General features: G+C 39.4%; 2 protein-coding genes across 2 annotated transcripts; one reads left to right on the forward strand and one right to left on the reverse strand.

Moving 5' to 3' along the window:
* The first annotated feature begins 42379 nt into the window (after positions 1–42379).
* Positions 42380–165680, forward strand: LOC136877578 (uncharacterized). Its single transcript, XM_067151733.2, has 7 exons — positions 42380–43021; positions 43224–43323; positions 92148–92707; positions 105214–105387; positions 152156–152495; positions 162548–163417; positions 163910–165680. The coding sequence occupies exons 1-7, from the start codon at positions 42476–42478 to the stop codon at positions 163969–163971; spliced, it is 2652 nt and encodes an 883-aa protein (XP_067007834.2). The 5' UTR covers positions 42380–42475; the 3' UTR covers positions 163972–165680.
* Positions 165681–199903: 34223 nt separating this feature from the next.
* On the reverse strand, positions 199904–261397 carry LOC136877819 (cuticle protein CP14.6). Its single transcript, XM_067152023.2, has 4 exons — positions 261318–261397; positions 258576–258603; positions 203936–204039; positions 199904–200145 (listed from the first exon to the last, which is right to left on the reverse strand). Exons 1-4 carry the CDS (start codon positions 261395–261397, stop codon positions 199953–199955), a joined length of 405 nt encoding a protein of 134 aa, XP_067008124.2. The 3' UTR covers positions 199904–199952.
* Positions 261398–288358: the final 26961 nt, after the last annotated feature.

A 288358-nucleotide genomic window follows, 5' to 3' on the forward strand; every position in this document is an offset into this window, starting at 1 on the left:
CTTGTATGTCAGTTAAACACCACTTGCTGACCCTCAGTTCATGTAAAACTGTACTATAATTTGAGTCACACAAACATATATACTGCTGTAATGAATGTTCCACCTAACAACGCAAGTGATCGTGTGACTTGCTGATGCACGAATGGTCCCGGGTTATTGGTGGGGGTAATGCATATGTCTTAGGCACAAATGGTAATACTAATGTAACAATAATATTATTTCTAAATTTGTCCTTACCTTTGATACATACAATATCAGAGTTGTCACACTGGCTATTTTATAATTAAATATTGTGGAAAACATAAGAATCAAGTAAGATTAAAGTCATTACTGAATTTTGGTAGGAATATATTAATTTGAGTTGGAAGAACTTGGTGATCACCCCCACTCCTACTCCCACCCCACCCCATTACCACCATTGGATTCAGTACTGTCTACAAATCTCCGCTGCAGCAGATGGGCACACTTTGTTAGAATGGGTTGAGGCTGAGGATGTGTTCCTAATTTATAATGCCAAAGAGAATGGCTCAATCAATCAATCAATCAATACTGATCTGCATGTAGGACTGTCGCCCAGGTGGCAGATACCCTATCTGTTGTTTTCCTAGCCTTTTCTTAAATGATTTCAATAACATTGCAGTACGTACCCATGGCCAGTAGGTAGTAATGTTCGGTCTTTGAATGTTAAAAGCTTAGCGTAAAATCATGAAAAATCGTATATATATTGAACTATGGCAATCCACATCACATATGAGTGTTAAGCTATTAGCCCCAGTTAAGAATTGCTGGTACATCTAATACACTGAACGTATGTTGAACATTAAAGCTTGAAATTTTCCTCACCAAACGAAAACGAAAAATAATTCATGCAGTAGAGGGTTAAGCATATACTACAAACTGCTAAAGAGGAGATCTACAACAGAATTTCAGTTACAGGCCTTGAACACATACCAAAAGAATGGACAGGATTTAATAATCAAAACTGCTGCCATCAAGTGATGGTACTAATCAGTTGTATCCAGAGGGGTTTTCTGGGTAAAAAGTCCATAGCTATGTTACTAGACCTAACATCAGCATATGACACAATTTAGCAACAGGAAATAATTCTGAAATTCCTCAAAATATTTCCTTGTATCCCAACAGAAGTATAAGCGAATGTTAGAGATTAAATAATGGTTTACCACAAGGTTCAGTTCTTACTCGACTTCTTTCTAACCTCCACACCCCAGACTTACCAGCTATGGTTTCTACGGTTCTGCAAGTTGTACTTGCGCCTTGCAGTACGTACCCATGGCCAGTAGGTAGTAATGTTCGGTCTTTGAATGTTAAAAGCTTAGCGTAAAATCATGAAAAATCGTATATATATTGAACTATGGCAATCCACATCACATATGAGTGTTAAGCTATTAGCCCCAGTTAAGAATTGCTGGTACATCTAATACACTGAACGTATGTTGAACATTAAAGCTTGAAATTTTCCTCACCAAACGAAAACGAAAAATAATTCATGCAGTAGAGGGTTAAGCATATACTACAAACTGCTAAAGAGGAGATCTACAACAGAATTTCAGTTACAGACCTTGAACACATACCAAAAGAATGGACAGGATTTAATAATCAAAACTGCTGCCATCAAGTGATGGTACTAATCAGTTGTATCCAGAGGGGTTTTCTGGGTAAAAAGTCCATAGCTATGTTACTAGACCTAACATCAGCATATGACACAATTTAGCAACAGGAAATAATTCTGAAATTCCTCAAAATATTTCCTTGTATCCCAACAGAAGTATAAGCGAATGTTAGAGATTAAATAATGGTTTACCACAAGGTTCAGTTCTTACTCGACTTCTTTCTAACCTCCACACCCCAGACTTACCAGCTATGGTTTCTACGGTTCTGCAAGTTGTACTTGCGCCTTGCAGTACGTACCCATGGCCAGTAGGTAGTAATGTTCGGTCTTTGAATGTTAAAAGCTTAGCGTAAAATCATGAAAAATCGTATATATATTGAACTATGGCAATCCACATCACATATGAGTGTTAAGCTATTAGCCCCAGTTAAGAATTGCTGGTACATCTAATACACTGAACGTATGTTGAACATTAAAGCTTGAAATTTTCCTCACCAAACGAAAACGAAAAATAATTCATGTAGTAGAGGGTTAAGCATATACTACAAACTGCTAAAGAGGAGATCTACAACAGAATTTCAGTTACAGGCCTTGAACACATACCAAAAGAATGGACAGGATTTAATAATCAAAACTGCTGCCATCAAGTGATGGTACTAATCAGTTGTATCCAGAGGGGTTTTCTGGGTAAAAAGTCCATAGCTATGTTACTAGACCTAACATCAGCATATGACACAATTTAGCAACAGGAAATAATTCTGAAATTCCTCAAAATATTTCCTTGTATCCCAACAGAAGTATAAGCGAATGTTAGAGATTAAATAATGGTTTACCACAAGGTTCAGTTCTTACTCGACTTCTTTCTAACCTCCACACCCCAGACTTACCAGCTATGGTTTCTAAATGATGACGACATTACAGATCAGTCTTGTGATTTCAAAACAGCTGAAAACATGGTGGTTCAAGATCTCCTTGAACTGATCAACTACTTCAACATCGGATATCTTAAATTTAATCTAATCCAAACAAAACTGTGATCAGTGGTTTTCACTTGGACCATAGGCAGGCCAAGTACATCTCCCAAGTAGAATTCAGAGGTCATCAAATGAAGTACAATACTTACCCTAAATATCTGGGCGTGGTAATAGACCGTTCTCTGCCATTCAAAGAACATCTGTGTAGAACAATAGCGAAGGTTAAAACAAGAAACAACATCCTGCACAAGCTTAGTGGTACATGCTGGGGAGCAAATGCAATGGCCCTGAGAACAAAAGTCCTTGCCTTAGTTTATCCTGTTGCAGAATACTTTAGTACTGTATGGTGCAATAGCACACACAAGAAAGGTTGACACCCAGTTGAACGATACAATGAGGACGGTATGTTGCGAAAATGTATGTCTCCTGATACACCAAGACTGTATACAACAATATCAACGGAGATTAAATCTAGAAATCACTTGTGGAAGCTAGGTGAGAGGCTGCTTGAATCTAGTTCAGCATGGATTATGCTGGACATGAAGAATGGGCTACACTGAACCCTGACCAACACAGAGTAATCTCTGACCCTTGTATAGGGCCCCTGGGTTTAAATTACCACAAAGAATTTGGACAATTTTAAACTGATTGTGAACAAATCACAGCAGATGCAGGTTCTGGCAACCCTTCCTGTGAATGCAATGCACACCTTGATTCATTCAACATTAGTCATGGTATGTCTGCTGAAGAGATTTGAAGAAAACATTCCATGACCTGCATGCTGCTACCGAAGAAGCCCCCAACTGGTTGATATCTGTTGACTTCCAGTTCTGACTGTTGCCACTCACCCCTGTGTAGTTACCAATGGAAGCATTAACAGTTCTTCTTCACATCTCAAAAATGTGCTTGTTTTGTACATTTAGTGTTTTTAACTATTATATTCAAGCGATTATTTGTTTGTATATTTAGTATTTTTAACTATGATATGTAAGTCATTATTTGTTTGTATATTAGACCAGGTAAACAAATAATAGGGAATCTGCTACTTGAATTAAAGCCAGGTACACATGGAATCGTGAATTTGGCAAAAGCACTATCCATTGGCCAGCCAGTCGTGATGACTACCTTGTGTGAACCATCGGTAGTGGGTGTGGGGGTCGTGCGCACCCTTGAAAAGATGGGTCGTGAGATCTCCGACTAGTTGGACTGAGTACGACCTCTTCTGTCATATTCCTGCCAAGAGGGGGACAACATGTTGGTGTATAAAATGAGTGGTGTACAGGTGATGAAGTTTGTCGAGTTGTATCGCAAAAAGGAATGTTTGTGGAAAATAAATTATGAAGCGTAAAAAAACCAAGATGCAAGGGACAAAGCATTATGCAGTGAAATGAACGTTAATGGTTTTGGGATTTGTGAAGTGGCACAAAAATTTTAAAAAAATATTAGATCTTCCTATTATCAGAGAATTAAAAATATTGCAAACTCAAATAAAATCTGGAACCTCTGCTGAAGATATTGAAATGGGAATGCCGTGCCGACATTCTCCGCCCAAAGTATTTCTGAGACAACGCAAGCTAACACCCGTCTAGGTGATTTGAAACTACCGCTGTATGCACAGGCAGCGGATGTGATGGCAAGTCATGCGGCTGCTCATTGCTCTGAGCTCGTTGAGGACAAATGACGTCACAATGGAACCTTCTGTATGTTCTATGTCTCTTGAATGAAACATGATATCAGATTTCTGGTTACACCATCATGTAGCCCAGTACTGAATATGATGATATACCAAGTTTCAAGAAGATCGGCAGCAAGATAGCCGAGTAATTAGAAGTTAGTTATATGAATTTTGAAGCCCGTAAAAACGTATAAAAGAGGGCCACAAGGTTGGTAGTAAGCCTCATCCCCAGCGTGGAACTCGCTGTCCCAGAAGAGGGCATCTACCATGACCTACTAGCAGCTGACATGCCAGCAGTTAATGCCTTCAATCTGTTGGATGGCCGCACTTCTACGCCAACGTTGCATGTCTCTGTACACCTTTCAGGGGACCAAGACCAGGGCCGCCTCTTCACCTCCGGAGCTACAATACATAACGAAACCTACGCAGTGGTGCCACCTCCGTCACCCGTCCTCGATCAGCTAGCTGCTGACCCCCTACATATTCCCATCCTCCATGAGCCTCCATCCCAGACAACATCAGCCATTACCATCCTTCCCAACAACTACCACCACTACAACCATCACAACGCCCGCTTGTACCCCTTCCCCAATTTTAGTCACCACTACCACAGCCTATCACCCGTCATGTCAGCATCCCTCCCAAATTTCACGCCCCACCCACTCCAGCAATCCCCCGCCACCACGTAGGAAGAGACCGTTGCTGCTCCGCCATCGCTGCCAGACAACACCGCCTCCCCACAACATCGATACAGCAGCCATCACCGCTTCCCCATGCCAGGTTCAGCTGTGTCCTATGGAGAATAGCACCTGACATCCCGGAAACAGACAATTTGCAGAAATTGCGAGCAGCTGGCATCCCCGTCCGACGAGCCATCTGGATATGCAGCAACGATGGTCCCACATACATGGTGCAACTACAACTACCTTCTGCTAACGACGTCAATCAGCTCCGGAGCTCAAGTTTATGGACATCACCACAGAGTGGAACTCTCCCATTCTCCACACCCACTTATCTGCCGTACCCCTGAAAATGCACACCGTCGCCCCCAGCCAGCCCCTCCACCCGCTCAGCCATATCCACAAGTCTGTCCTCCCCCTCCTGTCCCCTACCTATATATGATCTCATTTGACTTCTTATCATCTCCCTATACATCTTCACAGCCACTCTCCATCTCCTCACCTTTCATCTACACCCAGGAACTCCCTTCTGACCTACCTAGATCATCCTAACTACATATCTCCTTCTCAGCCTGTTAATACCCACCAACATGTATTGGAACTTATATTTGTGTATGTATACTCCTACTGTATTTGTAATTGTATCTATATATGTAACTGCCTATCACTTACAATACAGCACAGAACAAACTAGTCAAGAGGCCACATCTTCGCATCTCCTTTAATATATCCTCTTTTACCCATCTGCCTATGCAATCACTTCTTCACAACTCCGTCACCTCTCCTGGCCAGAGAGAGGGTGACACCTTCTAGGTGGCCCGCCCCTTCCCTTCGGGAAGGGAGATGAAAACATCGTCCTAGGTCGGTAGTAAATCAGTATTTTCGTGTCGTCCCAGGCGTCTCGTGCGCATGCCAGCTGTGGGACTTTGATTCTACATCGTTACTCTGCCCGGCGAAACGCCGATGTTCTACGCGTAAAGTACGAATACTCAGTAATTTTTTTGAAATCGAGGTTCTACGCATAAAGTACGAATACTTAGTGAATTTTCTAAGTCCGAGATGCGAACCTCGAACTCTAAATTTCAAGTGTGAGAAGAGGTGTTTAAAATATTACAAGTCATTTATAGTGATTGACTAACATTAACTGTGACACGAGTGTGATAGCATGTATCTCGTAAAAGTAACACTCATTCTACGAACAAATATTCGCGAAATGACTCATAAGAACTCAGTTCTTTTTCTGAAAGACTGTGCTTCGTAAGAAAACTGAGTTGTTCTCTTAAAGACTGTGCATTCAAATTATTTCTTTTGAATACCGGTAACACTCCGAATGTGCATTTACAAAACTGTGCTGTATTTTCTGAAAAACTGTGCCTTATCAATCATATACATGATCTTTTCTTTAGCTGGCTCCGCAGCACCACTCCCTCAGAGCAATATATCTCTTGGCAAATTAGTCACCTGGCTATCGCCTTCCGTGCGTGTTCCCTTGACACCCGGAGCAAGCCATAAAAAAGACCATGTATGAATTGATTGTGCTTCAATAGTGTAACTTCGCCTCTTGCGTTAGACTGTGCCTTAACTTATCTTCATGACTGTGCTCAGTGAAAGACTTTGTTTATTTCCGTAGGAACTGTGCTCTTTCAGACTGTGTTTCCCTACGGGAACTTAATTTCTTTTCGTACTTCTAAAGACTGTGCTAAATGAAAGGACTGTGTTAATTTCGAATGACTATTCTAAGTGAAAAACTGTGTTTATTTAGAATGACTCTTATAAATGAAGAACTGTGTTAATTTCTAGTGACTATCCTCAATGAGAGAACTGTGTTAATTTCATGAGAATGGTGCTTTGATAGACTGTGTGCTTTAGGAAACTCCGAAAGACGGTGTACCGGTACCGTATCGAGAAATGACTTTGCTTTCTTTCATTCGATTTGTATTAGCGATCGTTCCTGCTTTAAGAACAGTGCTGTAGTATGTTAATGGGACTGTACTTCATTACGACGCTTGCCATACTTTCAAGTGTTCTATAAGACTACCAGTGGCGGCTCGTGAAAAAGTCGTCCTACGTGCCACAATAAACGCTAAATACGCTGTTTTTCAATCTGCATATTGTCATGATGAACAACTCATAAGTTACTTCAAACTTGTTAATAATAATAATATAAATAATAATAATAATAATAATAATAATGATTATGATGATGATTTTAACAGCTTTTCTCTCAATTTATAATACAGAACAAATAAAAACATAACATTAATTTGGAAGCAGATGAATACTTCGACAATTGAGGCGTATAGTTTCAAACACGACCAAGTCCATCTTTTTCACGTTCTGATGTTTTGACTTCCATGGATTCCTCTTTACAAGATGAATACAACGGGAACGAAAGTGGGTTTCAAATCCGGCCAGATCACATTTAAAATTGCAGCAAGGAATGAGGTCCATATCAAAGTCAGCCAAGTCCCTGTTAACCCTCACGGGCCAATAATCCTGCGCTATCCAGTCACGTGTTTTTTTCCGGTAAAATGGCGGCCTGACGTTTGTTTGCGTGTATTTTAATAAATATTTTATAAATAATAAATATATACATAATTAATTGGTCATTTTTAATAGTATTCATATTTGCTGTGCAATAAAATGGAGGAATTTAATAAACGCCATACCAGAAAGCGGCAACGTGATCTTTCCATCTTGAAGCGCACGAGGGAAAGACAGCTGAGATGAGTATAATCAACAACGTGTTAGTGGTGATTCAATCAAGGCTCGGTGATGTGTTTCGAAGGCGCATGGTATTGAATAGGTATAATATGAAGAATATACATTGAAGTAGCTACATGAATCCATATATTTGCAAAATATGCACTATTTGAATGTTAATTAGCCTCTACAGTGTTGGGTAATTTTACACAAACAAAATATTAATCTTTAAAGATTTTTCACTAAATCTTATATCATTTTTAATCATATTTGTTCTAAATAAAGTCAAGATGAACACAGTTGGAAAATAAGCCTAATCTAGATTTCTTTTTTCTTTAGGTATTAGGCCAAATTTTCTAATCTAAGTTTCAAAGATGGCCAAGTCCTCTTACGTAAGTTTCAAAATCGGCCAAGTCCCACCGTTAGTTTCAAACATGGTCAAGTCCAAATTTTAAATACATTTTTCAATTCATGTAATATATTTAGACTGTAAAATTGTATGGTAATGAATCAGAAGCCTCTGCTAAGCAACATAAAGATTAAAGTGTCGGAATATATATGAATTAATACCCTAAACGAGTTTTTTGCTTCTCCTGAAAAGAAAAACAGCTCAAAGGCCTTGGCCATGTTTGAAACTATACGCCTTATTGTCTACGAGATAAATATTTCTTTCGAGAAAGATTGTTTTTACTCAACTAATGGCGAAATACGAAGTCCATGCGGCGATCTTTCTTGCTGCAAAACTTGTTGATCACCTTTTGGTTGATGTTCTTTATTTCCGAGATAATTTTGTTCTCGATTGATAGCATTTGCGCAAGTAACACTCATTCTACAAACAAATATTCGCGAAGTGACTCATGAGAACTCCGTTCTTTTTTAAAAAGACTGTGCTTTGTAAGAAAACTGAGTTGTTCTCTTAAAGACTGTGCATTCAAATTATTTCATTTGAATAACACCCCGAATGTGCATTTACAAAACTGTGCCTTATTTCCTGAAAAATTGTGTCTTTTCAATCATATATGAATTGATTGTGCCTCAATAGTGGGACTTCGCCTCTTGCGTTAGACTGTGCCTTAACTCATCTTCATGACTGTGCTTAGTGAAAGACTTTGTTTATTTCCATAGGAACTGTGCTCTTTCAGACTGTTTCCGTACCGGTACGGGAACGTAGTTTCTTTTCGTACTTCTAAAGACTGTGCTAAATGAAAAGACTGTGTTAATTTCGAATGACTATTCTAAATGAAAAACTGGGTTAATTTCGAATGACTCTTCTAAATGAAGGAACCGTGTTAATTTCAAGTGACTACTGTATTCTCAATGAAAGAATTGTGTTAGTTTTACGAGATTGTGTTTTGATAGACGGTATGCTTTAGGAAACTCCGAAAGACGGTGTATCGAGAAATAATTTTGCTTTCTTTCATTCAATCTTGTCTTAGCGATCGTTCTCATTTCACGAACAGTGCCGTAGAATGTTAATTTGATTTTCATTAGATTGTGCGTAGAAAAAAACAATGTTAAATTAATTGCATTAACTTTAGTGATGGAGAAGTTTATGAACAGTGTTTTTTCATATTTCTCCATTAATTTCTACTTTTCCGACGAATTAATCGTACAGTTATTATTTCAATTTTGAATTACCGTATGTTGATTTACCTTTCGTCGCAGATCGTAAAACTGATTTAATCTCTTCGATAAAAGCATCCCTTGAAAGTTATTTATGTGTGCTAAAGTTTACGAACAGTGGAACTTGTGACTCGTAGGAACATGTTACGTAATTATCTCCAGTGCAGTGCTGTAAGGAAGTGTCGTTCAGATATTATTGACATTCTGTTCAGTGTTAACGTTTCTTTACTCCCTTCATGGGACTTAAGTGGAATATAATCATTGTCTGTACATTCCACGCTGCACTTCACATGTCATCAGACTCTTTGGTTCGATCCTCTCTACCAGACATCCAGGGCCGTTGACCACCGAGGAATTGCGCGGTTCCATGGTGCAGAGAGAGTTGTTCAATGGTGGGGGGAAGGAGCTCGTCATCACGGAACATCCTCAACGCGGACGCCGTGGGGACGACATCCTCATTTTTCAACCTGGACTCTGCAAATTCAGCTGTTCACCTATGACAAGGCGATTTGATTTGCTCGTTTCTTTTGATTAACAAGTTCAAAACTATAAGAACTTATTGTACTACCCTCTCCCTGACGTTTCCTAAGCATGGACCGTACACGCCCTGGGATCAAACCCATGCTCTCTATTGAATAAAGTACGGGCGTCCTCGATAAGGTTACAATATATACAAACCTAGCGTCCCATGGCTTTTAATAGTGCATTCATTTTCCAAAAGAGCCCGGAAATGAATGAAACTGAATCACATCTGAATTCAGAAGTTCAAAGTGGCACAACATCAAAGCAGCTAAAAGAAATGAACATATGGATGACCCTCCAGCAGGAAGCTCATTGAACGAAGAAGGGACAAATGAAGCCTTTAAAGTTCGTTCTTCATGAAGTTTTGATTCTGCTAGAATATGTCTTCTCATATTGGTGTCTTTTTCCTGAGTCATTGCTTTCATTTTATTGAGAAAAAACAAAACAGATTTGGCTCCAGCCTAGAAAAGTTTCTGTAGCCATTTTCATTTTCCAAGGATCTCTCTCAGCAAATACTATTGGTGGCACTGTATAAATTCTGCTGCTTCACCCAGTCATTAACCCACACATGTCTTCATTTTTTGTTGTGTTTGTTTTTCAGATGATTTCTCAACTCATGAATTAATAGTTCACAAACAACATTTGCAGCTTCACATTCTACCATGATTGAATGAGTGAGAAACGTATGACCAGTAGTGGAACTTGTTTCACGTGAACTGGAGAAGGTCGTGAATCCCTGTGTTGAGTAAGCAAGTCGTAGCACATGTTTAAAGCAAGTAGTGCTCTTGCCCAATTCACAACTCGTTGTGAACCCGCCTTCAAGAAAGGATCAGTACGACGGTGCGCAAACACCTCATAAACCACAAAAATGCCAAATTGAGATTTTAATGCGAATATTTTCTGTCTTTGTTACCTCTTCCTCCTACAAAACCTTAGAAGCTGCTGAAGACTCTAAAGCATTAATTTTCTGGTATAAAGTAAGCCACATGCTAACTTCTATCTTAATGCGTGCAATGCAATTCCTCGTATTCCAATGACAAGTTGTAGTCAATCAAGATTTGCCGCCCTCAGGTTAGAGTATCTCAACAAAACCTCATAACCATTATTGTTGTGAATTGTGATTATCTGGTTTACTAAGTGGAGAGTTGACCATTCCCGCGGTGTAGTGGGCAGTGCAACCGCCTGTAACCTGGCGGTCACACGTTCGATTCTCGGCTGGGTCATGGGTTTTAATTGTAAATGAGTAATATCCCTTGCCTGAGGACTGGGTGTTTGTGTCGCCCTTAACGTTCCTGTCCTCACATTCAACACTTTACACTTCCGCCAATTACAAAATACACGCACGTTCCTCATATATGGTGCAAGTAGGGGCAAAAGATCTCTCTAGGTCGGGCCCCGAACAAATAGCTTTTTTAAAAAAAGAGTGGAGAGTTCATTTTTAATGTGTTCCTGTGCATTCTGTGTAATTGCTATTTAAACAGAGACGTGCAAGGGGCTTACGCTTAACAAGGTAAGGACGTACGTCATCTTAGTTTTACTAGCCGTTATCGAAACATTAGAGAAATTAATATCATCTCTCCTTCCATGTGCAGTGAGTTCGTTAAGTACCGGTATTGAAATAGAATTGCATGTTTAGAACTCTGTAAGATTATTCAAACTCACAATTATGATGACGGTCTGTTAGCTCTAATGCCACTGTATCAGAAGTTATTTCTTGCGCTTATTCAGTATGAGCTCAGTTTTTAATTCAGGCATATTTAATTTTCTACTTCTAGGTGCTGATTGATATTGTAATCCAAATATGGATTCAAAGGAATGGCCTAGTTATTGCACAGTTAGTGACAGAGAAATTGAACAGCTACATCAAAAGTTTTGGGAAACAAAATCTGTATTTTCAGAATAAATGCAGGAAATTAGGCAAGGTTCCACTCAATAAGTCACTAGACAATGGGAAGAAATATTAATCATAACTGCGCGTGGAAGAGAGAGAATTTAATGAAGCTATGGAATTATCTCCTGAACAGCTATCAAACACAGATGAAGAATTTACACTTCCTAAGAAGATCATTAACATTTCTTCAATGATCTGTTGAAACTTCAAATGGAAATGGGCTTCAAGGTGGTGATGATGATGATGATGAGAATAATGAAATTATTCAAAGGACTTTGGGTTAGAGGGCGAAGTATAAAAACTATGATGCAGCGTCAACCCTATGTTAGGGTTACTCACCCCCCGGGGATGTAAAAATGTTGTCAAAATGTTAACAGGCCTGAGACTAAAGACTAAAAGTTCTGATGAAATTAGAGAACATATTTTTCGTAAATTCTGGTTGGATATGACATGGAAACAGAGAAAAGTTTACATTTAGAGTAATGTGCAACGTATTGAACCAAAACGAGGATATACAGAGAACATCTCCAGAAGAAATAATACCCTTTTGTATCACCTAACTGTTGATAATGAGATTATTCCAGTGTGCAAAACAATGTTCCTTGCCACTCTTGGGCTGCGTGAATTTTCAGTCCTCGACTGGGTGAGAAAGAGTCTGCATGGTATGTGTGACTCAACAGAGACTCATAACCAGGCAAGGAAAAGTTGTTTGCCCAAGAGAGGAGATAGAAACCAGATATTACATACATACATACATACATACATACATACATACATACATACATACATACATACATACATACATACATACATACTTACTGTTCCCTATAATGACTTAGTCAGCGTCAAGCCAATGCTGAGATCGGACCAAGTGCATTATAGTGAACAATACATTCACCGAAAGTGAATCATTATGGCACATAGCTTACCTTGCATGACTATCCTCTTCATCAGCTCCGACGTAACAGCATTCTTCAGGGGTGTCGGGTAAGGAAAGGGTTACCGTAAGAAATAAAATAAATGAAGAGGAATAAAAAATGTGCAAGGTGTTAACTAACACTAGCTAAAATAAATAACGGTTGAGCTGCATTTCCGATTTTAACAAACTGGTATATCAACTTGTGAAAATTTAGATTTTATAATTCCACCTTTACAATACTGCAATTGTCTTTATTAAAAAGACTACATTATATTACACTCGTGAAACATGTTTCGTCCTCTTATAGGACATCTTCAGTCACACATACAAATACATAACATTAAAAATAAGGCGAGGACACATTAAAATAAGTAAATGTAAAGTCTTTGTTTCCTGTGATGCAGCGTGATAGCGTCTTGTCAATCTTCAATGTTAAAATAGTGCAGCGTGAACATGATATGAAGCATGAAGTCCAATTACCATCATATGTTAAAACTGTTGTTCAAAACAACGAATTGTCAATTATAAAACACCGTAAGTGGCTATGCGAATAAATTATGTGCATATTGTACATAAAACAGTGTTGTTATGATGCTACATTATAATAGTATTCTTGATTAGGAGGTTGAGTTATACTGATGCATGTTGAACCTGATTGTGTGTTGACAATAGTTGCCTAAAAACGAAAAAGAAAATATGAATGAAGTGTAGCATAAAATTCCGTTAAAATGTGAACTTAGTGCACATCCAGTCACTCACCTCCTTGCCCGTCCTTAATATGAAAGTTTCTTTTAAAACAACCAATAACAACGCTCATCTTTTCTTCAATCAGCACACTATCAATAACGGCAATAGCAAATTTCAGAAATCAGGTGTTTACAAATTAAAGTGCCAGCAGTGTCCCGCCAGTTATATTGGACAGACAGGCCGCAATTTTAACATAAGGTATAATGAACATGTTCATGCGTCAAAGTACGGCAGATTCTCAGCATTCGGTTCTCATATGGACGATACCAATCATACATTCACGGGCATACAACAAGACCTTCAAATTATCCATTTATGTAAGAAAGGTAATGTATTGAATATTTTAGAAAACATCTTTATAAATATTGATCAAAAATGTAACCCGATTTATAATCTTAATGAGATATCGGAGGATATCAATATACTTTTCGATTAGTTGATCAATAAATTCTTTTCACGAAGGCGCGTGAGTAATACGTTACCTCACGCCTCTCCCCTTACGTCAAACTCCTCTCAACCTCCCCTCACAGTCAGTCTTCAACGACCTTCGAGGACGTCACTCAGTTAGCCTTAGCACTTGAAGTGGAGTGGTCGACGTAGGACGGGCAAGGAGGTGAGTGACTGGATGGGCACTAAGTTCACATTTTAACGGAATTTTATTCTTCAGTTCATTCATATTTTCTTTTTCTTTTTAGGCCCCTATTGTCAACACACAATCAGGTTCAACATGCATCAGTATAACTCAACCTCCTAATCAAGAATGCTATTATAATGTGGCATCATCACAACACTGTTTTATGTACAATATGCACATAATTTTATTCGCATAGCCACTTACGGTGTTTTATAATTGACAATTCGTTGTTTTGAACAACAGTTTTAACATATGATTTTAATTGGACTTCGTGCTTCATATCATGTTCACGCTGCACTATTTTAACATTGAAGATTGACAAGACGCTATCACGCTGCGTCACAGGATACAAAGACTTTACATTTACTTATTTTAATGTGTCCTCGCCTTATTTTTAATGTTATGTATTTGTATGTGTGACTGAAGATGTCCTATAAGAGGACGAAACATGTTTCACGAATGTAATATAATTTAGTCTTTTTAATAAAGACAATTGCAGTATTGTAAAGGTGGAATTATAAAATCTAAATTCTCACAAGTTGATTCTTTGATAATACGGGCTCTAATATGAAATTTACAACGTGCAAAACTGGTTTATTACAATAATCTAAAAATTTTGATAATTAACAAATATCAAAGAAATGTATGGAACTTACATGATAGTCATAAACAAATTTAACTTGTTTCTTGACAAAAACGAGCATCTCGATTGCCATGTAAACAGCATGGAGGATATGTCTGGCATCACGTAAACGTCAAGCACGGCAACAACCACCATAACGGTTACGTCAAATAAAATGAATGGAAACATAAATCTGCTCGTAGGCAACTCATATCTACAAGAAGTTAATTTATTTCTGACGTGAATCTATGCCTCAGTGCTCCTAATTATACTACAAGTTCTAAACAAGCATCCAATATGCACTCAATTTTCTGGGAATCGATTGCGAGACTCTCCCAAGTACAACCACTATATGACAACACATAAATGAGAAAAACATATTTTCCTTCATGCAGATACATCTAACTAGTTATGTGCCTCTATGAATGACATCGACAATCGTGTATAAAATTTCGTCTTCCGGATCATAATATAAAAAGGTCACTACTCTCCTGCATTCTTGACAGACAAACACACAGTTCCTACTTTCAAACTTTCGTGTCCTGACGTCAGAAACCACCCATATTAGCCTCTCAACACCTCGGTTTTTTTGTACAAACTGAGCGGCCATTCCTTTCTGCCATAAATATCTCCCTCAGCTGACAGCACGTAAACAGGGACAAGGGGCGACTCTCCCTTCTACTCGGCCCATGAATCTGACGTAACTATTGCCCTCATTATTATTTTAATTACTACAGGCCATTTTATTCCTTATATTGCGAATTCAACACTTTATCGCAGATAAACTCAAATGCAACAGGCCAGTACATCATTTAGCATTGGTGTTCTCAACGGCACATTCCTATGCATATCCTGACCTACATATTAGCACTCACGTTCAAATATTGTTACTTAACTATTATTCTTATTTTCTTTAGGGCCTCATCTCAATACTCTGGGCACAATAGCATTATTCCTCAATTCTTATAGGCTTCTTACGATATGGCTTGCTCAGCTTGATATGCCAACCCGAGTGTATTTAAGAGATATAGAAGATCATAGGCTTTCTTCACACGACAACTAACATTACAGTCTACACTGCACATGCACTTTGTTAGTACCTAAAGTGCTTTCCTTGGTTACACTCATATAAGACCGTATAGATCCCGGTGAAATGAAATACACGAGTTCAATTTGCCTACCTTGAATATAATATCTGCAATAATGACACTAACGAAACATATACAACTAACACATGCAAATATTAACAATCTAACCAAGCTTGAGGCCTGGGCATAAATTCTATTTACACGGGCATTCATATGCTAACCTATTTACATATTGGCAGAAGGCCAAATCTATCTATAATTTACATAACCATTATCGTCTTGCTGCATGCTTAAACAATGGAATTATCTGACCTGTGTCTGATGATACAACTGAACAGTCCCCCTTGTGGACATCGCGAATTTACGCCATAATGTTGACATTAGAAGCTGGTGACAGCACTCGTGTTTCGATGACTGGTGACATCCTGGTCGGCTGTGATGTTCTCTGCCGCTCGTTCAGGTGACTTGATGATCGCCTCCTCGACGTCCTGATGATTGGACGTCGCCGATGGTCCTGGTTCGCACCTCGATGCCGTGAAGATTACTCGACAGCTTCGGTCCCAATTACCGCTTCACCATTATGGATGAGCAGTGTCCAGTCCACTCGTAATGTAAGAGAAACTGTTAGAAAAATCACATTACAATGTGTCCTCCGTTCGATGCCTATATTTCCCCTCTAACCTTTTCTATTAATCTCGTAATATCAGGTCACATTCTGAGCTTTATCCTAGTAATACAGTTACTCAGTTCTCAACTTCACTGCACTTTACTCTTGATTGCACTCTCTACTGACCGAATTACATTAATTTCAATCTTCTGAGCCTACACTATTATGTGTCATTCGTTCAGGACGGGATGAACCTCAGATTATGCGATGTGACTATGCACGAACAGCATTACTAGCAGCAGAATATTCTCATAGGAAAACAGGTCAACACTTGCTGTATAAAGTTCTGATCTCTATTATAAATGGCTGATACTTACACTTCCCAAGTATAAGGTGAACTCTGACTGCGTTGCTTGTAGATGAAGGTGGTCTTCTCTGCGCTGAGCAGCGCCGTGACAGACACCTACCTGACAGCGATACACACGGTGAAATGATTCTAGCGCGCTCGGCAGTCGTATATATTAGCAGTCTCGCATCCACGCTACCAAGTTCTGCGTGGGTGGGCGGGCTTCCAGCGCGCGCCCGCGGTGTGGAAAATTTCTCCCGCGATATGCATATTAAGTAGTCATACTTTCATGATGATTACAATAATAGCCATGCCGCATATCAAAATTTTCAGAAAAATATCCTGATTGCAGTTCTGGTGTCCAATCCTCTGTATTCATCTTGTAATCGAAGATATTAAATAAATTCCTTTCCCTCTAATGTAAAATTCCCGCGATATCTCTCGGAGCTGCGTGCGTCCCAAGCTACAAGTGAAGAGGTTCGCTGGGGTAATAAATTTTAATGAGCATCTAGAAACTTCAGCTTGCTTCTGACGCTACGTTCTCACGAAAAGCGTGCAATCTCATATACTCTTACACAACAAAACGCCACCCAAGGCGCTTTCTTTGTGGTCTCATATAATTCCCATAAGTATTATAAATTCAACATTCTTTGACCATGAACAGAATGGTTCAATACATACATGCATACATACACACACACATACATACATACATACATACATACATACATACATACATACATACATACATACATACTGCAACCATACCACCCATTCCACTGCCCCCAAAGAACCACATGACAGCATCATTGTCCCCATAATTTCGGGCTACCGCCATGTAACACCATACTCCAAGGCGTTCGATGGTATGGGACCCTTTTAGTCTAGAGTCAAATGCCACCTCATCTAGAAAAAAAGAAAAATATTCAAAGTGATGAGTGAGCAAAAGCTATTTCGACCGTGCAAGGATCAACTGCACTCCTCCCTTCCAACGAATCAAAGCAACGGCTCCCCAGGGCCATGGTGCGTTCGCGACAAAAGATCAGAATATAACACTAAACTAACTTAAAGGCATAAATGAACGGAGGGAAATTTAGGATGCAATGTTTTTCCGGCATAATAACAAGCAAAGAAAAGTTTAAAAACCTATTTATTATTCCTTTATAAAATCACGATTAATTGAAATTTACTCTGAATAATTATCCTATAATGAAAATAAAATATACAATGTCCGATGGACTAAATACAAATTTGGATATGACACTCCTGTCATTAAGAAATTATAATAATTCATATTTGTTAATATTTATCGATTAAATGTCGGAGTTGATTGTTCCATTCCCTTTTTGACATGACAATAAGTATTACATTAAATAATCTGTATAAAATCCTTTTTAAGAACAGAAATATCCTTGTAAATGCGACGGTTCTCATTACAAGCTTTCTTCACTATTAGAAGAAACAATTATCTATGCGAAAAATTGGAGACAACTTGGAGTGGTTGCCTAACTAATTAACTATACTACTAAATAAATAAACAAAAGAATAAGCAAACACTAGTGGATAAAATCATAATCATCAAATTAAAATTTGACTGATGTTGGGTCCAGAAATCTAACCCACATCGCAATGAATCCGATGACCAATAACGAGACAAAGCCCGTTTTGGAATCCAAACAAAAATATCAAACACAACTCAAGGAGCATATTACAATGTATGTACACATATTTTAAAACTATAAACAAATATTCGCATGCAACTGGCTGTATAACGTAAAATAAATATTGTGTGACAAAAGAAATCCATGGTCTGCCTTGGAGTTCGAACCGATGATCACCAAGATGCCATCGACAGACGGGTCTCTAAAAATTCCCTATCTCAATTATTCATAAGGTCAACAAATCAATAATAATACTGGCGTTCCAGTTATTTAATTTCTTTATAGAAATAAACATGAACGAGTTAAAAAGAATACTTTAAATGTAATCGGGTTTATGTGAAACTCCCAGCATTCAGTCTTAGTGGACAGGCTTGAATAATAATATTGGCAGTGACCCTACTCACATGGGAAGTGCTAACGCACCCTTTCTAAACTCATAAATCGTACGTCTAACCACACCTAATAATTGTCGGCCGCAGAATACTTCTTGTCAACAACTCAAGGTGAGATCAATCATCTCCCTGAAAATACATCATGGTAAATAATATAATTTCAACTGATATCCTCATATCATATTCCAAAGCTCCACTGGCTTATTAATTCTCTGCCCTGCTACAATTATTTAGTTCAATATCAAGCCACTATTCATCTTTTCAATTTCATATCCATGGACTTAGAATGTCCAGGTTCACTTCCATCCGACTACATAGAATATCTCAGCCTATGTTTTCTTACATTTTGAAATCAGACAAAAATCAAATATGGATTTAAACGTACCGTCAGCCGGGGTGACTACGGTCCCAGGGGTGACTATGGTCAAAATTGAGGAAAAATGTTATTGAGGCTTATTTATATATTATATATTTTTAAAATCTCAATTTTCAAATTTCCCTCCAATCTAGGCACATTTTTCTTTCCAGAAAGGGAAAGCTTGTGATTCTAACCTGAAATGCGTTTTTCTGACTATCATTTGTTTCAACACTTATTTTTTTGACAAAAACAACAGTTGGCTAAACTGTTCATTGTTGCTCTTAGGTCATCATTTCTAAATGTCATCTGGAGGTGTTGTTTACCTTTGTTTATTCATTGTGAGGGTATGTATGTAATTTTATCTTTATAAGAAATTGTTTTGTACCTTAAAAGTGCAAATTTATAAACAATAGTACAATTGTCTTGTTTTTTGGGGTTACTATGGTCATGAGTATCAACTCATTGCAATTGTCTTATGGGTTATATTACATTACTCTTGTTAAATATTGTATACAACTAATATAATTATATTTTATTATTCACTTGTTTGTTTCATACTTCATGTTTGTGTCCTTTTTATTTCAGTGTTAGTGGCAAAATGGTGACGTCTGTCCTAGAAACTGACAGTAATTCTTCATTTGTTAGTGATATTGCTGAGTCAGTTTTAAGTTTCTTGGAAGAAATGTGCTATTCAAAGTAAAGAAATGGCCCCACAAGAAAGAAGAGATGTTTTATTGAGCTAGGAAAAAGTGTCTCTTTGAAGGATATTGAACCTTGTACACCTCTTCAAGATCAGTTTCAAGCAGGAACATGTGGTGAAACATCAGTGCTACCAGTCTTCAGAAAGAAGCAGAAAAGGCATACAAGAGAAGATTCATCAGACTCTGAAAATGATGTTGAAATTCATTTAAATGGAAGTAATGAAGAAACTTGGGAAGAGATGAAAGTAGGCATGATGGCTGAAGAAGAAGATAATGATGAATGCTGTAGGAAACCAACAGCAGGATACTATGTTCTGGTTGAGTTTAGTACCAAAAAAACAAAACTGCCTGACATAGTAAAGTGATAGATGATGATGGTGCTTGTCAAGAAGATGAAGTGAAAGTTACATTTCTTAGAGGATGTCATAAATATTTTGTATGACCAAAGGAAGCATACATTTCTGTTATCAAAGTGAATGAAATTCTTAAAATACTACTGCCTCCAGTTGAGCAAAGGTGGGAGTAAGCTAAGCTTCTATATAAAATTTACTGGCTTCAGCTTGAAATGAGACAATTATAAATGAAAAGGACAAATGAAATACATTTTGAAAATTTTTCTTTAATGTTTGTCATAATTGTAATTTTTTAGCTTTAGACTATAGTTAAATATAAGATTTCTTACATTATAATGCTTGTAAAAACATGTTCTGTTTGACCATAGTCACCCCCTACTAATTCCTGCATATTTAGTAACAATTCTTGAGTGATTTTAATATATGACCATAGTGTCCCCACCCCGTGGGGTTACTATGGTCACTACATTTTCAGATGTGAGACAATTACCGGATGTTCGAAAAATTTATTTTAGTAAGGAGATGATACCCAACACTTTATACTAAATCATATTTCATTTTTACATGGATATCTCATAAAATATGCAAAATATTCACAAAAAACTGAAAAAGTGACCATAGTAACGCCAGTTGACGGTATCCATAATATTATTCTAATATTAGAGAAAAACAAATACTTGACATCAAAGGAAAACTTTTAGCTAAAATGGGAGGGCGTTTGTTCGTTGTCCAGGCTTGTCACAAGTTGCGCATATAATTAATACATCCATCTACGTATTCTTGTCATGCAAAATTACATTAAAACAAGAGTGCCTTCCTATCTTCATGATTATTATGCCGATAGCGGCATTTTGAAGACACTGTCACCATGCATTACCAAAATAGGCTTGAATATTCCATAAAATAAAATATATACATATCACGGTTTGAAATCATCAATAATACAAATCTATATTTTGCCCTCCTAATCTAAAACACTCTCAGACTTACTGATATTTTTCCATTACATCACGTACATGCATTACATTAAAATTATATTTTACAGGCCCGAGATTTTAGCCAAATAATAGAATTTCAGTCCCCATCTAGATGAATATATAAACAATATGAAGACCACTCACAAGTTCTCTCTCTCACTCTCTAATTCAAGAATACATGCAATTTACATTACTAACCTAATTTATGTGATCTACATATTACATAGCCGTGGATTTATTTAGATAAAAATTTATATTTTCTGTACTTATCATCATGTCGTGAAATCCATGGTTCGGGCCCAGGAAAAGGTCCGTATCGTCGCTTAGCCACTCATGGCGCTGACGTGGATCACAGGTTCGAATCCACTTCTATTCCTGCTGAGCGCGTTCATAATCCCAGGGTCCACTTCTTCACTGTAACAACTCTAATGACGTTGAAATAAGTTGCGTCACTCAAAACACAATTTTTCAAAACTGTAACACAGTTCTCGCGGTCACGTTATTTAAATACTTTCAATACTATCACTTGGACAAGGCTTCTCACACCGCGTATTTGCAAAATGTATATTATCACTCCCGAATATAGGTAAGGTCAGAACACCAGCGGACCGTGGGTCTGCCTTCAATCTTTTGCGTCAAGTGGATATTGTGTCATCATGGCCGCCCCTTTTATAACATTACCCCTACACACACAATAGTCGGCGGTCAGTCCCCACCACTTTTTTTATATTAGTGGTTCTATGTGTTGTATGACCAGTGGCGGCTGGTGGTATCTGAAGCTGGGTGTTGCACAAACATTTTCAGTACCACATTTTTATAGCTTACAGAAATAACGAGAAATGCTTATCGTTAAGTAATGTACTACATTCCTAATAAAACTGTAATATATCTGACAATTACAACCCAGGAAATAAGAGGCTTATTATACAATGTAACTATAGTTACTGGTAATAATAACGTATTGGCTTTACGTCCCACTAACGAGTTTTTACGGTTTTCGGAGATGCCGAGGTGCCGAAGTTCTTTTACATGCCAGTAAATCTACTGACACGAGGCTGATTTATTTGAGCACCTTCAAATACCTCCGGATTGAGCCAGGATCGAACCTGCCACGTAGGGGTCAGAAGGCCAGCGCCTCAACCGTCTGAGCCACTCAGCCTGGCACAGTTACTTTGGTCTCACTTGAATTGAAAATTTGCCGCCCTGTTTTTCATTGAAGCAAGATGTTGGTAATATTGTGGGTGGTCTGGTATAGCGTGGAAGATAAATTACCCAGCAAGTCGGCCGTGCGTTTAGGGTCGCGTAGTTGTAAGCTTGCATTCGAAGTATAGTGGGATCGAATACCACTGTCGGAAGCCTGAAGATGGTTTTCCGCGGTTTCCCATTTTAATACCAGGCAAATGCTGTAGCTGTGCCTTAATCAAATCCACGGTCGCTTCCCTCAAACTTCTATCCCATCGTTACCTTAAGACCTATCTGCGTCGGTGCAACGTAAATGAAATTTGTAAATTTAAAAAAATGGAAATTAATTACCTTTGCGAGAGGAGAGAAAGTAGGAATGAAGTAATCTCCGCAGAGTGGCGCAATCTAACGGGGACATTTGGAACTGCTTCTGGGTAGGGGACTTGCTAGTCTCGTGCAACTCCCTGAGACCGATACTGGCGAGCATGCTACCTGAAGCTGTGCGGGCTTAGGCTCGTCCCTGCTGAGGTGCATTGCGCCGCGCTGTCCGCTAGAGAGTTGCTGTTGGAAAGCAAACCCCCTGAGTTTGCTTCGAAGCCGGCAGGGTTTGTTGGTCCGTTACGAAGCATTAGTACAGCGAACGACTGAAGATGGTTGATTTTAACATGTTTTCGAATACATGTTAGGTTTATTAAACTAAAACATTAGAAGAAAAGACAACAAATGAAGTGCAAAATTACTGGGAGTTGTGCAACCCTGCAACAATACCACGCACAGCCCCTGTGTATGACATCGGTAATGCGTTCAAATGTGTGACTCAGACTCTTAAGTACTCTTGTTATGTGCGAAAACGCATCGATCGGCGGTTTATTTAAAATTTATTATCAAAATGATGCCTTTACGGGGATCCCCCGTGCGGAGTCTGCGTACTTAGTTGGCGTGGGTACGCTACTAGTGGTTATATAATCAAATGGTAGCGTATTTTTCCACATGTTAACATTTTATAAACAACTCATGAAAACATATGACATGCCGAGGTTTCCCTTACTAATTGTTATGCATATCTCGAAATCTTACCATACAAATCAAGCTTGCACTTTGGCATGGCTGTGTTTCGGCCATTTTTAGTGGGCGGAGTTATTAGTATTGATTTTCTTTCCTTGTCATTTTTCATAGCTCTCACTCTATCTGGGGATTCCTCCCGCTATGAATGACTCGTGTTTACCAAGTTGAAGGCGTTGTGCAAACAGATGCAACCTAATGCAACTTTCTGTAATATGTACAAGGGAGCTTAACAAAAGTTTTCACCACCTCAGATAATTATTAAAAACAAACACACACACACACATCGTTATAAACTGTCATGCACTTTCGGCATTTAGTCTGCAAGCCTCGATGAATTTTCTAATCATTGCCACAATCCTCTATTTGTAACTAGTTCTGTGGACTTGTTTAGTTCTATGCCTCATCTTTAAATCATTGGAAACTGAGTCTAAACTTCATTGTCTTGGTCTCCCTCTAACCCTCTTTCTCCATAACAGAGTCCATTATTTTCCTAGGTAACCTATCCTCCTCCATTCTCGTAACATGACCCCACCACAGAAGCTGGTTTATGCGTGCAGCTTCTCCATCATGTTCTTTCCTAACTTAGCCTTTATTTCCACATTCCGAGAACACTCCTGTCATTGTTCCTACCTGCTTACACCAGCAATCATTCTCGCTATTTTCATGACTGTTACTTCTAGCTTATGAATAAGATATCCCAAGTCCACCCAGCTTTCACTGCCATAAAGCAAGGTTGGTCTGAAAACAGACTGATGTAAAGATACTGTAAACTGGGGTGAATAGGGACAACTTTTTCAGTTTTTCCTATATATCTTAGCAACAAATAACTTAGTATTGAAAGTTATATTTTTATATTTCGTAATGTCCCGTAGATTGTTCATAACATAGGTATAACATAAATCTGCTTCTCCCTTCTCCTGAACGTACATATTTACATATATTCATGTCCCTATTCACCCTAAGGTCGGGGTGAAAAGGGACAGGTGTTTATTTTTATTGTAATCCCTATTCAGCCACACAAAGGGGTGAATAGGGACATCATTTACCTCTTTAAAATTAATTGTTAACATTTATTACAAAATTAAAAACACAAATATTAATTTTAAACCTTTTGCTATCATTTTAATGACACAAAAACACAAATTACAAATTCTAGAAGGATGGCTGACCTAAAATTTAAAAAAATGTTTTTCCAAACACAGCAGTCACTTTGAAAGTAGGTTTGGCTTCACGGTGTAATATTCTCTTTGCACGTTTGGTGGCTTTAAAAAAGCAAGTACATCAGCTTTTGAGAATTCGTATTCTTCACGCACATCAGGGAACACGAAGACATCTGGACATTTGGTTGAGTGGTGAAGAAAAGTTGCAATGCATTTGTCCTTTTCCTTTTCAAGTTCTTGTAGAAGCATTCCAATGAATATCTTCCCGTATCATAAGAAAATTGGACCTTGACCCAGTCTCCTTCCTTCAGATCGTTTATTCCTTCACTTGCCTTCTCACCTTCACTTGCTTTCTCCACTTCACCATCTTGTCCTTGTCCTTCTTCATCGAGTCTACTTCATTTTGAACAGATTCTTGTTGTTATGGATTATCTTCATTAGCTTCCTCAAAATCACCTAGAGTCACACTCAAATTTTCAGATAAACGTATTTATTTTGTACATTTTTCATCTTGTCCCTATTCACCCCAATTTAATGGAAAAAATATGCCTCCAACAAAAAAATAAACAGCTGATTTCAAAATAAAAGTACATTAACATCTATCATGAGATAATACTCACAAAATCGCACCCAGATGAGAATAGTATTGCAGTAACACATCAGTCTAGCCACAAGCTGATATCAGGCAACATTTTACACAGTATGGAAATTGTAAGGAAATTAACAACCCATTAGCAGGTCTGCCGACACAAGAAATGAAATATTATAATTTTGGCACCAAAATATATTGTAAACAACAGATTATCCATCTTAAGTGCACTGGTACCATCACCATAGACCAAAACACAAGTGAGCTACTTAATTCAATTTAATTTTCCCAGTTTTTTCCCTATTCACCCCGTGTCCCTATTCACCCCAGTTTACGGTAATTTAGTCCAGGAGCTGACTTCCTTCTTACAGAATACTGTTGATCGAAACTGCGAGCCCACTGCATTAGCTTTACTGCACCTTGTATCACAGTGATTTCCTTTTTAATTCTTTGCCCAAATTACCATCATATTTTGTCAGAAAAGAAAGCTCTACATTTTATTTGGAACACCTCACTTAGCCAGCTCTACAGTATGTACTGCATTAAATGTGGGATGTCTTGGGGAAAGCCTGTCAGCAGGAAGAAACTTGTAGCAATACTTAATGAAAAGAAACTCTCGCTTTACAAACTTAATTTATATAGTTATGAATTTCATTTTGTTCCGTATTGAAGTGGGATTACAGTAAATTAAAATCCTTTCAAGGTTCCCCTATTCAATACAATAACATTTTATTTTGATTCAATCACATGTCAAATGGTACTGGTTACAAACTTAACCCACATAAATATTAAAAGATGAATAGGAATACTTTATGGCATGAACTGATTGTTACCGACCCAAAGTTAAAATTATATATCAACATATCAGGAGTGCACTGACAGAAATAGCAAAACTGGAAATTTTTTTGCCTCCTATAAAATTGCATTTTTGGAGTCACGAGGTGTCGCATGTGCACCATTGAGTAGTATTTGTTTGAAGATTAACAAATCTTATGGGTTTGGATGAATTCAGTGTAGACATGATCGGAGCTCATGGAAAAACTGGAAAACTATAGTTGTATGGAGTTCTGAGTAAGAACTGGAAAGGATTAATCTGTGACTTGAAAAACCCAAGGACTTAAAGTAGGGAGTCATCATTCCATTTTTTAAGATAAGTGACTGCAAGAAGTGTAACAACTATAGAGGCATAATACTTCAAATCAAATCAAAATCTCTTTATTTGCAAATAAGGTGTCTACCTCGGTGGCAAATGGTAGGGGCCTACACTAATTAAAATACATTATTGTCAAGCACTAAATTTTAGATTAACAAGAGAAGGAAATTTTCCTAGAATACAATATTATACAATTTATGCTAACAATTTTGTCTATTAAACACACAGCTCATCCTTAATAAATTTATACTGTTTACAGAATTCTGCTTATAATATCTCCTGTACTTACAAATATAGTCAACTCATATAATGCACCCTGGTGGGGGTGTGATAAGCGTCATGCAATTGTAATTATGATGAATTATTGAGGAATATATATTTCATTTTCAGAATAAATAGTATCTTACTGTACATACAGTAAGAACAGGCCAGGCCGAGATGGCAGGTTTCACCATACCACAGACTGTTGTCTCCATTGGGATTAACAAACACAATGAGTGACAGAATTAGATTTCTCAGAATTTGTGACAACGAGGAAAGAGAGAGGATAACTTGTTGCCAAAGTTTTCATAGCCCCGGGCAGTCTTGGTAGTAGCAACAGCGCAGAGAGCCGAGTGCAAATTTCTGAGAAATGACGTAGGGGTATCTCCATGTAAGTAGCGGGAGTTGAACGCGGGGTTGGCACTGGAAGAAAAAAACATGAGCCTTCCCGGTCACGTGGTTAAGGTGGACCAATGGAAAAATTCACTTGACCAAAGCAAGGCGACAACTTCGTATTGTAAGAAGCACTAGCGAGGCTAACTCCGTGGATTAAACTGATAGAAAGAAGTGAAATATCGATTCAGAATAAAGTGGAATTTAGGAGCCTTACTATACCATAAAACTCATATAAAGTTAATAATTGCAGGAGATTGCATGGTGTAATTCTGAGAATTCATGGACGCTATTCGCTGATTGGCTGAAGTCAAAGGAAGCCACAAAAGAGCGCGAAACCCCGAGCCGGGATACGGCAGCTAAATTCGCGAATATATCCATTACCAGCGAACGATAATAGTTGAGAATTGGTATAGAGCATTTGAGAACATAATTACATCATTGGATCATATATTAAAGCCACGGGCCAAACCGCAAAGTGTCGTATGAAGATATCGGGACTGTGCGTCCCAAGATGAACTCCGTTGAACTCGGAAGAGAGGGGATACAAGTATAAATATGAGGTCGTAGACAAGGACTGGCAAGTACTTCTGACAAAGTGTTCGGGCGGTCACCACGTCAGTGGTGCGTAACTACTTTTGACAAAGCGTTCGAGCCGTGACTACGCCAGGGGTGCGAGTGGGTACTTACTCATGGAGTAGGGTTCGAAGTATTATATTGTTATATAGTACAGTGATTCATGACGTGATGTAGCTCATATTACAGTCTTGAGCAGTATACTAGTATGAAGTGTTTCAGATAGACAGAACTCAGTAAAGCATATCTTACGGAGTGTGAGATTCTACCAACAGATTAGGAAGTGCGTTACATGAGAACGGTCACGAGTGTTTATGTCACCTAGTAAACAGTCGATTCTAAACTGATACCTGGTCAGCTACACGAACGTGAAACGGGAAATTCAAGTGCGCGCACGGGCCGTTGTAAAGGGAATCCCGAGGTATCCCATGTTCCTAGTGTCCGGGAAAGGAATGAAGAATGTATATCTACATTAAGTGGGCTAGATACAAGGCCGAGAGTGTAAAATTTGTGAATAGAATTTAGGGTGGAAATTATTCCAAAGTGCAACAGTTAATTTATTTGTTTTTATTCAAAATGTGTAAAGTTGAAAAGGGTCAAGGATTAATTCTTCAAGCTGGCATGAATACCAGTGGAATGCATTGATAAAAACCGGAGGGGCTATGGCTTCTCGTCCGGTTTTAGCAGACTACAGTGGCAGAGTTGAGTAAACTTTTAACATATTTGTAGATTGCTATCGTTAGGGGGAGGAAATCATAATATTTTATCATGGTAACTTGACTGTGAAACGAGCCGTTTTCGGCTCGTATAAATTCAAAGATAGATAGACAAAGGGACAAATTAATATGTAGATTAGATCGAGCACTCATCATAATTTTGATTATTAAATAGAGTATAGTAGGGTTGAGTTGTTCATTCAAGTGCTTGAGTTGTTTGATATGATATGGAGCACGTTTCACGTAAAGATAATGGTAATATTCATTTAGAAGTGCTTCCAAAGTGTTTTTCCGTTATCGGAACTTTTATAGATATTAAGGCATGTTGTTAAGATAATCCAGAGGTAGGATTGCCAAGTGATTTAAATTGTTGTGGGACGGAATGAAGTCCATTGATTTGTTTGTAAATATCGCGAAGTTCGCCAGTGGACAAAATAATAATAATCTGTAGAAGTGTCGAAGTAGTACATTAAAATTTGGTAATGTGTAAAGGCGTGTTTAATAATAATCTTTGAGAATAAAGGCACGGGCCTAGTTGGATAGAATGATTGCAAATTAAAGTAATTTAAATGTGGAGATCACATGTGCCGTGAATAATTATAATTTGGGCATTGAATCCGGTTTTAACACTAATTGTTGATTTAACGTTTTTGGACTCCATAATAATCATAAATAATTTTGGTAGAAACGAGATAGGCACTTTTATAATATGGTCACGCTATGTTTGAGATCCAGAGGGATTTGAGCCAAAAGTTGAGATTTGGAGTTTTGTGGGACAGAAATCCGGCCCGAAATGAAAGTGAATTGTACTGATGTTGATGAAGAAATAGATGGATCTTAAGGCCCACATAGAGGTTAAATTTATATACCGGTGTATTGAGTGGCAGAATAGAGTCCACACACCGAGGGTTAATTTGTGAAAATGTTTTGAAGAGTTCCAATGGATAAATGGACTTCAAAATGGAAAAGGAAGGAATAATTTAACACTTGCAGAGATTGGAGGTATTTGCCCAACTGCGAGGTGTTATGGGATTTGAGAATTGTCTTAGGAGCATATGGTCTCCATGAATTGACGACAGTTCGAAAATAAGGTTGCGGGTTCGAACACTATTATGTCCCGACCGATGTGAATTCGGATCTTGGTGATTTCTGTTTGGGAGAGAACGTATGTGACTAAATTATAAAGATGGGGAATAAAAATAAAGATTCTCGAAAGAATAATAATAATAATAATAATAATAATATTCCAAGTAAATCATATCTGGATTGATTAGTCCCAAAATAAATCGGAATTGTAAAAGGGGTTATGCGTTAAACATATTAAGAGTGGACTACCATGTAACAGGCGAAATTAATTTTTTTTAAAAAATTAATAATAATAATAATAATAAATATAAAAAAACTACTTTTTTTGAAGAAGAATTTACTTTTTTTTATTTTGGACATAATAATGATGTTGGGAGTTGAAATGAAAAATTTGAGATTTTTAACTAATAATAATAATAATAATAATAATAATAATAATAATAATAATAATAATAATAATAATAATAATAATAATGAGAATATTTGAAGAAGGAGAAGAAGAATAATCAAAGAAGCTACTTTTATTTATTTCAGATGAAAATAAAAAAAATCGCGAAAAGTTGAAATATTATTCCGAGGATGATTACGGGTTACGATAATCATGATCTCCACAAATAATAATAATAATAATAATAATAATAATAATAATAATAATAATAATAATAATAATAATAATAATAATAATAATAATAATAATAATAATAATAATAAAATATTTTTTATTTTATTTATTTTTCTTATTATTTCAGATGATGACGATGGATGATACTAGGGAAGTCAGCTGGCGAATTAACGTAATAATGCCAATTGGTTGTAAATAATAAGTTAAGTTAATATGTGTAAATGAAGGCAAATCCCTCCATCTGGACAATTAGGTTAGAGTCCCTTTGTCGTATTCCTTCAACTAACGATTATCATATCTTGGTTAGGAACCCGGGGAGAGTTTGTAGTTTCCCGGGTTGGTCTCATCTCAATCAAAGTGGAGGCGATAACATGGTCCATGTGATCGCGCCTACTTAGCCAACAGGTAATTGGTCCATGATCAAATATGGTCATGGTGTTAACGAAGGTAAATCTGATACCTTCAGACATCAATGGTTCCACCACCCAAATGGAAGGGTGGTCAAAAGTGACAAATATTATGTAATCATTTTTCAGGAATAATTTGCCAAATTACCAGCAAATCAAGGGTCAACAGATTTTGATTGTGTGTAAAATTTCATTTGTTTACTTAAATAAAATGCTCCTTTAGCATTTGCAAGGAAACAGTTCCAGGTTCTTGTTCTTGTAGAATAGTAAACCCTTGGTGACCGTTTAAATATCCGTCCCCATCCCTAGGATGGAGACTTCATAATTTCCCTTTGATCTGAATGTATATAATTTGTGTGTTTTATGATGAGCCTTAAAGATAAAGATTAGAGTGTCCCATTCAACCCTGTAGTACTGATTGGATGGTGCCCTTACATTTAGTTTGAGATCTTATATCTCAAAATACTTTTTTTTAATGAGTATTAGTTGCGACGGATTCGGACCGTAACACTCCCTGAGATAAATGCTGGTTGGGACTCAGGCTTTGAGCGGGTACAATACAGTATGTGGAATTACTTCAAAAAATACTATACAACTGGTATAAGATTAAAATTTACATTGCATTTATTTACTTATTAATTTTTTTACCCATTTTGGAACCTAAGTAGCATAACGACCTGCTGCGTCTTAACCAGAGCTCCTTTTGCCACCACTTTTTAGAGTTCCTGAAGGGCCTTCTCAGCTACCGTAGCGGTCCCAGAGCCCTTGAAGTCCCCACTGTACTTCACCCCTACAGGCAGTCCCCTACTTTGGCTGTCCAAACTCCTTAGACCAGGGGATGGAATTTATTCACACACTTTTTTTATTTACAATAACCTGCACTGGTCGAATGCCCTCTAACGTTTCATTTATTTTCTCTGTTGCTGTTTATTCTCTTCTTGAATATCTGTACAGATTCTCTCTCATTGGTTAAAGATATGCAAATCCATCCTGGCAAACAAAATTAGGAAATTTGTTGAAACTAATTAGAGGAAGAGGAACATAGATTTAGACTGGGTAGGTCTACCATAGACCTCATTTTTTCAATGACGACACTCTTTGAAAAGCACTGGGCTGGAAATAGAACAGTTTTAGCCATATTTCTGGACATCAAAAAACATATTGCCATGTGCCATACAGGCATATATGGAATGTTTAAGACAGAAGGAAGTGCCAGAAGACCTTCATATCTCGAGCCCTATACTGTATATCTAGAAACCATGAACTGTGGTGAAAATTCAGAAAAAATGATCTGGTTGATTTGAAGAAACAAAAATGGAGTCTTAACAGGAAGTTGTCTGTCCTCACTTTGATTCAGTATTATAATGGATGAGGTAATTAAAGCACTTATAAGGAAGGCCCGAAAAACAAATGCCTTAGTGTTTGCCAGTGATGTAATGTTAAGTGGGAAATGAGATAGAAGTCAAACTAGATCTTTGGCAACAAAAATTGAAAAGAATAGAACTGGTCTTCAGAGCCTCTATGGGTCAGGTGGCAGCACTTCGGTCTCTCACTGCTGGGTTCCGTGGTCTAAATCTCAGTCACTCCATGTGAGATTTGTGCTGTACAAAGTGGAGGCAGGACAGGTTTTTCTCCAGGTACTCCAGTTTTCTCTGTCATCTTTCATTCCAGCAACACTCTCTAATACTGCATCATTTCCTCAGTCAGTCATTAATTTTTTCCCCAGAGGAGTACGACAGTCTTCGGCAACCAGCACAATTCTTATCCTCATGGCTAGATGGGGTCTTTATTCAATTAGTCAATAGCAACATAAGGCCTTCAGCTCAAAAAATGGAAAAACTTTTAACAAGTACTTCATATTGTGTGTTTAATGCTTTAGTTTACTATATATATTTTAATGAGGATGACCCTATGTCAGGTCAAAACATGTCTGTCTAAAATTTCATCTAGACCCTAGACCATGCTTCCCTGAAATGGGTTCGTCTAGGGAGCGGTGATAATGGTACAGGGATCTGGAGGTCAAGTAGGGATGACATAAAAATGTTAGTGTTGAGCTGTAGAAGTATTGTAAGGAGAGGAATAGAACTAAGTAATTTAATAGATGCATACTTACCAGATAGACTATTGTTATAGGAGTTGAATCATGGCTGAGAAATGATATAATGGATGCAGAAATTTTATCATGGAACTGGAGTGTTTATCGTAGAGATAGGATAGGAATGGTAGGAGGGAGAGTATTCATTCCCTTCCTAACCCAGTTGAATGATTGGAAACAGGCTGTGGATTTTCATTTCAGGACTGATCATCAGCAGAAACTCCACACTGAACTTCTTACAAATTGTACAAAATTGTGTTGATTATCCTCCCATCTGGTGAAAGAAGGATTTGTAAGCTAGGAAAAAGTTAAAGATGACAAACATGAAATTCTAGGTGTAAGGCTCATTTCTAAAGATAATAGGCAACTTGATGTCCTTGGAGTGTAAAGTTTTATGACTTAATTTAAAATTAGCATAACTTCCACCGCTTTGGAGAACTAATGACCATTAATTACAATATTATTATAAACTATTTTAAGAGTTAGTCTTATATATAACATTTGACTCAGGGCCCTGATCTAACTTAGAGTATTTAATTACTGAAGATGCTTTCCACGTCAAGCAAAACATGTCCCATATTAAAAAATTTGTAATAATTGTATCCGAATTAAATGGATTGTATTGTATTGAACAGGTGGATACTAATAAACTATTTGTAACTTTTTAATAAGTGGTATGCTTCGAGTTGTCAATGGAGAGATGGTGTGGAATGGCATTAATAGACGAATAAGTTTGAGTGGTGTCTTTAAAAGTAGGAAAGATCACAATATGAAGATAAAGTTGGAATTCAAGAGGACAAATTGGGACAAATATTCATTTATAGGAAGGGGAGTTAGGCATTGGAATAACTTATCAAGGGAGATGTTCAATAAATATCCAATTTCTTTGAAATCATAAGTTACTTATAACTAGAACTCAGATTTTTAGGCAAATGCTGGGGCTATACCTTAATTAAGGCCATGGCCTCTTCCTTCCTACTCCTAGGGTATCCTATTGTCACCATAAGACCTAAATGTGTCAGTGCAACATAAAGAAAATCCATTAAAATTTTTTAAACAATTTCTTGGCCCTTAGATAGGCACCCAAAATAGGCTCTAAATATTATCAAGCAGCTGCTAAGAATGCAGTTTTAAGCACCTAACATTTGTTCTAACCTATTTAGATTAAATAAGACTGAGCTCGATAGCTGCAGTCGCTTAAGTGCGGCCCGTATCCAGTATTCAGGAGACAGTGGGTTCGAACCCCACTGTCGACAGCCCTGAAGATGGTTTTCTGTGGTTTTCCATTTCCATGCCAGGCAAATGCTGGGGCTTTACCTTAATTAAGGCCAGGGCCGCTTCGTTCCCATTCCTAGACCTTTCCTGTCCCATCATCGCCATAAGACCTATCTGTATCAGTGCGACGTAAAGCAGAAAAAAACAAGATTACAATAATACATGGGCGCCCATATGACATTTTGTAGGGAGGGGCCCAGACCTGGGGTTACGTAGTATTTTTAATATTTTGGAAGATAAATGACGAATTGTATTCTGCGGTAGAATAACCCACGGTACCCCCTGCCTGTTGGTGGGGGACAGTACTACCACTTCTATGTAATACTTATTTTTTTAACCATTTTCTTGAAAGGAAAACACCTGACTACATTAGATTTTTGCCTTTCCCTGAGAGCTAGGGGGGGGGGGGGGCACGGCCCCACCCTGCCCCCCCCCCGGTATGGGCGCCCTTGCAATAATATTGTAACAATACAAAAAGAATACAATTAATTAGTATTAAGCATAGTGGGATGAAGTAGACAGTACAGCCAGTGACCCAACACTGTGTGGTAGGAATGGTAAATAACCTGACTCTCAAAAAAGGGGCTAATAGCTTCGAGTGCATTAGCTCCTTCTGTTGGGTCTGGTCACCCAGTGGAGGAACTGCCCCATAATCCAGCAGGCAGCGTCTGTTCTCCAAATTAATGGTATCAAATATGTGTTTTGGTGCGTAAGTCATCATAACTATTTTTTCCTCACATTTTCACAGTGCTACCATAGAATGGCCACATGTCGTGGAAAGAACGACACTCATAGTACGTGGACACAGTACGAGATGGTGGTGTACTGGACAGGTACCATGCAAAGGGCAATGGGACCACAGTAAATCACAGATAAGGCTATTTGCAGTTGATGTTATATTGTATAGGACTAGTAAATGAATTGCAGGATTGTGAGCGACTGCAAGAGAACTTAAACAGTGTGAGCTGGACAGCAGACAATGGTACAGATGTAAATGGAATGAAAAGTCTAGTTATATGTTTCATCAAGAGGAAAAGTCCTCTTAGTTTTAGTTATTGTGCTGATGGGGTGATAGTACCTAATGGGGAACACTGTAAGTACCTAGATGTTAAGCTTTCGTACACTATGTCAAGTGGGGCTTGACATTAAAATATTAGACTTCCACTTTGAACACTACAAATCAATTTAATTAAAGTTGAAATTCAAGTAATGGTTAACTATAATAATATGAACTGTGAAGATTTTTATAAATTTGAAAAAAAAACCTCTAAATATTACTAAGCGCCAGATCATCATCATCAAAGTACTTTAGTATACACTTAGTAATGAACCAAGTCATATATACAGAAATCTTCATCATCATCACTTTCATTTCCCCTTGTCCAGCTCCTGCCAGGTTGGGGTGTTGATGGCACTTTCCACCATTGCCTCTCCTTCCACCACTCCTCTTCAGTAATTGTATTCCAGTCCAGTCTTCTTTTTCTTATACTGTTCTTGACAGAGTCCATCCATCTTTCTTTGGGCCTCCCTCTTGTGCTCTTTCCTTCTATCGTAGCCTCCAACACTTGCTTTGATATCCTTTCTTCCTCCTTCCTCATAACATGTCCAAACCATCTCAATTTATTTTTCTCCATCCTATCACTCAGTTTTTCTACCCCTATCTCTTTTCTGATATCAGCATTTCTTACTCTATCTCACCTTGTCTTCCATACTCCTCAGGAACTTCATCTCAATGGCCTGAATTTTACTCTCATTTCTTGCTCATAAAGTTCAAGGCTCTGATGCATACGTTAATATAAGGGTATAGTACATCTTGTACATTTTATCTTTACGAATCATAGGAACATCTCTGTTCCACACCAGGTTCCATACATTCTGGTAGAACTTATTTCCTGCTTGTACCCTTCTGCTTATCTCCTTATCCAACCTTGCATCTTGCATTATTTCACTTCCCAAATGTCTGGCTCCATGGCTAAATGGTTAGCATGCTGGCCTTTGGTCACAGGGGTCCCGGGTTCAATTCCTGGCAAGGTCAGAAATTTTAACCATAATTGGTTCATTTCGCTGACACGGGGACTGGGTGTACGTGTTGTCTTCATCATAATTTCATCCTCATCACGACACGTAGGTCGCTTACTGGCGTCAAATCAAGAGACCTGCATCTAGTGAGCCAAACTTGTCCTCGGATACTTCCGGCACTAAAAGCCATATGCCATTTCATTTCATTTACTTCCCAAATATTTCAAGTATTCAACAACCTCAAGGTTTTGTCCTCTGATACTAACATTTACTTTTCCTTCTCTTTCTCCTCATGTTATTACCACTGTTTTGCTGTACTCCAACCATATCATATTTCTCTATATTGTCATTTAAATCCTCCAGTAGGATTTGCACATCTGTATTGTTGACTCCCCAGATCACTGTGTCATCCGCAAACAACAATATTTTCATATCCCCTCCATATCTTGACTTTGTTTCCTTTAGAATTTCATCCATAACCATTATAAACATAAGTGAAGACAATACACTTCCCTATCTTAGTCCAGTTTGGTTTCTGAACCAATCTGTTCACCCCACTGGAGTCTGAACACAACTGAAACAATTGTTGTACATTGCTTTCACTAGTTCCCTTGATTGCCTTCCACATCATTTTCTCTCCAGGGTTTCCCACACCTTTTCTCTATTAACACTTTCATATGCCTTTTCTAGATCAAGGAATACCATCACCAAATCTTTTCCATATTTCCACTGTTTCTCCATTGGTAATCTAATGATAAATATAGGGTCTATCATTGACCTGCCCTGTCCAAATCCATACTGCTCTTTTTCTAAATTTCTTTCCAGCCTTCCTCTCATTCTCCTTTATATTATTCTCTCCAATATTTTGGCTACTTGTGGCTCTTTGATAATTGTATCATACCTTCCTCTCACCTTTCCTAAATACTGGTATAATTACACCTTTAAACCAATCATCAGGTACTTGCTTTTTATTTTGTATACACCTTAGCAGCCTATATAACCAATGTAGACCAATAGGTCCTGCTGCTTTTATCATTTCCATATATATTTCATCCATGCATGCTGCTTTTCCTGTTTTCATTTGTTTAACAGCCATTTCTACCTTTGCCATTGCAATATCACTCTCCATTTCTGGATCAACCTTACTCTGTTCTGAATCATTTCTCGCATTCAGGAGTTTACTGAAATAGTCTTTCCATTCACACACATGCACAGAGAGCACAGCAATATTCACTTTGACTCGAGAAGGTTCATGAGATTCTCAAGATTACTAGCATAAAATATCCTATAACATGTACAAAAGAAGTAATCGAGAGTCAAAGGAAGGTGAGCTGACACTAGGCTATAATGAGAAATTTAAAGTCATATTATATGGTCAATGTAGTTAAAAGAAAATGAAAGTACCAAGCGAATTGGCCGTGCGGATTGGGTCGCATAGCTTGCATTCGAGATATTGGGTTTGAATCCCACCGTTGGCAGCCCTGAAGATGGTTTTCTTTGGTTTCCTATTTTCACACCAGGCAAATGCTGGGACTGTACCTTAATTTAAGCCACAGATGCTACCATCCCACTGCTATCACTTTCATATCCTTGTGTCACCAAAAACTTTCGATGTGTTAGTCCGAGGTTAAAAAGAAAATGAACTAGCTATAAAATGAAGATGAGAAAATATCTCTATTACATTTTTCGAGTGATATGATTTGAAGGCATGGCAGCTTATGTTTATGATGCAATGACTCATTGGCTCTGATCTATTCTTGGACTAAATGATACAATGTATTGATTGTTTTTGTCGTCATCGGTTTACAGTTCCACTTTTCCAGACACTGTTGATACATCTTCCATTCTCTTCTATTCATGTTCCTCTGGTTGGATTATCGATCTTGACCACATTATCCAGCTGATTTTGTGTCATCTAACTAGGCATTTTACTACTCATCATCATCATTTGCCTTTATCCAAATGTAGTCGGGTAGGGGCAAATATAGTTCCTCTGAACTTTCTTCGTTCTTTCCACCACTCCTCCAGCACAGTGTCCCAGTCCAGGTTTCTTTCTATAATACTGCTTTGGATTGTGTCCTTCCATCTGAATCATGGTTGTCCACGGCCTCTCCTTCCTTGCATTTGCATTTCCATCACCTTTTTTTGGCATTCTGGCATTCTTTCATCACTCATTCGCTTTATGTGCCCAAACCATCTTAGTCGGCTCTTCCCTATTCTATCATTCATTTTTTCCACTACTACTATATCTCCTTTAAAGTGCACTCAGCTGTTCTCATAGGTTTCATCCTTATCATGTGTCTGAATTACCGAGTCAGGATGTGCCAACTTCTAACAAAGGTTGGCCATCAACATAGTGATATTGAATTTGGATGCAGCAACGTAGAATGGGGAAATAATGCTCAACCCATAACAGTGTATGATATTTTTTAACCACATTCATTGTCTGCCAGGTCTCCTATGTTCTTCTATCCTTCCGTATATGACAAGCCTTGTAGAATGCCGCTGCAGATATCTATTTCTTCTGACAGGTTTTCCTCCATCTTGACTGCTGCTTTCTGTACAAATTGGCAATGATCCACATGTCTTGGGTGCCAAGTCCAATGTTCCATAGATTCTCCATCATCTTTCCATGCTGGACTTTGTCGAGTGCCTTTTCATAGTCTATAAAACATGCATTGTTCATTTCTAAGCAATGGTGGACAAGCACTTGCATGCAGAAAAGAACATCTCTAGTCCCAAGATCATTCCTGAGTCTGAATTGTGTTTCAGTTATCACTTCTTTGCACTTAGTGTGGATCCTGCCGTGAATAATCTTCAAGAATATCTTTAGGATATGGCTCATTAGATTGATGGCGGGCTTTTCACATCTTCTGGCATTTATCCGTTGGGAAGTGAGATAAACTTGTACCTGAGTCATCATCTGGGATTATTCAAGTAGATTTTGTTGAAAAGCTCCGTCAGAGTACTGTTTCCTGTATCGTCCAGGAGTTTGAGTTTGTAAATCGATGAACTATAAAAATTGTACATTTTATGTTGTAAAAATAAGGACATGATATTGTGACACTATAAAAACATAACACATAATTTTGCATTACGACATTGCTGGTTTTATTTCAGTTATTTTGGTAACACTGTTTTTGCACATGTACTTCATCAGCCCAGGAGCCTTGCCATTCTTCACTTGGCAGATGACATGGCACACCTCATCCTTCAAAATTGTGGGACCTGTGTTCAGTCACAATCCGGTGAGGTATTCCTTTACCTTTTATGCAGATGAAAAGTGTCATTCTTTTGCTGCTGGAGTTCTATTTCTTGACATCTTTCTGCCATTTACTGTTCTTTGGCAGCCAAAATCTTCCTCTTAATTTCTTTGTGCAGTTGGTTGTATTTATGCAGCTCGTTTTTTTTTTTTTTTACATCCACTGCTCATCCAGGGGCAGCTCTATCATAAGTGCTGAAGTGCTGCTGCACATTGCCTATTTGAAAAATAAATTACTTTAAAAATATTATCTACAATTAAATACAGTGCATTGAAAAAGACGTCAGCCAAAGAATAGGAAATTATTCTACTCGTCTCACACCAGGTAACTAATATAGTCGTGTGCTCCATGCCAGGTGGCTGTGCTGGACTGTGCAATCACAGCTCAGAGAGAATTGCCAGAAAGCAGGATCTCTGCCTTTTGCGCATGCGGGCCCAACTTTTCCGATAGGCTGTGGAAACAACAGCCAAGACCTGCAAGACATCACTTCACAGTGATTCCTTGTTCGACCGCAGAGAGGCAGCACTAGTCTCACTTGCATTACGACCGAAATGAGAACGTAGCAAGTGGCACCCTCTTGACTCAACGGTAGTATTTAAGAGGGGATCGCTCAAAGCAAACAGGAAAACAAAATAATGTAGAGCTGTTCTCGCAGCTCTTTTAATACCAAAGAGGATAGAATACTCCCAACTTGTCTATTCCATAGCCTCCTTTGTAAATCGATGAACTATAAAAATTGTACATTAAATGTTGTCAAAATAAGGACATGATATTGTGACACTATAAAAACATAACACGTAATTTTGCATTATGACGTTGCTAGTTTTATTTCATTGATTTTGGTCATCATCATCATCATCATTTCCCTTTATCCAGCTGTAGCCGGGTAGGGGCAAATATGGTTCCTCTCCACTTTCTTCGGTCTTTCCACCACTCCTCCTCCAACACTGTGTCCCAGTCCAGGTTTCTTTCTATAATGCTGCGTTGGATGGTATCCTTCCATCTCAATCTCCTTCCTTGGATTTGCATTTCCATCACCTTTTTTGGCCTTCTTTCGTTGCTCATTCACTTTATGTGCCCAAACCATCTTAGTCGGCTCTTCTCTATTCTATCATTCATGTTTTCCACTCCAATTTCTTCCCGGATTTTCTCATTCCTTATTTTGTCTCTTCTACTCTTCTGTATCATACTCCTCAAGAATTTCATTTCGGCTGCCTGTATTCGACTCTCATCCTTCTTTGTCATTGTCCAAGTTTCTGCTCCGTAAGTTGTTATGGGTACGTAATACATCTTGTACATAGTATCCTTTGCTTCCATTGGCACATCTTTGTCCCATAACATATTTCTTACACTATGATAGAAACAACTTCCAGCTTGAATCCTTTTACTAATCTCCATTAATTCACTCCCCAGGTATTTAAACGTTTCCACTACTTCCAAGGGCTTGTCTGCAAGTCTAATCTGACCTTGCCCTTCTTTCTCCCCTCTAGTCATAACAAGAGTTTTACTCTTTTCTACACTTATTTTCAATCCACATTCTTCAATCTTCCCATTCACCACATTCAACTGTTCTTGAACCTTCCTGTCGTCTTCTCCCCAAATCACAATATCATCTGCAAATAACATCATGTTCATTTCTCTTCCTCCATATGCTGCTTTTGCCGTTCTCATGATGTCATCCATTACTATTGTAAACAGGATTGGTGATAGAACATTTCCCTGTCTCAGCCCGCTAGTGATTTTGAACCAACTTGTCCTGCCAACTTGTGTTTGCACGCAACTACAACATTCCTTATACAATGCCATGATCATTTTTATTAATCCCTGTCCAATTCCTTTTTGCACCAGACTGTCCCAAACTTTCGTCCTAGGGACATTGTCATATGCCTTTTCAATATCAATGAATGTCATCACTATATCATTCCCGTACTCCCAATGCTTTTCCATTAGTTGTCTCATTAGTTGCCTTTGGGTGTGGTGAGCCCATCGTAATAATAGCCTATATGGACAAAGCAGATATGGTGCCTTGATTTTGGTAACATTCGGAAGTTCTGTTTTTGCGCGCTCACACCAAGTGTTTGAGTTTGTGAATATTTTGCCATTGCATTGTGTGTTTAATTATATAGTTTTATTGTGAGGAATGTGTATATGTGTTGGGAGTTGTTTGCATGTTTGTTCAGTGTAGAAAACTCAGTGGAGAGCCTCTTGAAAACTGCGTACCGGTAGGTATGTTTCTCAATATTTTTAATTTTTGGAGGGGGGATGGGTTACAGCACACAACTGATTTTCTGCACCAGCCGCCACTGTGCTCATCCATGAGTTCCAGTATTTCATCGGTCAACCAGGGCTGTTTCTTGATCTTTTTCTCAAGGATTTAGTGTTGTTTCCCTGCATTTCTTCAGAATCCGCTTCATTTCTGTCCACAAAACTTCTAGACTTCTACTGTATATCTGTATCTAAGTTCTTCATTTTTTGAAACCTTCAGACGGGTCATGCTGAATCCTCTTCTGAATTATTTCATTCCTTGATGCTGACCATTCAGCTAAGAAACGTAATTTTCAGTACACCTCTGGTTGGTGTCACTACGCCCGCTGGTGGCCATGATCGTTAAGGTGTCAAGTCTATAAATGGTCTGAAACCACGGTTAGCCGGTTCAAGTCCCGTTGGTCGAAAATAATTCACCATCAGAATGTTGGTTGGTAGGGTAGGAGGGGTGGTGGTATAGCCTACAATTCCTAATCACTAGATTGCATGCCAAAAGCCTCAATTTAATTCCAAACCTCTCTGCAGTGGTCATATGGAGTGAGGGCATATGACGCGGTTGATGCTGATTCGTCCGTCGGATGGATACAATAAGCCTTGAACAGACCCTTTGGTGCTATTCGACAGGAGGAGTCTGTGCGCCGGCACCGGGTTTCACCCTCTCCCTTTCTACTGTCATATGTCACGTCATATATGGCCATATGGCTGCAATAAAATTATTATATATCACGTCATTCATTTAATCTCATTATGTCCTCTGATGAGGTTGACGTCAGGAAGGGCATTCGGTCGTCAACATTCGCAACGACGATTTATTTCACTTCATACCCGACCTCGTAGAGAGCCGGTACAAGGGTTGGTCTTACATACATGAATGAATATATAGCCTACTCTGCTCGCAAAGAATTTTATAGCATTGCAGCAACTCTAGTAAAATGTCTCACAACTGCGAAGTTATCACAAGTCTTTCCGTTGAAAAAAAGGTGAAAGATTAGAACACTTTAGAACACCGATTTTTGTCATTCTGATAGTGTTCCATAGTGTTCCATACATTTGAATTTTGTTTCATCAATCGATTTAATAGCGACAGGAAGTCGATTTTTCGTGGTAGTCATATATCGATTCGAAGCGCGATGCTGCCTAAATGGGGATTTTAGGAGATTTTAGAGCATAGTGTCGTGTGCTTTTACTCCTCATATCCTTGTTTCTAAACAGAATTACGCTAAATAGTATCAATGGTTTCTGGAAATGGTGTGTAAAGAAGACGTTGTGACATGGTTTAAAGAATTAACTAGCCACAAACGGATTGATGTGATGTGTAGCTTGCTGAATATGTGCCTTCCATTCGAACTAAGGTTCCTTGGCACATGTCTTGAGGACCTCGGAAAACGCGATTTCCATGAATTAAGAGAAGCAGAAAATCGTGCGAATAATGCATCGGAGTTAGCCGATCTTCAGTGTATTAGTGATAAGCGAACTCAGAGAAAAATAGCTTTATATCTCGCTCTCCTACATTCATGTAATCATGCATGTTCTAATGGCCTTTACAAAATTTTAGCTAACTGTGATTTTGGTGAAATAAATACACTGACGAACAATTCCTCTGAAGAGAATCCTTTAGATGAACTTTTAGTATTGTATACACTGGCAATAAATCACCCTGCATTTTCATATGAACAAAAATTGGTGTTTGGTAATATATTAATGAAACTTCAAGAAGAAGAAAGTAGAGTATATGCTTCCAGACACCATCCAGTGGGCATGGGCCTTGTTTATGTCAAGCCCCCTTTACAGGTGCGACGTTCGAGAAACCTTAAATATTGTTTTAAAACGACTTGTGTATTGATTAACGTAAATTATTATGCTTGTATGTTTAGTAAGAAGTATTAGTTGCTTTAAATAAGTAGGTCATTTATTTTGAGGTTAGGTGTGAGAATTTTCCATGCTAAAGCATGATAATTTTTGTGCTCAAAAGAAATATTTCTGTTATTTGTAGTCCTGTGTTCCTTCTCCATCGTCTGAAGATCGAGGACCTCAAGATGCTGGAGTACTTGGGCATTGTACTGGCATGTCTATACCCCCTACTCATTCAGCAGGTGAGAATATATTTTCAAGTCCCACAATTTAGACCATCTATACTTCTTTACAATATGTATGTTAATTAAGATATTTTAGTAAATATGCCACTATTCTGAACCTGTTGGCAGATGGTATATTGGATTACAATCGGGTCATTTTAATATTTTCCCCAAATCTTAATGATGAATAGAAAGGCTTTTATTAGTTTGACAGCACTAATGTGTAAAGAATATAAGGCTAACTTGTAATGTATTTTTGATTGAAAAGACCTATATTAAGAATAGGTCCGTCAGCTGAGTGAATATGAAATGCATGTTATGCCCAAATTTTAACCTTAGTTTAATCTACTGGAAGAGTAATGTACGATACTTGAGTCGTATTTATTTGTAAATATTGAATTGGGGAATTATCTGAATGTTGAATATTTCTCTCCTTTTTTAAAATTAGAATCTGTTTTTATCTTTAAAAGATGTTCTCATGGGTGACAGGGGCTAGAGTATACTGTATGCTGTTAGAGGTAGTGTTTTCTGTTCATAGATTACTTTTCACCACTGGATTTATTGGATAATTGAAAACTGGAAATTATAGGAGGCACCCTGTTTTCTTTGAATGCTCTTGTCCTATGTATATTTGTAATAGGTCTACTGTAGATGTTTAACAGTATAGGCTGGAGCAATTTTATGCTAAGATTGGCCTGAATTGTTTCTTCAGAGCAAATTAGGAAAACATTTAGGTTCTAATCGAAAGAATTGATTGATGGTTTCAGCTTGAAGGGTGTAAATAGCTAGCTAGTCTGGTAGTAAATATTACTCACTGTTCAGTTCTGTCGTACCAAACAAGTGGCTTTGCAGTTGGGGTCATGTAGTTATCAGCTTGCATTGAGGAGATACTGGGTCCGAACCGCACTGTCAGCAGCATTGAATGTGGATTTCTTTGGTTTCCCATTCTCACACCTTAATTAAGGCCACGGTCGCTTCCTTTTCACCCCTAGCACTTTCCTATCCCATCATCGCCATAAGAACTATCAGTATCGGTGTGATGTAAAGCAGATTGTAAACAAAAAATTCTGTTGGTGTCTTTGAAATACAGTAACTATTAATGCTCTTATAAAAAATAAATTGTCAATTCAGTGTTCAGGAAAATCAAATAGCCTAAAGAGCTTTGATCAGAATTCCTTTAGCGGGCAATCTCTCTTTTAATCAACACCTGGGCCCTGACTTTGACAGTTCTTTTGTTTTATTTTTCTTTAGTGATTTGTGTGTTTCTCTGTTGACAAGTAGTTTGTTCCATTACTGGCAAAGACTTGTGACTTCGACACATTTCCATCTGTGAATGCAAAACTATTATGTTATGCTCATCTTGCATTATTTTTGAGAATGAAAACTGTGAAATTTTTATTTGCAGTCCACTTGTCTTATTGTTGGAAAACCTCCATGCATTTCCAACTAATACATAGGCAGCAGCTTATGCTCTGTCACCAAATTTTAGCCTATATGAATTTGGTGACTGATGAAAAGTAATTTTGTATTTGTATTATGGTTTTCAGTAGAAGCAAGCTATAATGAATCCTTAGGTGCTGACGAATCAGTAAAGTTTAGTACCTCATCCAAAACCAGGGTGCCAGGCATTTCACATAGAGAGAGTTCCTTATTTCTCCCATGTGATCCATAGTTAAAACTTTACTATTGTACGCGCACTTTTTAGTGATAGATTTTTGTCCCGGGTTGAGTAAGGAGGGAGCACTACCGGTTCCAGTAATACTGCCAACTGAATGGAAATGAAATATGAATTGAATCGATAACATACCGAGCTTGATAGCTGTAGTCGCTTAAGTGCGGCCAGTATCCAGTATTCGGGAGATAGTAGGTTCGAACCCCACTGTCGGCAGCCCTGAAAATGGTTTTCCGTGGTTTCCAATTTTCACACCAGGCAAATGCTGGGGCTGTACCTGCATTAAGGCCACGGCCGCTTCCTTCCCACTCCTAGCCCTTCCCTGTCCCATTGTCGCCATAAGACCTATCTGTGTTGGTGCGATGTAAAACAACTAGCAAAAAAAAAAAATCGATAATATGATCGATCAATATGAATTTTCTAAACCTTTATTATCTTACGCCAACAACTGTGTCACACACACAATGTATAATATTATATAACATTTTCCGATGCGAAACTTGTTCCTAGCATGAATTCTATAGTTTGGCTTTGCTATGTAAACAACAGTACGAGTACGTAAAGTATATGCCAGATGTCGCACAGCGATCATAAGCAATTCTTAGTTTGTGTTTCAAACGTTGTCGATACGAATCTTGAAGATAACCGAGGTCAACCGATTCAGCACTAGGGTGTCCATCTATCACTAAAAAGTGGGCGTACAATAACTATTTCACAAATGACAGGTTAATATTTCAACATGGTGCGAACACGGCGTCACAGTACGCTACAGAAGGCTGCCAACTTCGGGACTTGGGTCAGGCTAGTGACAAGAACATGATAGAATGAGATGTGTCTGGCTGTTGACAAAACCATTGAGTTGAGATCAAGCAAAGGGGGTCTGAGGGCATTATCTCCTGGTAAGAACCATGAAGCAGGCACAGGCTTTTAGTATTCCTTGTGACATTATTGGCTAGCGACCAGACCATTGGATACTTATATCGTAGATACTGCAACTGCATCCGGCAATACCATGACATCACTTTCAAATTCCGTGATTTCATTATTTTCATGGAATATGGTAGCATGGTGTGAACTGTATCAGAGGCAATAGGAACTCAGGAAATGGCTGCATTTTGGTGATTGACATAGTGTCTGTTTCAATTTTTTTCTACAAGTAAGAATATGTACTTCTAAGGATATGTTGGTGGGTCACTGGCAAGCATGAAGGAAGGATCTCTCCTCTCATTTACTCTAGGTATTGTTTTAAATCATTTTTGTATGATTTTTCACCTTCCTAAAAAAAAAAAAAAAAAAAAAGTGCAAACTAGCTAGTAAAATGTAACCGATCCATGTGACCATGCCACAGTGTAGACAGTTGCATATCCCAATAAAGTGTTACTTGCGCAACTTTTAGTGATACATGGGCTCCCTAGTGCTGAATCGGTAGACCTCAGTTATTTTCGAGATTCGTATTGGCAACATTTGAAACCCAAACTATGAATCGCTTATGCATTGCTGTGAGACATCTGGCGTACACTTTACATAGGCCTACTAGTACTGTTGTTGTTTACACAGCAAAGCCAAACTATAGAATTCATGCTATAGGTTATTCCATGTTAAGAAAATAGTATTGCTCTTATGACAACAGGGTTGCCATATCGAATGGCTCTGCTCAACCACATCACAGGAAAACTATGGCGTATATATTGGTGAAACTCGGCACTTAATTTCAAAATAAAGGAAGGAAGAAACTAAGTTGCAATTTAAAAAATCCAAAGTACATGAGTTGTAAACATGGGGGGGTGGGGGCTTATTCATGTTTTTATGGCAACATGAGTAAAGTAGTGCATGTACAAAACCTCAGTATTGAAGTTTAAGGCAAACTGGGAGAAAATAGACAACAGATCATTTTTATAGACTCGGGGTGGGGGATGCAGTTAATTGTATTTAATAAATTTGCCCAGGTATCGCCAGGTACTACTGTGCCGTTATATTGCCATACGAAAAGATGTTAACAGTTAAATGCGCTTGTGAAAAAGTGATTAAAATGTGGCAAAAAAAAAGTGCGCTTAAGAAACAAAAGCTAAATAACAAAGCCAAGCACAGATAAAAATTACAGCAAATTTCTGTATCGATACAAGCCATGCCGTGATGTATCGCTGGATTTCACCACAGCATCAAAATCTTCAGTAACAACTGCTGTACAGTACAAGAATATTAGAACGCACACATACATACTACTGCTGCCGTCGTCATCTTCTGTGGTGTCGTCTAGGCACTCTCTCCTGTATCCCGCTGGCGACTGCGGTCGAAACGTCTGGAAGGAATGAGAGGAATTGAGACCATGGCAGAAGAGGTCGGAAGATTCTTATTATATTGACACCGGCCGTGAAAGCTTTCATACTTTGATATGACTTCTCTTCAACATTGATAACCTGCCGGTGATTCACATTGTAATGAATTACACGTTGCATATACCAGAGCAATTCAGAAGGAAAATGGAGGAAGGCAACAAAGTGATGGCTGTTCTCGCCGTTGTGCTTCCTCCCTGCAAATGTATTTATAAAATAGAAAAGCTTCAGTAATTATTATAGTAACTCATGGGCAAAAAATTGCCCCATCCACTTTCTTTCATAACACAATGTAAAGTACGTTATAATATTCCTAAATCACGAGGAATTATGAGTGTTTAAGAGGGGGTGTCATCACTCCTTGTAGGTCCATAAGAGCAATACTGTTTCCTTAACAGGGAATGAGCTATAGGAACAAGATTCGAATCAAGAAATGTTATATTATGTGTGTGTGACACAGTTGTTGGCTTAAGATAATAAAGGTTTAGAGAATTCATATTATCGATTCAATTCAGATTTAATTTCCATTCAGTTGGCAGTATTACTGGAACCAGGAGAGCTCCCTCCTTACTCCTCACCCCCTGTAACACCAAATATATCACTAAAAGTTTTGCGAATAATAGAACCCCCACTGTCGGCAGCTCTGAAGGTGGTTTTCTGTGGTTTCCCATTTTCACATCAGGCAAGTGTTGACACGGTACCCTAATTATGGCCACGAGTGTTTCCTTCCCACTCCTAGCCCTTTCCTATCCCATCGTCGCCATAAGACCAATCTGTGTTGGTGTCGGTAAAGAAAAGTAAGCTGGGCTCTATAGGTGCAATCTTATCAGTTGGGCATTTGTTGAGAGGCCAGACTAACAGATGGTTAATTGAAAGGGAACAGTAGCGTTTCAGAAGATCCAAGGGTAGTAGTCTAGATGATTTGCTGAAATGACTTTGTAATATTAACCAACATGGCTTAGCTATGTGGATCCTGCTCGGATGGGGAAAGCAGCAGGAAACTACAAACATAAAATCCCAAGGACATGCAGCACACCCTGTACGATTTATGTTTTGATGATGGCTTCCTCCCAGGTAAAAGGTTCCAGAGGTAAAATGGCCGATATAAATTCTGTAATAGTTGCGAAGGTAAACTACACAATTTAAGAATTTGAATATTGTAAATTTTGCCTCAAAAATAAGTAACCGAGCAAGTTGGCCGTGGGGTTAGGGTTGCGCAGCTGTGAGCTTGCATTCGGGAGATACGGGGTTTGAACCCTATTGTCAGCAGCCCTGAAGATGGTTTTCCGTGGTTTCCCATTTTCACACCAATAAAATGTTGGGGCTGTACCCTAATTAAGGCCATGGCCACGCCCTTCTCACTCCTAGCCTTTCTTATCCCATCATTGCCATAAGACCTCTCTGTGTCGGTCTGACATAAAACAAAAATTGTAAAAAATCCTAGTAGCAGGGACAGAAGTGTTCAGTACCACTGCTGGGGACCCACCAATACACCGTAAATAGTATTTTTTATTTTGATAGTAAAACATCACAAAATAGAGGAAATTTTTCAAACTAGCCGGATGTAGGAACATTGCTATTGACTGAAATTATTCACTGTGGCATCACTCCGATAATTCAGTGCAGATACTTACCTAGACAGATGCCATTGCCAACTATGACACATTAAAAACTCCTAAATCAGTCGTGATAAATCAATATATTTACACACCTTTTCAAAGTCTAAACACCCTTGTACTTCAGTTCACTCAGGGTGTATGCTGAAAATAAACCAATAGTGGTAAATTAATACACATCCACGTGTGATGCAAATGAAATGATATGATTTCTTTCAACAGTTGGTAGCATGTTCTGTTCCACCTAAAAGAGAGTAAGATGTGGGGGGAAATTTGAGAGCATCATCCTCTGTTCCTGCCGTAGCATGCCCTCAGTGTGCTTGTACCAGACTGTTACTGAACTTCTACCAGATAATCCCCCATTTGGATCTTTAAGCTCAGGAAGATGAATCTCAATATTTTGAGAGTTGGAGCTTGGCATGTTAGAAATAGAAATCTTTGCAATACGTTAGATAATCTGAAAAGGGAAATGGGTAGACGTATTTGTAACTGGTGGATTGGAAGGTAGAGTAGGATTCCTAGTCAGATGAGTAAAATATTAACAAAATCAAGTAGGAGAAATGCAAGTGTTATGATAAAAACTAAGAGAAATAAGACAACTGGTAAGTTGTGACCAACATTAAGAATGTCAAGATAGACACCCATCAACAGTGTGTGCCTACCACTTCAGTAGATGAAGAAGAAAGCAAGAGACATCTGAATTAAGAAGGGCAAACTCAGGCATATGTCATTTGTGAATTTAGAAAAGGTGCTTGAAAACAATGATTTGTCCAGGCTTTGAGATTCTGTAGGGATTCCAATCAGATGCAAAGAAAGGAGGATTATCTATAGTCTGAACAAAAATCAAAAGTGCAGTGGTAAGAATTAAGTGATATAAAAGGGAAGGAGCTATCCAGAAAGCTGCGAGGCAGGGTTTTCACTTGTTAATAAGCAAAGTACCCATAATGTCATTATAGTACATTATGCATAAAGCCTATAATGGCAATAATTAAGACGCAAGTATGTTTATAAAACAAGCGAAGCAAGTTTTATAATTTCCATAAGAGTGTCTTAATTACCATTATAGGCGAGTTTCTTACAACTGTTTATGCTCGACGATAATTGTAACTCTATTTTTTAAATATTCATAAATTTCTGTCGAGATTTCGCTTGACAGTTGAGTTTACTGAACAGAGCGCATGCGCTGGGTTATTGATTTTTCCGTGGGTGTTTTCAAAGCTTTGATAGAAGGTTATCATAACCTAGGTTTATTTCAAATACAAATTGTTTATTGTACAGTTGGTGAAGTGAATTTGCGGGAATGTGCCGTGTGGTTGTGGAATATTGGAAGTAGACGGTGCATTGATGTTAATATGTGTGTCTGACATGTTTGATTTTGGAAACAAGTGCGAAGCTAGTGTGTTGAGCGCAGGTGCGATACTATCCTTACCTAATTGGTCAAACAGTTGTATCCTAATGAAAATGTGAACTCTGATTGGTGGAGAACCTGTATCATAATGAAACTTGAACTATAATGAACTTCATTAAGATTCAGTTTTCTGGCATATAATATTTATATTTTAGCATCGTCGAGCATAAAAGAAATTTATATGTTTTAAGTACATTTACATTTAACAGTAAAGAGTAACAAAATGCTATGGTAGCACTATTTGAGGGCATTACCTTTTATGGGTAATGGGACTGACAACAGAGTGCATTACTACATCAAGATAAAGTTCCTGGTGCGTAAAGAATAGAATAAACATTTGAAATCATTCAATATATTGGTTTAAATGTATAGTTACAGGCATACTGTATATCCTTACCTTGAATTAATGGGATGACGAGTATGCTGGTGAAATTTCTGTGATAATGGTCCAAAGACGATTTAAAGAACATTATTGATAGCCTAGATTAATGATTCTCAATAAAGAAGTCATACTTGCCAACTTTCCCGATTTAGGCGTGAGACTCCCGATTTTCGACAGTATTTCCCGCCTCCCGATTATTCTATTATTTCTCCCGATTTTTGCTTTTTTTTTTTTTTGAACTTCAAACATTTTTCCAAATCCTGCCATTTCAGCATTCGGAAGTCCTTCGCTCATTGCCGCTTTCAAATTAAATATGCACGTTTATTAAGACGAGAATGTGCGATGTTTATTCAAACCTGTAGATCACGACGCGTATTTCGATCGTCAATCTCTCGTTCTCGCGTGCTATGTTCGTGTTCGTTCACACCAGTCTAGTCAGTTGTAGAGACTCGTCGGTAGGTTTGGAGTTTTTTAATAAATTAGTGACAGAATTTCAAAGATAGCGACTAGTGACTTTCTAGAGATTTTAGGACCCATTCGGAGACAATTCTGGCGAACTTGAATTATCACTTGATAAAAATAGTACTGTGATTCGCATAATCGCGCGAGCGCGTGATGCACTTGCTAAGCAATGGCATCTACAGTAAATGCACACATGTGGAGCATGAATTCATACTATTTTCGGAAGACTTATCAGAGGCAGATCATCTCACTCGCATACTTCCTGTGAGGGACTAGAGATGTGTAACCTTGTATAGCAACAGTCATGTTTTCAGACAATAAGTATTATAATACAGCATAGTACACCTGTATTGCGCAAAATATGTAGAATAAGCGGTTTTCACCAATTGCATCTCCCGATTTTCATATCCAACTCTCCCGATTTTTGGTTTTGTAAAGTTGGCAGGTATGAGAAGTGATGAAAGCACAATAATAATGTTCATTGCACCCTCCACTTTTGATTATGCCTAGATTTTGACAGTTGACTGTATAGTTTGCGCATGCATTTTTAATGTGGTAATCGGTTTTTATTTCTGATCTCCCGCCCTTGCAGGATTCAAGTTTAGCTATTATCCAGTCGTGTGCATTCTTATGCCTAGATTTTGACAGTTGACTGTATAGTTCGCGCACGCATTTTTAATGTGGTAATCGGTTTTTATTTCTGATCTCCCGCCCTTGCAGGATTCAAGTTTAGCTATTATCCAGTCGTGTGCATTCTCAGATCTTTGTGACTGAAATTTTTTACGAATAAGTGAATGAAACTCTGGGGGCGTGATTAGCTCAGTGACTTAGCTGCTGGTTTCCCATCTGGAAGGCTGAGTTTTGAATCCCGGTCAGTCCTGGGTCAAGATTTTAATCTCAAGAATCACATGGCGTCAGAAAGGGCATCCAGTCTTGAAACTGGCTAAAACTAAAATGAGCCTGGGTGGTCCCAGCGATCCCAGAAATAACGGGGATAAGTTGAAGAAAGTTAAAGTGATTGAAACTTTATAATGTTACTCGTAGTCTGAAGGCTCTCATCGCCAGGGAATTCTGTGCAATGGGATATTAAATCTCGGGCCAGAAATATTCATTTCAGGTAAGGAAATCGGTACAGCCCTCAGAACCGCCCAGTACCAGTTTACACTCTTTCATTGGTCAGATCCATGCTGAAGCATAACACATGGACACACCTGAAGAGTGAGAGGAGATGGAGAGAGCGAATGACGGGAGATGTAACATGAACCAAACACTCACAGAGGGGAAGATACTTGTTTCCTTGCCTGCTTACACGCCCCCTCTGCCCCGGCTTGACCTTCAATATGTGGTAGACAGGGGAGTGAAGGGGAAACCACATGGTCTCATGTCAATTCATTGGGGCTCACATTCTCCTATTTCTTTGTAATTCTTTTGTATGAAGGCTGGCTGAAATGTTTACAGTATTGTCCATGACCTTATTGTCAAATGGCATCATGCCCGACCATTATAAGAAAGAATGACCCTTAATTTCATCAATATAGGACCTATTAAATTACTCTACTCTAATAACTTTGCCAGCACTGTCAAATAAAGAACGGATATATTTTGTAGTAAAATATGCACAGATATCAAATTTAGACACAAAAAATTAAGATGAAGGAAGGTAACCTTCATGAAGAACTTAGTAAGGCGATTTGTGTTTCATTTAAAGACACATTCTTTTACTTAAATATCATACCATGCTTTTTCGTAATATAATTATGGGAAATGGGAGAGACATGGGATAAAATTACATATAAAAATAAGACCGAGACAATTCTTTCATTTAAAAGACATGTAAATGAAGAATATTATTAAAAAAAAAAAAAAGAAAAGTCAGGTGAGTTGTAATAAATACAAATAAGATATTCTCATATCATCATAGTAAAATGTCTTAAAGAAACAAAGCAATGCATTTTGTTAGAAAAAGTAAATAAATAAAATGAACGATTCCTACACACAAAAATTGTTTATATGAAATGAAAAGATGAGTATAATCTTAAACAGTGCACTCGTTTTCCACAAAAATAATAATTTTATAGTTAAGAGTTATTTCCTGTGGCTCCTTCAGGAGCATAAGGTTTCGATGAATTTTCGCCAGCGAACTCTGCCGCGGGCCATCCGACGTAGTTCTCCCCAGGTCTTTCCTGCCTCACTTGCCTCCTCCAATACGGATCTCTTCCAGGTCTGCCGTGGTCGACTCTGCTTTCGTTGTCCCTGCGGATTCCAATCCCGGGCTTGCTTCTCAATGGCTCCATCCTGCTTTCTCAACGTGTGTCCTATCCACCTCCACTTCCGCTGTTTGATCTGATTTCCAATGGGTATTTCCCCAGTCACTTCCCATAGATCTTCATTACTACTCGTATCCGGCCAATGAATGTTTAGGATCCTGCGCAAACACCGGTTTATAAAGGTCTGCAGCATATTAGTAATTCCTGTAGTGACTTTCCAGGTCTCACATGCATAGAGGAGGATTGACTTGATGTTACTGTTGAAGATCCTCAATTTCGTTCGTTGAGATATGGCGCGGTTTTTTCACAGTGGATAGAGCTGCACAAGTGCACCATCAGTCTTCCTTATGCGTGACTTGCCTTGTTTGTCTACCATACTTCCCAGGTAGCAAAATTGGTCTACATTTTCAATTTCCTGTCCATCTAGACAAACATCGTTCTTGGGTATTTGAGAACAGTCTCATATCTTTGATCTTACTGGAATCAATCTTGAGTCAGCGTAAGAATGTTATAATGTAAATATTTTAAAACTTTATCTCAACTGTTCAGTTGAACAATGTAAATACTGTATAGTTACCAACCTTTGACATTAATTTTTGGTTACAAACATTGACGCCGAACACTACACCTTTTCTCCCTTAATTGTTATAATGTAAATATTTTTAAACTTTTTTTCCTATGATTGCGTCAACTGTTTCTCCAGAGCACCACTGCCGAACTGTACTATGTTAATTTTAGGCATTGATGCTGACGTTTCATCTATAAACCTATATGTTCAACCATCACTTTTGTACAACTATTTCCCATACTTAATTTTTGTAATTGTATTAATAATATGTATTAATTTGTACATGTCAACTACTAACCAGTTACCTGATTTTTTACCTTGAGGTGATATTTTGACTGATGATGCCCTCAATGAAGGGCGAAACATGTCTCAAGTGGAATCAATAATAAATTCCTAATTTATAAAATTTATATGTATTGAATAGGTGGAAAAAACAAACCTTTTAGCATCCTACATTCAGTATCTTCAATACGGATAACAATGATTTTTATCACTTGCAACATACCACTTAGTCGAGCAGCTCTTCTTCTTTCTCTCAAGTCTTCCCAACCCAGACTTTGCAACATTTTTGTAACGCTACTCTTCTGTCGGAAATCACCCAGAACAAATCGAGCTGCTTTTCTTTGGATTTTTTCCAGTTCTTGAATCAGGTAATCCTGGTGAGGGTCCCATACACTGGAACCATACTCTAGTTGGGGTCTTACCAGAGACTTATATGCCCTCTCCTTTACATCCTTACTACAACGCCTAAACATCCTCATAACCATGTGCAGAGATCTGTACTCTTTATTTACAATCCCATTTATGTGATTACCCCAATGAAGATCTTTCCTTATATTAACACCCAGATACCTACAATGATCCTCAAAAGGAACTTTCACCCCATCAACGCAGTAATTAAAACTGAGAGGACTTTTCCTATTTGTGAAACTCACAACCTGACTTTTAACCCCGTTTATCAACATACCATTGCCTGCTGTCCATCTCACAACATTTTCAAGGTCACATTGCAGTTGCTCACAATCTTGTAACTTATTTATCACTCTATAGAGAATAACACAATCCGCAAAAAGCCTTGCCTCCGATTCCACTCCTTTACATATATCATTTATATATATAAGAAAACATAAATGTCCGATAATACTGCCTTGCGGAAATCCCCTCTTAATTATTACATGGTCAGATAAGCTTCACCTACTCTAATTCTGAGATCTATTTTCTAGAAATATAGCAACCCATTCAGTCGCTCTTTTGTCTAGTCCATTTGCGCTCATTTTTGCTAGTAGTCCCCCATGATCCACCCTATCAAATGCTTTAGACAGGTCAGTCACGATACAGTCCATTTGACCTCCAGAATCCAAGATATCTGCTATATCTTGCTGGAATCCTACAAGTTGAGCTTCAGTGGAATAACCTTTCCTAAAACCGAACTGCCTTCTATCGAATCAGTTATTAATTTCACAAATATGTCTAATATAATCAGAAAGAATGCCTTCCCAAAGCTTACATACAATGCATGTCAAACTTACTGGCCTGTATTTTTCAGCTTTATGTCTATCACCCTTTCCTTAATACACAGGGGCTACAATAGCAACTTTCCATTCATCTGGTATAGCTCCTCCGACCAAACAATAATCAAATAAGTACTTCAGATATGGTACTATATCCCAACCCATTGTCTTTAGTATATCCCCAGAAATCTGATCAATTCCAGTCGCTTTTCTAGTTTTCAGCTTTTGTATCTTATTGTGAATGTCATTGTTATCATATGTAAATTTTATTACTTCTTTGGCCTTAGTCTCCTCCTCTATCTTGACATTATCCTTGTAACCAACAATCTTTACATACTGCTGACTGAATATTTCTGCCTTTTGAAGATCCTCACATACACACTCCCCCTGTTCATTAATTATTCCTGGAATGACCTTCTTGGAACCTGTTTCTGCCTTAAAATACCTATACGTACCCTTCCATTTTTCACTAAAATTTGTATGACTGCCAGTTATGCTTGTTATCTTGTTATCTTTAGCTGCCTTCTTTGCTAGATTCAATTTTCTAGTAAGTTCCTTCAATTTCTCCTTATTTCCACATCCATTTCTAACTCTATTTCTTTCCAGTCTGCACCTCCTTGGTCTCTTTATTTCTCTATTATAATAAGGTGGGTCTTTACCATTCCTTACTACCCTTAAAGGTACAAACCTGCTTTCGCATTCCTCAACAATTTCTTTAAACCCATCCCAGAGTCTGTTTACATTTTTATTTACCGTTTTCCACCGATCATAGTTACTTTTTAGAAACTGCCTCATGCCTGCTTTATCAGCCATATGGTACTGCCTAATAGTCCTACTTTTAAGACCTTCCTTTCTATCGCATTTATTTTTAACTACCACAAAAACAGCTTCATGATCACTAATACCATCTATTACTTCAGTTTCCCTATAGAGCTCATCTGGTTTTATCAGCACCACATCCAGTATATTTTTCCCTCAGGTTGGTTCCATCACTTTCTGAATGAGCTGTCCTTCCCATATTAACTTATTTGCCATTTGTTGGTAATGCTTCCTGTCGTTCGCATTTCTTTCCCAGTTGACATCTGGCAAATTCAGATCTCCCGCTACAATCACATTTCTTTCCATGTCGTTTACCACATAGCTGACTATCCTATCAAATAATTCCGAATCCGCGTCAGTGCTACCCTTTCCCGATCTGTACACTCCAAATATATCAAGTTGCCTATTATCTTTAGAAATGAGCCTTACACCTAGAATTTCATGTGTCTCAACTTTTTCGTAGCTTACAAATTCTTCTTTCACCAGAATGAACACTCCCCCTCCCACCCTTCCTATCCTATCTCTACGATACACCCTCCAGTTCCGTGAGAAAATTTCTGCATCCATTATATCATTTCTCAGCCATGATTCTACTCCTATCTATATATATAAAATAACTTGTCCTGACTGACTGACTGACTGACTGACTGATTCATCATCGCCGAGCCAAAACTACTGGACATAAAGAAATGAAATTTTGGGGATATATTCATATTAAGATGTAGGTGCTCGCTAAGAGAGGATTTTTTGATATTCCGTTGCTAAGGGGGTGAAAAGGGGGGTGAAATTTTAAAAAGAGTGTATCTATATCTCAAAACTTTAAAAGTTTACAGATGTAAAAATTGGTATTTAGAATCTTCTTTTAAAATAAGGATACACGTATTTTTTTGTTTTCTGAAAACCCCAATAGGAGGGGTGAAAAAGGGTGAAAATGGGGAAAAATGGGTTGAATGCCTTCAATCAGGATACCGGTACTTATATCTCAGAAACTGAAGATATTACAGACGTGAAAATTGGTACTTTTGATCTCTTTTAAAAATAAAGAAACACGTATTTTTTTGTTTTTGGAAAATCCAGTTAATGGGAGGGTGAAAAGGGGGTGAATTTTTAAAATGAGTGAATCTCTATCTGCAAACTTTTAAAGTTTGCAGATGTAAAAACTGGTATTTAGAATCTTCATTAAAAATAAAGGAGCACGTATTTTTTTGTTTTCGGAAAATCGCAATAGGAGGAATGAAAAGGGGTGGAAAAAGGGTTGAATGCCTTTAATGAGGCTACTTATATCTGAGAAACTGAAGATATTACAGACCTGAAAATCAGTGTTTGGGATCTCCTTTAAAAATAAAGAAACACGTATTTTTTTGTTTCTGGAAAATCCAATTAAGGGAGGGGGTGAAAGGGGGGTAATATTTTAAAATGAGTGTATCTATATCTCAAAACTTTTAAAGGTTATAGATGTGAAAATTGGTATTTAGAATCTCCTTTAAAAATAAAGAAACACGTATATTTTGTTTTCGGAAAATCCAATTAATGGCGGTTAAACAGGAGTGTCAAATTGGGGTGAATTTTTGAAAGACTATATCTACAGAATATCTTGGAAACGTAAAATGTTACAGACGTAAAAAGTGGGTGTTTGGAATCTCCTGTAAATGTAAAGAAACATAGGTGATTTGTTTTTGGAAACTCCACTTAAGGGGAACTCAAAAGGGGTGAAATTTTGAAATGAGAATTTTTACAGTATATCTAAAAAAACTTAACATGTTACAGAAGTGAAAAATGGTATTTTTTATCTCTATTAAACATAAAGAAACGTGTATTTTTAGTTTTCAGAAATATCACCTGGGTGGAGGAGGGGGGGTAAAAGTGACTGAAAATGGTGTTGAATTCTTTTAATTAGGCTACTGATATATCAAAAATGAAGATTTTACAGACGTGAAATTTGATATTTTCAATCTGCTTTAAAAGTAAAAATACACGTATTCTCTTAAAATCCAATGAAGCGGGGGGGGGGGGGGGGAGAATTGAAAAATTAATTGGCTTAATTGTATGAGAATACATACATCTAATAAAAACTAAAGTTATTACAGATGTGAACATTCGTATTTGGATCTCCTTTAAAAACAAAGAAAAACGCGTTTTGGGCGGGAAACCATCTTGGAGGGCGGGAGTGTAAAGGAGTTGAATTCCTTTCATGAGGACACATAAATCAAAAACTGAAGAAGGTAGAGTCGTGATAATTGGTATTTAGAAGATCCTTTACTATTAAAGAAACAAGTATTTTTTTCGGGAAAGTTCACTTAGGGGGGGGGGGGGAGTAGTGTGAAATGAAGTGAAAAAAGTTAATTACTTTTATGGGGATACTTATATCTCAAAACTGAAGGTAATAGACGTGAACATTGGTGTTTGGAATCTCCCTTAAACATAAAGAAACAAGCCTTCTTTTAATTTTTTGCGGGGGGGGGGGGGGGCGGGGTGGCGGTAAATAAACTTAACGGCGGTGGGGTGTAGAAGGAGGTGAGACCAATTGATTTTACTGTTATTAATGTACTTATAAGGATCCTCCGTTGCTCAGGCGGCACCGCGCCGGCCTCTCAAAGCTGGGTTCCGTGGTTCAAATCCCGGTCACTCCATGTGACATTCGTGCTGGACAAAACGGAGGCGGGACAGGTTTTTCTCCGGATACTCCGGTTTTCCCTGTCATCTGCCATTCCAGCAACACATAATAATAATAATAATAATAATAATAATAATAATAATAATAATGTTTAGGAGCGTCGTCAAATGTGCGGACCGCGCTGGCAACGGCTCCTGGACGGGTAATGACTAAGAATGCAGTCCGGCCGCGGGTTCATTGCCGCCAAATCACCCAATATGACACCACGCCGGATCTCCTGAAGGATTTTATCCATATTAAAAATGATTAAAGGAAAAGTTGGCAAAGATTTACGGACCCAGGAGGAATACCTGAGCCTAGCCCGGGAAGTACGAAATCGATTGCTGGAAAGGAATATTGAAAAATGGGAGGAAACGTGCTGTAAAATAATAGAAAACGAGTCAGATCGGGAATTTTGGAGGATTCTCGCAGAAAACGAGTCAGATCGCGAATTTCGGCGGATTATATATCTAAAACAATATGCATTCAATTATAAATTTCAGTATAACACCGTAGCGAAGCACGGGTATCTTGCTAGTTACAATATATGGTAAATATATATCTATTAAATTACTTAATTCTATTCCTTTCTTTACAACACTTCTACAGTTCAACACTAACAATTTTATGCCATCCCTTCTTGATTTCCAGTTCCCTGTTCCCTTATCACCGCTCCCTAGGCCATCCCGTTTCCCTGAATGTACCTCCCTATTACCCTTCCAAACAAATTTCCTAACTTATACGTACCACTGCGGTTTAAATGAAGGCCATCTGAGCGCAGATCCCTATCTCCTACCTACCCATTAGGATCTAGAAATTTCACTCCCAGTTTCCCACATACCCACTCCATAGTCTCATTTAAATCCCCAATCACCCTCCAGTCAGTATCCCTCCTACACAGTATTCCACTAATAACAATCTCCGCTTTCTTAAACTTCACCCGTGCTGCATTTACCATATTCCACACATCTCCAACAATGTTGGTACTTATATCAGCTTGCCTTACGTTGTTGGTACCAACGTGAATCACTACCACCTTCTCCTTCCCCTCCTCCCTCTCTTCTACTTTCCTCAACATCTGCCTCAACTTAATTCCTGGATAACATTCTACTCTGGTTCCCTTTCCTCCACACACTTTCCCCACGTGTCTTAACGATGGAATCCCCCATGACCAGAGCCTGGTTCCTCTTATGGGAAATACAAACTCAATCACATCAAACAAAGGGCTTCCTTGAATGTAAGATAGTAAGAATGCCAACATTGTCTTATTTTTATTTTGTCTGGCACATGCATCAGCAAATAATCACAAACACTCTGGGTTGAATTTTCTCTTCTAATAACTTCAAGAAGTTAGCCAAGCAAGATACGACTTCATGCGATCCCTTTGGGAGATGCTTTTCAGTCCATATGTAAAAATAAATGCTGTTCTTCTCGAGAGTCCCATCATGAATCATAATTGCCAGGTTATATAACCATATCTTGCGAGTATAGTACACCTCACCCATATTAAGTTTAGGTAAGGGTTTATTCTCCTGCATATCCAGAACAACTTTCAGAGTTGATGGGTCATCCATTTTCAGTATTTGGTAAAACTTCTTTGCACGCAAACTGTGTAGCCTATGTTCCGTTATGAGTTTCTGCTTCTCATTTTCGGCATTAGCTTTTCTAATTTCCATCTTCTTTACTACACAAAATGTACATACAACAAATTTGGGAGAACCAAATCCAATATTAAACTTACTCGCGAATATACGATATTTCTTGTATGAACACTGTAGTCCGTAGTCAGTTTCTTCTCTTTTCCACATACATTTTTCTCACATTCAAATTAGAAGGTAAATATGAACGTGGAGTTTTTCCTCTTGAATAATGTTACTCAGCAGTTTTACACTTTTGATGTGATATACAGTACAATGCTCCATGTGATAGCAGCATCTGTTTGTTTGATTCGTGAACCACCTCTCTTTTCTTGACGTAGGACAACTTGACCCATGTGCAGGAATTTCCTCAAACCAAGAGAATTGAATGTCAGATTGGTGATACAAAGCTGGAACAGGTAGATAATTTCAAGTACTTGGGATGTGTGTTCTCCCAGGATGGTAATATAGTGAGATTGAATCAAGGTGCAGTAAAGCTAATGCAGTGAGTTTGCACTTGCAATCTGTCGAATGTGATGCTTGTTACAGACAGAAAAGACTTAATACAGACAGGAATTTGCAATCCATTTCCTTTCTGAATACGACTCTCGATCTCTTGGATTCTGCACTTTCGGTTGTTGCTTTTTCTTCTTAAATCTGATGAACCGCAATAAAAAGTTGTCTTGATCAATCTTCGATTTATTACTGTATATTTCATTGAAAGAGTATTTAATGTCATCGGTAGTTAAACCATGATCACGATGGAAATTCAGTCTTGGAGGACGATGAACTTCTTTACTGTTCCTGCTTCTTCATACTTACCCAACCAGTTTATCACTTGTTCCTTTCCTTCCTTTTTGACATTTAGGCTGCAACACTATATCACCCATTTTACTCTACTGAGGTAGCAGTTCAACATAAGCACAAACAACACTCCTCTCTATCTCAATGTGTTTCACTGTTGAGATTTACAGTAACTGTTTGAACAGCTCTATCATCGTTAAATTAGCTTCTCCCTCCAAAACTCAAATTCAAATATAATTCCATATTGTGCAGGAATAAATATTAAACCATGAATGGAATTAAAGAACATTGATTTGACTTAAGTGAGTTTTGGAATTAATTGTTCTAATGACTTAAGTGGACTTTGGAGAAAATGCAATATCTCAAATCTTATTATAACTAGACTTAAATGAGTTTTGCATGTTACTGAAGTTCAGTAGGTGTATCTCATGCGATCAAGACCTTTCAGCACAAAAACAATAAAAACATTAAAAATGACTATGTGGAGTTTGCAAGAAAGCTCCTCAATTGATGGTAGAATGAGTTCTTGGTTCAGGGTACTTACAGGGGTTAGACAAGGCTGTAATCTTTCAGCTTTGTTGTTAGTAGTTTATATGGATCATCTGCTGAAAGGTATAAAGAGGCAGTGAGGGATTCAGTTAGGTGGAAATATAGTAATCAGTCTGCCCTATGCTGACCACTTGGTCTTAATGGCAGATTGTGCCAAAAGCCTGCAGTCTAATATCTTGGAACTTGAAAATAGGTGCAATGAGTATTGTATGAAAATTAGCCTTTCCTAAACTAAATTGATGTCAGTAGGTAAGAAATCCAAGAGAATTGAATGTTAGATTGGTGATACAAAGCTGGAACAGGTAGATAATTTCAAGTACTTAGGATGTGTGTTCTCCCAGGATGTTAATATAGTGAGATTGAATCAAGGTACAGTAAAGCTAATGCAGTGAGTTTGAACTTGCGATCAACAGTATTCTGTAAGAAGGAAGTCGACACCCTGACAAAACTATCTTTACTTCGGTCTGTTTTCAGATCAACTTTGCTTTACGGGAGCAAAAGCTGGGTGGACTCAGGATATCTTATTCATAAGTTAGAAGTAACAGTCATGAAAGTTGCAAGAATGATTGCTGGTACAAACAGGTGGGAACAATGGCCGGAAGGTACTCGGAATAACGAGATAAAGGCTAAGTTAGGAATTAACTCGATGGATGAAGCTGTACGCATAAACTGGCTTCGGTGGTGGGGTCATGTGAGGCGAATGGAGGAGGATAGGTTACCTGGGAGAATAATGGTCTCTGTTATGGAGGGTAGGGGAAGTAAAGGAAGATGAAGACGACGATGGTTAGACTCAGTTTCTAACGATTTAAAGATAAGAGGTATAGAACTAAATGAGGCCACAGCTCTAGATGTAGATAAAGGACTGTGGCGATGTTTAGTAAATTCACAGGGGCGTGCAGACTGAATAATAATGATGATGTATGTATGTCTGACATATGGGTAATTTTCTTGTAAGTTCTTACCTATCTTGATAATCCTTTCTTTCCCATCAGGACATATACAGAGAGACAGAAACAAGAGAAGGAATACATAATAGGATTAACATAATGGCAGATTGGTGTGGAAAGAGGACACGGGAACAAACGTGAAAATACAAAAGGACAAGGATAGTCTCTACATCTTCATACACTGCCTTCTTCAAATGGATAGTCTCTTTCTCATCAATCCCAGTTCTTCTACATCCATCTCTTCTCAGCTGTTGACAAGCTCATTTCTGCTCTTCAGGTTCAACAGGCAGGTGGGCATCAACACTCATTGCAGGGCCTGCTTGAGAAATGAGAGAAATAATTTGAGAAGGGATAGGATGATAGGGCACATCTTAAGACACCTCGGACGTGTTTATTTGGTTTTTGAGGGAAGTGGAGGTGGTACGAACGGTAGGGGTAGTAGACCAATGTATGAATAGGACAAGCAGATTAGAGCAGATGTAGGATGTATTAGTTACATAAAAATGAAAAGATTAGCACAGGATAGGGTTGTATGAAGAGTTTCATCAGACCAGTCTATGGAGTGATGACTCCACATTGGGACACATAAGCTCCCCTCCATGGCAAGGTCACATGTTTCATAGGGGGGACTGTATCATTAATGTATCAACTGCCGACAGGAATTGGAGAGTTTTATAGTGGCCCTTATTGACAACCTCTCTCTTTTTACAATTAATCATTCTCTATGCCCTGTGTATGAAAGAAGGGTTGAACTGTAAGTATGTATCTCGTGAATATAAAGCCAAAACAAATCTTCCTGTAATCCAAGCAGCAAAGCAGTCTCTTTTAGATCACCATTGAGTTGCAATTCAGTGTTGATCAGTGGTATCCAGTAATGTTAGCATTTTCATTTGTTTTCATGGCCATTATGATCTCTGGAAATGAAAGATTTTTGTGTTACTACATATATTACAATTTAGTTTTACTTGCTTAATGTACTTGTAGGTCTTCATTTTCATTTCATTATCGGTTTAATTCCCTAAACCATACAGTTATATAGATACAAGGAGAATCATCCATCACATAACCTGTTTTTGGGTACATTCTATTTGCTAAATAGAACAACCATTACCATGGAATTTTCGTTTAAAAGTTGTATAGTTTCAATTTGGAAGTTAATAGTTCTGCTTGTTGCTTGGATAGGCATAAATCTATGTTAAATTCTCAATTTTATGAGATGGTGTATTCAGTTATGTTTAATGATAAATGTAGGACTGGCAGATGTTGCAGAATTATCTGAGTTACTGGGTAACTCTAGTTCCTCTGGAATAATGAAATCTTCCCCATTGGATGGAGGTTTGGTTTTAGGAAGTTCAGACAAGTGTGGCAGTGTGACAGGTATTCAACTTTCTGTCATTTTGAAAACCTTGATATTATTGAAATGAGTCTGCCAACTGACTGGTAGATTACCAGATTCTCTATGAAACTCCCTTGTGCTCAGTTAACTTAACATAACCCATCATGCAACAATTACAAGAAGTTTTATTTTCGTCTTGATCCCCTTTTTTGGAACCCAGATAAAAAAATGATTTGCTTCCTTTTTCTTTCACTTGATTTATGCTGTGAGTGTTCAGAAATATAACAAAAAACTAACTTATAACATGCATATTAAAAAAATGTTCTCAACCTCATTTTGTCAACAATGTTTTCAATCTTGCTCTGTAACATTCCACTTGACTTTTATGATCAAGACTAAATATGAGTATTTCGCATTTGAAAGGGTCATACTGTTGCTACCTTGTCTTCATTTTCACAATAGAACAATAAACCACCTTGGACATGCATTTGTTTGGTTTTAAAATGTAAAATGTTGCTTTTGAAGAGCCTTAGAACTGTGTGTGTAAAAATTCAACCAAGAATTATGCCAAGTGTTGGATAGATACTAGACAAGAAATCACTTGACAGTAGCCTGTTTCTCTGATCATCTCAAAAACCTTGAAGTTGTGGGACAACGGTCAGAAGCAGGGGCATGATTATGTCTTTGTTAGACTTCTGCAACAGACCCGGAGTCAACAAAGACTTCATCTGCATGCATTTCATGTTAACGTTCTCATTGTGTTGCAAATTGCAAGTCTTACTCTTTTGTACAGATCTCTTCATATGGTTATGGGGGTATTTAGGAGTTATAGTAAGGATGTAAAGGAGAGGGCGTATAAGTCTTTCTCCTCAAACAAGCTTTAAAAAAACACCTCCTTTCTGCTTACCGAACAACAGAAAAGTCAACTTATAAGTATGAACCCGGGTCTTCCCACTGCCAGAACTCTCCCGAAGATACATAAGGCCGGTATTCTCATTCAACCAATCATTAATTATAGACAGAGTCCATTGTACAAAACATCGCAATTTATCCAAAGGTTCTTAAGGAATAACTACCAATTTATATCTAAGAAGTCCATTAAAAACACATATGAATTAATAGATAAACTAAGTTCAGCATGCAACCCGATTATTCACTCCACTCTTTTGATATTATAAACATGTACCCCAGCATCCAAATTTCCAAGTTAATTCCCATCATTGAAAATAACTTGAACAAAAATAGTAATTTGAATAAATTAGAGATTCAAGACTTTATTACGTTACTTAAATTGGTCATAAACAACAACTTTTTCACGTTCAGTGGCATCATCTACCAACAGAACGGTCCGGTCTGGCAATGGGTTCACCGGCCTCAGGTATTCTTGCGGAAAATGTACCACGATTTCCTTGAGAACATTAAAATTAACAACAAATTCGATAATATCCTCTTCTGGGCCAGGTATGTTGATGATGTTCTATTCTCCGGACCACCTTTTGAGCAGACTAAAGCGGATGTGACGTCATTGTCTCGTCACACTCGCCGTGGTTGCCAAACGAGCCGGCGCGCCATTCAAAGTTGTACTCCATCACTATAATACAGCACAGCTCATGGATTGAACCTCGAATGGATTTAAAATAATTAATACACTAACGTCTGCGTGTTAGAATCCCATACAGTTTTTTAACGGCTTACAGCTTTAAACAATTACTTTACTGAATTAAATTTTAAATGTGAAAACCTACAATCTGTTTTCCAGTCAATGACCGGGTCAGGGATGGAATAAATGAAGCCCCATCTTGCGGAGAGGATAGGAATTGAGCCGGCTGCCGAAGCCTGTCTCGCTCCTCTGGGGCAATGATTAATGACTGACAGATGAAATTAAATTATACTGGAGAGTGATGCTGGAATGAAAGATGACAGAGAAAACCGGAGTACCCGGAGAAAACTTGTCCCGCTTCCACTTTGTCCAGCACAAATCTCACATGGATTGACCGGGATTTGAACCGCGGAACCCAGCGTTGAGAGGCCGATGCTCTGCCACCTGAGCCACGGAGGCTTTCACAGTTTTAATGTACTAACTACAATTTCACGATTAAAGCATTGCGAACAAATTCTTTTGACATAAACAGTCAGCATTACATTCATTAAATTATTACTATTTTTATTTTATTATTTTATTTATTATTTATTACTCGCTATTATAATCTAAAAATGAAATGGCGTATGGCTTTTAGTGCCGGGAGTGTCCGAGGACATGTTCGGCTCTCCAGATGCAGGTCTTTTGATTTGACACCCGTAGGCGACCTGCGTGTCGTGATAAAGATGAAATGATGATGAAGACGACACATACGCCCAGCCCTTGTGCCAGCGAAATTAACCACTGATGGTTAAAATTCCTGACCCTACCGGGAATCGAACCCGGGACCCCTGTGGCCAAAGGGCAGCACGCTAACCATTTAGCCATGGAGCTGGACATTATCTAAATATATGGCCTGATTCCTCACGGGCGATTTTTGAATAAGCGAGAGAAGCGAGGATTGTGTACTCGTACTGGAATTAACTTGAAACTGACAGATGAAATTGGGGATCCAGGCGAAAACCTGTCCCACCTCCGCTTTGTCCAGCACAATTTCAATAAATTAATTATTACAAATATATTTTTATAAAAAATATTATTATATATTATTATTATTATCATCATCATGCAGGAGGTTTCAGCGTCAGCTTACCTTGTGCCGCAGTAATTAATATGTGTCACTATCGAGTGGCTGCACACCCAAGTCGGAATCTGAGCCGGGGTCAGCACACGAGGTAAACTAATCCCGCCGCCAATACTATTCCCTCGGAAATGCTTATAAACAGGCAGAATCATATTTCTCTCGCTGGACATAAAAATCTTGCGTTTCTTCTTCAACTTATAACAGGCTGGTGAATTTTTGTTCGGATCCATTGCACAATAATATCCAATAACGAGTAAGAAGAAACCTACAAACGTACAAGAGACTACAAGAATTATGAATTAGCACACAATACGCACATACACTGTTTTTGTAAAAGCGAAGCACACTGATAAAATTCTCTCACTGCTGTTTTAAACAGACTATGATTGGAACTGCACCCACGTGTTCAGGACATCCACTGAGTGTGTAAGTATGGCAGCTCCGCATTGACTGCACCATTGCCAAAACTCGCTCTGAGTTGCGCACCCCTCTTGCCCCCTCACCTACCGTGTGACAACACCGTAGGCGCTGCCCCTGTCGCCCGCGCCATCCCCTGGTCTATACACGCACTTCCGCTTTAGTCTGCTCAAAAGGTGGTCCGGAGATTAGTTATTATAAATGAAAAATCAACAGATGCTCCTACCACTCTTCAAGGGCTAAATAGCATCGACTCTCATAAAAAATTTACCCTGGAATCAGAAACAGATCAAAAGATCAACTTTCTAGATCTAACCATCATAAGACATCAAGATTCTTTAACCTATAAAATTTATAGGAAAACTACCCAGTCCGCAGTCACTATTCGTCAAGGTTCAACTCGCCCCCAGCCTCACACAACAGCAACATGTAATAGCCTAGTTCACCGAACATTCAACATACCCATGACCAAGAAAGATCTTTCCATTGAATTGAATACTATTCGCGGTATAACAAAATTCAACGGCTTCGGTAGCCACTTTATAGAAAGCATTATCAATAAACATAAATTTTGTCCCGAAACAACACTTAAGAAAGAGCTACCTAAATACGAATCCTTTTCCACTTTCACTTTTAATAACGAAATTCATAAGATCACAAATATTTTCAAGAGAAAAGGTGTAAAAATAGCATTCAAAACAATAACAACAGTACACACATCCTACATAACACGTCACACATCAACAAGGTCAACAGGCATGCAAAATCAGGTGTTTACAGGCTCAAATGTACTAATATTTCTTATGTAGGGCAAAAACTGGAAGAATCTTTAATATAAGATATTTGGAACACAACACAGTCAAATATAATAAATTTTCAGCCATCGGCCAACATATGGTCGATTTTAATCATAAATTCACGAACATTGAGCTAGACATGGACATTCTTAAAATAGCTAACAAGGGGCCTCTGCTTAATATAACTGCGAATTTTTATGTACATCTCGACCAGTACTTTAACGCTAACTATAATCTTAATGAAATTATGGAAAAGTATAATATTTTATTTGATTTATTCGTTACCTATTTCAGAAAAAACAAGTTAGATAAAAAATCTTTAAGTTAATAAAAGTTCCTCCGCCGATACAATCACCACCATTTTCCCACCCGCCGGCCCCGCCTTAAGCCACTTCCCATTTCCTCGCACCCTCCCTTCGCACGTCACCCGCTCCACTGGATTGCTCCTCCCTTCACCAACTTCTTCCCCTCCTATTCCATGCCATTCTCATTCCCTTAGTTGCACTCTACTGATCAGGTTGTTCACATTGCTCGCAAGGTGAGTACTCGTTGCTTTCTCTTTTTGTTTTTCGCCATTCCCTTCCTTCCATATCTCGCGTTAATTCTAACTTTTTCATCATCAGGCTCTATTAGTTCCAACTTGGATTGGGAATTTTCCTCACACTACAGCAAGAATCCATTATAAGAATGTCGCATGGTTATATCTACATTTAATTTCTGTATCAGAATTATTGGACTTCAAGCAAGACAGACACCCTCTGCGCCAATGTTCAACTATCAATTTTCTACCTGAAGATGCACTTGGAATTTTAGAACTCAATAGAAGCATCTGGACTTTGCATTCATCCGGCATATTACGTTTTTAAAGTGCAGTTTTAGAGTATTCACTAACAAGGGCATATTTTAATCATCATTGTAAAAGTTGTATGATAATTATTCTTGCAGTCTAATTGTAATTGACGTAAATCCTAAAAATTTTGTCACTCATCAGTATAACATTATTTTATCTATAACAGTTCATCAATCCACCATTTTATATGTACAGTACATTATCGCATCACATACACAGTTCATTCTTTTAAAATTTTATTTCCATAATGTAATTTTGACTTAGGACTTCGGCAAATCCATTAGTGTATCTTAGGCTAATGATGACCCATACAGGGTCAAAACTAGTCCCTTGATAATGTGTTGTAATTTATTTATATACATTGAAATTATTGTACAGTATTGAGTAGGTGGAATAAACTTTGTAAACTATATATATAAGTCTCTGGTAAGACCACAGTTGGCATATGGTTTCAGCATATGAGATCCTCATCAGGATTACTTCGATTCGAGAACTGAAAAAATCCAAAGAAAAGCAACTCAATTTGTTCTGGGTGATTTCCGACAGAAGAGTAGTGTTACCAAAACATTGCATAGTTTGGACTGGAAGGCTTGACTAAGCTGTGTGTTTTGAGCAGTCAGTGGAGAGATGGCGTGGAATGACATTAGTAGACAACTAAGTAAGAAAGATCACAGTGTGAAGATATAGTTGGAATTCAAGAGGACAAATTGGAGCAAATATTCATTTATAGGAAGAAGACTTAAGGATTGAAATAATTTACCAAGGGTGGTGTTCGATCAATTTCCAAATTCTCTGAAATTATTTAAGAAAAGACTAGGTAAACAACTGATTGACCGAGCTCGATAGCTGCAGTCGCTTAAGTGCGACCAGTATCCAGCATTCGGGAGATAGTAGGTTCGAACCCCACTGTCGGCAGCCCTGAAAATGGTTTTCCATGGTTTCCCATTTTCACACCAGGCAAATGCTGGGGCTGTACCTTACTTAAGGCCACGGCCGCTTCCTTCCCACTCCTAGCCCTTTCCTGTCCCATCGTCGCCATAAGACCTATCTGTGTCGGTGCGACGTAAAACAACTAGCAAAAAAAAAAACCAACTGATTGGGAAACTGCTGCCTTGGTGACCCCTAAATGAAGATCAGTGAATAAGTGATATATGTATTTCACTTCCTTAATTCATAACCCCTAGACTATTAATGTATAAACTTACTGTAGTTTTCTGAAGTCACCTGTAATTTCAGGCAGTTTAATAATATATAAAACTGAGCTAGTGGTTGTGTGGTTTGGGTCATGTAGCTGTCAGCTTGCATTTGGGATAATGGATTGGAATCCCACTATCGGCAGCACTGAAGATGGATTTCTGTGGGTTCCCTTTTTCACACTGGGTAGATGCTTGGACTGTACCTTCACTAAGGCCACGATCGCTTCCTTCCCACTCCTAGTCCTTTCCTTTGTGCGATGTGAACAAACTGTAATAAAAAATAAAAATGACAGGAAAAAATAAAAAATGCATACTATGTGTGATTTTGTTACACACTTTAATTCTGTCATAAAGAGAAAAAGAAATACTTGTGTACTGTTTGACTGTTATTACTTATAATTAGGGGTGATGTTTATTAGTATTTTCAAATCAGAAATATAGCATTTTGTAGTGTTTATGCATTTGTATTTTAGCATTTTATAGTGCTTTGAGGAAGGCATTGAATTTAAATCATTTCAGATAAATAAATGTCTTCTGTTAATATTAATGTGAAATTAAAATTACATCTGCATAGAGATAATAGTAAAATAAAAATGCATATAGTATAATAACAATGTAAATTTTTAAAATGATCATAACATAATAAAAAAATATTGATGCAAAATCAGAATAATCAGAATAATAACCTGTTATATTCTTGAATCAGTGGCACTTTTGAAGGAATTTTTTGGACAGACCTGAACATTTTGTTCCATCATTCATATTGTGTTCTGCACTATTAATTATATTTACTGAAATATCTTTAATCAGTTACACTGTTGGTAGGACCCCAAATACATTGCAGACTGGATATTTGAGCCTAGCAACCAACAGCATTTGCTGGCAATCTGCATTTTTAGTGTTCTGTTTATTAATTAATACAGCTTCCCCCATAAGGAGGCTGCCACGAGGACTAAGTACATTGACTACACAGTATTTTGTCTTCTAAGTTATTGAAGTTTGCTAGTGCGTCAGACAGAAATAACGATCACAGAACTCAGGAATAAATTTGGCATGTGGCGTGGTGTACAGCTCGTCAAATGTTATATAGATTGTGGAGTATGGTTATTGAATCTTGTATTGCTGCGATAGCGATGTCGTGAAGTCGTGTCCGGTTGAGACCGAGAGAATCCCATAGCTGTACAAGAAATTTAGGGGTTGTGCCTCGAGCTCCGATCATGAGTCCATGGACGGAAATATTGTCTAGGTGATATCTGTCTTTATGGTAGTTCATGGTTGGCTGGTAAATCGACTTGTTCTCGGCGTGCACCTCTTTGGCCTGGCCAATGTGCGACTTGAAGCGTTTTGTGAGATGTAAGATTAGTCCTTGCTTGCTACCTGGTTGAAAGGCTATCATGTCAATACACCTGTTACTCTCATTGGTGAAACCATGATCTCTCAGCGATTTTGCAATCGTGTGTCATATTGAATGATGGCAGGAATTTTTCAATACCTGCCCGTGAGGACAGGCGTCCAGGACATGGGCAAGAGTTTCATGCTCTCTGTGGCAATGCGACAGAGGATGTTGTCCTGGGACCTTCCCGGCACGGAGCGAATGGTGCACACATTTGCCGTCATCTTGATGGCCTCTCTCCATTCTGCACAGGATAAGCCTCGGTGATCTCTTATCCATTTGTCCCCTAGCATGCATTCCCGGAAGAACCCAGCGTCCTTTCCTTTGTGCGGCAGCTTTGTCCATGATTGAACTACTCTGTCTCATAATATCTGTCAGACCTTCCTTACATTGGGAAGATGGCTGCTTTTGGACATAACTTGATCATTTCTATGCCTAGATTTTGCAAACAAATTATGCATTAACACGTTGACTACCAGCTCCTCAGTGGGTGATTTAAACCTCCAGCCCAGCCTTTTTAATCCCCTCAACTCTATAGTGCACTATTTACATTAAATGGTACTGTACGAAGACTGGTTGCTGAGCATTTTGAGAATCGGCCTAATTTTGTATAGCCTATCATGATTCCAGTCATAATGACTGATGTTGTTAAAGTACAAGAATGACAATATGTTTTCGAACCGGGTTCGTGCCATGGTTTTCGAAAAAACAGTGAGCCAAAAAGTGTCCTCTTTCCAGTACATTTTCACATCTGGTTTTTTAATTATTCTGGTTACAAACATTAGTCCTATAAACATTTTCATCTCATTTATGTAAACCGGTTTCAACGTTTGAAAAACAGAATAGGCCTATTTAGTGAATGGACGCGGTACTGCACTAATAACTTGTCCCACGTAAAGGTTTGCCCAGAGTCTGGTATATGATCGTTGGAATTGCTTTCGCTGTCACTGAAATCAGGCATGAGTTCATCACCAGAATCATTGTTTAGTAGTAGGTCTTCAATTTCTTCACTTTGTATACTGTGTGTGTAACTCATCATGTTATCGTGACACAATAACTCTCTTCACTACACACCCTCACAAGAATACCATGACTGGCTTAGGCCCGTGTTTACTCAAAGAAAAAGAAAGCATTGGAATGTACTCTCTGTTCAAGTAGTCAGGGTGAGGGACTGTTCATTTATATGCCATGTATGGTTTTCAACACGAACTACGACTTCGTACGAATTTAGTGCTAAATTGGAAACATTTACATCGCGCGACCTTAAATGCCTTAACTCGGATACGGTCCCGCACACGGCTGCTCTTAAATGCCTTAAGGCATCTACAGTAGTGAATGTGTTGATGTAGCCATAGCATTAATTTATTATAGATGTTAATATGCTGCAGTTTGACCTCCCAAGTGGCGCGAAACAAACCGAGTCCTTCATACTTCCTTTTGGTGTACATCATGTGATCTGGAATGTCTGCTGGTATATGTCTTTTCACGAGAGTTTAATCCTGATGTAAACACGCCTCCGCCAAAGAAAGAGTTGTGATTCGCTGAGCGTGTACTAGCGACCTCCACCCCATCAGCGTCTCGTGTTCGGATGTACAGGGCTGCGCATCGCATACAATAACAGTGTGAAGATCTGAACTTCTGAATAAACAACTAAAGCTGGATTCTGTTCACTTAGTTTATTGAACACATTCACAATGCACTGCCTATAGTCAATTCTGAGCGGTTTTCCTCTTTTGTACTTCACTACACGTGATGGTCCTACTACCTCTTGCTCCATTTCACTCACTATGAATACTGACACTGACTGCTGCTGTACAGCTTGGGACGTTCCCTCACTACGAGAAGACTTCCTGTATTACACCACGTCTTGTGCCTTTATTTCTCGTTATTTAATCACTATTTTATATAAAAAACATATATATACATACACACACCGGTATATATGACAACCATTTGATTACGTACTCTTCCAAACTCACTAAACTTAATAAATTAAAATAAAATAAAATTAATGCCATGTACTACTTTCCTTCGAGCTCACATACAGTCGAGTGAGTGCGACGGTTGCTTCTCCAATCAACTATGTGTATGTCCACGTGCAAAGGCAACGTGCTCCGCCTATTTGTTTAGATCAGGATTAAACTCTTGTGAAAAATCATATAGTTGTAATATTTCTTTAGTTCCACTCTTTAATATTTTATATGTCTGTCCAAAACATTTTGAGGGATCTTGTTTGGGGAAATAACTTGAAGTGGGTAAATAAGAGTAGGTGATATTGAACTTTTTAAAATTGAAAATTTCTGGTCGAATTGCAGCAATGGTGAGCTAATAAGGGTGTCAGTCTTGTTTTGCATCTTATTAAGTACGGTTTGTGGACCCAGTTTAAGTTCATTGATGCCTAAGTAGTAAATCTCACTTCTATTGCCCTGTTATTTTATTTCACAGTCATTTATGGTGATATTCTCCTAGGTCAGCTGATCTTTCTTGATAGAAAGACTAGCTGATTTTGAAGCATTGATATCCAGGCAGAGTTCCTTAAATCTTTCTACGGCGATCCTGGCTAGTTTGATGGCAAATTTGTTTCCCCCCCCAAAAAAAATATTACTGTATCATCGGCGAAATACATTATAGTGAGGTTAGGTTGCTCGTTTGCAATCGCTAACCATAGTTCCCTGCTAAAGAATTTGTTCTTCCAGAATATGAGTGGTAGTGATGTTAAATAATGCCGATGTGCTTTTGAGCACACCACAATTAATTTTGATGGGTTTTGTTCCCTATTTTTGGGTTCATATTTGTGTTACACTTCCGCTTTGTAGAGCAGTTAGCAGCCTTGTCAGTTTTTCGGGCACTCCGACAGACTCCAATGTGCTCTGGAAGTGTGCATGTCTGACGTTATCAAAAGCTTTTCAAATGTCCAGAAATATAATGCATGCATCATCCTTTTCTTGCCTAGCATGCTGTAAAACGCCTTCCAAAATTGGGGTATTTATGTAATTACTCATGAACTAGAATTGTATGAGCTTTCTTGAAAGTCGATGTTGTTAACCCTGTTGTTAGCATTTTAGTGGCAATGATTGTGATCATCTCTGAAATCATGCTGTTTTTAATATCAGACGATTACGTGGTCAGGACCACTTGCAGCGTCTATCTTGATTTTCTGTGTTGCGTGAATGATGTTTTCTCTAGAGATGTCCGGATTGTATAAGTCACTAGTCTCCAGGAGTTCACTCTGAGTGCCCATTTGAGGGCACTCTGGTCTTTTGTGGTTGTTTGGCGTAGAAAATATGTCCAAAAAGTACACATGCAGTACTTCTTCTTCCAGCCTGCAAATTGATTTTTAGTTTGTAAACACGTTGCTTATGGCTTTTTGCTGCTAATTGTAGTAATAGAACTGAGTTAATTCATACTTGTACTTCCTTCTCTTCTCTCTGCCCCTTTTCGTTGATCTTTCAGGGTTTTAAAAGGTCCTATATGAACATTGGGCAGAGTTAAGATGGCCTTTTCTTCTTAGATCATAATATTTCTGAGTGGGGGATTTCGGCCCAGGAAGAATATGAGGCACTGAAGCTAAGAATTGGACAAAGTCATTAACAGCATTGTCAAAAGTAGTTGTCTGTTAGGTTTTCAGAAAACTTTGATTTCCATTTAATCAGCTTGCAGTTGCACTCATCCATATTTGGAGCTTGCGTAGTAGTGGTGTTGGTTGTGGTATCATTAGACTGACGATTTCTTGGGGAATTTCATAAAATACTGATTTTTACCTTGCTTCTTGACCAAGGTATCTCTGTGCACTGTAGGGTGAGCTCTGCTAATGTGTATGCTTACACCCCTATCGGATTGATAATATTTTCCACACCATGTGATGGTGGTTCGTTTATTAGCCATACTATGAACACATATTTTGTACAAGTTGTGAATGAAAGTTATTCATGTCCTTCAACAAATATATCTACTACATATTCACAACTGAAGGAATGGAATCTTCATTCAGTTCTTACTTATACCTCTGAAATCTTCTGATAATACCTGGCCAGCAGTGGCAGGACTAAAATGCTAGCCAACCTTCTGGAAGAAAAGTTGTTTGTCCTATTTTCTTCTATGTGACTGCTCGTCTTCTTGTTACACCTAATGGTATAATCAATTAACATGTTTAAATTTTTTTTTGTAAGAGTCTGAATTCCAACATATCTATGCATAACTATCCTTCAGCCCACTTCTGCAACAGTGCATAAGTTAACTACTCATCTCACAGCTTAGGTGTAAAAAGGGTAAGAAGAGTCCTCGTACAGGAAAATTAATTTGCTAATTATAGTGACCGGGACCTGGGTTTCACATTTTGAGTGAATTTCACATTTTATCTCATACATTCAAAACACATTAAAAAATGGCTTACAGTTCATGAAAAATGAAAGTACAAAAGACAAGTGTTTATAAACATTTTGCATAACACGTAATATCCCTATTGCAAAAAATCACTTATGCTCCATGTAGCAAGTTGTCTTGTCAGGTCAGAGTTGTCAGTACTACATGAACATATGTATGTTAAGTCCGTCAGCGATGCCGCTGGTGGGATCCTCAACAGCTCTGCCATCAGCTATCATAGATGGTCTAGGCATCACTGAAGAGGCGTACTAGGGAAATGAGGAGTGAGGTAGTTAACCATTGCTTTCATCACTGAGCCAGAGTTGCTATTACATATCAGTCTGCCAAGCCCACTGAAATGCATACACCAACCGACCCTATGAGCAACATTTTCACACCATTCATAGCAGGGACTGGCTGCATAAGGATTGGCATTACTAGCATTGCTTATACCTCAGTCACTTTCACATTTTCAAAGCCAAGGATAAGACGGAGACAAATCTATGAAAGTAACAAAATTGCTCTAGCCTATACCAAAAGACATAGTGCACTGTAAACACTAGGTCCCGCCAGCAAAGGCGGACTACATGAATGGCTGATACGAATGCACTTAATTTTTGAAGAACAACGTGGTCATCTACATGGTCTAAACAAGTATACAGGGGCTGCAGTTACATTGAGATACTCTCTGTAAAATTTTAAAAAATAATGTAAAGGTCTAAAATTACACAAAAGATGAGATGAAGCCCATAGTTAACAAAGGGAACATGATACTTTTCAGGAATCCTCTGTTGAGTTTTGTCACTGGCTCCCAAAGAAATCGTTATCTCTACAGTCCTCTATAACCCTGCCTTGCATATGATGTTCACAACTATTCTGCAGCCATCTCTACTAACATTACAGTTTTGGTCAGCAGTCTTTTTTATTCAGAAATAGTGAAATGAAACTAGTTGATGGCTCCATAGACTGGGCGATTGTATGAATGTAGTGCCTTCAGGTGTATGTTTTCAACGAGACATTTCAGATCCTTCAGTGATGACTTTGTTTCTTCAGTGCCTGCCATTCTCGTCTCTATGTTCCCTCCACTTTTCCAAGCATAATAGTTTTCTTGGTAGAGTCAGTCTTCCCCATTATGTACCCAAAGTAACTCAGTTTTAGCTTCACAATACAGGCCTCAATAGGTAGATTGGATCTGAGCTTCTGAATAATCCAGTTATTTTGTTTTCTTGGCAGTCAAACGGATACGTAAAACTCTCCCCCAACACTATAATGGCATGAATGTGCTTCGTACCGCTCTTCCGTGTGGTCCAACTTTCACAACCATATGTAGCTATGGGAAAGGCTAGAGCTTTAACCATTCAGATCTTAGTTTGCAGGGACACATCAGGGCATCTAAAGATCTTGGTCTTTTGAGTGCTACCTTTCCAAGAGTTACTCTGTGATGAATATCTGGAATGTGGTGGTGTTTTCTTTTTCTTTTTTTCTTTTCATTTTTACAAGTTGCTTTAGGTTGCACCGACACAGGTCTTACGGCGACGTTGGGCAGGAAAGGGCTAGGACTGGGAAAGAAGTGTTCGTGGCCTTAATTAAGGTACTGTGAAAGAGGGAAACAATGGAAAACCATTTTCAGGGCTACCGACAGTGGGGTTTGAACCTACTGTCTCCCAAATACTGGATACTGGCCACACTCAAGCGACTCCACCTGTCAAGCTTGGTAATTTCTGGAGTGTCAGAGCCGCTGACTATTGATGGTCGATCCCAGAAGGCAGAAACTATCCACTACTTTGATCTCATCATCATAGACAATTCTTAAGAATTGAAACCAATAGTTGCTGGGCTGAGTAGCTCAGACGGTAGAATCTGGCAGGTTTGATCCTTTCTCAGTCTGGTGCTTAGATACGTCAGCCTCGTGTCGGTAAATTTACTGGCACAAAAAAACTCCTGTGGAACAAAATTCCGGCACCTCTGTGTCTCCGAAGACTGAAAAAGTAGTTAGTGGGACATAAAAAACCATAACATTATTTATTTGTAGCCAAGAGTAATTTTTGACCTTCATGTTTGATGGTAATCCTGTTGTTAGTATCTTGGTCTTTCTAGTGTTGAGATGCAGTCCCATTCTTTCACTCTGCTCCTTAACTTTAAGTATTATATTTTCCAAATATATTTTCAGCTGGGCTGAGTGGCTAAGATGGTTGAGGTGCTGGCCTTCTGACCCCAACTTGGCAGATTCGACCCTTACTCAGTTTGGGGGTATTTGAAGGTGCTCAAATACATCAGCCTTGTGTGGATAGATTTACTGGGGGACAAAATCTTGGCATCTTCGAAATCCATCAAAGTAGTTAGCGGGACATAAAAAACAATAACATTATTTTTATTTTCAGCTGTCAGAGTGGTGTCTGCATATCTTAGGTTATTTATATTCAGACCACCAATCTTAAATCCATAGACGGACTTGCAAAATCCATTTTCTCTTGTGATGTTTTCAGCTTAATCTGATCATTCTTCTAAATGGAGTCTTGTACACTAATTTCCTAAATATTTCAACACCAAATATCACATTTTCCAATGCCAGCAGTCAGCTGCTTAGGATAGCCATGTACAAATCAGTTGCGCGCGCGCGCACACACACACACACACACACACACACACACACAAGGTAATTTATTTCTAGTTACAGAAGTAGTACCAGACCTATTAGAACTATTATTATATCTGTTTTTCAATGTCTATTTAATAATAAAAGTGTAAAATATTCTTTACTTTAGTGATTAAGTTATAAAAAAGTCACCTCTGTACAGGCCATGAAGGCCCTTGGAGGAGTGGAAGATAAAGGCTTCCACCATTGTTAACCGCGGCACGTGATGGGGTAGAGTAATTAGCTCTACACCCGACCGCCTTTGCCCCAGGAATTAACCTGGTACTTATTTTTGGTGTAGGCTGAGTGAACCTCAAGGCCATATGCACTTCCGGAATTGGAAATCTCGTTTCTTAAATTTTACGACTTCCTGTCGGGGATTCGAACCCACGTCCTTCCGGGTGAACCGAGCACGCCTTTACCGCCTTGGCCAGGCAGCCCCTATTAAGTTATAAAACGTACAAAGTTCCCTGGAAAAACATGGTTAAGAAAAAAAAATATTTCCCTCCAAATCAGTCAAATGTTTAGTTTGTCCATAACCTAATTACTAAGCACAGTACTTCTATGAGTTATATAATAATAATATAATAATTTAAGCAGACACAAAAATGTGCTTGACATGAGACACGGAATAATACACAAGTGATTTATGTGCATTTATAATCAGTTTTGAGTTACAGGTTCTTGGCAAAGTTTTAAGTGCTGTGACATGTGTACAGATGGTTTTGGACTGTTGCAACTGAAAGTTTTATAATGGTTGTTACAATCTGATCTTGAAGGTTTTTTTTCCTAATTTATACATTTCCCTCCACTTAACAAATCCTTTGGGAATCATTCCTCTGCCTCTAAAGTGATTCTGTTGATGTATGATCTTTGAAAGGAGGGAATTACTGTGTCATATGGTTTTCTTTTCTCTGTCGACCTCCTCTGGTTGCAAAATGGTCTTCAAATCGAATAGTGGGATCTATTGTTTAAGCAAAATTTGTTGCGATTAAAAGGCGTTGCTTGCTATCACCATCTGCTATGCAATGGACTTCTTCATAGATTTCAAGTTTCTTGGATCTCAGACTGTTGGGCTATCATGGCTCTGACAAAGCGGTGATATTTGATGTGTAGTAATTTCCGCTGAGGGCAATTCCTGAGCATGTGTGGGAGGGTTTCATACTACAGTGTGTGCAGTGGGGTATGCTTGTGGAATGGCCCAGGAGGGAGTGTACCAGAGTGACCACTGCCGTCATTTTTAACATGTTTCGCCATTCAGAGTTTGAGTCCATAACTAGGAGAGAGCCTAGCATGGCAATGTAGATTAATTAGTATTTATTTATTATTTATTTATTTATTTATTTATTTATTTATTTATTTATTTATTTATTTATTTATTTATTTATTTATTTATTTATTTCATCCTTAAAATATATATCAGAGTTTGGTTACTTGACAGTTTCATTGCAAGGATATATGTATGTGTGTGTGTGGGGGGGGGGGGTGATTTTACTCTGTATCATGTTATGTCTTCATTAAGTTTTTTTTTGTGGTGTTACTGTGTTTTTAAATTTGTTATCTTCTTGAAGGGGTAAAAGTAACTACTACTACCTCAATTAAAAATTTGAGAATTTTGGTTAGTCTGCACTTATCTTTCTTTTATTCTGTATTCATGTAAGTGTAGAAAACTCACATGGAGAAAACATTTGTAAATGAGTGGACTGTATTTCTGTTTCAACAACAATTACTGACAACAGTTGTCCTGACATGACAGCCGATGATATCCTGACGGATAGGTGGACTAAATAAACTTTAATATTTCTTTGACTTTATAGTACAATTCAATACAGACCAAAATATGATAATTATAACATGTAAATAGCTTCCCTCGAATAAACACAGATAATAAGAATCCTAACAGTTTGAATACTGTATGGAAATATTTTAACTGTGTAGGTTCTTCAGTCTGTCAGAACTAATTCAGGATAAAATAAATTTGGAAAATATCTGAAAAAGACTCCATTCATTAAAAATTGTTTTGTTCTTGAAAGAATAGCAGATTCTATCAAATCACACTTTATAATAATAATAATAATAATTACTGAGTGGGCCTGCTTGCGTTCCTCTGTTATAGGGACACTGTGTCTTCTTATCGGTTGTTCATCTCGGTTTAGCCCGTTTGTCACTCTCTTTTTTCAGAAAAGACCACTGTCAAAGTCATCTTCTGGTTTGATCTGTTTCTAAACCACATCGCGGTTTTAGGTTTTGAATCAAATAGGTAAATGATCTGTTTGGTCAACCTGTTTCCGTCCATTCGTTTGAGGTGACCGTAAAATTGTGCCCGTCTTTTGCGGATTGTGTCTGTAATTTTCTCCATTTTGTTTTAGACTTTCCTGTTGCATCTTTTTTTGGGGGATGCCATTCTTGTAGTTGGATCCCTTGGTCCCATAATTTTTCTGCCCTCCTTTTTCTTCAGTTCTTTGATGAGTCCTTTGTTGGCATTTAGGGATAGGATTTCAGCTCTATATATAACTACTGGCTTCAAAACTGTGAGTATCTCAGTATTTTGGGAAAAGCATTTTTTGTTGTAGATCGTGCATGACATTTGGTAGGCTCTTTGAAGTTTGTGTATTATTATTATTATTATTATTATTATTATTATTATTATTATTATTATTATTATTATGTTCCTTTTTGTTGGAGTTCTTCCAGATTTTTCTTGCTTCCTGCACATACTGACTGAATTCTATACATAAGAATTGGACAAAATAAGACCATATTAATCAAGTTCTGCATTCATCATTTCACACTTTATACATTATTAAATGCATAATTTGAACATGCCACAATTCTGCTTAACTGGCATTATCCAAATAGATTCACAATCGTACCAAAAAACAACTCTTTACTTATTCTCGCAAACGTAACATTAGTGATTTTCACAGCATGGCAGTGGCAGTATGTATAATCTCACAAGTCACGAAAAAAATATTACTACATAGTACCAACATGCGAGATCAACAGTAAGACGTTGAATCGGCAAGTAGGGTCTCTCTCAACTGTATGGTTAGTGATACTGAATCGAACTCAACATCATCACTATCTTCAATATTAATAGGGGAAAATGAGTAAGGTTATTTCCTTAGTGTACGTGCTTACATGGCAAGTAGTATAGCAAAGGTAATATGTAAGACAGATGGAGGAACCATGTGACCTTGCCACAGTGGGGAGGCTTGTGTCCCAGTGAAGCAGAGAGCTGAGCTGTAACTATATTGGATGGGTATCGGATGAGAGGCCAGACGTAACTAATTTCTCATTGAAAGTGGGGTAGCAGCCTTTCAGAAGATGCTAGGGCGGCAGTCTAGATGATTGACTGATATGGCCGTGTAATAATACATAACACGGCTTAGCTGTGTTTATACTGCCACATGGCTGAAGGCTACAGCTGTAACTAACTCCCGAGGACATGCAGCTCTCTCTGTATGAATGATGTACTGATGATGGCTTCCTCCCAGGTAAAATAGTCCTCCATTGGGATCTTCGGTTTGGGACTACATGAGAGGGGGCAATCATCAGGAAGATGGATACTGACATTCTGTGAGTTGGAGCGTGGAATCTTAGAATTTTGAATCATTCTGATAGGTTAGAGAATCTGAAAAAGGAAATGGATAGACTAAGTTAGACCTGGAAGGTACGAAATTGACTTCTTTATGATTAAGCAGAGATTCAGAAACCAGGTGTTGGATTGCAAGACTTGTCTGCACTCTGACCAGTCTTGCTGATCATGAAATGCCATCTGAAATTGAAGAAAAGAATGCAAGGAGATGGGATCTAGACAAGTTAAAAGAAAAAGTGTGAGAGATTGTTTCAAGGAGCATGTTGCACAAGAACTAAATGATAAGGCTGAAGGAAACACAATAGAGGAAGAATGGACAGTCATGAAGAATGAAGTCAGTAGGGCTGTTGAAGAAAGGTTAGGAAGAAAGGAATGATCGCCGGGCTGAGTGGCTGAGATGGTTAAGGCGCTGGCCGTCTGACCCCAACTTGGCAGGTACGATCCTGGCTCAGTCCGGTGGTATTTGAAGGTGCTCAGATACGTCAGCCTCGTGTCGGTAGATTTACTGGCACATAAAAGAACTCATGCGGGACTAAATTCTGGCACCTTGGCGTCTCCAAAAACCGTAAAAGAGTAGTTAGTGGGACGTAAAACAAATAATATTAAAATTATTATTACTAAGGAATGATCAACTAAGCATCAGTGGATAATTCAGGAGATACTAGACCTGATTGACAGACTATGAAAGTATAAGAATGCATAAAATGAGGAAGGCAGAAAAGAATACAGGTGATTAATGTATGAAATAGAAAGTGCAGGACATTTAAGGAGGAATGACTGAAAGAGAATTGCAAGGATGTTGAAGGTTGTATGATCATGGGAAAGGTAGATGCTGCATGTAGGAAAATCAAGGAAACCTCTGGAGAAAGGGAAACTAGGAGTGTGATTATTAAGAGCTCATATGGAAAACCACTTCTGGGGAAAGAAGACAGGGCAGAAAGATGGTGGGAACATACCCTACAGTTGTATCAAGGTAAAGTAGATAATATGGCTCTGGAACAAGAAGAGGCTGTTGATGCTGATGAAATGGGTGACCCAAATTTGAGGTCAGAATTGGATAGGGCTCTGAGAGACATAAATAGGAACAAGGCATTTGGAATTGATGACATACCCTCAGAGCTTAAGAGAAAGAGGTTATTCCATTTAGTGTGCAAGATGTATGATACAGGATAAGTCCCATCCGATTTTCAGCAGAATGTTGTTATACCTATTCTCAGGAAAGCTGGTGCTGAAAAGCGTGAAAACTACCGTACCATTAGTTTAGTATCTCATGCCTGCAAAATTTTAACTCTTATTATTTACAGAAGAATTGAAAGTCAGTTGAAACTGAGTTGGGAGAAGATCGGTTTGGCTTCAGAAGAAATGTAGGAACACAGTAAGCAATTCCGACTTTGTCTAATCTTACAAGACCGAGTTAAGAAGGTCAAGCCCACGTACATGGCGTTCGTAGATCTAGAAAGAGCAATTGATATTATTGATTGGACCAAACTATTTGAGATTCTGAAGATTATCGGGATCAGATACCGAGAAAGAATTATCTACCCTCTACAAAAATCGGTCTGTAGGGATAAGAATCGAGGGCTTTGAAAGAGGAGCAGCAATCCAGAAAGGAGTAAGGCAAGGCTGCAGTTTGTTCCGCTTCCATTTCACTGTTTGAATAGAACAGGTGGTAAAGGAAATCAAAGAGGAATTTGGGAAGATGATGATGATGATGATGATGATGGTGATGGTGATGCTTGTTGTTTAAAGGAGCCTAACATCTAAGGTCATCGGCCCTGAATTTGGGAGGGGAATCGCAATCCAAGGACATGAAATCAAATCCCTGAAATTTGCCGATATTATTTATCTCTGTCTGCAGTAGATCTGGAGACATTTTTGAATGGTATGGACAGAGTCTCTGGGAAGGAGTAACAGATGAAAATAAGTTCAAAACAAGAGTAATGGTGTGCAGTTGAATGAAGTCTAGTGACACAGGAAAGTAGATGAATACTGTTACTTGGATAGTCAAATAACTTAATAATAATTATTAAATTAATGTAATGATCCATCTTTTCAATACTATAATACGCAATATTTTGAATTACATTACTAAACTTGGGACTAGCTTTGTCCTTGGCTGGCCATCTTCAGCCTTAATGCAATACATCTAATAACTAAACAAATGTACAAACACACAATTGTCATAAAAACAAAAATGCAATTGACATTAAAGTCTGGGATGAACTATGTGTAAAATTTGAAAAATAAATAAATTAGGCTCTAAATTCTTAGCATCTAGAGTATGCTCATCATCCAGGCTTGCTTGCATTAATATTCATAGAATTGTTTGTTCCATCACTGCTAATCATTACAATTTTAATTGCAAAATGGGACCTGGTAAATGTTGATTCTGTAGTCAGATCATCAATCGCCAAATCTACTTGAGTGGTGTTGGCAGTAGGCAAGCCACTGGACGCCACTGTAAATGACCACTAGTTGACGCAGAACAGCTAGATGGTGTTTCATATCAACCAACGTAAATAAAATGAAATGTTCCTGTAGTGCTTGTTAAAATCATGCTGAAATGCTGTTGGACATTGTTAGGACAGCACATGAAGATATGGTTAAAACTGACAATTCTTAATTTGTGGCTGGTATAAATTCGCAATTCATTGCAGTGTCCATGAAGTTAACCTGAATAAGTGATGGATAAAATTAATGAAGGAGAGAGCGTGTTGGTCAAATGGCATAGGTTATATGAGACCTCTCTTTGCGGCATGTGGTGCGTGGCTTATTGTTGTGTGCCTTGTACTAACGGTTGTGAGATACAAAGGAAAAGGAAGGGGTGGGGCATTGAGAGAGAGGTGGGGCAAGGGGAGAGGTCGGGAAAAGGAGAGAGGTGGTGGAGGGGAAGGGGGAGAATTAAGGCGGGGCCGAAAGATGTGGGGGGGGGGGGGGGAATATGGCTGCTGAGGAAAGGTGCTGTGAATATTGTGAAAATCTGAATAATGACTTGTTGGTTTGATGTTTCTAAAAATGGGGAATTAAAAGGTCAAGTGGGATATTTGGCTTTTCTGAAATGTCATTAAGATTATGATTTGGGTTAAAATATTGATCTATATGTATGAAGTAGCTTTCGGTAATGTTAAGGAGGGGTCCTTTGTTGATGATTTTGAGAATTTCCATATCTTGTTTTATGTCTGTAAATTTGTGATTATAGTCATGCAAATGGAGTCCTACAGCTGAAAATTTATTGTACTTCAGGGCATTGATGTGTTCAGAGTACCTTATATTAAAATTCCTCCCGGTCTGTCCGATGTAAGAAGAATTACAACTGTTGCAAATAATCCTTTATACTCCTGATTTTGAAAGCTATTGAACTTGTTTATGGATGTGGCATTATGTAATACTTGTGCATTCCTATTGTCAGTTTTGAAAACTACTTTTAAATTGTGCTTTTTAAAGATGTTGGTGACTTAGTAAATTTGTTCGTTGAATGTAAAGATAGAAAGGGAGGAGTTGTTTTGTTTTTCTTTTCTCAGGGTGGTAGAGAGGTGATATTTACATTTATTGATTATTTTATCAATAAAGAAACTTGTATCCATTAGATTTAGCTATATTACGAATGGTGTTCAACTCATTTTCAAGGTCTCTTTTAGGCATTGGAACATTGAAAGCTCGGTACATCATGCTGTTATAGGCTGCTCGTTTGTGAATTTGGGGGTGTGAAGAATCTTGACGGATTGTAGCGATTGTTTGGGTGGGTTTTCTGAAACTCTTATATCTTAAGTAGCTTGGGTGTCTGGTAATAGTTAAGTCTAAAAAATTAATTTTCCGTTCAATTTTGGATTCAAGTGTGAATTTTATATGCGGGTCTATGTAATTTAGATTAATGAGGGTGGTAGCAGCGTCTGTGATGCTCTCATCCATAATTACTATGGTGTGATCTACATATCTTGCCCTGAAAAGGATGTTGTCAAAGTTGTTGTTGTTATTATTATTATTATTATTATTATTCATTAATTCAACTTCGCTAATCGGCCAACTAGGGACCACGATAAACCTCACTTTACATTCTGGCATTTGTTCATTTTTCGCTTGATCCATATTATCTTCATTAGCTCACTGTGTTTAGCACGATGTTCTTCTGTCCATTTAGCACCAGTTGCCTGTTTTTCGTCTTGGAAAGTCCCAAAAGTCTTGATGGCTGCTCTGAAAAGATTATTATTGTTATTATTAATAATAATAATAATAATTTTGGTGTGTTCCAAAAAGTCCAAATAAATCTCGGCTAAGATACCCGAGGCCGGCGATCCCATAGCCAATCCTTCTTGTTGATAAATAACATTACGGAAAGTGAAGTAATTGTTGCTTACAACTAATTTAAGCATAGAAATGAAATCCTGTATTTCTAATATACTTAGGCTGCTGTATTTGCTTAAATTGTTTTGAACAATGGGGTATATCTTGGAGATTTGTATACTAGGATACATGTTTACAATATCGAATGAGAGAATGATTGGATTGAATGTTAAACTTTTTAAATTTATCAGTCAATTCTTTAGTGTTTTTGACAGATTTTTTCGACAAAAAATGATAGTTCCTTCTTAAAAATCTTTGAGTGATTTGTGATGCTTTATATAACGGACTCGGTCTATAGTTAATGATCGGGCGAATGGGGATGGGGAGGGCTTTGGCGGCGAGTAAACCTGGGTTCCTATTAATTTAGTTTTTTCTTGATCTATCAATAGATATGAAGTATTCTTGAGGGTTTGCTTAGTTGATAATGGATTCTTGGGGGTACGATTCTTCCTTACTGTAGAAAATGAGTTATCTTTAAAAAATGGATTTATTTTGCTTACATATTCGTTTTTGTCCATTATGACGGTAGTATTACCTTTATCTGCGTTTGTAATTATAAGATTATTATCATTGATTTTCTTTTTTGAGAGCATGTATTTGCTTTTGTATGAGAATCAAATCCTTGTAGCTATTGTTGTCATGACTAGTAAGGGGTGAATTATGGGAGTTAATATTGTTTTTTGGGGTAAGAATGGAGTTTAATTCTTTTTTTACTTCAATTCTTACTTTGTCTTGTTTATCTGCTGTCAGTTTGCTAATTACTAATTCTGCTTCTATTGTTGTAGTGATGCCTGTGTTCAGAGTTTTAAAATTAGGCCAATTTTGTTTAGGGCCCTTGGCTAAAATGGAACTTTCGTCTTCATTCAATGGTACCTTGGACAAATTTATGATCGGAGGGTGAAATTGTTTGGGCATGTTAGGCCTAGTGTTTTTGTTGGTTTCTTTAGCATAGTCATTGTTGAGTTTAGAGTTCATTAATGTATGCAGCTTTTTCTCTAGGGTTTGTTGTTTCTTTGATAATACGATAAATAATCTATTGTCAACTTGGGCCTGAAATAGGTTCCAGTGATGATCCGAAAGTAAACGTGTAGTTTCGAGGTGAGTTTCATATAATCTATTATTAAAAAAGAAATTTTTCTTGTACAAAAATTTGATCTCCTCTCTCAGCCAAATTTCGTTTGTTCTAGTTTGGGTTTTAGTAATTTGAAGAGAAGAACGATGATTCTTAACCTTTTTCGGTGCAACGTCGAGGTGACCTTGTCAGCATGGTTTATTGTAACTGGAAACATCGAGGTCACCTCGAAATTGTTTCATTCTCTTTAAGAAGTTATTTATTGAAATTCTTTGACCTGAGGTCGATTGATATCCCTGATGTTTCTAGAGCAAATTTTTGTGCACAAAGGAAGCCGTTCTTTTATCTCCATGAAAATAATACGAGAGATATGTAGCCGTGTATCGTCATGGTTACCCGCGGCCTGTCAACTGTGTTTTGTTTTCATTGAGTAGTGTGCACACCTGTTGTACTAGCATGTTTATCTGTGAATGCGAATTGTCCCACTTGAATTTGCGATATAAAAGCGGCAAATATGAATGAAGGAGAAATACATATGCACGTTTATTTATACAGCAGTGACGGTGATAATTTATTTGAATTAGACGAAGAGTTTAGAGAACTATCAAGTGAAGATGAAGGTGTGTTGAACTCCAGAAACTTCAGCGACTGGACCTTTGCGTAAAAAAGCACGGAATGATCCCAGACCATCATGTGCTGTTTCTGAAGATTCAGAAGAGCCTGCTACAAAGGCAAGAAGATGCATGAAGGTAATGGGCCGGGGTGGAGGAGGGGATATGGCACACGGCAATGATGACTCTTTTCAGGTCAGTGTTGATCATTTGAGTAACAGTGATGCTGAAATTACTTTCACACATACAAATGGGAATACAAACGACAATAGTGTTTACCGGAATGTAACATTTCATGATAGTGAACCTCCTAGACTAAGTTATTTATCAGGTCAGGAAACTAGAGGACCGTAGGTTCCTCCTAGCTGCATCACTCCACTTCAGTTCTTTATGATATTTTTCACTCCTGCACTGATGACTTTTGTGTAAACCTGTAAGTAAATCACCAGACTCATGTTTATGTAATATAATAATCATAATAATATTATAATTATAGTTACTAATAAAAGTTCTGAGTTTAATCCAACTAGGTAAAAATGTGCAAAATTAATTTGGACCAGACTGTTGTAACATGTGACAGAAAATTGGACAGAAAAGCGTTAAACTTGCTTTTAAGAAGTTGAGTGTCAAATTGTGAGCGATACGCTGTTTGACTAATTCAGTGTCTTTGCTGAATTTGGCTATTTTGACTTTAATAAGACAAAAATATAAATAGGCTTTCTGTTTTGTCTGGTTAGCTACGTAATCATAGGATATAAACTTCATCATTTATTCAGGTTAACTTCCTGGACACTGCAATGAATTGAGAATTTATACCAGCCACAAAATAAGAATTGTCAGTTTTAACGGCCCCAGGGGCTCTGAACTTTGGAGCGTGGGTTGGCGACCACGGGGCCCTTAGCTGAGTCCTGGCATTGCTTCCACTTACTTGTGCCAGGCTCCTCACTTTCATCTATCCTATCCGACCTCTCTTGGTCAACTCTTGTTCTTTTCAGACCCCGAGGCTATTAGGTTTGCGAGGGCTAGGGAGTCTTTCATTTTCATGCCCTTCGTGGCCCTTGTCTTCCTTTGGCCGATATCTTCATTTTTCGAAGTGTCGGACCCCTTCCATATTTTCCCTCTGATTAGTGTTATATAGAGGATGGTTGCCTAGTTGTACTTCCTCTTAAAACAATAATCACCACCACCACCACCTGTCAGTTTTAACCCTATCTTCATGTGCCGTCCTGACAATGTCCAACAGCATTTCAGCATGATTTTAACAAGCACTACAGGAACATTTCAATTTATTTTGTTGGTTGATGTGAAACGCCATCTAGCAGTTCTGCGTCAGCTGGTGGTTATTTACAATGACGTCCAGTGGCTTGCATACTGCTACCACCACTCAATTAGATTTGGTGATTGATGATCTGACTACAGAATCAACATTTACCAGTTCCCATTTTGCAGTTTAAATTGTAATTATTAGCAGTGATGGAATTGACATTTCTATGAATATTAATGCAAGAAAGAGTCTGGATGATGAGCATACTCCAGATGCTAAGAATTTAGAGCCTAATTTATTTATTTTTCAAACTTTACACATATTTCATCGTAGATTTTAATGTCGGTTGTACTTTTGTAGCATTGAAAATCAGCAGACATATTACAGAATGCAACATAAGAATACAGTATCACCAAGTTGAAGTAGTACACCAATTCAGTTATTTAGGAAGCGTAATGGCTAGTAATAACAGAGCTGAGATAGAAATAACAAACAGAGTAACCAAAGGCTCTAACTTTTACAGTATCGTTAGACACCTACTATGGGATGAGAAGGTCCCACAAAGAACAAAAATGACCCTGTACACGTCATATTTCATTCCCATCCTTACATATTCTCTAGAAACCTCTGCACTAACATCAAAGGATTGTAGTAGGATTCAAGCCTGTGAAATAAAATTTCTTAGAACTGCCCTCCAAAAGACCGAACTTGACCATGTGAAAAATGATGAGATCCGATCTAACCTAGGTCTAAATGAATCTATGGAAGAAAGACTTAGGTCATCTAGACTTAGGCCTAAATGGTTTGGGCATGTTAAACGAACGAATAGCACAAGGTTACCATGTGCTTATTTGGAAAAGAGAATAATAGGTAGAAGACCAGCTGGAAGACCAAGAAGAAGATGGATGGACCAACTGAGGGAAGACTTGGAGAGAAGAGGATGGAATTGGAAATCTGTCTTGGACAACGAAATGTTTTTGAATAGGCAACTTTGGAAGACGCTCGTTTTCAAACACCCTACCCGGCTCGCTGGAAGGGCAAACCGATGATGATGTACTTTGTGTATATTTGTTTTTAAGTCAGTTGTGTGTTTGTACATTCGTTTAGTTATTAGATATATTACATTAAGGCTGAAGATGGCCTACCAAGGCCGAAACTAGTCCGTAGTTTTGTAATGTAATTCAAATCATTGCATATTACAGTATTGAAAAGATGGACCATTACGACATTAATTTAATAATTATTATTGTGATCACAATTCAATACAGATCAAAACCATGTTTATATCTTATGATAGTCAAATAACTAGAGGACATAAAATGCAGACTAGCACAAGCAAGGAAGGCCTTTCTTAAGAAAAGAAATTTGCTGTTTTCGAACATTGGTATAGGAATTAGAAGTTGTTTTTAAAGACTTTCGTCCGGAGCGTGTCGTATGGAAGTGAAACATGGACGATAAATAGCTCAGAGAGAAGGAGAATAGAAGCTTCTGAAATGTGGTGGTACAGAAGAAGGTGAAATGGGTAGATCAAATCACGAATAAAGAGAGAGTGAATTGAGTTGGTCAGAGATCGATTTTGTTAAATTTGATGAGAGGAAGAAAGAGAATGATAGGACACATATCATCTTAAGACATCCAGGATTCGTTCAGTTGATTTTTGAGGGAAGTGTAGGCAGTATGAATGGTAGGGGTAGATCGAGGTATGAGTACGTCAAGCGGATAAAAGCAGATGTAAGGTGTAGCAGTTATATATAAATGAAAAGGTTAGCACAGAATAGGGTAGCATGGAGAGTTGCATCAAACTGGTTCTATGGGCTGATAACTCAACATATGTTAGGTCTACTTGAGATAAACTCAGCTCTGAGGAGAAATTGAGGTAAGTGAAGACTTGAATGATAATTAGGCACTCCATTTATTCTTTTAAGGCAAAAGAGGTTCAGTTGCAATATGCCACACCATTAAGGGTTAATGTAAGATTCTTAAGGTACATAGTTCATTAACACATTGAACACTGTGCCCAAGAGATGCTTGGGCTCCCGTATTTCTGCTTTATATAGTGCCCAAGCAGTGCTTGGGCGTGGTTTTCTTAACTAATCATTGCATATTATAATATTGAAAAGATGGACCATTACGACATTAATTTAATAATTATTATTGAGATCACAATTCAATACAGAAATACATCTGTATCTCTTTTGGTAAACATGAATTGCAGCGTTATAATTACTTACACTGCTGCATGATTGGACCACTGAACCTTGCTAGATAAAGTACTCATGCTTGTTTTGAACAGTAGCAAGCACGTGTTCCGCACATTTTCTTTCTCTGCTCATTCCTACAGTGGTGTTAACTGTCCTGCTTCTCTGGGTGATAGCGTGATAGAAACCTTGATAAACTGGAATTCATGATCTGAATTGGATGATGAAGGATCTCAGATAAAGATAAGGATAGGATAGGTGTGCAAACTTTACAACCTTCCTTTTACTGTCCAGTGTGAATTTCTTACCTCTTATATGCTGCTCTTCCTGCCCTTCTTTTAATGTTTGAACCTTGTTAATTCTGTATTTCCCAATTATTTTAATGAGGCTTACATTGTATATCAAGTGTTATATTTTACAGGGACTGACTTGAAGGCTCGAACTTCTATTCCTCCTGGTCTCAGCTTACCTACTGGATTAAGCATACCACCAGATCAGCAATTAGGTCCAGCTACTGGATACGTTCAGGTAACATTTCCTGCTGGAGCTCCACAGCCTATACCAGGTGTACCATGGGCGAGCTCTGTAGGTCCGTTAATGATGACCAGTCTTTGCGACGTATCAGGAGCTGGAGAGATTTCTCCTTATCCTTCATCTCCCCTTATGAGTCGCCAGTCTTCACCCTCCCAGTCTGGCTCTCCTAGTCGTGCCGGATCCCCTGTGCGTGTTACTGAGAGGAGTCAGCAAAACTTCAAAGGACCTCCACCCACATCGAGGCGAGGAGATCGAAATCCCACCTCGGCTGTGCACCGGCAGCAAAACTGTGCTGACACCGCAAACATCGTTCCTCCATCAAGTCAACACTCGCAGCGGGCTGTACCACGAAAGAGCAGTGCCGAGCCACCAGACTCGTTAAGGGAAACCTTGGGCAAGGAAATGCCCAACTATCAGCAGAATCTTCAGAACTACTCTGCTGATGAGGTAAGTTCATCTTATATTCCTGATTTTATTTATTATTTTAATTTACTTTTATTGATTGCTAACTTGTTAGTAATTCTACTGATTTAGCGCTCTTACATCTGAGCATGTGCCAATTGATGAAAGAATAAAGGAGATTGCTGAAAATCCCTTGGATGTAACACTAACTTCTTTTTAGTAATTGGTTTAGATCAGTCGGTAGCTCTTCTACTTACCTAAATTTATCACTTTTGTTCTTGGATATCAAGGTGTGTTCTGGTGTGTAATGTATGTCTACTCCCTTGTTTCATTTCCTGCTACGGAATTTGGGATAAGGCAGGATGAAATTATATGATTTTTTTTTTTTAACGACCGGTCACTCAATGTGAGATTTGTGCTGGACAAAGTGTAGGCAGGACAGGTTTTTCTCTGGGTACTCTGGTTTTCCCTGTCATATTTCATTCCAGCAACACTCTTCATTAACATTTCATTTCATCTATCAGTCATTTATCATTGTCCCAGAGGAGTGTGACAGGTTTCGGCAGCTGGCACATTTCCTACCCTCGCTGCTAGATGGGGCTTCATTCATTTCATTCCTGACCGGGTCGAATGACTGGAAACAGGCTGTGGATTTTCATTTCATGCCCTTACTAGCACCAACATCAGTTGAGGAGCTAATGAAGATGAAATGAATGATGGTGAATGAAATTGGGTAAAGAGGTGGAAGTGATCTGTTGTGGCCTATGATTAGGAACTTTCCCAGCATTTGTCTGGATGTGAAAATGGGAAACCACAGAAAACCATTTTCAGGACATCCAACAGTGGGATTTGCACCTCGTGTGTAGTGTAGGTACTGCTGAGAACAGCATAAAAAATCGGTCTACTGAGATCTGCATCTCCTTATTACATAACAATGCAGATTTCAGTTTGAAGATTAATAACAATTTGCTAAAGATAAACAATAACACAAGGTACTTAGGTGATGGAGAATAAACTAAGTTTTGTAGATTATATCAGTTAAATAGTGGTGGGTGCAAACAAGAGGCTTGGGCTTATGAACCATTTCATTTCGTACTAAACATCTGAAACAATTGTCATTAAGTGTTTTGACTAGTGATGTGCTTGAGCCCGGCTCGAGCTGCTCGAACAGATGACGTCAGAATTTGAACAAGTTTTTGTGTGCGCCGCAACCTAGCGCCTTGCTCTTACTAACACCCAGAAAACTTGAAAAGGATGTGTAAGAGTATTATGCTGGACATTACCGGTTTGTCCTCTGTTTACTGATACTTCCGTGTCTTTTGTACATAATATAATTCCGACCCATATCTGTATATTGGGGACAGTCAGAATTTGTGTTTGTGCAATTGTCTACTAAAATGTGTTGATTGGGCCGCATAAATACAGAAAAAGGAAACCATTATACGTGTCGAAATAGTTACATATTTGAATAGTTGTAAGACTAAAAATGTATGATATTTTGTCTTCAGTTGTTGACACATTGCTCATCCGGCTCGATGGCTAAATGGTGAGCATGCCGGCCTTTGGTCACAGGGGACCCGTGTTCGATTACCAGCGGGGTCGGGATTTTTAACGCCATGAGATGGTGTTTTGTGTGTTTCGGATAGACTCGAAAACTACTGGACCGATTGACCTGAAATTTGGTAAGGATACAGTTTGAAATCCCGAGTCACTTTTGATTTTCATATATATTTCACGCAATCAGATAGTTAACATTGCTGCATAACGGTAATATTTATAAATGTATTTGTGTAAATGATTGATGAGATGTCATTCCTTTCTTACTCAGATTCTTCTATACGAGCAAAAAGGGTAATTCTCTCCCAATGAGTGGATTCAAACCCCCTCCCAACATTGAGGACAGAAGGAGAACCTCACCTGCCACATTACACAGCTCTCTTAGCCGCCCAAAGCATGATATTGTAAGAATAATATTCATAAGATTCATAATTTTGCGTCAAACATACGGTACTTACAAGATGCACAAGTACTGCCTTGGGAGGAAATACTTCCGCTAATATGCGGGGAATATTGCAGATACACGATTGGTCCTTCTCATAGCATATTATCATAATTTAAGCCTTCTAATTTTATGCGCAATCTTTATTCCCCATAAGATATACGTCAGTGACTGAATGTAGTAATATATGACAGGACGCCCCTTCGTTATCAATATCATACACACACCTGCGCAAGTGGTGCTTCACTTCGTATGCTATTTGCTTATCTGCATGTTCGCGCTGTAGGCCGAGTCAGATCCGCCTTCGGTCACGTGACTGCTCGAGCTTGTTTCGAACAGGCTATGATCATGACATGAGTTTACAGAACAATGTTGATAGAACATTTAATCCCAGTAGGTACATCGATATTTATAGTAGATAAAGTTTCCCAAGGTAATAGTCATCATTCATCATCATCATTTAACCATCTCCAGTTTCCCAGATGCGGTGTATGAGCGCTCGCCTGTTCAGTCTATTCAGGTATTATTCTTCTTCCTGTACTTGGTTCCAATCCACTCTTCTATGTTCTGAATCTTGTTTGACTTGTTCGATCCATCTCCTTCGAGGTCTGCCTCTTGGTCTTTTGCTGTCTAAGGTTTTCTCCAACCATTCCTTAGCTACTGAGCAAGAATCCATTCTCATTACATGGCCATACCACTTCAATCTTGATCTGATTATGGTATCACATACCAATTATCGTACTTGAATCTCTTGGTGAATCCTCTCGTTGCGGACCTTATCTCTCCTGGTTTTTTGTAGCATTATCCGCTTGAATTTCGTTTCTATGATACAAGTTTCAAGGCCATAGGTTGTTATGGGCAAGAAGTAAGCTTGATAAAGTGTTCGTTTGGCTAGTATTGGAATCTGGTTGTCCCAGAGAAGGCTTTTAACCTGATAGCAAAGAATAGCACCTCTTTGAACTCTGTTTGTGATTTCAGCATTTGATCGGTTATCTTCAGTCAGGATAGTAGCGAGATATTGGAAGTGGTTAACTTCTTGCAATTTTTGTCTGTCTACTGTGATATTTGCTCCTGACTTTTGCACTACTACGAGAGGGGGGTGGGAGGGGGATCAAATATAAACGGGATTTTATTTTTTATTTAACTTCATTTGTTGAAGAACACAAGGCAATTACTTTATTTTTCCACATAGTTTCCTGCTCAGAAAATGCGTTTGTTCCAGCGTATGGGCAGCTTTTTGAAGCCTTAATCGCAAAAAGAACAGGGTCGTGTCACCGGCCAGTTGCGCACGAAGTCTTCCACACTCTCATTTTCAAATCATAGACCTCCTAGAGCTTCTTTAAGCGGTCCGAACAAATGAAAATCTCAGGGTGATAAGATCGGGCTGTAAGGAGGATGATCAAGTATAGTCCAGTACATTTCCTGTAGCTTGGAGACGGTTAGAGCTGCGGTATGGGGCCGCACATTGTCGTGGAGAAGGATGACCTGTCGAATCGGTAGGTCTCGTCTTTTCCGGTGATATGCAAACATCGCTGTGTTCAGCATTGCAGTAGTGAGCCGCATTTGTTGTGCGTCGCTCATGCAAAAATTCAGTCAGCAGAATGCCTCACCATTGGAAAAAAAACGGTTGCAAGAACCCTGCCAGCTGACAGCCAAGTCTTGGCTTTCACTGGTGCTGCTCCCAATTTCCTCTGCCACTCCTTACTAGCTTGTTTGGATTCGGGAGTGTAGTGGTGGACCCATGTTTCGTCGCAGGTGACGATCCGACTCAAAAATGCATAACCTTCTTCCACAAACCTTGCTGTAAGCCTCTGACAGACCTCCAAACTTCTTAACTTCATATTTTCGGTCAAAAGGCAAGGCACCCATCTGCAACACACTTTGTGGAACTGTAGGTCATTTGTGTTGATTGCTTGACAGCTCTCATAACTGATTCCAACTTGTTCTGCAATTTCTGATACTCTTGCCCGTCAGTCGTCGTCAATAATGTTTTTAACCACATGAATGTTTTTGTCTGTAATGCTGGTCCGAGGACGGTGATTTTGTTGCTGATTTTCCACACATTTTCGTCCTTCCTTGAACTTTTTATGCCAGGTAAACACATGCGTCCATGCCAATGTTTGATCACCGAACTGTGCAGTCAATCTCTGGCAAATTTCCGCTGCTGTAACTCCTTCACAAGGAAGAAATTTTATAATTATTTGTTGCTCAGACATCGTGAGTGTTTATCACAAATATTATAATAATATTTATAGATCCACCTGTTCAATACAATACAATATCGTGAGCGTTACTGACAAAACGGCGGGAATCTAACAGCACGCTCTCCCCACTCCTAATGGTCCCGCCCAAGCATAGGAGAAGCGCGGTGCCAGTCTTTCCATCTGATGTTCAGGAACAAAAATCCCATTTATATTTGATGGACCTTTATACAAATAACACAATTAAGGCCCAATACAGTGGATTTGGTCAAAACTGGCAAAGACTGCCAGGAACTGGACCCGGGGCTCTTGGAGAGATAGGCCTAATACACATGTAGGAGACACAAAGAAATTAAAATAGAACAGGAATAAGGGCAAAAACTGAAGTTTATTAAGGAGAGAACAATCAAAAGGTCACATAGACTGACATAGGCAAAACAAGGTGTTCAAATAATCTAATTGTTTATGTTAGTTGTACGTGGCTCTTAATCAAAATACATAGGATTCATGGTTAATCACACCTCTCTCTCTCTAAACTTAATGTAAGTCATGATGAAAACTCGGGTACAATGGCATGATATCTGCCTCAATTAAATGAGGAACATAAATTCAGGTGAGTTCAAAGTACAGTAAAACCTCGTTAATTCGAAGTCGTTGGGACTCAAAAATCGGACTTCGAATTACGTGATTTCGAATTAACCGCCAATTCGCAATTGAGAAGTACCAACCCTTGCCGCGTTACGAAGGCCCGTTACTGCATGCAGTTAACCTTGATTCACAGTTTATACCTTTCAAATACCATAAAAAAAAGAACTATTTCCAAAATGTATCCAAAAAGGTGCATTTACAGTATTCAAATAATGCACTTGCATATCTCACTGGCAAATATAACCTCACGCAATGAAAGAAAGAAAAAAAAAAAGCACGATTCAAAGACGAGGAGAAATCTATGCTGGCTCCCATGTGCAAGTGCTTTATTAATTGGATTACTATACTGTATGCATTTTAGATGCCTTGTATTTACACAGAAAGGACCCGATGCCCTTAAAATCAAACTTTCCTATGACTCTATCCTTGTACGATTTCCCGCCTTGGCACTTCTCTCGTACTTCAGAAATGTAAACACTTGCCGCGTCACAAAGTATTCTAAGACCCATTAATACATGCAAATCACCTCCATTCACAGTTTAAACCTTTTCAATGCCATAGAAAAACTATTTCCGAAATGTATACAACAAGGTGCATTTACAATGTTCAAATAATGCACTTGGATAAATCACTGACGTACATAACCTCACGCAACGAAAGAAAAAAAAAAATCACACAATTCAAAGACGAGGATAAATTATGCTCGTTCCCCTGTGCAAATGCATTATTTTTTGGATATCTGTACTGTTTGCGTTTTTAGATGCTTTGTACTAGGATGGAAAGTGCCCGACGCCCTTAAAACATTGTAACTTATTGAACTTTTCTATGACGAGGGTATAAAGTTTCTCGCTTCCATGTGCATTGCAGTTGCAACAAAGATCCCCGACCCTTGTACGAATCTCCGGCTGGCACTTTCTCCTTTAAAACCATAAGACCGTTTGGGCTCGCATTAAAATAAAGCAATGCAGTTTCATCGGCAATGACAGTATTGTTCGGTGCTTACAAATTTATTATATGAGCCACGCTTTTTCTTCAACTGTCGGCATCGCTAGTGTTCGCGCATTCTGTTTTCCCGCACACTGCCTGTTGCGTGGTATTACGGCGTTCCTTAAAAGGTTGAATACAAAAGAATTCCGATTTCATTCAACTTGGCAATCATGAAGCGCACTGTAGACCCACCGAAGTGAGTGTAAGTGCGGAAAGCTACCCCTCCACGTTCCGGAACACGTGTTTTATTATGACGCGGATAAATTTCGAGTTGAAATTACTCTGTAACATACTATTGTTTTAAAATGTAAAGGCAGTTTCGAATTAAAAGTCTGAATTTCGGTAATGGGGCCGACATTGTACTTCGAATTACGAATTATCCGTATTTCGAATTAAACAATTTAAATAACATGCAAAACTGTCTCTCATGTTTCCGGGAACGAGAGCTTCTTCGAATTACGTGGGATTTTGAATTAACCGATTTCGAATTATCGAGGTTCTACTGTATTTCTTTTATGCACATCAAGTCCAAGAGACCATAAGTTAAAGAGGAAACAGAACTCTATCATAACATTTTCTGTTCCAGTCGAAAGGATAAGACATGTTGTGGTTTGAGTCATCAGTGCAAAGACTGGTTTGATGCAGCCCTCCATGCTACCCTATCCTATGCTAACCTTTTCATTTCTACGTAATTATTGCATCCTACATCTGCTCTAATCTGCTTGTCATATTCATATCTTGGTCTTCCCCTACCGTTCTTACCACCTACACTTCCTTAAAAAACCAACTGAACAAGTCCAGGGTGTTTTAAGATGTGTCCTATCATTCTATCTCTTCTTCTTGTTAAATTTAGCCAGATCGATCTCCTCTCACCAATTCCATTCAGTATCTCTTCATTTTTGATTTGATCTATCCATCTCACTTTCAGCATTCTTCTGTAATGCCACATTTCAAAAGCTTCTATTCTCTTTCTTTCTGAGCTAGTTTTTGTCCATGTTTCACATCCATACAATGCCACGCTCCACAAAAAAGTCTTCAAAAACATCTTTCTAATTCCTATATCAATGTTTGAAGTGAGCAAATAGCTTTTCTTAAGAAAGCTCTTCCTTGCTTGTGCTAGTCTGCATCTTATGTCCTCCTTACTTCTGCCATCGTTAGTTATTTTACTACCCAAGTAACAATATTCATCTACTTTCTTTAAGACTTCATTTCCTAATCTAATATTTCCTGCATCACCTGCCTTCGTTCGACTGCACCCCATTACTTTTGTTTTGGACTTATTTATTTTCATCTTGTACTCCTTACCCAAGACTTCGTCCATACCATTCAGCAGCTTCTTGAGATCTTCTGCAGTCTCAGATAAAATAACAATATCACCGGCAAACCTCAAGGTTTTGATTTTGTCTCCTTGGATTGTGATTCCCTTTCCTAATTCTTCTTTGATCTCCTTTACTGCCTGTTCTATGTAAACATTGGAAAGGAGAGTGGACAAACTGCAGCCTTGCTTCAGTCCTTTCTGGATTGCTGCTTCTTTTTCAAAGCCCTCGATTCTTATCACTGCAGACAGATTTTTATACAGATTATAGATAATTCTTCGTTCTCGGTATCTGATCCCAATCACCTTCAGAATCTTAAATAGTTTGGTCCAGTCAACATTATCGAATGCCTTTTCTAGATCTACGAATGCCATGTACGTGGGCTTGTCCTTCTTGATTCGATCCTCTAAGATCAGACGTAAAGTCAGGATTGCTTCACGTGTTCCTGCATTTCTTCTGAAGCCAAATTGATCTTCTCCCAACTCAGCTTCAACTTGTTTTTCCATTCTTCTGTAAATAATACGTGTTAAAATTTTGCAGGCATGAGATACTAAACTAATGGTGCGGTAGTTTTCACACCTGTCAGCACCGGCTTTGTTGGGAATAGGTGTAACGACATTCTGCTGAAAATTGGATGGGACTTCTCCTGTCTAGTACATCTTACACACTAAATGAGTTAACCTTGCCATGCTGGTTTCTCCTAAGGCAGTCAGTAATTCAGAGGGAATGTCATCAATTCAATGTGCCTTGTTCCTATTGAGGTCACTCACAGCTCTGTCAAACTCTGACCTCAAAATTGGGTCTCCCATTTCATCAGCATCAACAGCCTCTTCTTGTTCCAGAACCAAACTATGTACATCTTTACCTTGATACAACTGTTGGATATGTTCCTGCCATCTTTCTGCTTTGTCTTCTTTCCCTAGAAGTGGCTTTCCATCTGATCTCTTAATATTCATACACCTAGATTTCCTTTCTCCAAAGGTTTCCTTGATTTTCCTGTATGCAGCATCTACCTTTCCTAGAACCATACAACCTTCAACATCCTTCCACTTCTCCTTCAGCCATTCTTCCTTAGCTACCTTGCACTTTCTATCCACTTCATTCTTTAATCGCCTGTATTCTTTTCTGCCCTCTTCATTTCTAGCATTCTTGTATTTTCGTCGTTCATCAATCAGGTCTAGTATCTCCTGAGTTATCCACTGTTTCTTAGTTGATATTTTCTTCCTTCCTAACATTTTTTCAGCAGCCCTACTGGCTTCATTTTTCATGACTATCCCCTCTTCCTCTATTGTGTTTCCTTCAGTCTTTTCATTTAGCCCTTGTGTTACATGTTCCTTGAAACAATCTCTCACACTCTTTTCTTTCAACTTGTCTAGATCCTATCTTTTTGCATTATTTCCTTTCTTCAATTTCTTCAACTTCAGATGGCATTTCATGACCAACAAGTTGTGGTCAGAGTCCACGTCAGCTCCTGGGAAAGTTTTGCAATCCAACACCTGGTTTCTGAATCTCTGCCTAATCATAATGAAGTCTATTTGATACCTTCCTGTGTCTGCAGGTCTCGTCCACCTATACAGCCATCATTTGTGATGTTTGAACCAAGTATTGGCAAGGACTAAATTATGATCGGTGCAGAATTCAACCAGCCGACTTCATCTTTCGTTCCTTTGTCCCAGTCCGAATTCTCCTACTGTATTATCTTCTCTTCCTTGGTGTACCACTGCATTCCAGTCTCCCATCACAATTAGATTCTCGTCACCGTTTACATATTGTATTAAATCTTCTATCTCTTCATATATTCTTTCGATTTCCTCGTCATCCGCTGAACTAGTAGGCATATAGACCTGCACTTTTGTGGTGAGCATTGGTTTGGTGTCTGTCTTGACGACAATAATTCTTTCACTATGCTGATCGTAGTAGCTTACCCGCTGTCCTATTTTTTTTATTCATTATTAAACCAACTCCTGCATTACCCCTGCTTGATTTTGTGTTAATAATTCGGTAGTCGCCTGACAAAAATCCTGTTCTTCCTGCCAACGTACTTCGCTTATACCAACTACATCTAACTTTAGTCTATCCATCTCTCTTTTCAGATTCTCTAACCTACCACAACGATTCAAATTTCTAACATTCCACGCTCCGAATTGCAGAATGTCTGTATCCATCTTCCTGATGATCGCCCCCTCTTGTGTAGTCCCCACCTGGAGATCCGAATGGGGGACTAATTTACCTCCGGAATATTTTACCCGGGAGGAAGCCATCATCAGTACATCATTCATACAGAGAGAGCTGCATGTCCTTGGGAGTTAGTTATGGCTGTATTTCCCGTTCCTTTCAGCCATGTAGCAGTATCAACACAGCTAAGCCATGTTGAGTGTTTTTACAAGGCCATATCAGTCAATCATCTAGACTGCCGCCCTTGCAACTTCCGAAAGGCTGCCACCCCCCTTTCAATGAACCATTCCTTAGTCTGGTCTCTCAACAGATACCCATCCGATATAGTTGCACCTGCGGCTCAGCTGTCTGCTTCATTGGGGCACGCAAGCCTCCCCACCGCGGCAAGGTCACATGGGATACATCCTTTAGTTTTGCCAATTGCCACCTTTTCAATACAATAAAAATATATTACAAACTTACATATTTATTATGATGTTTACATGGTATGTAAGTTTGTAATATGTTTTTATTGTATTGAAAAGGTGGCAATTGGCAAAGCTAAAGGAATTGTATCACAAGTAGATCTTCAATACGGGCAAATAAAATGAAGTTTATAACCTGCAAGGTCACATGGTTCGCAGGGGAGGGGATAAGACATACCGGTAATGCCCTCAATAATAACACCCGAATAATCAAAAACCATATCCCCGAGAATAAAATATCGTTGAGTAAAAGAGCTTAAAACAGAAGAAGAGGGAAGGATGCACCAAGCTTATAAATTAAAGCAAAGAGAAAGGAGAAAAGGGAATGTTTCCATGGTTGCATGCCAAATAAAACAAAGATAAAATAGAAAGGCGTTCCGTTAAGAATATAATATAATAAACTAGAAAATAGGTAAAGAAAGCCAATGAAGGCAATGCGTAATGAATAATAAATAAGTAAATTAGACACACAAGGTACCACAGATCCAAGGGCCAGAACCACCCTCGCCCACACAGAGGCCATCGTGTTCAGGTTGCTGATAAGCGGAGACACAGGCCGGACGCATGGGAATATCAGCCACACAGCACATAACTAAATAAACGACTGCTGTCAAGCTCAAACAGGCAATATGGACCAGAAACTGGTCCATCATAGGGAGACGGGATGTCTCCATCCAATACACACAGAAAGCAGTCAATCACGTTGTTAGCTCTTATTCGTACGACGTAAATGTGGTAGACATGAAATATACGGAACAAGCGATAAAGTAATAGAACATGAGCTCAAGCGGTATGGTAAAGAAGCGACACGAATAAAAGGTCTCGGACAGCACAGAAAACGATCCCATACACACACACATGAATCCATGTCACCACCTGTTTTCAGAACAAACGTAGTGGATCAGTAAAGGAAAATACTGAAAAAAGCATGTAAAAGCAAATTTAACACACAAATAAATTTGAAACACACGTAATGAAAGAAGCCTTTCTAACCCTACCGTGGTAAGCATAGGATGAAGCAATAATCAGACCAAGAAAAGATTAAGGAAAAATAAATACCTCAGATATATGGGCAATTAACATTCTCAAAAGGCTGAGAATCGTACAGACATCTTGAATCTGTCAAAATATCCTTTATATGTCACAAAGGCAACCTGGAAATCGATTGCTTCTAGATTCTCACATCAAAAAACTCTCCACCCAACCAACCAGAAAGATAACTCAACAAGACAGGGCAGAAAAGAAATGCTTTGACTTATGCTGACGCATGATGCCATCTACTAGAATAGGGAAAAGTTTACATAGTAGTAACAACATATGCTGGGGGAGAGTAACAGGTCACAATTGATACAAGAGATCGCTAGGAACATGACGTCTTCAGAACAGGCAAACATACCATAAAATGATATTGTACGGTTGACTTTTGTCTGTTGACTGTCATAACTGTTTTCTTAAGGCTGATTTTAAGTCCAAATTCCTTAAAATGACAATTCCAAGCATTAATCTTTCCTTGAACTTCTTCCTCATTACCTCCCCGAATCACCACATCATCTGCAAATGTCTTGAAGCCACTGTTACTGTGTTGTTTCACTCTTTTCGTTATCTCATCCATCACTGTGATAAATAGTAGAGGCGACAAAGTGCTGCCTTGTTGCACCTTTACTTGTTACAAACCAGTTGGAATAGCCATTTCCTATCCTTACACAGCTCTGCCGGTGTTTGTACATTTTTTACTTTATGGATGAGAGATACTGGAACATTTCTCCTTCTCAAGCAATCCCAAAGTTCATACCTCAGTATGTTATCGTAGACCTTCTCTAGGTCCAGAAGGACAAAGATGACATTTTTTTCCCTTTTCCCAATCTTTTTCCATTATCATCCAAACAGCAAAAATGAGATCTGTTGTTGATCTGTTACTTTGAAATCCGTATTGTTCTTTCTCAAGGTGTGGTTCAATGATCTTTTGTAATCTTTTCTCTATCATTTTCTCCATCAACTTGAGTCCATGAGACAGGAGTATGATTCCTCTATAATTGCCACATATCGATCTGTTTCCTTTCTTGAAGAGGGGGCTATACAACCCTTAGTCCATTCAGTCAGAATTTTTTCTTCATTCCACACAGCATTCATCACTTCAAATAGCCACTGAAGTTCGTGAGTTCCAGCAGCTTAATCACGTCTGAGCTCACCTCATCAAGGCCAGGTGATCTGCCTTTGCTCATACTGCTCAGAGCATTTTCAATCTCAAACAAAGGCAATGGTATTCACATTTTCCAGCCTTGTTCCCAGTATCCAATTTCAAATCTTCTTGAGTGATTTCTGCTGGGTTTGTCCCATTATACAAGGAAGAAAAATACATTCTCATGTTCCTATAAAATGCATTCTTGTTCATTCAGAGAGAATTACAACTCAGTATCTCGTAACTACTGTGTGTTCGAATGGGTCGATTAACTTCCATTTTCTTTTAATCATTAAAGAACAGCACCACATGTTGTAAAAATACTTTTATACTCAAAACTGAAAACTTGCAACTTTCATTGCACTCATCTGAGGAAGACTTAATTTCCAACAGTTTGAACACAGCATGCGATTTCAAATAGTATGACTGCTTATGGAATACTCAAACATACCCCTGTTATAAATGCTAGGATTTCTCTCTTGATGTCTTGGCAGGTCCTTATGGCTGAACATTTTCCATGATTTGATGGATTTAATTAATCAAAAGATTTGAAGTTCTGTGTGTGGATTGTCAATGTTGCAGTTAAGGCGAATGTGTGATGAGGAGTTGAAGGAGTTGGGGCTGCCACTTGGGGCTATTCACCAACTGCGTTCAATTGTTACTAAATTGAACACCACCAACGGCCTGAGCACATTGGACAAGAGGGAAGTGGTCCCTGTTACTTCCAGGAGAAAACAGGAACCAGCAGAGAATGAGGTGTGTGAACTTTTTGTTGTTGTAAGAGATTGGAATGCAGCAGGGGGTGAGTACGATAGTAACAACCGTGGCCACTCCTTAGTTTCATCTGAAGTTCTTGTGTTTTGTTCTCCTAATTCAAAATCTAACTCTTATGATTCGAAAAAGTGTACTCTTTTCAAGAGTTGCTTTTCTGTAATTTACTTTCGCAGCATAATCTCTCATTTTTCACTTTTTTCATTGTTGTTTGTCTTAATTTCCTCACTATTTTCTGGTAAAATTTTATAGCCTTGTTAGGTTATCTTTTGTTTGTGATCTTTTTTAATGGCTGCGTTTGTACCAGTGTAAGATCTTGGAATGTACTTTCTATGGTCTCTCTTGTCATTTACAGGTTTAATGAATTGATATGTATGTACTGTATATACGCAAATAATCTCCACACCCTAATTTTAGGAAAGGAAGTTTGACAGTTTTTAAAAAAATTGTATGGCTTTCTTAAATATTTATATTGAAAACTTAAAAACTATAATACAACAATATACCGTATTTTCTTGCGTAATTAACACACTGTTTGGATGAGAAATACTGGCAGAAATTTTGGATGCATAAATTATTCGAGGAATTCAGATATTTAAAAAAGTTATTTACAATTCATTTAAGTTTAAAAGGTATACAGTACACACAATTGGTTCAACTCATCTTCTGTTACCGTCATTTTGCGTAAAATTTCAACGCAAGGTAAGTTGGACACGTGGGTTTGAAGTATTGACACTGGAAAATATTCTCCCCATTACGAGCTGGAATATGACCTGAAGTGAAATAAACATGAACTCATAAAAGTACCATTCATGTAAGTGCGGCATAATAATTACATCCGGCAAAAAAAGAAAACTCTCCAACACGAGAAGGACCAGGAATCGAAGGAAGGCCCCTAAACCGTTGGTATTTAATCTTGTACGAGTGACATGTCCATCCACCTTTTTTTACGTTGATCCCTCGCAGAAATTTTGCTTCAGGCATTGTTTTTTATTTTAGAACAACATAAGGTACAAGCTGTCTGCCATCACCTGTTACAGCAAGCATTGCTGTACATCGCTGTTTTTCGCTTCTGGTAGTGCGTACGATAACACTCAATGTCCCATTCTTATTGATTGCTCGACTTTGTGGCATATGGAAACTGAATGGTGTCTGACCTGCGGTTCCTATTTGGGAGAGCTTCTCGATGACAAAGCAGTGAAAATCAATTACTTTTCATTGAAATCATTCGGCATTTTTGGCATATAGTTATTGTGAGAAAAGAAAGGCCATTGCTCTTCATAAAAGTAATCATCCCATCTCTGTTAACCTTCAAATCCAAGATATTGATTCCATGTGTAGCAGCTATTTCTTGTCCTTTAAAATACAGCATTTCGTGAGAAACAGCATATCCAGTGTTGTGTAACGAAATCATACATTTAAACAGATCCTCCTCTACTTTCGGAAACTTGCAGTCTTTTGGTCTGCGAAATGCTTTGCAAGACTTATTGGTTGCTTGAAGTGCACTTCTCTGTTACAGCGATAGCGCACATTGCATTCGGGCACTGAATACTTGTGACCCGCTGCCTCGTGCCTGTATGTTTCGGCGCAACTGATCATCGTGAGTTTATATGATGCAGTATTACTCGAACTGTGGACTAACAAACAATTTTGAGATCAAAGAAAATGCATATCCCGTTCCTGAAACATTCGTAAAATATGTTTGTACCAGATTGGAATAGAGCATCACTAGCCACTTCACTCACTGAACTAGTCCAGTGGTATTTCCTACTGGCTGATAACAACACGTTGCCAAGTATTTGGAATGCCCGGTTTCACAATGGGGAGGCTGCTGCTACCTGAATAGCTGAGATCTTTATTTCAAAACCCATATGGAGCTGCGTGATGAATGTTCGAAGAAGTGGGTGCGTCAAATATGTGAACGTTTCTTTTTCTCCACTTTGGACCCAAAAATAATGGGATGCGTAAGTTATGCAAGGGCGTTAATTATGCGAGAAAATACGGTATACGAGGGCAAATCTAAAAGTAAGTTATACTAGCTCGCCGCAAGAGCATGCTTTGTGTCGTGGCCGTGGCCATTGTGGAGCAAGCTACAGTAACGACTGATACGTCCAATAGGAAGTTTGGTGTGGTATCCCGTCGTGTTGTGTGTGCAGAGCGGACTAGTTTCGATGGCACGTCAACTGGAGGTGCGTGCAACGATCAGATTTTTGTGGACTATACAGCTCAATTGCATGGACATTCATTGTGAAATCTGTAACCGGTACTTCAGCGGCTACATAAACACAGTTAAAGGGAGGAAAACAAGGGCAATTACACGGTACCTAAGACACTGCACACACAATAAAACATCTTATGAACTACGCGGCACTCTGCCGATAACAACACTGGTAAAAATCAGTAAGGGCAACTTGATGATAATAAACTAGGAACGTGGAAAGGTTACTGGGAAACCTTATGAAGGGCCATGGAAGGGCGAAGGTTGCAGTTTCTGAAAGGCCAACAGGTTTTCAAAATATTATTTACAAAATCGGCAGTACAAATTAACTTCCGAAACACATTCAGCTGTACACCAAATCTAGATACACATTACCCATCATATGCATTTTCTTAGACAAACTACCATATAGATATTCCTAGACAAGAGCTTTGCCTTAAGTTCGAAAGTTAAGCAAGTGCATCTCAATACAAATCAAATTACACAAATACAATATTGAAGGTAAGAGGAAGCATACAATACTATTACATTTTAGAGCAAAATCGGAACTTGTTTTTCACATGTGATCAAAAGATTGGCGATTAGGGTAAACTCCTGTGATACACCAACGAAAACTAAATGGAACTTAAAACCGGACAGAAAGAAACAGTGCTTACCCCAAGGCAGGCCATGCTGGTACCAAGGAGACGTTCACGACATCAAAACTTTGGGAGGCTCGGCAGGGCAAGACCAAGACGGCTCAGAGACTTAAGACCTCGGACTTCTCACGAAATACTGCCTAGCCCCTTTTAGAGGGGACCCTGGCCTTGGAGTAGCCAATCAGAACACAGGAGCTTGCCCGGATTGACCAATCTGACACTTACTTCAGTCGTGATGTTTAAATACTTTCTCGAATACATACGATCATGAATCTTCCAATTCCAGAATAGTCAGAACATACTTTCTAGAATACATAACTAACAAAGGCTAATACACCCTGTTCAAAAATTCCTGTCACAACTTTCTGGACAGTTCCAGTAAATGTAGAAATGAAATCTACTAGTTACAAATACCATATGATATCAAAATCTTTACACTGTATAGGTTAGGTAGTTACATGGGAATACAAATAAAGCATTCTATCACCACATTTCAGATCATAGAGTAGGTACTACTTAACAAGGTTTACAAATAAAATCTTCTATAAACACTTTCCACTTCCAATAAATTCTACACCTGTGTCAAAATCACTGCTGTATATGGTGAGTGTTCAATTTCTCACCCAGGTATGTAAAGTGGTATAAGCAGTTTGCCGCTGGACGTATGGATCTCGTGGACGACTATCGCAAGGCAGGCCTGGAACATCCAGTACCATTGCAAATGTTGACCATGTGAATGGGATCTTAGAGAGAATCAGCGTATAACACTGTAGGAAATTGCCAGCATGCGAACATTTCATATGGCAGTGTGTTCTCCATTGTTCACCAGCACCTTCGATTTCATAAACTGTCAAAGATGGGTCCCACGTCTGCTTACTGACATTAGCAAGGGACAAGGTTTCCAATCATCACTGGCATTTTTGCAACGGTATTCTGTGGAGGGAGGCAACAAGTTTCTGTGGCGAATCATCACAGGGAATGAAATGTGCGTGCACCACTTTACCCCCGAAAGAAAGCGAACAGTGATGGAATGGGTGCACATCACCACCACGAAAGAAGGCAAAGGTCCAACCTTCAGCAGGAAAGGTAATGGCAACAGTGTTCTTTGATATGGAGGGTGTGGTGCACATGGATTTTATGCCGAAAGGCACGACAATCAACTCTGCTTCATATTGTCAAACGCTGAACCAGTTGCGTAAGGCAATTAAAGGAAAGCGGCAGGGAAAATTGAGTGCCGGTGTGATTTTGTTGCACGATAACGCAACACCTCACGACCTGCCAAACGTCCAAACTGCTGCAGCGATTCAAGTAGGAGGTATGGCAACATCCTCCGTACAGTTCAGACTTAGCGTCGTGCGATTATCATGTGTTCGGTAAGCTGGAAAAGGATTTCGGTGGATTTTTACGAATCCAGAATCGAAAAGTTTGTTGACCGTTCCGAGAAATGTTTACAGTCTCTTGGGGACTACGTGGAAAAGTGAACTTATATTGTATGTTGTCATAGCCATGTTGCCTATGTGTAGGTGGTTTCATAAATGGCCATAACTTGGAAGTGTAACTTACTTTTTTGATTCACCCTCATACATACATACATACATACATACATACATACATACATACATACATACATACATACATACATACATACATACATACATATTGCTTCGGTGAAAGAGAATCCACAAAGGATAGCTGCCCTAGAAGAAGGGGTACCGTATGGTAACAGCATCAAATAAAAATAATTTTCGCACTATTTGTCTTGGGAAAAAATGAGCTTATATATTTTTTAATTTTGAAATTCCCTTGTTGTACAGCTATCCCCGATCAGGAAAACTTTATTTTTCTTTACATCTTCTTCTTCAAAGTACTTAAAAACAGCATTCGTAGTGTCTCTTCTCTTCAGAATCAACTTCTTTGGTCTGTGAACTGTTACTCTGCAACCTTGTTGTTGGATCAATAACAATGCCGATGTTTCTCTTCCTGTCAATCGCGACAATGTCTGCACGTTTACTGGATCCATCGCTAGAGATACAGTGCACTTCTTCAGAGACTTCAAATCTCTCAGATTTTTTGAGAATTTCTGCAATACTGCTCCTGACCCTATGGTGCCTGTTATTTCTCAGTAGTTCCCCTTTCGACCAGAAACCAAGAACATGGGGGAGAGTTTCTATCTCGTTGCAGTGATGGCAACGGTTTTCTTGGTTTCTACCGGGAACGCTTCAGACTGCTATTACATTACAGTTCATTTTAATTGCATTAGTCCATTGGGAAGTTGGAAGTCCTTTCTTCATTGTAATCCAGGTGTTGTGTCCATTCTGTAAAATACAAGACACTTTTTCCATGGTGTGGTAGTTTTGTCATGTTTCAAACTGCAGATCTCTCAGTTTCTTCCAAAGAGTCTGTACCTTAGGTTGTTCATCGGGAGCAAAGCCAAGGCTTCTCAGACTACCCTTTATTTCTTGTTGAAAATTTCTTGTTTTTACCAGAAGTGGGTCAACAACAGAGTCCAGCCCGTTACAGATGTTAATGTGTTGAAGGAAAGCTTCAGACGATGCTCTCATAATGCCCAAGCTACAAACTTTTTTTGAGCTAAGGAGGTTACCCATGAGGGCAAAATATATTAAGTACATTAATGACTGTATAAATGATTTCTCAGTATGGATAATTAACCTTTCAAGGCTTTGAGGACCACATTTTTCGTCAATTACTCTGGTAATTTGAATCTTGAGCGGAATTCTTTGAAGAACTTAGGAATTGTTCCTCTTGCCCAGATCATGAGGCCTATAACTTCGATGTTATCCAGTCCATATTCACATCGGTAGAAACTTGTCACTTTGTAATCTTCAGAATATACTGGCGTCTGGTCTGCTTTACCAATTTGCAAGAGCAAATACAAATTTCTCTGGTACAAACCAATAGCAAAACTGAAAATTCGCAATCTTTTCTTCATAATTGGCTGGGAAACATTGCATAATGCTAGCATTTCTATGGAAACTGAAATTACTTAGTTCAGAAACAGGAGGGAGCCTTCCTTGGCTAGTATCAAATCCTGTTGAGTTTTAACTCCCTTGCTGTTGCTGTAGCTTTCTAACAATCATTTCACTCGTGACTCTTCTCTTCTTAGTCACATATTCATATATCTTGTTTTCAATTTCTGGAAACTTTGCTCTTTGTCTGCAAAATGCCCATTGGTTGCTATTTATCTGTTCAAGAGAAGCTTTGTTTCTTGTCCAGTCACTTATTGCAATTCTTGTCTGCATCAAACTTTCTTCCCACTGTCTAATAGCCAACATGCTTGCCTGCTCAATAATGTGGATCATCTTTATCTGTGAATGCCTTATAATGTGAACTCCCACCAGCCATCGTAAACATATGCTACTGCTTAATCTGACGCTATGCAAATGGTGCAATATGAACATGGCACCCTTTTGGCTTGTGGCAGGAACAGAGTTTCAGCAGAGCGGGTGGAAAAAATACAAACTTCCAGATTTCTGTTTGTCAGGAGCACTGTACCAACTTTAACTTTTGCCATCTGATTTTGAAAAAAGTATGCATATGTACAGTATATCACTATTCAGTTCATGAAACTGCGTACTGTCCTTAATATTTTGTATTGGTTAATGTTTGTAAATCTGTACTTACCAGTGAAATTTATGGTCTGCTTGTCAGTGTGATCTGAAATGTCTTGGCTAGTTTTATTTTTATTTTCCTCATTAAGTGGAGATGTTTTGGCTTAGCTATATGATCTAGAATATGCATCCATTTCAAACCAAATCTTTGTACCAAATTTGTTAGTTGCCTGTGGATATTTTTTTTGTTTCTTAAATTATATTTTGTTGTTGTCTTTTCTACTATCAGATAGACTTTCACAGGTCTTTTAGTGATATTACTTTGGATCCATTTTTATAGCATTGTCCTTCCTCAGGTCGGAATTATGTGTGTTGATGTATTGAACAGTACTTCCGAACTCTGTATTGATAATTCCTTTACAGCATCATACAACCATTCGAAAGTCAGGTTATCGATGCACTGATTTGCCCCACAATTTAGGTGTTCGCACACACGTAAATAAACCCCATTATAAATTATTGTACAGGCACATTCAACATTATATTCTTTAAATAGCTTAGTTATACATAATAAAAGTGAAAAATCACAAAATCACACATTGTTCACGGTTAATGATGTTTTCCTTTTGTATGGTGTTCGTCAGAATTGGTGCTGGATTCAGCATTTCATTACAGTCTTTGCACTGTTGTCCTGCTGGTTTTTTTTTTTTTTTTTTTTCTCCTGCTTTTGTTGAGGTTGGGAACTGTTATTGCTAAAGTGAAAGAACTGTAAAATTGCTTTATAGCGATTACAGGACATGAGGTGTGTGGATGAGTGGATCACTAGACCAATATTCTTCAGTGTTATTCATGGCCCATTAGCACATTCCTTTGACAGTTACAGCAGTCCATTGTTGTATTCGGACTGAGGGAGGAATTCCTGGATAATTATTGCCCATGAACTGTGCACGAAACATTTTTGCCTCTTTGCAATAGGTTGTTGTAATTCTTTGTCAGTATCATTTATTCCTTGCCCTTGATTATCATATTTTCAGAAAGGAAGTAATCATCAACTTTTTCATCACCCTCAGTTCCATTATTCACCAAGGTTTTGAATATTTTCACACTGTCCGACATTACTTTAGCACGACTGTGAGCAGCCATGTTTCTTCTAACAATTGATTCCTAAAACGCTAGACATTCACATAAAAAACTAAATTTACAGCATTTCCTGTGAAGTAAGGAACAAGTGCAGGCTTCAGTAATGTAGCTAATACTGTAGATAGCATATACCAAATATTTTTGAATCTTTGTTCAAAGACATACAGGTAATATACTCTCTAACACTAATCAGAGGAAAATGCCCTCCTGGTGGCCATGATTGTTAAGGAGTCAAGGCTTTAACATAAATAAATAAATGAACTAGATTAAAGCCACTATATTTATTTATTTATTTATTTATTTATTTATTTATTTATTTATTTATTTATTTATTTATTTATTTATTTATGTATTTATTGTTTGTTTGTTTGTTTGTTTGTTTGTTTGTTTGTTTGGAAGTCGTGCCCATACTATCCACAGCCTACCCCACTAACTGGACTCAAGGATCGTGGCACTGTGCTGTGGTGGTTGGGAAGGAAGTTACTGATTCACCGTCGACAGTTTGAGTGCGTCCCGCTGTGCCATGGTGGTGTTATGCATGTATTTCTGCAGTACAGGTCTCCATGTATTTGATAACTTGAAGCCGTTTACCCTGTTGATGTTATTTGGGCGCAGCTCTATCTCTATGGCTTCCCTCACAAGACGAGCATAGAAGTCTTTTACAGGCGCGATGACCTTCGCCTGGTCAAAGAGAATTTCGTGTTCTGTACTGTAGAAATGTTCTGCTATGGCAGACTGGCTTATAGCGTGTGTTAGCATACAATAAGAACGAGGGTACACTAGGCCATGCAATGTACTGTACAAGAAACCTACACATTCTGAAAGACACCTTCATAAGTCTTCACATTACCACCCCTCCCAAAAAGCAGCTCTCCTTCGAACGTTATATACTAGGATGAATGTTGCCTCGAATGGAACCTGCACCATAGATTTAGTCTTTTACAGAGGTACAGACATTAAAAAATGTAGTCAAAAAGCATTATGGACTTCAGCCATAGCCCCGATTAGGAAACATATACCAATCTCGACAGTCTTTGAAATCACTCATGAAGATCAATTTGCCAATACAACCAAGGAAGAAAATATCCAGGAAATTAGATCCAGAGAAACTAAAACGTATCGGTGATGAAATAGATAAAGCAAGGCTATTAGTTCAACGACATGAACTAACTGAAGCAGTGGAAATGTGTACAAGAACCCTTCAATCATGCCAAACTCACACGGAAGTAAGGACATCACAACCATGGTTCAATAAAGACTGTTACAATGAACGGAAAAAGACCCTCCTGGCACTACATCGAGTGAAGAACACATCGAACCCGAGTCACCTGGCCCAATACGCCGAACAAAGAAGGAAATATAAATCACTAATTAAGAAAACAAGAACGGAGTACATTAACTCCAGTAACAATGACGGAAAATCACATCCCCATAACGAGGCAGGAAATATATAATACAATAACAGCAGCAAAAAGTGTCATGCTAGACTACTGGGTAGAACTATTCAACACATGCATGCATACTGGGGAAATTCCATAGCAATGGAGATTGTCAACAATCAAAATGATGTTTAAGAAAGGAGAAACTGACAATCCTGATTCATATCAAGGTATAGTTCTCGAAAATACATCATTCAAAATCTTCATGAAAATCTTAACAATCAGGCTTGCAGAAGAAATAGACTCCCAGATACCAGAAAATCAATTCGGCTTCCGAAAGGGAAGAAGCACACTACATGCCGTAAAATACCTGATAGAACAAGTCCAAGATACATTGAGGCATCCGTAGTCTTCGTAGACTATCGTAAGGCTTTTGACCTTGTTGATAGAGCAACACTTCTCTGGAAACTCAATTACCTAATAGGAGTTACACATCCGATAGCAATCATAATCTCGAATATCCTCAAATATAACTATGTCCAAATATCAGACAACATAACCCTATCCAAAAACGTAACCCAAACAAACGGAGTCCTACAACGTGACCCAATCAACCCAATTTTATTCAACATCATGACAGCAGACATCACAGAAATAATCACAGATACCTCAGCATTGCTTATACTTTACGCAGATGATATAGCAATAGGTTCAGAAAACATAGAAGAGCTCCAAGAGGTCCTCAATAGGCTCACATCATGGGCAGAAAGAAACGGTTTGCAAATAAACCACAACAAAACTAAACAAATGACCTTTAGGAAAGGAGGAAAACATGCACCTAAAAATACAATAACCATGCACAACAAACCTCTAGACGTAGTGCCGAAATTCAAGTACCTTGGAGTCACCCTCCAAACTACTCTAACATCCTACAATATCCATGTCAAAGAAAGAGCAGCCACAGCAATAAAAGCCATCTACAACATTCAACAACCTCAACAAATATCATTGGGTACAGCAATGTTACTGTTCAGGACAGCCATATCACCAATAGCAACCTTTGGGATTAGCATCACCTGGGAAAAACTCACAATCAGCGACCTGATGACAATAGAAAAAGTCAAGGCCCGATATCTCAAGAGAATTCTAGGCATTGGGAAGTCAGCCCCTTCAAGGTTAACATATGTTCTAACCAAAGAGGACTACTTCATTGTCGATATCAAAACACAGTTTTGTCTACCAAACACCAAGCCCTACGAGAATGCACGCCAAACTTTAAACGAGAAACAAAATGCTATTTGGTCCGACTTCTATTCCACGGACGCCATAATGAGGGAAGAGTGGAAGCAAGCAAATTACGAGCTAGGGGACGTAATTACACGTTACGCCACTCCTGGATTTCACCACAGATTCTGCCAAACCAAAAACTTCCACCAGCCGAACGAAGACTGTATATGTAACCTGTGCAATGATCGTTGTGAAAGATGCCATGCACAAAACTGCAAAATGAGGACAACCTCAATAATAAGAATGGCATTAGCATAGTTGACCATCTGTACAAAAACTGTTTTTGCACATTGTGCGCTTTTCATTTAATAATAATAATAATGTTGCAGACGATGATAACCGCTCGAGTGCGTTGAGAGAACTGACAACATCCATGAAGAAAAATGGCTATACATCAGGAGACATAACACGAGCTGTGTAGATCAAGGAGCCTAACTTGGATAGTACCAACCAGGACTACAGCAAAAAGAAAAAAGTATTCCTTCCTTACATGGCAGGTATAACTGACCGAATAGGGCACATTCTTAAGAAGTACAATATCATTCCAGTTTTCACCGCAGACCGGAAGCTCAAATCCCCGTTTCGACCAGTCAAAGAAAAACCACATCTTGAGAAACACTGGGCGTATATGAAATTCCATGTGGGTGTGGTTGTTCATATGTTGGCATGACAAAAAGGCTTGTTAGCACCAGGGTTTAAGAGCACGCCAGGTCGGTAAAAAGAGTCGCTCTTCCATCCTCCACGGGAGAACGTTATAAGCCAGTCTACCATAGCAGAACATATCTACAGTACAAACCTTGAAATCATCTTTGACCAGGCGAAGGTCATCGCGCCTACCATAGCAGAACATATCTACAGTACAAACCTTGAAATCATCTTTGACCAGGCGAAGGTCATCGCGCCTGTAAAAGACTTCTGTGCTCGTCTTGTGAGGGAAGCCATAGAGATAGAGCTGCGCCCAAATAACATCAACAGGGAAGACGGTTTCAAGTTATCAAATACATGGAGACCTGTACTATAGAAATGCATGCATAACACCGCCATGGCACAGCGGGACGCACTCGTACTGTCGACAGAGGGCGGTGAATCAGTAACTTCCCTCCCAACCACCACAGCACAGTGCCACGATCCTTGAGACCAGTTAGTGGGGTAGACCGTGGATAGTATGGGCATGACTTCCACGTTCCTTCAGAGAATTCCTTTGCTCACTGTCGGAGGCAAAACTTCACATTCCCTGATGAAGGCCAATGCAATTTGGCTGAAAGCTTGGCTTTATTATTAAATAAATATATATATAGTGGCTTTAATCCAGTTCATTTATTTATTTATTTATTTATGTTAATACAATGAGCCACAAAAACCTACGTTCATTAATGAGTCAAGGCTTTGTTGTCTGATACCGTAGTTAGCCAGTTCCAGTCTCTTGTGTGAAAAAAATTATCACCATCAGAATGTTCGCTGGCAGAGTATTAGAATTATTGGTATACAATTTCTAATCACATGATTGTGTGCCAAAAGCCTGGATTCAATTCCAAACCTCTCCGCAGTGTTCATGTGAATTGAGTGCCTGAGTAAGATAAGGGGCTAAGCCACAAAAACAAAATTTCATGATAAATAAGGTTTTATTAGATTATACAAAACACACAACAAAATTTAAATTTTTAAATATAAATTTATAGTCTTTAAATTAATGACATATCAGTGTAATATACAATATTAAATAGAAGGAAGGGTTCACCTTTCAATACTCCGTTGTTAAGTTGAACCAAATAGAAGTTACAACCTGTTCATTTGGGACTGGTTTCAACACATTTGAAGTGTCATCATCAGCCAATGAGCAAAGCAGTGCAAAAATTAAGTCATAAAGGTCTAAAAACAACTAACACAATGATCACAGTCAAAAGAGTAAAAAGAACACCACTATTTCGTGCTGAAACAAATGCAGTTGAAGTTCATAAGCAGGTCTAGTACAATCCTGTTATCCCGCATTCACATATGAAGACGTAAGATGATGTTGTATTTGAGATCGATAACGAGTTAAAGGACTTGTTCTAATGTGCAAACTTTAAGGATAACTCGTTATGAACTTGAACTTGTGATATGCAGTTATGTATAGTTGTTGCTAGGCAGGTCTTGTAGGCATTTGTTTCTCCGGCCGAAGAGTAAAAGGTGACGTAATTGAAGTCTTAGGAAAACAGTGTAGGACTTAATTTTGACAATTCAAAGCGGATATATAAATTTTAAAAATAATTTAAATCGTTAAAAAGAATAAAACCAAATAAAAATATATAAAAAATAGGAAGAAATGTTAAAAAAAATTGCATTGTGAGGCTCAACTCGAAACAGCTTGCAGTGGTGATTGATAAATGAATGGGAGATGTTAAATAGAGAAAAGGGTGGGGAATAATGAGCACTTATTATAGGGTGGGATGGAAATGAAAAATGGGGGGGAGGGGGTTATCTAAGGAGGATCATGGGGGTGTTGTGGAAGAGGGAAGTGGTATGGAAGGGTATTGTGTAAATTGTGAAAGATTGCTTGTTGACTTCAGGTAATTTAAAACGGAGATAAGAAAATCAAAAAGGGAATTGGGCTTCTCAGAAATATCATTCAGGTTAAGATTTGGATAGAAAAACTGGTTGAGGTGTATAAAACAGTTTTCAGTGATGTCTAGAGTGCTGAGAATTTCAATATCCTGGTCTATTGTAGTGAAAATATGTTTTGTGTCATGTATATGTTGCCCCACTGCCGAAAATCTGTATTTTATTGCATTAACGTGTTCAAAGTATCTAATTTTGAAGTTATGACCAGTTTGACCTATGTAAGAAGAGTTACAGTTGTTGCACTTAAAACAGTATACGCCTGATTTAGAAAAGACACTTGTTTTATTTAAGGAGTTGGAGTTATGTAATAATTCAAGGTTTCTATTATTAGTTCAAAAAGAAATCACGGTAAAGTTATTCTTTGATAGCAGAATTTTGAAGGCACGGTTAACCATACTGTTGTACGAGGCACGTTTATGTGTCTGTGGGTGAAAAGTCTTGTTTTATGGTATTAGCTGTATGTGTGGGTTTTCTATAGATCATATATGATAATGAGGAAAGTAATCTGCTTATTGTTATATCTAGAAAATTAATTGATTTGTTTGATTCTGTTTCAAGAGTGAATTTAATATGCGGATCAATTTTATTGAGGCTATTAAGAGTAGATGCTGCATTAATAACTCTTATCATCTAGGATCACAAATGTGTCATCTACATATCTGGCCCAAAATAATACGTGTTTAAAGTCGTCGCTGTTATCAATGAAATTATGTTTTAAAAAGTCTAGGTATATTTCTGCTAGGATCCCTGAGGCTGGAGAACCCACAGCCAAACCATCTTGTTGATAAATTATATTGTTGAAGATGAAGAAGTTATTATTCATATGTGTAGTATATAACTTCTTGCAGACAATGCAAATGGCTTTTTGTGTACTTTTATATTTGCGTTATCTTCTGCACCTTTTTGATCACCCAGACTGTCAGGCATATGTCCTTATTTTGGAATTAATAAAAGGAAGGGCATATTTCCCAGCTGTTTTATAATTTTCCTTTGATCCAGGTCGATCACACTGTACACCTGTTAGTTGTCTCCATTCAGTTAAAGTTGTTATTCAATTTATGTCCTGTTCATTGTTACCATTGCACGATAGCTTTGAGCCAGCGAATTTGAAACTTTAAACTCTTGTTAGTTTGCATTACTTGAATATGTGTTTTTGTTGTGAGGGTCAGGTTCAGTGAATCAAGGAATTTAATTGGAATTGTCTTGTCATTACCAAAGTACTATAATAAACAGATATTGATACTGCCATTGCTGTGGTAGGAGAACTGCATAATGACAACTCACGGATGCACAAAGTTGTTGGGTTATGTCTTTGTTGGTGCGCGGACTGGTCTAGTGTTTTCATCTAGCTGTAGAAATGGAGGCAAGCAAAGGAGTGTGGTTTGTTTTCTGGTGGCTGAGGGTGCTGGAGTACGCAAAACTCGTCTTATGTCTGCTATGTATGGTGAACACTGCATGTCCATGACGAGTGTGCACGAGTGGCATAGGAGATTTATCCGGGAAGACCAACGAATCATGGAGGAAGAAATTCGTGTTCAGCTCGGCATCAACCATGGCTCCATGCATGCCATTATCAAAGATCACTTGCATTTCTGCAAAATTTGTGCACAGTGGGTTCCGCATCAACTGACGGAGGGACAAAAGATTGATAGAATGGCGTTGTGCCCGAGTTATCTGCAGTGTTTCCACAAGGAAGAGTATGTGTTTCCATCCCGTATGGTCACAGGACGAAACGTGGTGTCACCATTTCGAGCCCGAGAGCAAACGGCAAACCCAACAATGGAAACGTTACAATTCACGACCGGCAAAGAAATCCAAAGCTGTTCACACAAGTTCCCGTAAAGTCATGATGACCTTCTGTGACTGCAGAGGCCCTCTGCTTATGTATTGACTTCCTTGAGCGTGGAACCACAATCAATGCGCAGCGCTATGAAGACACTTTGCAGAAACTGCGACGCGCCATGAAGTCAAAGACATCTTATTAATTTTGCATTTTATTCAAGTCATTAGATTTTGAAATATATTGGTTTTGCTGAAGAAGAGTGGTTCTCGAAATTTGTGCAAAGAATTAGGAAATTAACATTGTTTTATTATAGTATATTTGGTATTGCTGATTAAAATCCTTGATTTCACTAAGTAGACAATACGATTCAATATAGGCCACAAATATGGTCAAAACTTATAGGTTCAGGTTCTTTGTTATATGCAGTGCATCCTTCTCTCAACTTATTGTCAGTCTTGTTATTCCAGTGCTGTTTACCATTTGTCCAGTATCTCTTATAGGTCTTTGAGTTTCTCAGACACCAGTAAAATACAGGATATTCCAAAGTGCTGGCTTCTGGATGTCTTTTGTAAGATGGTTCATAAGTTTATTGAATTATGATTCAATGCTGAGCCTTTAATCAAATAATTGTTTTGTACATGTTTACTATGGTGGTTGGTATTTCCACAAAAATATTACAGATTAGTAATACATTTCATTGACTCTCAAACTCGCTTCTCTGTGATGCCTCATCAAGAAAAGTTTCTCTGGACATTAGGCTTATGTAGTGTGACCTCATTCTTTCAGCATGTGATATTTCTGTGAGCTTAATCAACTATAAAGGCTTGATATTCTGTAGTGTTTTAACATGGTTGCTGAAGAACGGTTTTGTCTAATATGTATAGGGTGAAATTAAATTTAAAGGCAGGAACTGCATAAGAAAAAGTAATTAGTTTATCTGGAAGAGGGAATACTTTGCACAGATGAAGATACTGAAAATTTTCGTTCTTCAGGTAAGTTTCTTGCTAGCTGGATCATAAATTTTTGCTGAGTGGAAGTTGTGTTAAATGTTTGTTCAAATAAATCTTCAGAAGATTGCTGGGATTTTATATTTTAAAAGAAATGAAAGGTGGTTACATTGGAAGTAGCTAGGTTTAGTGTGTGGCAGTGGAAGTGGCAGCAAGAAATGTGGTTGAAACTGGTTTGGTAGATGCTTGGTGAAATATGGGAATGGAGAAGCAGAAATAATTGTAGAGAGAGAGAGAGAGAGAGAGAGAGAGAGAGAGAGAGAGCATGTATAAGATCGCGTTATGTAATTCTTCTTTTCTCCCTGTAGTAATTTGTCTTATAATTATCTCTTTAGAGAAGATTTGTATGTTGAACTGCAACAGTTATCTTTGATGGATCACAGAACAGCTTCCTGAGGTTTATTTATTTATTTATTTATTTATTTATTTATTTATTTATTTATTTATTTATTTATTTATTTATTTATTTATTTATTTATTTATTTATTTATTTATTTATTTGGGTAATTTTATGGAAAAAGTTAAATTTATGTAATGTTGCCTGTTTATAATTTACTTTATTATGTTCTTTAGTATCCTCTTTGTAGCGTGTTTATTATTTTTATTATTATTATTATTATTATTATTATTATTATTAGCATTAGCATTGTTTGCTGTGTCCTTGAATAACTATCCTTTCTCCATTTCTTTTTTGAGTCATATGCTTGAATGATATGTTGTAATGGTCTTTACTGTAGAGCTTTAAAAGTGTAGTTTAAAGGGAAATATTTTTCATTTAATGGTATCCATGAGCATGGTAAATGATCCTGTTGTTTGAAATGTTTATTTTGCCTTTGAGAAGGACTGTTAGTGTTGATTTGTCTCAGGGGGCGATGCTCAGGCTCCAGGTGCCCGTCGTGCTGCGCTTGCCTCCCTTAGCTGTTGTAAGTCTAGAGTCAGTTGGTCGCACCAGGTACGGCAACTTCCTTATGGTGGAGGGGGCTGACACCTAACCGAGCAAGCGTGTACATAGTTTGTGCATGCTGGGAGCTCACTCTGGGTCTCAAGACAACTTCTGGTTTCATTTATGTTGGGGGTCAGTCATTAATTATTCTGTAACAATTCATTAATATTTTCATATACTGGGAATCTCAATCTGACTAAAAATGGATTGTTTTGTAAATATTTACCACTGAGGTAACTGTTAAACTTACTGGGATATCTCTGAAACTTGAGTGTACTTCTTAATTTTAAAATTATTTTTTTTGGGGCTTCAAGTGATACACATTTGTAAAATACAGATTTTGTACTTTATGGAGGGGGAGGTCTTCAATGTAATATTGGGTATTTTCTCTCCATTGCTTGTTATTCTTTACATGGTCTTGGTTATCTGATCACCAGAATTCTTATCCATCGACAATTGCTGACCTTAACCTGTCTTCTATAGTACTTGCTGCATTTGGAGAAATACATTTTTCATTTTCACTGTTGTCCAACTTTGCTCATGGTCGCTAGGCTCATTACATGTCACTCATATTCATTTTAAGATATTGAGAAGGTGATAGTGATGTACTCATCATCATTTAACTGTCTCCTGTTTTCCGGGTGTGGTGCAAGAGCACTCTCCACTTATGTCTATGCAAGTACACTTCTTCTTTAACTAATTCCACTCCTCTTCCTTGCAGATCATTTTTTATTTGGGAGATCCATCGTATCCTTGGTCAGCCCCATGTTGCTTTCCCTCCAGATCTTTGTCAAACCATTTTCATGCTACCCTCTTCAGATCCATCCTCTTCAAGTGACCAAACCATCTCAATCTTGATGTTGCTAGAATTTTGTTGAGTGGTTTCACTTGGATGTCTTTGCGGACCTTATCATTCCGGATCTTATTGTCTTGTTTTCTGCAGCATTGACCTCAGGAATTTAATTTCCACAGCCTGGAGTCTGGTGTTATCCCTTCTGTTGATGGTGCAAGTTTCCAGACTCTATGTTGTTATTGGTACAAAGTAGGCCTGATACAAAGTTTTCTTAGATATTAAACGAATTTGGCTGTCCCAGAGGAGGTTCCTGACTTGATGGTACAAATGAGCTCCTTTCTGAATTCTATTGGTGATTTCATCTGAGCAACACCCATCTCCAGTTACAGTGCTGCCAAGGTATTGGAACTGATTAACTTACCTTCTTTCCATCCAGCATAATATTCGTACTTCTTCTTTGCCTGCTAACCTTCATGGCTTCAGTCTTTGTAGGGCTAAGTTTTAGGCCAAACGCCTTAAATTGGTTGTTCCAGGCATCTAGTTTCTGCTGTACCTCATCCTCTGTGCAACCCCAAAGCACCACATTGTCTGCGAAAGCCAATGCTTTGAACTCAGTACTGACACTGTTGTTGCACCCTCTTTATCATTTCGTCCATTACAGAGATATTACAAACTATCCACTTCATTGCCGTATCGATAATGTAATCTAATCAGTATATGAAAAATGTTTCTACCTAATCGATACCTTTCTTTATTTAGCTTTTATCTAAGCTTTTATGTAAGCAACTGATGATGATCGCAAAGCGATCGAAACGTCCTGATATTGTTAATGTTTTTATAAGTAGCCAAAGGCTAAATGAAAAGAAAGGTATCGATTAAGTGGAAACATTTTTCATATATTGATTACATTACAGAGATGAATAGCAGTGGCGACAATGCACTGCCTTGTTGCACTACCTTAGAAGTAACAAACCAATCTGAATATCTGCTCCTTATTTGGACACAGCTCTGACAATGGGTATACAGCATTTTCACTTTTCTGATAAAAGAATCTGGAACGTTTCTTCTTGATAGACAATCCCAGATCTTTTCCCTAGGCATGCTGTCATAAACCTTTTCGAGATCCGAGAAGACAAAGATTTCTCCCAGTATTTCTGTATAATAATCCTAACAGCAAAGATGAGGTCAGTGGCTGTTCTATCACCCCTAAATCCACATTGTTGTTCTTCTTCTGGCTGAGTTTCAATTATGTTCCTGAGTTGTTTATCAATATTTTTCTCCACAAGCTGTAATCCATGAGACAGGAGTGTGATGCCTGTATAGTTGCTGCATTGACGTCTGTTTCCCATTTTGAAGAGGGAACTTTAATCCCCTTTGTCCAATTTTCTGGAACCTTATCTTCTTTCCAGGTGGCATTCATAAGTCTGAACAACCAATGAAGTCCAGGAATTCCCACAGCCTTTATCATGTCAACACTCACTTCATTGATGCCAGGTGACTTGCCTTTCCTCATGATCTTTAAAGCGTTTTCAACCTCTGACCAGGTCAAGGGAGACTCACTTTCACTCCTCTCACTCTCAGCTTCTGAACCTTCTTCTTCCTTCTCCATTGCATCTTTTCCATTATATAACTGCGCAAAATAGTTCCTCATCGCTTGTCATGTGTCTTTCCATACAACTGTTCCATCCTTATTTTCTATAGCTTTCACTGGTACGTATGGTTTTCTTCTATTTTTCATAATGTTGTACAAGAGCTTCTTGTTGTTTTTGCTGTCCTTTTCTAATTTGGCAATGAAATCCAGCCATCATTTTTCTTTCTCTGGTTTGATTAATCTCTTAGCTTTAAGTTTCAAGTCTGTACTTCCGATCTAATTCTCTGTCAGATTTCATTTTTCCTTACACCCTTCTGGTTCTCCTTGTCCTTATCTTTCCTAGCCATATTCCTTTTCTTTATCGCTTTCTGGATAGTGGCATTCCACCAGGGGGTTTCTTTCTCTTTTACTTTGGTGCCTGTTTTACCAACTATATCGACTCGAGTGCCCACAATTATTTCCTTAAACCTGTTCATTTCTTCTTGACCTGGTCTGAATTCATCATGTGGTAGGTTTTCTTTGATTTTTTTGCTGGTATGCTTCCTTTTTCTCAGGATATTTTAGATCCTAAACCTTTCTTTGGTTTGGCTATTCCCATTGGAATCTTTCGCAAAGTGACATTTAGTAGCTGATGGTCACTATCAAGGCTTTCACTTGAAGACTTTTACAATCTGAGAATGCAGGATTCAAGACTTCTGAAACAACTGGTTCAGTGTAATCTTGACTTTAAAAAATACCATAGCAGGTTGCAGACAGATCGCAGAAATAAGAGAGAATCTGAAGGAAATTTGCCATACACCAGAAGACACCAAAAAATTGAAAACAAGAAAAACAGGACACAAACTTCGCTTCACACTCACAAGAAAAACACTACACAAGTATTTTCAACACCAGAAAGGGCACGAAGATTGAAACACATGAAAAAGTACTGGGAGGATCGCAAGGCGCAAACATTCCCTTCAAAGAGACTTGGATAATGGACAGAATAAAGTGAGCTTACGTGGTCATAAAATTGAAAAAATAAGAAGAGATAACAGCAGAGAAACTGAAGCATGTGACACTTAGAAAACAGAAGTTAACTTGCAAATATTAAGAGAAATAACATCACTCAGATATGCATAAAAATTCCAACAATCTCCTGGCCTAGAATGGAAGGAAACAGCAGTTCTAAAGAGCTTTTCCAACTGCAAAAAAAGAAATATGTTTGAAATGTGCAAATTCAGATTAATTTGAATTCTACCGCAGCAGGTTTAATGACCTTTTCTTTCTACAGTTTTCTGGTTCTTATACTTCGGTAATTCAGACTTTTTTGCTGTTACATATTTCCTTCAAAATATTTTCTTTTAACTGACCCATCACAAGATTTTTCATTTCTAACTCCACAGATGATTGGGAAACACTCTTCACGATGATTGGCATAAGTGTTTTCAAAATAATCCTAAGGTTTATTTCTACCTTGGTTTTTTCATTAATATTATTTTTAAACTGTGCTTAAATGACTTTCCCCCTCAGGTCACTGGTTTGGGAAAGGGAGGGGCTTTCTTGTTTTAAAATGAAGAAGGTAGGCTCACTTCATATCTTTTTCATTCTGATATCTGATATGTTGTATAAAGTGTTCATATACTATCATATCAACTTTTCTCCTGAGAGTTCCACTCGTACATAGGTGCCAACCTTTGAAGTGGGTTATCGTTAATCCCATTATTAACTCTCACATTCTCCTCCTTTCTCCCTTCAATAAATGTTCTATTTAAATACAAAGTATGCTCCTCATGATAATGACGCCCACTTTGCCTTTCCCGACAGCAGTTTGTTCTAAAGTATGTCATATTACATAATAAAATTTGCACATAACCTGTTAGTTATGTGATATTATTTATAGCTTGTTTTGCACCCAGGAGCTGCTCTCCACTGTAGGTTTTCTTGAAGGATTCGCATCACCGCAGTTTCATGACTTGATGAAGAATGGTGAAAGAGACTTTTTTTCATAATTTGATTCACGTATTTGTTTCTTGGATTCTGTGTATCTTTTGCAATCATCTTGTCCACTACAAGCCAGAGAGAAATCATACAAGCACACGCTGCAGAATGTGTGATTTTCACTAACGCATGAAGTAATTGTGTTAACACTTCCTTTTTCTGAACTATGAGCGATTCCATTGGAGATGTGCTTAAATATAGGCCCGAATTCTGTCTGAATTTTTTCCTATAACAACACTGAAAATTCTTTCTGTGGGAGAGTTACTGCGAGGTACTATTTAGTACTGCAAGTACAACATTACTTAAGGTTTTATACTTCATTTGTCCACTTTCATTTTTAAGTGCTGCAAAGTTGGGAAGTTTACATCAGTTTTAGCTCTATGGAAAGTATAACAGTGGTAAACTGCAAATTCCTCTTCAGGTTCACCATGTTCACTTTCCTGGACTGAACTTGAGAATCTTTGAACAAAATATTCAAGAGAGGCATAGGAAACCTTCATTCTAAAAGAGATATCTACAAACTTTGGCATGCTGAAGGAATTCATCCAGGGAAAATTTCCTGGTAATGTAACTTCAAGCTGCCATATAAGACACTTGCCAAATTATAAAATATCTGTTCTTCAGGCATTTTCTTTGAAGTATGCACTGGCTTTTGCTCCTATCACAAAGTCCTCATTGCCTTTCTGGTACTTCCTCTTCTTGAATTCAATGCATGAAAGGGAGGTAGATTCTGACTGAATAGAACATGGGTGAACAGATCTGACCAATAGGTCAGTTAGATGACCATTAAATTTTGTCTTAAGTTGATGTATGGCTGGAGCACCTTGCTGCAGAAATAAATTCACTAAGTTAAAGACGGGACTCGGTTGAAAATAGCAAAACAGTTTTGTGTGTGGGTCCTATAAGAAATATTTTACAGTTTCAAAGTGCTTGATGCTCTCTTTTCTGGTGGGGCTCACTAAGAAACACGGAATGTCAAAGCTTCCCACTGCTCAAGAACTCTTACTAGACTGAAGCAGTGAGAACAAACTGATGGTGACCCTTTGTGCCACAAATAGGCTGATATACTTTCAACATGTTTTGCTTTTTTGAACTCTTATTTAGATAGTAACATAACTGGACCAAAAAGTTCTCTACACTGACTGGTAATTGGGCTGCTGCTTTTTTATCCACAGATGTGTATGAGATGACATGAACATCTTGAGAAACATGAACCAAAGAATGCTTGTTTTTCACAAGTTGGCAACACCTTCATTTGCCCTTATTATGCATGCATTGTCAGATGAAAAACAAATGCTATTTTCCCATGGAATGATTGATATAAAAGAACTCCTGCGGAACAAAATTCCGGGACCTTGGTTTCTCTGGAAACCAGCAAAAAGTAGTTAGTGGGACATAAAAATATTAAGTTTAACTGTATTTGAATCCATACTGCCATCAGTAGCCGAAGATATTTTAAAATTTTTATTTGCAAAAGTTCACTTATTTTGCCTCAGATTCTGTGTATTGAACTGCATATTTCTGTTATATTTAGAGTCGGAGAACATTCCCCTAAATAAATTCCTTGCCTGCTCCAAAACAGACAGTATGCTCCAAAAGAAATTATGTGAACAGTAACTCGGCATTTGTCACTGCAGTTTCATTACTTTTTATGAAGGAGGGTGAAACAGACTTGTTTAATCATTTTGATTCACAGTATGGGTTATGTTTCTTTGCTTCTATGTCTTCTGAAATCATCCTGTCCACAGTGGGCCGATGACCTTCGATGTTAGACCCCTTTAAACAACAAGCATCATCATTATCCTGTCCACAATGAGCCACGGAGAAAGCCTGCGCGTGCACGCACACACACACACACAGAGAGACTGCAGAATGTGGTTTTCACTAACATGTGAAGCAAGTAGGCATCGCCATACGTCAGTCTCAATGTTTTTGTAACACTGGCACTGCTGTCAGCTTAGAAGCAGATGCAATTTGACACTTGCTCTGCTTCATTTTACAAAACCAGCAACTTCTTTTAGAATCAACTACTAGAATAATTAGAACTGTAACCCACTCAGGTACTACCCATTTCTACACTTACAACAAAGAGACACCAGCGTTTCCCCCAGAAATGTTTGTCAGCCGGGAGGCAGAAATGCGTAGCCGGGTGGGGAATACTACGTAGAAAAAGAATCTGATTCAATTTCAGTAAACTCCCCTGAACTATTTTAGTGTTATCACGAACGAAACATACCAGAGTACCGTATAATTCCAAGCACTACTCGCCCCTGAATAAGACCTGCACCCTATGTTTTAAAGGACAAAGTTTTTTTTGAAGTTTCACTCAAATTTATTTACAGTGTTTGGTAGAGAACAAGAATGCCATTTCACTACACATGTTTCACGAATTTAAAAGTTAAACAGTTTTTAAGTGTCCTTGAAATAATAACCAACAAATTATTTAAAAAACGCTGAAAAAGTTATTGATCGCAGTACGTTAGTCAACACTTCATCATCAGAAGTAAGATGTAAAGCACAGAGAAAAAAAAAAAAAAAAAAGAGGGTAATAAAACGAAGTGTGTGTTTATGGGCTAGAAGACAGCAGGAATTTTGAGCGCCACTATTAATTCATTATGGGTACCTTGAATGAACCCGTAAAAAGAGTACAGATACTCAGAACACGTACTTTAAAACAGGAGGTGGATGCACAGACCAGGACCATGGTACTGTATAGGCTGGGAAGTTCAAGTTTCACAGACGCTCACATGGCTAGAGCACGATAGGATGTGTGATAGTTGACAGTGCACTTTTTAAGTCACTTGCCTGGAATGTGGCAAAGTTGTATATTTAATACACTACCGGTATTTTTCACAGACTCCCTGAAAAGGGCCGTTGATATGAAGCTGGGTTGATGGAGGCTAGGAAACATGTGACAGGATTTCACTTACCCACGTCGTTTAATGCAGCACCTGTTCGAACTGACGACCTCCGTGGTCAAAACATAGCTGCGCGCAATGTTGTAAGGACCGTCTGGCCCGTTGCAGAATCTCTGCCGAAACGGATCAACATTCCTCGGTGATGAGCTGTCTAAGGTGACAGGGACTGGCCAGCTCCTGTGCATACACCAATTGTTTTACATGCCCCACAGAAAATAATACGGGGGGGCGTAAGATCAGGCAATCTGGCGCCCCAGAGGACAGGTCCCTCCCCTTCCTATCCATTTATCAGAATACATTGCATGGAGATAGTTCCGGACGACCACCGCCGTGTGCGGTGGAGCTCCGCCTTGTTGAAACCACATCCTGCAGCCGTCAAGGAGTGGCACATGTTCCAAAAACGGTTGTAGTTCATCTTGAAGAAACCACAGATAGCGTTGGCTGGTCAGATGGCCCTCAAAGAAATGGGGACCGATGAGGTGATCACCTATGAATCCACACCATACATTCACGCCCCACTCTACCTGAAAAGCTGTCTTGTCGCACCCAATGGGGATTATCCACACTCCAGTAATGCATATTATGGCAATTAATGTTTCCATTGTTGTGGAATTGTGCTTAGTCCATAAATAAGTGAGTCGCTAGAAAAGCAGGATCAGTGTCCACATGCTGTAGGATCCATTGACAGAACCCCACCCGGGCATCAAAATCATGACCATGGAGCTTCTGGTGTAAGTGCAGATGGTACGGGTGAAACCGGTGGGTATGCAATATCCGCATAACATATGCTCGGCTGATGTTTGTCTCCTGTGCAATGGCGTGTGTGCTAGTATGAGGGTTACGCTGGATAGCGTTAAGCACGACCTCTTCATTGTCAGCAGACGTCATGGGATGATCTCCAACAGGCCATGTCCTTCCCAGGGATACAGTATCCTGCAGGCGTCTTTCCACACTGAAATGTCATGTCCATTGGTTATTGTCTATCCAGATAGCGTTCTTGGCACAGGTGTTGTGCCCGGTATGCATTCTGTCTAGCTTCTCCACAGATAAGTAACATATCCACATACTCGTCGCCGGAATACATCTTGAGGCGGTGAATAAACTTTGTGTTGTGAATTGCTTCAAAGGAAGAGAGTTCGCGCACCTGCATACTTACCTCCCATTGCATGTTGTTATTATTCCAATGGGGCATACTTTGCCCTACCTGTGGTCTACAAAGCGTGGAACATTTACGACGTAGCTAACTGGCCACAGACCATCATCTCCTCATCCTCGTCCAATCCAGCACCATACTTAATGCAACGATACGTATGGTCTTCTACAGGGTCAAATAAAGAAATCAATCCTTGGAAGCTATCAAGTATGCAACCTTACCACATCCCAGGCAACTGGCTGTTAAAAAAATTCTCTTGTGGGATTCGAACCTCCTACCTCGAGCACTGCCCACTATCACATATCTCCCTGCCCGCTTGTCATGTAAGCTACTACGACACTTGACCTATGGCATCCACTTCCCAACCTATACAGTACCATGCTCCCGGTCTGTGCGTCCACCTCCTGTTTTAAAATACATGTTCTGCATATCTGAACTCATTTCACGGTTTCATTTGAGGTGGAAATTCTAAGTTCCCATGGAGGGAATTAGATTCTTTTCCACCAATAGAGCATATCAAAAATCAGATCAAAAATTAGATGGATGGATGATTTTTGATATGCTCTATTGGTGGAAAAGAATCTAATTCCCTCCATGGGAACTTAGAATTTCCATTTGGAATTGCTAGGCGGGCATTAATTCCATTGTGGAGTTTTATCTCCCGTATGCAGTTATCAGACTGTGCTTCATAAATAAGCTTCTGATAAGTTCACCTGCATACACCCCAGCGTCAGTGGGTAGACTCTTCAGAGTGGGATGTGTCAGACCTAAGACGAAACGCTGGTTAATAGAGCAAACGCCGGAAAAGCCATCCATCTAATTTTTGATCTGATTTTTCATTTGAGGTACCCATAATGAATTAATAGTGGCGCTCATGATTCCTGCTGTCTTCTAGCCCGTAAATACACATCTTGTTATATTACCCAGTTTAGGGAGACGGACTGATGTCCTTCAGAATTGTAGCAAATATAAAGGGATGCATAAAACTAGATCACAAGGGGCTGGTGGACCACCCGGTATATTTATTTAGTACAGCTATTCTGAAACAGAATACTAACGAGAAGGAACTTGAAACGCACAGCGACACTAAGGGGTGTTCTGATTGGAACGCAACTGAAGGAAAGTAGCTGGGCTACACAGTAGCCTAATGTGAAGACTCGGTACAAAGCAATGGTTCACCAGCTGTCGCCAGATGGGGTTGCGGAATCTGCCTTGTCAGTCAGTAGCGGGAGTCAGCTACTGCATAGTCAGTTGCCGAGCTTCTTTCTTTAGCTTTCTTTCACAAGCACGAGCGGCTGGTAGCTGATTCCAGTCGCCTAGTGTTAAGCAGCCGTTAGACTGTCCTGTACACAAATTAACACAATGTCAAGAATTTTGTAGTGTGAATGAAGCCAGGCTGAGTGGCTCAGACGGTTGAGGCGCTGGCCTTCTGACCCCAACATGGCAGGTTCGATCCTGGCTCAGTCCGGTGGTATTTGAAGGTGCTCAAATATGTCAGCCTCGTGTTGGTAGATTTATGGGCACGTAAAAGAACTCCTGCGGGACAAAATTCCGGCACCTCGGCGTCTCCGAAAACCGAAAAAGTAGTTAGTGGGACGTAAAGCAAGTAGCATTATTATTATTAGTGTGAATGATAGGAAATTCACAAAAACCTGGGTCGTTACATGAAATGGCAACGCATTATCAGTGTTTCATTAGAATTGCTTGTTCATTGTTTTCCTCTCCCATTTCTTTGGCAAGGTTCATTTTAAGTTTCCTTTTCATGCAATCGCTTATTTTCCACATACAGATGGTTAACTAGAGAAAGTTTAATTGTAACCACAGGTACATTCTTCAATGTGGTTTCCCATTTGTCAAAATTGGTTTTCCATTCCAAGAGAGTTTGCTTATTATTTAGATGGAACAATTTTTTGCTATCAGTGCAGCTACCCATTCTTCATTTGCTGCAGTCATGCATTTATCATTGTGTAAACTATGACAATGACCACTTTATGAAAAATGACTCCAGTCTCTTATAGATCATCCTGTTTAGAGATAGATGCTTTTTGCACCATCCAAAGGTAAACTTTCCTGTAGTCTCCTGTGGACAAGGTTTTCTTATCACCAGATAATGTTGCACATTAGAACTACCTAGACATATGATGTTCTTTATAACATTGTGCTTTCCTGACCTCAGAGTTGGATGGGTTCCATTAGTGTTTGCTGTCACTAGATTGTTGTCTATAAGAACTGCAACACCTTTAATCATTCTCTCTTTCTATCACATTTTGCCTCCCACTGGCTTCTTTACCTGTTTAACTTTGGAAGTTCCCAAGGATGACGATACCTCATGGAAAGCTTTATCCACTATCCTCAGGAGTTGAAATTACTTATCTTCTTCCTTATCCCTGTTCTTATTATGTGCATATGTGATTGTCTGGAAGACAATCATAAATGGGGGATATAATAAATCCTCAGTCGTCTTCATCATCATCAATGTCCCACTCCAGTCCCCAGGGTGTGGTTAACAAGCCTTCTCCACCACTTTCTCTCCTTCCACTTTTCCTGCTCCATTACTTCTGTCACAAACAATCCAGCATCTCTAGTGTCCTTCCAGATCTGATCCATCCACCTTCTTCTCAGTCTTCCAACTGGTCTCTCTCCCTTAACTTCTCTTTCCAATTCCCTTCTTGCTACCCCTTCCTTTCCCATTCTTTTTACATGTCCGAACCATCTCAGTCTTGCTTTCTATATGTTCTGTACTAACGGTTCTATATTTAGCTCTTCTTTGATTTTAATATTTTGAATTCTATCCTTTCTTGTCTTTTTGATTGATATTCTTAAAAATTTCATTTCTACTGCTTGGATCTTACTATCTTATCTCTTATTAGTTACAAACGTTTCTAGCCCGTATGTTACAGTTGGTATGAAATACTATTTATATAATATTAATTTTGTTCTCTTGGGTATTTTGTCTTCCCATAAAAGCTCTCTGACTTGATGATAAAATGTTGTACCTTTACTTAGTCTGTTATTAATTTCAGGGTTGATTTCATTACTTCCGTTAATAATGCTACCCAGATATGTAAACATTTTCTAACCATTCTCTGCCTATCTTCACTTGGCTTCTCTTTTTCTCTTTTCCACAGTGCATGACTACAGTTTTCTTTTTACTAATTACCATTCCAAACTCTTCAGATTTTCATTCCAAACGTCCAGTCTCCTTTGTACTTCCTTTTCTCCGTTTCCCCAAATCACCAAATCATCTGTAAATACCAAAGCATTCACTTCATCACTACTGATACTCTGTTTTACATGTTTTTATGATTTCATCCATCAATATAATCTAATAAATAAACCACACCCGGGTGACTGGACTGGGACATTGATGATGATGATGATGATGATGATGATGATGATGATGATGATGATGAATATAATAAACAATAATAGTTACAGTGCACTTCCTTGATTGAGACTTTTTTATATAAAATGTTTCAGAGTCATCACTCCCCACTTGTACACTGCTTTTACTCTCAACATTTTTATCTTGTTAATTAATGATTTTGCTACATACCTTTTCAGTAGGCATTCCCAAACATGTTTTCTCTTAACTGTATCATAAGCTTTTCCCAAATCCAAAAATACGAATGATTTCCTTGTTCCTTTCCAGATGTTTTTCCATTATCATTCGCACTGTAAATATAAAGTCTATTGTTCATCTATTCGGTCAAAGCCATATTGTTCTTCCTCTAACTGTGTTTCTATTATATCCCTCAGTCTTTTGTCTATGACAATCTCCATTATTTTTAGACCATGTGATAATAGGGTTATACCTCTGTAATTTTCACATTTCTTCCTATTTCCTTTTTTGAACAATGATACAATGCTTCCTTGTTGACAATTTTCAGGTATCCTTTCATCCTTCCATATGGCATTGAGGGCTTGGTATAGCCACTGGTAGTCCAATACTTCCTGTTGCCTTAATCATATCAGCATTGGATTAGTCTTTTCCACTTGCTTTACCTTTGGTCATTGCTTTCACTGCCCTTTCAAGTTCCAACAATGTTATTGGGTTCTCTTATTTTTCTCCATCAGTTATTTCCATTTTCTTATCTCCTTCCTCCGAGCAGTCATCCTCATAAAGTTTTTCAAATTACTTTGCCATCACCTTCTGAAGACCCTTTTCGTCATGTACTATGGATCCATCTTCCATCTCTAATGCCTTGATTTTTTCTTGATTTATTCTTTTCGATTTTATAACTCTGTGTAATAGTTTCTGATTTCCTTGACTATCTTGATCAATTTTGTTGGTAAACTCTCCCCAACATTTCTCCTTGTCTTCCTTGATACTCCTCTTTACTTGTAGTTTCAATCTTTTGTATTCCACATGTAACCTTTCTGTCTTATTCTCATCCCTCTGATATGTTTTTTTTTTGCTTTTCCTTATCCGTTTCTTTCTTTACCTTGTTCCTTTCTCTTTTTTTTTTTTTTGTCTCTCCACCACCGTGTCTCCTTTCCCTTAATCTTTTCTTTTGTTTTTCCGCATACCTCAATTGCTGCTTCCACAAATGTCTGTCTTAAATTGTCCCACTCTTCTTCTCCACTTCGTATTTCCCTGTTAGGCAACTTCCTTTTTATACAATCTGGGAATACTATTCTTTTATCCTCCTCCTCCAATTCCCAAATCCTGATCTTTGGTTTCTTCTTCAATTCAATTTTAGGCATTCTTACATATTTCAATTCCACAATTAATAACTATGATCACTCTCCATACTTTCACTGGGGATTATCTTCATATTCATGACGTATCTTTCCCATTCTCGGTCTGTTGTTATAAAATCGATTACTTTTCCATACTGTCCACCCCAACTATATCAGCTGATCTTATGGCTATTCCTCTTCATAAACCATGGCCCGGTTTCTTCTAACTATATGTTATATTTTACTTAACAAATGTTAACTAACAATTGTTATTAATTTAACACTTTGTTTAAAAAGTGACCTGTTTCACGAACACATTTCCAACATTTGTTACAAAACAATTGTTAAAGACAAATTAACACATTTCAGTGAGAATTCTGAATGCGTTTGGCAGTGAGCGTTTTTTGTTTCTTTACATAAAGCGCTCCTAGTGGTGTGTTGTAATAGTATTTTGACACAGAGGCACATGGTTGACATTACTATAGGTTATGGTTAGCAGAGACCAGTAAGACGTAAACATGTTATGTAAGAGGAACAAAAGCGTTATGATGAATGCAATTTTTTATTTCATTTAATTTTAATTTAAAATTATGTGAATGTGCTTAAAAAATGAAAGAATGGACTGTTGTATCACAACATTCGATATAGCCTATTCATATATTCTTATCACCGGGAAAATGTGATAATTGATGTGTTTTGAATGGTTTTCAGGCATTATTTTATTGCAGGGAAAATAATGTAATGCCTTGTTAATGCTGCAGTGGCAGCAGGAATTCTTTGCAGCATTCTACACACTTTTTCTTGCGCTTGTGAACATAATTACATGAAAAGTGTCTCAAGCATAATATCTAACAAGTAGAGGCCAGACCCTGCGGTCAACCGATTTCATCGAGCTTCAATGAACCTATGAGGAGACACTCAATGGTAACCCGTGTATAAGGGTTTAAGTCAACACGCTTTCGTTTTCGAAAAAAATGAGGTGAGATGTCATTCCACAGAATCCGCTTTGGACAAACTGGAGGTGGTAGAACACTAAAACGCGAACAAATTTTACTTAAACATGTCAGGTCCGCAACCTAATAACTTCTGAAAAAAATTATGAATCCCCGATTCCAATGCAGTGCATATATATTTAGGAGTTACATCACAGTGGAACGGAGTGGTGGCCAAGTGGTCACCGTACTTGTCTGCGAACCTCGTAGACGTGATTTCGAGTCTCGTCGCAGCTATGATTTTTGCACAAAATAAATTAATATGTGGTGTAGTGGTTAGTGTGATCAGCTGCCACCCCTGGAGGCCCGGGGTCGATTCCCGGCTCTGCCACGAAATTTGAAAAGCGGTACGAGGGCTGTAACGGGGTCCACTCAGCCTTGGGAGGTCAACTGATCAGAGGTGGGTTCGATTCCCACCTCAGCCATCCAGGAAGTGGTTTTCTCTGGTTTCCCACTTCTCCTCCTAATTTAAGGCCACGGCCGCTTTCTCCCTTCATCCTTGTCTATCCCTTCCAATCTTCCCATCTCCCAGCAAGGCCCCTGTTCAGCAGGTGAGGCCGCCTGGACGAGGTATTGGTCATCCTCCCCAGTTGTATCCCCGACCCAGAGTCTGAAGCTCCAGGACATTGCCCTTAAGGCGGTAGAGGTGGTATCCCTCGCTGAGTCCGAGGGAAAACCGACCCTGGAGCGTAAACAGATAAAGAAAAAGAAGACGATGAAATTAATATTTGAGGAAACGTCAAGATAAATATTGGAACAAAAATATTACGCAAATTGCAGTACAGTTTATATTCTACCTGAAATTAATATAGGCCTAAACGTTCTCACAGTTACTGCTGGATCTCTTTCTATATATATTAATTTGAGGTAGAAAATAAAGTTACACTGCAATTTGATTATTCAGTTTATTCGCATTTTACCTTCACATTCCCTGAAACAATTAATTTGTATTAAAAAAGTATGTCTATGGCGTGACTCGAACTCACATCGTCGCAGTTCGGAGACAAGTACGATGACCACTCGACTACTGTTCCACTCGTCGACGTCGCAACTTTTCAAGTATATACGTATTGCCTTAGAATCGGGGGATTCATAAATTTTTCAGAAATTATTAGGTTGCAGACGTGACAAGTTTGAGTAAAATGTGTTCACATTTTAGTGTTCTGTCACCTTCATGTGGTCTGAAGTGGATCCTGCCTCATGATATTTGTCCTCACTGTTGGAAACTCTAACTTATTTTGTATTTTCAATATCGTCTAGTACCTTGTTCATTATCTTCTTTTCCTGCCGCTTTTCCCACACCTGTGGGGTTGCGGGTGCGAACTGTGTCGCACGTGTTGATTTGGCCCTGTTTTACGACCGGATGCCCTTCCTGACGCCAACCCTCTATGGAGGGATGTAAGCACTATTGCGTGTTTCTGTAGTGGTTGGTAGTGTAGTATGTTGGCTGAATATGATGAGGAGAGTGTTGGGACGGACATATACACCCAGTCCCCGAGCCAGAAGAATTAATCAGAAGCGATTAAAATCCCCGACCCGGCCGGGAATCGAACCCGGGACCCTCTGAACCGAGGGCCCGTACGCTGACCATTCAGCCAACGAGTCGGACAGTATCTTGTTCATTATGACTTTGGTAATTAGAAATATATCTTCTGACAACTCTAAAAAGTAGTTATTTCTTAGTATGGGTCATCCTTTGCCTTCTTCAGTTTATAAATAGTCTTCATACAGCAGTAAAGCTTCAAACTTACGTCTTCTACATGCCTCCATTTTGAAATTTTAGCAGTTGTTAAGAGGTTTAACACAGGGCTGCTGCCAGGTTAATTTAACACAAGTATTAACAATTTGTTAGAGTTGACAATCATTGATGAGACAACCATTTTGTTAAATTATGTGTCAAGTCTCCTTAAGAGCAGAGTTAACACTTAACATTCATTGAAGAAACCGGGCCCATGTGTTCTTTATTATCAGGTTATTTCTGATACAAAAGTCCAACAGTTTCTCTCCATCTTCATTTCTGTGGCCATACCCATGTGGGCCCAGAACATTCTCATATCCTATTCTATTAGTTCCTACATGCGCATTCTGATCTCCCATTATCATGATCCCATCTCCAAAAGTATGCGTTTCCAATTCATTGAGGAACTCTTCTTTTACTTTCATGCTACATCCGTTCTGTGGAGCATACACCTGTACTATCTTCAGTAGTTCCTTGTTTACATGTATGTGCATTATTATTATTCTTTCATTTACGTACTCAACTTCAGCTATTGGTTCAACATTCTGATTCACCACAAATCCCACTCCATTTCTTTTCTCTTTACTGTTACCCATCTAGTACAAGGTGTATCCCGTTCTTGGTTTCTTCATTCCTTTCCCTTTCAGTTTTACTTCACTTAATCCCAGGATGTAGAGTTTTTGTCTCTCCATTAGGCCAATCAATTCATTTTCCTTCCCATTGATTATTAAAATATTTATTGTTCCAAATCGGGTTTTGTTCTTTGATCTAACACTTGCACGAATATCAGCAGTACCATCATACTGTGCAACTGTAGCCAGAGACTTGTCAATTCCAATTACATTTTTAAACTTCCATCCGAGGCTTGTATTATAGTTGAAAGCAAGTACAAATTTATTCATCTGCTGACCTTCTAAGCCTAATGCATCTGAGGATTTTCTTTCGGGGTTTACTCCCTTAGCCTTTGAAGATCCCTCTTCTCCACAAGGCAGTGGTTTCCTCTTCTAATTTTCCCCAGAGAGGATGGGTTGCCTCATCCACCATCTTCGTCATTCCGATTGTCTCCTCTGCCTAAGATGCTGTAACCCGTAACGTTGGGCATGGGTTCCACATTATACCCCGTGAGACTGGGTCTCTGCCTGAACTTCTCTCCTTCACACTGGTCTACTGATGTGGAGGATACCCACCCCTGCAACGTGGATTCGCCAGGCAAGAATTACACAAGTGAAGGATAGGGAAGATGAACCTATCTCCATTGAGCCAGGTTAATGGTTGTGTATGATGCCACAACCAATGGCGCAGAATTCCCTGTTTATCATCATGGATGTCCCAGTGAATCTCAGTTCGGGAGCATGGGATGTGGACTACTTGGACCATAGCTAAGTTTGACATTGCTTCCGCTTGTGCTTGTCCCTCACTTTTATCCTTCCTATCCAGCTTCCCTAGGTCAACTTTTGTTCTCTTCCCACTCCAGCCGTTTGTCTTTGAGAGACTTGGAGATTCTTGCATTGTCACATCTTTCATTGCTCTTTCCTTTCATACAAAGACCTCTTCATTTTTGAAGGGTTAAACGTCTTTCTTTTTTGACAAAATTTAAGAGTGGATTATTATCTTATTGTACTTCCTCTTAAAACAACTATCTCATTACCAAACTGAAAGTTCCAGGAGCTCTCAGCTTGAAGCCATGGAGTGGTGAACGTGAGTCATTTAGCTGTGTTTGGCATGGATTCCATTTGTGCCCCTTCCAACCTACTGTGGTCAGCTCTTGCTTTCTTCCGACCCCAATGATGTAAGCCTACAAGTCTTTCATTTTAAAGCCGTTCAGGTCCTTTAACTTTTTTCTTCATCCTTCAGAGGGTCTAACCTCTTCATAATTTTTCTATGGTTAGACTTAGGAGGGGGATAATTATCTTGTATTTACTCATAAAAGAATGTTCACCATATTTTTAGTTCTATTCCTGTCTGTCAGTGATCCTACTCCAGTTGTACCCTTTTTGTTATCGTATGGTAGAAGAAGAAAAAATTATCCTCCTTGAGCTATTTACAGTCCTGTCATTTCCTCTTCATTTCTGTTAATGATTGAGAATGTGGTTTGTTCTGTACCTTTTCTACAAGATTCTATTGCATTCTCGCCTCAACCTCTTGATGCCCACTTTCCTTATCCTTAGTTGTTAAGTTTGTCTTTAGCAGTTTGGCTTTCTCTCTTTAATTGCATTTACTGAAATAAGTTTCAGATAGCAGGTTACTAGCCTTCTTTCTGCTTACTAGCCAGGTAGGAGGATTGTTTCCTTGTGGCCTCCTTTTGCCATTTGGCTGCTTCTTTATGCAATCACTAATGGCAGTTACTTCTAGATATCGAGCGCTAGTTCATTGCTCCTGGATTCCTCCTACTTCCTACCTGGGTAGCAGAACTTTAGGCCACTCATAAGACGAAGAACAGAGACCTTTTGTAGCCACTCCATTGGAGTACAGACACTAAAACTAATGGGATTTCCGTAGAATTTCCTATACTGAAGGTCCATTAACCTCCCACAAGTGTTCATCCACACTAAGCCATTGACCCTTGTAGGGAGTCGGATTATTCCCCGCCGCCCAACACTCGGTGTTGAGTTGCTGGCTGTACAGTCTACTCCATACTGTAGCAGGATGAACCTGGCCACTTCATCTCGCATTTTTTACCTCAAGAAGACCTTCAGTCGGGTACCGCATAACCTCATCAGGTTAGCGCTTGAAAATATGGTGTGCCAGAATATCTTTTCAACTGGGTATGGACCCTTCACTATGCTGATGATATGTTGGCTGCAGAGAACAAGCTGGATCTACAACACCAAATTCAAGAATGGAGCGAGATTGGCAAAATACAGCTTGGACCTCAGCAAGAAGAAAATTGAGAACACATCAGACACACAAGAATTGGAACAATCAAAGTAGATGGTGACAACCTGCTGTGGGTGAAAAAGTTTAAATATCTTGGTTCCACCATAGCTGACGATGGTTGACTTATCAAAGAGATCAAGACGAGAAATGATGCAGCCTGACGAACAACATTCGGAGTCACTTGCGACTGCAGGAAGATAGATTACGTAAAGTTAAAAATCCACCCTATTGTCCTCTGACTTGGCATCATGGAGACATTGATGCTGAGGTGGACAACAGATGCGTTTCCAATGATTGGGAATGGTTTGGCATTACACCTATCCACAGGAAGATGCCCGATGGCCTTGTCCAATGATCTGGGCACGTTTTACAAGTAGGAGCCGACACAATTGCCAAGACGGTCTACAGCTTACAGGTTGTTGGCAGAAAACCAAAGGAAGGACCAAAGCAACATAGAGCTGACACACTTCATAAAGACCTCAAGAGCATGAATATCCATCCAGATGTGGCTTGAGGTAGAACTAAATGAAGACAAAGGATCTATGCAGCGGATCCCACAACCAAGGCAGGATAAACGCTGATGGAAAAGAAAGAATCATCACTGCAGTTACAGTATTTGGTATATAAGGCTATACACTAAAAAGCAAATATTGCTACCCTATTCTGTTTTTTAATGGCTCATCATTTTTACCAACTTAGACTACCTACATCTTGAAACCACGAAACATAACCATCAACAAACTAACCTCAAAATAAGTATCAGTAATGGAGGTTCCCTTGCCCAAGTAAATGATCAATCAAGATATGAATAATTAAGGGTCGGTTCTACCACCTATGGGTAAAGTAGCGTGTAACTTGCCCACCGCGTAAAAGGATATTTCTGTTAGACCCCTCCCAGGTAACGCCATCGGCAGCATAGATCATAGTTACCCAGCGTGTTTTGTATTGGCTACTTCGAGGGCCCAATAAGACTTTACCTGGCGGGCAAGTTGCCCTCCTAGAGCTTCTTTAAGCGGTCTGAACAAATGGAAATCGCAGATTGATAAGTCTGGGCTGTAAGGAGGATGATCAAGTGTAGTCCAGTGTATTTCCAGTAGCTTGGAGACAGAGTTGCAGTATGGAGCCGCGCATTGTCGTGAAGGAGGATGACCTGTCAAATCGGTTGGTCTCGTTTTTTGCGGCAATGTGTAACCCTTGCCTTGTTCAACAGCTCACAGTAGTAAGCAGCATTGATTGTACATTGCTCGTGCTGCGAAAAATCAGTCAGCAAAATGCCTCACCGATCGAAAAAAGTTGCTAGAACCTTGCCAGCTGACAGTCAAGTCTTGGCTTTCACTGGTGCTGCCTCCGCTTTCATCTTCCACTCCTTACTGGCTTGTTTGGATTCGGGATTGTAGTGGTGGACCAGTGTTTCGTCGCAGGTGATGTTCTGACTCAAAAATGCATCACCTTCTTCTGCAAACCTTGCTGTAAGCCTCTGACAGACCTCCAAACGTCTCAACTTCAGATTTTCGGTCAAAGGCGAGGGGACCCATCTGGAACACACTTTACGGAACTGTAGGTCATTTGTAATGATTGCTTGACAGCTCCCATAACTGATTCTGACTTGTTCTGCAAAATCTGATAATCTCGCCCTTCGATCGTCATCAATAATATCTTTAACCACACATATATTTTTGTCTGTAATGCTGGTCCGAGGGCGGTGATCGTGTTGCTGATTTTCCACGCGTTCTCGTCCTTCCTTGAACTTTTTATGCCAGGCAAACACACGCGTCCTTGACAGTGTTTGATCACCGAACTGTGCGGTCAATCTCTGGCAAATTTCCACCGCTGTAACTCCTTCACGAGCAAGAAATTTTATAGTTATTTGTTGCACATAGGAGGGGTGCACCTGTTGCTCTGGCATAGTGAGCGTTACTGACGAAACGGCGGGAAATACCTAACAGCATGCTCTCCCCGCTCCTAACGGTCCTGCCTTAGCATAGCAGAAGCGCGGGGCCAGTCCTACCAACTGTTGATGTTCAGGAATAAAAATCCCGTTTATATTTGATCAACCTTCGTATTACTTGTCGGATTGAAGTGAAACCCTGCTGTAATAATACACACAAGCAAATATATTACATGTACATATGCCATAAGTCAATAAGAATAGACAAAGGCTAAGTCTGCAAACCGTACCAAAGTCATGACAAGGCAAAGTTAGGTTAGGTTAGATTAGGTTAGGTTGATAGTGAAATTTCCTTCCATTTTAACTGAACTGATCTTGATAGATGAGGTAACATTGCTTTCCTTTTCGGAGGAGTTCTTGCAGATTTTTCTTGCTTCTTAAGCAGACCCTACACGGTTAATAAAACTGTCAGTACCGAAAAATATTGACAGTATTACTGATCGCGTGTGGACTGGAACGATGGAATGACGGCCAGTACTGAAGCAGATCCGGATTTCCTGATCTGCGAGCATCAGTACTGTAGAGTGGAGGGGATACTGACCGTGTGAATGCATTCGTCATTATTTCTGTCAGTATTAACGGAGCTACAATGGAAGACAAATGCGTTTCTCACCAAGGCCAAGTAGTGGTGCTTGTGGAACCGCCAAGTAGGCCTATTGAAAAGTTTATCGCTGCCAGAATAAACGTAACACAATACTCACATGTTTCCACAACTGCTGTACTGGTGGAAACTGCTGACATTATAGCGGAACACTTTAAATCTTAAAGTTTTTTACTAGTTGCAAGATTCCGCAATGTCACCGCTTATCTTTCTGCCACCGATAAACAGGTCCGCATGTTTGTATTTTGCCTTATTTTTTTACTGTTTGCTTTACGTCACACCGACACAGATAGGTGTTACGGCGACGATCGGATAGGAAAGGCCTAGGAGTAGGAAGGAAGCGGCCATGGCCTTAATTAAAATACAGCCCCAGCATTTGCCTGGTGTGAAAATGGGAAACCACGGAAAACCATCTTAAGGTCTGCCGACAGTGGAGTTCGAACCCACTAGCTCCCGGATGCAAGCTCACAGCTGCGCGACCCTAACCGCACGGCCAACTCGCCCTTTATTTTGCTTTATTAGAAAAGGCTCTCTCTACCACTCCTAGTAATTTTGCAAAAGTAGGCCTACCCTCACTCATTCGGAGATAGCTCTGATAATCGTCTGCTTCGATATATTATATTTTTCATATGAGAATACTCTTCTCTTTCCCTAAGCCAATCTTTAACCCATCGTTTACATATTTAACACTGCGTTTTGTGGAGAGTGCTAGTATGATAGCCTGCTACACATGCCCGTCTTTTACAATCCATTTTGATAGAATACCGCAATTGCATGTTATAAATCTCATTCCGTATTGACGGTTATTGACTTTTTATTTGTAAAGTGAGAATACCGCAATGGTAAGCAAGTGCACTAGTACTGACCAAAATATTGATAGTAATAATGATCGTGTAATGTCGCTACAATATTGATGCGTACTGTCAGTATTATTGGCTCAGTATTACTGACCAGTATTACTGACCGTGTAGGGTCTGCTTTATACATCCTAGTTGAATTCTGTACATATAAAATGGACGAAATAAGACCGTATTAATAAAATGCTTCATTTGTCATTTAACAGCAACTACATTATTAAATGCTACATTCGAACATGCCACATTTCTATTTACATATTATTACTCATACATATTCACAATCCTACAGAAAGAGAAAATATGTTTTACTTACTCCCACAAATGTAACACCAGTGATTTTCATGATACAGCAGTGGCAGTATTGTATAATCTTGCAAGTCATAAAATATCGTTACTACATAGTGCTAACCTCGGAGATTAATAGTGACTGTAAGACGACGTATTGGCAAGTGATTCCCGAAACTGTAATGTTGGAGACAATGAATCGAACCCAACAGTTAGAAAATAACTATAGATCACTCACTACCTTCAGTATTAACAGGGAAGAAAGAGTAAGGTTGTATCCTTAGTGTATAAGATTGCATGGCAGAGACTATACACTTCAGTATGTTACTTTTGAAGTAATCATTCAACGTTGTTTTCTTTTACAATATCCTTGCTATCCTTCCAACTGTCCAAATTGAAGTATTCACGATTCACAGTGAATGAAGGAAATAATGTACATGTCACAACTTTAAACAGCAAAATGTGGTGTACAGTTAGGTGGTGGTTCTTCCAACTTTTTGTGGATGTTTTACATACTTCTTGCTATTCATTTTGAAGTTTGGTTTAAGCAGTTGTAACACTGGATAATCGTCAAAGCATATTCCATTGCTACAACCTGCTTGGAATTTTCTTCGGTACACATTTCATTTACCTTGTCTTCATCTTTCTTTGTCTGGAAATTTTGCAAGTGGGTCATACTCTTCCAGGTAGTAGAGGTGTTGCATGACCTAAGGAATGAGAATTTTCAATTTTAGCTCTCTCTATGCTGCAGATATGGCTTTCAGAGTAAGTGCCTTTGATGTATTTCATGTTTGAAAGATAGAAGGAAGTCCCTTGGGTAAGTTTACTGTTATTACCTGGGAATAATGTTACAACTACAGGGTTGTAAATAATTTGTATTTTCATTTCATTGGTTTATTGAAGAGGGACGAAGTCTTTTGTTTGGGGACAAGTCTTTTCTCAAGTAATCATCCTTTGAATTATGTCAGCATGTTGAAAAACAGGCCAACTTGAACTATTTTAAAAATTATGAAATACAAATAACACTGGACCAAAAAGAAGCAGATGCTATTTTATCAGGTTTAAAAAAAATCTGTATAGAAAGAAGCAGTACATTATGGGACATGGAATTCTTATTCAAAACTTAATCTACTCAGACTCCTCTACATACCCTAGAAGTTAAAATTTAGAAATTCCAAACCATGCCTTATAATACTGAGAGTACTAAAATCAGAGGAACGAGCTCGATAGCTGCAGTCGCTTAAGTGCGGCCAGTATCCAGTATTCGGGAGATAGTAGGTTCGAACCCCACTATCGGCAGCCCTGAAAATGGTTTTCCGTGGTTTCCCATTTTCACACCAGGCAAATGCTGGGGCTGTACCTTAATTAAGGCCACGGCTGCTTCCTTCCCACTCCTAGCCCTTCCCTGTCCCATCGTCGCCATAAGTCCTATCTGTGTCCGTGCAACGTAAAGCAACTAACAAAACAAAATCAGAGGAGTTAACCCATTTCCCTACAAAGTAAATGAGAAATACAGTAGAGCAACCTTTTTTTATTTGATTCATTTGTGATCTGAGGGCCATTTCTTTAATGTGTAGGGTCTATAAAATAGAAAGTCCTTTTTGGATCTTCAATCCTTAAATTACATTACAAGTAATGAAATTCATTTTCAGGTTCCGTACTGACTGTAATGATCTGAAGAAATATCTATTTGTCTACCTATTCAATACCTTTATAAATTTAATAATGTACATGTTTCAGCTATTTTGAACTTCTGGTCTTAAATTATACCACAATTTTGGGTATTGTGCTAGTAAGCAAGATGTCTTATTTTTTGCAAGAAAGAAGGAATTTTCTGGTTTCTTATTGATTTATAACTGAGTCGAAACTGAAGAGAGATGGCTTTAGATATTACCAAAAAAAACTCTTATTGATTGTAGAGAAGACGATGGCTCAGATTCACCTGGTAACCCTTTGAACAGTTGTGGCTATTCTGTAAAGTAAGAGTTGAAAAATGAATACGAATTCTCTTCTGCTAGGATCATCGATCTTTAATAACATTAAATAAATTCAGTGAAATGCTGATAACTTGAATGTTGTTGGTTGCCATATTAAGAAATAATAAAATTTCAAGTGAAATAATCTTATATCAAAGGGTTAGGACTTTTAGTTTTAGATCGTACCCCCACCCAAACACACACACTTTTTTCCCATTCTGTTAGTAGTAATATAAATTCAAACAAATGATTGCTTTTGCCGTATGTATTTGCAAAGAATATTTTCCTTTATTACTCAAACTTTCCCCTTTCATTTATGCGTTCTAGGTTCAAATTTTTTAATGTGAAATTCATCTGGAAAAAGCAAAAGTGAGCATCACTTGCATTCCAGAAATTCTCATTAATAATTTGCCCTGGAGAGTAGTAGTGAATGGATACCACTATCTTATTATCCCTTAATATTAATTAGGACTTCTTCCCTAGCATACAGTGAAATATCTTAATTTTGCTTAAATCCAATAGTTTAGAGATCTTTGCACTCATTATCAAAGTACTACTAGAAAGCCCTTTGTTGCATGTAAGGGATCCTATCCAGCCGCAGATGGTGGAAGATATGTGAATCCTTTGTATAGAAAGTATCCTTCAATCCATAACTGATTTAAGTTTAATCTTTTCAGAGCTCAACAATTCAATTCCCCTTAGGAAATGCGAACGACAGGAAGCATGACAAACAAATGGCAAATAAGTTAATATGGGAAGGACAGCTGATTCAGAAAGTGATGAAACCAACCAGAGGAAAAAATATCCTGGATGTGGTGCTGATAAAACCAGATGAGCTCTATAGAGAAACTGAAGTAATAGATGGTATTTATTAGTGATCATGAAGCTGTTTTTGTCGTAGTTAAGATTAAATGTGATAGAAAGGAAGGTCTTAAAAGTAGGACTATTAGGCAGTACCATATGGCTGATAAAGCAGGCATGAGGCAGTTTCTAAAAAGTAACTATGATCGGTGGAAAACGGTAAATAAAAATGTAAACAGACTCTGGGATGGGTTTAAAGAAATTGTTGAGGAATGCGAAAACAGGTTTGTACCTTTAAGGGTGGTAAAGAATGGTAAAGGCCCACCTTATTATAATAGAGAAATAAAGAGACTAAGAAGGAGGTGAAGACTGGAAAGAAATAGTTAGAAATGGCTGTGGAAGTAAAGAGAAATTGAAGGTACTAGAAAATTGAATCTAGCAAAGAAGGCAGCTAAGGACAACATGATGACAAGCATAATTGGCAGTCATACAAATTTTAGTGAAAAATGGAAGGGTATGTATTGGTATTTTAAGGCAGAAACAGGTTCCAAGAAGGACAATCCAGGAATAATTAATGAACAAGGGGAGTGTGCATGTGAGGATCTTCAAAACGCAGAAGTATTCAGTCAGCAGTATGTAAAGATTGTTGGTTACAAGGATAATGTCCAGATAGAGGAGGAGACTAAGGCTAAAGAAGTATTAAAATTTACATATGATAACAGTGACATTTACAATAAGATACAAAAGTTGAAAACTAGAAAAGCAGCTGGAATTGATAAGATTTTTGGGGATATACTAAAGACAATGGGTTGGGATATAGTACCATATCTGAAGTACTTATTTGATTATTGTTTAGTCGGAGGAGCTATACCAGATGAATGGAGAGTTGCTATAGTAGCCCCTGTGTATAAAGGAAAGGGTGAAAATTACAGGCCAGTAAGTTTGACATGCATTGTATGTAAGCTTTGGGAAGGCATTTTTTCTGATTATATTAGACATGTTTGTGAAATTAATAACTGGTTCGATAGAAGGCAGTTCGGTTTTAGGAAAGGTTATTCCACTGAAGCTCAACTTGTAGGATTCCAGCAAGATATAGTGGATATCTTGGATTCAGGAGGTCAAATGGACTGTATCGCGATTGACCTGTCTAAAGCATTTGATATGGTTGATCATGGGAGACTACTGGCAAAAATGAGCGCAATTGGACTGGACAAAAGAGTGACTGAACGGGTTGCTATATTTCTAGAAAATAGATCTCAGAGAATTACAGTAGGTGAAGCTTTATCTGACCCTGTAATAATTAAGAGGGGATTTCCGCAAGACAGTATTATCGGACATTTATGTTTTCGTATATATATAAATGATATGAGTGAAGGAGTGGAATCAGAGGTAAGGCTTTTTGTGGATGATGTTATTCTGTATAGAGTAATAAATAAGTTACAAGATTGTGAGCAACTGCAACGTGACCTCGGAAATGTTGTGAGATGGACAGCAGGCAATGGTATGTTGATAAACGGGGTTAAAAGTCAGGTTGTGAGTTTTACAAGTAGGAAAAGTCCTCTCAGTTTTAATTACTGCGTTGATGGGGTGAAAGTTCCTTTTGGGGATCATTGTAAGTATCTAAGTGTTAATATAAGGAAAGATCTTCATTGGGGTAATCACATAAATGGGATTGTAAATGAAGGGTACAGATCTCTGCACATGGTTATGAGGGTGTTTAGGGGTTGTAGTAAGGATGTAAAGGAGAGGGCATATAAGTCTCTGGTAAGACCTCAACTAGAGTATGGTTCCAGTGTATGGGACCCTCACCAGGATTACCTGATTAAAAAACTGGAAAAAATCCAAAGAAAAGCAGCTCGATTTGTTCTGGGTGATTTCCGACAAAAGAGTAGCGTTACAAAAATGTTGCAAAGTTTGGGCTGGGAAGAATTGAGAGAAAGAAGGAGAGCTGCTCGACTAAGTAGTATGTATGGAAAATGATTTGTTTTCAAGTGGTATGTTCTGAGCTGTCAGCGGAAGGATGGCGTGAAATGACATTAGTAGACGAATAAGTTTGAGTGGCGTTTAATAAAAATAGGAAAGATCACAATATGAAGATAAAGTTGGAATTCAAGAGGACAAACTGGGGCAAATATTCATTTATAGGAAGGGGAGTTAGGGATTTGAATAACTTACCAAGGGAGATGATCAATAAATTTCCAATTTCTTTGAAATCATTTAGGTAAAGGCTAGGAAAACAACAGATAAGGCATCTGCCACCGGGGCAACTGCCCTAAATGCAGATCAGTATTGATTGATTGAGAGATGGCGTGGAATTACATCATGTAATTTTGAAGACTGTATTCCCAGGTAATAGACTTGTATTATTGACCTTGATAAAAATCACATCACTAGAGGTAGCGAGCATCTATTAACTGGAGGGCCCAGGTTCAATTTCCCAGCTAGGGCTTGCAAAAATGCAAGTATTTTTAGAGATTGTCATCTATAATGTTTACTCACAACCTTGATTTCTTAATTTTCATAATTGGAAAATAATCTCTTGCACGGATGTATGTGGAACCAAACTTCGCTGGCTAGCGAGAGTTTGATGTTGGTGACGATGATCGTTGTTTTATGAGGAAATGCAACTGAGCAACCATCTTCTCTTCACTCTAACCATAGGGATAAATCCCTCTTGGTGGCCATGATTAAGGCATCAAGACTTTATGATCTGATACGTGGTTAGCTGGTTTAATGTTGGCCAGCATGGTAGGAGGAGCGGTGGTATATAATTTCTAATCACTAGATTGCATGCTAAAAGCCTAGGTTCAGTTCCAAACCTGTCTTTATTGAGTGAGGACGTATGACTGTTGATGGTGATTTGTCTGTCGAACGGGACGTTAAGCCATTGCTTTTGCCATATGTATCTGCAAAGAATAAGTTCCTTTATGACTCAGACATTTCCCTTTCATTTATGTGTTCTAGGTTCAAATTTTTTAATGTGAAATTCATCTGGAAAAAGCAAAAGTGAGCATCTCTTGCATTCCAGAAATTCTCATTATTGAATTGCCCTGGAGAATAGTAGCGAATGGATACCACTATCTTATAATCCTTTAATATTAATTAGGACTTCTTCCCTAGCATTCAGTAAACTTAATTTTGCTTAAATCCAATAGTTCAGAGATCTTTGCTCTCATTATCAAAGTACTACTAGAAAGCCCTTTGTTGCATGTAAGGGATCCTATCCAGCCGCAGATGGTTTCACCCTCTCCCTACATCATCACCACCACCACCAACCTAAAAACACGGGTCGCTCATGGGTTTCAAATAGAAAGGCCTGCACCTCTGGAAAGGTAAGGCCCACGGAGGGTGTGAAAATATAAGGTACCTTAGGTCTCTGAACCTAATACCGTTGGGGTTTGGAAAAGAATAAGAGTTGACCAAGGGAGGTCACATAGAAAAGATGAAAGTGTGGCACCTAGAAACAATGCCAGGACTCATCTAAGCGCCCCATGGCTGCCAACCCACATTCGCCAGATGGGGTTCGCCTTTTAGTCACTTCATCAGGAAGGGGATACCGTGGATGTATTTTATTACCACCCCTACCCACAGTGGCTAGAGTGAGTGTACGACCATGTAGTAAATGCTTAGAATTGTTATCTTTTTGTATACAGAAAAGCCGCTCATCGCAGTAATTTTTAAATTATGGCAGCATCAACTCTCGACATGCACTGTAAACACAACATTTTGGTCACTGCTGGCCTGTTCTGGCCACAACATCTTTTATGATATTGCTGCCAGAGGTGACGTGCTGTGTTTGCATTGTTTCCATGTGTATTGTGTGCACACATGAAAGTCGGCAGCCTTTGACCGCTCCTCTCTAAATTGATGCTTGCCTGATTTATTTAAATGAACTATTTGGTAGTATTGCCTTGTCTTCAGTCCAGATTTTGCTTCTTCCCTTTTGATAAGGAACTACTTATAATTGCATGTCTTAACAGGGTCTTTCTGGCATGTTCACTCTGTAATGCTTGGATTCAGTCAAGCACACATTAGGGTATCTACTGCAGAAGTAGACTTAAGTATTTACAATTTTCTACTACCATATGGGAGCAAATGTGTGTGGAATTTTTGAAATGAAAAGTGATGTCTCTGTAGTTCTAATTCCATGTAAAATTGGAGATTCTGTGGCTATTATCATAGTACCACTAGTGTGGTAAAACTACAAGCTTTCTTGAGATAATTCTTGTTAACTATTAAGGATACTATCATAGGTTATGCTGGTTACTTACACACCCTTTATAGGTTAAAGAATGATGTTCTCAGTTCCTTTTTAGTGCTCATCATTTTATTGTATTCATTTCACTGTGCTTACTGTATTTCTGTTTATTGAAAGAAAATTTATGCTCTTACATAACTGCATATTCTACTGTACTTGTCTTTAAAATTAAACTATTATAATAAATCGATCGTCTGGTTCAAAAGTGTGACATATCAAAAATTGTCAATTTTGAGTTATTTCTATCATTCTCCTCCATTTTTCAAGCTCTCTTTGCTTGAGTACTGCAGTAAGTCGTATCGCTAATCAAAACCAAACTAAACCAAAAAATTACCATAGAAATATCTAAAATTGTAGTGTTGAACTTTTCACAACTACACCTTTTTGAAATATAATAGTTTTAAACAGGAACAGTGTGTTGTTATTTTTCTACAGTGGCTTAGAAGGATAAAAGAATAAGAAGCTACCAAGAACGTCTGATTTTATAGAGACATACGTAAACTTTCAATCTCATATAATTCAGAACTAGCTTTTTTGAACAAGACGATCGAAATATTCTTTGGTACAAATCCTGTACCACCGCAAAGCAGTTGGTTTAGATCTTTCATTTAGTATGCAGCAGGTTCCTGGTATAGTGTTATGTAACATTGGCTCGTTCAAATCACAAGCAAAGTCAGTAGTTTAGTTGCATGATTATGGTGTTGGATATAGGGAGGGTAATGCTGATCGGCTTTCAGGTCATTGCGGAGAGAAAAACTCAGAGTGCAGGCCCGGTAGTGAGGAGATACACTGGCATCCCCATGGAGGGTGCGCCAGTGATGTATCCTCCTCCTCCTCCCCTTCTGGCTGCTCCACCAACAGGCCCCTGTTACACCTGCATAGCAGTGCCTGTGTCTGCATCTGCAGCCCGTTACCAGCAGCAACATGGCCAGGCTCAGCAGATCTACTGCATGAACCACAGTATGCGCAGTCTTAGGTTGGATGGAAGTCACAGTAGCAGTGCATCAGATAGTTCCAGCACCAGTCACTCCCCACCTGACACCCCATCTATGCCCACTACACTGCACTGGGATAGAGGTAAGTGCTAAAGAACTTTAACCTAAATACAAATACTGGGAAGGAACAAATAAGTGTCCTTAGGCTACATAAATACAGTTGGTCATATTAAAGTTTCTTTCTGATTCACAATTCTGTAATGGTCACAGTTGTTTCGTTCTCATGCAATACCAAGTACAACAGTAGCTTTATATATTCAAGTCAGAAATGCGTTTCTCTCATCATTGGTTTATTTCCATTGTGATATTCTGAACTAATATTACATTTGCAGGTAGTGCTAGTTTATTTACAAGCTGTACTATTGTTTCTAATGTTGGTTATTTTGTTCATGAAAGGAGTGCTAGTAATCAGATGTCTTGTAAGCATTTCAAGGATAGAATTAACCAATTCTTCTTATTGATGGTGGTGGTGGTGGTGGTGGTGGTGGTGGTGGTTAAGAATAATTTGATAACATGTCAGGTAATCGTGGCAGTATTAATTCTGTCGAACGTAGAAGCGTTGAAAATGTAATAGTCTCTCAGGATTCTAACAGAAATCCACATTCCCTTTGCATTACTCAAAGATTTCCATTCAATGTAGAAAGTTCCTTTAATTCAGAATGTTGTTGATGGTTGCAAGATGTTTTCAAAAGTTATTCTAGCATTCCAGTTACTATGCCTTGAATGATCAGATTGATATTATAATTTCACACATTACTTAGAAACATTAAAAATGACATTTAAAAAAGCATTTGCCTAACTAGAGGAACAAAAAATTCAAAAGAATTGGAGAGAGAAACAATTAACACTAGTTTATTTTGTACAAAAGATCTTGATAACTATTGATTTTGATGGTATGAATATCACCAAAATCTGCAGTGAAATTGTTTTCATTATTAATTTTCATTGCTATCCAATGGATGGGCATGAGATTTAGGAAACTGTTCAGGAGGAGTATAGTTACGTGTTCAGTTAGTGCAATAATTTTTGCTCTCGTAAATTATTCATGTCAAATTATTCTTTGTATGTATTTATAAAGGACCTTTGGAAAAGACATGTATATTGTCTATAATTAATGGTTCATTTTGATGAACAATTCATTATTGCTGAATTAATTTTCAGTTAACAATGAATGTCATCACAAATTGTTACTTCTGGAGACTTGATGTTAGTCAAAATGCTTATGCTTTATTTTTACAAACACATTACAGATTTAATGTAATTTCATTTTGGGGTCTTAGGGTCGTGTGCAGCATAGACAATTTTGTGGATGTTTGCCTGTTTTAATATATAATGCCTATAAATGCTGGCACTGGCCTTCTGAGCCCAACGTGGCAGGTTTGATCTTGGCTCTGTCTGATGGTGTTTGAAGGTGCTCAAATACGTCATCCTTGTGTCGGTAGATTTACTGGCATGTAAAATAACTCCCGTGGGACTAATTCCCGGCACCATGGTATCTCAGAAAACTGTAAAGTAGTTAGTGGGACGTAAAACCATTATTATTATTATTATTATTATTATTATTATTATTATTATTATTATTATTATTATTATTATTATTATTATTATTAAAGGAAGTCGTGTCCCAAATGTTGGGAGGAAACACATCCATGACTTAACAGCTGAGATTGCGAGAGAGTGATTGTAGGTGGTAGTGCGGTATAAGTATTGGAAAGGAGCAAATAATTGTCAAATCAAATCATATATAGAAAGATAAGAACAAGAAAAAACACATAATAGGATGAACACAGTGGCAATTCAGTGTAGGAAGAGAGACCAACAGAAAGGACACAAGGACAAACATGAAAACACAAAAAGACAATCTCCACATCTTCATACACTGCCATTTTGAAATAGGCTCTCTCGTCATGGATCCTAGTTCTTCTACATCTACTGTATATCTTCTCAGCCCCTGATAAGCTCGTTTCTGCTTCCCAGCTTCAGCAGGAGGGTAGGCATCAACTCTTTGAAGAGTAAGTTGACCAACATGGATCTCTGGACAGCAGTATACAATTGAATTTTCCATATTCATACATTCCTGTCCAAGTCTCCCAGCACAACAAAAGTTCTGGTCTTAACCTCCTTAGTCCTTCTGCATCCCAAGATATTTGGTGTACTCTGCTTATGAGAACTCTCCCATACATTCCACTAGATTATCTTCTTCTGAATTCACTACATTCTCAAATCGATTTGCTGTTGTTATGGTTGATGCATAACTTAATGTCGTGTGTTTTCACTGTGGCTGCCTTCGCTTTTCATACTTTCCGAAATGTCCGGGTTTTTTTATCTTTTCTTCTATGATGGCGGAAACTGGTACCTCTCTACAAGAAATTATTAACAGCTTGGACGTCGAGGCTGGAAAAGTTGGACTACGTGTTAATGTTGATAAAACAAAAGCCGTATCGACTGGTAATCGCTGTACTATCACACCAATCACCATTGGGCACCAGCTAATCAAACAAATGAAATAATTCATTTACCTCAGTAGAGTCTCGTGCAAGATGGTAATGTGGATTTAGATGTCTGCTACAGAATTGGCATAGCCTCAGAAATCTTTCAGCACTTACAACCCATTTGGTCCACTTCAACGGTCGATAAAGAGACAAAACTCAAACTATATAAAACACCCATCATACCAATAGTGATTTCTTTAATACTGTAAATTGTTGGCTGGGTAGATGAATAAGTACAGAATCTGGTAGCGTTTTACTGCTAAAATTTATTATCTACCGGGCGAGTTGGCCGTGCGCGTAGAGGCGCTTCTTTCCAACTCCTAGGCCTTTCCTATCCCATCGTCGCCATAAGACCTATCTGTGTCGGCGCAACGTTAAGCAAATAGCAAAAAAAAAGAATTATCTAGTTTATGAAAGTACACATCAACACACAGGATTGCCGAGCTCACAACTTTTACTCATATGCACACAATTACACATTTTGCTTTCTCTCTCATTTACACTAATTCATATAGGGCCGATTGTATAAACATCAGTGACTGGAGTTTTAATCTAAGTTCAGAATATGATCTAAGATCAGACCGGTGTCTTGTTGTATAACACTGATCTAAGATCAGCTAAGTTCATTTTTGATCCCAGCGCATATGTGAGCACTTGGCAACAGCGCAGAAACAGTTGGGAGTCGCATTGAGCAGTGTGAATCTCTTTTCCTTCGTATTCCGTGTGCCAAGCAAAGGAAAGAAAGAGAAATGACTGAAATGAAGCAGAAAAGGGACCATTCTAATATTTCCAAGGAGGACAAGGATGCCCTAGTTTAAATCGTACCGGGCGTGTTGGCCATGCAGTTAGGGGCACGCAGCTGTGAGCTTGAATCCGGGAGATAGTGGGTTCAAGCCCCACTGTTGACAGCCCAGAAGATGGTTTTCTGTGTTTTCACATTTTTACACCAGGCAAATGCTGATGCTGTACCTTAATTAAAGAGACGGCTGCTTCCTTCCCACTCCTAGGCCTTTCCTATCCCATCGTCGGCATAAGACCTATGTATGTCGGTGCGACGTGAAGTCAATTCTAAAAAAAAAACACGAGGTAACTTCACTCTTAGCCCCATACTGAGACAAGGGAGCAGCTTTACATAACCCCAAATGTTCTTTTTATTACTGACCTGGTTGTTTTATGGGCTCGATCATGAGCTTGCTCTGCAGCTGTTTTGGCATGAACATGAAGTACTGCAGTCAGCAGGTAACGACAACACTGATAGCCATTGTCTCCCAGGAGTAAGCCTATGCCTTCTGGAATGTATCCTGTTTCAAACTGAGCATGCAGTCATAAATTAATGAAGATATTGCCATCGTGAGCAAATCCTAGCCATCTTGCTATGATATTTAGGGACCTGAGCCGAGCATCACAAATAACTTGAACATTTAACGAAAACCACCCATGACGATTCCTATAAATTTCTGCGTTATCACCCCTAGGAGATTTTATAGGTGTGTGGATACAATCTGTAGTGTCTAGAACACCAGGGAAGTGCTGTACATCGAAAAAATCACGCATGATTTTCCTCACGTCAATTTGTTCGGAAGGCATTTTGATAAACTCTCATTTCAACGCAGCAATAAGTTTAGATACACGATGAATGGCTCTGCAGACTGTCGCTGCGTCTATATGCAGTAAATCACCAACGGCTAACTGAAAACTTCCCGTGGCAAAGAATCTCAAAGTTAGTGATAACATGTGCATTAGAGACAAAGATTTGTTGAGTAGCTTTAAATAGAATATTACGCAACCTGAGTTCTAGTTGATCCACGGTATCTTTTCCCAAGCGATCCCTCAGTTTAAATTTCTTATCACTCAATTCTCTCATTGGATTTCCTCTTTCACAGAACACGCAGGGAGCCCGACGAAATTAATCATTATCATCAGAAGATATATCTGAGAAATCAGAGTAATCAGACATCTGTAAAATACGAACGAGATAAGGTAATAACGTAAGCAATTTATCGAGGTTATGTTATAGGATTATTACATTACACTGCAGTAAAAGAAGTGTAATATTGCCTATATACGGACAACTATAGTTAGCAATGTATGAAGTTAGACTTCAGTGTATTTTTGAACCATTTATTGTAACAACACAGGTAATATTTTATTAACGATCAGCTGTTCTTGTATCTCAACTAGGAAACTACTCCTTGAACTAAGATCAAAGAGTTTGATCGGAGGAATTTCTCCAAAGTTGATCTTAGTTCAGTGCGAATCGATCTCAGATTAACGTTTATACAATACAAATGTCCGAATTTTGCGTGAACAAAGATGAATTTTGTCTCTGATCTAAGATCAAACAGTTGTAGATATGATCACCAACACTACGGTTTCGGTCAGTCTCACAGTTTGTAATGTTATCCGCTGTCCACTCACTCCGTAGAACTCTGCTCACAGCCCCATCTCAGCACCCAGTCATCCTCCATGCTGCACAGGACAAGCCACTTCCTCTTCCAGCAACTGGTCCAAGACACTCACGCACAGCGACAAGCACACAAAAACGAGTCCTCGGCTCCAACTGACAGATACTCCAACAGACTTGACACCTAAGCCCAGGCTGTAACCAACACACTGACTGCATTCTTTGCTAACTCACTGAGTCCACACATTGAACTTGATACTCCAACTAACTGAACCAATCCTCGTAGGTCGTGCCCGACAAATACCTGGGCCCACGCCATCTGGATGGTTCCAGAAGGGACACGCCTCCCAGCGACTTCCTGAAGGCAAATACTCTTGGCGCGCTGTCCAGATTGTTCCATAATGCCAGAGGCCTCCAGTGAGTGAGCAGGATGATCCAGATAGCAGCAGAGGGGGCACTGACCAATCCGCAAGCGGTTCTCCCCCGCCTTGTGACGGGAGTAGGGAGAGGGTGGGCCTTCCTTGGTGATGAGCATGTGGTTGGAGCTGGCTAGCTTGCGGTGCTTCCTGTTGTTGCACATTGGCATGGCAGACACAGCGGCTCACCATGCCACAATACAGTAACAAAATTCTTACCTTTCTGGGTAATTTTTTGTTAGTTCTTTGCCTCTGCAGTATTCACCTTCATTATCTTGGTATACATCTTATTCTTCTTTGTGCACTTCCTTGTCTCTGTGTTGTTTTTTGATTGTACTATTTTCACATTCACCACAGAGTCCATTTGCTAATTTTTACTTTCATTAAACCCATCCATAGTGTGTGTGTGTTACTCTGTACTTTGTGAAACTTCTTTCTTTCAGAATACTATTGGTCGCAACTGTGAGCGCACTGCATTAACTTTGCTGCATCTTGATTCAGTTTTACTTAGTATACTACCATCCTAGGTGAATGCGCACCCTTAGTACTTCAGATGAGCCACCGGTTCCAGTTTTGTATTCCCTACCTGTCATTCAGTCTTCAGGTTTCAGCCCTACTGACATCACTTAAGACTAGGAAATGCTCATTTTCATAACAGTACTTGCTGCACGTCCTTTTCATGCTCCAACATATTAGACTGCAGGCTTTCAGCACAGTCTGCCATTAAAAAAAAGTCATCAGAATAAGCCAAACTGCTTGTTACATTTCTGCCCAACTGAATCCCTCCTTGCCATTTTATATCTTTCAGCAAATGATCCATATAAACTGTGAACAAGAAAGGTGAAAGATTACATCCTTATCTAATCCCTGTAACTACATTGGACCAAGAAATCCTGATGGTGGCATCAGCTCTCATTGTGGCCAAATGGTCAAACCACACTGGTTTTCATCCAGCTAACTCTGAAGCACGTCAGGCTAAAAATTAGCAAATAAATTTGAAAACTGGTGGAATAGAATATGAAATCCGTAATTCTTACTGCAAGAAACTTCAGTACCGATTTCCTAGTACATCAGCTTGTTAGTGGACTGTTCAATTCTTGGAACGACAGTCAGTATACTGTTTTCTTTTTCAGGGTTTTTCCTAAATTTTATTTATTCATAAATTAGTTCTGACAGACTGAAGAACCTAACAGTTAAAATTTGTTAAAATTTAAGTTAAAACTCAGTATACTGAAGTCTTCATTTGTTGTTAGATTAGTCTTTTACCACCATAAAAGAAGTTCCCATGTTTTCTGGCATTAAATATGTTTTTTATACATACTTCAAAAAAATTAGGGGAACATGTTTTGTAACGTCTGGTATGTGAATGTTAATTTGGTACATGGGGTTCCAGTGGTTGTACAGCATACCTTGAGACCTTAGCTACTCAAGGGTATGTCAAATCAAAGTTATACTCCATCTGTAGGTGTAGCCCTGCATTAAACTCTCAGGTGACCCCTCAAAACAAAGTGAATAGTGGTGCCTCCATTGTAACCCGATGGGGTTATATATATATATATATAAAATAATAATAATAATAATACAAAGGGCAGATCCCAATATATCGACGACACAGAGTAGTTTCCAAATCGGTAAGTTATAGTATTCACGCCATCCAGTTATGTCAAATTGAGAATAGAGGCCTTGGTAATAAAGATTTCCTACTATCAAGATAATAGCATTCAAGAGGAACTAGCACATAGCGCAGTGGAAATCATGCGTAAGAACATTTAAAAAAAAACTGGGAGTGTCAAGTGAAATTAGTCACGACGGGTGAAGAATAGATAAGAAAGCATAATAAACTTTTGGAGACAGATATATTGAAATAAACAAACCAAACCTCTTACAAATTTTCACAAAAAGAAGAATATACAAATGCGGTACTTTCCCAATCAGTTATACAAAAATTCGAATCTGTATACAATATAAAATATCAAAGGGAAAGAGAGCAAATGAGGAAGAACAAAGCAGGAATGGAAAGGAACAAGCAAGGAAAAGGAAAAATACGCCTATCTGATGAGAAACCAAGAGTAACAAGAAATATAAGAAAAAAGATACACACAGTTACAAGATCAGAATAACAACAGCAAGAAATCTTCGAAGTAAAGTCCAAATATATGAATCAGAACTGCATCAGTTACCGCATGAATTGACACCAAGTAAAATTATTATGCAAGCCGAAATCACAATATTATTCAAATAAAGCTGTTCCAAGACAGTCACTTTCAAAGTTAACCACCTACAAACACGAATGGCAAAGCACTGTTTACGTATGAGCGTGTGTAGGATTCGCGGAGTTCCAAATACAGCACATGCACAGCTCGAAAGAGAGTTGTAACTAAGTTCTTCAACGGAAACTTTAAATAGTTTAAAAGTGAGTGGAATATTGGCCTGGAAATGCCATGCTCCCTATCAGAATTTCGAAAGAAAATTGTTCCTGGTGCAACTTGAAGTTTTACAGAAAATAAATTAACAGTTTGTCGTACCTCATCATGAAATACGTAGTACTGCCCCAAAATGGAGACTCCTAGGCACATGTCCCTAAGGATGGAGACGACGTTTGGTGTTCCTCCCTCCACACAGGCTAAAGTCCATCTCAAAATATCCAGAGAAAGGCCAGGTTTTTATACGGTAGAGTAGAGGGGAAATAATGAAGAGAAATACGTCTGGAAGATTCCAGATGTTGCGGAAGCATGCTCAGCAAACCAAGCGGTGTCGTATGACGTCAGCAGGCAAGAAGGTAGTCAGTAGATAGCAGATCGTAGAGATGGATAGAGCGGAGTTCGTGCAAGGAATGTGATGTCCAAATAAATATTCACTGAAGTATGTAAGTCCCAGTTACAGAGAAAATACGGTGTATATCAAGATGAGGGTGAGTCCAAATTAGTACTAGAAAAAAGGTTATGTGCATGGCGAATTTCGTAGATGCCGGTGAAGTGACGAGTTTGTTACACCATGTGTAGTCGTGGGGTACGCAGACTACTGCGGTCATTTGAGCATGTATGTAAACCAGCACCTCCTTTGAGACATATTAACGAGGTTCAAGTCGCAAGGGCCGTCATTTTGATCCAGGAAGGATGGACTTTTGGTCGTGTTGTTGTGGATCTCAATGTCTCCCCGTCAGTTATTCAACGCTTGTGGAATCGCTACAGTGAGACAGGCCAGTTCACAAGGAGGGTTGGACAAGGTCATGGACGTATGACAACCCCACAGGATGACCGATATCTGACCATCTGTGCGTTGCAGTGTTGTTCAGCAACTGCCAGAGAACCGCAACAAGACCTCAGGAGGGTCACTGGAGTCATGTTGTCTGACCAGACAGTAAGGAACAAGTTAAGAGAAGTGTCCTTACGACCCAGACGTCCTGTTTGAGTAGCCCGTTTAATGCAGCAACATTGCGCAACTCGCCTTCTGTTTGCCCGAACCTACGTCAACTGGCAGCGTGAGTCCAGATTTCCCCTGACACAGCGTGATGGACGTCAACGTGTATGGAGACGCCATGGTGAGCAGTAGATGCCAAATGTTGTCCAGGAAGGCGACCGATTCGGACAAGATTCTGTGATGTGTAGGGTGGCATCAGTATTGATGGCCGTACGGATCTTGTCGTGGCAGTCTTACCACTGCGTGGTACATCGAGCAGATACTGCTACAGTATGTGTTGGTTGCTGCATATGGTGTTGGCCCTGAATTTGTACTCGTGCACGACAATACCAGGGCTCGTGTAGCGTGCATCACCAGAGCTGTCTTGCGAGAACTGGACATTCAAGAGATGAAATGGCCAACAGTGAGTCCCGACCTTAATCCCATCGAGCATGTGTGGGATAGGCTTGACAGAAGTGTTCATGAGCATCCTGTTCCACCACTGACTCTCGCAAGACCTCGAACAGGCTCTCATTGAAGAATGGGACCCGATACCGCAACGTTTATCCATCGACTTATACGGAGCATGCCACGTAGGTACCAAGCCATGATAAATGCTTATGGAGGACATACACCATACTGAAGCTCTCCACCTGTGATAAAAATCTACCCTGGAGGACTGTTATAACTTTGTTTTCGCCCGTGTTTGGATATTCTGGTGTGTGTTCTGAAAGTGAACACGAATCCATCGATGTTCTTTTGTATACTTCAATGGTAAAGCATACAGGTTTAGTTGCTAATATACCTGGGTGTGAGGTATTGTTTTGGAGCATGGCATACGTTCAAAAACATGTTCCCCTAATTTTTTTTTAACTGTGTCCTAAAAGTTATATTGAATATGAAATCATTTTCCTCTCATGGAATTGCATTGCTCTCTGTTTCTAAACTTCTGAAATAGACTTGCTAAAAATTTGCATTATATGAAATAAAGCTGTTGAAGATACTATATATCTCGCTGATACAGTAAGGTGGAATTTTTTCAACTCACTACACTTGGTTTAGTTCAATTTCATAGTTATAAATATGTGAAAACTTACCAGACGGAGGTGTATCTACCCAGCACACTTTAGAACTCTGAGGTATCTTGTAAGGATTATTGTATCATAATTTAATATTGGACAGAAACCATTTTTAAGATTTGTATGTAAGTGAGGATTGCATGTACTGTTGGAGAGACCTTTAGCCATCCAGCCATCCTTATTAGAAATGTTAGTGTAAATGCTTTTACTTCTTTCATACAAATTTATTTGCCAAAAATGAGTATATATCTTATGTAGGCACCTTCCACAGAATTTGAACATACCTTTTGTATTTATTTGTAGCTTGAGTGTTCGTTATTTTAAAAAATGCTTCTTCTTTTTAGTTTACACAGGTAAAGAGGCAAGTACTGGGGAACGATGGAGTCCTGGTTGTGATGACCGCTTGGACAAGGAGCGAAGGATACCAGAATCAGGGGAAAAACCGTCTGGTGTTGATGAGGGTAATGGTGCCTCTCAACAGCAGCAGCAGACAATCCACAGCAATAATAACAACAATAATAGTAACAACAATAACAATAGGCCTCGCCTTCCTGGTGGTTTAGGGAGGAGTAAATCGAATCCTCCTGGCCTTCAGACGTTGCCTAGAGGCCGTGGACCTAATCCAACTACGGTAATATTGGAAGGCAACCACAAAAGTCTGCCAAGCTGTAGACGAGATGGACCGGCTGTAAATGGGGCACAACCCCCTCCCACTCGAACCTCTCATCCGCCAACACCACCACACGAAGATAGAAAAATGTTCCTGGTGCCAACGGAGATGGTACATTACTCTGCTGTGAATTCGACAACGCAGCCCCCACCCCCGCAGTATACAGGTGGGAATGGCAGTGGCAGTAACCCCCAGCAGCAGCCTCGGCCGGGAGAAAGCAACGTGCCTTACTCGGCTACCACAGCATTCCTACCACACGGCCACTTCCCAGCCCTGCGTTCCAGTAGTTCCATTTTTCCTACGTTTGCTCCGAGTAGTTACATGAGACCGACATTCCCCTTTCCGCATAATGGGGAACTTGTGTACCAATACCAGTGCCCACAAACTCCTCCTCCGCCTCCGCCTACAGCTTTCATTCACACTCCTGTAGTTACCTATTCCACTGTAGTTCCACCACCAAAGCTTTCCTGCTATAACTGTGGAAGTCAAAGTCATCATGCCACAGACTGCAAAGAACCCACCATGGAAGAAATGACCAAGCCAGGTAAGGTGATAATTTGTATGGTTTTTGCTTAACACCTTGTGTCAAGGGAGGGAGGGGAGGTCTTCATATTCCACCCCCCCCCCCCCCCCTTATGTTCTTATTGCTCCCCCGGTTCTCCTTCGAAAGTTAAGTGCATCTCATGTCTTTATCCCTCACCTCTGTGAATCATTGTAATCATTTTCACGTCAGTACCAGAAAAGATGTCACCCCCAGAAGTGTGTTAGTATTCCTTAGTATGTGAAATGTTCGTTTGTGTGCTAATTTATTTTATTTTACATTTTATGGCCTTCATTGGACCACTTTAGTCAATTATACAATGGATTTTTCGATTTTCTCTCAGCCCAGTACTTCTTCATTCTCTCGGATTTTGATTTTCTCTCCTCGTCTGAAATCACTCTTCCCATGGTTTGTCTGTTGATCTTGGTCTGTAATCTGGTGTCTATGTTTTTTAGTAACTTTAAAAAGAATATATATATTTCTGTCTCATTTCAGGTCAGTATAGAATAGATTACTCACCATACCAGAAACCAGGAGAGTGTTCATCGGAGAAGTGACCCCAGCAGTTGCCTTACCAGAAACTTGTTCCGGTGTTTCCAGCTCCAGGGCCCTGTCTGGTGAGCAATGAACCTCGTCATTTTCGCTCGTACGTGTACTGGAAACTGCTTCACACGGCGGCTAAGGGGCGCTCACGTGATGCCTCATCGTGATTATTGTTCTGAACGGGATTATTAGGTGGAATTTTATTTTAAGAAAAGACTTTAATGGTGCAACGTGCGTGAAATGAACCATGTCATAATTATATATTAAAATATACATATATATATATAAAAGATATGTACAAATTCGTGTAAATGTATTGTATCAATAGCGTGTGTGCGAGTGTATATAAGATTTATTACAATTGAAAGAACATTTTTGAGCAGAAGGAATAAGTTGTGTGTGTATTCATATACCGACCAAACTAACAAATCAAAAATGTATAAAAATATCATTCAGAAACAGTTTTTTCTGCCTGGAAGTGTAACTGTGTTCCTTGGTCGTGCATACGAAGTTATGTTGCCAACCAGGCTGTTCAGTACTCACACCAGCTGTCTAATCTATGCAAAAATAAGTCCAAGTTATTATTAACCCCCCAGTGAATGTGGTACTGCTCAGTTTTTCTTACGTTTTATTTTCTTAAAACAGTGTTGTCTCTTGAACTCTTAACTGTGTTATAGTCAGTTAAACAGCAGCAGAATTTTTGCTAATGTGTGATCAGAAGTGATATTTGCATAATTTTACTTTTAACAGTCCTGGAATTTTTTTACTGTGTTTAGTAATCGTGTGCATATTTTTTTTTTCCTTTTTAAAAAATATTTGTTTCCATTTGCTCAGTATTTAAAGTATTTCTGGACCTGTGTATCTGTTAAAGCAATACTACTGTTACTGATGTTATTTTAAGTGTTGTTTGAAAATTTCACTTCTGAAAGAATGAAAAAAATAGTCACAGGATTGTACTCCTTGTTACCAAGTAGTTTTATAAGCAACAATGCAATTTAACGAATGTATGTATCCTGCATTGAAAGAGTAGTGAGTGTTTTGGAAATTCAATTTAATATGCACAAAATATGCCCTCAAGAATTTGGTTTTATAAGATTGTTTTAATTGCAAAGGATATATTTATTAGAAACCATATCAGTGCCAGAAAAAGACGCATTTTGATTGTTTCTGTTTTTTATTCACGCATTTTAGATCTCTGAATGATAACCATTATTTTTATGTTCGTTATTATTGGTTTTTGTAATCACAACATAAAACTTTTGATTTCTGTTATAATTTGTTCATAACCATTACTGGAAAAACCTTCGGTTATCGTCAGCAGTTGAATGAGTGGTGGTAAAGCAAAATGTAGAATGTTTTGTTTTATAGAAACTTGTGATTTTCAATAATGAACTTGTACTTCCAGCATGTGAATACAACGCAGCAATGAAGTTATCAATAATATTGTTATCTGGATGTGTTACTCAAATGGGCGTTTCAGGATCCCATGAAAGTCAGTGTTTGTACATAAAAAAATATTTAAAAAATGCAAAAATAGATTTAGCTAGTAAGAATGTTTTTAAATACTTGTGATGTGTAAATATATTATATATATATATATATTATAATTATACGCAGTTAAGCTATAAAAATTGAAATATATTTGTAAATTAAGTTGTATCGCGTGCATTAAACATTTTACCTTTATGTATTAAAAAAAATATTGAAATAAATAATATAGAAACGGCCAGTTTATGTATTTTTTTTAATTGTCCTTCAGGATTATAAAACAGGTTTTTATGTCTTTTGTTTGACCAGACATGGTCCTAAAATTTTGTAAGTAAACTTACATTTACAGTAGCAGTCCATTATAGTGAGAATTCATAACTACGAAAAATTTACTCCCTATAGTAGATTGTCGTTATATCAGATTTTTGTAAAAGCTGGGGGAAAGCACACAATAAAATCTGTATGAAATGGCAATCAGTTTGTTCAAAACTAGCATTTTCACAGATTTCCATACTACGGCTTACTCATTAGTTATTTTTAAAATTTCAATACTATGTGAACATGTTCACTTTCATTCTTCAAACTTGTAGCAGAATCACTCTAGAGGCTTCTGAGACAAGCGTTTTTGTTTTCTTAACGAGCGCACAACTGTGAGCTTGCATTAAGGAGATAGTGGGTTCGAACCCCACTGTCAGCAGCCTTGAAGATGGTTTTCCTTGGTTTCCCATTTTCACACTATGTAAACGCTAGGGCTGTACCTTAATTAAGGTCACAGCCGCTTCCTTCACACTCCTAGCCCTTTCCTGTCTCGTTGCCATAAGACCTATCTGTGGTGGTGCAATGTATAGTCGATTGTAATTTAAAAAAAAAAAAAAATCGCCTAATCTAACTTATAGCCAGTTTCTAGAATGGTGAGATATCTGTCCGATAGTTATTGATTCATTACAGCTGTCAACTCAATAAATCTATGCTGTATTGCACAGCGGAATAGCGGCTAGCTTATCGAACTGTTAACTGTTGGTTCGTTAATCAAATTTCATAAATACACACTAGATACCACCCCTTGCACTGCTTTGTTTTTGTGTGTTAGATGTGTTCTCTAGACTGTCAGGCGCATGCGCACAAGTAATGCATCGCATTTTTGCTTTCCATGCAGCTGCCATTAGCTGCTCTTTGCCATGCAGCGAGAAATTGGTATTCGACTAGATCTTGCAAATGTGGGTGTCAGTTTCGTAGTGTTTAAGGACAGTCAGAAGAATTTGACATTGTTTGAGGATTTCTAACGAAATATGCACACCAGCAGCATATGTCACGCGCGATCCAGTTGGCACCGAGACGTATAAATATACCGTATCTATTCCCTGTTATTCCAAAACATGAACATTGTTTGACCACAGTATATCGATAAATAGCAGGTAATTAACATAATTATATAACCTGTTACTTTCTTGTAATGTAATATCGTTAATTAAAACAATCTCACTATAAAAATATATGCTCACTGCCAATGCAAGTAGGCCTGCAGTGGCCCTACTACAATAAATGTGTAATTAATTACCTGTTATACTCGGTTACTGGTACCAGTGCTCTTATGGATATGAATGCAGTCACAGATACAAATATAATAAGACTCGGTAGTATTAAAGGAGGATTAAGTGAAGTAAAATGGAAAGGAATGAAGAAACTAAGAAAGGGGTACACCTTGTACTGGATGGGTAACAGTAAAGAGAAAAGAAATGCAGTGGGATTTGTAATGAATCAATGTCGAACCAATAGCTGAAGTTGAATATGTAAATGAAAGAATTATAATAATGCACATACATGTAAACAAGGAACTACTGAAGATAATACAGGTGTATGCTCCACAGACACGATGTAGTGTGGAAGGAAAAGAAGAGTTCTTCAATGAACTGGAAACATATATTGTTGGAGATGGGATCATGATAATGGGAGATCTGAATGCTCATGTGGGAACCGATAGAATGGGATACGAGAATGTTCTGGGCCCACATGGGTATGACGATAGAAATGAAGATGGAGAGAAACTGTTGGACTTTTGTATCAGATATAACCTGATAATAAAGAACACAAGGTTTATGAAGAGGAATAACCATAAGATCAGCCGATATAGTTGGGATGGACAGTATGGAACACTCGTCGATTTTATAACAACAGACCGAGAATGGGGAAGATACGTCATGAATACGAAGATAATCCGCAGTGAAAATATGGAAGGTGATCATAGATTGTGGAATTACAACATTAAAAGCCCCTAAAATTGTATTGATGAAGAAACCGAAGATCAGGATTTGGAATTTGGAGGAGGAGGAGGAGGAGGAGGAGGATAAAAGTATGGCATTCTAGGATTGTATAAAAAGGAAGTTGCCTAACATGGAAATACGAAGTGGAGAAGAAGAGTGGGACAATTTAAGACAGACATTTGTGGGAGCAGCAATTGAGTTATGCGGGGAAAGCAAAGGTTAAGGGAAAGGAGACACGGCGGTGGACAGACAAAATAAGAAAAAGAAATAAAAGAAAGGAACAAGGTGAAGAAAGAAATGGATGAGGAAAAGCAAAAAAACATATGAGAGGGATGAGAGTAAGATAGAAAGGTTACATGGGGAATACAAAAGATTGAAACTACAAGTAAAGAGGAGTATCAAGGAAGACAAGGAGAAATGTTGGGGAGAGTTTACCAACAAAATAAAGCAAGATAGTCAAGGAAATCGGAAACTATTATACTGAGTAATAAAATCAAGAAAAAATCAAGGCATTAGAGAGGGAAGATGGATCCATAGTCCATGATGAAAAGGGTCTTCAGAAGGTGATGGCAAAGTATTTTGAAAAACTTTATAATGAGGATGACTGCTCGGAGAAAGAAGGAGATAAGAAAATGGAACTAATGGATGGAGAAAAAGAAAAGAACACGATAACATGGTTGGAACTTGAAAGGGCAGTGAAAGCAATGACCAGAGGTAAAGCAAGTGGAAAAGACTAATTCAATGCTTATTGTACCACTGTTCATAAAAGGAAATAGGAAGAAATGTGAAAATTATAGATGTATAACCCTATTATTAAATGGGCTAAAAATAATGGAGAAAGTCATAGACAAAAGACTGAGGGATATAATAGAAACACAGAGGAAAAACAATATGGCTTTGACTGAATAGATGAACAATAGACTTGGTATTTACAGTGCTAATATTAATGGAAAAGCATCTGGAGAGGAACAAGGAAATCATTCGTATTTTTGGATTTGGGAAAAGCTTATGATACAGTTTAGAGAAAACATGTTTGGGAATGCCTACTGAAAAGAAATGTACCAAAATCATTAATTAACAAGATAAAAATGTTGGAGAGTAAAAGCAGTGTACAAGTGGGGAGTGATGACTCAAACATTTTATACAAAAAAAAAAAGGTCTCAAGCTATTTGCTGTACGTCGCACTCACACAGATAGGTCTTATGGCGACGATGGAACAGGAAAGGCCTAGGAATTGGAAGGAAGCAGTCGTGGCCTTAATTAAGGTACAGCCCCAGCATTTGCCTGGTCTGAAAATGGAAAACCATCTTCAGGGCTGCCGACAGTGGGGTTCGAACCCACTATCACCCTGATGCTAGCTCACAGCTGTGCGCCCCTAACCGCACGGCCAACTCGCCCGGTAAGGTTTCAAGCAAGGAAATGCAGTGTCACCATTATTATTATATTGATGGATGAAATCATAAAACGTGTAAAACGAAGTATCAGTAATGATGAAATGAATGCTTTGGTATTTGCAGATGATTTGGGGAAAGGGAGAAAAGGAATTATAAAGGAGACTGGACATTTGGAATAAAAGTCTGGAATTTGGAATGGTAATTAGTAAAAAGAAAACTGTAGTCATGCACTGTGGAAAAGAGATAGAGAGAAGCCAAGTGAACGTAGATGGAGAATGGCTAGAGAATGTAGAACAGTTTACATATCTGGGTAGCATTATTAATGGAAGTAATGAAATCAACCCTGAAATTAATAACAGATTAAGTAACAGTACAATATTTTCGATCAGGTCAGAGAGCTTTTATGGGATGACAAAGTACCCAAGAGAACGAAATTAACATTATATAAACAGTATTTTATACCAATTCTACCATACGGACTAGAAACACTGGTAACTAATAAAAGACAAGATAATAAGATCCAAGCAGTAGAAATGAAATTTTTAAGAACATCGGTTAAAAAGACAAGAGATAGAATTCAAAATATTAAAATCAGAGAAGAGCTAAATATAGAACCGTTAGTACAAACATACAGAAAGCAAGACTGAGATGGTTCGGACATGTAAAAAAAATGGGAAAGGAACGGATAGCAAGAAGGGAATTAGAAAGAAAAGTTAAGGGAAAGAGCCCAGTTGGAAGACCAAGAAGGTGGATGAATCAGATTTGGAAGGACATTAGAGAAGCTGGATTGAATGTGGTTTTAAGTAATGGTGCAGGAAATGTGGAAGGACAGAAAGGAGTGGGGGAGGCTTGTTAACCACAGCCAGGTGACTGGAGTGGGACATTGATGATGTAATCAATATTTGATCAACGGGGGACAATGGAAAATTACTTTTTACGGGACGCAAATTGTTGCCTATAACCTCAAACAAACGTATGACAGTATATTTGTTTAGCCTGAATCTGTCTTTGAATTCACTATCGCTATACTTCATTAGAACATTAGGCTGACGATGATATAATCGTGGTCGTTCTAGAATGTTGACCATTTCTACAATTTCTTCATCGCAAGAAGATAAGAAAGCCATAGAAAATTTTAACGAACACAATATTAGCTACCGATACTGATGTACTGCGTACGCGCCCACCAAGTTAACAAATGGATATATCTTGCTCAGGGCCCTCTAAGTTAGCAGGCTATTTATTGAACTGATAAATGTATCTTAAGGACTAAGAAATAATGTAAGGTTTTGGTCCACCCAATCAATACACATCACTTTACAAGTGGAAAACGATTTAATTAAAAAACATATTAAATAGTTTTTCACTTGTAAAGTGATGTGTATTGATTTGGTAGACCAAAACCAAATACTGTTTCTTGGTTTTAACTGTATCAATATGGATCTATATGATGAAGTTCATAAAGTGTACAGATGTATCTTATGTTCATGCAATGCCCAACACAAGTTAACCATTTGATACTGCGATAGGTTCGATATCTCATGTTTCAGAAAGCGGGCATTAACCATATATGAATCCTGTAAACCTATTTCAAGTGCCAGTGGAGTAATGATAACCTTTTTGATATAAATTTACACTAGAATAGCCTTTCCAAAATTTAACCAGATGCGAGAAAATAATAAATTAACCTTCAAAATCAATGATGCGTTCTGCCTATCTTGAAGTGTGTCACTTCCTTACATAATTTCAGTATATAGCATTAAAATTAAGCAGTCGTACTGTTATCGGCCATGTTATTTATGCATTTATTATGAAAATTTGTTCTCTTTCATTTTAAATTTTGTTTACAGCACACCAGTCGATGGGTATTACCGGTACTAATCAACTCAGACGTCGCCTTTGAATGTCGACGGGAGAGCTCACACTCACTAGTGCACATAGCAAGAATACTATACTGAAGATGATCATTCACATTCAATATAATCGCTAGAGTGCGTAAATATCAATCTTCTTCTTCTTCTTCTTTTCCTACCGCTTTTCCCACACCTGTGGAGTCGCGGGTGCGATCTGTGTCGCCTACCCTATATGGAAGGATGTAATCACTATTGCGTGTTTCTGTGGTGGTTGGTAGTGTAGTGTGTTGTGTGAATATGAGGAGGAGAGTGTTGGGACGGACACAAACACCCAGTTCCCAAGCCAGAAGAATTAATCAGAAGTGATTAAAATCCCCGACCCGGCCGGGAATCGAACCCGGGACCCTCTGAACCGAAGGTCAGTACGCTGACCATTCAGCCAACGAGTCGGACAGTGCGTAAATATCAATAACAGAGAAAATAATACGCTGAATCACTCATAACAGGGTTCTCGTAACCAAAGGATAATACACAGTTTAATATAGGAATTTTCAAGGGACAAAAAAGGGAAAAAAACCCTGTCTTTACAATGGTGTTCTTGCTACATGCCATATTCGCTATAGCAGATTTCTGCTGTATAAATGTGGAGGAGCTTCTCCCCTGTCAGAAAAGACCGTCAAGAAAATCACCAATGTTCTGGAAACTTGTTAGAATTAAAAATATTTTTACCACAGTGTGTAAAACAAGATCTTAAACTGATTTTAAACGAGATTCAGAGAATTATGTTAGAGACTTAAGTGAGAGAAACCTTGAACATCTTTGCTCATGGCTCCCGGTCATTGCCTGTCTACAGAGAGAGGCAGTGAAAAATTACCACACTATGCAGGAGACGTCTGGGGAACAGATTGTCTGCAATCCATTCCAAGACTTCTATGCAAGTTGTAGCAGCAGTGGCTGTTCACTTACATTACAGTAGGTCTAACAACGTAACCTGCCGGTAGGAATTGCGCAATATTAATGCAACGTCGTAAATACAGTCCTGAACACTGCATGATTTGTTTAAATAACCCTGGTTTTATTTCTCCTGAACGAATCCAAAACCTATCAGTCTCGTTAAATTTTCTTGTCTTTGATTTTCTGAACGCTTCTCTTTATGTACCGGCATTTCAAATCATAACATTTATCCGTTGAAGAATGCAAGGAGTATGCACATAGTGATGTGAATATGACATGGCTAGACACTACGGAAATTATCGTGCAGTATCGGAGTACAAAGGCATCTTCACGGTCACAGTGCAGACCAATGGATTGTGACCCATAAGTGTATGAGTGAACGGGTTGATCACCAATTATTGGATGTACCTATTCCTTTCTCCATCATTTCTGTTTATAACATCTTCTAAAAGCCAATAATGAAACGATTGCCTTTGAAGTTGTACTTGATTTCCTGAAGCACTTTATTTTTTCCAAAATGCACGATGGTCTACACAACTACGTTAAAAATACATGTAGCTGGTTTGCTCTGAAACATGTGTTATTTAATATACGGTCTAGCCATTATGAACGAAATGTACGTCCAACCCTTGTCCCGTTGCTGTACGGGTTCGGGTATGAAGTGAGATGAATCTTCATAACAAGGTTTTACGACTGGATGCTCTTCCTGATGTCAACTTCATAAGAGGAATTAATGACGTGATATATGATAGTAGGAAGGGAGAGAGTGAAACATGGTGCCAGCACACAGCTTACTCCTGTCGAATAGCAGCAAGGGGTCTGCTCAGGAATTAACATCGCCATCTGACGGATGAATCACCATCAACAGCTCCATATGACAACCGCAGAGAAGTTTGGAATTCAATCCAGGCTTTTGGCATGCACTCTAGTGATGAGAAATTGTATATCACCAACTCTTCTACCCTGTTGGCCAGCATTCTGATGGTGAATGTTTTCCACCAACAGGTCTTGAACTGGTGCCAGACCCTAGAGATTTGATATCTTAATGATCATGGCCACCTGGTAGGCTTTCTGTATGAACGAAATTAACTGTTAAATTCATTTCTTTAAAAAGTTGTTAACGTTGATAACACCTGTTTTGGCATAGCCTTAAACGCTTTTTATAAGATCTGCCATGACTGGGATACTTCTGTGACCGTAAGTGAATGCATTAACATAATATAATGGTGATTTTGTGAGGCTGTTCTTAGCCTGGTGATCTTGTAAGGCAGATCCTCCAACGAGGGTTGCCAGCATCTGCCGTGTGTGGAAACTGCGTGGTTTTGTAGTGCAGGATTGTGTGGTGTGTGAGTTACAGGAATGTTGGGAACAGTACAAGTAACCGGTCCCCAAGCTAGGGAAAATAACCATTTAAGGTTAAAATCTCTAACCTGGCCGGAATCAAACCTGGGGCCCTTGGAACTGAAGGCAAATACACTGACCATTCAGCCAAGGAGCCAGACATTAATATAACTAAGCCAAGCAACAATAGAACACAAGCCACAAATTGGAAAAAGTCATCAAAGCACCAGAAATTTTAGTTTATTTGTGACCTTGAGCTAAGCTATGATGTACAAAGTGATTCCTACCATAACAAGCTGGTAGATCTGAGGAATTATGCTAACAGACCTTCGCAAAAACAAATCTTTAAAGATTTGGCTGTGCATATAAGACAACTGTGGTTTTCTTTTTTTATCAGTACATTTTAAGGTAAAACTTTGTGTTACATTCGGGGCAGTAGGGTAAATAGTTTACACTTAGACAGTTTGGTACTTAGTATTGAAAACATTTCTTGCAAAATTGTACAAAACTATTTTAATCCTCCTAGTCAATAGGCTACTATAATATTTTTTACGTTCAATTAAGAAGTAACTTCACACATAAATAGACATGTTTCGACCTGGCATTGGTTCATCCTCAGTAAGACATGTATAATGAATTAAAAACATAATATGGAACACACAAAATGAAATGTTAGTTAAACAGTTTTTTAAAAAGCATGAAGACAGTTAAAAACTGCGAAAAGTTGATCGTTAAAACAGTCTTGATGTGGTTCAACTAATATCTGTATACTGTTGGTTTAATTGTTGTGTTCCGACATGGGCTGATATACAAAAGCATTATTGAAGTTGAACCGTCCGATTTTTAGTGTTACGTGGCCGCCTGTATCACCCGTGTTCTCTGACTACGGAGTCCAGCTCTCGTCCAGAGCTTTCATCATGTTTTTTAAAAAACTGTTTAAGTAACATTTAATTTTGTGTGTTCTGATATTTTTAATTCATTATACATGTCTTACTGAGGATGACCCAATGCCAGGTCTAAACATATCTATTTATGTGTGAAGGTTCCTCTTAATTGGACATAAAAAATATTATAGTATTGACTAGGAGAACTAAAATAGTTTTGTACAATTTTGTAAGAAGTTCAACCATCAATATGGATTAAATACAGGATCTGAGGTAGAACAGATATTTTCCAAGTTGTCAAGTTTATACAACAAAGCCTACAAAATACTGTATTTTTGCTGTTAAAACAACATTCTTCCTTGGACGTTCCAGTTTATACATGGGTACAACTATTAAAATTGAAGTGGAGGGCAAGTTTACTGTTTGTAGGAATATAGATTGGAGATTAACAACAACATTTTTAGCACAGATGGATAGGTACTTCACTGTCAGTGATAGAGAAAATGGTAATGACAAAACAGTGTTCTCCGGTAGTACAACACCTTAATCATATTGGTCTCCAGATTCATGTTAGACAATTGTATTATAAGACATAACCTCTTTATACAGAGACTTTTGTAATTGTTGATGATCCTCTTTTAGAGGTAGCCTGACAATGAACCTCCTTTCACTATCTCTCATTGTATTGCCCTTAAAATGTTCCTTGCATTGTTGCTCTTCACTTGTTCTGGGTTGTGTCTTCAATTCTTTGATTTCCCATACCTCATAAAGCTGATGATCAAGATTTTCCACACTCCTTATAGAACATGATATCACTGTGTTGTTAGTCATGGTGTGAAGTTGACTCTTCCCAGAGACTATCCAACTTAACTCAGTGTTTTGAAATGCAGGAAAAATCATCTGAATGAGTTTCCTTTCCGTTATCAAAATGTCATGGTATAATTCTGCCCCTATAATGATGTCACTGCAAGCTGGGTGGTAGTACAACTTAGGGTCTGATAATGTGACATGGTTAGGAATGCTCCAAGACTTACACCAGCATAGTAGGCATCTGTCCTGTTTTGACTGGAACTACCAATGAAGTTGCAGTGAAATGGATCTTGGTATCAGTGCTGTGTTTGATCACCTATTAAGCCTGAGTGATACATAATACTGAAAATTATGGAATGAAAATTAACTTGGAAAAGTGTAAGACAATGGTGTTGACTAGAGGAGAAAGGGAAGGGGAGGTAATTATAAAAATAAAGGGACAAAACCTTGAAATTGTGCAGTACTTCAAGTACTTGGGAAGCAATCTGATGCAGGATGCAGGGATGGACATGGAGAGCAGTGAAAGGATCCAACAGGGAAATGCATTCTACCAGAGTGTGAGAAACTTGTTGTGGAAGAAGGAAGTATCAGTGAAGTGTAAAGAGTTGATGTATAAGATGTACTTCTGCTCAATACTGGCATATGCAGCAGAGACCTGGACACTGATGAAAAGGTAGGAGAATAAAATCCAGGCCAGTGAAAGGAAATTTTTAAGAAGTATGAAAGGAAAGATAAGAAAGGACAGAGTAAGAAATGATGACAGGAAGGAAATCAAGTGAAGTTTTTTACAACAGAACGGAGAGGACTAAGCTTAGATGGTTTGGTCATATTAAGAGGACGTAAGTGAATGATAGAGACCTAGATAAGAGGAGTGAGGGCAAGAGAGAAACCCAGAATAAGATGGTTGAAAATAATCAAGAATAGTACGATTAGAAGAAACCTGGGTTGGAATACAGTTAAGGACCAAGCGAGGTGGTCGTGCAGTTAGGGTCGCGAAATTGTGAGCTTGCATTTTGGAGATGATGGGTTCATATCCCACCTCCAAGGATGGCATCTAATATTGCTAACCATTATACTACCGGGAGACAGACACCATTGGAGTGAGAGGGACAAAGCTACAGCTCTTGTCGTGGCTCTGAGAGGGAACGCCCTCAATATCCTACGGGCATTATCAGAAGGCACTCGGAGCAACTACACCATGTTACTAGTTCACTTGGATGCCCGATACAGAGATCATCACCTCCAACCGGCCTTCCAGACCAGGATTTAGAGGAGTACAGAAATGCTCCAAGAGTTCAAGACGGATGTCGCCCATTGAAATAATAAATAAAGAGGTTCAACCTATTCAATACAAAAGAATAAGAAATGCAGTGATTATATTCTTATTTAATAATAAGTAGAAGTGGTACCGGTTTCGACCCTAGTCCAGGTCATCATCAGCCGATTAAAACATGAAAAACAATGCCTAGGAAAAAGAAAATAAAAGATCAAGTTCACTCCGGATCAGTAGAAGAGGCGATATAAAAATGCCGGAGGTAGACACTGTAAAAATCAGAAGAAGTAAAATGTAAGTCACTTAAAAGAAACAGTGCGTAATTTTCTGAACGGCAGTATGGCACACGCAGTGTTAGGCAAAGTCTTATAATGTTTATGAAAAGCGGAGAACGGTTAAATGAGCTAGCTTGTATACTCTGTCAGGCACAAAGTCATGAAGATCCATAATCGTGCTGAAGGTGAAGATGAGTAGATCAATTGAAGTAACTTGCCAGCCCCCGGTGATCAGCGCGATATATTCAACATCAGGCACTGTGGTTTCAAACGCCAACGTAAAATGAAGAATAGCTTAATGATCCAGTATTTGCTTCGGTTGCGGGAATGTAAGTATATATAGATACATACAATATAATTCAATATAATTGAATAAGTAATTGTGATCCTATAGAATTTTTGGAACAGTTGACGTGAAAAAAACAATTGTGAAGAGAAAAAAATATAGTAAAAAGCACAATACTGGAAACAAATGAAAACATATATGCACAGTGCGCTATTTTTTTAATGTAAAAAATTCAGGTCGTGATTGAAGTATTCGAATTCGGCGCAAGGCAAGAGTTAAATTTGAATGAGAAGAACTGAAATGAAGGTGGCATTGTTTTTTTTTTTTTTTTGAGGTGAAAAGAAAAGATAGGATAAATTAATAGAGGAAGAGGAATAGTGGAATAAGAGAAGAATAAAAGAGATTGAAGTTAAACGGTGTTGAGGAAGGATAAGATAGGAAGATGAAGGAGGGGTAGTTTAGGGTGGATTATTAAAGGTAGAAAATGTGGGTAGGAACTTTGTAAGGCATTGTTTTTCATGTTTTAATTGAATGATGATGACCTGGACTAGGGTCGAAACTGGTACCACTTCTACATATTATTAAATAAGAATCTAATCACTGCATTTCTTATTCTTTTGTATTGAATAGGTTGAACCTCTTTATTTATTATTTCAATTTTAACTGTGATACTTTTCAATACGGAACAATGATATTTTTATCTTTAAATGGATGTCACCCATCTCATCCACCTGACCTACCCTCAGCACCAGAAGAGTTCCTCGAACAGCTGGGTAGACAGACTTTCTTAGATGGACTGCACGGTCCAGATACTCAACAAGCCCTTTGCCTCGCCCGCCACAAGACCCCCGGAGACACTTTTGGCCACATGTTCAAGTTCGAGGCCACAAAGCAGGCATCGAGAATACAGACTAGGGTGCTTATCCTCAATGTGTATGAAACTCTGCGGCTGCAGGAAGATAAGTCCCTAATCGACTTCCTTGAGTCCTTAGGAAGGTTCTATGAAGCCAGGTGGAACCCAGCAAACAAGGCAACAGAATGATGCTGGAGTCAGTGAATTCCCCAAGGATCTGCTGGAATTGTAGTAACAAGGGCCACATAAGACAGAACTGTGAAGACCAGAGCCTCCAGCTGACATCAGGACGGCCAAGAAACACATCAGTCAGGGAAACGACAATTAGTCATCCTTATGGGGCAAAGGTTGGCACAGGATAGTCATCAAGCCTCAACAGTCCAGGACTCCATAACAAAACTACAATCTGATGGTATAGCAGCCTGATGATAGACAGAGTCGTTGATGGAATAGTTCAGAGCATGTCGATTAACACCGGAGGAACGAAGACCATCGTCAGGCCAACATTTGCTGGCAGTGGAGAATTTGGCCCTTACAGCAGAAGCTTAAATTGGCGACTGCCCTCCTAGGACCTAGGTGATGCTGCTGTGGATGTGGATGGAGAGATTAAAGGAAATTACCAGGAAACTGAATTTAGTAAAGAAGTCAGCTAACGATAACATGCTGGCAAGTACAATTGTCAGTCATATGAATTTTCGGGAGAAATGGAAGGGTATGTATAGGTACTTTAAGACAGAAAAAGATTCCAGGAAGGACATTTCAGAAATCATTAATGAACAATGAGAGTGTGTATGTGAGGATTTAAAGAAGGCAGAATCATTTAGTCATACGTATGTAAAGGATAGTTAGATACAAGAATAATGTCCCAGTATATTTACTATACAAAGAGCAAACCTGGTGAGATGGAGTCAGTGTTGTACCAATCCACAAGTGAATAAATGTAATCAGACAGTTGCAAGGCCATGACGGGTAATTCATTGGGAGTGAGTCCATAAGATGGCTACTTGGAGTCCAGTGAGGATGGCTAGTTGTGAACTGTCTGAATGGACACCGAGCTGCAGAAGTCCTGTTGGAGAACAGGAGTTTGATGCACCACCAAGTAAGAGAGAGAGTGTGTGTGTGTGAAGTCAACCTAATCAGAGGAGTTAATGAGATGAAATTAATAACGTGATATATGGATAGGTAGGGGGAGGGTGAAACTCGGTGCCAGCAAATAGCACCAAAGGGGCCTGCTCAAGACTTTACGTCCCCATCCGATGGACGAATCACCATCAACAGCGTCATATGTCCTCACTCCATACGAGCACCGAGGAGAGATTTTGTAATTGAATCCAGACATTTGACACACAATCTAATGATTAGAAATTATATACCACCACCTCTCCTACCCTCCCGGCCAACATTCTGATGGTGCAAATTCTTTTGACCGACTGGACTCGAACCACTAACCATGCTGTCAGACCATAGAGACTTTGTAACTGTTCGACCCTAAGCTTCTCACTAGAGGAGACGAAAGTTAATACCTTGGGACACATGAATATCAAATAAACTATATGTGGCTTGCCCGCAAATTGCCACGCAAATAGAAACAATTAACATTCCATGGTTTCCCATTTCTCTATGGGATGTATGGGTGCCAGCGTTACAGTTTTAAACAAAACTGCAAAGCAAAATTTATATTTACTACCCTAGAGACTTATACTTAAATCACTGGGGTAGGATTTTAAATAATTAACCATTAAGTATCGTTTGAGAAAGAAAATTAACGCAATATAAAATACAAATGAATTTATTATACAAAAATAATGAGATGAATCAGAAAAGTTCCTTAAAGCGTGGAGGGATTTAGAATTTACGTTACTCAAATTACTATTGCTTGCTTTATCTAATTGAAGCTCACCAATTGCAGCTTCCGTTGAAGTCATCTGGTTTCCGTGGTTACTCGTTCTTTTCTTCTCGATGTAGAATTAACTCCATGGACATCCTTCCTTCTCTGATGTGGTACGGGCTATCTGGACTAGCACTCCCTAATTGCGTAGTCTTTAAATTAGACATTGGCCCTATACTTGTAAAAACTGATCACCGTTGATCGTATGAGGAGAAAATTCAGAGATATGAATTTTTCCATGTTAGTAGAAATCTCAATCCAACTGAGCTATACTATTTATACGGTACAGACTGGTACCAAATTCCGTGGACTTGAACTAACATAGTTCTTCGTCCAGAAGATTTACTGAATATAACACAAGTCATAAGCTTGTTTCGTCTCACGCAGATCTGATAACATAACCGCAACTAAGTACTGTATCGAAGCGACAACACACTGTACTAAAATAACTATGTCTCGGAGAGACCACACACTGTCTCAAAATCAATAACGTCGTTCAAAGTAGATGTTCACAGTAGAAGTTCTAATAGTAGTTAGGTTCTCAGCAGAAGTAGCGATGTTAGTGAGTATCCGTGACTCCGTGTTAGATAATATCACCGGGCTCTCCCCACTCTTGGTAGCAGCTCAATCTCAGATCTCTATATAACGAAGCATCTGATTCGTAGATCGCATTATCATCTCCCTCTCTTCTATCTTCTTGACAAGTCCCGTAGGAGTGGCGATGATGTAGTCTGCTAGCCTAGCCTTGCACGCAGGTCGCTGTTTACTGCCTTGGCTCATGAGTTTAACCCAATGACTCATGTAATTTCCCCCCCGCTATAAGAATAACCTTTTCCGTATACACAAGTATGAGATGAAATGACAACAACTATGTCTCAACATATTGACCATATTTACAGTACATAATGAATTCCTATCCTACTTAATATAATAATTTAAATAATAAATGATGTTATAATATATACAATATGATTGCAAAAACCTTATTTACAAATGCTTGATGTTGAATAAATATGATATTATGAATAATTGCCGATGGCGGATAAACTTGATATCAAATGATATCGCGTAAAATGATAGTATATTAAATTAGTCTGGCTGGAGAAGCCTGGACGGTTACATACGCCCTCCTGTTATTTACAGATATAACATATATGAAAATAACACACTACACCAATACGGCTGATATATACATCATTACATCTTACAAACACTTACTAAAAAACATACATAATAAAAAATTGTATCTCACTGTAGAGTGTCTGTTTCAATGATACCATATTACATAATTCCTGCCGATTTTCAGCAACATTCATAATATTTACAACATAACAACAGGTAAATAACTCTATCTTTGCACTTCATCATCAAAGTGTTCGGCAGTTCCAGGTTATCATAATATATACACCACACACACACACACACGTAATCACACGTGGCTTACCTCTCTTAGATGGCTGCAAGCAATTTCTTGTTTTCAATGCAAAAAATATTACTACTTAGAAAATTATTGCATTAATTTCCTTCTGCAGTTTCAAAAAACATCCCAAGTTACTCATGGTTTCTACAATAGTGTCAGGTTTAGGTTCACAACCTATACATGAATTCACGTTTTCTAACTCAAGTACATTTAATGTTATCAAAACAACACCTGGGAGACATTACACTTAATACGCAGAAATATATCGTCTCAGAGAACGAATATTATAAGTGCCCAACATGACACGATTACCATCTTTCAATCTGTATGCAGAAGGACCAACCCGACAATGAATCTGGAATGGACCCTGATACAACAAAAAGAATTTCTTCGTCACCTTCTCTACACTGGACGAGAGCATGGGAACACGTAACAGAATAGAATCTCCTACCTGAAATTCATCTAACACCTGACATTTCTGCTGTTTGCTACGCTTCTCAGCCACTTTAATCAAATTCTCTGTCACTAATCTGACATATATCTGAGAGTCCCGCTGAGGTTCCTGTGTAATACCTAGTACTTTTGTCAGCTCATTCCTTGGATTGCTGCCAAAATGAACCTCTAATGGAGTGAATTTCGTACTATCATGCTGAACCATGTTAATCCATTTCTCAATCAATGCTAAAAAACCAACCCACGCAGTGTGCTTGTCATGAACTAAAGATCTAAACATCCTACCTAATTCCTTCATCGTGCGTTCACACATATTCCCTTGTGGGTTCCTAATTGAGGAAAAAACATGTGTGATACCTAATTCTGTCATCACATCCTTCCACTTCTTTGAGGTAAATTGAGATCCGCTATCCGATAATAACCTCCTAGGCGTACCTAATTCCTGAACATACTTGTCACTAATAATCTTACTACAACTAGGACCTGTCCCTTTTGGCACGATCAATAAAAGATTGACACACGGACTACTCGAAACTTCAATAATACCATCCTCTAACATAGCTTCTATTTGATTGTCTACTGCTTTAGCATACTTATGTGGGATCGGATATCTCGGTCCAGCGAATATACTTTGATCCAGCACTGAAAATGAGTGTTCATACACATGTGTTTTACCAGGTTTCAATGAAAATACTTCCTTGTGTTCTCTCAACACATACAACAATCGGTTCCTCTGACCTTCTTCCAAATTGCTACTATCTACCGCTTCTCTCAAAGCCTCATCGTGGTTCTCCTCTAACCACACTTCACATAACTTAAAATCTGCTCTTTCTTCATCTTTTGAAACCTCATTAACACACCACATGTTACAAACCTCCACTTTCGTCTGAACTTCGGCATCCCACGTGACTTTAACATCCTCATTATCCCACCTTAAATACACTATCGCCTCATTGTAATCTAACCGAGCTGAGTATAAACTTAGCCAGTCAGATCCCAAGATAACATCAAATATAAGATTCGGAATAACAAGACATATCTGAATTTTCGACTTCCCGTTAATACAAATAGGTATTGCAACTTGTTTACATATTTGCTTGGATCATTTACCTACAGCAGTGACGATATATGTGGATTTCACAGGCATTTCTTCAATCTCCATATTCTCCTTTTTTCTGTCCTCATACCACTTCAAACTTACACATGATCTTTGACTGCCTGAATCCAATAAAGACTGATACTGCGCCATCCATATAACGATCGTAACAATGAGGTTATCATTTTTACTAGCAACTATGACTTGATCCATTTCCACCTCCCTTAATAACTCATCTCTGACATCGAGATCATAATTCATGTGCGTCATTACACAATTTCTCGCAACATGAACTGAAGACTGATAATCTGATCTCTCATTACCGTCTACTATCAGTTTAAATTACTTTGTCTCCTTGTATCCTGATTTCGGCTTGTGCCTTCTTCAACATTACGTTCCCTCTGAACATTCCTATTTTGCTGGTGTGACTGATTACCTATAGATTGTTGTCTCGGTTGAAACTGACCACGGTGATTGTGTTCTTGTCTTCTGGGTGGTGTTTGATAGTTTGTGTGCTCTCGTGTACTATTACTATTTCCTAACGCATCGAAACTTGCTAGCAATCTTTCCATTCCCTGAATAGACTCTATCTGTTGCATACAGCTAGCTTCACGGATTTCGTTGGGAAAATGTCTGAGTAATAACTTCACAATATCTCTCTCCGCTGACATCCCATCTACGTTTTTACAGATCATAACGTGGGCCAAAAAATATTCGGTCATAGAAACTCCTTCATGTGGCCTAAATTTCCCAAAGACAATGCGTTCTCTTTCCCTGCTTTGTATAGCTTCACTCCAAAATTTCTCCGTGAAATATTTCTGGAATTCCACCATACTGGTCATGCTGCTCTTATACACCGCAAACCATGATTTCGTTTCCCCAATAAAAGCATTACCAATTATTTCTAACGCTTCTTCCCATTCAATGACTCCTTCTTCTATTCGCTTTTCAAACCGTTTCTTAACAGTGTTTAAAAAATCTAAAGGGTTTGTCTGCCTCCCATTAAATTTAGGTAGTTCTGTTTCATAACGTTCATTTATTCTTTTCACTTTAGTTTCTATGTCACTCACCAACATTTCATTACATATTTTAGCATTAGTCTCTACCTTACCACACAGATCATTGTATTGTTGTTGTATTTGTTCTCTAACTTTACTAACTTCTCCTACTTGTTCCTGAATTTTACTATTAATTCCTGTGATCTGCTGGTCTAATTCGCTCCTAACTTTACAATTTTCTTTCTCTACCAACTCCATGACTTCGCTTCTATGTTCAGTTAACTTTCTTTCTACCTCTTTCTCATGGTGGCTACGTCTCATCTCCTGTTCCGCTAACTGATTCTCAAAAAGTTTCTGCTGTTCTAGTGCTTCATCTAATCTATGATTTAAAGCATCCATCCTAGCATTAACTTCTCTGCTAATTTCGGTCTTCGTCTGTTCTATTTCTCTGCTAATTTCATTCGTTTCCTTCCTAATTTCATCTATCCCTTTCGTTTCCTTCCTAATTTCATCTATCCCTTTTGTTTGCTCTAATATCCCTTGCACCATCACAAACAGTTGTTGAATATTCATTTCACTATTCGTATTACTTTCTCGCCCTCCATCCTAGCTACCTCACATTCTGTTCTATTTTCCATGCTCCCACCACTTTCTACCGTTCTATCTACTTCAATACTTTCATCAACAACATTCCTAGAATTCAGCGTCTCGCCTCCCTTTACTAAGTTTCCGCTACGTAATTTCATGTCCTTTTCACCTTGTGTAGCCATGATTCTCCCAAAATCACACATATAAATTATACGGACACTCACTTAACCCCCACAAACACAGACTCTACTTTACTGCTTTCTTTCCACGAATACTTAATGGTTTTCGAGCTCCACGTTGGTGCGACAAATGTAACTGTTCGACTCTAAGCTTCTCACTAGAGGAGACAAAAGTTAATACCTTGGGACACATGAATATCAAATAAACTATATGTGGCTTGCCCGCAAATTGCCACGCAAATAGAAACAATTAACATTCCATGGTTTCCCATTTCTCTATGTGATGTATGGGCGCCAGCGTTACAGTTTTAAACAAAACTGTAAAGCAAAATTTATATTTACTACCCTAGAGACTTATACTTAAATCACTGGGGTAGGATTTTAAATAATTAACCATTAAGTATCGTTTGAGAAAGAAAATTAACGCAATATAAAATACAAATGAATTTATTATACAAAAAAAATGAGATGAATCGGAAAAGTTCCTTAAAGCGTGGAGGGATTTAGAATTTACGTTACTCAAATTACTATTGCTTGCTTTATCTAATTGAAGCTCACCAATTGCAGCTTCCGTTGAAGTCATCTGGTTTCCGTGGTTACTCGTTCTTTTCTTCTCGATGTAGAATTAACTCCATGGACATCCTTCCTTCTCTGATGTGGTACGGGGTATCTGGACTAGCACTCCCTAATTGCGTAGTCTTTAAATTAGACATTGGCCCTATACTTGTAAAAACTGATCAGCGTTGATCGTATGAGGAGAAAATTCAGAGATATGAATTTTTCCATGTTAGTAGAAATCTCAATCCAACTGAGCTATACTATTTATACGGTACAGACTTGTACCAAATTCCATGGACTTGAACTAAACATAGTTCTTCGTCCAGAAGATTTACTGAATATAACACAAGTCATAAGCTTGTTTCGTCTTACGCAGATCTGATAACATAACCGCAACTAAGTACTGTATCGAAGCGACAACACACTGTACTAAAATAACTATGTCTCGGAGAGACCACACACTGTCTCAAAATCAATAACGTCGTTCAAAGTAGATGTTCACAGTAGAAGTTCTAATAGTAGTTAGGTTCTCAGCAGAAGTAGCGATGTGAGTGAGTATCCGTGACTCCATGTTAGATAATATCACCGGGCTCTCCCCACTCTTGGTAGCAGCTCAGTCTCAGATCTCTATATAACGAAGCATCTGATTTGTAGATCGCATTATCATCTCCCTCTCTTCTATCTTCTTGACAAGTCCCGTAGGCGTGGCGATGATGTAGTCTGCTAGCCTAGCCTTGCGCGCAGGTCGCTGTTTACTGCCTTGGCTCATGAGTTTAACCCAATGACTCATGTGATTTTCCCCCGCTATAAGAATAACCTTTTCCGTATACACAAGTATGAGATGAAATGACAACAACTATGTCTCAACATATTGACCATATTTACAGTACATAATGAATTCCTATCCTACCTAATATAATAATTTAAATAATAAATGATGTTATAATATATACAATATGATTGCAAAAACCTTATTTACAAATGCTTGACGTTGAATAAATATGATATTACGAATAATTGCCGATGGTGGATAAACTTGATATCAAATGATATCGTGTAAAATGATAGTATATTAAATTAGTCTGGCTGGAGAAGCCTGGACGGTTACAACTTCATGCCTTACGGATCATAGCAATCAGGCGGGCTACAGGAGAGGTGTATGTAATGAACAAAAATAAGACACTGGAGATGGAGGACATTAGTATTTCTCACCCGGTGGTAGCCAAACTGTATCAATATCTGGTATTACAGAAGCAGTGGGTAAATAACCTACTTGTATATTAGATGGATACTTTTTTGAAATTGCAGAGAATAAATTGTAGTGGAAACTAAGTTGTACCAAAGTGTATCAAAATTTAATATTGAAGTAAAAGGATCAAGAAGATGTACTTCAAATTTCTCATTGCATTTGGAAAAGGAACGTGGAACCTCTTGTTTAGAAGAATACCACAAGTATCAATGTTTGTATTGTACTAGCAATGAAAGGCAACACTTCAGGAGTATGTAAAGAAATGTCAGTGTTCTCAAAGTCGTGTAATGGTCAGCTGTGAACGTTAAGTTCCTGAACTTTGAGTTTAGTGACATTATTATGATTGTGACTATAATTTTGTGATGGTTTTGGACAGGAGAAACCTGTATAATGGATGAAAATAAGATACTGGATGTGGAGTGAAGAAACCATGAATAATCACAAGCACATCAGGAGAATCATGTCATAAAGTATTCAAAAGAAAATATTATTCTCAAGAAGAGTTTGACAATGATGTAGTTACTTATATTTTCTTGGATTCCTTGATATCCCTTTGAGGTACTGACATCGTCTTTTTCCACAAAATAATCAAAATGCTGATAAGTAATTTCAAACGTCTGAAAATAATGTTGTGCAGATCACTTAGTCTCTGATTACTATTAGACACAAGAGGCAAATATAAAACAAGAATTAGAAAACACCAAATTCATCTGCACAATAGTAGATGAATGGTGTCTGACTCCTTGGCTGAATGGTCAGCGTACTGCCCTTCGGTTAGAGGGTCCCGGATTTGATTCCTGGCGGGGTCAAAGATTTTGATCTCTTCTAATTAATTCTTCTGGCCTGGGCACTGGGTGTTTGTCTCTGTCCCAACACTCTCCTCTTCATATTCAGACAACACACCACACTACCAACCACCACAAAAACAAGCAATAATGATTGCATTCTTCAATATACAGGTTAGCATCAGGAAAGGCATCCAGCCATAAAACAGGGCCAAATCCACATGTGCAACATAGTTTGCACCCGCGAACCCACAGGTATGGGAAAAGTGGTAGAAAAAGAAGAATAGGATGTGTGTGGTAAGAGCAAAAGTAAGTTCATTGAGAGTTATGGTTCACTGGATTAAGTCTGACAGTACAAAGAGTTTGCAGAGCTGTAACTTGTCAAAGATGTAAAGGAATGCATAACGATGAAAGAATATTTGCAATGCTTCTGCATTCTTCTGAAGTAGTGGCTGCACTTACTGAAGATGAAAGTAATTTCTTTAAATTATTCAAAATATGCAGTCGGTCCTGCGGTGTAGGATAGCGTGCCTGCTTCTTTCCCGGAGGTCATGGATTCAATTCCAGTCAGATCGAGGATTTATACCTGGATCTGAGTGCTGGTTCAAGATCCACTCAGACTACGTGATTACAATTGAGAAGCTATCTGACGGTGAGTCTAGAAAGCCAAGAATAACAGTCGAGGAGATTTGTCATGCCGACCACTAGTCACCTTGTAATCTGTAGGCCTTCGGGCTGAGCAGCGGTCGCTTAGTAGACTCTGGCCCTTTGGGACTGTTGTGCCATTGGGTTTGGTTTGGTTTTTTCAAAATATTTAGGATTCAAGTGGCAAACATGGATAAAGATGATGTGAATTTTCATGTGGAAGACAGTTCAAGTACTGTAGTTCAGATTGTGATTTGGGCGTTGCATGTACCCCAACTGATGATGATGATGATGGTTTTTTTTTTTTTTTTGCTAGGGGCTTTACGTCGCACCGACACAGATAGGTCTTATGGCGACGATGGGATAGGAAAGGCCTAGGAGTTGGAAGGAAGCGGCCGTGGCCTTAATTAAGGTACAGCCCCAGCATTTGCCTGGTGTGAAAATGGGAAACCACGGAAAACCATCTTCAGGGCTGCCGATAGTGGGATTTGAACCTACTATCTCCCGGATGCAATATGATGATGTTGATGATGAGTATCTGTCATATGTTTTTATAATTGTGACTATTCTTTTGTGATTATTTTGGACAGGGGAAATGTATGTAATGGACAAAAATAAGATACTGGAGGTGGTGGACATCAGTATTTCTGCAGCAGATTGTAGCAATCCCTCACCCAGTGGTAGCCAAACTGGATCAATATACGATATTGTAGAAGCTGTGGGTAAATATCCTAGTTGTATATGCACAGAGTATGCAGAGATTATCCAAGCTGTTGTAGGACACACATATAACAGACCTGCTGAAACACAGTGGGATAGCTTGTACAAAGCAATGAAACAAATTCTATGCATAAAAGACAAGTCAGCTACTTTACATAAAGCACTGGACTTCAAGAGTGTACTGAGAGATCAAGACTTCATTTACTTACTAAACATATTGTAACTGTTCGACCCCTCATCAAAACACTTGGGGAGATGAAAGTTATTATCTTGGGACACATGAATATCAAATAAACTATTTGTGGCTTGCCCGCAAATTGCCACGCAAATAGAAACAATTAACATTCCAAGGTTTCCCATTTCTCTATGTAAATGTTTGGGCGCCAGGGTTACAGTTTTAAACAAAACTGTAAACCAAAATTTATATTTACTAGCATAGAGACTTATACTTAAATCACAGGGGTAGGATTTTAAATAATTAACCATTAAGTATCGCTTAAGAAAGAAAATTAACGCAATATAAAATACAAATGAATTTATTATACAAAAAAATGAGATGAATCGGAAAAGTTTCCTTAAAGCGTGGAGGGAATTATAATTTACTTTACTGAATTTACTAATTGCTTGCTTTATCTAATTGAAGCTCACCAATTGCAGCTTCAGTTGAAGTCATCTGGTTTCCGTGGTTACTCGTTCTCTTCTTCTCGATGTAGAATTTGCTGCATGGGCATCCTTCCTTCCTTCTCTGATATGGTACGGGCTATCTGGACTAGCACTCCCTGCTTGCCTAGTCTTTAAATTAGACATTGGCCCTATACTTGTAAAAAACTGATCAGCGTTGATCGTATGAGGAGAAAATTCAGAGAGATGAATTTTTCCATATTAGTAGAAGTCTCAATCCAACTGAGCTATACTATTTATACGGTACAGACATGTACCAAATTCCATAGACTTGAACTAAACATAGTTCTTCGTCCAAAATATTTACTGAAAATAACACAAGCCATAAGCTTGTTTCGTTTCATGCAGATCCGATAACATTACCGCAGCTAAGTACTGTATCGAAGCGACAACACATTGTACAAAAATAACTATGTCACGGAGCGACCACACACTGTTTCAAAAATTAAATCACGTCGTACAAAGTAGATGTTCACAGTAGAAGTAGTAGTGATGGAGTATCCGTAAGTATCTCGCTCCGCACTTGATAATATCACTGGGCTCCCCCACTCTAGGTAATAGCTTCATCTCAGATCTCTATATAACGAAACATCTGATTCGTAGATCGCATTATCATCTCCCCTTCTCTTCTTTCTTGTCGAGTCCAGTAGGCATGGCGATGATGTACTCTGCTGGTATGCAAGCCTCGCGCGCGGGTCGCTGTTTACTGCCTTCGCCAAACCCATGAGTCACGCAAAATCCCAACTTTAAGAATAACTTTCCGTATACACAAATATGAGATGAAATGAAAACAACTATGTCTCAACATACTGACCGTATTTACAACATAATGAATTCCTATCCTACATAATATAATAATTTAAATAATAAAACGATGTTATCATATATACAATATGATTCCAAAAGGCCTTGATTACAAATGATTGACATTGAATAAATATGTTATTACGAATAGTTGCCGATGGCGGATAAACTTGATATCAAATGATATCGCGTAAAATGATATTATATTAAATTAGTAGGGTTGGAGAAGCCTGGACGGTTACAACATCACCAAGGCCCCGGACATCCTCCAAAGTGAAAATGTCTTGTGTTTTGGCATCATACTTTCAACTCTGTAATCACTAAGCCACAAACTACAAACGTTATTGACTAGAGACTTCATGTATTGCCGACCATTTGCTAAAGTTTATTTGGAAGGTTTGAAACAAATATCAATCAAACAATCACTACTGATCTGCATTTAGGGCAGTCACCCAAGTGGCATATTCCCTATCTGTTGTTTTCCTAGCCTTTTCTTAAATTATTTCAAAGAAATCAGAAATTTATTGAACATCTCCCTTGGTAAGTTATACCAATCCCTAACTCCCCTTCCTGTAAATGAATATTTGCCCCAGTTTGTCCTCTTGAATTCAACTTTATCTTCATATTGTTATCTTTCCTACTTTTAAACACACCAATCAAACATATTTGTTTACTGATGACATTACACGCCATCTCTCCACTGACAGCTCAGATTTTACCACTTAAAACTAAAAAACAATGTTAGGTTTTGGTCCACCCAATCAATACATATCACTTTACAAGTGAAAAACTATTTAATTAAAAAACATATTAAATATTAGAGACATGTTTTGTCTCTATTTGAGACTTCACCAGCCATAAAATCACGTGGTAGATTGCAAAACTCATTGTTCAAAAATTGAAACAAATGGAAGAACCCAATGCCTTTTTAAGGATTCATTGAGAAACGCAAAAGATATATAAATATATATACATTATTTACACAAAATGACCTCACTTCTTGCAAAAACTTTTGTTGTCTTCAATGTTGTGTAAATAATGTATATATATTTATATATCTTTTGCGTTTCTCAAATAATTCTTAAAAAGGCATTGGGTTCTTCCATTTGTTTCAATTTCTGAACAATGAGTTTTGTTATCTAACATGTTATTTTATGGCTGATGAAGTAATAGAGATGAAACATGTCCCTAATATTTAATATGTTTTTTAATAAGTTAAATAGTTTTTCACTTGTAAAGTGATGTGTATTGATTGGGTGGACCAAAACCTAACATTGCTTCTTAGTTTTAATTGTATCAATACAGATCTATATGATGAACTTCATAAAGTGTACTAATTACACTACTTAGTCAAGCGGCTCGTCTTCCCAGCCCAAACTTTGCAACATTTTTGTAACGCTACTCTTTTGTTGGAAATCACCCAGAACAAATCAAGTTGCTTTTCTTTGGACTTTTTTCCAGTTCCTGAATCAAGTAATCCTGATGAGGGTCCCATACACTGGAACCATACTCTAGTTGGAGTCTTACAAGAGACTTATAAGCCCTCTCCTTTACATCCTTACTACAACCCCTAAACACCCTCATAACCATGTGCAGAGATTTGTACCCTTTATTTACAATCATATTTATGTGATTACCCCAATGAAGATCTTTCCTTATATTAATACCTAAATACTTACAATGATCCCAAGGGGAACTTTCACCCCATCAACGCAGTAGTTAAAACTGAGGAGACTTTTACTACTTGTGGAACTCACTAACTGTTAACCCCATATATCATCATACCAATGCCTGATGTCCATCTCTCAACATTATCAAGGTCATTTTGGAGTTGCTCACAAACTTATTTATTGCTCTACACAGACTAACATCATCTACTAAAAGCCTTATCTCTGATTCCACTTCTTTACTCATTTTATATATATATATATATATATATATATATATAAGAAAACATAAAGGTCAAATAATACTGCCTTGAGGAATTCCCCTCTTAATTATTACAGGGTCAGATAAAGTTTTGCCAACTCTAATTCTCTGAGATGTATTTTCTAGAAATATAGCAACCCATTCAGTTACTCTTTTGTCTAGTTCAATTGTACTCATTTTTGCCAGTAGTCTCCCATGATCCACCCTATCAAATGTCTTGCCAGGTCAATTGCGTCACAGTCCACTTGACCTTCTGAATCCAGGATATCTGCTATATCTTGCTGGAATCCTATAAGTTGAGCTTCAGTGGAACAACCTATCCTAAATCCAAACTGCCTTCTATCGAACCAGTTATTAATTTCACAAACATGTCTAATATAATCAGAAAGAATGCTTTCCCAAAGCTTACACACAATGCATGTCAAACTTACTGGCCTGTAATTTTCAGCTTTATGTCTATCACCCTTTCCTTTGTACACAGGGGCTACTATAGCAACTCTCCATTCATTTGGTATAGCTCCTTCAACCAAACAATAATCAAATAAGTACTTCAGATATGGTGCTATATCCCAACCCATTGTCTGTAGTATATCCCCAAAAATCTTATCAATTCCAGCTGCTTTTCTAGTTTTCAACTTTTGTGTCTTATTGTAAATGTTGCTGTTATCATAGGTAAATTTTATAACTTCTTTAGTATTAGTCACCTCCTCTATCTGGACATTATTCTTGTAACCAACAATCTTTACATACTGTTGACTGAATACTTCTGCCTTTTGGAGATCCTCAGATACACACTCCCATTGTTCATTAATTATTCCTGGAATGTCCTTCTTGGAACCTGTTTCTGCCTTAAACTATCTATATATACCCTTCCATTTTTCACAAAAATTAGTATGACTGTGAATTATGCTTCCCCTCATGTTATCCTTGGCTGACTTCTTTCCTAGATTCAATTTCCTAGTAAGTTCCTTCAATTTCTCCTTTCTTCCACAGCCATTTCTAACTCTATTTCTTTCCCATCTGCACATCTTTCTTTGTCTCTTTATTTCTTTGTTATATTAAAGGGGGTCTTTACCATTCCTTACCATCTTTAAAGGTACAGACCTGTTTCTACATTCCTCAACAATTGCTTTAAACCCATCCCAGAGTGTGTTTACATTTCTAATTACCATTTTTCACCGATCATGCCATTTGTTGGTCATGCTTCCTGTCGTTCACATTACCTTCCCAATTGACATTTGGTAAATTGAGATTTCCCGTTAAATCACATTCCTTTCTATATCATTTCCCACATAGCTGATTATCTTATCAAATATTTCTGAATCAGCGTCAGCACTACTCTTTCCCGGTCTGTACACTCCAAAGACATCAAGTTGCCTATTATCTTTATAAATGAGCCTTACACCTAGAATTTCTTGTGTGTTACCTTTAACTTTTTCATAGCTTACAAATTATTCTTTCACCAGAATGAATACTACCCCTCCTACTATTCCTATCCTATCATACAAAATCCAGTTCTGTGAGAAAATTTTTGCATTCATTATATCATTTTTCTGCCATGATTCAACTCCTATTACAATATCTGATAGGTATATATCTATTAAATTACTTCATTCTTTTCCTTTCTTTACAATACTTCTACAGTTCAACACTAACATTTTTATGTCATCCCTACTTGACTTCCAGATCCCTGTATCCTTATCACCACTCCCAAGACCACCGTGTTTCCTTGAATATCATCATCATCATCATCATTTCCCTTTATCCAGCTGTAGCCGGGTAGGGGCAATATGGTTCCTCTCCACTTTCTTCGGTCTTTCCACCACTCCTCCTCCAACACTGTGTCCCAGTCCAGGTTTCTTTCTATAATGCTGCGTTGGATGGTATACTTCCATCTCAATCGTGGTCGTCCACGGCCTCTCCTTCCTTGGATTTGCATTTCCATCACCTTTTTTGGCATTCTTTTGTCGCTCATTCGCTTTATGTGCACAAACCATCTTAGTCGGCTCTTCTCTATTCTATCATTCATTATTTCCACTCCAATTTCTTCCCGGATTTTCTCATTCCTTATTTTGTCTCGTCTACTCTTCTGTATCATACTCCTCAAGAATTTCATTTCAGCTGCCTGTATTCGACTCTCATCCTTCTTTGTCATTGTCCAAGTTTCTGCTCCGTAAGTTGTTATGGGTACGTAATACATCTTGTACATAGTATCCGTTGCTTCCATTGGCACATCTTTGTCCCATAACATATTTCTTACACTATGATAGAAACAACTTCCAGCTTGAATCCTTTTACTAATCTCAGCATCCAGTCGAGCATTCTCCATTAATTCACTCCCCAGGTATTTAAACGTTTCCACTACTCCCAGGGGCTTGTCTGCAAGTCTAATCTGACCTTTCCCTTCTTTCTCCCCTCTAGTCATAACAAGAGTTTTACTCTTTTCTACACTTATTTTCAATCCACATTCTTCAATCTTCCCATTCACCACATTCAATTGTTCTTGAACCTTCCTGTCATCTTCTCTTCAAATCACAACATCATCTGCAAATAACATCATGTTCATTTCTCTTCCTCCATATGCTGCTTTTGCTGTTCTCATGATGTCATCCATTACTATTGTAAACAGGATTGGTGATAGAACACTTCCCTGTCTCAGCCCACTAGTTATTTTGAACCAACTTGTCCTGCCAACTTGTGTTTGCACGCAACTACAACATTCCTTATACAATGCCATGATCATTTTTATTAATCCCTGTCCAATTCCTTTTTGCACCAGACTGTCCCAAACTTTCGTCCTAGGGACACTGTCATATGCCTTTTCAATATCAATGAATGTCATCACCATATCATTCCCGTACTCCCACTGCTTTTCCATTAGTTGTCTCCACTTCTGAAACCAAACTGATTTTCCTGTATCTGCTTCTCAACCCTCAACCTTATTCTACTTTCCAGTATCCTTTCCATTGTCTTAGCAACATGGGATATTAGAGTAATTCCCCTGTAGTTCTTCAAAACTTTCTTATCACCTATCTTGAAAATTGGGATGATTATTCCTTTTTGCCAATCCTCAGGGACCTCCTTATTCTCCCAGACATTCCTGAGAACCCGGTATGTCCACTGCAGGCCTACAGCTCCAGCTGCCTTTATCATCTCCACTGAAATTTCATCTATTCCAGCAGTTTTTCCATTCTTCATCTTTCTTACTGCCATTTCAATTTCATTCATTGTAATTTCTTTATCCATTTCTTCGTCAACTAATTGCCTTTCTTGGTCGTCCATTGAATGACTGTCATCCGTTCTTATGTTCAGCAGCTTCTGAAAATACTCTCTCCATCTATTTCTTATTTCTTCTGCCTTTGTTAAAATTATGCCACCTTCATCCTTCACAAATCTGGTGTTTACTTGATCTCTCTTTTTGTTTCTTAAGATACCATACAGTAATTTCTTGCTGCCCTGCGTATCATCTCTCAATTTCTGTGTGAATAAGGCCCAGCTTTTCCTCTTTTCTTCCTCCACTACTTTCTTGGCCAAATTCTTTGCCTCCACATATTTTCTTCTACTTTCTTCAGTCTTAGATGTTTTCCATGCTTTCCATGCCATTTTCTTTTCCTTCACTTTAATCTTTACCCTATCATTCCACCAGTGTGTTTCTTTGTCTTTCACATTTCCTGATGTTCTACCACACACTTTTTCTGCACATCCAACCAGTGCTTCCTTAAATATTTTCCATTCCTCTTCAACATTCCCCATCTCTGTCCTGGGTACCAAGGGTATTATTTCCCTTTGAAATTCTTCTTGTATGCTTTTCTCCTTCAACTTCCATACTTTAATTCTTTTCTCTCTTCTTAATTGGGATTTTTCAATCTTTCCAACTTTCAATTTTCCTATCACAACTCTATGATCTCCACCAAAGGCTTCTTCAGGCATGGCTGTTACATCTACAAGGTTCTTCCGGTGTTCTTTCTTTATGATTATATAATCAATCATGGTCTTTGTTCGTCTGTCTCCCCAGCCATACCTTGTAATCTTCTGACTGTTCTTCTTCCTAAACCAGGTGTTTCCAACAATCATTTGATTCCTCATGCAAAAATCCACCAACAACTCGCCTTCTGGATTTACATTTCCATATCCAAAGGGCCCTACAACATCTTCCTTTCCTTGTCTTTCCATTCCAACTTGTGCATTTAGATCTCCCATCAATAGTACTTCCTTATCTTCTATCTGTCTCTCCACTTCCTCTAAGAAGTCCTCTAGATGTTCATCTATGCAACCAGTTTGAGGGGAATACAACTGAAATAGATCTTTCACACCATTTTCAAACTGGAGTCTCATCATCATCATCATCCTATCGCTGACATACTTTGTATATTCCAGATATTCTTGGATTTCTCTTCTAAGTATGATGGCCACTCCATTTTTTGCTTCAGGTCCTCCGCTGTAATACAGCCTGTATCCTTCTCTCAGAGGGATCTCCCCTGTACCCCTCTTCTTGGTCTCGCACAGTCCAAGTATGGCTATATCTTTTTCTATCATGAAGTCAACCAGTTCTTCTGTTTTTCCCGTCAGTGTCAGTACATTAACTGTTGCAATTTTGATGTAGTATTCCTTGAATATACCTCCCTATAGTCCGGCTCCATGGCTAAATGGTTAGCGTGCTGGCCTTTGGCCGCCGGGGTCCCGGGTTCGATTCCCAGTAGGGTCGGGAATTTTAACCATCATTGGTTAATTTCGCTGGCACAAGGGCTGGGTGTATGTGTCGTCTTCATCATCATTTCATCTTCATCACGACGCGCAGGTCGCCTTCGGGTGTCAAATCAAAAGACCTGCACCTGGCGAGCCGAACATGTCCTCGGACACTCCCGGCACTAAAAGCCATACGCCATTTCATTTCATTTCATTACCTCCCTATAACCCTTCTAAACAAATTTCCTAACTTATACTTACCACTACGGTTTAGGTGAAGGCCATCTGAGCGCAGATCTCTATCTCTTACCCACCCATTAGGATCTAGAAATCTCAATCCCAGTTTCCCACATACCCAATCCATAGTCTCATTTAAATCTCTAGTCACCTTCCATTCAGTATCCTTTGAAACACTACCACATTCTCCTTTCCCTCCTTCTTCTCTTCTACTTTCCTCAACATCTGCCTCAACCTAATTCCTGGATAACACTCTTCCCTGGTTCCTTTCCTCCACACACTTTCCCCACATATCTAACAATGGAATCCCCCATGACCAGAGCCTCAACCCTACCCACCTCATTTGATTGCCTCTCCTCCTGGTAAGCCCTATCTTTCTTCACTGCTGCAGAAGCTACCTCCTCTCTTTTCTCTTGCCCATGACCCTGTTCCACCTGTCTTTTCCAACCCTCTACTCTACATTTCCCTTTCCTGTCTTTTCCTTTCCTCCTACTACCACACTTTTCAGCAACAGTTCCCTGTTCCTCATCTTGCTTCTGTTGTTCTACCTTCAGTGACTCGTACCGATTTCTCACAGACACCTGTTCTGAATTCTGATCCCGAATAGAGCTCTTAGCCTGTAATGTCCTTCCCTTTAAAACATTAGACCACCTGTCTTCTACAATTCCCCCTTTTCCTTCCCATCACTCTTTTACATCTACTGTATCCTGTTCATTGTTTGAGGGAGGCTTATTTTTCTTTCTGTCCTCTGAGAGAATCGTAATTATCTCCTTCAAACTCTCCAACTCCTCCCTCCTTTATTCCTCGCCACACCCACAGTTCCTACACTTGCACTCTTTAGCCATTCTTTACAGAAAAATGAAAAGAAACCGAAAAATGAAAATTTTAAGGAATACAGCACATCGTCATCTCCGCTGGCAGGAAAGGCTGCAATAGCAGCTTTATGTCACCCTACACTCACCCAGTTTAACTGGCAGTCTTGGTATTCCTTATTCTGATTATATTAACTTTTTAAGAAAATGTTCATGAGTGAATAGTCAAAAGAAATTATTGTAACAACAACTACCAGTCACCAAGACGAAGATGATTTTTCCTTCCTTGATTCAAATTCTGAAGATGACAGTGAAAATTAACATGCAATAAAGCTGAACTCATCTATGCAAATTTCAGTATCGATTGAAAGAGGAGATTTAAGTTTGCTACACAATTATAAAGAGGTTAAACATCTGTTTATTAATACTCTCTGCCCTTCTCAGTACCTGAAGAAAGATTGTTCTCTTATGCTACCATGATGAATTGCTGCATAACCAATAACCTTTAGGATGAAGTGTTTCAAAAGAGGATTATTTTAAAAGCAAATATTACACATGGAGAGCCATGCTACAAGCAAACAAGGGACCAAGGAATAGGGACAACCAAACTTTTTTTGTTCGAAGTCAGCTAGATATGCTAATTCCACTTAAGAATGAGGATTTTAGCTGTTAATTCTTTCAGTCATACCGGGTGAGTTGGCCGTGCGCGTAGAGGCGCGCGGCTGTGAGCTTGCATCCGGGAGATAGTAGGTTCGAATCCCACTATCGGCAGCCCTGAAGATGGTTTTCCGTGGTTTCCCATTTTCACACCAGGCAAATGCTGGCGCTGTACCTTAATTAAGGCCACGGCCGCTTCCTTCCAACTCCTAGGCCTTTCCTATCCCATTGTCGCCATAAGACCTATCTGTGTCGGTGCGACGTAAAGCCCCTAGCAAAAAAAAAAAAAAAAAAGAACTTTCAGTCATAGTTCACTTTGCAGTTGCCAAATTTTGTAGCAAGTTATATCATTGCTAAGAATGGTTTAACCAGGAGTTTAATGCATGATTTGTTATTTCCTTACTGTTTTTTTTAAGATCATATGCAACTGAATTAATAATCCTTTCATTTTTTTAAATATTCTCTAACCGAGTTACGCATCCAGGATGTATTTACTTCATATAAATTATGTCATTTAGATATATTTTCTTGCTATGAAGAAGGAGAAAACAACTGATGTCACACAAGTATTGTGAGGTGGGTGTTCAAGAAACATACACCATCCTCCAATAATTATGTAAAAGCATTTTAAAAAATCCAAGAGCTAGAACATTTCAGAGGCTGACAATTTCAAATGACCAACACACACTGTAAGAGTTTACTGGTTGCTGATTTGTTAATGTTTTATTATTTACCATAAACTGTTGGTTAATTACCAGTTATAATTATTACCATTAACCATTAGAGTTATAATGGTTAACTAGTACATGTCATTACAATTGTCTTCTAATATTGTAACTACCTGTTCACAATTACAGTGCAATGGTAACTTCTTGTTCAATTTTGGCCACTATGGATCACGGAGTAACAACTACGGTATCCTGGATCATCTTTTCCCTCCCCTGGCTTTGATCTTCTGGCAATATAGCTTCATTCGTTGGCTTATCTGCTTCCTTCTTTCTTCTGCAAAAATCACTTTTGAAGATTTCTTCTCTCCTTCTTGGAAGCCTTTGAAGTCTGAAACTAATTGTTGAAAATGGTTCCTGTTTTTTATGTCTTTATGTCTAATGCCCATTCAAGTCAGCCTTTTTTGATTCATACGTAGGAGACATCCATATTGTCTCTTCTTCATTGACTCTATAATTCCCTCAGTCTCTTTTTATAAGTCTTTGTTCGGTTTTAATCTTTGTTGTCCACCAACATATATAGGTCCCAGAATCTTCCGTAGGATCTTCCTTTCTTTCTTCTCCAGTTGTTCCAGCATTCTTCTGCTCGTTAAATCCAAGGTCTCAGCAGCGTATGGTCCTTCTGGTTTGATCATGGTGTTAGAGTCCCTTAGTTTTGTTCTCAGACTTAATAATTTCTTGTTGTACATATCTTTCATCGACTGGTATGCTAATTTCATCTTTCTAATTCTTGCCTTGATTGCCTCCTGTTCTAAGCCATTAGACTGGATCATCTCAACAGGATATTTGCAGCTCTTGTAATGGTGACTATAAGTGTTTATTCAAAATTACCATTAAGATGTAATGCATTAGCAATGTACAATTTTGCCCAACTGCTACAACCACAAATTGTCTTTCTAACCACAATGATAGTAATGGACAAAAAAGATCAAGTATTCCTGTCCCAGAAGTCAGTTACTGAAAATGGCCATTCAGCAAGTAATTGTAAGCTGGTCCAATTTAGTGTTAAATAAGTACTAAAAGTTAGTCTACTTCCATGAGTTGTTATCACTTCTCTGTAAAATACAATACAATACAATACAATACAATACAATACAATACAATGAACATAAACACTGAAGTGTTTTAAAAACATAATTTTTATTATAAACCAGTATACAGAAAATGATTTATGTTACTCTTTGTACAGCAAATGATGATACTGTGATGATCTTCAGGCCTTTGGCAAGTGACCTCCTTGAGGATGAAACCCATATTCATCAGCTGTGTATTCCACAGAAATGAGTTGTCCATCAGGAGAGAAGTAGGAGTAGGAGCCCTTCTTCACCAAAACATGATCGCTTCTATCAGTATTTGGCTTCAGAATTCCTTGTTCAGAGAAAGAAGTACCATCAGCAGACTGGTAGCTACAAAATCATCAAGCATTCAGTTTCTCAGTAGTTCCTAATTTATATCTAAAAATTATACTCACCAAGACCAATTATTTCAGTAAGATATGAGTGTTTTAAAAGTCAGAAATTTGAAGCAATAGTTCAATTATTTCCAGTTTTGGTTCAAATGAATTAGTGAACTCTCAGAGGATATTCAAAGCTAGGAAGCACATTAGCCATGAAATGATCCCTTGACCCTTGAGGTTCTGCTTCAGTGCATTTCTTTTACTGAAGTTTACCTCCATTAGATTATGGAACAGAAGGAAATGTACAAGTATTTTATAGTTCTCATTATTCGACTGTGGGAAAATGGGTAGGAAAATCATAAAATTGACAGACATTTTCTGTGTTCTGTGTAAGGCGTGAAGGAAGCAAAGAGCAAAACAAAACTCACCAGAAAGGCAGTGATTAGTCAAGACAACCACAGTCAGAGAATGGAAATGAACTGTCAGAGCAGAGTATCAGGGATTGAAGTAAGTAAAAACAATTCTACAAGTTACTACCTGTCCAACCTCCCTTGGTCAACTCTTGTTCTTTTCCTACCTCACTGGTATTCAGTTTCTGAGGCCTAAGGAATCCTTCACTTTCAAGCCCTTTCCGTTCAACTCGTTGGCTGAATGGACACACACGCGCATGCACGCATGAACACAAACACACACACACATTATCGTTATAGACTGTTATGCCTTTCAGCGTTCAGTCTGCAAGCCTCTGAGAATTTACTAAACGTCGCCACAATCCTCGATTTGCAACTATTGTTGTGGCCTCATTAATTCTATACCTCTTATCTTTAAATCGTTAGAAACTGAGTCTAACCATCGTCGTCTTGGTCTCACTCTACTTCTCTTACCCTCCATAGCAGAGTGCATTATTCTCCTAGGTAACCTATCCTCCTCCATTCATCACACAAAATTATTATAACGCCCTGTGTGGCCCTTGACTTTCTTTTGCCAATACCGTCATGTTTTGAAGTGTCAGACCTCTTACATTTTCTCCCCCTGTGGGTGGGGGCATTACAACAACACCTATGATATCCCCTGCCTGTTGTAAGAGGCAACTAAAAGGGGCCCCAGGGATGCTTAACTCGGGATTGTGGGTTGACGACCATGGGCCCTGAGCTGAGTCCTGGCATTGCTCTCACATACTTGTGCCAAGCTCCTGACTTTTTTCTATCCCATCCAACCTCCCTTGGTCAATGCTTGTTCTTTTCTGACTCTGACAGTATTAGATTAGGAGATCTAGGGAGTCTTTCATTTTCACGCTCTTCGTGGCCCTTGCTTTTCTTTCCCCAAATACCTTCACTTTTCGAAGTGATGGATCACTTTCACATTTTGTCTCTGATTAATGTTATATAGAGGATAGTTGCCTAGTCATACTTCCTCTTAAACCAATAATCACCACCACCACCACATTCTTCCATTTTCCTTCTCATTAGTGTTAATAGAAAATGGTTGCCCAGCTGTACTCCCTCTTAAAACAATATCACCACCACCGAACTGCACTCTTCTGTTTATTTCTTGTGCTATTCCATCTTTCGAACTCCCAAAGTACTGAAATATTCTTACCAGGCGAGTTGGCCGTACGGTGAGGGGCGCGAGGCTGTGAACTCACATCCAGGAGATAGTGGGTTCGTGCCCCACTGTTAGCAGCCCTGAAGATGGTTTCCCATTTTCACACCTTAATTAAGGCCACGGCCACTTCTTTCCCACTCCTAGTCATTCCTATCCCATCCTTGTATAAGACCTATTTGTGTCGGAGCGATGTAAAACGAATTGTAAAAAAACATTTCCACTGCTGCGTTCTAGAATACAGGATATTGAGTAGAATATACAGAATAAAGAATAATTCTAAGGGAAAGTTATTTTTTTCAGTCCAACTAAACTATTATGATATTTTGTACTTAATTGGCCATTGGCTGGAATACACATTTCAAAAATGATTGCCCTTCCACTGCTACTTTGTGAATCTATTATGATGAAGAGAGTGTTGGCACCCATTGCAATTTTTTCCACTTTTTAGGCTAGAGAATATGCATATGGTAAATGCTTTTAGTAATTTCTATACACGAAGGAAATTCCAGTGTAGCTGATACCTTTATTCAAGGCTCTTCCAGACAATTCCCATGTCAAAAGCAGACAGTACTGTGAATTGGGTCTACATCAAACAGAGAAATACTGTAGATTGTTGATTGTAAGATCAAGCAGACATTTCTTCATAAGCAGTATGGGACCTCCAGCACATAGCACCCACAGCCAAATGTGAAGTCATGGCTATTAAATAGGAGATGTCCAACTAATGTAACAGCAAGTCAGAAACATGAGGATGCTGTCCTTGACAGCCAGTGTGAGTCAGTGCTGAATTAATATGAGTACCTGTAAATATTTTTTTTCCAGTCACAGTAAATCACTGGATATATGCTGTATGTGAGTGATTGATATAGAATTATTCAGGAAGCTGAGATACTGGTGCTATATTCTAGAATACAGCAGTAGGATATAACCTGACACAGTGAGAACTAGAGCCTGGATTTCCATGCAGATGCATGTTTTTAAATAAGCTAGTTACACTTCTCAATCTTTGCAAATATTCATTTTATGGCTTAACGATTCCAAATAACTGGTCTTTTTCCATGCATGTTTGCATGTTTTGGCCTTTTTAGAAGAAAATTCATGCATAATGCATATTTTGAAGATTTTGGATATAATAGCGAATATTTGGACGTTTATATCGTATAGTATGACATTTCTTCTGACTTTGGCGAATATATAGTGTTAAGTTGCATGATAATGCCTTTCATGAATGTTGGTTTGCAGAATTTGGGACCATTTTTCTATATTATACAGTTTGTCTATTACTGAGAGACGGGGAGAATGTATTCCTGGCATCCTATCTGACAACCAAAGTCAGTACATACGGCAGAGGTCCTATAATCCAATTAACAAAGCACTTTCTTATTTGTTGCTTGAGTAAACATTGACGTAAGCCGGAAGTCCCCACGTCAATCTTTGTAATTCTTGGGAATACAGGTGTCCCAACTATGCACTGCTATAAACTGAACCTTAAATTGTGCATTACTCATTGACGGCTCATGTGTTGTATCTCTTGTATCATACTTCTATGACCCCGCGTTACTGAGATAGAAGCTCACAAACCTTGATTTTGCACTGAACCCTCTTCTGTTGTTATCATGGAATATCCTACCCAGAACTCTTACTCCTCACACGTCTTTGTTATCACAGCAGACAATCGTTACCAGTTATTGAGGACATTCAAAAGTGTCTGCAATTATCGCAAGGATAAGTAGCTGCGGCAGCTAGAGATACTGTGGGTTGAACAAAGTGATCCGTACAAATCCTGACTTTGAATTCGTCAAGCTTATATAAGACGGATTGTGGTAAAAATGCAAAAGACGTAAAATTTGACCACAATTTGTCTCAATTGTCTTCATTTAAGTGAGCACCTGTCACTTCTGCTGATGTGGAAAGATCATTTTCTGTGTTTAAGAATATGCTAACGGATAAAAGGATGAACTTAAATTAAGACAATTGGCAGAAATTACGGTAGTTGTACAAAGTTTCAAGAGAAACTGAATTTTGATAGTGCATACTTTCCGGTTTATTGTGCATGTTTTGCCATATTATAGTGCATTAATGCGTGCATATTTTGAGATTTGATAGTGCATGGAAATCCGGGCTCTAGTGATAACTCACTAATCAGCCTCTTCAAGACTACTTGGCATTAAAAGTTAATGAATATTGAAACAAACCTGAGTGAAAACTGTCCAGCATGATCCCGTACATCAGAATAGTGAACAATTGGGATGAAATCAGCAGCTGTTGCCAGGAAGAAGTAGACTGTTATGATGACGACCTAGAACAAATACACGGTACTGATGGTTCATAATAATCTATAAAGTTAAGAAAGTTTACTCAGTGACAAGTACGAAGGTAATCCCAAGAATAAGGTCTCCTATTTTTTTTATAAATACAAAGACCTGTTTATTTCTACAACGGTTTACATCATTTTACAGCTTGAACATTTAGCTATTTTTCTACATAATCACCATTTTGGGTGATGCATTTTTGTAGATGCTGTGACTGTTTTCGTATGCCCATGTCATACCAGCTCACCGCCATGCTATTCAGGAAGCTGTGAGCGCCGCTTCGGAAAACCTCAGGAGCCAAAGTGCAGAGATCATCCAGGGTGATCCGCCAATCTTCACGCACGATTTGCTCAACCTTCACGACTGTCTCGACGGAAATTGACAGTTTCCCGCTCCTTTGTTTGTTCGTTGTGAATTTCAGTCTGACCAGCTGTAAACTCTCTACACCACTTACGAACATTTTTGACATCCATGCACGACTCACCATACACTTACATTAATTGGTGATGGGTTCCAATCGGTTCAGTACCTTTTGCGTTCAAAATCGAATAACTGCGCACACTTCGCACTGGCGATAACATCCAATGGGAGCTCCATTATCAACGGCTGCCAAACCAAGACTGAGTGCCTCAGCACAGCGTGCGCATGTTTATATGCAAGCAACAGGAAACACTCTTCACAATATTGTGACCAACAGCCACACGAACAGAGTTCTGTATTTATAAAAAAATAGGAGACCTTATTTTTTGGATTACCCTCATACATTTTATAATAAACAGGTCTAACTGGAGAGCAGAATATAAATTGCTAGTATTTATTTTATGAACTCATTTGTTTTCTTAGAAATAGTACTGTATGCTATAGTTCATTCTACATTAAGAAAACAGTATTGTTCTTATGACAACAGAGTTGCCATATCGAACGGCTCTGCTCAAGACCATCACAGGAAAACAGTGGCACATAAATTTGAGAAATTCCGTATTTAAGTTCAAGATAAAAAGCTGAAGAAACTAAGCTGCAAATTATTTTTATGGACTAAAGGGGATGGGGTGGGGGTTACAGGATCTATTTTTGGTTTGTACAGATTCAGAGGTAAACTATGTCATATAAAAACCCTCAGCATTGAAGTGTAAGGCAAATTGGGGGAGAAAATAGAAAAAAACAATATTTTTTATGGGTTTGAGGTGTGAGAGATGCATTTAATTGCATTCAGTAACCTTTCCCAGGCAACACAGAGTACAACTGTGCTGTTGTATTGCTCACAAAAACAATAGTAAAAATTAATTGTAGCCATGAAAAAAAGTAGCAAAATTAAAATATGCTTAAGAAAGAACAGATAAATAACAAAACCAAGCACAAATAAAACACATGGCAAATATTTTTATCAGTACAAGTTATGCCATGACATATTGCTGCACACCACAACACCAAAGTCTTCAGTAACAACTTCTGTATAGTACAAAAATAATAGAACACACATAAATACTATGCAATATACAACCAATTTTCACTCAACACAAGACAAGTATTGTGACCATATCGTCACAGTGAATAATTATTGCGAATTATATATTTGGGGAAAGAAGTAGGCTTGAAGCTTCCTTTGTGAGGATGCTAGCGGTTGCATCATGTTGCGCAATACCTCGCGTCAGATCGGCGCCTGAAGCATGCAGATGATGGCTTAGAAAACCCCCGAACTGAGCGTGTATGGAGGAAGAAGGCGAAAAAGAATACAGTTTTTGTTGACTCTGCTCGAAAACAAATGCCAACTCACAGTAGAGCCAAAGTGAGGAGGTGATTTCAGAGGTGTTTTCGGTATAATAGAGTTTAATTTAACCAGGAAGCACATGTCAGAGTGATTACAAGAATATTGGATTACTGGCAAAATTATAAACCAAAGTAAAAGAATGTAATCTATGAAATTGCGTCTAAATGAGATGACGTAAGTTGTTTGGCGTTCTAACGCTAACTGGGAAACCAGGTGGCCAACGGGGATTTCCTGCCCTATTTTAGACGGATAAATTACAATAAAACCGCTGATCGTTTTTGCGCTCCGCATCACATCTTGTATTTCGGAGTTGATGGCCACACAATCTGCCGCCTCGCTGAGATTCATAAGTCTTGTCGATCTGGAAATCTGAAAATTGTGGTAGGGAGGAGGTCCTCCAAGCAACCCCCACTATATGTGAGGCCATATATGCCTGCACTTGTGAGGGTTGAGTTCAGTTTTCGAGGAGTCTATGGCGTGACTACACAGTCGGTTTGTGGTCTGACTTTCCCTCTCTTTCTACTATAAACTTGCCGTAAACGGGAGTGTGAGAAGTATAATGTCCGTGCGAATCGTCAGTAAAAACCTGAACTGTGTGAGAACAATGTGCGCGTTTATAGTTTGATCGCGACGCGACACGAAAGTACGTGAGTTATGTTGTAATTTTGCACCGGGAACTGTGAAGCTATGAGGTGCCGTGTATCCGACGTAGAATGCTACTTTTCGATTTGTATCCCGTAGTGGAGACAGAGAGCCTATTAACTGTAATCTATGCTTGAGACTTTGTGAAGGCGGACGTGTGAATAGAGGTAGAACGAATAATTAGTGTCTTATCACATAAATAACATTTCAGTAAGATTTATCGTGCTGAATAACGGCGTAATTTTTGAAGCGCGCAGGAAAAAGCGCATGAGACAGGGCTTGAGAACAAATACAAGTACCCCATATTAGGGTAATATGGAGTATTAAACGATTCCAGTAACGGAACTGCGAGTTCGATATTGCCTTTGTCAGATTAAGATAGACTAGCTGCGTCCTGTATCAGGGGAATAAATTCATAACTTTCATTCTGGTTAGAGGAAAGGAAAATTTGCCTGTGAAGCGAGCGGAGGAAGTATTTGTGAAAACAGTGTAAACAGTGTCATTTCAGTGTTCAAACTCCAACGCTATGGATTATTCCAGATTCCTCACGGGACGTCTTGAACCAGTGACCTCACACATCGGCATCATGGAGTAAGAGCTTCAGGCGAGCCACTCCATGGGCTCGAATGGCGGACGATCAATCACTCAGTCAATATTGATCTGCATTTAGGGCAGTCACCCAGGTGGCAGATTCCCTATCTGTTGCTTTCCTAGCCTTTTCCTAAATGATTTCAAAGAAATTGGAAATTTATTGAACGTCTCCCTTGGTAAGTTATTCCAATCCCTAACTCCCCTTCCTATAAATGAATATTTGCCCCAGTTCGTTCTCTTGAATTCCAACTTTATCTTCATATTGTGATCTTTCCTACTTTTATAAACGCCACTCAAACTTATTCGTCTACTAATGTCATTCCACGCATCTCTCCGCTGACAGCTCGAAACATACCACTTATAGATGTTGATTCCCATAGGGAATCTGAAATATTTGTCCTGAATGAGCAAATTTATAATACCAATATAAATGGTCCGTTATTGGACATCATAAATTTTCCAGCTAGCTCATTCTTGGTTGCCAGCGTTTCGCCCTCGTGTGCTAGGGTGGGCTCATCAGTTGGTACCTAGCACACCTACCAATACGCTGGCTAGTGCACACCGTGGAGGCCACTGCGTAGGCTAACTGGAGCCACCGGCAGTGCCAATGCACTAAGAGACTTTGTCTCATCACTAAAAATTGATGCCTGCTTGGCCATCAGATGATATAGATGTTGATTCCCATAGGGAATCTGAAATATTTGTCCTGAATGAGCAAATTTATAATACCAATATAAATGGTCCGTTATTGGACATCATAAATTTTCCAGCTAGCTCATTCTTGGTTGCCAGCGTTTCGCCCTCGTGTGCTAGGGTGGGCTCATCAGTTGGTACCTAGCACACCTACCAATACGCTGGCTAGTGCACACCGTTCAGGACAAATATTTCAGATTCCCTATGGGAATCAACATCTATATCATCTGATGGCCAAGCAGGCATCAATTTTTAGTGATGAGACAAAGTCTCTTAGTGCATTGGCACTGCCGGTGGCTCCAGTTAGCCTACGCAGTGGCCTCCACGGTGTGCACTAGCCAGCGTATTGGTAGGTGTGCTAGGTACCAACTGATGAGCCCACCCTAGCACACGAGGGCGAAACGCTGGCAACCAAGAATGAGCTAGCTGGAAAATTTATGATGTCCAATAACGGACCATTTATATTGGTATTATAAATTTGCTCATTCAGGACAAATATTTCAGATTCCCTATGGGAATCAACATCTATATCATCTGATGGCCAAGCAGGCATCAATTTTTAGTGATGAGACAAAGTCTCTTAGTGCATTGGCACTGCCGGTGGCTCCAGTTAGCCTACGCAGTGGCCTCCACGGTGTGCACTAGCCAGCGTATTGGTAGGTGTGCTAGGTACCAACTGATGAGCCCACCCTAGCACACGAGGGCGAAACGCTGGCAACCAAGAATGAGCTAGCTGGAAAATTTATGATGTCCAATAACGGACCATTTATATTGGTATTACATACCACTTAGTCGAGCAGCTCACCTTCTTACTCTCAATTCTTCCCAACCCAAACTTTGCAACATATTTGTAACGCTACTCTTTTGTCGGAAATCACCCAGAACAAATCGAGCTGCTTTTCTTTGGATTTTTTCCAGTTCTTGAATCAGGTAATCCTGGTGAGGGTCCCATACACTGGACTAGCACTGTTGAATACAAAGCTATGATTTTTGTGATATTAATATTCCGTTTAGAGGATCTCAAACTGTAGGAATAGGGTTAGGATGATTTTTATTATTGAATAATTAAAGTACGTAGTTCGCTTAGAGTGGTCAGTAGTTTCCCTTTAATTTTAATCATTGGAGACTATCTGGGAAGGAAGCAAATTAGGAATATAGGATGAATTTCTCTCCCTGTCATGTCAATTGCATGTGCATGGTTGTATCTTTGTTTGCTGAGTACTATCGGAGGAAAAGTGGGGAGAATGTAGTGAATTTTGTCGAGGTAAGGAAGAAGCCTTTCACCTGGAAAGACTATACAAAGGGGAGTCAGGTTAAGATGATGTTAGGATCTTTGCTAAAAGCCTGTGAATAAGATAAATATGGGATAGACGAAGTACTCAGTTTTAATGTAAAGTAATAGTATTTACTGCATGATAGGTTAATGCTTGGCTGCATCCTGATGTATGCGAAGAATTAATTCATCGTGCCGAGGTGTGAATGTCCACCCAACCAACACTAGTTAGGGCCCTGTAAAAGAAAACTTTGTTTGTTTGTGATTGTTTAAAGAAATTTTTGTTATTTTATTTTATTTTATTTAAATTAATTAAATTGGTCGGATATTTAATGCCGATTTAATGAAGGTAGTATAAAGTCATGTCAGGTACACAGTTCTCAGTATTTATTTTCATTTTTATCTGAGGTAGTAGTAAACTCTAGCTTGCTAGCTTGTGGGATTGTGGTAATTCAACGATGAAGGGTATGGTTTTTTAACTCCGGACTTCCGTGAAATTGAGAGAATATGAAGTGATATTATGGCCCAAATATTGAGAAATTTATTGGATGAACAATGCCTGTGCTGATTTGAGCATGATTAGAAATGCATCAGTTTTTATTGCGTGAATAAAATGACCCATTGAATAGGCATTGTAAACGCACCAATGTTGGTTTTAAATGGAGTGGAGCCCATTGGGAGGGCGAATGACAGGTAATATTTATGGTAGGCAACTCCAGTCGGTCGGAGCTTGTTTGTTTTGTGTAAAAGCAGGCCAGCTGAATGGAAGCCAAGGCCGTTTCACCAAGGAAATGTAGTCTACTCAAACTCTCTGTTCTTATGCTAGTAAAATGTTATATCTTACTTGATTACCACATTCTCAAAAGGCTAGGTCGAATGAATGCAGGGACCTTTAATTGACACACCTGTAGAAGCGATAGATAGGGTTTTGATTTTTTCAGGATACCCGATGTGGGAGAACTGATGGTCTCCTGTTCATATCTCGGGCACGGTGAGAGGAGTTAGACACACAAACGGCGGATGATGGTAAACAAAATGCAGCCACTATTAGTGTAAAATGTGATGATACGTGTTTTCTTTTCCAGGAGTTATAAGAGAGTGAACATGAGGTTTTAATAATAAGTAGTTGTTTAATTTAGACTTCGTGAAAAGTCCTTTGATAGTTCATGTAACCGGGTCATTTTATTGTTTGGGAATGGGTTGTAACTCCGTTATATTTGCATATCAATTTATAATTTTATAAATTCTATAGAGATTTTATTTACCGTGTTATGTTTGATTTAGGCAGTCACTCTAAGATAAATCTCAGAGTAAACCAGTGTTACTTGTTGTCCTATTTTAAATATGTAATTTGGGAACTCATCCCGGGAATATTTATATCCGTAAGGTCATAGTTTCTTTTCTCTGTAAATAAGTAAGGTTCATTATAATACTGTTTATCGTACTCAACAGTTAAAATGATCGGGTTAATTAACATTAAAACCAATGTAAACAATGAAGACTTTACAAAATGCAACTCAATTTTCTCCGAGTTGCTTGAAAGTAAATGTGAACACCCAAGTGCTTAGTTTGAATGTGTGATTTTTGTGTTATTAAATTCAGCAGCGTAATGTCAATAGACCACATAAAGACTCTCATAAAGGTGTGGATCTAAAGTTCACTTGGGTGATAGCACGGACATCGTTGCCCATTGCTGGTAATTAATTTAAATGTATGTAATTTTAAAATTGATAAACAAGGTTGTAGACTGTAAATGTGTTCAACGAGAGTTAATTAAATGTTTGGGAAAATTTTATTCGTGCCTGTTTTCGTCAAAATTAGCATCCTGATCTCTTCCGTTCATTTTTAGGCTTATAAGTTAGTCGTAAGATGGTTCTTGTTGTAGCCACGAATGCACTGCGCCCTCGAGAGGCTTGTGCTCAATTTTATTTGTGTTTTGAACGGGAGAGTAGTGGAATACCTCACTATGCTGTAAAGGGCATTTGTCGCCTCATGTGAGTGGATTAGTTATATAAAATCCCAATGTGGCGGCACTGTCATCAGGCAGAAAAAGGTCCCTTGACTGTCATTTTCTGTGGAGCATGGTCCTGTGTGTTCATGACCCGGTAGGGTTACATTAGTGGTGTCACATGGTCCCATGAGCTATGGGAGATGATGGGAAAGGTCCCAGTATGCACTGATTTAAAGCCTAAAAACAAACACGCAACAAATAAATACTGTAGATGACTTCACTACAAAAGTGAACTACCGGCGGTTCATAGAGTGAGGGACTACATGATGCTTGTACCAGAGCAACACAGAAGAAGGAAAATGAAGGATGGCAATGAAGCAATGGCTGTTCCTGCCATTGTTCTTCCTCCCTACAAATATATTTACAAAAAAAGAAAATGTTATGTAGGTATTTTAATAATTCACAGGCAAAAATGCCTCAACCTTTTTATCTGTCTTTCATAATACATTACAAAGTGCAGTATAATATCCCTTAATCATAAGGAATTATGGGTGTGTCAGAGGGGGTGTGTTCACTCCTTGTGGGTCCATAAGAGCAATATTGTTTTCTTAACATTGAATGAGTTATAGTTATAAAAATAAATGAATTTTGAAACCTATCATTATGAAGAAAGGAATAGTCTTAATGCACATAACATCCCAGATCCATCTGTGGTGAGATGTAGTATTTAGAGTGGACTGGATAGGCCTATCCTGCTTTCATAGGTCTGTCCCTGCCTCATCCTTGGCTTTGACAATATGAAATTGACTGAAGTATGAGTGATGCTAATAATACCATTCCTGATGCAGCCAGTCTCTGTTATGAATAGTGTGAAGGTGTCAATCATAGGATTGTCTGTTGCATGCAGATTGATATGTAACAGCACCTTCTGGCTCGATGAGGAAAGCAATGGAAAACTACCTCGTTTTCAATAATGCCTAGGTCATCTATGACAGCTGATGGTGGAGCTCATGGGGATAAAGCCAACCTTCCTGCTGAGGACTCGACAAACATTAAAGCTTAGTAAAAAAAAAACTGACCAACAAAATAGTAGATGAGCAATTGTCCTTCATCTTGGGAATATTTAAAATATGTAGTAGATGCTAGAAATCTCTAAAATTGATTGAAGTATATTCTTGAAATTAAGTTCAAATTTCTTACTGTAATTTTCCTCCCTAGAGAAAATCCCCCTACACTTGTCATGTTATGTCCTGAAAATGAAACACAAATGTTAATGTAACAAAATCCAATTCATTCTCATTTTCCAATTTAAAGTATCACAAAAATTGGTTAATTTTAAGGTGATGTAATAGAAATCAAAAACTGATTAAAGTTGTGAGCATATTGAAGAAACTAGAAATTTACTGTATAACTTAAAGGATAAGGAATTCATCACAAAAATTTAATTCATAAGCCATCAATAATATTTAAAATAATGAGTGAGGACTCTATTAGAAATTAGAGTATAATTAAGATGTGACTAAAGAATATTTTTAGTAATATGGTAATTAATTTTTTGGTTTGGGAATTAAGCAAAAAATGACTACAATTTGCCTAAAAATATATATTGTAATGTCCATTCTAATAGTCTTAATACTTGCTGGTGTATTAGAACTATGTCCCACAGGAGCACCTAATGTGGTTGGAAGTCAACAACATGCAGTTGTTGTATGATTTTTACAATTTGCTTTACGTTGTACTGACCCAGATAGGTTTTATGACGGTAATGGGATAGAAAGTCCTAGTTGTTGTATGTAAACACCATCACATGCTGATACTGATCTCAGCCGAGATTGAACACACTTCCTTCGGAACATAAGGCTAACACTTATCTAACTCCGGGAGGGGGGAGTCTTCCCGCATCGCACTCACTTGTTTCTTCTGCGTGACTTCATGTGGTATGAAGTGAACACTTGCCTGCCCTACTGATGAAACATGTGTTTCTATTGCCGATCTCTTTAGTTAGCTCTGTTTGTGCTTTTGTCTGGTGTGAACCCGTGCAGTGTAATGATAATGAGTGGAAACATTAAAAGTCATATTTATAATGTTGTGACGCAGTGTCGTAATTATGGATTTAAATGTACTGGTGCTATGTATCAAAGGTTTCCAAAAATTGATGAGTTAAAGCGTTTGTGGATTTCTCTCTGTAAGCGAACTGATATGTTTAATCCGGACAATTCTCGTATATATTCTGTTCTTTTCCTTCCAACGGATTACGAGCAAGATATGAAAAATAAGCTTTTAGGTTTGTCCACCAAGAAAATATTATGCCCAGATGCTGTACCACATCAATTTATTCCCAACTGGCATGGAGGTTTTACTACTGAAGGACCTAGTACAAGTGAAACTACATCACAGGTATGTATTCTTTACTGCCATATCTGTCCTCTAATCTAATGGTATAAGCTACTTTAAAACTTTGGCCTAATGGTGTTCAAAACACTGTTCTAAAACACATGTGTATTGGCATCCCACTGGCATGAAGGCTGAAAATATCAGGGAACTGGCGCTGTCTACTCTCACTATATTATCTCCTAAGTAGGGGAAACTTGACCAGTCAACTATTACTGGCACAGTTGAAGAAAATAAGGATGAAGAAAAAGAAAAACTTCAAAGACAATTTTAAGCATTAAATAGGAAGCATGCTGCTACTTTGGTGATGCTCAAAGCTACAAAAGATGCGCTTAAAAAATTTTGAGGTCCAAGGTATGTCATATCAGTCAACTGTCACTACCGAAAGTGACACAAAATGTTATCAGAAAAGAAGTAGAGAAAATGCTGTCAAAATGTTTTACACCAGGACATATACGGCATCATGAAAGCGTGAAGAAAAGAGTGAAATGGTCCTCAGAAGACCATTAACCTTAATAATTACCCTATTCTTAGTGAAGTGAATATCCACGATGTCTTCCTGCCTGAAGCTGAATTGTAATAATTTTGTCAAAATGGTCCTAGGATTGTGATATTCAGGGGCTGGTTGGAGGAGAGTGGGTTCTGCTTTCTGGAGAGTTCTAGAGTTAGAAATAGGTCTTCAGGCTCCTTGAGAAGGGGGAAATTTAGTGGTTGAGGAGGTGTTAGGTTTGGGGTGACGGGGTTGTTGGGATCGGACGCATTGTCTGATCCAGCGATGGCAGGTGGCTACTCAGTTGCTGGAATCTTCGTCCTGTGCATATTATTCTCTGCAGGGCTGGAGATGGGTCGCTTAGGTACCACTCGAGAAGAATCCCGGGTTGGTGCCAGGGTTACTGGCAGCTGATGGGAGGTTTGTGAGGGTTGTATAGAATCAATACTGGTGCACATCACCGAATGAGAGTGGGCTATGCTATATAACATGTAGTCTGTCTTGGCTAGCGTTGCTGTGGTGGTTGTGGTGGCAGTGGTGGAGCTAGTACTGGCAGCACTTATGGGGTACACACTGCACTATACTACACTAATGGAGACTTATAGCAACCAAGGTTCACTAATAACATATGAAAATATATAGGGGTTGGTACCCCTGAGAGTCTAAGAGTAAGTCCAGGCAGTCTCCTCGCCTTGACTGCAACACACACACACCAATAGAAAAGCAGTCCAGGAGTGAAACCCCACACGGAGCACTTGTCCACCTGTTTGACCACCTTTCCAAGCAACCTTCAATTGCCGTGGCAGCTTACGGTGTAGAGCTCCTGTCGGACATAATGAATCAATGATCAGCAGTTACTCACCGGTCAATGTAGTTCCTCTGTAGGCCAGCAGATGCGTCGATGATGAACCAACGAACGACACATCCCAGTCATGAGTGGTTACAAAACATAGCCCAGTTCAAAATTATATATTTGGTGTATTTCATGGAAAGACTGTATCTAGATGCAAAAATGTAATTAATACTATTATTTCTGTTGTTAAGTCAAAATTTTCAGTATTCCATGACAAAATAATTTATCTCTATGTAAGGACCAGGATATTTATTAGGATACGACATTTAGGTGCAAAGAGTAAGAAGCTGACATTGAGGAAATATACCAATAAGAAGGCTAAGCTTTGGGCTGATTCATCAACTAATTAAGTCTCCCGACATGTAAGTTTTAATACTTCAATATAATTCCATAAAGATGTCAATATGACGCATATCTTCCTCTGCCATTTGATCTAAATATTTACTTCCTCAGGAAGGAAATTAATAATTTTGAGTTGCATGGTAATATTTTATTTCTTATCATATTATGTGTCATGTATTTGATATTTGATGTTTAACCACAAAATATGTGACAAAATTTATTGCATGATCACTCATATTGCTTTTAAATCTGTTGGAAGTACCAGTACTTATCAAATCGAACTGAACCAGATTATTATTTGACGAAAGATTGGGAAGATGTTTCATAGGCGAGAGAATTATCAGGCTTGCTGTACTGCGACTGTATACTGTGTACCCTTCCTGCTATTGTTCAAACTCGCATGATGTCATAGCACTGCAGCCAATGGGAGCTTCAACTAGCAGAGTAGCCTACCTAGTAGTGTAGTTACCTTGTATCTATCTAACTAACTAACTAACTAACGAACTAACTAACTAACTATGGTAAATAACTGAGCCACAAAGGTATGAAAAAATTATTTGCATAAATATTAATTTGCTAAAGGAAGCTGAGGAATTTATTGCTTTGGATTTCTGTTAGCAATGAACTGATGGTACCAGTACCAATATTTATCGGAAGGTTATTCTATTACTTCGATTCATAGAGGTCAATAAAAGAAGGGATTTGAAAGTAAATACCAATGTGTGTATTATTAAGATGAGATTAGGAGACTTGCATTTCCAAGTATAACAGTAGATGATATATTGTGTATATTGTACATATAAGAGTTTCAATGATAAATATTTTAAGAAATAAAATGCAGAATTAAAAATAAAAGATGCAAATAAAGGAAATTAGATTTGGTTAGTCTCTTTGTAATATTGTGGTGCATTGGCCACCATGCTTATTCCAAGGGAGAGGAGCGAGCCGGTCTGGTTCTGCTCACAAAGGATCAATGCCATGGCTGGGCTACTGGCCACCGTCGCAGGAAAGAGAGCCTCGTAGTGGAATTTGCCAGTCTCTCTCTAATGTCACTGAAGGTCGAAGATCACTAGCCAAGAAAATTTGTCATCCAGAGAGCTCTGGAAACCTCCTCATTACAAGAAGTATATGGAGGGGACAGCGGGTGTAACAGTTGGGAGTGTGTGTGACAGTCGAGAGACAGTGTTTGGGAGTGTACTGTCATGGAGTACTAAGTACTATAGGTATACTACCATGGAATACAGTGGAGCGGAGAACTGTGTTTGTACTGCTGTGGAGTACTGAGTACTGTACTATTGCTGTGGAGTTCAGTCGAGTGAGTGTTTGGTCTGTCGTGGAGTTGAGTCCATTGTTCTGTCCTGTAATATTATAGAGCTGGATCTCTCATATCTGGCAGCAGCGAAGTGAGCGTCATGACTCTGGTGTGCAGCATGAGGAGTTTGACAAAGATCGGCAAGTGACACTGAACAAGGACTGTTAGAGTGTACGACCAAGGAAGGGTGCTGGTGGCTGTTGAGACGGATGGTGCACGTCATGTAGAGCTGTGAGTCTGTGAAATTTACTCTGTATAGCTAATGTGACTGTTAGTTTGTAAGTGACAGAGTGAATAGCCAGTGCAACCCAGTTAGTGTGAGTAGAGAGAGTGCAAACACATTCTGGATTTTCTAGGACTAATCTGGAGTTGAGATCTGTGTCTCCGTGTCCCAGAAGTAAGCTTTGGGGCATGTAAATGTTCCAGTTTCCAACAAAACAGGAGAGAAACTGAAAAGAATTTCATTTCATACAATTTTATTTTTCCAATTATGGAATGGGTAGAAGCTGAAACTCTTGTCGAGTCAATGCACAGCACAGTAGGTGGTCACTCCTGCTTCTTCAAGATTACTTATCACTCTCTGACCTTAACAGTATTAGAGTCCATCCTTCATGGTCGATCTTGCCTATGGATTTCCCTATTCAGACTCAGAATGATGAGTAACAGATGTGCAAGCTATATTAAAAGCTCCCTCAATACGTGTGTTATAAATTGACTCTTGCTTTTGTGAAAATAAAACTTTCTTCCTTGTATGGTAAGAAATACAATGGTCAGTTTCACTAAACTATATGGAACTCCCAAGGGTGAAATTTCTTCAATGACAGAGCTAGTTGGTTATCTAGTGCTTGATATTTAAGTTCTCTAAATTAGTGAAAACTGTCAAGTCATGAACTTCCGTTCCTGGCCCTATTCATGTCATTTGTAATTCCAGACAACAATCAATATTAATAATGTTGTTGTTGTTGTTGTTTGAGTCATCAGTCCATAGACTGGTTTGATGCAGCTCTCCATGCCATCCATCCTGTGCTAACCTTTTCATTTCTATGTAACTATTGCATCCTACATCTGCTCTAATCTGCTTGTCATATTCATACCTTGGTTTACCCCTACCATTCTTACCACCTACACTTCCTTCAAAAACCAACTGAACAAGTCCTGGGTGTCCTAAGATGTGACCTATCATTCTATCTCTTCTTCTTGTTAAATTTAGCCAGATCGATCTCCTCTCACCAATTCCATTCAGTATCTCTTCATTTTTGATTTGATCTATCCATCTCACTTTCAGCATTCTTCTGTAATGCCACATTTCAAAAGCTTCTATTCTCTTTCTTTCTGAGCTAGTTATCGTCTATGTTTTACTTCCATACAATGCCACGCTCCAGATGAAAGTCTTCAAAAACATCTTTTTACTTCCTATATCAATTATCCTTTTTTCTTAAGAAAGCTCTTCCTTGCTTGTGTTAGTCTGCATTTTATGCCCTCCTTACTTCGGCCATCGTTAGTTATTTTACTACCCAAGTAACAATATTCATCTACTTCCTTTAAGACTTCATTTCCTAATCTAATATTTCCTGCATCACCTGCCACTGTTCGTCTGCACCCCATTACTTTTGTTTTGGAGTTATTTATTTTCATCTTGTACTCCTTACCCAAGACTTCGTCCATACCATTCAGCAGCTTCTCGAGCTCTTCTGCAGTCTGAGATAAAATAACAATATCATCGGCAAATCTCAAGGTTTTGATTTCCTCTCCTTGGATTATGATTCCCTTTCCAAATTCCTCTTTGATTTCTTTTACTGCCTGTTCTATGTAAACATTGAAAAGGTGGTGGTGGTGGTGGGGGGACAAACTGCAGCCTTGCCTCACACCTTTCTGGATTGCTACTTCTTTTTCAAAACCCTCAATCTTATCACTGCAGACTGATTTTTATACAGATTGTAGATAATTCTTTGTTCTCAGTATCTGATCCCAATCACCTGCAGGATCTTAAATAGCTTGGTCCAATCACCATTATTGAATGCCTTTTCTAGATCTACCAACACCATGTACGTGGGCTTGTACTTCTTAATTTGATCCTCTAAGATCAGGTGTAAAGTTACCGGGCGAGTTGGCTGTGCGGTTAGGAGCGTGCAGCTGTGAGCTTGCATCTGGGAGATGCTGGGTTCAAACCCCACTGTCGGCAGTCCTGAAGATGGTTTTCCGTGGTTTCCCATTTTCACACCAGGCAAATGCTGGGGCTGTACATTAATTAAGGCCACAGCCGCTTCCTTCCCATTCCTAGGTCTTTCCTGTCCCAGCGTTGCCATAAGACCTATCTGTGTACCTGCAAAGTAAAGCAAATAGCAAAAAAAAAAAAAAAAAAAGTGAAGTTAGGATTGCTTCACGTGTTCCTACATTTCTTCTGAAGCCAAATTGATCTTCTCCCAACCCAGTTTCAACATGTCTTTCCATTCTTCTGTAAATAATATGTGTTAAAATTTTTCAGCCATGAGATACTAAACTAATGATGCAGTAGTTTTCACACTTGTCAGCACTGGCTTTCTTGAGAATAAGTATAACAACATTCTGATGAAAATCGGATGGGACTTCTCCTGTCTCGTACACCTTACACACTAAATGGAATAACATTGCCATGCTGGTTTCTCCTAAGGCAGTCAGTAATTCAGAGGGAATGTCATCAATTCCAGGTGTCTTGTTCCTATTTAGGTCTCTCACAGCTCTGTCAAACTCTCACCCTCAAAATTGGGTCTCCCATTTCATCAGCATCAACAGCCTCTTCTTGTTCCAGAACCAAATCATCTACATCTTTACCTCGATACAACTGTTGGATATGTTCCTGCCATCTTCTGCTTTGTCTTCTTTCCCTAGAAGTGGCTTTCCATCTGAGCTCTCAATATTCATACACCTAGATGTCCTTTCTCCAAAGGTTTCCTTGATTTTCCTGTATGCAGTACCTACCTTTCCTAGGATCATACAACCTTCAACATCCTTGCACTTCTCCTTCAGCCATTCTTCCTTAGCTACCTTGCACTTTCTATCCACTTGATTCTTTAATCACCGGTATTCTTTTCTGCCCTCTTCATTTCTAGCATTCTTGTATTTTCATCATTCATCAATCAGGTCTAGTATCTCCTGAGTTATCCACTGATTCTTAGTTGATCGTTTCTTCCTTCCTAACATTTCTTCAGCAGCCCTACTGACTTAATTTTTCATGACTATCCACTCTTCCTCTATTGTGTGTGGTTCAGCCTTTTCATTTAGTCCTTGTGTTACATGTTACTTGAAACAGCCCCTCACAGTCTTTTCTTTCAACTTGTCTAGATCCCATCTTCTTGCATTCCTTTCTTTCTTCAATTTCTTCAACTTCAGATGGCATTTCATGACCAACAAGTTGTGGTCAGAGTCCACATCTGCTCTAGGAAAGTTTTTCAATCCAACACCTGGTTTCTGAATCTCTGCCTAATCATAATGAAGTCTATTTGACACCTTCCAGTGTCTCCAGGTCTCGTCCACTTATACAGCCATCGTTTATGGTGTTTGAACCAGGTATTGGCAAGGACTAAATTATGATCGATGCAGAATTCAACCAGCCGACTTCCTCTTTCGTTCCTTTGTCCCAATCCAAATTCTCCTACTGTATTACCTTCTCTTCCTTAGCCTACCACTGGATTCCAGTCTCTCATCACAATTAGATTCTCGTCACCTTTTACATATTCTATTAAACCTTCTATCTCTTCATATATTCTTTCGATTTCCTCATCATCCACTGAACTAGTAGGCATATAGACCTGCGCTATTGTGATGGGCATTGGTTTGGTGTCTATCTTGACAACAACAATTCTTCAACTATGCTGATCATAGTAGCTTACCCAGTGGCCTATTTTCTTATTCATTATTAAACCAACTCCTGCATTTCCCCTATTTGATTCTGTGTTGATAATTCTGTACTTGCCTGACCAAAAATCCTGTTCTTCCTGCCAACGTACTTCACTTATAGCAACTACATCTAACTTTAGTCTATCCATCTCCCTTTTCAGATTCTCTAACCTACTACAACGATTCAAACTTCTAACATTCCACGCTCCGACTCACGGAATGTTAGTATCCATCTACCTGATGATCGCCCCCACTCGTGTAGTCCCCACCAGGAGATCTGAATGGGGGACTAGTTTACCTCCAGAATATTTTACCTGGGAGGAAGCCATCATCAGCACATCATTTACACAGAGAGAACTGCATGTCCTCGGGAGTTAGTTACGGCTGTGGTTTCCTGTTGCTTTCAACCGTGTAGCAGTATCAACATAGCTAAGCCATTTTGAGTATTATTACAAGGCCATATCAGTCAATCATCTGGACTGCCACCCTTGGAACTTCCGAAAGGCTGCTACCCCCCTTTCGATGACTTATTTGTTAGTCTAGTCTCTCAACAGATACCCATCCAATATGGTTGCACCTGCAGCTCGGCTATCTGCTTCATTGGAACATGCAAGCCTCCCCACCGCGACAAGGTCACATGGTTTGCAGGGGAGGCTTAATAATGTACTGTTTTGTTTTTGAAAGTTCATTTTGGTTCCGTATTGACAAATGACATTAGAAAGATTCAATTCTTTAAGAGAACATATTGATCTGATCCACTTATTCAATACTTATCATAATAATTATAAGTTCATTTTACATTTCTAGGACATGCTTTGGCTCTTGTTTGGGCCATCTTCAAATAATTGATCACTTTTAAAGTGATACTTTATTTACAAAGATACACATTAAAATGTGAACATTAAACATGAATATTAAAAACACACACAATCATCATTATCATCATTATCATTTAACCGTCTCCAGTTTCCCAGGTGTGGTGCAAGAGTGCTCTCCACTTACTGTATGTCTAAGCAACTACACTTCTTCTTCTTCTTCTTCTTCTTCTTCTTCTTCTTCTTCTTCTTCTTCTTCTTCTTCTTCTTCTTCTTCTTCTTCTTCTTCTTGTTCTTCTTCTTGTTCTTCTTCTTCTTCTTCTTGTTCTTCTTCTTGTTCTTCTTCTTCTTGTTCTTCTTCTTCTTCTTCTTCTTCTTCTTCTTCTTCTTCTTCTTCTTCTTCTTCTTCTTCTTCAGCTTTACACGATTCCACTCCTCTCTTGTTGCTGACACTTTTGTATGAAGCTGTGCATTGTTAATGTTGTCAATGTGCAATCCAATGACATAGAGTTAAAATGGGGGAACTCATGAAAATGTTCATGAATGAGTTGTCATTCCAACATTTCAAACGGCATTCACCACAATACATGTCAGTGATAATAAACAGTGGTGTCTTCATATACCAAAGACTATACCAAAACATTTTCAGAGCTGTAAACCATCAAGCAACATCTTATAAGAGGACTTTTATTTTAACCTTATCCAAGTGTTATGTGTGTTTATTTGGAACTCATCTGCTCCCTTGAGAGTGAAAGACGTTTTTATCCAAATTTTAAATTACATGCTTTTGTGTTTGTATGTTTTAGATTATGTTTGTAATAATAACTAATAGATGTCAGGAACGAATATGCAGGGCTCTTAGTTAGGCGTAATAAAGAGATTTGAAATGAAAAAGAAGAAAGGTTTTACTGCTAAGTGCAATTTTCGTAATGATGTTCTTTTCATAAGTTTGTTAACATTGCTAATGTTTGTGTTTAGCTATTGTAGACATTATATCCCCCCCAACCCCTCCTTCCAAAAAAAAAAAAAAAAAAAAAAGAATTCAAAACGAGTCTGAAATAGAGTCATAATTACTAGATAGTATTGATGAGTATTCATAAATGAAAAATAATGGGAGAAAAAGTGAAAAAAAAAAAAAAAAGTAAAATTGATGAAGTGAGTGTGAGAACAACATGAGTGACAGGACAGATTCAGACGATGAGTATCTAGGTATTATCGGTGGACTTAATCATCATAATTTGACAGAAAGTCAATAATAATGATGAGGAAAGCATAGAATGGTTTTGAGGTCACAAATCAGGATCAAGGACTGCAAACAATTCTAGTTTACAACATACATAAAGTTTAAATTTGGTTCCCATCTTGACACATATAGTTTACTGTGCATATCTATTAATGAATTTTTTCAATTTCGAAACTTATACTGTAGTAATAGTGATAATGAATTATGAAGTCTGCAAGAAAGTGAATTACAATCAAGTTTTGTGGGTGTAAAATAAATACAATGTTCTGTGACATTAGTCAAAACTACTGTGTGCGTACCTTGTGTCACTTTGGCATGAAAACAGGCAGTTGAGTATTGATCTCTTCCAGAATAAAGGCATACCTGGCTCCATGGTTAAATGGTTAGCGTGCTGGCCTTTGGTCACAGGGATCCCGGGTTTCATTCCCGATAGGGTCGGGAATTTGAACCATAATTGGTTAATTCCGCTGACATGGGGGCTGGGTATATGTGTCGTCTTCATCATCATTTCATCCTCATCACGATGCGCAGGTCGTCTACGGGTGAGTCAAACTTGTCCTCGGACACTCCCGGCACTAAAAGCCATACGCCATTTGATTTTTCAGCATACCTGCAATCTATTCTGATAAAATTGGCTATGAATGGCTTATTTATGTTTAACTACCGTACTTATATTTTTGGAATGTTTATGTTTAACTATAAAAATAAAATCACAAAAATTCATTATTATGCTCACAACCAAAAATATAATCTGCTAACGATATTGCATGTGTTTTTAATGTATATGTTTTAATGTGTATCTTTGTAAATAACGTATCACTTTCAAAGTGACCAATCATTTTTTTTAAAGCTGAAGATGGCCCAAATAAGAGCTGAAACATGTCCTAGAAGTGTAAAATGAACTTATAATTATTATGACAAATATTGAATAGGTGGATCAGGTCAATATATTCACGGATGGAAATCGTTCACGCATGGGAAAGGACAGTATCCACCAAATGGCCTCCAAAGTACTTACACAGATCGATATCTTATGACTTTGTTGTGTTTGTTTTCAGTGCCAAATGTAGCTTGATCGCTGTCCTTGTTAATGTATTTGCAGATATGTTTGATGTTCTGGACGCTGCTGCATGACTTGACATTTATGTGTGCTTGGAATTTTTCTTGACAGTACTGGTGATTGTGGAACAATCCACATATTATTCACCTCAATAATTTGGTTTCACATGTGGATTTGTGCAGTAAAGTTGCCTGACCAAGGTCTCAGAGCTGAGATGATGGATAGGTCATCTCCAGTCACTATCTTTCCAGTGAACTGTTTGGAAAATCACTTGCAGCAGTGACCGTCCCTCATACACAGTGACTGCATGTTCACTGGTCCACAGGGACCGTGTACCATGAGATCCTTCACGATGTCAAACAGTCAGGGATAGTTTTAGGGATTTAGCAGCTCTGCACGTATGATGATTTTTAGGCCTAATTTTGTTTTTTTGTTCCAGCCAAAACAGTATGTGAACATGAGGGAGACCTCACTTCTGCTGTTTTGACTATAAGAAATGTGGGGATATTCTGAGGATTTTCAATGATGCTGATAATTGTCTGCCCCTTGCCACACATTCTTATAGATTTCAGCAACAGTTAGAAGTCAATGAGTAGGTATTATCAAAGGTCATTTGATAGGGTTGTACATTCTTCCTCCTCGTCTCATTAGGTACTCAATCTTCCTACAAGTAGTACTTGGATGAGGTGCCACTGTTCAGTCAGCCATGCACAAATGTGATATCCAAACAATGGCGTACTTTGCTCATGCTGTACGACAGCATCTCGACCGAACATTCGGTGAAAGGAAGATAGCCCAAAGGGGACCAATCACTTGGCCACCATGATCATCATATTTAACTCCTCTTGAATTCTTCCTTGAGGCCAGATGCAGGATTTCATTTACGTGACTCCTGTGGATGATTAGTGTGAATTCAGCTTCATTATGTTAGCACATTTTTTTCTTTGCTTGAAATGTGTAGGTATACATTTTATTGGTATCCTCTGTTTAAGGAATTATCTTTGTTGGGGTAGTCACATTAACAAGGTTGTATAGAAAAGTTACAGATCTCTGCACATGGTTATGAGGATATTTCAATCAATCAGTTAATCACAGTCAATCAATCAATCACTGCTAATCTACATTTAGGGCAGTCGCCCAGGTGGCAGATTCCCTATCTGTTGTTTGCGTAGCCTTTTCTTAGGTGATTGCAAAGAAATTGTAAATGTATTGAACATCTTCCTTAGTAAGTTATTCGAATCCCTAACTCCCCTTCCTATAAACTAATATTTGCTCCATTGAATTCCAACATTATCTTCATATTGTGATCTTTCCTACTTTTAAAGACACCATTCAAATTTATTCGTCTACAAATGTCACTCCATGCCATCTCTCCACTGACAGCTCAGAACATACCACTTAGTCGAGCACTTCATCTCCTTTCTCCCAAGTGTTCCCAGCCCAAACTTTGCAATATTTTTGTAATGCCAGTTATTAATTTTGCAAATATGTCTAATATAACCAGAAAGAATGCTTTCCTAAAGCTTACATGCAATGCATGTCAAAATGACTGGCCTGTAATTTTCAGCTTTATGTCTATCACCCTTCCCTTTATACACAAGGGCTACTATAGTAACTCTCCATTTATATGGTATACCTCCTTCATGCAAACAATAATGAAACACATACTTCAAATATGGTACTATATCCTAGTGATGGGCGATATTTCACGAACTGTGATTTTTTCACTGATATCAATAAATCACGAGTAACGACTGTTACTTTCTACGCTATCACTGTGATCAGCCGTGATTTCAAGATTTCACTTCAAGTGATCACCGTACGCCCTCTTAACTCCATATACCGAACTAGAATGTTGCTACCTAAACTGTGACTGTGATCGATGTTGTGATCAGTCGTGATATCACGACATGTGCTGCCGCAACGGTATCCACGCGAAGCGATGCGTTCAAGGAAGCCACTGTATTTGAGGAAGCAGCATCGCCATGATTACCAACAGTATGGACATTTGTTGATTTCATTTTTTAAGGACGTCAACATATCGTTCAGTATATAATGTATTTGTAAGAATTGAGCACATTCCTCCCGAATATATTAACAACTGAAACACTTATAATCCTCGGCATCGCTTGCAATATCAGTTTTAGGAAATTGTCAGTTGACTCGCAGTGTGGTATTATTTTTTATTATTTTTAAGCGCGCGTTCAAAAAATCGTGGTACACGGGACTCTCTTAGAATAGTAACAAACATGTATTTCTCCTGTATTTTGGAATTCCCGGGGGCATATTGTCACTGGAGCTCAGTATTAGGAGGCAAGTTGACTGAAATGGCGTTTTCTAGAAAAAGGAAGAACAGTGACCTGTAGCAGTCCTTTAAAGAAGTGGATGAAAACTTCACATTATGTAATATGTGCAAACAGAAATTGTCTTAAAAAGAAGTACTTCAAATCTGAATAAACATTTGGAATGCGAGCACCTCTCACTTGCTTCGCCAGAAAGCAGTAGTCAACAATCGGCATGTACCTGATGATATAGACTTGGGATTTTAGACTAAAAAAATGTTTTAGGCACCTAAAATGGCTTTTTAAACAAGTAAATAGGTTTTTAAAAGAGAATATAGGCACTTCAAATATGCTTTAAAAATAGGCAGAATAGACTTTAAAATATGACAATATAGACCTACACTGTAATGTGATATATATATTTTTTTACGTTAAGTACAGTAATGTGGCATAGGCTACCCTTTCTAAATAGGAATAGTTGCAGAATGAAGGCATAATTAAACAGGCATTTATTACAAACAGCTATGGATTAGGAAACAAAAAATTTTCATCAGTACTGTACTAAAATTAAATTAAATGCGGAGTACTGGTATGCGTATTTATTTGTGAGGAATATTCCTACTGCACTTTTCAGCCGTAGTTTGCTTTACAGTACATAACAATAATCTTCTCCAAATTTTCCACAGTCAGGCTGCGTCTTTTGTCTGTTAAAACAATTTTAAAAACAGAAAAAATGTGTTCTACACTCACAGATGTTGAAGGGGCATAGCAAAATTTACCTACATTTTTCAGTTCAATTTCACTAGGTAGATCTACTTTTCCCCATCCATTACCTGATGTACCCTTTCCTGCACTGAATTGCCTAGATTCTTCTGCAATACACTAGCCCACCTGTCTTTTATTTTATCCCTTACTTTACCCCTAGTACTTTGTATAATATTCTCAGCTTCCTCAATTACAAAATATATCTGTTTGAGACTCTACTTTTTTATTATTTTTGTAATGATTGACTGGAAGAAATGAAAAATTTGCCTGAATATATGCAATGTCTCTCTGAACACTGGAATAATCCTTTAGCAGATCTTTGCCCACACGACACACATGCAGAGTTGTCTGTTAAAGGCATATTGTTTATCACAGATGTTCCATATAATACAGGGCAGCTTCCATTGAGGAACCCCAACGGCTGATGATTGGCTGTGGTGGAAAAGAATAGAGGGGAATTTCTCTCAGAAGATGACTATTCTTGATGGAAGCTTACAGAACACTCTTCGTTGTTGAAATCAGATTATTTACTGCAGGCAACTTGGCCCTAACTATTTATGTGAGTCTGTGCAAGGCATGGGCCATGCAAGTAACATGAACATTAAAGAAGGGTAGAAAGTTTTAACGAGAGGTAGAGTAGCAATCATGTAGGAAGCAGCATTGGAGACAAGGAGAAGGCCTTTATAATCATCAACACTCCCAGGATACAACAACCGGAACCCCTTGTTGATGATGTACACAATGTTTTGCTCTATTTTCTGAAGCTGCTTAGAACAAAGGAGAGCAGTAAATGCCAATTGGGTTCCAGTTTTCCTACTATAAGATTAGCAATGTACCTGCCCACAGAGTTGCTGGTTTTGTCCACATACAACCCTATGTAAGGACTCCCAAATATCCTCTGTGACTGGCAAAATTACCTCCTATATCTAAGTAGTTTTTCTTTAATGTAGATGTTGATAGTATGTGTTGTTGGTGTATTTCTGTATGCATAGAATTCCAGGGGATATTTTCAGCAACTAGGGCTCTAAACATATGAGCATAGAAACTACTGTGGATTGTGGGAGGTATTATTTGCGTGAGCAGAGTCTGTCCAATGTTACTTTTCATGGTTGATTTTGCTTTGTGACTCGCACTATCAGCATGCTCTTGTGAAATCTAAAACACAATAATGTGATTAAAATTACAGACTAAGATAAGGAATAGCTAATGAATAAAATTTGTAATTTTGAATTATTTCATTTAAACCACTATTACTCTACAGTTAATTAAGAACAAGAACACTCCAGGCCTCGAAACGTCTTGGCTTTCATTTACAGCTGCTGCGCAGCTCTAGGCTTGCAGATATTAGATAGCCGTGTGGTCAGCACGTCACATCCCTCAAGTGTATTGCCGTGCCTCTGAGATGGCTGCTCATTGTAGCTTCCCAATTGCCCTCACGCAGCTGGGTCAACGCCTTTCCATACCTTACATTTTTCTAAATTACTGCCGGTACTGGTATCTAGGGAAAGGTGCACTGGTATCGTTAACCTTACATTAGGTGGCTGAGAATAGTCATGCATCATTATATTTTTCACTTGTGCCAGATAAATGTGTAGAATTTCATTTTCTAGCACATACCAAATAATCGGTTACAGTATAAAACACGACTGTTGCCAATATTGATCCTATTTTTTCCTTGACATATTGGTTGAACTTCGGCATGTCTACAAAAAACGAATGTAAAGAATAAAATGATTATGTTTGTACGCCTAGAAGTAAATTGGCAACGACCGTGTCTGTAATACAACCAAAATGTAGGCTGTTTATTAAATGCAAAACCTTAGGTGGCTGATTTTCTTATAAATGTTTTCACAGAGATAGCCTAGTCACAATAACAAGGCACTCTCTTGATCACAAAGCTACAAATAACAAGCAGCACGGACGATGCAGTGATTGTGATCACGTCACGACTAAAAATCACTGATATCAGAAAATCACGATATCAAATCACGCTGTGACTCACAAATCACGGTATCGCTCATCACTACTATATCCCTACACATAATGGGCGCTCGCAGGATCTTTTCCAGTGTCAGTGTCAGCGGTCTCCTTTCCCGGTCTGTACACTCCAAAGACATCAAGTTGCCTATTATCTTTAGAGATGAGCCTTACACCTAGAATTTCATGTTTGCCATCTTTAACTTTATCGTAGCTTACAAATTCTTCTTTCACGAGAATGAATACTCCCCCTCCTACCATTCCTATTCTATCTCTACGACACATACTCCAGTTCTGTGAGAAAATTTCTGCATCCATTACATCATTTCTCAGACATGATTCAACTCCTATTACAATATATGGTAATAACCTATATATCTATTAAATTACTTAATTCTATTCCTTTCTTTATAGTATTTCTACAGTTGAGCACTATTTTTATGTCATCCTTACTTGATGTCCAGTTCCCTGTTCCCTTATCACTGCTTTCTAGGCGACCCCGTTTCCCTGAATGTACCTTCCTATAACCTTACTAAACAAATTTCTTAACTTATATGTACCACTGCAGTTTAAGTAAAGGCCATCTGAGTGCAGATCCCTATCACTTACCCACCCATTAGGATCTAGAAATCTCACTCCCAGTTTCCCACATACCCACTCCATAGTCTCATTTAAATCCCCAATCACCTTCCAGTCAGTATCCCTCCTACACAGTATTCCACTGATAACAATCTCTGCTTCCTGTGCGAGGGGTTGTAGTAGGGATATAAGGGAGAAAGCATAAGTCTCTGGTAAGACCCCAATTAGAGTATGGTTCTAGTGTATGGGACCCATAGCAAGATTACTTGATATATGAAGTGGAAAAGATCCAATGGAAAGCAGCACAATTCGTTCTTGGTGATTGCCGACAAAAGAGTAGTGTTACGAAAATGTTGCAAAGTTCGGGCTCTATGGACTTGGGAGTAAGGAGACAAGCTGCTCGACTAAGTGTTATGTTTCCAGCTGTCAGTGGAAAGATGGCATAGAATAACATTAGTAGTTGAATAAACTTGAGTGGATCTTTAAAAGTAGGAAAGATCATAACATGGAGATAATGTTGGAATTCAAGAGGACAAATTGGGGCAAATATTCATTTATAGGATGAGGAGTAAGGGATTGGAATAATTTCTCAAGGGAAATGTTTAATAAATTTCCAATTTCTCTGAAAACATTTAAAAAATTGTAGGTAAACAACCGATAGGGAATCTGCCACTTAGGTACAGCCCTAAGTGCAGATCTGTGATAATTGATCGTTGAATGTATGGTCAAAGTCATGGCTTTCAGTTCAGTGGAGCCCTCTATTCAATTTCCAGCCAGTTCAGTGAGTTTAGCTGCATGAGATTAATTCCTGTTTCTTTAGGATTGGGTGTTTGTGTTTTGTTTTAATACTCATAATTTCATATACGGTACACACAACCCAATCCACAACCAGCCATCACAGAAACACACAATAGTGGTGCGACTGGCCTGTTCTGTAATCTGAGATGTCATTCTTTCAAGTACCTGCGCTCCAGCTTGGCAATCTCTGGACACTGATCGCAGTGTGGAGAGTTAAGTCTGATAAGTTTCTACTGAGCAGTAATGGCACGGTGCCTATATGCTTACAGAGTGTGCTTGATTCTTCTTAGATGGTGTGGTGGCAGTATAAGTTATTCTCAACTGACTAGAAATTTCAATCCATCAAAGTGAGAATGATAATACACTTGTATGAAAAAAAAAATAAAAAATGTACCACCATGCTAATTCAATGTAACAAAATATTTGACATTGTAATTAAATTTGATATCATTACAGCAGCACAAAAAGTATAGTACAGCAAACTACAGAAGCATTTTAAGTAAAGGATGCATACTGTAAGCAATCCTACCAACATTTTGTCTTAAAAGAACTTGAAATTATGCAATGCTTTCTTCCTTAACAAAGTACAAAACCAGGTACATAATGCGAAGAGACTTTAAGCATTTTAATACTGAGATAATATGAAATGAAGCATATCAATTGCCGTGGAATGACATTCTACTGACTAATGACATTGATGATAAGGTTGACAGACTGAACTCTTTAATATTAGGACTGTATGACAAACACGCTCTGAAGAAGCAAATTCGAGTTTCTCACCCTTCGTCTCCTTGGCTAACAAATGAAATTAAGTCGGTCATGGCAAATCGTGATGCATGGTATAGGCGATTTAGGCGAACTGAAAGCACTAGTGATTTCGAAAATTACCGTATTCTTCGAAATCAAGTTAAGAAATTAATTCGTAACAGCAAGTATAAATATATTCAAGAGATAACAAACAGACGAAACTCAGCACTAATATAGAAACATTTGCATCAGATGGGTATAGGTCGCAGCCTGACCATGCAGACACCCAGTATACCACTTGATGATCTAAATTCTCATTTTACGAAAGCAGCATACACTAATAATGATATTACTGACAATAATGACTATGATGCTAACTATCCTAATAATGATAATGATAATAATAATAATAATAATAATCATCATCATCAACCAGTTGATGACCTAACTGATGATGATATTAACGCCATAAATGCTCATTCCCGAGTAAATCAAGTAAAATTCACTTTCAAAAAAGTTGGGGCGAACGATGTGAAGCGTGTAATTTACTCCCTCATGTCTGATGCTCCGGGTAATGACGACATACCATTATCTTTCATAAAAAATATTATTGGTGCCATATTACCTATTCTGAAGCATATATTTAATCATTGCCTCATGCAGGGAGTATTCCCAACTGTGTGGAAGCACGGTATCGTCATTCCTATTCCTAAGAAGAATTCTCCTAGTTTACCATCAGATTATCGCCCTATATCCATTCTCCCACCTCTTTCCAAAGTACTAGAACGCTTGGTACACGAACAAGTCCTCACTTACTTGACTAACTTCTCACTGCTTGACCCTTACCAATCTGGTTTCAAGAAAGGACACAGCACAACGACTGCCCTACTGAAAGTAACTGATGATATCCGACAGGCAATGGACACTCGACAAGTGACTGTACTGGTTCTACTTGATTTTTCTAGTGCTTTTGATACTGTTGTTCCTCAACTGCTACTTTCAAAATTGGATTCATTAAATTTCAGCAAGACGGCAATAAACTTTTTCAGTTCGTACCTCAAAAATCGCCGTCAGTGTGTCAAAGTAAATAATAGCAGATCTGAGTGGCTTAACAAACCCCTCGGTGTCCCCCAAGGGTCTGTACTTGGACCATTGCTGTTTGCAATTTACTTACACGATGTTGCCAAATCGATTACACATTGCAAGTATCATCTTTATGCTGATGATCTGCAGATCTACTACCACTCAAGAACTGATAAAATTCAGAGTGCTGTAGAAAAAGTTAATGCTGATTTAAGTCTCATAAGTAATTTTGCATTGAGTAACAATCTCAAAATTAATCCTCTTAAAACGTGAGCAATAATCATTGGTACTTCAAAAAACTTACACGTCTTAAAACAATACGAAATTCCTCCTGTAGCACTAAACAATACCATTATTCCATTTTGTGAAACAATTATGAATCTTGGTGTGGCTATAAGCGAAACATTGAACTGGTCGCAACATGTGATGAAAGTGTGCCAAAAGGTATATCAAAGCCTGCATCCTCTGAAGCGGTTTAAAAATATATTTCCTCGGTCCTTGAAAATAAAGCTCATTCAATCACTCTTGTTTCCAATTCTCGAATACTGTGATACAGTTTTTACTGATATCAATAACGAGCAAAGCATGAGACTGCAACGTGCCCAAAATGCATGCATCAGGTATGCATTCGACATACAACCATACGCCCATGTATCCCCATTCTATACACAATTATCTTGGTTACGACTGAATGACAGACGTAGACTCCACGCAACTACTTTGCTGTATCAAGTGCTTTCTGAAAACACTCCTTCTTACCTATCCACCAGATTTCGCTACCTTAGTTCCCTGCACCTGTTCAATACCCGGTCAGGCTGTACGCTAGAAATTCCTGTGCATCGAACCGCAACCTACAACAGATCGTTCACTATCACCGCCACGAGCTGGTGGAATGAACTCCCCAATGACATCAGGGAAGCTAAATCTAAGACAAAATTTAAAATCCTTTGCCAGCGTCATCTTTTAAGCACTTCCAGTCTTTCTTGAGTGTGAATGGGATGCATGAATGAGAGTGAATATGGTTGTTTATTGCAATGTGTTCCTGTATGTAATTTAGTTATACTTTACTCACCTTAGTTTAGTTAGTGATACTTTAGTTGCTTTAGTTATACTTTAGGTTGTAAAGATTTCATATGTTTAAATTTTATGTAAAATATACATTGTATATACATGAAGTGGTTAAGTGTAAGAAAGGGCCGGGTGCCCTAAATTCGCCACAATAAAGACGCTTTAATAATAATAATACAAATATACAAACTAAGCTACACACAACAGCACCCATGCATATTTGTTTTAGTATGACTTCACTGCCCTTTGTATGGCTAACTGGTTTTTATGTCATAACTGCAGGTTCTGCTGGCTGCTGCAATAGTGAATACATCCCCCTACCCTCCACAAAGGATTAATGTCTGGAAGGTCAAACGACCATAAAACAGGGCAAAGCTTCTGAAATAGAAGCGATAGTTTTATTATATACCTACTAGCATTTACCGCTTTGCTCATGTAGACTTCGTAATTTGATCAATGTTATCGTTCCTCGGTACTGTCCTAAGATATTATCTGAAATTCCGATGCGCAGGTTGCCTATGGACGTCAAATAGAAAGACTTGCACCTGGCGAGTCGAACCCGTCCTGGGATATCCCGGCACTAAAAGCCATGCGACATTTCATTTCATTTTCATCTGAAAATCCCTACAGTATAAAAACTCACCAAAAAATTAAGTTTAATTTACCCCAGAAACTCTTTGTAAACCACATTTGTGGTACCGAGCTCGATAGCTGCAGTCGCTTAAGTGCGGCCAGTATCCAGTATTCGGGAGATAGTAGTAGGTTCGAATCCCACTGTTGGCAGCCCTGAAGATGGTTTTCCGTGGTTTCCCATTTTCACACCAGGCAAATGCTGGGGCTGTACCTTAATTAAGGCCACGGCCGCTTCCTTCCCACTCCTAGCCCTTTCCTGTCCCATCGTCGCCATAAGACATATCTGTGTCGGTGCGACGTAAAGCCAATAGCAAAAAAAAACATTTGTGGTAGGTATTGCCTTTTGGGGCTAAGATGACCAGGTGACATAGAACTGTACAGTATATGTGAGAAACAGTCTTTACTCAAGTAAGGGAGGAAAAAAGTTTCCTTATTTTTAAAAAAGATTCTAAACATCTATTTCCACGTCTGTAATATCTTCAGTTTTTGAGATATAAATATCCTCATACAAATAATTCAACTAATATTTCAATTCTTCCCCCCCCCCACCCCCCTGCTCTTAAGTGGATTTTACGGAAACAAAAGAATACACGTTTCTTTATTTTTAAAGGACATTCCAAATAACAATTGACAAGCTTCAGTTTTGAGATATAAGTACCCCCATAAAAATAATTCAATTTTTTCACTTCCTTTCACCCTCCCCCTCAAGTGAATTTTCCGGAAACAAAAAATATGTGTCTTTATTTATAAAGGAGCTTTCAGTAACTAATTAGGCCTATCACGACTGTAACATCTTCAGTTTTTGAGATATATGTATCTCCATAAAAAGAATTCAACTCCTTTTCACCCCCTAACCCCCAAGTTGATTTTCCCCCAAAAATGTGTATTTCTTTATTTTTAAAGGAGATACCAAATACCATTTATCATGACTGTAACATCTTTAGTTTTTAGATATGAGTATCCTCATACAAATAATTCAATCAATTTTTCAATTCTTTCACTCCCCTCTCTTAAGTGAATTTTACGAAAACAAAAGAATACATCTTTCTTTATTTTTAAAGGAGATTCCAAATAACAATTTTCACATCTGCAACATATTTAGTTTTTGAGATATAAGAATCCTCATACAAAGAATTCAACTAATTTTTCAATTCTTTCATCCCCCTTCAAAGGAGACTCCAAATACCAGTTTTCACATCTGTAACATATTCCGTTTTTGAGATATCACTATCCCAACAGAAATAATTCAACCCCCCTTTTCAATCCTTTTTACACTCGCCCACTTAAGTGTTTTTCCGAAATAAAAATACGGTACATGTTTCTTTAGTTTTAAAAGAGATAAAAAAATACCAAACTTCGCGTCTGTAACATGTTTTGTTTTTGAGATGTACTGTATATATGCTTTTTAAAAATTGACTGCCTTTTTCAGTTTGCCTTAAGTGGATTTTCCGAAAACAAATTATCTATGTTTTTTTACTTTTCCAGGAGATTCCAAATACCAGTTTTCACGTCTGTAACGTTTCTGAGATATACTGTAGATATACAGTAGTCTTTTAAAAAATTCACCCCCTTTGTCACTCCTGTTCACTCCCATTAATTGGATTTTCCAAAAACAAAACAAAATACGTGTTTATTTGTTTATAAAGGAAAATCCAAATACCAATTTTTGTGTCTATAACATCTTCAGTTTTTGAGATACAGTATAAGTATCCTCATAAAAGGTATTCAACCCCTTCCTCACCTTTTCTCACTCCCCTTAGTGTAGGGTTGCCATACGTCTTGAAAAAGTGGGATTGTCCTGAACTTGAGCATGTGTCCCGACGTACTGATTGAATTTTTTAAAATCCCTAAATGTCCTGAATTTTAAAAATCAGAGTTAATTATTTAAAATTTTGCTCAAATGCTCAAATATATATATTTAGAAATGAGAATAACTTAAATTTTTCCACGCGGCTACCTCTGTGGTCAGGTCTAGAATAGGCCTGAATTCCTGGTGTCCCCTGATGTCGTAAAAGTGTCTAAGAAGGCCAATCTGCCTGCTCAGAGTCTCACAACTTGAGAGCGTAGGATAGTACTTTTAAGGCCCTTAGCTGAATCTGGTCATTCTTCAGCTTAATTGTAGCAGGCTCTTCACAAACATCTTTCCTATATGATCTTGCTTGGTCAACTCTTGAATTTTTCTGAACTCGATGGTATTAAGTTTGCAAGGCCTGGTGATTCTGCCATTTCCCCACTTTTTATGATACTTTCCTTATTTCAAAGTGATGTACGGCAGGTATCTCTTCTTCTTTTGTGGGCTGAGTATTTCAGACGGTAGTGTACTATCTTTCTGAGTTCAATTTGGAGAGTTCGATCCTGCCCCAGTCCAGTAGTATTTGAAGGTGCTCAAATACGACTGCCTATCCAGTGTTGACAGTTACAGGTTTGTTAAGGAACTCCTGTGGGGCAAAATTCCAGCACCTTGGCATCTCCAAAAGCCATACAACTAGTAGCTAGTGGACCAGGCGAGTTGGCCGTGCGGTTGGGGGCGTGCAGCTGTGATCTTGCATCCGGGAGATAGTGGGTTCAAACCCCACTGTCGGCAGCCCTGAAGATGGTTTTCCATGGTTTCCCATTTTCACACCAGGCAAATGCTGGGGCGGTACCTTCATTAAGGCCATGGCCGCTTCCTTCCCACTCCTAGCCGTTTCCTATCCCATCGTCGCCATAAGACCTATCTGTGTCGGTTTAATTAATTAATTTAGTGTAGCTATTTCTAGCCGAGTGCAGCCCTTGTAAGGCAGACCCTCCGATGAGGGTGGGCGGCATCTGCCGTGTGTAGGTAACTGCGTGTTAGTGTGGTGGAGGATAGTGTTATGTAAGTTGCAGGAATGTTGGGGACAGCACAAACACCCAGCCCCCGGGCCATTGGAATTAACCAATGAAGGTTAAAATTCCCGACCCGGCCGGGAATCGAACCCGGGACCCTTTGAACCGAAGGCCAGAACGCTGACCATTCAGCCAAGGAGTCGGACATCTGTCTCGGTGTGACGTAAAGCAAAAAAGAAAAAAAAAAGAGTTAGTGAAACATCAAATCGGTATTCCCATGCCACTGCATCTCTAATGGGACTTGGCCTACCAAACGACTGCTGCTCAGCTCAGAAGCCTTCTGATTACAAGGTGACGTGTGGCCAGCGACACGAATCCTCTCTGTTTTCTAGGCCTTGGCTGCTATCTCACCGTCAGATACTGGTAGCTCCTCAAATTGCTTTCGTGCAAGCTGTGCGGACTTCCATCCAATCCTCAGACTCTCCTCAAAATCCCTGACCGGACAAGAATCGAACTCAGGGCCTCCGCGTATGAGATAGCCTCGCTACCCCTAGAATGAGGAGCTAGCATCCTAAAACCATTATTATTATTATTATTATTATTATTATTATTATTATTATTATTATTATTAATGTCATCTTCCCTATGGACGGAATTGATTATTGTATTTCATAGTTCTCCTTAAAACAAACATGCATTACTGTGTGTTAGTTGTAGCCTATAAGTATAATAATATTAGAACCAGGTTACGATTTGCGTTTTGCAATTATCCTCCCTTTTTTCTTAAACTAGTAGGCCTACCTCTGAAAAACATTGGGAAGCCACTTTTTATAATATTGTTTCTATACCCGACTTTTGATATCGCCATCATAGTCACAGGATTTCCAGTTTTTGGCCGGGCTGAGTGGCTCAGACGGTTAAGGCGCTGGCCTTCTAACCCCAACTTGGCAGGTTCGATCCTGGCTCAGTCCGGTGGTATTTGAAGGTGCTCAAATACGACAGCCCCGTGTCGGTAGATTTACTGGCACGTAAAAGAACTCCTGCGGGACTAAATTCCGGCACCTCGGCGTCTCCGAAGACCTTAAAAAGTAGTTAGTGGGACGTAAAGCAAATAACATTATTATTATTATATTTCCAGTTTTACGTGAAATCCGAAATAAAGAAATGTATCTGATATTAATTTCAAAATTTCCACATACTTTGGCCAGGATTCGAACTGCAACCCCCTTGGTGACAAAGCCACTCGCTTATCACGCCCCAAACCATGTTTAACATGGCAACTCAATAATCATAGAGTCCGTCTTCGTGCTTGGTTATGAAGAAGTTTATGTTTTGACAGAAAATATGACAGTTGTATTCGTAAGTTAAAATATCAGGCTACTCACTGCGGCTTTCATGTTTGAAAACATTTGACGACTGGAGAAAGACTGGTAGGTATAATTAGAATACTCGTGAACCTTATATAGCCTATCATCATGCGGATATGCCTTTCTCTGTTTAAGATATCACAACATACTTTCCCGACGGAAATAGAACACTAACTTTAAGACGCACCATGAGAAAGTAGAGATTGCAAAAAAGTCATATTATTGTTGATTCACCTCATCACCTCCAGCAGCTGGAGGACGTCTTAGATCTTTTACGGTATCTGCTGAATTTGAGGTAGTGGAAACTGTCCGATAATCGGCTTCATTCAGATGTCTAGGCTAAAAAATGTCTTACTGAAATTGATTAGGCTAGGGTTTGAGATGGAGGTTGAGATATTCTACGATTAGGCTACCTTGCTAACTGTGTCGCACATGTGGATTTTGTCCTGTTTTACGGTCGGATGCACTTCCTGACGCCAACCCTGTGAGGAGGGATGCATCCACTATGGTTGCCGGACAATTGCGGTCACGGACATTTGCGGTCACTGAGATAAACTTGTGCCGACTCACAGAAATTTCCCAGTTGTCACAGGACATTTGCGGTCACTGCAGCAGGGGTTGGGCCTCATTAGCTTAATCTCGGGTACCCCCGCTAACCTGCCTGAGTTCCTGCTCGCTCCTTGGAGATCAACATTTTTCTTTCGCGGGCATTATAGAGATTGATGCCTTCAGCCACAAACACCATTCTATACCGAAACTTCCTTGTGTGAGTACTGTATATACTATTGTGTGCTGTAGCTCAATCTTGAAGGTAAGAGGAGGAAGACGAAATATGTGAAAAAAGATGACAGAATTGAAAGAACCCTTAAGAAATATGAAGAAACCAATGAAATCAGGTCCTGTTTAAAGGCAATGTCTTACATAGAAAAACTAGCGTAATCTTCTTACTGCTTCAAGTAATCCTAATGTAAATAGGTATGTACAAAGGAACAACATTATAACGACACTTACCATCATATTTTCTCCGAAAAATATGTTAGCGTGACATTCGACTACCAGAAATAAAAAAATTAAATTAATTAACGATGTATTAACTTTTGTTTTTCTAAAAATGAAGTACTGGTGCGGAATAAAACAGTGTCTTCTACCTTGACCAAGACCGACTACAGTAGTCGGTCTTGCCTTGACCTACCTTTAATTACTCCTCGATAAATAAATAGGATTTTTTTAATTAGCCTCCGATGTTTGTATATAAAAATTCACTTTGTGGTGTACTAGAGTTTAAATATTAAATGCACGAGCTTGTGCATCTGCGTCACTGTTTATATCGTGGTAGCCACGGGACCTTTCCGTGATGATGGTGATTACTGTTTTTGTGATAAAGTAGATCGGTGCCACCATCCTCCCTTAAAACTAACCAGAAAACAGTTCGAATAGGCCCGACTCTCTTTTAGGGAAAAAGAAGGGAAAGGTTACGAAGGACGTGAAAATGTAAGACTGCCTGGGCTTGGCAAACATCGTACCGTAGGGGTCGGAAGAGAACAAGAGTTGTCCAAGAGAAGCCGGATGGGATATAGAATGGAATATATTTATTTATCATCTACAGAATTGTATGTTACCAAAAGGATGACATGACTTGTTCTTCTCCTTCAGACACACCCAGGTGACGATTTCTTGTTGACTTTCCCTATACTTTCTGTGAATATAACCATTTGCGTTATCAGTAACCGTCAAATCCATTACAGGACACAACAGTAAATACTTACACCGGGAAGTTTCGATATAGAATTGTGTTTGTGTCTGAAGATATCAGTCTCTAAATAATGCCTGTGAGAGAAAAATGTTGATCTGCAAGGAGCGAGCAGGAACTCAGGCAGGTTAGCGGGGGTACCCGAGATTAAGCTAATGAGTCACACTACCTGCTGCAGTGACCGCAAATGTCCTCTGACAACTGGGAAATTTCTGTGAGTGGGCACAAGTTTGTCTCGGTGACCTCAAATGTCCGTGATTTTGTGATGACCGCAAATGTCCGGACACCTCCACTATCACCACGAATCTGCATTTTGAGCTTTCGCCCAAGTGACAGATTCTCTATACCGGTAATTTGTTTACTTAATCTTTTCTTAAATTATTTCAAGATCTCCCTTGGTATATTATTATTATTATTATTATTATTATTATTATTATTATTATTATTATTATTATTATTATTATTATTATTATTATTATTATTATTATTATTATTATTGCATCCAAATGACCAAACAATATACACTGACTGACAGAGCAAATGCAACACCAAGAAGGAGTGGTTCGAAAGGGATGAAAGTTGGGGAAAAAACAGAGACGGCACGGACGAATAATTGATGTTTATTTCAAATCGATATGCAGGTTACACAATGCGCACGGCATCGACTCAATAGGATGTAGGACCACCGCGAGCGGCGATGCACGCAGAAACACGTCGAGGTACAGAGTCAATAAGAGTGCGGATGGTGTCCTGAGGGATGGTTCTCCATTCTCTGTCAACCATTTGCCACAGTTGGTCGTCCGTACGAGGCTGGGGCATAGTTTGCAAACGGCGTCCAATGAGATCCCACACGTGTTCGATTGGTGAGAGATCCGGAGAGTACGCTGGCCACGGAAGCATCTGTACACCTCGTAGAACCTGTTGGGAGATGCGAGCAGTGTGTGGGCGGGCATTATCCTGCTGAAACAGAGCATTGGGCAGCCCCTGAAGGTACGGGAGTGCCACCGGCCGCAGCACATGCTGCACGTAGCGGTGGGCATTTAACGTGCCTTGAATACGCACTAGAGGTGACGTGGAATCATACGCAATAGCGCCCCAAACCATGATGCCGCGTTGTCTAGCGGTAGGGCGCTCCACAGTTACTGCCGGATTTGACCTTTCTCCACGCCGACGCCACACTCGTCTGCGGTGACTATCACTGACAGAACAGAAGCGTGACTCATCGGAGAACACGACGTTCCGCCATTCCCTCATCCAAGTCGCTCTAGCCCGGCACCATGCCAGGCGTGCACGTCTATGCTGTGAAGTCAATGGTAGTCTTCTGAGCGGACGCCGGGAGTGCAGGCCTCCTTCAACCAATCGACGGGAAATTGTTCTGGTCGATATTGGAACAGCCAGGGTGTCTTGCACATGCTGAAGAATGGCGGTTGACGTGGCGTGCGGGGCTGCCACCGCTTGGCGGCGGATGCGCCGATCCTCGCGTGCTGACGTCACTCGGGCTGCGCCTGGACCCCTCGCACGTGCCACATGTCCCTGCGCCAACCATCTTCGCCACAGGCGCTGCACCGTGGATACATCCCTATGGGTATCGGCTGCGATTTGACGAAGCGACCAACCTGCCCTTCTCAGCCCGATCACCATACCCCTCGTAAAATCGTCTGTCTGCTGGAAATGCCTCCGTTGACGGCGGCCTGGCATTCTTAGCTATACACGTGTCCTGTGTCACATGACAACACGTTCTACAATGACTGTCGGCTGAGAAATCACGGTACGAAGTGGGCCATTCGCCAACGCCGTGTCCCATTTATCGTTCGCTACGTGCGCAGCACAGCGGCGCATTTCACATCATGAGCATACCTCAGTGACGTCAGTCTACCCTGCAATTGGCATAAAGTTCTGACCACTCCTTCTTGGTGTTGCATTTGCTCTGTCAGTCAGTGTATACAGTATATATGCATAATATCCAACCTTATACATTACAAACAGGTCATAAAATTATATTGGTAAATTATTGCAATCCCTATGAACGGTTAATTTCTTCAATTGGTCCGCTCGAATTCCAGCTTTATCGTCATAGTTAAATTACCCGTTCTTCGTATGGATTTATGAAGCAAAGCAAAGTCTTCTCCGTACAGACCATGAAGGCCCTTGGAGGGGTGGAAGGTTAAGGCTTCCACTATCCGTAACCTCGGCACTTGATGGGGTAGAGTGGTTAGCTCTACGCCGGGCCGCCTTTGCCCCCAGGAATTAACCTGGTACTCATTTTTGGTGTAGGCTGAGTGAACCTCAGGGCCATATGCACCTCCGAAAGTGGAAATCTCATTTCTTGAATTTTACGACTTCCTGACGGGGAATCGAACCCACGTCCTTCCGGGCGAACCGAGCACGCCTTTACCGCCTCGGCCAGGCAGCCCCTATGGATTTATGAAGCAGGATTAAAGTGATTAAATGAAGTGTCCGGTATACCAGGCTGCCCGCGAACGCCGTACTTTCTACTTACAAATGTCCCTCATGCACTAGTGATGCATGGGATGCCTAATCACTTATTTTTGAAGGAGTGCCACAATGTGTTGTATTTCAGATATTGTGAAACAGTGGATACGGTACCAGTCATTTTACTGCACACGTTCTATAAAAGGGTGCATTTGTAAATACGCCAAAGATGCAGAAAAGAAAATGTAATAACTTATTAATTTATACAAGAGCTGTTTGTATGATACATAAACTCATATATATTATTCTAGCTTCAGAGCTCTGAAAATGAAAATGTCACACTTGGATCTACCAGAACGTTCCCTTCTACAGCTCATTCATAATAGATATGCTCGAAAACATGTCCCGACCGGGCGAGTTGGCCGTGCGCGTAGAGCGTGCATCCGGGAGATAGTAGGTTCGAATCCCACTATCGCAGCCCTGAAGATGGTTTTCCGTGGTTTCCCATTTTCACACCAGGCAAATGCTGGGGTTGTACCTTAATTAAGGCCACGGCCGCTTCCTTCCAACTCCTAGGCCTTTCCTATCCCATCGTCGCCATAAGACCTATCTGTGTCGGAGCGACGTAAAGTCCCTAGCAAAACATGTCCCTGATAGTGCAGGTAGTGCTGAACACGTCTTGCAGTGTCTGCATGGACAGGTCTCAACATTTCAGCTGTCACTGTAGTACATACCTCACGAGTTCGTTGTTGTAATTGTTCAGGATTTTGTATCTCGGTTTCGTACACTTTCGATTTGATATATCCCTACAGAAAAATGTCCAGAGGGGTGAGATCAGGTGATCGTGGTCGCCACTGCCTCCACGACCTATCCACCGTTCAGGATATCGTTCGTCAAGATGTTTCCTAACGGCTCGAAGGTAATGAGGTGATGTACCATCATGCTGAAACCAATGTTGCAGTGCAATGTCTTCTAAAAAGTTTTCTAGAGACACGTGAGTCTCTAAAAATTCCAGTTTACACCTACCGGGGAGCCTAGGGTCTATAAAAACAGGCTTAGTGATAGTCTCCCAGAATACCACACCACACATTAACCCCCACTGGAGTTGCATATGGTATGTTCGAACCCAGCGGGGGTTTACTAGAGCTCGATAATGGAGATTGGAGTGTTCACGAAAAGTAACATTCATCGCTCCACAGGATATTCCGGATAAAATGTGGGTCATGCTGCAATGCCGCGGGCATTCTTCGGCAATATATTACCCTGCGATCAAAATCGCCACAATAGAGTTGCTGATGAAGGTGTGTCTTATACGGGTACCATTTTCTCTCCTTCTGTATTAACGCTCGGGATTTATGGCGTGTGGCCTCCGTAGAGGCTGGATGCAGGTCCTCCTATTTGACGCCGTATAGGCGACTTGCGCATAAAGATGGGGCCCTACCAAGAATGATTTCTAATGCTTAAGAAAACACACATACTCAGACCCCGAGCCATCGGTATTAACCAGTTAAGATTAAAATCCCCGACCCTACCTGGAATCGAACCCGGAATCCCCTGAATCAAAGGCTAGTATGCTAACCATTTAGCCATGGAGCCGGGCACGTTCGAGATACTCCTAGTTCATCATCAGGTCACCTTTCCTTTAAGTACGGTAAGTTAATATTAAACACATTGGACAGCTTCTAGTTCCACTGGTTCTATGGACAGGTCTCAACATTTCAGCTGTCACTGTAGTACATACCTCACGAGTTCGTTGTTGTAATTGTTCAGGATTTTGTATCTCGGTTTCGTACACTTTCGATTTGATATATCCCTACAGAAAAATGTCCAGAAGGGTGAGATCAGGTGATCGTGGTCGCCACTCCAGCCAGTTCCCAGTCCGAGCGAGCAGGTACGCCGTCCTCGGTTCTGGGCATCCAACAATTATCACCTTCGCCACCTCAGTATCAAGCTCCCTCACCTATATATGCCTCCTAATATTCGTAGCTATGCTACGGTTGCGAAAAATCCGGCTCTTCCTTTTAATATCCGACAGCGCAGTATCATTTCTCCCACACCACAGCTTCCACCTACTTTTTACGTCATCAAACTGATTAATATGAACCACATCTGGCCAATACCCGCTCTCTCTACCAGCTTATCTCCAGGTTTACCCCCAACATCTCTTAATACGATCCGGAGATTCAACGTACAAGTGAAGGCTTCAACCTGAAAACGTCCAAGCCCTTCTACTCGCATTTCACTTCGGCGATTGGAGCCCACCAACTGGGAAAACACGCCCGGGCGAGTAATCTTACTCAGCAGCGACCAGCCCGTCGACCTGATGCTCCCTCTCGTCCCGCCCCCATCTTATCTGTCGTTGCTTATGGGGTCGAACGGGACTACACGGAGGACGAAGTGGCGGCCCAGCTCCAACAAGACGGCCACCAAATATATCGCGACCTCCGCATCAGGAACGCCGAGGGACCAACTACTCTGGTACGCATTCTCTCCCGGGATGTTAACACCCTTGACTGCCTGCTCCGCGATGGCGCCATGATCTACGCCTGCCACCACCGCGTCGAGCCATCCCGGTCATCGCCCCCCAGGAGGATCCGCTGTGACCGCTGTCAGCGGTACGACCACCTGCCGAGTGAACCCTGCAAACAAGATCAGGTATGTGCCACATGTGCACAGGATCATCCTACATTTTCTTGCCCTAATCGTCAGAATCCGAAGTGCATTAATTGTAACGAACCTCACCCTGCCTATAGTTATAAATGTAAAGTTAAAACCGCTCCTGAACCTAGTGATGGGTCGCGTAATGCAAAGCTCCCGAGCAAGCGATGCAGTACGTGCCTCATGATGCTATCTCGATGCCGTATAGTGACGTCAGGTGCTTGAGTCCTTTGTCTCGAGGCAGTGCTGGGAAACGTATCGAGAGCTCTCGATGCATTTCGAGCAAGTGATGCAGTCCATGACTCGTACCTGTAATCCTATCTCGAAGTTTGAATCGGGACATCATGCGCATGTCATCATCATCATCATCATCTGTTTACCCTCCAGGTTCGGTTTTTCCCTCGGACTTAGCGAGGGATCCTACCTCTACCGCCTCAAGGGCAGTGTCCTGGAGCTTCAGACTCTTGGTCGGGGGATACAACTGGGGAGTATGACCAGTACCTCGCCCAGGCGGCCTCACCTGCTATGCTGAACAGGGGCCTTGTGGAGGGATGGGAAGATTGGAAGGGATAGGCAAGGAAGAGGGAAGGAAGCGGCCGTGGCCTTAAGTTAGGTACCATCCCGGCATTCGCCTGGAGGAGAAGTGGGAAACCACGGAAAACCACTTCCAGGATGGCTGAGGTGGGAATCGAACCCACATCTACTCAGTTGACCTCCCGAGGCTGAGTGGACCCCGTTCCAGCCCTCGTACCACTTTTCAAATTTCGTGGCAGAGCCGGGAATCGAACCCGGGCCTCCGGGGGTGGCAGCTAATCACGCTAACCACTACACCACAGAGGCGGACATGCGCATGTTATCTCTCGACTATACTACGCCTGCTGATCAACTAATGACGTCTCCGAAAATCTTAATAAGTAGTTAGTGGGACGTAAAGCAAATAACATCATTATAACAATTAATGACGATACGTCCACTTCTTTTTAATCTACTCGCAGTCAACTTACTTACCTGTACTTCCTGTATTTTACTTATGCACTGTCCGCTGCTACGGCGAAGTGGTTAGTGTGCTGGCGTTTGGTCCAAGGGCTTCCGGCTTCAATCCTCGGCTAGCTAAATTATTTTATTCTTCATTGATTAGGTTCGGGACTGGGTATGTGAAATAAATAGTAATGAAGAGTGTGACATATTTTTAACATTTTATTGAAACCATTTCTTTTACGACGCATCGAGTTGTGTAATAATTTGAACAGAAAGGAAAATATACAGGTAATGGCATAAAGATACTGGTGTATATATGCGTGTATCTGAGAAGGGACTCGTTCTCGGGTTAAGTCACATTCTGGACTATCGATACTTTTATATACGTATGGTAACAAATTGATCGTTTCCATGAAAAGGATCATTCAAGACCAGCCACAATATTATCTGACCTGAAGGCACATACACAGCATGAAGCCGAACTCCGTCGACAAACTTTCGGAAACTGTTGAGGGAAACCTTCTGTTTATATTGGTGGAAGGTACGCGTGGTCTCCGGTGGCTCTTTATAGAGTAGAACCGGTAATTAAATTATGATTTATTCGGTTTTATTACCGCAAACAACCTTATTTCTGTGGAAATATCTTCACAACAGAGAAAGAGCCTGCAATATTCAATAACCAAAACGTCGTCATCATCATCTGTTTACCCTCCAGGTTCGGTTTTTCCCTCGGACTCAGCGAGGGATCCCACCTCTACCGCCTCAAGGGCAGTGTCCTGGAGCTTCAGACTCTTGGTCGGGGGATACAACTGGGGAGAATGACCAGTACCTCGCCCAGGCGGCCTCACCTGCTATGCTGAACAGGGGCCTTGTGGAGGGATGGGAAGATTGGAAGGGATAGGCAAGGAAGAGGGAAGGAAGCGGCCGTGGCCTTAAGTTAGGTACCATCCCGGCATTCGCCTGGAGGAGAAGTGGGAAACCACGGAAAACCACTTCCAGGATGGCTGAAGTGGGAATCGAACCCACCTCTACTCAGTTGACCTCCCGAGGCTGAGTGGACCCCGTTCCAGCCCTCGTACCACTTTTCAAATTTCGTGGCAGAGCCGGGAATCGAACCCGGGCCTCCGGGGGTGGCAGCTAATCACGCTAACCACTACACCACAGAGGCGGACGCAATAACCAAAACGTACAACACAAAATACAGTAATGCGATAACCCTCTGTAGAAACACGTACACTTTTATCATAGTGTGTTCAATATTTTCTGTCAGTGTACTGTTTTAAAGGTGACAATTCCATGTCGTTGGCTTCCAGCACGTTAAAGAACTCCTGCGGGACATAATTCCCACACCCCGGCGTCTGTCAAGAACTAGCATTTAGGACGGACGTAAAACAAACAACATTATTATGAGTACTATTTTCAGTGCAATACAGATACAAAGCTAACTGATCTGATGACATGGCCACGAGGTAATCAAGTTTGTTTACATTATGATTGGTGTATATTGCAAGTGTCCGCCTCTGTGGTGTAGTGGTTAGCGTGATTAGCTGCCACCCCCGGAGGTCCGGGTTCGATTCCCGGCTCTGCCACGAAATTTGGAAAGTGATACGAGGGCTGGAACGGCGTCCACTCAGGTCAACTGAGTAGAGGTGGGTTCGATTCCCACCTCAGCCATCCTCGAAGTGGTTTTCCGTGGTTTCCCACTTCTCCTCCAGGCGAATGCCGGGATGGTACCTAACTTAAGGCCACGGCCGCTTCCTTCCCTCTTCCTTTCCTCCACAAGGCCCCTGTTCAGCATAGCAGGTGAGGCCGCCTGGGAGAGGTACTGGTCATTCTCCCCAGTTGTATCCCACGACTAAGAGTCTGAAGCTCCAGGACACTGCCCTTGAGGCGGTAGAGGTGGGATCCCTCGCTGAGTCCTAGAGAAAAACCGAATCTGGAGGGTAACCAGATGATGATGATGTATATTGTAAGTGTTCAAGTGGAAGAGATTTTATTATATATTGGTTATTTTGTATGTTCAGTAACGTTACAATTACTTCTGTTCTGTTTGGTAGCCGAAACTCCGATTGCAAAACAAAAACAAACAAAAGTATTTGAAGAGAAGATTCGAACCACCACAAAACGTAGCGGAGGATAATACCCAAACGATGCTATTTAGCCAACTGAGCCATACTAACAGCTCGAGTTCTATGTTTGCTAATCATTTCTGTTTCTGCCATATTCGTCCTGGCTGAGGCCCAATTGGAGCGTGCCTCGAGATGCATCGAGATAATGACGTCAGGCTCGAGTATCTCAAACGAGAGTTATGCCAATCCCTACGTAGACCTCGAAGATGAATCGAGAGTGGTGACGTCAGTCTCGAGTATCTCGAACGAGAGTTTTGCCCATCACTAGAACCTTCTCCCCCCCTAGTCTGTTGTACCCGTCACTTCCCAGGATCTTCCAACCCCCGCATCTTCCTCTTCCCTCCACTCCCCTAGTGTGGAGAACATCGTCCGCTTTATGACGATGATCTTCCAAAACACCCTTCCTTTCCTGCCTCCCCACATCCTTACCCAGATCCAATTAGCGGCACGGTTAGTTCTGAATACGCATGTTGATGTTGGTTATACGGGGAATAAAATGCATTTTGCATTTTTTTGCCCCCTTAATACCATCCCCATTCGATAGTTCTTTGATGGTTTATTATGATAACTTAAGATCACTTCAGTCTAACCGTGCCCTGTTCACCACTTCTCTTTCCATTTATACCCCGGATATTTTTGTGCTTCCTGACACAGCGCCAACGACCTAACTTTTCTTCTTACAATTCGTATCGCGCTGACCGGCCTCATAAGGCTCATGGAGGCGTAGCTATTGGTGTCAGGCGGGATCTCACTATTAAACGTCACTTTCTTCCTCCCTCTATTACTCTCTATGAATATCTGATTATTGATTTTTTTTTTTCGTCTACTCGCACTTTTGCTGTCGCTACTACTTACAGTATTTAACTGCCGGTAACCCTCCTCCTTCTGATTTTATTCGGTATATTGATAATCATTTTCACGATTATATTATAGTCTGTGATATTTTTTTTGCTATGGGCTTTACGTCGCACCCACACAGATAGGTCTTATGGCGACGATGGGATAGGAAAGGCCTAGGAGTTGGAAGGAAGCGGCCGTGGCCCTAATTAAGGTACAGCCCCAGCATTTGCCTGGTGTGAAAGTGGGAAACCACGGAAAAGTCTGTGATATTAATATCACCTCATATATCCTTACGGCCCTTACTAACTTTAATACTCTTTGCGCGAATATCCGGGATAATCGCATTCCTTTCCCCTTCCCTATCCTACCATACCACGATCCAACACCACACCAGACGTTCTTATCCTATCTCGGTAGTGATCATACACCTGCCCTCATTACCATTCCCGGTGTCCTCCCCCACCCTCATTCTCCCCCACCCGCCCCCCTCCTACTAGACGCTGGACAGCATATCGACAGACTGTTACAGACCTGCTTCAGAACTCCCCCTCCCCTACTTCCTCCCAGAATCTTCTCTCTCTCATAACGCTCCTAGAACATGCACTAACTATAGCTGATCACTTGCACATTCCCCGCCGTTCCCATCATCCTAACAAGCCCCCTATTCCTCAAAAAGGACTACAGTTACTGCATTTAGCACATGACCGGTATCATCACTATAATAATATTGGTGTTACATCCCACGGTCCTCTGAGACGTCAAGGTGCCGGAATTTAACCCCGCAGAAATTCTTTTACGTACCAGTAAATCTACCGATACGAGGCTGACGTATTTTAGCACCGGACTGAGCCAGGATCAAACCTGCCAAGTTGGGGTCGGAAGGCCGGCGCCTCAACCACCTGAGCCATTGACCCCGTCACCGAACATCTAGGTCATCGCCCGTTTAACATTAAACTTGTGGAGAATGAAATATAGCCTCGTACTTACGAGCTCATCGGCCTAGTTCTATTATCAACGACCAACGTCATTCCACACTTGATGGTCAGGTACACTTTCTGGCACAAAAAGTGATTCGGCTGAAAACAACCAAGGCCTGAGTAGGCCTATAGGCAAGACCGAGCACATTATCACAGATATTTTTGATGATAACAATCACTACAGAACGTCCTAAACGTTCTTTCATCACTTTCTTAACGTAACAAAACATGGGCACCCGCAGGATCTTTTCTTGAATATAAAAAGCAATATAACATCAGCAACATTAAATTGTTTACAGAAATTTCCGGTTATAACAGATGCTAGATGATTTTCAGTAAATTCAGTTTATGAAATAATCTGGTATGATATTAAACCATTGAACATCAACATTTTTAGAATTCCAGAGGGGGGAAAGTGACCCCCTTGCCCCCCTTGCGGGCGCCCATGTAACAGAACTCAAATTTATTGACAGAGCGTGCACTGGGCAAATGTGTGAATATTAATTTATTAGCAAAACAGGTATATTTTATTACGGAAAATCAGTTGATCGTTTAGACAATGATCTGCATTTAGGGCTGTCGCCCAGGTGGCAGACCCCCTATCAATATCGTTTACATAGAAATGAAAATCCACAGCCTATTTCCAGTCATTCGACCGGGTCAGAAATGGAATGAATGAAGCTCTCATCTAGCGGCGAGGATACGAAGTGTGCCGGCTGCCGAAGCCTTGCGCACTCCTCTGGGGCAATAGTTATGGCAGACAGATGAAATGAAGTGATAGTGGAGAGTGTTGCTGGAATGAAAGACGATAGGGAAAACCGCATTACCCGGAGAAAAAATCTGTCCCGCCTCCGCTTTGTCCAGCACATATCTCGCATGGAGTGACCGGGATTTGAACCACGGAACCCAGCGGTGAGTGGCCGGCACGGTGCCGTCTGAGCTAAGGCTTCATCGTTTAGGCAGCCTTTTCTTAAAAAATTCAAAGACCTTGGAAATTTATCGAATTTTTTTCCTTGATAAACTATCTCAACCCCCTACTCCTCGTCCTATAACCTAAATGAATATTTTAGGTGCCTAGTATCAAACATGGACAAAAGCCATTTTGTTAATTTTTCAGTAGAGCCACATTTTCGTTTCGCTATGTTAAACCCCCGTTATATGTGTGAAATTTTGTGTGTGTCATATTTCCAGCCCTATGAACAAGAAAATCATGGTCGACACTTAGGAATTTCAGTCTAAGTCAATGTAAAACACGTTCGAATATGACGATGTCCATTTCTGAAACCGAGATTGGCTTTTGTTCATTTTTGATACAAACATCCATGTAATTGTCCACTTTTGAAACGAACTATCCCAATATTTGGAAAAAAGTTGCAGTATGACACGGAAGTAAACTTCCATTTTAAAACAAATATAATTAAAATATGAAAGAAATAAGGCTACTTTGTTGACATTTTTAACATTCATTTCAGTTCTTGCTTCACTGTATTTCTGGGCAAATAACCTCTGGTTCATCACAAGCGTCTTCAAAACAATCACATTCATAAATAATCATTAACAGTTTGTTCATTTTCTCTACAAATGTTCTTATTGATGACTTCGATATACCACTTAAGAGAGGCATTAATTTCCAATCTTTACCGAAGTGCTTTCCTAGTGATATGTCAACATCTTTAAGTTTCTGTGGGTATACATTCATGCCAATTTCAGAAGTAAAGGATTCATTAACATTAGACTTACCTGTCATGCTTTCGTGATCTTACGCTTAATACATGTTTCCAAATAGTAGCCTACCTCACCTTTAACTACAACATTGCCTCTTTTCGTGCTCCTGAGTATAATTCTTTTACACTGTGAAATCTTGAAATGAAGTTGACTAGCAGATTTCAGATAAATCTGTGCTTGTTCTTTCCAATTCAGTGGTTCCAAGGTTTGTCCAATCACTTTCACTGTATGTCTCACTGTATGAGTCAAGCTAGCGTTGCTGTAACAACCTGACGTACTTAATACGCTCCGTACGAAAAATCCTGAACATTTCTTCCAACAAATGTTTCAACGGAATTATATGTCAACTTGACTATCCTTTAGATCCATTCGACTACCATAATTTCCGAACTCCGCTAGCTTTGACATACGTTTTATCACAGGCATCGCCTCTACAGAAGTTCCATTTTCTTCTCGACTTTCAGACATCCCAATCATATACATTTTAAACTTGTTTATTACATTCACACTTCCGTTTTAAATAACTGAAAGTGATTTTACTACCTTGGATTCAACTTGGGAATTGAAGAAACATCCTCCTTTGATGATTGTATTTATACTCAAGGCCTTCACAGTCTTAATGATATTATAAAAATATGGATCCATTTTAGTTTTAGACTCTCAAAATTTCATGTTTAATCACGTTTTAATCTTCAAAACTGTTAATTTCACTCTCTTTTAACATACTTTGGTGCATTATCGTTGTTTTAGATGTTATTGTATAATGTTTTACGAAACCATTTTTCAACATTTTAATCTATAATTTATAAGTATATGTATTATTTTTAAGATTGATATAGGCTGATGATGCCCATAAGGAGGGTGAAACATGTACCTTTGATTTTTATGTATTATGTATAAAAAATATTTGACCATATGAAATAGTGGATTGTATTGTATTGAACAGGTGGACTTATAATATTGTAATAATACTTGAGACATACGTCAACTTCAATACGGAACCAAAATGAGAATAGTTACTTGTAACACTTGCACTGTGCCGTACATTTTGAACACCTCAAGATATGCATCAGGACTTACTATGGTCGTCATCTTATTAAGGTCTTTCTCTATGAGTCCAAAAATCCTATCTGGAGGCAAATATGAGTGCCCAGTAACTGGAAATACCAGGACCGAGGACGAGTTCAACTGCGCTAGCGAGAGGACATACGTGCCTATCGCTCCGCTGTCCCTCTCCTCTCACCGAGACCTTCCAGACTTCGAGAGACTACACTACCTGCCCCAACCGGTTACCGCTTCTCGGTACCTAGGGTTAGATAGGGAATCTGTGGACCAGGGACCCGCCTAACAACGGATAATCCCGCGCCCACTAGCTCGTACTAGAATGTCCCCACACCAACACACACGGAACCAGGCTCGCAATTCCCAAAAGAGCAATAAATCGCATCGGAAAGAGCAACTTGTCGACGAGCCTGGGACCATTACAGACACAATCGCCGAGCAACCAGAACGTCCAGAGGAGACCGAGAGGGAAGAGACGCTGTTGTCACAGCGCTCTGACCAACCGGCTGGCTCCAAACCTACGGCGGAGAAAGAGAGCCCCTCACGTCTCTACTCGACTGTGGCGACGTTGCACTCACAGCGCCTCAACTTCAACACCACATATCCGTGGCTACAGTTTGAGGGCAGCCCCACAGCAACGGCCGCTGGTAGGAATGCTAGGCCAGCCTTTCTTAAGGCTGGCACAGGTAGCCTTGTCACGCGCGGCCCCAACCGGTCATAGACGACCCTCGCTCCGGACACTGACCCCGTAGAGTAGGAAATTAACGTGACGGATAGTGTTTCACTCACGAAACACTACATCCTACACATGACAGGCATACATAGCACTGACACTAACACTAACACCCCCTCGACAGCTAACCGGAGCTTAAGCTCGCACCTACCAGTCCAACCAGTGCCGGCCCGCGCGGAACGCTGTATAGCAGAGCCAGCGACCGGCCTGGCGAAACCTGGGGGCGGCGCGCCGACCGACCCGGTGGCCCCAGGGGCTAAACATAACACGGAGAGCACCTTTCCCCCCAATGCAATACACCCCCTCCTACCTAACCTAGTGGTTACACTGCCAGACGCCGGGAAAGAGGGACCTAGTCCTGCAGACCCGAGCGAAGAGGCGGCCGCCCAGGGAAGGAACGTTGGGGAAAAAAACCGGACTCGGCGAAAGGCGCCAACAAAAGTTCAACCCTCCCCCAAGCAAGCCAGCAACTCAGACTCCGAGTCGGACGAGGCTAAACTGGTGATGGACCTATCAAGCTCATCCCAGGAGGCCGACTCTGAAAGTTCGGAGGGAGAGGAGCAGCGCGAACAAGGGGTGACCGAACTCGAGGTCCCAGCCACCCAGCCTGGAAATCAGGGTGACGGTTTTAAGGAGGCCAAAGGGAGGAAGAGGGGGAAGGGAAAAGGGAAAGAACCCCAGCCCCGGAGCCGCAAGGCTCAGAAAGGCGGGGGTTGAAACCCGAGAACCCAGGCCGATAGCTCCACGGACACTACAAACGACACGTCTATGCCACCACCAAACACAAACACGAGGCAGACATATCAGAAATCACCTCAACCAGCCACCCATAAGGGGTCTAAACCCCCACCCCTTACGGTCTACACAAACAACATCAAGCAGATTGAAATGGAGCTTCTCAAAGAGCTGAAACATGAGCAGAGAAACTACTATTTCTCTAAGCCGAGATTTAATGCGCACGAAGCAGTCCGGATACACATGTCTAGCTTCGAAAGCTATGAAATCGCTATACAGGTGCTGAGAAGGCTTAATATCACATTTGTAAAGATATTGCCCAACGCAACAGTAAAACGATTCGTAGTGAGAACGCCCAACAACACATACGAGCCGGGAGATATCGGGCTAGCCATGCAAGCCCAGGGCATCAACGCTCTTACAGTGCACCGGATGCGAACAGGAAACAGACCAGCCAAAGGCTGTCTCTTCCTAGTTGCCGTTGTAATGGATTTAAAATTATTTTTCGCGATGGTACGATGCATATTGGTTATGTGTCTATTTTCTTGTCTGGCCCACCGTGTATTCAAACTTCAGAATTCCATGGACTTCTATAATTGATGATGGTGTGCTATCTAGCGGTCGACTTGGAATTTAAGCAGCGAGGTAGCTAGTTGTGGTGCTATCTGGGCGCTAGATGTGAAGCTTTCTCTGTCGTAGTCTGTCGACAATGCAGATAGCAGTTGTTCCGATTATTGATTTGTAGTCTGAAGACGGAGGAACCTATTCTCTACTGATTGTGCTTTAAGAAGACTAGTAAATCAAGATGCAAGAAGAGGAGATGGTGGAGAAACTAGACCATGGGTGATGGATTGTCCATCTGGGCGATAGGCCTGAATATTTGGTTATCCTTCTGAATTTTTTAATTGTATATTTGTTTTCTTCGACCTCCTAAGTAAGGTGCATCCATCTTTGTAGTGAACTAAGCGACCAAGGAATGGATTAGATAATTGTGTTAATACGCGGAGATATTTAAATTCGTATGTGAAATTGGGCATGTGTTTTTAAAAGAAATTAACTTCCTAAAACAGGTCTTCATAAAAATCTTGTAACATGATAATATTTGTTTTAGGCTTCAGTGTTGTAATAATCATGTTGGCATTTGTTTACCTTCTTGACTTCAATTAATTTTAGTTTGGTGCACCAAAACAAGTTTTTTTTTATTATAATATTTTCAAGCGAATGTCGGGCTACTAAAAGAGAATCTGTGGGACTTTAATGTAGGACTTCTAATGACTTCCTCGGTACTTCAAGTGCTTGCTTTGATTTCGGTGCTCGTCATCTGTTACATCTGTGTAACAGAATGCAAACTTACCGTGGCCATGCCGTGTTGACATTGACATTTGAGGATCGTCGTATTATTGGTAACTTATTATTCAGCTGATTTTCGGTGTAGATCCTTGTGCGTGTGGAAAGTTTTTCGTTGAGTTTGATTAATTCATTTGGTTTTAGCTACCGTTCATTGGAGAGTATTTGGGTTATTTATCCTAATTATCGATTTATGGCCATGTTTCGAATAATTTCTTGGTATTAAATGAAGTCATGCCTTTTCTTCGATTTGATTAATTTTAATGCAGGCCTGGAGTGACCGAGAATTTCATTAGGAAAGTTTTCAAGCTTCTTTCAATAATAGTTGTCTTAAGATTTTAAATCTTCTATTGGCCTACGTTTGTTTATTTTCAAAACATTTACTGCATCCTGGCAATTTGAGTCAGTGTTAAAATAATTTATTTTCAATTAATATCCTTAATTAATTTTTCTGAATGGTGTGCACGTTCATTGTGCGGTGGTAATTCATTTGTTATTTTGTTTGAGGTCGAAAATTTTTTTAAATTATTTTCCTAATTAAATTTGGTTTGATCAATTTATTTTGAGTTATTATTTCAGCCAATTAATTAAGTAAGTTATTTTAAGATGATTCGCTAGACCTTTTGTGTCCAGAGCTTCCACAGTGTGCGACGGCCTTTTGTTGGGATAATCGTAAGTAGTCCTTTCTTATTTTATCCCTGGTCGTGCTAACACTCTTGACATTTTCCTTATGTTGTGAGACCGTGGCGGACACCCCAGGAGCAGACAGTCTGAGGAGAATGTGGATGCTGGCGAATATGCTGGTGACAGTCGAGCCGTACCGCCCCCAGCCACTGGCCCCCAATGTGGAGTGTGTCAGAGGCATGGGCACTCAGGAGCGGCCTGCCGGCTAGATCCCAGATGCCGCAGATGCGCCGCCTCCCACCTGTCTCGCGACTGCCCCCACGGCAGCGACCCCGCGTACTCTCAGTGCGCAAACTGCGGGGGGAAACACGCGAATAATTATAGAGAATGTCCCAGCCGCAGGGACTACGAAGCCGCTTACCAAGGCAAAGGGCCAAAGGGAGACAAGCGTGGCAACCCTAAAGCCCAAGCAGGCCCGTCAGGCACAGGCGCTTCACGCAAGCAGAAAACAGGCACCTCAGGTAAAAAGGACCCTTCAGGTCCTCCAGGCCCCTCAGGCACAAAGGGCCGTAAACAAGGCCACTCAGGCAAATTAGACCCTTCAGGTGGAGGCAAAATTAACTTGCAACCCCCAAGGACGGAGGGTACACACAATCCTGGGCCCTCAGCCCAAGCATCCCTCACCTCCGTCCAAAGTAAGACCTCCAGGAACTACTCAAAGAAGAAGGCCCTACCCCCAATAACTACAAGGCAGGTTAAGCCCACGCACGCTGTCCCCGAGCTTCCCCAGGGCCCCCCGGGCCAGCTCCACCCCCCGCAGACAACCTGCCGACAAAAAAGCATCCGAGGCACCGCCCCCACTGCCCGCCCCCAACACCACAACAAACAGACCTATCTCACCACATACACACAAATCACCAAGCCAGGTACAACAGCTCGAAGGGGACACGGCAGGGAGAACATTCAAGGAAAGGATAGAGGAAATCCTGAAAACCATCTTCCCGAACTTGAACCTCACTGCAATCATAACCTCCGCATTTATGATAGCCAACCTGCTGCCCTTCCCCCGGCTGAGGGACCTGGCGAATGCAATATACGAACTCCTGACCCAAGATGGCTGAACAACTCAACGAGAATAATAACAATAATAACAACGATAACAATAACACGCAAGGGCTTCGAGTACTAATATGGAACTGCCAGGGCGTTAGGTCTAGAAATACGAACTCGAACCCATCCTAGTCGCGAACACTATTCACGTAGCACTCTTAACAGAAACGTTCCTCCCACCGGGGAAGTTCAACATAAGAGGCTACAAAATACACAGAAGCGATAAGGCCAACGGAGTTGGAGGGGTGGCAGTTCTGGTAAGAAAGGACATCAAACATATGGAGGTGGACATACCAGAGCTGGTCGAACCGGAGGCATGTGGAATTGCCATGCCAGTCCGAGGAACACTCATAAATGTCATAGCGGCATACTCCAGACCGAAAAGCCTGAACACACAAGACATAGACGCAGTACTAAGGCTAAATCAAAACACGATCCTAGGTGGAGACCTAAATTCGAAACACGCCTGCTGGGGCTGCCTGAAACCTAACTCAGAAGGCACAAAGCTGTACAACCACATGCTATCCCAGGACTATGTGGTAACAGCCCCCAGCGAACCCACGTTCCGAGCGCCAAACGATCAGGTCGACGATATACTAGACATAGCCCTACTGCGACATATTCCTCAAAGGCATAGCATAACGGTAGTGAACGACCTTGGGTCGAGGCACCAACCAGTGATATTTACACTAGATGCGAACCCAGAGGAATATGAAAACAACCCCAAGCGTAGGCTCAACTACAAAGCAGCCAAGAGGGGCAAATTCGAACACAAACTAGACACACTCCTACAGGGAAGTGAGGGTATGCTATTAGACAGCACAGCCCAAATTGACGAAGCAGTCAAAACCCTAGTAGAAGCAATCCAGGCAGCCGCAGCAACGAGCATACCAGAAAGCAAACACAAAGAATACCCACAATTCGAAATTCCAGCCCACATTAAGGAATTAATATGCAAGCGCAACAGCCATAGACGCAACTGGGCACGACACCATAGAGGCTACGACAGAATTATGAGAAATGAACTCAATACCGAAATATAAACCAAACTACAGGAATGTAGGTCGCGAGAATGGAACAATAAACTCCGTCTACTCGACACAAACACCAGGCCTGTGTGGAACCTAGCGAGACACTTCACTCGTGAAACACACAGCATCCCTACTATCAAGGGACCAAACGGCCCGGTATATGAGAACCGTGATAAAGCGGGAGTCATAGCGGACTCGATCGAAGCGGCATTCACTCCGAACGAAATACCATCTGACCCTGCCTTCACCAGGCAAACCGAGGCTAAGGTAGCAGAGTTCCTCGAAAACGCACCTAAGCCGGAGGTTAAGAGGACAAATATACACGAAATTAAATGGATTATAAGTCATCATAACCCCAAGAAGGCGCCTGGCCCAGACGAGATACAGAATATTATAATTAAGAAATTAACACACAAAGCCCTAACACTACTTACCAGCATCTTCAATGCAATGTTCAGACTCCAATACTACCCTGAACAATGGAAAAGGGCTAGAATACTCGTATTTGGAAAACCAGGCAAAGACAAGTCAGACCCAAATAATTATAGGCCTATCAGCCTCCTAGACGCCCTCAGTAAAATATTTGAGAAAATACTACTAAAAAGGTTAATAGGGCATATCAAGGAAAGAGCAATAATTCGTAACGAGCAATTTGGCTTCAGGAACGAGCATTCAGCCCCACAACTGCTCACGCGATTCATAGAAAAAGCGACCATAGGATTCAATAAACGAAGGGACACAGGTTCGGTTTTCCTTGATATCCAGAAAGCATTTGACAAAGTCTGGCACGAAGGCCTACTAGCGAAGCTAATTGACCTCGAATTCCACCCAGGCTATATAAGGCTAATAAAATCCTATCTGGAGGGCCGAGAGTTCCAAGTAGACGTACACAACACGCTGTCAAGCACGCGAAGGATTAGAGCGGGCGTCCTCTTCGTCCTATATACAAATGACATGCCCACTACGGAACTCACTACCACATACCTCTACGCTGATGACACTGCTATCACAGTCCAACACCCACAACTAGCGTGCGCTCGGAAGAGGCTCCAAGTAGCGCTAAGAACTCTCGAGCCATGGCTAACGAAATGGCGCATCAAGGTCAATGTTGACAAGTGCCAAGCGGTGCTGTTCACTAGGAAGAACAGACGCTCACGCAGACCAGCCAACATTAAACCGCTAAAGCTTTACAATCAGGATATAACATGGCATGATAAAGCAAAATACCTAGGAGTAGTCCTAGACCGAAAGCTCACCATGCTATACCACATCAATGATATCCAAAGGAAAGCTCAGATTAGACTCAGCCAGCTATACCCAGTGGCGTATCCTGGAATCTCCACTGAGGCACGCAACTAGTAACCATGCAGTTAACACAATGTATTAAGTAAATTTCAATTCTACTCACCCTAATTACATGTAAGTGAACTCGAGCCAAACAGTTTTACTGTAAGTTCCTGGATTGAACGTGCGTACACAATTCTTGTTTTCTATTTTTAAATTTACGAGAGTCCGCCTCTGTGGTGTAGTGGTTAGTGTGATTAGCTGCCACCCCCGGAGGTCCGGGTTCGATTCCCGGCTCTGCCACGAAATTTGAAAAGTGGTACGAGGGCTGGAACGGGGTTCACTCAGCCTCGGGAGGTCAACTGAGTAGAGGTGGGTTCGATTCCCACCTCAGCCATTCTGGAAGTGGTTTTCCGTGGTTTCCCACTTCTCCAGGCAAATGCCGGGATGGTACCTAACTTCAGGCCACGGTCGCCTCCTTCCCTCTTCCTTGTCTATCCCTTCCAATATTCCCATCCCCCGCAAGGCCCCTGTTCAGCATAGCAGGTGAGGCCGCCTGGGCGAGGTACTGGTCATCCTCTCCAATTTTGTCCCTGACGCAGAGTCTGAAGCTCCAGGACACTGCCCTTGAGGCGATACAGGTGGGATCCCTCGCTGAGTCCGAAAAGCCGAGGGAAAAGCCAACCCTGGAGGGTAAGCAGATTAAGAAGAAGGAGAAGAAGAAGATTTTTTTTGCTACGGGCTTTACGTCGCACCGACACAGATAGGTCTTATGGCGACGATGGGATAGGAAAGGCCTAGGAGTTGGAAGGAAGCGGCCGTGGCCTTAATTAAGGTACAGCCCCAGCATTTGCCTGGTGTGAAAATGGGAAACCACGGAAAACCATCTTCAGGGCTGCCGATAGTGGGATTCGAACCTACTATCTCCCGGATGCAAGCTCACAGCCGCGCGCCTCTACACGCACGGCCAACTCGCCCGGTAAAGAAGAAATATACGAGGGAAGGTAGAGGTCTCCCGGCTTGAACTATTTGAATCTTTTCATCAAACGAACGGCCAGTAAACTGATTTACAATTATATCCGTTTTAGACTCATCCATCGTTAATACCACAATAAGCGCAAAATATAATAAAAGACCGAAAACGACGAATAGCACAGGAACAGCACACACAGAATGAACTCACTAATCAGCAAAACACACAATGAATTAACTCACTAGTTAGCCACAACTGAAGCACTGGAGGAAAGTCACCTCACTGGCATTGGTCAGTTTCGTCACGTTGGGTTCTCGCTGGTGGATAATCTGTGGGTCCCGTTTGCTGTAAACATGTCGACTTTCTCCAAGTTGCTAACAGATGGCAGAGGGTAGCACGGGTATGGGGTGACAAATTCCGACCAAGTTTCAATTGCAGCGACATCGTTCGGAGGGTTTCAGAACTACGTCTGCCACCGAATGCAATTTTAAGATTGAATGCCTTGCATCCTTAACTCCGCCATGCTGTCTCTTTCTTCCTAGAGAGGAGTAGACGGCGAGACTACACCAGCACCACACGTAGTCAAGCAACGGAATTAGTGCAGTTGCGCGGACCTTTTGAACTTCTGAGAGATGAAATCGTTAATATTTGACTTAAAACAACCTAAAATCGTACATCGGACAGTTCTTTGTGTTATCATAACGCCTGCAGTGAATGCCTTGCATTCAAGGAGAATACGCCCCTGGCTATACCCTATACTGAACAAAAAGTCGAGTATAAACACAAACATAGCCATAAATATGTATAAGGCCTTAATTAGGCCAATAATCATGTACGCAGCCCCAGCATGGGGGTTCACTGCAAAGACGAACCTGGATACGCTAGAACGAATACAAAAGAAATGCATTCGAGCAGCGGCCAGACTCCCTTTCGACACACCAATACGCCAACTACGCGATATTGCTAAAGTCAGCTCGATTAGGCGACACATACGAAAACAAACACTAAGAATGTACACAAAGTCATGGGGTAATAAGATCAACCCGTTAATAAGCGGGATCGGACGCTACGACGTCGATCTTTACAAAAAGTACCCCACACCAAAACACATTCTGTTCAGCCACAGGGTTGGGGGGACGAGGAGCCGATAGCTGGCTCCTCCCCAAGCTGACACCTAGACACCACTTAAACCCACACACTGCAGACAACATGTACCTATGTAAATATGCTCCCATGGCCTATGTAAATATGTAAATATGCTCCCATGATTACAGCTGTCATTAACCCAGGGACCAGGCGAGGAAAGACTGATAAGCAACACAACACGAGAATAAGACGATGGCAACTCAGCCAGACGGCCAAGGACGAATCAACCACCTCCGCCCCCCGAAAGAGACACGGGAGTGGAACATCAGCCCGCGCCCTATAACGAAGACAGCAATACTAATTTCGTGTCATTCTTCTATTACTTAGGTAGAGCACTGGACGTGAGCGCAGGCAAGCAAGCCGGCACTCCAAGGAGCACCTGTATATATATTGCACCCGTCATGCCGGGCTCAGCTCGGCCGGTGAGCGAGGATCTTCAGGGGTAGATCGTTCGCTTATCGGCTGTGCGAAAATTTTAAGTGCAGGGATAGATGATGAACTAGTGGCAAATGAGAGAAAGCTAAATAGGTTTCACACATTTATTACAACTACTGCTCTTCTCAAATTCTACAAATAATTTACAAAGTCTAGGAATTTTCATATGACTTGTCTTCTTTTATGTCGTTACCAACATGGACACTCCATCGATAAACGGAACAGCAAATGCCTGAGTCTGTAAATATAATATTTAGATTTTTAGTCGGAAATTAATTAAATGATTAATAATAATTAATTTGAAATTATCTCTTCCATTAATAATTAAATGATTTGAAAATAAAATTTCCTTCCTCAATGGACTTAACTTAAAATCGAGTTTGAAAATGATCATTTTCACTCCTTTCTGAAAATTAAATAAAAAAATTTCTCCCATGAAATTATGGTTGAATCGTCTTCCTTGACCTTTAAATTAGTTAATAAATTCCCTTTCATAATTATTCAGTAGTTGATCTTCACACAATAATTTGGAACTTGACATCATGTTAACCTACATTTACCCATTGATTGAAAATAATTAGTTATGTTACGCTTACAACTTCTATTTTGTGAGTTCAATCCACTGACATGGCCTATACTTATTTATATGTATTCGCTAGTTAAGACCCTATTCTTCCTTAAAAACGAATAAAACTCACTAAAGGTTTATATTCTGTCAAATAGTGAACCACTAAAGTTGGCATAAAATTGGCCAAAAATCCACGAAACAGCGAAGAGCATCATCACAAATATGGACTGTAAAATTACAATAAGCAAAATACAGACAAATCACACACACTACATTCACACAAAGATACACGGAAATATTATATACATATTTACACGAATGCTAGCCCTTGATTATTATTTTCATGTTTAGTCAAAGTCAGGGAAAATATTCTCATGATGACAATATCGTGGGGACTTCCTCTCATCAACTTGAGATGTGATAGAGCAATGATTATCACTTTATTGAAGAACTCAGTCATACGACGATGTTCAGGGAAAATTTACGAGCAAAAATCATCCGAAAATCATCGACAAAATTGCCTAAACACAGGTCAGAATTAACATTCCGCGCACGCGGTTCATGAGCTGCGATATTTATTTTTACCTCTCCACCATAATTGTGGCTCTCAATTAATCTGCGCCCACAACGAAGAATTTACGTCAGGTAACATATTTTCTTCTTAAATTGACTCAATAATGGATGCACAACTTATCTGCTAAATTCAATAATATCCATCTACCAGTCAAATAATTATAATAGCACAGCAAAAATATATATAAATGTATCGGTCAGATACTGCCATTTCCCATGCCTAAATTAATATAAATGAGCGCACATCAACCTTATTCAATAATAATAATTATTATGCTCATGACCTTAGGTGTTCCTTTACGCGATAATTAGGTTAATTTATTTTTATTTTTATTATTATTATCATCCCTGGCCGCGCAAGATCATACATGCGTAAGCTACTGCACAACAATATCTCAGATGACTCTATCGCACTCGGAATCCAACCATACGTCGTATAATCGAGGAATGAACTCTGATATAATGGAATCCACGAAATTACTGTCCCATCTGATCTCAGTTCAAGTATAAAAATTATTCAAATAGTCCTAGTTTAACGTTGAGGTCGTATTACTTTTATCTCTCCTGCCACAATGAACTCGGGACAGTTGAAACATTTCTCGATGACATTCACTCAAACAAGCTAATAGGTTCAAAATACACACACTCATCATCCCAAACTACCTTCACCAAGAAAGAAGAGGCGGAAAAAATTCTAACTAATAGAAATTCATCTAAGCAAATGAGTAGAGGCTATATCATTACACTTTACATTTACAAATAGGAAGAAAGAATAACAATGTTTAAATATTACTTGGTGGTGACTGTCGATCGTAGAACTCGGGCTGATGACCTAGTGCATTACCACGTTACGCACCATCGATCCTGGTCTCGCCCGTCTGAGCTGCTTTACATTCTACTCGTTCATTGAGGACATGCTGGCGCGCCGGAAACCACACCATTCATATCGTAGGAAGACAGGCATCCTGACTTGCACTCGAACCAATAATCTCCTCTGTAGAAGTTCTTGCGAAAGCTGAAACTGAAAATTAAGTCTGAGACAAGTCCAAAACACACACCGCTGTTTGACGAGATGGAAAAGCAACTTATCTTTTAATATCTTCTGTAAATTGTAAATAGAATCCGTGAATGTCTGAACTGCTATCTGCAACAAGTTGGAAGCTCTAAATAAGACGAAGTTCCCCAGTGAGCAACGTGCGTCTTTTCACTTCTGTAGTTGAAGTCAGAATAAAATCTCCACTCGTCGCGTTCAGAGGTAGAAATTTCAGAGTAAAGTTTCCTTAGGAAAATCCATAATTCACCGTCTTAAGACAGGGGTGCGTCTTTTCATTATACACGATTGGTCACTTCATTAACTTCACACCAAATTGATCACTTGATTGGCTGCCATAGTCAGACGTCATATAACTTTACTAATATTGATCGAACATTTGACACACATTTCGCCTGATCACGTGGTATTCACGGCTGATTTGAAGGTTACTTGGCTAGCGGTATCTGCTCGCTCCCTCTTGCTCGCCCTTAGCTGGGATTTCCGTACACCTGGTGACTGGTTCTATAGAGCATCCAGCGTTAAGAAAAGACTACAGGCCTTATGGGCTTTTACTTCTATTGGTGTTACCCACTTTAGTTCTACATGTATATAAAAATTATAATGAATTCCTAACAAAATGTATAATTTTTCTTATGAAACAAGCATTGGTTGTGCCATACAATACTGAAGAAGACGTAAAATCATTTTGATATCTTTGAGTTTATCCTTCTAAATATTGTATATGCGGTTCAGTACACGGAACAGCCGGCCATGCTTGTCGCATTGCGCGCCACATTTCAGCGTGTAGTGCGGAAGTGTGTACAGTAGTCAACACGTGTAATAACTCAGCTTAACCACTGCGAATCATCATTGGTGAGGTCAGTGCGGCATGTTTCCCTTTTTGTGTGTGTCACTCATTACAGTGATTGCTTATGTAAGGGAGATATTCGGCAGAGTGAAGTGATCGTCTTCCTCGGGCGCATAGTGTTTTGTTATAAATACAGTATATTGTGTTTCATTTTCCGTGTATTGCATTGCTTTTGGTTGTGTGTATCGTGTATTGTTTTTGTCTGTTCAGTATTTTATATAATCGATCAGCGAGTAATACATTTAAATTATAGCTGAACATGTGAAAAGGAGAAGTAGTGAATTTGTCAGGAGAAAGGAACGGCAAATGGTGCTTAATTCATTTTCATATTTGAAAACAAAGCATCCAGGACGAAGTGTAAACTGGGTAGTAGATAAAGCTTTGAAGTTTTTAGGAATTTCGAGGTCTTCCGTCTTCAAAATAAGGAAGGAAGCCAGCGAAGGGCCACTCCAGAGTCCCAGCAAGAAGCGGGAAAGGAAAAAGTCAATTCGCAGTAATTCCAGACTCATTAAATACGATGATTTTGTCAGAAGTGGAATACAGCGCACTGTTCATGAATTCTGTTTTTGAGATGAACCGCCAACTCTGAACACAATCATCACTTCCGTAAACAGCAACCCCGAACTACCTGATTTTAAGAAATCATACGAATAGTTCATTCAGCATTCTGTATTTTATGTTGCGGAAGAATATTTAAGTTATCGTATTTTGTGATAAACATGAAGCCCTTGCATCTGTTGTCACTTATGAGTAAATTTATCTGAAATGACCTGAAGGATACATCACCGAGATAGAGATATCTCGCCGTCAGCTTCCTGTGTTGTAACCACACAGTATTTGCCTTAATAATAAAATGTTTCTGGGGGCTCCCGTAAAGCAACAACGATCATGAAACTTTCTCAGATATAAGAAACAAGACAATCATTTCGGTTTCTGGACATGTTGTCCGCATCCCTGCATGTTCAAACTCTTACTCTATTTCGAATGTTACAGTCAGTGGGCTATTATCCTTAGAAACGTTATGGCAAAACGAAATGTCATGACTGTAATTTCATTAATGACTGGAGATAATCTGGCATTTATATTATTATTAGTCTTGAAACAGCTGTACCAAGCGATGTATAATTTTATGTCATCACTGTATTTCACAAGCAGTGTCCGAGCCGCGGTGAGTGAGCGAGTATGGCAACAGTGGAAGGCAGCAGGCCCATAAGGCCTGTAGTCTTTTCTCAACTCTGGATGCTCTATAGTCGACTCGACGTGCTAAAACTCCCTTCCTGGTTCACGAAATAATGTTCCAATTCACAGTAGAAATAAAATATTCTCCCTTAAATGATTTTTACCACTTTTGAAAGGGACAATATATATATATTTATTGTTCTAATAACCCTAGCATAGTTGCAGATCTGCAGTGACAAGTGTGTTCCAACAACACCGCACAGAGGGACATCGCCAGGAGGAAGAAGAAGACAGCCCCTTGCACCAAGTAAGGCTTGACTCTTAATCCCCCGCTCCAAACGGAGACTTGGAGACTCTGCCCTCATCCGACGCAAAATCATTTAGACTCGAACAGCTGTTATTCTTGATCCAACTATTCGGTTCGAAAGAGACTTACTTATCCCAGGCAATATTAAGCTGACTCGAAAAAGAAGAGCATTTATGAACCATACAGTAGCGGCGATTAGGGGGCGTGAGTGGGAGGAGTCGACCTCCCCCTCGCACTATGTGGAGAAAACATATTTTGATTCCATTTTAGCCGACTGAAACTAGGAATTATAGGAATTATTAAAAAAAAAGCAATTTGTACAGCCCTCTTGTCTTATCAGCTAATTCTTTCCTTATTTTCGTTAACTATTAACATAATTATTAACGGTAATGCGCGTAAAATGTCGTCCGTCGCGTCTAACCGATTTGTATAGCGCCACAGCAAGTAGCGGACACATTGCATGTGCTGTGAGAAAGGGTAGCGGGGTTTTTTTTCACCCGCTTGCCGCGCACATTCGTCAGTCTGGCAGCCTCTTTAGTGTTTGTTAGTTTCTTAACTTGTAGTAAAATACTAAATGATTTTTAATTGTATAATCACACCTTACTTGTGTACTATTGTTCCTTTGGTGAGAGTTTTATTGTATTGTACTGAATCAAAATCTCAAAAAATCTAATATTACCGCACTTAAGTTGTTAAACTGTCAACCTTTACCTCCACTTTCAAAATTCGCTCAGAGAGTGTAAAAAACTGACATTATTTTGTTTTGATGTATATACCCCCGCCCCCCCCCTCTCCCCCATCTATCCGCTATATGCTAAAACTCGGATACTTTTTGTTGTCTGTACATTTTGCCCCTCCCCCTAACTTTTAATTGCCAATCGCCGCTACTGGAACCATGCATCCCATATCTGAGTGAGAGACATAACATATTCGTCCGAAAACCTGTTCCATGAAGAGTCTGCTATTTGGAAGCAGAGACAGTGTGTACCTAAGCACACGTGGGAAATATTGAAAAAGCTTGGAATCCAGCTCAATACTTGGAAAAAATTATAGTGGACATTTTAAAAGATTCGGTGGCAATCTTAAATCATCACTTATACTACAGGTACTCTTAAATGATAAATCATCTAGTGTTTCCTTTCTGTACAAAAATTTTAATATTTTCGGTTATCTTAGCCTAAATTGTAAAAATTCAGGATCCTTGCGGTCATTCACGCTTTGTGAACTGATGTGTTAAAAAAATAGCATTTCCCAGAAGCGCTTTGGAATTTCTCAAATTCAAGATCTATTTAACAAAATATTAAACTGGCTTTTTTTTTTTTGGCTGCTTGTTAAGTGTTCAGCTGGGAGGCTGGTTGGATTCACAAACACAAGTTATGCTTTTGTAGGCAAACCAAAACTGGCGGCACCGAAATAAGGCATACAAGGTATAAAAAGGAGTGAGGTAGTTTACCATTGCTTTCCTCGTTGGGCTAGTACTATTAGAGCATGACTGGTCTATCATGATTACTTGATTCATGAAGTGGAAAAAAAATCCAAAGAAAAGCAGCTCGATTTGTTCTGGGTGATTTCCGACAAAACAGTAGCCTTACAAAAATGGTGCTAAGTTTGGGCTGGGAAGAGTTGGGAGAAAGGAGACGAGCTGCTCGACTAAGTGGTATGTTCCGAATTGTCAGCGGAGATACGGCGTGGAATGATATCAGTACACGAATAAGTTTGAGTGGTGTCTTTAAAAGTAGGAAAGCCGGGCCGAGTGGCTCAGACGGTTGAGGCGCTGGCCTACTGACCCCAGCTTGGCAGGTTCGATCCTGGCTCAGTCCGGTGGTATTTGAAGGTGCTCAAATACCTCAGCCTCGTGTCGGTAGATTTACTGGCACGTAAATGAACTGCGGGACAAAATTCCGGCACCTCGGCGTCTCCGAAAACCGTAAAAAGTAGTTAGTGGGACGTAAAGCAAATAACATTATTATTATTATTATTATTAAAAGTAGAAAATATCACAATATGAAGATAAAGTTGGAAGTCAAGAGGACAAATTGGAGCAAATATTCGTTTATAGGAAGGGGAGTTAGGGATTGGAATAACTTACCAAGGTAGATATTCAATACATTTCCAATTTTTTTGAAATCATTTAAGAAAAGGCTAGGAAACAACAGATAGGGAATCTGTCACTTGATTGATTGATTGATTGATTGATTGATTGATTGATTGTAAAAGTGGAAAACTGGTCCTCTGAGTAGCACCTTCCGTAACACCCAGACGACGCACTGGTCTTGTTAGGAATGTCATCACTCAAGACCATCTATATCTATACCGCACAGTCAAAGCTATAAATGAGACTGAAATTTCGATTCAAACTGCACATTGTTCCGGTCTCTGCATATTACTTACATCGAGAAACAGCAACCGGCGGGAAATGGGATTTTAGTAATTGGAAGATCGTTGGCAAGAGGTAGTTAATTAGCCTAATTAATGAAGTATTGTCCTCGCAATGTAGATTCGTTTACTGTACTGTATCATTATTTACAATTGAGTATTTGTTATATAACGGCGGTTAACATACATTACAATCCTTTTAAAACAAACATGTCGAAAGGAAATCAGCTCTACTTTCCCTTTCACAACATGGTATTCTTAGCGGTCGTCCGTGGTGCAAGGAAGGGAAAGTTCCACAGCGTATTTACAATACAAATGTCCAGTCACTAATTATTATTCAGTCATACTCATCACTCATTGAGGCTGGTGTAGCTCTAATCCAAAAATCCATTCTCCTATTTTATATTAGTGGAGGAATGTTACGTAATTTGCCACATGTTATTTATTTTGTATAACACCCGGAGCTAAGACAAATCCAAAATGCGCAGAATTGAGTGTGTGAATCTGTTCTTTAGCTTCAAATAAAACAAAACAAAAACAAACTCCGGATGGGCTTATCGAAGGAACGACCACAATGTTTATGGGGTAAAATTTGTCTTTCTGACAGAAATGAAGTAGATCGAATTGGACGAAACAACATTTATTGAATATGGTTTCAAAATTACGATGACTATGGATGGATTTCTAAAACGAGGTTCAGGCCGTGGTTTCAAACCATGGCTTTTAAACCGCGGCCGTGGTCTAAGTCCCTGTCCGATTTCTAAAACGTAGTCTGACTGTGGCCGAGGTTCTGAGCCGTGGTTTCAAGTTAATTTATTTATTGAGACCCAACTCATAGTCCCACAGGCGCGATAGAAGTGCTAGAACATACATCCTGCTGCGTGGAAACCTACAATTTCTTGCGCTGCCAGTAGGCTACACTCTGACGATAGTTTCTTATCAATTTAGGCCAAATATGGTGGTGGTGATTATTGTTTTAAGAGGAAGTACAACTAGGCAACTATCCTCTATACAACCCTAATAAGAGGAAAAAAATTAGACGGGATCCGACACTTGGAAAAATGAAGGCAAGAGACATGGAAAACCTAATGCTGACGGAGTCGGAAAAGAACAAGGATTGACCAAGCGAAGTCGGATAGGATAGATGAAAATGAGGAGCTTGACACAAGTAAGTGGTTAGGCCAAAGATACGCGTATTTGGACACTTAGCAAATTTAGCACCAATTTTCAACATTTCAACCGACAGGTCACGAAGTTGTGACAGTTATGGTGTCCAATGATAGCTATAATTCTACGAGACAGGTATAACGATGCCTCTTGAAATATTCGATAGTGGAAGTCAGCACAAGAACTAAGGAAAATATTCTTGGCGTGTGAGCATTTCCTCTTTTTCACCTTCTCCGTCATGATCCTCCTTATACTAATGCCTACAACCACCAGCTTATTGACGTCGAGCAATCATGCTTCATTTTGAAATAGTGTACCGGTACCAACATGTGCTTCCTTTCACATCGTTGCACTGTGATTACGTACCGTATCGATTTATACCTTAATGTTTGTACCAGTTGCATGTACATATCATGTGATTTACACACTACTAACGATATCTGAGGCGGTGAGCTGCCCGAAGGCTGGTTGGATCCTCAACAGCTCCACCATTAGCTGTCATAGATGGGCTATGGGTCACTGAGGAGGTATACTAGGGAAATGAGGAGTGAGGTATTTCCCGCTGTTTTCCTCACTGAGCCAGAAGTTGCTATTACATATTAGTCTGCCAAGCCCACTGAAATGCATACACCAGCCGACCTTATCAGCAACATTTTCACACCATTCATAACAGGAACTGGCTGCATGAGGAATGGCATTACTAGCATCGCACAAATCTAAATCGCTTTCATATTGTCATAGCCAAGGATAAGACTGAGACAGATCAGTGAAAGTAACAAGATTATGTAATTAATTCTTCTTGAAAGAGATGCAAGATGCGATTTGTGTGAGGCACATGGGGACTTAATTGCTTAAAACGAAATGCACGATGGCATCATATTATTATTATTATTATTATTATTATTATTATTATTATTATTATTATTATTATTATTATTATTATTATTAATCGATACGGCCACCTGTGGGCCACGGTTACACAATCTTCCTTCTGTCACGCAGAGTGATACCCTTCTCTTTACACTCTCGCCAAAGATTCTTGAGTCTTTGACTTCTTCTTGCTCGTTCTTCCACCGAGATGTTCCGTGGCTTCGCATGTTGCTCTTCAGACGCATCCCTCAATCCCGCAACCTTCTTCCTAAATGATGTCCTTTCTTTTATATCCTCCTCCTTGATACCTATTTCTGCCAAGTTATTGTGCACGTGTGTAAGCCATCGCGGTTGTTTTTTCCACCTTTCCTGCAGAAGAAGTATGCTGTTGGCCAATCTCTCAGGGTTCATTCTTTTGATATGTCCATAAAAGGTCAGTCTCCTTTTTCTCATCACAGTCGTGATTCTTTCTACTGTCTTGTAGAGCTCCAAATTCGATCTTAACTGGAATATGTTTGGGTCACTCGTCGACTTTCTAGGGCCTAAGATTTTTCGCAAGAATCTTCTTTCTCTTTTTTCAAGGACTGGGTCAGCCATCCTCGTCAAGGTTTCTGCTCCATAAAGGCACTCTGTTCTAACCACTGTGCAGTAATGTTTTAACTTGGCCTGAATTGAGAGAGACTTGGACTTATAGGTGTCATGACATTGTCTGAATGCCAACTCCATCCTTCTCACCCTCTCCTTTAATCCCTCCTTTTCATCTCCATTGGGGGAGAGTATTTCTACCAGGTATTTAAATTTTTGCACACGCTGGATATCCCCATACAATGTAACAAGTCTGTCCGTGTCGCCTTTTTTTATAGAATCCATGAATGCTGTTTTTTTTCGAAAGAGATTCTTAACCCTGTTTTGACTGCAACATTTTGTAGTTCTTCGACTTGTTTCTTGGCCGTTTGACCGTTGTCTGTAATAAGAACGACATCGTCTGCGAAGGCAAGGCAATCCAACATCATCGCATTTTTTCCACAACCTATCTTTACCCCATTCTTCATTCCATTTTCAGTCATTCTCAGCCTCCATTCCCTAATAACTTTTTCTAAAATGCAATTAAAGAGTAGTGGAGAAAGGCTGTCTCCTTGCCTCAAACCCGTTTTTATCTTAAATGGATTTGAGAGTTCGCCCATAAATTTGACTTGAGAAAAAGTGTTTGTAAGAGACTGCCGAATTATGGCCAGAGATTCCTCATCCACTCCAAACTCCTGCAGAACGTTCATGAGCACTCCACGATCTATGGAATCATATGCCTTTTTGAAATCAACGAAGGTTATGATTGTCCTCTTCTGATTTCTCATTGATCTTATTTTTCTAAGTGATTTTAGAATATAAATCTGCTCAGCACATGAACGCCCTTTCCTGAACCCTGCCTGGTATTCACCAATTTGTTTTTTTTTTTTTTTGCTAAGGGCTTTACGTCGCACCGACACAGATAGGTCTTATGGCGACGATGGGATAGGAAAGGCCTAGGAGTTGGAAGGAAGCGGCCGTGGCCTTAATTAAGGTACAGCCCCAGCATTTGCCTGGTGTGAAAATGGGAAACCACGGAAAACCATCTTCAGGGCTGCCGATAGTGGGCCAATTTGTTTATCTAGATGTGTTTAAAGATAAAAATTTCATTGTTCCGTATTGAAATTATTAACATTAAAAATTAAATAATTGAAGTTCAACCAATTCAATACATAAAAGAAAGAAATGTAGTAATTACATTCTTATTTAAATGGGATCGGTTTCGACCCTAGTCCAGGTCATCGTCAGCCGTAAAAACAAGTAGGCGAAATCACACAATGTTTATGAATATTGGAGAAATGGGTCAGTTTCACACTCTGTCAGGCACAAAGTCACAATACTATCAAATAATATATGAAGATTATAAATAAACTTGAAGTCGCAGACGAATAGATTTGTAGAAGCAAACCGCCAGTTCCCGGTGATCAGCGCGGTACATTCAAGGTCATGCGCTGCGGCCTCGAACGCCAACTACCCCTCCTTCGTTTTCCCTATCTTATCCTTCCTCAATACCATCTAACTTCAATCTCTTTTATTTTTTCTCTTTTTTCACTATCACTCTTCCTCTGTTAATTTATTCTACCAACTTCGACTACTTCAATCATGACCTAATAATTTTTTCAATTTAAAAAATAGCGCACTCTGCATATAAGTTTTCATTTGTTTTCCGATATTGCGCTTTTTACTACATTTTTTCGCTTTACAATTGTTTTTTCAAGTCAACTGTTTTCCAAGAACTTAGCAGGAGCACAAGTTCTCATTCAATTATATTGATTTGCGTCGTATATTTTTATATACGTACTTAACTTCCCGCAACCGAGACAAATATTGGACCTTCAAGACATTCTCCACTCTACTTTGGCGTTCGAGACCGCAGCGCATGACCTTGAATGTGCCGCGCTGATCACCGGGAACTGGCGGTTTGCTTCTACAAATCTATTCGTCTGCGACTTCAAGTTTATTTATAATCTTCATATATTATTTGATAGTGTTGTGACTTTGTGCCTGACAGAGTGTGAAACTGACCCATTTCTCCAATATTCATAAACATTGTGTGATTTCGCCTACTTGTTTTTACGGCTGACGATGACCTGGACTAGGGTCGAAACCGGTCCCATTTAAATAAGAATGTAATTACTACATTTCTTTCTTTTATGTATTGAATTGGTTGAACTTCAATTATTTGATTTTTAATATCTAGATGTGTTTCAAGCCTCCGCTGCAATGCTTTGGATAGAATTTTGTATGCTATAGGAAGAAGAGAGATACCTCTGTAGTTGTTGACGTTATTATTATTATTATTATTATTATTATTATTATTATTATTATTATTATTATTATTATTATTATTATTTTATGAATAGTCCATGGAAAGGTGGGTAGCAGCCTTTCGTAAGATGCGATGGTCTGGATTATTGACTGATATGGCCTTGTAATAACATTTAAAATGGCTTAGCTCTGTTGATACTGCTACACAGCTGAAAGAAACGGGAAACTACAGCCATGAATAATTCGTGAGGACTAGAAGCGGCGATTGGGAATTAGAAGTCGGGGGGCGGCGGCAAAAAATACGTACAGACAACAAAAAGTACCCGGGTTTGTGGGGATATAGCGGGGGGAGGCGGGGGGGGGTGGCATATATACAAAGTATATTAAAAGTGAAAAAACCCTACAAAATGGCGAGTTTTTTAATGCTCTCTGAGTGAATTTCACTTTCTCCAATGGAACAATATATATATATATATATATACAAGTCGCTTTACGTCGCACCGACACAGATAGGTCTTATGGTGACGATGAGACAGGAAAGGGCTAGGAGTGGGAAGGTAGCGGCCGTGGCCTTAATTAAGGTTATAGTCCCAGAATTTGCCTGATGTGAAAATGGGAAAACACGGAAAACCATCTTCAGGGCTGCCGACAGTGGGGTTCGAACCCACAATCTCCCGAATACGGTACTTGATACTGGCCGCACTTAAGCGACTGCAGCTATCGAGCTCGGTCAGAAACTGTATTACACATGCACTGTATTACAATTAAAAATCGTTTGGCATTTGACTACACACTAAGAAACTAACAGACACGAAAGGGACTGCCAGACTGACGAATGCGCGCGGCAAGTGGGTGAATCATAGTAGTATAATTGGATGGTTCGGGCGCCACCACCCCCACCGGCTCCCAGAGGCCACCTCCACCACCACCACAGCCAGAGGCCTCCCAGAGGCCTCCTCCACCACCACCACAGCCAGAGACCTCCCAGAGGTCTCCTCCACCACCCGCGGGAAATTTGAATTTGTAAACAAAGCCACGTGCTTTTTTACAGCTATCATCGACAACAACGCATCGCTAACCTCAGTACTGCCATCTTGACGGTCCTAAACCTCAGTAGTGCCAACTTAACCTAACTAGCGCGAGATAAACAAAGCCACGTGTTTTTGACAGCCACGTGCTTTTTGACAGACAACAACGCATCGTTAACCTCAGTACTGCCATCTTGACGGGCCTAAACTTCAGTAGTACCAACTTAACCTTACTAGCGCGAGATAAACAAAGCCACGTGTTTTTTTGACAGCCACGTGCTTTTTTGACAGCTGTCATCCGCCATCTTTAAACTACAGAGCACCGTGCTGCCCTCTTTATCGCAGTAGCTGCAAATTCGTCACCTGTCATCGGCAGTGCTGCCATCTTGGCGGGCCTAAACCTTAGTGCTACCAACTTAACCTCACTAGCTCGAGATAAACAAATCCACGTGCAGCTGTCATCCGCCATCTTTAATCTATAGAGCACAGTGCTGCCCTCTTTAGCTACTTACCTTTGAAATGTGGTGGCGGATAATTTGAAAAATGCTTTTTGACAGCAGCCATATTTGAGCACCGTGCTGCCCTCTTTAGCTAGATACCTGTGGTGGCAGACAATTCCATGTGACAGCAGCCATCTTTAATCAAGAGAGCACCGTGCTGCCCTCTATGTGGTGGCGGCAAATTCTACATGCTCTTGTTTGGAAACAAACTCACGCGCTTTTTTGACAGCCGTCATCCGCCATCTTTAATCAACAGAGCACAGTGCTGCCCTCTTTAGCTAGATACCTTTGAAATGTGGTGGCGGCAAATTCCACGTGTTCTTGTTTGGAAACAAAGCCATGTGCTTTTTTTGACAGCTGTCATTCACCATCTCTAATCAACAGAGCACCGTGCTGCTATCATGCGGGCAATTTCGTCAGCTGTCATCCGCCATCTTTAATCCACAGAACACCGTGCTGCCCTCTTTAGCTAGATACCTTTGAAATGTGGTGGTAGACAATTCCACGTGACAGCAGCCATCGTTGAGCACAGTGCTGCCCTCTTTGTGGTGGCGGCAAATTCCACTTACTCTACAAACTCACGTGCTTTTTTCTGACAGCTGTCATCCGCCATCTTGCATCACAGACCTCAGTGCTGCACTCTTTAGCTAGATACCTTTGAAATGTGGCGGCGGCAATTTGAAAAATTCTACATTCTCTTGTTTGGAAACAAACCTATGCGCTGTCATCCACCATCATTAAACCACAGAACACCGTGCTGCCCTCTTGCGTCAGCTGTCATCCGCTATCTTTAAACTACAGAGCACCGTGCCGCACTCTTGCGTCAGCTGTCATCCGCCATCATTAAACTACAGAGCACCGTACCGCACTCTTGCGGGGTAATTTCGTCAGCTGTCATCCGCCATCTTTAATCAAGAGAGCGCAGTGCCGCACTCTATGTGGTGGTGACAAATTCTACATTCGCCATCTTTAATCTACAGAGCGCCGCGCTGCACTCTGTGGTGGAGGGCAATTTGAAAAGCTGCCAAGAGAGCATCGTGTTAGCATCTTTATTCTTCGACATGTGGTGGCGGATAATTTGAAAAATGCTTTTGGACAGCAGCCATCTTCAATCAACAGAGCACCGTGCTGTGCACTCTTTGTAGTAGCGGTAGACAATTTAAAAGAACATGTCAAGGAATACCTTTGTTCTAAGAAGATATTACAAGAGAAGTGATTAAGAATATAATCGAACACGGTACTCGATACAACATATGATTAGAACATCGGTTGATGTGTTTACAACATATCAGGTGTATACCTTTGTTCTAAGAGAAAAAGTAAGACTAAATTTTGAACAGCTTACGTAAGATAGCAACTCTTATAACTTCCTTTACTTTGCTAAGGCATAGCTTTATCGAACATACAACGCAATCTTGCACATATCGCGTACCTACATGTTTATACTTGAACACATACTGCTGTTCATAGTTCGATATTGTAGAACACTGCATTGCAAGACTAGAATCAAACAATTTTGAGGAAAAAATTCTGTTCTCGACATACTTACCGAACTAGACGATACTATACTTACGAATCTGCTCATCACCTTCTTTCTTGCTTTCCTTCTATGAGTAATAAACAAAAACTCTATCTTGCAAATAAGGAGCGGGAAGAAGGTAATACCTAACCTAAAATAAAAGAATATGCCAATTCTACATTATTTATTTACATCTTGTATGTACAAGTTTTATCTCGAATCATTTTACCCTAGTGATGTTTGCGTACTTCTCGACGCAATTCTTGTATGTACAAGTTTAAACTTGTCGTACTACGCTCTCAGCGTACCTCTCCCTACAATATGTACAGTGAATTGTGATGTAAGACAGCGTAACGTAAGTACACACCTCTAGCATAATGTTTACACACACATCTGCTTTATGTAAAGTAGTACCTATCAATACTACTATGCCCCCAAGCTAGAGTGTTGGTAGAATTTGGAATGACAAACCGTTTGCAATCAACATTATTAAGGGCTACCTTACTAATTAAATGAGTGTACAACTGGTGCTTCTTGCTTCTAATGACAGACATTACCGGGCGAGTTGGCCGTGCGTGTAGAGGCGCGCGGCTGTGAGCTTGCATCCGGGAGATAGTAGGTTCGAATCCCACTATCGGCAGCCCTGAAAATGGTTTTCCGTGGTTTCCCATTTTCACACCAGGCAAATGCTGGGGCTGTACCTTAATTAAGGCCACGGCCGCTTCCTTCCAACTCCTAGACCCTTCCTATCCCATCGTCGCCATAAGACCTATCTGTGTCGGTGCGACGTAAAGCCCCTAGCAAAAAAAAAAAATGACAGACATTTGCTTATGCAAAACAGGTGGATTACTTTTAATGCAATTGTTATAGTTTTCAAAACTTAGCTGATTCTGAACGACTTTCTTTTTAACCCCCTTCAATCTCTTTATTTGTAATTCATTTAAGAGTTTTATGCAATATGACTTGGATTTAGTACCTACAAATGAATCGATAATATTCCCAGCACATTCATCTTTCATTTTACCTAGAACCTTTTTGTTCGCTAGCGGTAGATGATATTGATTATTTGCAGGATAGTTACTTGTATCAAACCTACCCAAGTCTGGCTTTATATCATTGTAATAGTCATCAGTTTTGATTTGATAAATAAACGAATCGGTATCTGTGTAGAGCAATTGCGCATTATGCGCGTACTTCTTCATCATATAATCGTAATGGAATTCATACATGAGTGTTTTAGCCAATTCAAGTACTGCGAAGCCGACGTAGGTAGGTTTGTCATACTTAACCTTAACACGATTCATCTGTATAATAACTAAATTCTCATGTATGATGGTGCAGCTGTGGAAATTTGGTTTACTTATTAAATAATTAGCACCATACCTTTTCTTAATATTTTCCCAGTTTGTAATCAATTTTACATCAACGCGTTTGTCAACATTTTCCATAGTCTTACCAAACACACTGTTATTCATGAGCTTGTAGAAATCTTTTTCAAGCTCGTTAACCGCATTCGTTCTTAAATTATTGTTCAGATCGATATATGGCTTTAGCCACGGTGACTGATTAAATTCTAGTACGCGATGAATTTTGGATAACTTCAAACCATGCTGCAAACACTGTTTTAAATTTCGGTAATGAATGATATACTTAGATTTATCACACAAATTAGCAATTAGCATTTTCGTCGTTGATGTGATGTACGGGGGCTTCATATTTTCAGGGCAGAACGGTAGGTCATCATGAGAAGTGTGTAACTCTTTAGGATACTGTAAGTCAACTTCGAGGAAATAGCCTTTATCAGCTTCATCGCCTAGGGCGTGCAGCTGTAAAGCATCATTTTAGCACTGCGTTAGCCAGCGGAAACCACTCACCGGTAGATGCTGACTCATCGCGCACCCATACTGATTATTAGCATCGAGATAAACGATATACTGAGATTCCTGACTAGAATCGAAACTCGGCATGTACTTATTATTTGCCTTGGAATACCGCCCGCTGCACTGACTTAGACCCCTCGAATAGATGATTTTATAAAGTGCACCATATCAATATCAGTTAGCAGTTCCAAATTCACCTGCGTGTATTTTAACATCGCGTCCCAACTTAACCCAGGCGCAGTAAAAGACTAACATGGGTCAAGGCTGTAGGTTTTCTTGCAAACACAGCGAAAATTTTCAAAAACATCAGCTAACAAAAGTACATCCGTCTTTAAATATAAATCGGAGTATTCACCCAGCGTTTGAATGTGGAACTGCTCCCAGATACGTTGTGCATGTAAATAGTCATCATCACTAATATCTGCTGAATTCAGCGAGCTGTAAAAGGATTGTTTCGATGGTAAGGCACGTTCTTCGAGGCGTTCTAAGCAGTCAAGATATTCATAACAAAAAACACCCTTACGCCGAAGTAAATTAAACTGCGCTTCTTCAGGAAAAACGCGTCGAATTTCCGTAAATTGTTCAGGCTGTAAATGACTAGAAAGTTTATCGAGGCTACTCGCCATAAAGCGAAACGAGTCAAGGAATCTCAGTTTTATAGAATGCTCAGCATCTACTTTTACAGACTTTGCAAACGCAATGTACCGCTCTTTATTCTGAGGGATTATATCTACTTTTTCATCTGAAGCTCCAAATTGTGAAATGATGAAATGAGAGTCGTAACCAGATAAGTTATGAAAAATTACAGGGATAAATTTAGGAACTCTATACTTAAGATTACAGCTATAATGAGCGGCACATCTGTAGAAACCAGTTAAATGATCATGATCAAAAACTTTAGGGTCATTTTCGGAAAATTCCCCATCACAAATGCTACACTTTGTAGCACGTTCATGATCATTTAACTGAATTTCGGTGAGTGGCTTCATAGGAATATTACTATTTAGAATACGACCAAGACGAACTGCATCACTTTCAAGTCTTTCTAAAAGTACTTTAGCAGCATCATGTCCTCGATACAGCTCTAACTTGTTAAGCGTACTATCGTAACTACACTTGATGTAATACGCGAAGCTATACGGGACATGCATGTGCGTAGTATTAGTGAACGAGTTGTCAGGATTAGGTAAGCATGTGTTGCATGGCGTGAGGATGGCTTCAAAGTCTGCATAAATCACGAACGGTACCCACATCTGCTTGTGAAAATTTGTTAATTTTAAAACATCATTGCCTGTAGTAGGTATCTCTGTACGTACATGATTGCAGTCATTCTTGGAATGCTTCGTTAACTGATCTTCAGTTCTAAAATACTGCAAGCATCCATCACATAGCCACTTTTTGTTACACCTGTTTGACAACTGACTACCAACGAGTCTACTCAGATTTTTAATCCAGCAAAAGTGGCTATTCTCACTGTTTTCGATATAGAGTAAGTTAACATGAGTACTCTTCTTATGACATGTATAATACAGAGGGCCTACTACAGACTTTTTCTCTACACCATACACATTAATGCTAATGTTATTTAGTTCCTCAAAGCGCTTAATATCTTTTAACTGCACAGGAAATTCTATACTATCGAAATTTAGCTGCGTTGAATAGTGTGGATACGATGATGTTCTATTCGCTACATTCCGTTTCACAGGATTTAAAGCCGACATCACCGCCCATGCAAAACAGCTTCTTTTCGCTGAATCCATGTCGGCAGCTCGATGTGCGAAGATCCTCGCATAGGATTGTACTTATTGATGTTAACTTCTAGATACATTATTTCAACTAAAGCCCACCCTGATTCCTTTTCCTGAAATTCCTCGCTCTTAGTTGAAATAATGTTAGAGACATCCCTAAGTACATCACCAAAATTAGTCGACTCACTTATGACAAAATTCTTCGTATTAAATGATTTAATGTCCGTTATTTCGGATTCATCCGTGCTTTTAATGTACAAGGCGAAAAGTTCAAAATTAACTTTAAATAAATTATGATTGGACAAAGATTTAGCAAGAAGCTGTTGTACATCCGGTTGAACGCAATTTAAAAAGTTTGAAGTGCTCTGAAACTTTTGACTAGTGCGAATTCTGTAACTAGAAATCGTACTTTTAAATGCTGTATTAATTTCCTCGATGTTTGCGTTACTACCACTTCTACACGCATTATTTTTATGCGCATTACTCCGCAAGTGCCCCTGAAAATGTGAAGATGGTACATCAGTATTACAGTGTTCGCAGTAAATAGTTTGAAGTTCATTTTTCCTAGGTTTTTTACTACTAGTACTTTCTACAGCTACATCAGTAGCTGCACGCTTTTTCCCTACTACTACCTGAGGGCAAGTAGATATTTGATGTACCTCTGCTAAGTGAGCCTGATATCGCTCTACATTAGCGAAGTACAGCCCGCAAACATCACATAAAGCGGATGTTATGCTAGGGTGTTTTACTTTTTTATGCCGCGTAAGGGCATCTACCCTCGTAAACGTCGTCCCACACTGCTCGCAGGTGAACGTAGTAGACGCTTCTCCATGTTTCATTTTTAAATGTCGTGTAAGAGCATCTCGTCTCGTAAACGTTACATTGCATTCCTCACAGCAGGGGCACATCTAAAAAGAGAACAACCAATAGAGATTAGGTGAAAGTTACGATGTTCGGAAGAAACCAAGTTTCAACGTATAGAGGTCGGACATGGCTGTGAGTTTGAAATTATAAGATTAACCTCGTCTATAGCATGAGGATTGAAGAGAACGACTATTTATCAATAGACTAAAGTTACGATGTTCGAAAGAAACCAAGTTTCAACGTATAGAGGTCGGACATTGCTGTGAGTTTGAAATTATAAGATTAACCTCGTCTATAGCATGAGGATTGAAGAGAACAACTATTTATGATTAGCTTAAAGTTAAGATGTTCGGAAGAAACCAAGTTTCAACGTATAGAGGTCGGACATTGCTATGAGTTTGAAATTATAAGATTATCCTCTTCTATGACATGCAGATTAAAGAAAATAACTATTTATAGACTAAAGTTACGATGTTTTAGAAGAAACCAAGTTTCAGCTTGTTGAGGTCAGACATAGCTATGTGTGTGTGTTTGAAATTATAAAATTAACCTCGTCTATAGCATGAGGATTGAAGAGAACGACTATTTATCAATAGACTAAAGTTACGATGTTTTAGAAGAAACCAAGTTTCAGCCTGTTGAGGTCAGACATAGCTATGTGTGTGTGTTTGAAATTATAAAATTAACCTCGTCTATAGCATGAGGATTGAAGAGAACGACTATTTATCAATAGATTAAAGTTACGATGTTTTAGAAGAAACCAAGTTTCAGCCTGTTGAGGTCAGACATAGCTATGTGTGTGTTTGAAATTATAAAATTAACCTCGTCTATAGCATGAGGATTGAAGAGAACAACTATTTATCAATAGACTAAAGTTACGATGTTTTAGAGGAAACCAAGTTTCAGCCTGTTGAGGACAGACATAGCTATATGTGTTTGAAATTATAAAATTTACCTCGTCTATAGCATGAGGATTGAAGAGAACGACTATTTATCAATAGACTAAAGTTACGATGTTTTAGAAGAAACCAAGCTTCAGCCTGTTGAGGTCAGACATACTTTAAAATCTTCGCGCTGCAAACTGTTACTCGGATGTATAAAATGCGTGCGTTCAAGCCTGAAACTCGAATGATAATATTCTTGTTGCACCTAAAAAAGAAGAAACATATGTGAATATAGATGTCTATTACCTAGCGTAGAAGTTGCTTTGCAAACAGTAACTAACAGTTCTAGCTTACCTTAAGATAAAGGCTGAAGAATAATATTCACAGCAGACAGTACTTAGACGGGAGATGTGTACGTAATAAACGCATACAGAGAACTGTGAGCGCTTCACGCAGACTGCAGCGAGTAAATATGCTGCTTGTTACCGTGCGGATGTGAAAGTCGATGACAACTGCAGTACAGTTGGAACTAAATGTTTATGCAACAAGAGCTCTCCTGAGGGTCTCACGCTGAGTTCTGCAGGCTGACGTATTTAAGCCGGAATCGAACCTGCCGTTGATGCCGAGGTGTCAGAATTTAAGAGTTCTGCAGCGGATCGAGCCTTAGAAAGTTAGCGCGCGATCCTCGACCTCTGGACTTAAACGGGAGGGTACTAAGCTACATCCGCGGTATTCCTTACCTGTAGGCACTTAAAGGTATTGAGCTAAAACTACATTTAGCTAGATCATGTAATTACACGTTATGACGATCGCGCAGGCCCCTCGCCTAATATTTGCTATTTTTTACGGCTTCCAACAGTAGGAGTTCGAAACCGCTATCTTCCGAAGTAGCGAGAATGATTGCGGGTACAAGAGTGTTGAGGGTGATTCGTTTGTCGGATGGAGGTGATAAGCCTTGTGCAGGCTTCTTCGGTAGGAGTAGGCTATGTGCCGGTACCGGGACATCTAGTTATAAAACCCGCTACAACTGATTTGTCGCGTATACTGCGATTTACAATCCTAGTCAGGAAGGGTAACCGGTCGTAAAACTATGGTGTATGATCTAAGAGGCGGGGTGTGCAAAAAAACCAGCATTAAGTAAGGGCTGTTGATAGGTGGCGTTAAACCTTGTGCAGACTCCTTCGAAAATGATTGTGAGTACAAGACGTTGATGGTGATTCATCTGTCGGATGGAGGCAATAAGCCTTGTGTAAGCTTCTTCGGTAGGAGTAGGCTATGTGCCGGTACCGGGATATCTAGTTATAAAACCCGCTATAACAAATTTATCGCGTATACTGCGATTTAAAATCCTAGTCAGGAAAGGTAACCGGTCGTAAAACTATGGTGTATGATCTAAGAGGCGGGGTGTGCAAAAAGCCAGCATTAAGTAAAGGCTGTTGATGGGGGTGTTAAACCTCGTGCAGGCTTCCCCGAAACTGATTGTGAGTACAAGATGTTGAGGGTGATTCATCTGTCGGATGGAGGCGTTAAGCCTTGTGCAGGCTTCTTCGGTAGGAGTAGGCTATGTGCTGGCACCGAGTTTTACCCTCTCCCTACGGTAGTATATTACATTCTTAGGCAGTTTCGAGGGTGTGCAAAAAAGCCAGTATTAAGTAAGGGCTGTTGATGGCGGGTGTTAAACATTGTGCAGGCTACCCCGAAACTGATTGTGAGTTCAAGATGTTGAGGGTGATTCATCTGTCGGATGGAGGCGTTAAGCCTTGTGCAGGCTTCTTCGGTAGGAGTAGGCTATGTGCTGGCACCGAGTTTTACCCTCTCCCTACGGTAGTATATTACATTCTTAGGCAGTTTCGAGGGTGTGCAAAAAAGCCAGTATTAAGTAAGGGCTGTTGATGGCGGGTGATAACATTGTGCAGGCTACCCCGAAACTGATTGTGAGTACAAGATGTTGAGGGTGATTCATCTGTCGGATGGAGGCGTTAAGCCTTGTGCAGGCTTCTTCGGTAGGAGTAGGCTATGTGCTGGCACCGAGTTTTACCCTCTCCCTACTGTAGTATATTACATTCTTAGGCAGTTTCGAGGGTGTGCAAAAAAGCCAGTATTAAGTAAGGGCTGTTGATGGCGAGTGTTAAACCTTGTGCAGGCTTCCCCGAAACTGATTGTGAGTACAAGATGTTGAGGGTGATTTATCTGTCGGATGGAGGCGTTAAGCCTTGTGCAGGCTTCTTCGGTAGGAGTAGGCTATATGCTGGCACCGAGTTTTACCCTCTCCCTACGGTAGTATATTACATTCTTAGGCAGTTTCGAGGGTGTGCAAAAAGCCAGTATTAAGTAAGGGCTGTTGATGGCGGGTGTTAAACCTTGTACAGGCTCCTTCAACAGGAGAAGCCTACATGCCGGCGCCGTGCAGGCTCTTTCGATAGGGGTAGGCTATATGCTGGTACTGTGTTTTAACCTCTCCGTACAATCATAATATTTTATGTTAGGAACTTACACGAGCTAAATGCTACACACAGCTAAGAAGACGTTCCGTGAGTTACAAGTAGCTTATCAGCACGCAGTGTCCCCGTTCAAGGTTAGTGCAGCCGGAAGATGCGTGTACAATTTCAGTCAACACATGCATTCCTCACATCGCTCTGAATGACTACGCCGATACAACCTCAAAGATATTGTTCTATGCGGTAGAACAAAAAATGTAACCCATAGGATGCTACTAAAGCTTAACACTGTAAATGTTTGGAGCACTTGTTTTACAGCTAGATGTAGCTCCTAACTTAACAGGACCGGGATTAAAAATATGTTTTACAGCCGAGTACCCCCTTCCACAACATGAGATTTTAAATAGCAAGTATCTGTTTTACGGCCGGTTGCCCTTCCTGACGCGAGATTTTAAGTCACAAGAATGTGTTTTACAACAGGATGCCCTTCTAGGATTTTAAATAGCAGTATCTAGCCTCTTACATCATACAATATTGTTTTACGGTCGGTTGCCCTTCCTGACGTGAGATTTTAAATCACAAGTATCTGTTTTACAACTGGATGCCCTTCTAGGATTTCAAATAGCAGTATCTAGCCTCTTACATCATACACTATTGTTTTCGACCGGTTGCCCTTCCTGACGTCAAAGAACTGGGATTAAGAATCTGTTTTACAACTAGTTGCTCTTTTTAACACGAGAATCGGGGTTTTACAGCTAGATGCTCAAAGCAGTATCTAGCCTCTTACATCATACACTATTGTTTCACGGTATAGCCGGTTGCCCTTCCTGACGCGATATTTTAAATCACAAGAATCTGTTTTACGACTGGTTGCCCTTCCTGACGCAAAACTGGCAGTATCTAGCCTCTTACATCATACACTATTGTTTTCGACCGGTTGCCCTTCCTGACGTCAAAGAACTGGGATTAAGAATCTGTTTTACAACTAGTTGCCCTTTCTAACACGAGAATCGGGGCTTTACAGCTAGATGCTCTTCTTAGATTTTAAAAAGCAGTATCTAGCCTCTTACATCATACACTATTGTTTCACGGTATGGGCGGTTGCCCTTCCTGACACTGAAAGACCAGGATTTAGCCAGTTACCCTTCCTGATACAACACTAGGATTAATTTTTTTAGACTGCACTTGGCTAGAAATAGCCACACGGATTTATTATATAGAAAGAGAATTACCAGCTCCTACAGTTTGGTTTTGTGTGCTTGCCTCTCACCCGGCAGTCTCGGGTTCGATTCTCTTGGGATTAAAAGTATGTTTTACAGCCGAGTGCCCTCCCCCTCCTGACGCAAGAGTTTAAATCGCAAGATTCTGTTTTACAACAGATTGCCCTTCCCAACGCTGAAAGACCGGGATTTAGCCAGTTACCCTTCCTGATACAACAACTCTAGGATTTATTTTTTAGACTGCACTTGACTAGAAATAGCCACACGAAATTATTATATAGAAAGAGAATTGCTGGGCGGATGACAGCTGACGCAAGAGTGCAGCACGGTGCTCTGTAGTTTAAAGATGGCGGATGACAGCTGACGCAAGAGGGCAGCACGGTGTTCTGTGGTTTAAAGATGGTGGATGACAGCGCATAGGTTTGTTTCCAAACAAGAGAATGTAGAATTTTTCAAATTGCCGCCGCCACATTTCAAAGGTATCTAGCTAAAGAGTGCAGCACTGAGGTTTGTGATGCAAGATGGCGGATGACAGCTGTCAGAAAAGAGCACGTGAGTTTGTAGAGTACGTGGAATTTTCCGCCACCACAAAGAGGGCAGCACTGTGCTCAAAGATGGCTGCTGTCACGTGGAATTGTCTACCACCACATTTCAAAGGTATCTAGCTAAAGAGGGCAGCACGGTGTTCTGTGGATTAAAGATGGCGGATGACAGCTGACGAAATTGCCCGCATGATAGCAGCACGGTGCTCTGTTGATTAAAGATGGTGGATGACAGCTGTCAAAAAAAGCACATGGCTTTGTTTCCAAACAAGAACACGTGGAATTTGCCGCCACCACATTTCAAAGGTATCTAGCTAAAGAGGGCAGCACTGTGCTCTGTTGATTAAAGATGGCGGATGACGGCTGTAAAAAAAGCGCGTGAGTTTGTTTCCAAACAAGAGCATGTAGAATTTGCCGCCACCACATAGAGGGCAGCACGGTGCTCTCTTGATTAAAGATGGCTGCTGTCACGTGGAATTGTCTGCCACCACAGGTATCTAGCTAAAGAGGGCAGCACGGTGCTCAAAGATGGCTGCTGTCAAAAAGCATTTTTCAAATTATCCGCCACCACATTTCAAAGGTAAGTAGCTAAAGAGGGCAGCACTGTGCTCTATAGATTAAAGATGGCGGATGACAGCTGCACGTGGATTTGTTTATCTCGAGCTAGTGAGGTTAAGTTGGTAGCACTAAGGTTTAGGCCCGCCAAGATGGCAGCACTGCCGATGACAGGTGACGAATTTGCAGCTACTGCGATAAAGAGGGCAGCACGGTGCTCTGTAGTTTGAAGATGGCGGATGACAGCTGTCAAAAAGCACGTGGCTGTCAAAAAGCACGTGGCTGTCAAAAAACACGTGGCTTTGTTTATCTCGCGCTAGTTAGGTTAAGTTGGTACTACTGAGGTTTAGGCCCGTCAATATGGCAGTACTGAGGTTAACGATGCGTTGTTGTCTGTCAAAAACACGTGGTTTTGTTTATCTCGCGCTAGTTAGGTTAAGTTGGCACTACTGAGGTTTAGGCCCGTCAAGATGGCAGTACTGAGGTTAGCGATGCGTTGTTGTCGATGATAGCTGTCAAAAAGCACGTGGCTTTGTTTACAAATTCAAATTTCCCGCGGGTGGTGGAGTAGACCTCTGGGAGGCCTCTGGCTGTGGTGGTGGTGGAGGAGGCCTCTGGGAGGCCTCTGGCTGTGGTAGTGGTGGAGGTGGCCTCTGGGAGCCGGTGGGGGTGGTAGCGCCCGAACCATCCAATTATACTACTAATCATACCTCGTATCTATGACCTCTGGCAATATATATATATATATATATATATATATATGTATATACGTACCCCTGCTACCCTTCCTCGCAGCACGTGCAAAGTGTCCATTACTTGCTGCGGCAGTATACAAATCGGTTAGCCACGACGAACGACATTTTGTGCGTATTTCCGTTAATCGTTTTGTTAATAATTAAAGAATTAATAACAGTAATAATATTCTAGTGGCCTCTCGCATGAATTTTTAGCAAAAGATTTGATTGGTGTATGTAAAGATGGTGCGAGTCCTATGATAGGTAAAAATCTGGTGCGCTAAAATGACTGAGTCTGAAGTACCTCGTATCCGACTATTACCAAGTGGTACTGTATAGTCTGTGTCATAGAATAGAACTGAGTGTGGGTAAAACCGTAAACTCCGTGTCTGGAGTAAATGAATTTTAGAGTTTCATGGATAAAGTCTATTCATTGTACCATAGATAATAATAATAATAATAATAATTGTACCGGGCGGTACACCTCTACTCCGTTTATTTAAAAGTTGCGCCAGTTGAAACTCCTCTTTTGGAGGAAGGTTGAACTTTATCTATTCTATTAATTCTCTACTTTCTCAGAAGATGTCACCACGTGGAAAATTTTGAGTTTTTGAACTGTGTCACTTTTGATGTGTTCTTGTTTCGCTTGAAGTAAGAAGTGTGAACTTTCTCTTCTAGAGGACACTACTGAAGATCAACAATAGTGCGACCTAGTGCGGAGTTAAAGAACTATTTTGTTGGAGAAATTTTTATTTCAAGAGTTTGTTCTTTGTTAAATTTCTTTCTGTCATGGTTTAAGTTGGCTGTATACCCCTCTTTTTCCCCTTATTTTGGATCTAGCCAATCCCGAATTTCTTTAATTAATTTTCCACCAATAATGTGTTTCTTCTTCCTCTATGTAGGGGTTTCTTTTCCCGAACCAATAAAGATTTTGTGGGAGGGCGTTTTATTTCCCCTAACGCCTAGAATCTTCCGCGAGAGGATATAAACTGCTGATTTTGGGGGCTCCGGGCCACTTCTGTTCCATCTTTCAGTGTATTAAGTACATAGCAGGAGGCGGGAAGCGCCTCTTTCTTCGGCGGCGTCTACAACAAGGTAATGGCCAAGTAATAACTTCTTTCTTTGCTTGCTCAGCAGTTTAATCTTCGGGGCGGGTTCTAGGCCTTCCACCATGTAACCTTCCTTTAAAATGTAAAGACTACTGGTACCTATCCTATCTTCTAAACCACATATTGGGATAGAGA

The sequence above is a fragment of the Anabrus simplex genome, chromosome 7 (assembly GCF_040414725.1).
Source record: "Anabrus simplex isolate iqAnaSimp1 chromosome 7, ASM4041472v1, whole genome shotgun sequence".
Lineage (NCBI taxonomy): Eukaryota > Metazoa > Arthropoda > Insecta > Orthoptera > Tettigoniidae > Anabrus > Anabrus simplex.

Coding starts and splice junctions, on each gene's coding strand:
- LOC136877819 (XM_067152023.2), bottom strand. CDS start 261,397: ATGACGGGTGCAATATATATACAGGTGCTCCTTGGAGTGCCGGCTTGC. Junction 204,040..258,575: donor GCAGTGTCATCAGCGTAGAG/GTATGTGGTAGT, acceptor TATTTGTTCTAG/GTCGTCATCATAACAGTCTA. Junction 200,146..203,935: donor GCTGGACAGTTTTCACTCAG/GTTTGTTTCAAT, acceptor ATGATTTTGTAG/CTACCAGTCTGCTGATGGTA.
- LOC136877578 (XM_067151733.2), top strand. CDS start 42,476: ATGGTGTGTAAAGAAGACGTTGTGACATGGTTTAAAGAATTAACTAGC. Junction 43,324..92,147: donor ACCCCCTACTCATTCAGCAG/GTGAGAATATAT, acceptor TATATTTTACAG/GGACTGACTTGAAGGCTCGA. Junction 152,496..162,547: donor TACACTGCACTGGGATAGAG/GTAAGTGCTAAA, acceptor TCTTCTTTTTAG/TTTACACAGGTAAAGAGGCA.